The 254,451-nt window shown below is 31.8% G+C and overlaps 16 protein-coding genes and 1 long non-coding RNA gene across 22 annotated transcripts; 11 read left to right on the forward strand and 6 right to left on the reverse strand.

Annotated features, from left to right (window-relative positions):
• Positions 1-1,815: 1,815 nt before the first annotated feature.
• Positions 1,816-2,902, forward strand: LOC116413540 (uncharacterized). The gene is made up of 2 exons (XM_031913337.2): positions 1,816-2,172; positions 2,766-2,902. The coding sequence occupies exons 1-2, from the start codon at positions 1,942-1,944 to the stop codon at positions 2,835-2,837; spliced, it is 303 nt and encodes a 100-aa protein (XP_031769197.2). The 5' UTR covers positions 1,816-1,941; the 3' UTR covers positions 2,838-2,902.
• Positions 2,903-3,760: 858 nt separating this feature from the next.
• LOC116413499 (uncharacterized) lies at positions 3,761-4,623 on the forward strand. Its single transcript, XM_031912966.2, has 2 exons — positions 3,761-4,070; positions 4,518-4,623. Exons 1-2 carry the CDS (start codon positions 3,840-3,842, stop codon positions 4,587-4,589), a joined length of 303 nt encoding a protein of 100 aa, XP_031768826.2. The 5' UTR covers positions 3,761-3,839; the 3' UTR covers positions 4,590-4,623.
• A 26,302-nt stretch (positions 4,624-30,925) lies between these two features.
• LOC113518315 (rab11 family-interacting protein 2) lies at positions 30,926-34,441 on the forward strand. Its single transcript, XM_026903179.3, has one exon. The coding sequence runs from the start codon at positions 31,060-31,062 to the stop codon at positions 32,485-32,487; it is 1,428 nt and encodes a 475-aa protein (XP_026758980.1). The 5' UTR covers positions 30,926-31,059; the 3' UTR covers positions 32,488-34,441.
• A 78-nt stretch (positions 34,442-34,519) lies between these two features.
• On the reverse strand, positions 34,520-35,916 carry LOC113518203 (protein KRTCAP2 homolog). The gene is made up of 4 exons (XM_026903007.3): positions 35,760-35,916; positions 35,537-35,691; positions 34,814-34,941; positions 34,520-34,673 (listed from the first exon to the last, which is right to left on the reverse strand). The coding sequence occupies exons 1-4, from the start codon at positions 35,761-35,763 to the stop codon at positions 34,565-34,567; spliced, it is 396 nt and encodes a 131-aa protein (XP_026758808.1). The 5' UTR covers positions 35,764-35,916; the 3' UTR covers positions 34,520-34,564.
• Positions 35,917-37,236: 1,320 nt separating this feature from the next.
• LOC113518202 (hydroxymethylglutaryl-CoA lyase, mitochondrial) lies at positions 37,237-44,027 on the forward strand. The gene is made up of 6 exons (XM_026903006.3): positions 37,237-37,395; positions 38,939-39,084; positions 40,023-40,146; positions 40,438-40,650; positions 41,463-41,651; positions 43,381-44,027. The coding sequence occupies exons 1-6, from the start codon at positions 37,330-37,332 to the stop codon at positions 43,654-43,656; spliced, it is 1,014 nt and encodes a 337-aa protein (XP_026758807.1). The 5' UTR covers positions 37,237-37,329; the 3' UTR covers positions 43,657-44,027.
• A 131-nt stretch (positions 44,028-44,158) lies between these two features.
• LOC113518207 (sialic acid synthase) lies at positions 44,159-51,832 on the forward strand. The gene is made up of 5 exons (XM_026903011.3): positions 44,159-44,484; positions 47,147-47,362; positions 47,770-48,117; positions 49,078-49,228; positions 50,456-51,832. The coding sequence occupies exons 1-5, from the start codon at positions 44,356-44,358 to the stop codon at positions 50,659-50,661; spliced, it is 1,050 nt and encodes a 349-aa protein (XP_026758812.1). The 5' UTR covers positions 44,159-44,355; the 3' UTR covers positions 50,662-51,832.
• Positions 51,833-51,984: 152 nt separating this feature from the next.
• LOC113518335 (uncharacterized) lies at positions 51,985-81,239 on the forward strand. Of its 4 annotated transcripts, none has more exons than XM_026903205.3 (41): positions 51,985-53,077; positions 58,534-58,643; positions 59,568-59,720; positions 60,171-60,265; positions 61,840-61,998; positions 62,475-62,627; positions 64,016-64,270; positions 64,625-64,788; positions 65,174-65,327; positions 65,723-65,905; positions 66,676-66,804; positions 67,254-68,049; positions 68,761-68,888; positions 68,980-69,159; positions 69,323-69,447; positions 69,589-69,736; positions 70,153-70,389; positions 70,471-70,624; positions 70,711-71,034; positions 71,121-71,281; positions 71,366-71,491; positions 72,244-72,468; positions 72,731-73,048; positions 73,210-73,381; positions 73,594-73,720; positions 74,187-74,301; positions 74,590-74,748; positions 74,837-75,058; positions 75,387-75,515; positions 75,608-75,772; positions 75,891-76,046; positions 76,324-76,422; positions 76,765-76,917; positions 77,247-77,384; positions 77,758-77,918; positions 78,175-78,292; positions 78,378-78,484; positions 78,781-78,946; positions 79,273-79,373; positions 79,597-79,735; positions 80,686-81,239. In XM_026903205.3, the coding sequence occupies exons 1-41, from the start codon at positions 52,887-52,889 to the stop codon at positions 80,746-80,748; spliced, it is 7,158 nt and encodes a 2,385-aa protein (XP_026759006.2). In that variant the 5' UTR covers positions 51,985-52,886; the 3' UTR covers positions 80,749-81,239. The 4 variants fall into 4 exon arrangements, with proteins under 4 accessions (XP_026759006.2, XP_052758485.1, XP_026759007.2 ...); XM_052902525.1 differs by lacking the exon at positions 67,254-68,049 and adding an exon at positions 68,190-68,280; XM_026903206.3 differs by having other exon boundaries at positions 59,568-59,711.
• Positions 81,240-81,291: 52 nt separating this feature from the next.
• On the reverse strand, positions 81,292-97,623 carry LOC113518336 (cullin-associated NEDD8-dissociated protein 1). Its single transcript, XM_052902537.1, has 24 exons — positions 97,386-97,623; positions 97,127-97,296; positions 96,299-96,512; positions 95,725-95,859; positions 95,249-95,406; positions 94,972-95,134; positions 94,240-94,413; positions 93,989-94,097; positions 93,776-93,909; positions 93,276-93,436; positions 92,388-92,593; positions 92,115-92,308; positions 91,451-91,579; positions 91,131-91,262; positions 89,836-90,007; positions 87,864-88,018; positions 86,563-86,723; positions 85,488-85,686; positions 85,085-85,204; positions 84,650-84,787; positions 84,197-84,385; positions 83,252-83,495; positions 82,338-82,484; positions 81,292-81,594 (listed from the first exon to the last, which is right to left on the reverse strand). Exons 1-24 carry the CDS (start codon positions 97,425-97,427, stop codon positions 81,464-81,466), a joined length of 3,777 nt encoding a protein of 1,258 aa, XP_052758497.1. The 5' UTR covers positions 97,428-97,623; the 3' UTR covers positions 81,292-81,463.
• A 4,028-nt stretch (positions 97,624-101,651) lies between these two features.
• LOC113518146 (probable ATP-dependent RNA helicase Dbp73D) lies at positions 101,652-119,327 on the forward strand. 2 transcript variants are annotated; one of them, XM_052902016.1, is made up of 8 exons: positions 101,652-101,883; positions 102,644-102,959; positions 103,048-103,329; positions 105,476-105,653; positions 105,729-106,380; positions 107,740-107,920; positions 117,546-117,629; positions 118,943-119,327. In XM_052902016.1, exons 1-7 carry the CDS (start codon positions 101,861-101,863, stop codon positions 117,582-117,584), a joined length of 1,671 nt encoding a protein of 556 aa, XP_052757976.1. In that variant the 5' UTR covers positions 101,652-101,860; the 3' UTR covers positions 117,585-117,629; positions 118,943-119,327. The 2 variants fall into 2 exon arrangements, with proteins under 2 accessions (XP_052757976.1, XP_026758728.2); XM_026902927.3 differs by lacking the exons at positions 117,546-117,629; positions 118,943-119,327 and adding an exon at positions 108,282-108,530.
• LOC113518147 (ankyrin repeat domain-containing protein 49) lies at positions 109,518-113,345 on the reverse strand. Its single transcript, XM_026902928.3, has 3 exons — positions 112,960-113,345; positions 110,761-111,066; positions 109,518-109,780 (listed from the first exon to the last, which is right to left on the reverse strand). The coding sequence occupies exons 1-3, from the start codon at positions 113,126-113,128 to the stop codon at positions 109,533-109,535; spliced, it is 723 nt and encodes a 240-aa protein (XP_026758729.1). The 5' UTR covers positions 113,129-113,345; the 3' UTR covers positions 109,518-109,532.
• LOC113518164 (uncharacterized) lies at positions 115,057-123,309 on the reverse strand. The gene is given in 3 exon segments (XM_026902948.3): positions 115,057-117,197; positions 117,200-120,122; positions 121,948-123,309. Coding segments are annotated over 3 exon segments (5,490 nt in total). The 5' UTR covers positions 122,719-123,309; the 3' UTR covers positions 115,057-115,401.
• A 695-nt stretch (positions 123,310-124,004) lies between these two features.
• On the forward strand, positions 124,005-157,931 carry LOC113518087 (histone-lysine N-methyltransferase, H3 lysine-79 specific). 2 transcript variants are annotated; one of them, XM_026902849.3, is made up of 15 exons: positions 124,005-124,240; positions 127,587-127,627; positions 130,426-130,564; positions 142,217-142,357; positions 142,598-142,783; positions 142,917-143,345; positions 143,798-143,961; positions 144,794-144,963; positions 146,515-146,672; positions 146,955-147,185; positions 148,622-148,828; positions 150,257-151,279; positions 151,546-151,747; positions 152,528-152,710; positions 152,922-157,931. In XM_026902849.3, the coding sequence occupies exons 1-15, from the start codon at positions 124,157-124,159 to the stop codon at positions 153,326-153,328; spliced, it is 3,765 nt and encodes a 1,254-aa protein (XP_026758650.2). In that variant the 5' UTR covers positions 124,005-124,156; the 3' UTR covers positions 153,329-157,931. The 2 variants fall into 2 exon arrangements, with proteins under 2 accessions (XP_026758650.2, XP_026758651.2); XM_026902850.3 differs by having other exon boundaries at positions 142,917-143,333.
• A 3,010-nt stretch (positions 157,932-160,941) lies between these two features.
• LOC113518281 (uncharacterized) lies at positions 160,942-168,461 on the forward strand. Its single transcript, XM_026903128.3, has 4 exons — positions 160,942-161,384; positions 162,415-162,586; positions 162,851-162,998; positions 163,603-168,461. Exons 1-4 carry the CDS (start codon positions 161,276-161,278, stop codon positions 164,203-164,205), a joined length of 1,032 nt encoding a protein of 343 aa, XP_026758929.1. The 5' UTR covers positions 160,942-161,275; the 3' UTR covers positions 164,206-168,461.
• Positions 168,462-170,596: 2,135 nt separating this feature from the next.
• Positions 170,597-198,196, reverse strand: LOC113518280 (carbonic anhydrase 2-like). Its single transcript, XM_026903127.3, has 5 exons — positions 197,863-198,196; positions 180,566-180,757; positions 177,835-178,052; positions 173,503-173,724; positions 170,597-172,359 (listed from the first exon to the last, which is right to left on the reverse strand). Exons 1-5 carry the CDS (start codon positions 197,897-197,899, stop codon positions 172,231-172,233), a joined length of 798 nt encoding a protein of 265 aa, XP_026758928.1. The 5' UTR covers positions 197,900-198,196; the 3' UTR covers positions 170,597-172,230.
• Positions 198,197-214,671: 16,475 nt separating this feature from the next.
• Positions 214,672-235,917, reverse strand: LOC113518031 (A disintegrin and metalloproteinase with thrombospondin motifs adt-2-like). Its single transcript, XM_031913341.2, has 12 exons — positions 235,247-235,917; positions 233,787-233,958; positions 233,019-233,339; positions 232,504-232,712; positions 231,247-231,438; positions 230,403-230,531; positions 229,411-229,525; positions 228,977-229,123; positions 227,504-227,782; positions 225,994-226,117; positions 224,777-224,952; positions 214,672-217,646 (listed from the first exon to the last, which is right to left on the reverse strand). The coding sequence occupies exons 1-12, from the start codon at positions 235,489-235,491 to the stop codon at positions 217,380-217,382; spliced, it is 2,376 nt and encodes a 791-aa protein (XP_031769201.2). The 5' UTR covers positions 235,492-235,917; the 3' UTR covers positions 214,672-217,379.
• Positions 233,164-234,465, forward strand: LOC128202509 (uncharacterized). Its single transcript, XR_008253821.1, has 2 exons — positions 233,164-233,290; positions 233,810-234,465. It is a non-coding gene; the product is annotated as an uncharacterized LOC128202509 (long non-coding RNA).
• Positions 235,918-244,706: 8,789 nt separating the features above from the next.
• Positions 244,707-250,080, forward strand: LOC113518422 (uncharacterized). Its single transcript, XM_052903118.1, is given in 5 exon segments — positions 244,707-245,013; positions 248,016-248,072; positions 248,359-248,470; positions 248,472-248,622; positions 248,843-250,080. Coding segments are annotated over 3 exon segments (1,152 nt in total). The 5' UTR covers positions 244,707-245,013; positions 248,016-248,072; positions 248,359-248,377; the 3' UTR covers positions 249,751-250,080.
• The last annotated feature ends 4,371 nt before the right edge of the window (positions 250,081-254,451 follow it).

The raw sequence follows: 254,451 nt of genomic DNA on the forward strand, positions 1-254,451 counted from the left end.
ATTCAAACCACAGGCACAACCAGACAAGGCAATCATTTTACTGTTATCGATACAGAGGTGCAAAATCTTGTTAAACCTCCGACTCCATTGATTTGTTAATATTTTATCATATTTTATAACATTATTACAATGACATTATTATTATAACTACTAAACATCATTATAATGTTACTAACTCTTATTTCTTCTCCATGCAAATACAAGCGTCAAAAGGTACCAAACCAGTAAAAAAAACTAACTTTCACATTTATAATACATATAAGTAATCTGTGACGTGTCTGAGAAACATTTCAATCTCATGCCCGAACATCCTCCTAGGTATTACATACTAGTATTAGATGTAAATGCGAAAATTTATAAGGATAGATTGATGTTTGTCATTCTTTCACGCAACACTACTAAATACGAGTAGATCTGAATAAAATTTGAGACACAGATAGGATATATCCTAATATAAAAACAAAAGACTTTATAAGGATTCACGTGGACGAAGCTGCGGAATGCAACTAGTCTCGAATATTTACATATGGAAGACACACCTTAAATCGTAAACATTACATGGAACGATGGTTTACATGGAAGGCATGATGAGATCATAGCTTCTGAGCGATGACTGCTACTCAAGTTTACAAGTATCTTTTATAATTAGTATCTGTATACAACAACTGAAAGAGTTAAAAATACGTTAACTTTTTTTGCAAATATAATATCCCAGTTACTAGATACTATCAAGCGTATATCATGAAAAACCTTTCTATGCTGAGTCAATGACTTTATCCCGAAGAATTCTAGATGATCAGTATAAGATGCAGTTATTGGAAATAATTTATTTTTGTAAGCCAAATAACGTGTGAAACTTCTTTGTACCTACTCTCTCAATACATTTTATGACACTGATATCAGGGGTTCCATATCAGGGAAGAGATAAGAGAACCAGTTCACGGATGTTGTAAAGAAAATAAATATTTTTAAATAAAATATGTGAATAATAAATTTTGTTTTTCATTAATTTCTTTACCTGATATTTAATTGGATATAACAAACAAAAGAAAAAAATCACGATTTATGCTCCACAAATAAAATTGCATAAATAATTATTATATAAAATCATTATTGTGTATTTAAAACCAGGCCATATTTTAGAGTTAAAAATTCTTAAATGAATTATAAAACTTTTAAAGAAAAAATTTATTATATTATTTTTAGCGCATTGAAATAAAAGCTTGTTTTTAAAAAGTTTTTTTGTAATTTATTTAAAGATCGGAATTACAAATGTAATGCAAATTCAACCTTCCACTATTTTGGATACTTACCTGTTTTATTTAGGATATTAACTAGTTGAACCGTAAAATATAGAAATTAGTAATTACTTACTATATATAACATATTGTAAACAGTAAGACATTTAGTCAAATAGATATACCAACAACTATAATAACCTTGCCTTTAATGACCACAGTCTTTTTGTTCACAATATGGGCAAGAAGAAAGAAATGGATTCGCAAACGATTGACAAAAATTTAGATTGAATTTAAAAAAAACACGTGCAAAATACAATGAGTACCCAAATAAAAAACAATAGATGCATTAAACTCAGGTAAAATTTCTGATAGCTCATTTGGCGCAGTAATAATATATTTTCGCTTTCTATACCATTACTCGATCGATAGACTTACTTAAATATTCTTCCCTGAAACAATCATTTGTACTCGTAGTCATAACAGTTTAAATAACCGTTATCAACAATCATTAACTAAGCATCTACATAAATAACAATAGATGCACTTAACACAGGTACAAACCCTGTTAGCTCATTTGTTATAACAATAGAATCTTATCGCTTTCCATCCCCACTCGTCACTTGCTTGGTAGGCTTATTTTAAATATTTTTACAACGATCATTTGCACTCGTTGTCTGTTAAAGAAGTGTTGTTATAAAAAATGGTGGACTTGCAAGAAACAGAAGATGATTTTGATATCCAAGAAATAGAACCACCAGTTGAGAATCCTAAATACGAATCATTTGATTTCAAGTCTTTTGAACCAAATAGTCTGTCGGATCTTGAATTATTAGCTGGCATTGCTGCAAACTATATGAGTGATTTATCAGGATTACACTATACTAATTGTCAACAAGTTGCTATGAACTACATAAGGCAACTGCACAATATGGTAAGTTTTTTTTTTTCATTTACTTTGTCATTCTAGTTTAATTATGAGTTACTAAGTTTGACTAAGAAATAGTCTACGAGTATATCTAATTTTGAATACAAAAACACATTAAATAACATATTATCCTATTACTGTTATAACAATTATAAACTTACTTATTATTATTATTATTATTATATTTACCTACAACTTCACCCGCGTAACTGATATGTGTTCGCTCACCCGAATAAAAAAATAGCCTATGTTCATCACACATAGTAAGTGTTATTTACACTTTTTACATCCAAATATTACGTATACATATGTCAAATTTCGTAATGACTGGTTGCGTTTTTAAAATAACAAAATTACAGTCTTTCACATATACAATAATTATTTAAGGATTTATTACTTTACCATATATTCTATGAGGACCTCCGTAGCGCAGCGAAGGGCAATCAGAAAAGGTTTGGATCTGAATGTATTCGTTGCCAGATTTTTAAACTCACAACATTGGGTATTCTAACTTGAGCACCAGTCAATTAGTATCATTGTGTGGCACTTATTATTATAATTTGTATTATTTTATACCTATGTATATTTTTTATTTATAGGAATTCAAATTGAGATGCGATGTATGTGGTACAGCTCACTATCAAAACGAAATCTCAGCACCGGAGAGATAAGAGAACCAGTTCACGGATGTTGCAAAGAAAATAAATATTTTTAAATAAAATACATGAATAATAAATTTTGTTTTTCATTAATTTCATTACCTGATATTTAATTAAATATAACAAAGTAAAGAAAAAATCACGATTTATGCTTCACAAATAAAATTGCATAAATAATTATTATATAATATCATTATTGTGTATTTAAACCCTGGCCATATTTTAGAGATAAAAATTATTAAATGAAATATAATATTTAAGCAGACATGTTTTATTGTTCGGTCCTATCTCATGCCCGAACATCCTACTAGGTACTACATACTCGTATTATATACATATAAATGCGAAAGTTTGTAAAAATAGACGGATGTATGTTGCTCCTTCACGCAAAAACTACTATATGGATATGAATAAAATTCGAGACACCTATTCAGTTTAATCCTAACCACAAATAATATAATACTATGTCGTAAATAACAAAGGGTTTTATATAATGATTCACGTAGACAAAGCAACGAGATGCAGCTGGTCTCGAATAAATAGATTGATATAGAAAGAAATGGATTCGCATACGTTTGACAAAAATTTAGATTGAATTTAAAAATAACACGTGCAAAATACAATGAGTACCCAATAAGTACAAAACACAAATAACAATAAATAAACTAAACTCAAGTAAAATTCCTGATAGCTCATTTATAACAATAATAGAATATTTTTGCTTTCACTAATGGTATAATTACTCGATCGGTAAGTTTACTTAAATATAAGTACCAAAACAAATTATCGTTTGTTCAAATAACTGTTATCAACAATCATTAACTAAGCATCTACACAAACAACAATAGATGCACTTAACTCGGGTACAAACCCTGTCAACTCATTTGTAAAAACAATAGAATCTTATCTTCTTACATTCCCACTCATCACTTGCTTGGTAGACTTACTTAAAATATTTTTCCCTAATGCAATCATTTGCACTCGTTGTCTGTTGAAGAAGTGTTGTTATAAAAAATGGTGGACTTTCAAGAAACAGAAGAGGATTTTGATATCCAAGAAATAGAACCACCAATTGAGAACCTTAAATACAAACCATTTGATTTCAAGTCTTTTGAACCAAATAGTCCGTCGGATCTTGAATTATTAGCTGGCATTGCTGCAAACTATATGAGTGATTTATCAGGATTACACTATACTAATTGTCAACAAGTTGCTATGAACTACATAAGGCAACTGCACAATATGGTAAGTTTTTTTTTTTTTTGTGCATTTACTTTGTCATCCTAGTTTAATTATGAGTTACTAAGTTTGATTAAGAAATAATCTACGAGTACATCTAATTTTGAATACAAAAACACCTTTAATTACATATTATCCTATTACTGTTACAATAATTACAAACTTACTTATTACTGTTATTATATTTAAGTACAACTTCGATCGCGTAACTAGTATGTGTTCATTCACCTGGTTTAAAAAATAATCTATGTTCATCCCACATAATACGTGTTGTTTACGCTACTTACATTCAAATATAACGGGTATGTCAAATTCCGTAATGATTAGTTGCATTTTTAAAATTACACTATCTTTTATAACACTGGGTATAACTTGAGCGCCAGCCAATTAGTAGATATCACTTATTATTATAATTTGTATTATTTTATACCTATGTATATTTTTTATTTATAGGAATTCAAGTTGAGATGCGATACATGTGGTACAGCTCATAATCAAGACGAAATCTCAGCACCAGAGAGATAAGAGAGATGGTTTACTGATATTGTACATATATTTTTTTTTAAATAAAATAAATATGATAATAAATTTTGTTTTTCATTAATTTTCTTTCCTGATTTTCAATTGATTATAACAAAGTAAAGAAAAAACCAATATTTATGTTTCACAGACAAAATTGAATGAATAATTATTATATAATATCGTTATTGTGTATCTAAGTCCTGCCCATATTTTACAAAATTCTTAAATAAAGCATACATATATAAATATAAATTACATGACGGCCATGTAATTTGCACAAAATCAGAGAAATACCTTAAAATATGGCTCTTTGGCAATATGGTGGACGAATAACAAAGCAAATCATCAAACTAGTAAATTTCTTATAAAAAAGTGTATAAATAATAGCGCTAGCAACATAGATTTAAAGAATGCTGAGAAGAAATGACAAAGATGGATTTAGACCACAAAGAGCCGGCATTACTTCAGCTTAGACATAATCCGGATAAAGCCAGCAATTAAAATACTTATTCTGACGGTATTTCATCTTGTTATAGGTATATAAGTTGATTTCACAAGCGACATTACCTAAAGGAACAGAAGCGTGCAGTGTCCATTTTATAGAAAATATCTCTTCGTTCTATGAAAATTTCCCAATTTTCTAATTTTATAGTACTACTAGGTTCTTCATTATATATATTTTTTTATAATAACACCCATTTAACGTCCCACTAGCCCTACTAGACGGGGTCCCTCCTTCCAAATTAAGAATATTAGCATACTATTGCCGTTATAGCCAGTAGCTCAGTGTAGATTTTGTTGGAAACTTAACACAATTATAACAGCAACACTGCCATTATAATTGTGTTGAATTTTGTTATTCCAGCCTGTTTTCCATCAAACGCCCTGTGGGCAGGACATAAAGATTGTACTTGTGTTGAGTAGTTTATCGAAGCTTCATATTTCAACACCAACGACACTTCTTCATGTTTTATTTCTAGTTTTCCTTCTCTTGCGCATTTGCACTTGCTTTCCCTAATCATCTCTTAGAATATCTTGAGAATAAAATGGAGAATGTCATAATATTATTTTCTTAGCTGTAGGATATCATTGTATATCAGTTATAAATGATAAAAAAATTCGTTATGATTTTTGCATGGTAATACACTTTACGAGAGTTACAGTTATAAAATAACTAACACTTTTAAACTGCAAAACCTTATTATGGTTCTTATAGTAGACATCAATAGTTCTATGATATATACAATCAACCTTAAAACTAATTAAAAAAATTAAATGTAAAAATTAAATTATATAGTAACCAAAGCAGAACGCGTGCGGAGCAGAAGGGTAAATATAACTTAATATTTGTTCTCGTTTTATTAGACCATAAAAATTCTCCTGTTGAGACTCCGTTGCATGGTTGTAATATATAATTTTAATTAATTATAATAGTAAGTAACGTATTCGTAGGTACAGGTAATAATTTAACAAAAATTATATCTTTACTTTGAAGATAAATAGCCAAAAAGATTTATAAGTTTAACACGAAAACGAACGATAACGTAATTTCGTCAACAAGTCTGTTTACATGAACAGTTAGTTTAAGACCAAGTACAATATTTGCCTGAACTTTGATAGATACTGCGAAACCGATACAGTGTTGAGCTGATAAATTTCATCCTAAACAAGCTATGTAGCGAATTGATAATAGATACTTTATAAGGACATAAATGTACACAAAACTTTGAACAAACTGAAAATTATCTATTTGGTCATTTACCTAATAACAATTTATTAAGTCAGAGATCAAATTAAAATACGATTACACAGTAATCCTTAATTATTGTTGTTATATTAACGCTATAGGGATTAACGCTTAAAGATTAACGTTAAAGTACCTACAATTTCACTCACTTGGCAAAATAGATAACTATGTAGGTACTCTATGGATATGCATGTAATATGCAAATATATGCATTTAACTTTATGCTTAATCTGTGAATTTATTGAGGTATAGACAGTTGCTATTTTTACCAAACTAAAAATACTGAGTCATAATCTTTTCTCTACTACACAAAATGATAAAAATAAAATTACGAGGAACATTATTCTATTAATTGACACTATGACTTAAAATTTTATAATAACTAGACTACACTTTAATAGTTAAAATATTTTTACATGACAGTACCTATGCAGTTTTAGATTCTTGTAAATACACTAAAATACAAATTCAAATCATTTTTATTCAAATAGTCTTCATTACAAGTACTTTTAAATCGTAATTTTTTTTATTGATGCAAGCTTCGGAAAGTTGTTGTCTGTTGACGCAACAAACTCAACAGTTACTTTTTTAAATTATGGTTAACATTATGTGTATTTATTTAAATAATGTATATTTACATGTCTAAAATTACATGATCGATAAAAGCCCGTGCCTAATCTACTAACACCATGCACATTTGTCATTCAAGTAATCGTTTAGTACAGAGTTTTTTAAAGTGAGATCCACGAATCCCTTAGAAGTCCATAACATATGTATCAGGGGTCCACATTAGGACAGTTAACTATAAAAATATTATGAAATTGTATTATAAACACGACGAGACGCATCGTCATTGTCAGGCGGCGAATTCAATAGAATCTATTGAAACTACCAATAAAAGCTTTTTTTTTAAATAAAAAAAAACCTCTTTTACCTTTGCTAAATTTTACAATCAGGCAAAATATTTTTAGACAGAGATCTGTGGAATTGTTTAAAATGTGAATGTGGTCCGTGACTATAAAAAGTTTAAGAAACCCTGGTTTAGTGTGTGTAATAAACTTTGTTCAAAAAGTGTTTTTACTTTAACAGTTTTAAACTTATTAAAAGGCCAATTCAAAATATCCTTCGGTATCATATAATGTCCATTCCCATAAAAGGCCTATTAATTTTTTCTAAACGATATTTGTATTATACTCGTATATTTATTTTACTACACGTTGTTGAAAGAAATTCGTACATACATGTTTTTTTATCAATTGTAAGTACATTCTCATTCAATCAAAAAAATACTACTTTAGTCGGGTAAAATCTATATTGTTTTGTTAAAAATAATCTGTTATCGATACAGATATTTCTATGGCGAATTTTTTCAAGTAACTACAATAACCCAGTTTTTCCTTCTCATTCAATTAACTGCCTCTTCTATCGCCGACACAAAAATTGAAGTAAGTATACTTAGGACAGCAATGTAGGAACTTAAGTAATTTGTAAATATATAGGAAAAAAATATGTTATATAAAATCTATCTATGTTATATAGAATAATATTGATTAATCGACAGACATTATAACAAACTGTATGTTCTAACCCATGTACATAATAGGTACCTACTCAAGATTGCGAAGCAACTAACTCATCAATCAAAGACTTCAGCTCCCTCCTCCCAAACGTCTCCAACAATCTCTGTGAACTACCCTCATTTATAATTAATACGGGTCATGATCAGCTCCTGATTATAAATAGAATTTGTGTACAATAGAACGTTGATTATAAGTTTAAATAATAGAATTTAAAGTACACTGTCAAGTTTTATCTGGCATACATAGAAATTGTCTATGGTTATACGTATTGTATAAGACCTTACCTAACGTATTAAATGTAAGATTGATATCAAAGATTGATATAAAATTTATAAATAAGTTATCATATCAGACGTTAATTGGCCACTTCTGAACATAGGCCTCCTCCATAAAAGAGGGTTTTGCCAGTAATTGCCAGGCTTGGCAGGCGGAGTGGCAACCGCAGTTAGGCTTATGATGATGTTTTAAGAGAGACGCTGCTACCCACCCCTCGACCATTAGGTTACCTTAGTAGCCTCTTACGACACCCACGAAAAAGAGAAGCCTATTATATGTCGGGACCACACGACACAATAATAAAAATATAATAATACATAAACATACAGGCACGATAAATTTATATTAACTATATACATATATGATACAGTTAAACATTATATGTATATATAAATTAATGTCAAAAAAACTGCTAGTTATATAACTATGTTTGTGTGCTAAGTAAAAGAAATTCTATTTATTTGCTCCTAGCTTGCAACAGATAGGTATTTGAATATGTAACATAACAAAGTAAGCGATTTAAAAATATGCATATACATTAAAGTTAAATCCCATTTTTAGTTATAACTCTTTTCCTCTAGTTGAAACTAGTTTTTAAATGTCTTTAAATATTTATAATTTTATTATATTATTTATTAATAATAAGTAGTTATAAATAGACAAAAAACAAAACAAATCGACATGATTTAGTTAAAACTATTTCGACCAGGAAAATTTTAAAAGACTGTTTTATTTTTAGTCATTCCTCTAAAGAAGTTTCTCTAATACCTTAGTATTGAAAAATAATTAAAACTACTTATAGTTTTAATTATTTTTCAAATTTCTAAGAAATTCTAGTTATAACATAGTCTTTTTGTAAAGGTTATTTTTAACTTAAAAGCGAAAATACTCATAAATTTAAACTTAATTGAACTGTAACAAATACATATTTTCGTTCAAACAAATAAAAACTACTTCTTTAACTTCCTATATACGTCAGGTAACTTGACTGTTCAATAACGGATACAACTTGAAATTAATAACTATAAATTAATCTAAGGGAAACCAACTAGGTCAGTTACAGTTCGATTCTTTAAACCACTTGTCTGAACCCAGCCTAATGAACTTTTGACTTGTTTTAATTAAACGGTCATGCTTCACGAAATATTAAGCTTTAGAGTTAGATTAAATTCTGCACCAACAACCTTTACTTAAGAAATCTAATTTGGATACATTTTACAAGTTATAATTACAGATCTCCGCGATATTCTTAAACGCCCAGAACTTGTGAAAGCAATATATTGAGCTCAGCGTGAATCTATTATTTACTTCGATAATATCAGATTTATACAGAATATATCAAAATATAGAAGCGGACTATAGCCCATTTTTTATATCTTCAGTTAACTCTGTTTTTTATATCTTCAGTTAAGTCTGAATTTTTTTCTAAATATGTACATATATATTATTACTTTATTATATATTATATTAAGTACTTTATATTATTCTCAATTTCGTGTATAATATAGTATATGTCATATATGTGTAAGTATATTTGTTATTTATATATATTTATTCGTTTATATATGTAATTTTAGTATGTATGTATATCAATAATTAGTAGTACCGCATTCGAGTATTCTGACACTTCCATATGGTTGACTGGGAGAGAATGCTTTTAGCATTAAGTCCGCCATGTACACATATTTGTACTAATGAATAAATAAATAAATAAATAAATGTATAGCTTTTACCCATGACTTCGTCCGCGTGCCCGCCGAGATATGTATCTAATATAACAAGTCGATTAATTAACTATTAAAATTCCGAAAATTACCTCTTAAAGAAATAAACTCAATTTCATATAATTTATAATGTATGTGCTTTGTTCACTTGTTATTTTCCCTAATAGGCAAGAATAGTATATAGACAAAGTTAAAATAAAAATAAAGTCGTCTGCGAAACTTTGAGCTTGTAACAATTGCTTTACCATTTTAAAATATAATATTACTAGGGGAATGCATTTTCAAAATCAATCATTGTCGTACTTACGTCGTGGCAAACAATATATCTTGGCGCGAGGAAACGCTGATGGCGTGTCAAATAATGGTTGGACACTTTATTCACCTTCCATACTCTAGAACGTGAGTTCTCTAAATCCATAATTAACAGTGACAAATGTTTTAAGCTTTGCAGGCCTACAAAATTTAAAAACGGTTTTTCTCTAAAATGATGTATCTAATATACCAAGCAATCTAAGATACACTCTATCCTCATAGACGATTATCTATATTATTGTAATCATTATTCCGTGGTATGGGCATCACCAACATAATTCAATAAAAGATATATCATATAACCCCGAACACTAAATTCCTCTAAAATCTATCTTGCCCCAATCAATAATTTATACTGTTCTTACATATGAAAAAATAAATAATTATAAATATAATAAAAAAGTTTTTAAAATTATTTGTCTTAAACAATAAACTTTATAATTCGTTATTAAAAACCCTACAAAAGTGAAATACCTACTCAAGAATCATTTTCTCTTTCAGATTTAAGAAAACCTATTGACAGCTTTTTTTCTTGCAGAAAAAAATATTCCGAGTCTTTTATGTAAAGTACTCAACCAAAACCAGTGTGCACATATAAGAGAAGTGATGAAAGTGAATTAAACAAGAAATATTTCTAAGGAAAAAGTACTTTAAGACCTTTCCATTTGTTTAAGGGAGAACATAAGCCATGACGATAGGAAGGTTATACACCTCATTAAAATATACTTAAATTATTTATAACAATTATAAAAATCAGTCATGGATATCCCATAAACCCAATTACCAGATATTCTATAAAGATGTTAACACCCACTAAGACTAGAATCAGTTATTAGCTAACGTATTAGTTTATTACAGCTGTAAAATATTTAATGTTTGTGACCGAAAACATAAAACAAACAAGGTAATATTCGAAGCTCCACCATACCACAGATTACTTAATAGTTGCTAAGTAAACGTAACCTATACCTACTCAGATTAAAACAGTTATGCACTGAGGGTTTACTTTGTTATACAAATTAACAAAGGGTTATTTTATTAAGTTTGTACCTTAGTTCATTTTAAACCTTTGCGTTGTTTACACATATTTTAAATACACTATCGGAACATAATGCGATGAGAATTTTTTTGCAGATAAACAGTACTTACATGCTTCTTTTGCGTATCTACATTTCTCATCGTATTAAGTCCCGATAGTGTATTTAAAATAGGTACATACCTTCCAGTAAGATAAGAAATAAATCCAGTTAGCTGTAATATCCTTGTTAGTCTCTCTGCCTAATGTCTGGGCGTTTTCTATATAATATATAAATATTACCTAAAAACTATTTTTATTGATCTATTAGTTATCGAGCAAAACACGAGCTCTAACTGAGATTAAATAGCATTCTATAAAATGTCGAGACCTATTTATTTACAGTTATATGTACATAATTTACTGGATAGTTTTAAATTATTCCGTATGAATCCAATACGCACCTACATCAAATAGGTAACGAATGCATTGCATTCCTATTTATTATTTACTAGCAACCCGCCTCGGCTATGTGCAGTTTTTTTTATATAAATATAGCCTATATACTTAATTTATTGATTACACAATTTTTAAATTCATCGATTGCGAACATACAAAAAATCTAATCTTTTTATAATATTAGTTTAGACATACGAGTAGTTCGTAGTCAAGGTCTGTTTACGATGTCCAATTTTAGGGTCGAGACAGTAAAATAGCTAAAGATTGTTTTTTTTATACTCCCAGATGTATCTTACCTTTTTTATAATACTACGGTGGCAAACAAGCATATAGCCCGTACTGATGGTACATATAGTTATAGTTATGAGTGATTCCGTTATAACTTCTATATTAATTTTGTCTTATAAATCATGCACCTGCATTAAGCACAAAAACTTATTTTCTTTATTATAAAATTAAATATAGATACATCAAGATGTATTATGTGCGTAAGTATATAGAACATTAATAAAAAAACAAGTCAACTAATTTGACAATTAGCTGACAAAAAGTTGACTCGTTTTTGAGGTTCGATGCTCTATCTATATAATTCTCTATAACTATAATGACTTGTTTGAATACCGTAAAGTACAAAGAGTCCAATATGTACAAAATCGCCTGCATAAGACACCTATCTCTCTAAATTTTTACGGCCAAGCATCTGTGCTTGCATGGGCTTTTTCAATTTAGAAGTTTATTTACTAATGCCTACATCATAATCTTCAGGAATTATTACAATACATGAATGGTTCCATGACCGTTACACTATATTCTGTAATGTTTATACAGTATTTGTTCAGTAACACGGTTTACGTTTATAGGAAATGGTGTTAGCATCTTTACATTTAGTATACCAATATTTTATTATATTTGTATCATAACTGTTGTCAAGTGCCACTGTTGCTGATTTGATTTAACTACAAAATGGTGATTTGTCATTTCCGGAATAATTATTTACCCGCCAAAACAGTCGACATAAAAACTAGAAGTAACAACGAACAGTGAACAGTTGTGGATTGAACATTGATCAGTAAAGACGTATAATTTGGTAAGTCGCTTTAATACAAATGTATTTTAATTGCAAAGTTGTGGAACTGTTAATACATGAGTTGGATTCCCCTATAATGACACGAGTTTTATTTCATAACCACCGACCTCTTAAAGGTCAGAAGTGGGATCACATCCAGGCAATATAGCCTTGATGATAAACTTAGCGTCTCCAATAATATATTGAAGCTATTGACAATTATAATAAATACTTACCAATAGCTTCAATATATGTATTCTTTATTGAGTATAGTGTAAATTAAGCAACTTATTATTAAAAAAAATTGAATTTAAAATTACTTTTTTTATATATGACTATTCAAATAAATGTACCCCACATTTTTTTTTCTTTTGTAAGTTAATCATTTATCTTTTATTGCAAAACTTTAATCTTTGTAAATTGTTATAAATTTGTCACTTGCATGTGACATTATTAAATATCTAATTACTAATATTTTCCTAACGAACAGTTACTTTTGTAGTATTTTTACAATTTTCCAGTATAAAATGGGCAGAGAAAAGAGATGTAAGCGAACTAAACGTCATGATGTTTCTACGAGTTCTGAATCGAGTGGAAACAATTTTCGTTCGCGACTTCGTAGTTTTGGTTCAACAAGGGAGCAGCGAACACGGCGCAGCGAAAGACGTAGCCGGAGTCCTCGGCGTCGCAGTCCTCAGTGTCAGTCGCATGAGACGAAGGGCAACAGCGAGCAAGTTTCATCGACACCAGTGCCACCAGTGAGTACGTCAACGAGTGGCTCTTTAGAGTATAATAACAATATTTAAAGAAGTGTTACAAAATATGAACTATAGTAATAATGATCGTTTTCCGGTTATTAATGTTATTCCTGAATTTGATCCAGCCAAACGAAATCAGACTATAGATACTTGGATTTTAAAAGTAAACGAATGTGCTGCTATTTATAATTGGACAGAGCGCCAAATTATTCACTATGCTTTACCTAAGTTAGTAGGGTTAGCCCAAAAATGGTATCAAGGTTTACCAACATTACTTTTTACTTGGGAGGAATGGCAGAATAAGTTACATTTAGCATTTCCTAGTGCTGAAAATTATGGGCAATTGTTAACGGAAATGCTTGCTTGTAAGGCGCGATTTGACGAGTCCTTAGAGGAATATTACTATGAGAAAATGGGATTATTAAATAGGTGCAATATTACTGGGAAAAATGCAATTGACTGTATTCTATTAGGTATAGAGGATATGTCTATAAGAACTAGCGCTGAAGCAGCACGGTTTTCTGAACCCGATAAATTATTAGTTTTTCTTAGAAATGTTAAAGTTATTAGGAAAATTGAAAGAAATGGAGTACCCATACAATCAAGCAATTTCGAAATTAAACGCCCTAAAATAAAATATAATTTGTCCAGTGTTGAGTCTAGAGTAAACTATAAATGTTATAATTGCGGAGAGGACGGGCATTCATATTTTAAATGTAAGCAACCAATCAAACGATGCGACGTATGTCGTAAAGTTGGGCATTTGGCTAGTGATGGCTGTGATAAGAAGGAAATTACCCCTAGTACTAATAAAACCGTCTTACGCATATCTTAAGAACAAGATAATGATTCCAAATATTTTAGGTTAGTCACAGTTAAGTTTCATAGTCAAATTACGATGTTAAAAGAATCAGTTGCAAATAAATTAGTAAGTTCATGGGAAACGACGGAATTACCGATATTGAGGGGTTTCCGTAATTCCATAGTAAATTGTGTAGCTAAATGTAAAGTTAACATTGAGGTAGATTCTGTAACTGCTATAGTAGAATCACTTATTGTAACAGACCATTTCATACAAGTACCCCTCCTATTAGGCCAGACCGAACAAGAACCAGAGGGAGAAGTTGTACAAAAGTCGATTGCTTGGGTACCTCTGTCCCATTCGTGTTTCTACCGTGAAGTAGTTGTGTTTGCATGGCTGTGTTTCGGTTTGAAGGGTGGGATATAGCAGTTCGGTTTGAAGGGTACAGAGGAATAACATCTGACTCCTCAGGAGAGGCAACGCATGGGGGGGGGGTATCATGGGCGACACAGTATACTCTGTTATGTCCATGGTACTGCTCATGTCTATAGACGACGGTTACCACTTTCCATCAGGTAGGCCGTCAGCTTGTTTGCCATTCTAAGTTGTATAAAAACAAAATGAGTAAAAATGAGTAATCTTAATGACACTTCTCCAGTAGTTTATCGTCCATATCGCTTATCTTATTCCGAACGAGAAATAGTCCGCAATATAGTACATGAATTAGAGAGCGCTGGAATTGTTAGATCGTCTACGTCCTCATACGCGTCCCCAGTTCTGTTGGTTCAAAAGAAAATTGGTGACTGTCGTCTATGTATTGATTTCTGTGCTTTGACCAAAACGACTATAAAAGAACACTATCCATTGCCAAGGATAGATGATCAATTAGATAATTTATCAGATTTTAAATATTATACGGTTTTAGATATGGATAATGTCATCAGCCCATTAAAAATGGGTTTAGCCGGTATCTTACTCCAAAGGGCCAACAAGGATTTACCTTTAATGCCGTATCCTATTATAGCAGACATACATCTCCTGAAGAAACCAGGTTTAGTTTTTATGATCTAGAGACCTTGGTCGTAGTAACCTCTTTGCAGAAATTTAGAGTATGTCTACTGGGCATCCCCTTTACTGTAGTTACCGACTGTAATTCTCTTCGTGCTATGTTCGAAAAACGCGATATATTACCTGGGGTTGCCAGATGGTGGAGTGCCATGCAGGGGTATAATTTTAAGATCATTTATAAGCCAGGTACAACAATGTCCCATGTTGACGCCCTCAGCCGTAATCCTATTGAGGTCCCATTGAATTGTTCCGAAGTTCGAAATATTAGCACAGATTGGATAGCTACCGTTTAACAAGGTGATTCAGAATTAATGCGTATTATAAATATATTAAATGATAACGAGACTAACAGTAATTTAGATTTAAAAAAAAAAAATGTTGGTGGTAAAAAAAAAAGGGGGTTACTTTGTAGGAAAACGGCTGACGGTGATCGTTGGGTTGTCCCTAAGGGAGTAAGATGGCAGATACTAAAAGCTAATCATGATGATATGGGTCACTTTGGATTTGATAAGACTTATGATAAAATACATCCATGGCTCATTTAAACAGAACCGGGAATGATACAGATTCAAATAGCGCGGACGAATACTAGTCTGATCGTTTGATTGATTGCATATTGTTTAAATTAGTTTATATACATATATGTACATATTGTTAAGTTATATAACTATCAAAATAATGGTACTTATAGTGATTTAAGTAGTCAATTTATATATCAAATGTCATTGAAATTAGTTGTTTGATTGAATTCTGTACACTATATATATAAATGAGATTGTCAATTAATTTATATAAAGGATTAATATTTTTTGTGGAAGAGTTTAAGTATTGTTTAATTATATTAACCTGTATACTGGTTTTACCAAGTTTCAGTAACAAGAATTATTAATAAACAAATATAAAACTTAAGGACACGTTGAAGATATGTATGAGGCTTTAACGTGATATTGTTGTAGACATGGAGGGGCTACAACAATTAGTATAGTAATTTAATTAGATAAGTTAGAGACACATTGAAGACATGAAGGGGCTTCAATGTGATATTGTTGTAGACATGAAGGGGCTACAACAATTAGTATAGTAATTTAATTAAATAAGTTAGAGACACATTGAAGACATGAAGGGGCTTCAATGTGATATTGTTGTAGACATGAAGGGGCTACAACAATTAGTATAGTGATTTAATTAGATAAGTTAGAGACACATTGAAGACATGAAGGGGCTTTAATGTGATATTGTTGTAGACATGAAGGGGCTACAACAATTAGTATAGTAATTTAATTAAATAAGTTAGAGACACATTGAAGACATGAAGGGGCTTCAATGTGATATTGTTGTAGACATGAAGGGGCTACAATTAGATAAGTTAGAGACACATTGAAGACATGAAGGGGCTTCAATGTGATATTGTTGTAGACATGAAGGGGCTACAACAATTAGTATAGTGATTTAATTAGATAAGTTAGAGACACATTGAAGACATGAAGGGGCTTCAATGTGATATTGTTGTAGACATGAAGGGGCTACAACAATTAGTATAGTGATTTAATTAGATAAGTTAGAGACACATTGAAGACATGAAGGGGCTTCAATGTGATATTGTTGTAGACATGAAGGGGCTACAACAATTAGTATAGTAATTTAATTAGATATTTCAGAGACACATTGAAGACATGAAGGGGCTTCAATGTGATATTGTTGTAGACATGAAGGGGCTACAACAATTAGTATAGTAATTTAATTAGATATTTCAGAGACACATTGAAGACATGAAGAGGCTTCAATGTGATATTGTTGTAGACATGAAGGGGCTACAACAATTAGTATAGTGATTTAATTAGATAAGTTAGAGACACATTGAAGACATGAAGGGGCTTCAATGTGATATTGTTGTAGACATGAAGGGGCTACAACAATTAGTATAGTAATTTAATTAGATATTTCAGAGACACATTGAAGACATGAAGGGGCTTCAATGTGATATTGTTGTAGACATGAAGGGGCTACAACAATTAGTATAGTAATTTAATTAGATATTTCAGAGACACATTGAAGACATGAAGAGGCTTCAATGTGATATTGTTGTGGATATGAAGGGGCTACAACAATTAGTATCGTAATGTAATTAGATAATTTAGAGACACATTGAAGACATGAAGGAGCTACATATATCAATAATTCACGACACATAATATGAATAGCATTATATAATATACTTTTTTTTTCTCTATTCTATTTCACGAGACGTGAAAATGTCAGGAAAGGCCGACTGTTAGCATCTTTACATTTAGTATACCAATATTTTATTATATTTGTATCATAACTGTTGTCAAGTGCCACTGTTGCTGATTTGATTTAACTACAAAATGGTGATTTGTCATTTCCGGAATAATTATTTACCCGCCAAAACAGTCGACATAAAAACTAGAAGTAACAACGAACAGTGAACAGTTGTGGATTGAACATTGATCAGTAAAGACGTATAATTTGGTAAGTCGCTTTAATACAAATGTATTTTAATTGCAAAGTTGTGGAACTGTTAATACATGAGTTGGATTCCCCTATAATGACACGAGTTTTATTTCATAACCACCGACCTCTTAAAATGGTTACTATTTTTTACCAGGTGGGCAGTCAGCTCGTTGGCCATATAAAAAATGTACTTTACTCATAAAAAATGTACTTTGCTCATAATAACACAATAGATGTGAAACATTTTGAAACACTATTGCGAGTACATTCACGTTGGGCCCACCCAACGAAAGTTAAATCTCAGTTTTCTACTAAAATATTCAAGGAGACCGTATTTCATTGGCCTACCTCTCTACACCTATATTTTCGTTTGGGTTAGTTGCCAAACAGCAGGGGTTCTAAAATGACCAATTTTACCGTTACCTACATGCAAAATAGTACCTCTATTTATATTATAGAGTACACAATTTAGTAACTAGTTTGTTCTGCTAATTTAACTATTACATACAGCAATTCTTATCTAGAAGTATAAAGAACCACATTTTGGTACAATGTGCTCCTTTTGATTTCCATAGAAGCTGACAATTAACTAAATTTCAAATATAAATTGTTTTTAGACCCAATTAAGCGCTATATCTAATGTGTCGACGCAGAATCAAATATATTCTATTACACTAATATTATAAAGAGGAAAGATTAGTATTTTTGTGTGTATGTTTGTAATGAATAAACTTAAAAACTACTTCACCGATTTCAAAAATTTTTCACCATTAGAAAGCTACATTCACCCTGAGTAACATATATATTTATTGCTAAAAAAGATTAGGGATCTTTACTAAAACTTTAGCAACGTAACTCAAGGTGTAAAAAAAATGACAAAAAAAATCTTTCGTCGCGTACGCTGCGGAAACTATTAGTGATAGAAAAAAAAGTATGTTCTACAATATTGAAGAAAATATCAATAATTACAAAAAACTCCGCGATACTATATGTCCAACTATTATTGTTATGTTATGACAAGTGGTTATTATGATAACCACTTTTTAAAAAGTTGTAAAAATGTCCACCCGTGCGAAGCCGGGACGGGCCGCTAGTTATCAATATAAATAATAAATTTGCTTCAACTCTACCTACTGCCTACAGTTTTTGTAAGTATACATTATTTTACAGAACACGTCTCCTACTAACAAGGAAGACATGAGCATACATTTTTGACATGATATAACAACATTAAACTAAATTCGTTTATGGCACAAGTCTCTATGCGTACGAGCTTAGTCCTGAAAAATATGTTCTGTAGATATAACGATAACAACAACACAAGCCAGGGCTGCAGCTAGACCCAGGTTTATGGTAAGACAAAAGAATTTTTTGGTAGGGTAATAGTTACAAACGACTTCTGAAAGGAGAATTTCTCAATTTTTCCTGTATATTTTTATATACCTATTATTTACTAACTCTAATCATAAATCAATAAAATTAAAACAAATTAGCTGCAGTATTTTTTATATATTTGATATCAATACAAAAACGCAAAGAAGTTAAGAAGGATATTTAAAAAGAATGTGTAGGTGTTGTTTAGGTTTTTTTTTTAAATAAGCTTTAATAGCTAAAGTTGTCTGAAACAAATTAAAAAATATATACTGACGATATATATATTTTTTAATAAACAAATTTGATTGATATTCGTTACACTTTACGCAGACAGAGCTGCAGGATCATATAGCTGGTGTTCAACATGTACTACCCACAGCCACAACACAAATAACTGCTATTGACATAATTATGTGTAATCAAACGGACGAAAGGGTAGACGTTAACTAATAGATCACTTAATTCCTGGGTCGCGACAATTTCGCTGCGCTACTACAGCCATAACATCACAACATACAGAATTTACGCTTCTAATCTCACACATTGTAATTGTGTGGTAAAGAGTAGTACATAAGGCGTATATTATCATTTTTTATTTTACTTTAGTATAGGCTGTCCCAAAAAGTAAAAGATACTAAACTCTACCATCTTGTTTGCTAAGCGCGCAAATAGTTGGAGTTACTATTTCATTATCACCCATAATAAAAAAAAACCAAACACATCTCTACCTGAAACCATAGGTCGCGCGACATAACGAGAATGTTGTTTATGAGGCTGTAGTAACCATGCGTATGAATTTTTTAATCATCATAATAAATACAATATCGTCAGAAGTTTAGTAAATCAGCAATGATATTGAAATAAAATTAAATAAATTTAAACTTTAAATAATTATTGTGAACTTTTTAGTTACAAATAAAAAAAAACTTTTTAAATAGTTGCTTTTTATTAAGAAGCTTAAAGAATATAATTAAATAGCATTCAAGACCATTAACATTGTCATATATATTATTATTATTTAAATATATCTTTTATCAATCTTGCTATTATTTATCGTAACAAGTATAATTAAAAATACATTTAAAAATGTATACAAATTATAGCTTACTCAATAAACATTTTAAAACAAACAAACAAATTTCATATTCTGCTGTCACAACTTAATGAACACCCAAAATTAAATACAAATATTTACCAATCCTTATATAAAATTCGGGATAATTCCAATCAAACAATAAAATCTGTATGATCGGCATCAGATATATTTTATTATTAAACCCAACACAAGTAGATTAGAGCGATTTATTACCTGGCTTTGACGATCCTCCGCAGCGCAAGTACATATCGCGTTACACGTATTCAAATAAAAAAATCCGGGTTCTACAATTTGTGTGTGTTAAATGGAGTTAATATTTAAGATTTAATTAAATTATACCTTATTTTTTATACAACTTAGAATGACATACAAGCTGACGGCCTACATGATGACTAAAATGATAACCGTCACCTATAGACATAAGCAGTACCATGGATAACAGATAATAACTGTTTCAACCATGATACCCCCCATGTATCGCGATTCCTGAAGATTAAGGTGTTATGTTTCTGTACCCTATAAATTTACTGCCATATTCCACACTTTAAACCGAAACATAACCACGCAAACACAACTGCTTCACGATTGAAACACGAAAGGAACAAACTTGACTTGAATTAAAAAAATTAAAGTTTCCCTCATTGATTAATTCTCGGTTCTTTTTTTATTTTTATTGTATATAAATGATCTACCTTTTGTCACACAAGATAAATGCGATATAGTATTATTTGCAAATGAGACATCCTTGATATTCAAAGTAAACAGAGCAACTCAGAATTATGACGAACTAAATAATGCTTTGTTGTGACTCCTAGATTAGTTTAAAAAAATACGACCTAGAACAGAACTGAAATATCACTTATACCAAAGCTTATATTATACTAACATTATAAAAAAATCTGCATTACCGTCGGGTTTACTTTTAACAATTTCGTAATAAATGCTAAAAAAATTAAATGTCATTTTTTTACTTTCCCTTCTTATTTATCCCAAATTGAAATCTTTTTTTTTATACCACTGAAGTGGCAATGAAGCATACAGCCCGCCTAATGGTAAGTGGTTACCGTAGCCTATGAACGCCTGCAATGCCAGACACGAACACGTACAGTTTCAATAACAGACTTGATTTGAATAATTTAAATACCTCTTGCGCTATTTATTAGCCTGTATTAATACAAATTTATAATTGTAAAATCTTTTGATGAAAAAAGCAACTGTAAAATTTCTTGCCCGTTCTACTCAATTGAAATCATATTCTGAATAGACGGCAGTGTCATAAAAATGGCTATTCAAAAATGCTTGTAATTAAGTTTACTTGAATAAAAAATATTCTGATACTAATAAAATTAAAAATAAATAATAAAATATATTATGTATAGTTTTGCATAGTTTTTCAAAATTTAATTTTATTCGCCATCTAGTGGTAAATTACAACAATATAGATAAAGTATTCGCTATGAAAAACATACAGTGCCAACTTTCATAGCAATCGGTCACACGGTGTCAAAGCCTATTAATCTCAAATATACTAACATTTATTTTTATATACATATAGCTATAAATTTGCCATACGTTACTGCTTTACGATGTTATGCCTCTTGCATGTGTCACATTTGATTGATTACACTAGCAATACACACATCCCTGGTTTACGGCAAGTCACTGAAACAAAAATTGGTGAAACATAATAGTCACTACAACCAAACAGGTAAAATCAAGGTCTATTGATTTGTCACAATCACAAACTACGTAGGATCAACAAAAACACTCATCTACCAGAGGGAGACTTTGTACAAAAGTCTTTTGCTTGGGCACCTTTGTCCCATTTGTGTTTCTATCGTGAAACAGTTGTTTGCATAGCTGTATTTCGGTTTGAAAGGTGGGATATGGCAGTGAATTTACAGGCTACAGAGGAATAACACCTGAGTCCTCAGGAATGAGAACGAAAATGACGATATGTCCATGGTACTGCTCATGTCTATAATCGACGGTTACCACTTTCCATCAGGTGGGCCGTCAGCTTGTTTGTCATTCTAAATAGTATAAAAAAGAAAAAAAAACTAACTCTAGGCAAATTCTAAAGTTAAATTTGAAATACGCTTAAGAAGAAGTTGCGACTTCGTCTACGTCACCAACTTCAACATTGACAGAGATAAAAAGTAGCCTTATATCCTTCTCATATCGTACTTGTATACTAAATTTTATGATTACGATTGATTGAACCGTCAGGGCACCAAGAGACTCATGCATTTAATTTATTATATTGTGCAGGCATCGAACTTCCTACCATCGAAAGACAAAAAGACATCAGGAATTATTACATATTATGAATTTTTTTCTTATTACATAAGTTATGTACCTACTAAGTAGTCATAAATGTTTACCATGATTATAATAATTTTATATACAAAAATCTAATGTCATGATGTTTGTAGTCGAACTCCTCCGAAACGGTTGACCGATTTTTATTATTTTTTTAATGTATTTTGGTAGGTATGAGAATAAGTCATAAAGTATATTTTTTTTTTTTCTCTCTTTTGGGGTTACCATACCATTTTCACCCATCAAAAAAAAGTCCATTTGTTTTTATTTATTTTATTTTGGCACAAACTGTCATAAAAAAAATTATACTTATATTTTTTTTTTTTTTTTCTTTTTTTGTGGCGTTCACCCCGATATTAGGGTATTTTGCCAAGAACAAAACGGGGAAACGATAATAGTAATAAAAAAAACCTAACACAAACGAATTTAGAAAGGATAAGGATTAGGTCTAGGATATTTATAGGATATGAAGGATATACTTGTACATATGAGAATATACTTATAAATATATAGGAAAAGCAATTGATGCAACTATAAATGTATTCATGTAATATAACTAAATCTTAATATTGTTATCATATATATATGAAGATAGTATTTTATAGATAATAGGATCATTGGAAGAAAGTAGAGTAAGAATAGAAGTTGGGAATGGAACACGGATGGATCGGAGATGATTAAAAAGGGAGGTGTGGTCAAATTTAGAACATGAGAAGAATATATGATTCAAGTCCGCCACTTCAGCACCGCAATTACACGACGAACTTTGTACAATACCAAGCTTGTATAAATGAGAAGGTGTGCATACGTGACCTAGACGCATACGAGTTATAATAGTTGTTGTGGTCTTTCCAAGCTTTAATTTACAAAACCATGGTTTGAAAGGAATATCGGGTTGTATAAGGCGATAAAATCTTCCTTTTATTGTACTTGTTTTTTCCCAATATTCCTTCCAGGCATACCTTAAATATATTTTTGGGAGACAAGCTAGGTCACTACAGTAATTATGATACGGATACATATCACCACAAGTTACAGCCTCTCTTGCAATAAGGTCAGCTTTGTCATTGCCGCTAATACCACTGTGTCCTGGTAACCAGGCAAAAGAAACGGAATAACCTCTCAACATGCAAAGATAAAGACTTTGTCTTATGTCACAAATAATGGGATAAACTGGTTTTGATTTAAACGGATATTTGGCTAGAGCTTGCAAAGAGCTCATAGAGTCAGTGAAAACTATTGCCTTATGTAATTTCATTAAAAGTATATATTCTACAGCTTTTAAAATACCATAACATTCCCCGGTAAAAACTGAAGATTCCGGTGGAAGTTTAATTTTTTGAACGATATTAAATTGTGAATGAAACACACCCACACCTACACAACCGCTATTGTCTGGTTTTGATGCATCAGTAAAGATGTAGTGCCATTCATTCCATTCAATGTCAGTTATAAACATAAATTTGGCATTCAATTCTGAATCATTTTTTAATAACCCAAAATCATATTTAATATTAGGAGATAAAACTAAAGATTGATATGAGCATTTATAAATGGGAAAACAGGACGATGTAAAAGTGGGAGATTCTATGGATTTATATTTTTCATAACTTTGTATTAAACATGGAGGTTTTTTATGTTTCCAATAAGATGAAGACGAAATAAAGATATGTAGTTGAGATAACTTTTGAATAAGCGGATGATCAGATAATTGTAAACAACGAAAAAAGAAGCGATCAGATAGATATTGTCTTCTTAAAACCAAAGGTGGATCACCGACTTCGAGCTGTAAAGCATTGATTGGACTTGATTTCATTGCTCCAGAGATAATCCTCAAGGCCTTTGATTGAATTAAATCCAATTTCTTAAAAGCAAATGAACTTCCTGGAGCTAACAAAAAAGTTCCATAATCAATGACACTCCTTATAAGACCATTATAAGCAAGTTTTAGTGAAACGGGATGTGCTCCCCACCAAACTCCAGCAAGGCACCTAAGAATGTTGAGGTTACGCTCACATTTCGTAGAAATATAATTACAGTGGGACAGACCTGTTAATTTATTATCTAGCACGATACCTAAAAATTTAATTTCAGTCTTTATAGGAATGTATGAGTTATCATAAAGCACCTTAATTTGTTGCGGTGATCTCATTCTTGAAAACAAAACTACACTACTCTTGGTTACAGAAAGATTAAGACCATTTGCATCTAACCACGTTTTTAACAAATCTAATGAATCAGATAATTTGTCAGAAGCAGATTCTATGGACTTCGCAATAAAATATAATAAAGATCATCAGCATATTGTAAAATTTTGACGGATTTATCAAGGAACAATTCTAGATCGTATGTGTATATGTTAAATAAGATTGGACTGAGAACAGATCCTTGTGGAAGGCCTTTCCATACTGTTCTAGATAATTTGGTATCTTCATCTAAATTCATATATATTGTTCTTTCTGATAAAATATTAATAATGAAATTAGAAAGCATTACCGGTACATTTAAAGCTTGTAATTTAGTTTTTAAAATAGAAATTATTACATTATCATAGGCAGAATTTATATCTAAAAAGGCTGAGAGGATTGACAAATTTTGTGAGAAAGCTATATGAATATCTGAAATAAGAATGCTCACATTATCTAAGGTGCTCTTACCTTTCCTAAAACCAAACTGGTTCGGGGATAGTAAGTTATTACTTTCTAAAAACCATTCTAGACGGTTCTTCACTAAATGTTCAGCTAGCTTTAGTAAGACAGAGGAAAGTGCAACAGGACGGTATGAAGATGGTTCAGAAGGTGGTTTATGAGGCTTTAGAAATGGTATAATAATCTGAGACTTCCATGAAGTAGGTATATTTCCCAAAATAATTATGGAATTAATTATATTTAAAAAGTAAATTAATGTCGCATCGCTAGCATTTTTAAAAAAGGAATACGGTATACCGTCTTCTCCCGGTGCAGAGTCTTTAATACAAGCTAGAACACCTTTAAGTTCTACAAGAGTAAAAGGAGAGTCAAGTTCGAATAATTCGTCAGAGACGGATAGAGAAATATTGTAAAGGCATTCCGGCACATAACTAGGAGCAAGACGATCTAAAAATTTATTCGCTAAAGTTAAATCGAGTGCAGAACGTGATGTATGATCACTAAAGGCAGATCTGAATCTTTTAATATTATTCCAAACGACTGATGAATTAACTTCTGGACAGATAGAAGAACAAAATCTTCTCCAACCTTCCAATTTCTTTTTTTTCAGTAGTTTTCGAGTAGAACGTGAAACTGCGGTGTAAATTTCAAAATTTTCTGATGTCATGTAATTATTATAATTTTTTTCAGCCTCTTTACGATTTTTAATTGCTTCCGTACAATCTTTGTCCCACCAAGGTGGGAGGGAATTTTCCCTGAAGCACTATTTTTAACAGGAAATAATAAATCAGCAACCTCCTTCATATTAATTATCAAGTCATTACAACATTGATGTTCATTTCCATGATAAACAATAGGTAACTCCGATATTTTATTATCTAAATATTGTTTGTAAATATTCCAGTCTACATTTGATAAATTATATTTAAGTCGAGGACCACTCTTTCGACTTGAAGGAATGGAAATTGGAAAAGAAAGAATGAGGGGAAAGTGATCGCTTCCGAAAGTAGAGGAATGAGGATACCACGACAGTGAAGAAGCTAAATCAGAAGAACATATTGAAATGTCAGGAGCACTAAACCCTTCATTCGGTGCAGTTCTACGTGTTGGTACATCTGAGTTAATAATACATAAGTTGTAAGTGTCAATTATCGTCAGGAGTTTTCCACCATAAAAATTAGAAGTAGAACTGCCCCACGATTGGTGTTGAGCATTAAAATCGCCCATTACGAGAAAAGGTTTAGGTAAAATTGAAAATAATTGTTCTAGTTGTGAATATATTTGGCATGTAGGATCAGGAATATATAAAGTAACAAAACAGATACCATTTATAATTATAGCAGCTGCATTAATGCCGCTATATACAGGAAGCGAAAAAGAAGAAAAAGAAGGGAGTTTTTGACCAATATGGCAACACCGCCATATCCGTCAGCTCTATCATCACGGAGACTTGTAAAGCCTGAAATCCTAAAAGGATATCCTGGCTTTAACCAAGTCTCTTGAGAGCTATTATAAAAGGATTATATTTATTAATCAAATAAAATAAGTCTGATTTCTTGTTTGTTATGCTACGACAGTTCCACTGAATTATTTGGACTTTGTAATCCATTGTGAGAAGTTAATAATTGAGAAAATACATTGTACATGGCATCGTTGGACGGTGGTAAAGTTGTTTGTATCATTTTTGATTGCGATAACACTTTAATAAGCATGAGAATAATATCAATGATGGATTGATTATTGTCAATATTATTTGATGATAATGCACAACCATTAGAGGGAGCAGGAATATTATATTCCTTAACTATGGCTTTATGGGCAGAACGATCATATCCTTGTTGTATTTTTTGAGGAGAGCGTGGTTTAAGTGTAACTGTTTTTTTATATGATGATTGTATATGTGGTAATGATGATTTCTCTTTAAGGAAAGAAGATTGAAAATGAGATTTATTGGAAGGAGATGATGATGTTAATACATCTGAATATAGTTTAGAAGTTGGAGGATGAAATTTTGATGCTTCAGCATAAGAAACACAACTATGGGCCATTGTTTCTTTAATGGCTTTCTGACGTGCATATTCAGGACATTTTTTACTAATTGCTGAATGAGAACCATTACACAAGATACAAGAAACATTTTCCTCATCTACTTCACATTTATCACCTGTATGATTTTGCCTGCATTTATAACACCGAGGATTTGAACGACACTGCATCTTGACATGTCCGAACCTACAGCAGTTATAGCATTGGATAGTAGGGTAAATGTACAAATCTACAGTTAATGATGTGTAAAACATAAATACTCTTTTTGGCAATATTTGTCCATCAAAAGTGATAACAATGGTTTCAGTATTAATAAAACTTGGTTGTCCTTCATTAATTGTCTTTTTCTTTATTCTTCTGGTTTTTAGAATTTTCCCACAACCTATCGGTACTGATATATTTTGGATTACTTCCTCTTCTGTCCAATCTTTAGGAATACCCCTCACAATTCCCATACGGGTTACATGGAAAGAAGGTATAAATGCCTTAAAATTATGTGTCTCTAAGTTACTATTATTTAAAAATGCATTTGCATTTTCAAAATTTGAGAAAGAAAGCGATAAACGGTTTCTTCCTATTCTTTTGAGGCTACCATTCACTATATTATTTATCTTATTAGTGTGTAAAAAGCGACCAAATGCAATAGGATGTAATGTAGTGTTATCATTAGGATGTGTTTCATTTTTTTGTACATGAACGACATAAGGTGCTATATCCTCGGCATTGTACAAAGTTCTGCTTAAAGTACTGGGTGGAGAAGCAGGTTTAACAGACTCGGTATTGTTTACAACTGGTATTGATACTTGAGTTTGATTCTCATCTTCAATACATTGACAATCACTATCTTTAATTTTAGATTCAAGACCCTTGGTGTGCCTCCTTCGTTTTTTATTGCAATGTTTGCAAATGCGACGTTCACCACGTACTCGCTTACGTTTAGAACTTGCAACGCTAGAACCATCTGTGTCCATACTAGATTCACCCAATATATCAAAACTATTATTGAATGGAATAGTTATATTTGCAGACACCTGGGGGGTTGTCCCCCCAGGGTCTATAGGTGGATCCATAATGTTAATATAGGTAATTTACTTACCAATATTTACAGCAACAAACACTATTACTACAAAATATACAATCTAATACACAATATATAAAAAAGACTAATCCTTATATAATAAAAATAAAATTAATTTAAAGAAGATCAAAAAACACTCCCGCTTTTTTAAACGTTTCCCGCGCTTTTTTTTCTAAAGTATATTTCATAACGCTAGTCATCTAGGGTGTTCCTCTCTAAAAAAAATTGCGGGGTTACCATACCATTTTCACCCATCAAAAAAAAGTCCATTTGTTTTTATTTATTTTATTTTGGCACAAACTGTCATAAAAAAAATATACTTATATTCTTTATATTATATAAAAATAGACAATGAATACCAAACATATATATATATAAATTTAATCTCATCACAGAAGGCAGTTTTCCAAAACCTATAAAAACCACATCAGTGACTTATATATATGGATAACTGCCCTTATTCTAATGATACCTACTAAATATGTACTTACATATGTTTTAAAAAGACTTCACTGCAAAATATCTTTTTATTCTGATTTTACAATTTCTATACGGGATACTATAGTGTTAGGATCGTGAAAAATCTGTACTTTGTTAATTGGACAATGTAATATGTAACAAAGGTGTAAGTTAAACTTCATAACGTAAAGGTGTCACCCATATAAACAAAAAATCTAAAGCAATATTTGTTGTCCTCCTTGCTACTAAGAAGTAGCTTATTGATGTTTAACTGTTGGGCACAGGTTTATGAGGAGGAAATATAAATAAAAAAAAAAAACAATCAATTAACGAACTTTTAATTACATATACTAGGAATCTGTTTAGATGTTAAATATATAAAAATAAAAAAAATTATCTCTATGAAATAAAAATAATCTTAACCAATAAAATACGTACAACAGATTTCTATAGTATCATTCATCTCTTGTATTATTTATTAGAATGCCCTAAGAATCTGGAGGGAAAGAAATTGGTAGTAACAACCCCATTGCTAACAATATATCCTATCAGTTCGATCTCTACATGGTACCCCGTGAAAACCATCGTAGTTAATTCTTTTGAAATCGCCACAATACTTTCATCCTTACCTACCTATCATCTATCCCTGATGCCACGCTGGTGCCCCACCAGCGTATACCGATAGCGCAGACGAGGTTACTATTCCATTCTCACCTATTAAAAAAGACCTACGTACCTATCTATTACACATCTATATTAGAGAAAAAGTTACTATTAGAAAAGGGGATATTAAACCCCACTGCTAGCAATATATCCTCTGAAATTGACCTTCACGCGGTTCCTTTTGCAAACTATAAATAAAAATTGTTGAATCCATCACAATAGGCTAACTGACTTGGTTTCATCCTCGCCTATCAACATTCACTGGTGCTCCACCTGCGTGTACTGATAGCACTATTTACTATTCCATTATCATCCATTAAAATACGTTTTTGCTATGAACGCAATAAAAAGAATGTGCTTCCAGCCGGTAAAACACAAAAATATTATAAAATATAGTCTATGATTATAATGTTGCCAGATGCTAACTTTCTTACATTATTTGTAATATGGTTCACTAAAATATTATTACACAAGATTTATATTTCACAAAAAAAATATCTTTCTTTCTTAGATCATTGTTCGTTCTTTCATGCTAAACCTCATCTTCCCTTCTAATTCGCCTCTTTTTTTGTAGTTTTCTTTACCTGGTTTACTCTGTACAGTGTACCAACAATTTCTCGGCCGCTCGTAAACATCGAGGTCCTTTAACGGAATTGATAATCGACCTAATAAGTGGTCCTTTACAAGATTTTCATCCCACACTTTCAAAACAATTAAAATAAAAATTTTACAACAACATGTTTTAAGACTTTTTAAATGGTTTTTTTATTTCATAAAAATTTTTGTTTCGTTGTATAAAATATAAATAAAAATTAATACCTTGAAAATTTTATATTCGATATGAATGTTTTGCTTTATAATTATTTTACTATTTATTTAAAATACACACTAAATGACAAATCAACAACAAAATTAAATGTAAATTTCTATATATTAATTGGCCTCTAATGCATAATAGAAACTATATATAAATTTTGTTATTATGAAAGTAATTAAAGATTTTTACACAACCAAATTTAAAAACTAATTTTATGATATTTTATATGCGTATAAGTAGATGAGAAAGGGCCTTAATCTAATGTATAATACTAAATTAATGTACGTTTGCCTCCTACCCCTAAATTTATTTTAACGAAGTCTTCTCACATTGTATTCTTAGGTATATGTTCAACAAATTATAGGCAATGCCAACTGGCCATGTCCATATTTCAATAAGTACACAAAAAGCCTTTGACTACTCCATCATAGATTACAGTCGTGAGTATATTAAATAATTTTTAATAGGTATTATATTAAAATTGAAACAATAATATTTTAAAATGAATAAAACTAGGCAAAGAAACGTAATTAGTTCAATCATACAACCTGGCAACACTATCACTGACAGTGGTTGGACTAGACGACAGCTCATCTTATTGTATTTTATTTAGGTGGATAAAAAGCTTCATTTTTTGTTTTTCTCAGTGCTTAGGCTAATAATAATATTTAAATACGATCAAATATTCACAATGTGGGACCCAACTCACGTGCAAGTAACCGTACAAAAGGCTCGTGGACTTTTAATTAAAGGCAAAAACGGTACAAATAAGTGTTTTGTGACTATCGCCCTCGGTAAGGAAAAATTCCAAACTTCTGTCAAACACAAAGCTACTGAAAATGTCGAATGGTTAGAGGAATGTGAACTACGCATTCCAACACACGGAAATACTGCTGAAATTGTTTTGAAAGTGTGGGATGAAGATCTAGTTAAGGACCATTTATTAGGTCAAGTATCGATTCCGTTAAAAGACCTCGATGTTTACGAGCGGCCGAGAAACCGTTGGTACACTCTACAGGGTAAACCAGGTAAAGAAAACGACAAGAAAAGAGGTGAATTAGAAGTGAAAATCAGTTTTACCGTAAAAGAAGGAAGCCTCAATGATCTAAGCAAGAAAGAAAAACATAAGTCATCCTTATCTAGCATCGCTCAAAATGTTGGTGGTAGTCTTATGAGTATTGGTAGTATTGAAAAACGTAAAGGTCTGAAAAAATTTGCCAAGAACCTTGGCTCCAAAATAAATTTGAATAAGAAGGATAAAAAGAGTGACTCATCCTCTCTTAGTGGGAGTATTGGAAATCTTAAGAACTCTACAATTTCCACACCAGATCACTCCACTCCCAAAAGACTATCTGAAGAAGCAGACCCTGGTGTTATTAGTGAAGATGAAGATGAATTTGCTTTTGATGATCTATCTCATAAGAGCTCTGCAAGTTCACTTAATGTTCACACACTGCCTAGAGGCCATAAATACACTCCTTCACCAATCAATGCTTCATTAGAAAACTTGGGAGGTGGAGAGTTTTTGAGAAGATCAACAAGCAGCAACTTGGCAAATTCTGACAAATCAGTACCACAAAAACCAGTCCGACTAAGTCTTGACACATTCACACCACCACAGGCACCAACACAATTAATTGATAAAAATGATGAATGGTCTCAGAAATTATACTCACGTCCAAAATCCAACAGCCAAACCACTATAGAGAGAGAAAAGTCATCAAGTTTAGAGAGGAATAATAAACTTGATAGTCCAAGTTCATTGAAAGAAAAACCAAGTCCTAAATTCTTCAAAAAATTTGGTGGCAATAATAAAGCAAAGAAATTGTTAGAAGAGCGTATTATAGTTGGTGAAGAAAATATTGTTGAAGAGGATTCTATAAACCCTGCATACAATAGCATCCCTAAGTCTGTGATAAAGCAATTTGATGGTAAGTCACGAGAAGATCTGATTGTTCTTATATATAATTTACAAAAGGATGCAGAAATTGAAAAAAAGAAAAACAAAGATTTAGAAAATTATTTAGATGAACTTTTACTCAGGGTGATGGAGACAACACCTAGAATTCTACAAAATCCATATGTTAGAAATAACAGCATGCACATAAGAAATAAGTAATGTATTTGAATGGGTACAAATATTACATAACCCTCTTTCAAAACATGACATAATACATTCTAAAAGTTAATTTGGCATGATCTTCAACATTTGGGAAATTTGTTAGTTTATATGTTATGCAATGTAAATAGAAGATTTTTGTGCCTGACCTATAGTGCTCATAACAGGGGCAACATTAATAGATTTAGAATCGAATAAGATATTTGGCATAGAAATAACTTAGTTAAATTTCAGCTCAATGTTTAAGACACTGTCTGGAATTCATGCAGACAAAGTTTCAGGCATATTTAATTCAGTATCATTGAATATGAACACTAACAATAAATTAATATATTTTTTAAACATTGAGTTATTTTGATTATTAAATTTTCTTTCTTCATTGCCCATTTACAATGGCATAATCTAACAAGACCAGTGAGAAAGTAGTGGAAAGTCAAACTAATATTTATATATTATTGATATACTTTCACCACACTATTACCTAACAACCTTGTTTTAACATTCTGAAATTTGTGCCTTATGTATGTATCTGTGATAAAAATTGGTTAAAAAGAATGATATAACTAATGCAAATTGATTTTGAAGTTTTAGGCTTTCTAGCATGTTTAATTAACATTTATATATTTCTATTTGTACAAATTATTGTAGAGAGTAATTGAACATCCATCCATATTTATGGAATATGTAGCTAACATTTGTTACTTTTAAATATAAAAATTTATATGTGCCAAACTTTGTACCACATCATATTATGGAAACTTAATAAAAATATCCAAATTGAGTTGAAAGTGAAATTCATTCAGAAGATAAATACATTTCTTTTTATCTTTATCTTTGTATTTAAAAAATGTGGGTGTCATATATTTTTTAGTAATTTGTCACATGAAATTAGACATAACAGCTAGATGTATGTATGTCATTGCAAAGCAAAATACAAATTGGTAAACAGCATGTGATAACATTTAAGCTACAGGTGTCATATGATGTGACTCATATATTCAATAAGCTATGGTCTTTTTTGATATTCTATGCCCTTATATTATATAATAGAATACAAAGGAGTTGGATACCATATTTAGTAAATCTCAATTTATATACATATAAATTATGTAGCAAATTATATAAAAAGTTTACATTTGATTTAACTGTCAGCAGAATTATAAATGTTGATATATCCCTACACATCAAACCATAAAAAAAGAAATTCAATGGTTATAAATTATTGAAAAATATTATTTATATTAGAATAGCTTTTGGATTTATACCTATAATAAATAATTAGTGCAAAAAAGTTAATAACTTTATGTTTATTACAATTATATGCAATGTGCAATATCAGATAATAAGTACTGTTAAATATTCCTATTTATAATTTTATCACAGGGTTCAGAAGATATTGTTTTCATACTATTTAACAGTGTTATAGTATTGGGACAAAAATGATGTTACATAGTAAAATCAGCCCACTATCAGTAATATCACAGTATATGATTGTTATGTACACCTCTGTTATATCTTTATTTTAATAGATATAATATCGATGTTCAAAGGTAGAGAACAAAGTAGGTTGTAATGTTATAATTTAGAAATATAAATTTTTAGATGACACTGGTAAAAAATAAATTTATGAATTTTACCTACATCTACTATTTAATTTATAATTCACTAAGAAATGATAAGAGATAAGGATAGATAATGAAATTCTATATACTAAAGATATTATATTTTTAGTCAACTTAAAACTAAAAATTATTTATTTTTATAGATGTAAAGGTATAAACTACCAACTCTTAAGTCTATTAGTTTACTTCCTAAAAGTTAAGAGAACAGTATGTTTATAGTATAATAGTACTTACATTTTAATGGATCTTTTTAAAGGCATGCAAGTCTTTTAGTTTTCTTATAAACTAAACTTCCTGTACCTTACTTGTTTAATAAACAGTATTTTATAAAATATTGCATTTTTAATTACTGACATGAATTTTTAAATTATAATTTTATTCAGTTATAATTAGCTAATAAAACATATTGATAAAATATAAAAATTTATTGTGGAATATATGAAATTTTATAAAATTTATTTGTGACGTCGGCTTTTGACTGGAACTGGAGCAGGTGCATTTGCAGCATAAGTCTTTTGTGACAACTTGTTCATATAGTAAATGGTGATTATTGAAAATATCAAACTGAAATGAAAATAAATTTTAATACTATAACTGCATCTTCTGACTTCTATAACAGATATATCAACATTTTATGAAGATTTTCCTATTAAAAAACTATACAAAAACTACTATTTCACTAAAAATAGGACTTAAATAATTACCATGTAGTGAAGCATATTCTGTGTACCATGCCAGAAGCAACCAAGGCTACAGCCATAGACAATATAATCTCTGGCAACTTCAGTTGGAAGTTCTTGCCAAACAAAGTGGCCTCTAAGTTACCAACTGCCTGTAGTCCAGATATTAAGGAAAAGTATACATTTTAGATTTTAAAACAATAATATAAGAACTATAGACCTGTTCATATAATCAAAATAATTTATTTTGCTCCTGAGGTGCTCATACTGGCACCCCTCAACACCCTCAAGCATTTTTCAGCCATGTTCCCATTCCCAAAGCTCTTTTAATATTTCTATAACTGTCACAGATCGGACAAAAAAGGATTGTTATTAATGTGGATTAGCAACCCTATTACTAGCAATATGCCCTATCAAGTCGACATACAATTCCCCCTGGAAACCGTGACTAATTTATTATTGAATTTGTCACAATGGGCTAACTGACCTGCCTTTTCATCCTCACCAATCATGCCTCATTAGTGCCACACCAGTGTAATTTACACCTGTAGCACAAGCGGGTTACCATTCCATTATCATCCATTAAAAAAGGACTGTCACAGATCTACTAACTTAATAGTTGATATATCTTGAAAACCAGTGTTGAATTAATCAACATATTTTTAATAGCTTACAGGACTAAAGTATAATCACCGAAATTGTTTTATAGACCTGAATAAAAAAAAATTTGTATGTCAAAAAGGATACGGTGACAAAGAACATAAACATAACTGAACCCAAGTAACCGCCAAATATTATTGTAAGGGGCGATTTAACTATGAGCGGTTTGTACATTTGCATGCCGGAAAATATCAAAAGTGCTAGAATTGACGATAATATGAAAGATGTGGCACTGTTGACAGCTGAAACAAAATAACTGTTACATATAAATTCTCAAAAAATAAATTGACATACAAAGTAAATACTTTACCCATTATTGTTTGTATTTTAAATTCGAATTTTAGGATAAGAATTAAATAGAGACAAAAAAAATAGATTTCAAATGAATAATGACATTTGACCTATAGCAATTACAGCAGTGACAGTTGACAGTAAAACGCCATTTGGAGGAGTCATAGATTAAATCTAAGAACCTAAGAACAAGGAAATACATAAAGGGAATGATGAAATATAAACAATAAATTATATGGTTACCTCTTTTCTTCTTATGCTAATATTATTACCAAAAAGAGGACATGACTTTTTTCCCAATTCGTAGTAGGAAATGAATGAAGGCAAAAAATGTTTGATATGTCATTTATTTGACAATAACAAATTTTATATTACTAGATTATATATTCGACACAGTTTATGTAGAAAGTATAAAGTTATATAGAAAGCAAAGATTGTTTCTGATGTATGTCGACTGAATTAAAAAAAAAATATATCTTTTAAAATTACAACCGTTCACTAGTTTATAGTTGTACAAAAATAAACCTATTTCTAACACTTCTTAATTTCATATATTAAACACTCTTACAGACAAATACACATAAGCACAGTTTATCAAATCTGCCAAACATGAAAAAAAATCTATTTATAACAGTACCTTATCTTACGCACCTTATAATAATACTACCTTCCAAACAAAAACAATCCTTCTGGTAAATGAATCCAGTTTAAAAAAGCAAATTGTCTATAAATCTATATATATTTATTGTTAAATAAAGATTATTTATTGTTCATATATACATTTTGATAACTCTGTCTTTTTCCCTCTTTACCCTGCTTCTGTTCCAAGTCACCCTGAATCCAGTATAAATAGATTTATACATACGTACATACATTTTATACATACATTTTGTTAGAAATAATTAACTACTAATATTTAATCATGTAGTTTAAACAACCGTAGATACTTAGAATGCGTAAATAATGACAACGGACGTAACTAAATGAAGAATTGATGTGTAAAAATCGCTTTAGTTTCTATTCAGCCCATTTTACAGTATGAAGTTTAAATATTAAAAATTATTTTTATCTATGGTATTTTATGACATTTCCACCACTCCTATACTATACACATTATAGTATGATGTATATGATAGCTTATTAAATTTTACAGTGAAAAAATTACTGAACTCTGATAAATTTAACTAAATATTTATTCAATTATGAATGATGATGATCAATTAAACTTTAACTGTAAAGATCTAACTCAAGGCAGATTTTTTTTTTTTAATTTACTAAAATTTTAGCTGTTGTCATCCGCAATATCCTAAAACGTACAAAATATAATATTTGACTGTCTTATCAGGTACCTAAGTATTAAATGATAAGACAATTGAACACGAATGTTTAGTTATAATATGTAGGTATTTAAGTATTTATTTACATACATGAACATATTTGAATAATGATAAGTATAATAGGTACTGAGCTTACAACCACTCATACGTTCTCCATCACTACGTTCTTGATAAGTATTTTTAAAATACAGTTTCTAATGCAATTAAAGCATGTATATTTATGATTGTCGAACACTAATATAATTTTTAAATATGTATTCTTTTGCAAAATATAAATGTATTAAAGCTATATCAAGACCTTATATGCTCCGAAATGTGGTAAGTTTAGTTCTAAATGACTATCAGTTGCACAGTACAGTTCTCAACAACTAAATTTTTTTTTTGTTTTTATATATCAGAGCTAATTCTGATGCCCCATTTCCCTGATTGCCCTACCGACGAAAGTTATTCTCTTATTTTAATTAGATAATTTCTCAAAATGAATAGATATTTTATGGATCATCATGAACTAAAATTATAATAATTTTTATTTAAATGTGTTAGAAAAATAGTTCATAATGGTCCTTACAATAAAGATATTGCTGTGATATCAAATAGAAATTTTAATTTTAGAGAAAAATATAGAGATGTAATGCCCCAAGAACCCAGACCCCACTACCTTTTACCTGTAACTTCATCTACATATAATATAGGTATCGATTGATTATGATAATAGTAGCCTATGTCCTCCATCCCATATAGTATGTGTATACCACTTTTCATGATGATTGCTTGAGCTGTGAAGCGTCAAATGTTATAAACAAACTCACTTCTATCTCCTGGCTGTTGTCCTAATTTATTTAGGGTTCATCCTTCTATTAGCCCCGTACCACACCATTCCTATCACCATAACAAAATTATTAGGATTAACTCAAATGACTGTTCTATAGACCATAAACTAATATAAAATAATTTAGACCTATTAGAAATTTTGTTCATATTGGTTCTTAGGGTTAACAAAGAACCAGAGGGAGACTTTGTACAAAAGTAGATTGCTTGGGTACCTCTGTCCCATTCGTGTTTCTACCGTAAAGCAGTTGTGTTTGCATATCTGTGTTTCGGTTTGATGGGTATGATATGGCGTGAATTTACTGGGTACAGAGGAATAACATCTGAGTCCTCAGGAATGGCAACGCATGGGGGTATCATGGGTGAAACAGTATACTCTGTTATGTCCATGGTACTACTCATGTCTATAGGCGACGGTTACCACTTTCCATCAAGTGGGCAGTCAGCTTGTTTGCCATTCTACATTGTATAAAAAAAAATCTATTATAATTAATTATAATTTTAGTAATGGTTTGGACAAATGACTCATTGTTACATTTATTTATTTATTAATACAGAAAACCTACTTAATTTAAGTCAATCTACCTTCATGCTAGATCCCTTAAGGGATAATCAAAAAGAATCTAGTGACTAAGGTTTAATTATACACTGGGTCCTTAAAGACTTGATTTTATTAGTTGGGAAAATAAAAAACAATATATTTTTGGCACTTAAATATATAAAATTAACAAACAAACATACAATCTAGTGACCTTGAAGAAACATGTGTATCAAAATTTCTTCTATTTTAAAAAATGACAAACAATAGTCCTTAGAGAAAACTTCAGCACAATGCTCATTTCGCAGTTGTCCCATAACATTTTAGATTAATAATAATAAAAATTTAACAACCACAACCAATACTCTGTACAGTTTGTAAGTTAGTGAAACCAAAATATTAGTGATACTGTAGCTTTTTGGCTTTTCTTAGATCTTTTAAAAAATAAAAATATTAATAATAACTGTACTTAAAATTTTTATTTCCTTATTTCAGAGTAAAGTGGCATCTGAAATCCGAATTTATGAAGTTGGGCCAAGAGATGGACTTCAGAATGAATCTAAATTTGTGCCAACAGATATTAAACTTGAACTAATCAACAGACTTGCAGCAGCTGGTATAAAAGATATAGAATCTACAAGGTCTTGCATATGTCACTCACAAACTAAACTGACTCACAAACTATATTTGTAATAAAATAATAAATAGGAAAGAAGACTTCCTCTACAACCCATTAATATCTAAGTAGACTAAGGGAAGAAGATTATTATTCTATTGGCAGTGAATTTACAGAGTACAGAGAAATAACACCTGAGTCGACAGGAATGGCAACGCATGGGGTATTATGGGTGAAACAGTATACTCTGTTATGTCCATGGTACTGCTCATGTCTATAAATGACAGTTACCAGTTTCCATCAGGTGGGCTGTCAGCTTGTTTGCCAATGGAAGTTTCACAAAAAAATTCTGCCGAATTCAAAAAAGGAGGTTTTCACTTGTATATTATTATCATATTTCAGTTATATTATTTTTTTAATATTTGTTACCTCACAACTCTGTCACTTATAAATCAATTTAGACAATTCTTGCTTTATCTGAAATTTTAGATTAGTCCTATAGAAATTTTATCTAAATCACTCCAGTAGTTTAGATTTTAAATCAAAATAACTCTGACAATTGACATCTTTTTTAATATAACAAAAATTTTTATCACTATGAGCAGGCAGCTTGATTTAAGTCTTGTGTGCTGTATAGTGCTGTGTTCCCTAACTCACCTTTTACAACATATTATATATAAAACACGTGACACATTGTATTCTAGATTAGTTCCGAATGGAACATTTATTTTTAATAATCTACAATCATTAAAATTTAAGATCATACTTAAGTTGATATTAATTAATATTAATTTTATATACAGAATAAAGCAAACACATAATTATCCCAGAGTAAACATTAGGTATAATTTCAGTAAACATCACCAAAATTAGTGAAAATATTTAACTTATTTAAAAGGATTTATGATTCTAAACAAAATATTGTATAAAAATAAATATTAAAAAGTAATATTTTTACAATAGCTTTGTTAGCCCAAAATGGATAAAACAAATGAGTGATAGTGTAGATGTAATGAAGAATCTCAAAAGAGTGCCTGGCGTCAATTACCCAGTTCCAGTTCCAAATCTTAAAGGCTATTACATTGCTGTAAGATATTTTCTTCTGTTGTACATAAATCATCGACATCATCATTGCCTTACCTTTGTTGAATGTGATTGGTGTAGATTTTCTTTATTTATTAATTTATTGCATATTCATTGTCATCATCTATAATTTTTCTTATTTTTATTTTTAAAATGAGACTTTTTATTTCTTTAAAGGGAATACAACTCCAATCTGGAATTATCATAATAAATTTTAGAACTTTATTATTCAGTCTTGTATTAGAATTTATATATCATATATCATAATATAAATATGAAAATACTCATTCTGCAGAAAGAATGTAATGTAGAAGAAGTGGCAATATTCCCTGCTGGCTCAGAAGGATTCTCTCAGAAGAATTTAAACTGTTCAGTTAAAGAAAGCTTACAACGGTTCAAAGAAGTTGCTGTTCAAGCTGTACGGGATGGTCTAAGAGTTAGGGGCTATGTGTCGTGTGTTGTGGGTTGCCCATATGATGGACCAATCAGCCCAAAAGTTATTGCCAAGGTATCTGTGCATACAAACATACATTTTTATTGTATCAGCATCATATTATTGTACCATTCTCCTGTTATTCTTCTTCAGAAACACAGAGTTCGTAGAATCCATTCACTTTTTCTTTAATGTAACATTACTTTCGAAGATGTACCAAACGAGTAAAATCTAGGTGCGGAAATATATCTAAATATGTTTAAATTTATTGAATGCATCCCAATCTGTACCCTATTCGCTTCACGGAGCAATTAACGTATTACCTCTAATGGTTTACCAAAACTGAAAAGCTAATCCAACAAATTTAAGGCAGTTATATTTTAGCCAAAATTCTGAATCTTCATCTGTTTTAATTCTCGTGGGATCACCTACTCTTATCTCTTAATTAATATTAAAAATACGAAAGTTTGTAACAATGAATGGATGGATATTTGTTGCTCTTTCACGCAAAAACTACTGAACAGTCATGAACGACATTTGGTCCACAGGTAGGTTATATCCTATTTTAACACATAGAATACTATATTGATTCACGCGGGTGAAGCCACGGGATAGAGCTAATTGGTAATATATACTACTTCTACTAATAGTAGTTAGACCTCTGGTACTTATCAAAAATTTATAGGCTGTCTTTGTGGTACAAAAAGATCTTTGATATGGCATACCAAATAACGGTTTACATGCCATCCGATGCATGAAGCGAATAACTATCATTTCAAATCAATAACTCAGAGATTCTTGCCAGGATTCAATATTTGAAATCCTGGACCGCAGTTAAGTTCTTACTGGGCTGACACCGTAATTAATAATGAGAATATTATATTCAGATAACAGAAGAGCTACTGGATATGGGATGCTACGAAGTGTCGCTCGGTGACACAATAGGGGTCGGCACGGCCGGCTCTATCCAGCGTCTATTACGTGAAGTTTTGCAAGTGGCATCACCGGACAAGCTTGCTCTACACTTCCACGATACGTACGGCCAAGGATTGTCTAATTTGTTAGCTGGTTTGGAGGTATCTATTACAAGTTTTTATATTCTTACGTAGAGGTACTATCCATAATATATAAATCTTAGAAGATTTACCAGTAGTTGCTACGCTTGACAGGCGGGTTGACAACCGCAGTTAGGCTTCGGTAATAATTTAAGAGGAAGAGTTTCCTTCATCCCTCGACCATTAAATGCTCTTAGTGACCTTGAGACAAAGAAGAAAGGGGTAGCCCATTCTATGGCGGGACCACACGGCAATATATTTTCTTATAGCCTGCCATATAGCCTTTTTAACCGAATTAAAAAAAGGAGGAGGTTTTATGTTCCACTGTATTTTTTTATTTCTTATTTTTAAAATAAGACCCATTTATTAAAAGCAAATTCACTTTTGCTGACTATAAAAAGTTCAAATCGAAATTCATATTTCAATAATACCTTTTCATTTAAATAGGATCACAAACTATCTTCAAAATATTGTATTGTATTGTATAATCTTTATTATACATAATTTACATTGGACACATTGTAAGATATAATATACAACGACGAACTTATCCCATAGAAGGATCTCTTACAGTCAATCTTTGAGAAGTATCCGCGTATCTGCTAGTTAAATTTTATGCATCCCGCGATTTCGATGTGCTCGCATTTTTTATGTTTATTGACGTTGTTATACCGCGATTTTTGTTTTGATAGATTAATATCATTGCTCAGCATCTCGCTAGATGGCTATATACTCGTACTGCTATTATTTGTCAAAGCGTTTTATTGTTGTGAAAAAAAAAATACGCGGTCTGAGGGTAAAATAATGTAAAATTGCCTTTAAACATTATCACTAAAAATTTTTCACGTTTTATTGTGCTATAGGACTCTCTCAGTTAATCTTTTTTGTGTATACTACGCGTTAAGTTTTAGCATGCTATTATATTACGCATTATCTTCCGATTTTGAAACGTTTTTAATTATTCTTTTGCATTTTACCGTTTTGATGTCACATTAATATTTTTACCATTGGAATTGCTGGTCTTTTTTTCAAATTATTGTGAATATTTCACAATAAGATCGAAAATCAGAGTGTCACTCAAAAGAATTGATTTTCGATCTTGTGCCGGTCGCCTGCACAGGTTAAAAAAACTGCACAGGTCTATTCCCACACACGGTCCGTTTTACCTGCGCGGGCATACCTGCACAGGTAGACCGTCCGTACCCCTCTCCGGTGGACCGTAGCGTTTATGGTAGCCATTACAATTTTTTTTTCTTTTGTTTTGAAAAAAAACGGCAGGTTCAACCGTCACATAATTATATAGAAACCAACAAGGGAGTAAACCCTATAAAATGCAAAAATAAATGTGAAAATTGTTTTACAATTGGCGAGGTAATCGCGTAACAGAAATAAATCAGAATTGGGGACCTCCTTCTTTTTGCTAATGCCAATTTCATAAAACTCTAAATAAGTTTTAAGTATAAACATATTATATATCTCCAATAAGTCGCTTTAATAAACTTCTAGAACAACATTTATCAAATTGTCAAGTGTCAACAATATGAAACACTATTTATTATTAGCATGATAAAGTTCATATCATGTGCCTTATCTCGCGACAATATACTGTTGTTGTCCATATATTTCAAAATATGTATAATCTTTATGAACAGCTGAACTAATAACTGTGTTTGGTTGTGTCATAGCAACACACCCATTATTCTTGAAATTACGTCATCGAGACACATATTTATCAAACCGTTTTTTACAGTTTGGTATCAAGACGGTCGACTCTTCGATCTCTGGCCTCGGCGGATGTCCATATGCACGCGGGGCGAGTGGCAACTTAGCCACAGAGGATCTAGTCTACTTCCTGTATGGTCTGGGAGTCAATACAAACATCGATTTAGTACAACTCATCGAGACGGGTCGATACATTTCAAATTTTTTGGGCAAACCAACAGAATCTAAAGTAAATAGGGCCTTAGGAGATAGGTTCAAAAGTCACAATGATATTGTAAAAGTAGCGGCTTGCGACGTTAATTAATCTAGTGGTCTACCATGAAATGAAATTCCGAATTTTCTAGCTCAATTTCGTGTTTTGTTCGTAACGAAATGGACCCAGTAAATGGAGCTTAACGTTTCGTTGATCATAAATCTTATCCTAATAGTCCAGAGGAACGATATTTTAACATTTTTAATAATTTTAAACGGCATGTATTATGTAATTTTAACATCAAATTTCTATTTCATTCGCCCCAAATTTTCCGAAAATATTTCATGGTAGGCCCTCAGAATGTAAATTCTCTACTTGTAAACAAAGCAATACAAAGGTGAGTACATATACCTACATATAGTTTTATAAATATGTATTCTACATGTGCCTGTTTTTATACAAATAAAATTTATATTTTTAAAGCGCGTGTTTCTGTTTTGTCATATCAATAATTTTAAATATACCCTGTACCCAAACAACCATGTTTGTGATCACGAACGTATAACCATAGTGCATACTGGTTTTTATCAATTATGCGGAGTGGAGTGGGTACCGTGGCGAAGCGAGCGCGCACTTGTCCGGCGGGCGCGCAACCAGCTACTCGCTTTTGTATTGAATTGACCTTATTTACTCAATCTGATCTTGAAAGTGAGGTCGATAAACTCTTACGATACTACAACAGTCGTCAATCAGTTTATATCGGAAGCCGGTACCACTTTGTGTTTATGAACGACAATAACAGCTGGGAAGATGGTGGAAGTTAAGATAACCGAGGACATAAAAGTTGGTGGTAACAATCCCTGTTTTATAATTGCGGAAGTTGGACAAAACCACCAAGGTGACATTGAAATAGCAAAAAAGTTGATAAAAGCAGCAAAGGTGAGTGCCTTTATTATTCTTTGTTTATATTGTAAATAGGAAATTGCTGACAACGTCCATTAAGACGACAAAAACTATCTAATGGACAATAATACTTTTATAAAAATGTTTTAGTCATTGATATACAAAAAAAATCCAAGATGTACAATTAGATATTTTCTATAGATGACACTTTAATCGTAACTTTTTACGGAAACGATAATTTTTGTTTTTTTTTTATGTCAATCAACTAGCAAGTATTGTTATTATTTTTATTATATGAAGTAAATATATACATGCTTTATATAAATCTATAAATATCAAGTCTAATAATATCGAAAATAATTCTTCACCTATATAGTTTAATACCTATAGAGGTTTATTTAGGAGGTTCATTCCGATCCACTTTATTCTTGTTTATCATGTGTTGAACATAGGTAATTGCCTTTAACAACCAATCGAGGTCAAGGCGACTGTATAATTAAGTGGATACTTATTAAAATTAAAGATAAAGGACCAGGACTAAGGACAAAACCCATTCAAGTGCACGTTTTGAAATCAATTGAACGATGCACTGCTTCTTTTTCTATTAATACCAATTCAAACCAATACTATTGAACTGATGTGTATAATTTTACGTACCTATTATTAATGTAAATGAAACAAAGAAATCAATCGTTTATGATAAACAATGAAAGTACAATTTACATATCTAATATAGGCGATCACTGTCTACTCCTGATACTACTTTTCGTATGATCGATGGTGGCTCGATGTTAGGGTGGCACGTGGTATTAAAAGTTTCTAGACCGTCTTTGTTATACTCTGATGTTACTTACTCCTGATATATTTTAATGTTAGATCATATGGATACAGCATCGAGCATGAAAAATGTGTCAACTTTTTGTTAGAAAACTTACCAATTAGCTGACTCATTTTGACCCTCCACCAACCACGTGTTTTTTTTTTGCACACCGTTAACAATCACGGACGATATCGTCCCAGATGATAATTTGACCTGCTTAAAGATAGGGAAAAATTCTAAAGATTCGGGGAATATGTTCTCGATTTCTTTTTTCCATAGTTTTTAACTATTTATCACGCAAAATTGTATGAAAAAGTTGACCCGCTTTTCTCGGAGCATTTGTATGGCGACACTCTAACTATATAATCTAATTTTAATTTAATCAAGTCCTAATTAAATCTTATTGAAAATGGACAGTACCTAGACATAGTAAATAAGTACTACCTATATTTGACATATAGGTATTATACATACACCTATACACGAAGCGTTCACACTACAATACAGCAATAGATTGAATTCTAGGATATCAATTATAAGACTATTTTAACTGTAATCGTGTCATGTAGTATTTGATATTTTGCTAGTCTTGTGAGAAAGCTTCAAGATTTTCACCAAGCAACTTTATATTCGAAGTTGTGTGATAGAAACAAATGATATCCGTAGAATAACCAACCCCTCTACAAATGAATCTATCAATAGAATCGCTTCAATTAACACATGAGAAAAAACAAGACAGTGCACGTAGCCATCTCATTGATTCTCATAGACTTGTTAGCGATAACGATTCTACCAATAGTTTTGTTCTTACTTTGTCAAGAGGGGCAGAATGACCAAATTGTTACCAAATTGAACTAACAACACAGATCAGACAGACTATATCGGAACTAACAAAGGATTGGCCAGTTATTATATGACGACTAATATGTTGTAGATGACCAATGTTAGTGGTTTAGAATCGTTCTTTTGTCACTCTTGTCTTACCTGTGTCCTATCCTAAATAAATTAACATTAAAAATTGAGGTAGAAATATCCAAAATTTTCTTTATTAATAATAATCCGTGTATTATTCAATAATCGAATTTATACAATAATAATAAATTTTGCAAAAATAAATGTTTAAAACTAATAAAGATAAATAAATAAAATCATTTATTCAATATCATACAAACCACAACTGAAATGCGTAGTAATCGTACCTAGTTAGGTAGTCGTACTATTTAATTGCTTAATAATGAAATTGACAATCTCCACAGAATGTTTACTGGTTTGCTGCGGTGTGTTGTTGATTTGTGAACCTGTTTCCTTATCAAGGTCCTTATAGTATTATCAAAACAATTACTGTTGATGCAATAGATGCCCTAGGCACTTCTAAGTACTCTACACAACCTGTATGCTTAAGGAATTGCTGACCTTCTTCGTGCTTCATTTATCCATTATTAAAGTTTCACATTCTTCCTCTGCAAAGATTTTTTAGCCTAATTTGTTCAGTTTGGGTAGTACCTATAACTATTAATTCAAAACTTTCACATTGTCTATCTTATAAAAGTATGCATACTAGTATAGTATATACATAGTACTTAATTACTTTATAAAATGTCTATGGTACCTTACCTATCGGTATTTATTTTATTTGCATAACTAAACAAATAATATTTACCTAAGTACGAACTAAGTAACTAATTACTAAGTAAGTAATTTTTGAAACCTTCGTTCGAATGTCAATTCTGGGCGACATCAAATTAATTGTGAATGAATATAAATTTATCTCTCCGGTGATGGAAATCACTATGCCATTTTGAAGTATAATAAGTATGCCTGACAAAATACAGCCGTGTTTTTATTATAGTTTTTAAATTTATATTGTTTTACTTTCAGGAAGCAGGCGCAAGCTGCGTAAAATTTCAAAAAACATGTCTGAAAGAAAAATTCACGAAGAAATATCTTGAAAGGCCGTATAATAACCCTAATTCTTGGGGCAAAACGTATGGGGAACACAAACGTCATTTAGAGTTCTCCGAGAGTCAATACAGAGAACTATTTAAATATGCCCAAGAGGTCGGCATTTTATTTACTGCTTCTGCCATGGACATGGTAAGTTTTTTTTTAATGGAAAGAAAAAATCAAGTCATCTATCGTGATGAATTCATAAGGTTTTCAAGGTACCACAATAGTTTCTAGAAGTTATTACGTGGAAGTCTACCTAATACGGCATTGCTAACAATGAGACCAGTATACCTAAGTTACTAACAATTCCTCTCACCGTTAGATTACTACAATAAACGTCTAATATCAAAGCGTAGTCTTAACTTTAACTCTAAATCGGATACAAATTCAATTAAAAATAATTAATTTAGAAAGCACAAAGTTGAATTCTTAAAAAAATAGATATTTGACCAAATTTTTACTTCAAAATTAGAAAATAATTTATTTTTAACAGAACTACCTTTTTTATATCCTGGGAATATGTAGTTTGAAATTGGACTTCTTTTTTATTTCAGGTATCCTTCGACTTCCTGGTCAACATAAAAGTGCCATTTATCAAAATTGGCTCAGGGGACTCGAATAATTTACTTTTCCTTAAGTATGCAGCGTCAAAAAAAGTACCCCTTATCATATCGACGGGAATGGTGGATAAACAGGCTGTGAGGACCATTTACGACATAATATCGGCGCAACACAAACAGTTCTGTTTACTGCATTGCATATCAGCATATCCTGTACCGTACGAAGACTGCAATTTGACTGTACTGCAAGACTATAAAAATACCTTTGATATTCCCGTGGGATACTCTGGCCAAGAAATAGGGACAGCTGTGGCACTTGGCGCTGTTGCTTTAGGCGCTAAGGTATAGATTTTCTCTTAGTATTTATTTACCTATTTTAGCGAAATGGGAAGAGCTGTTTATTTATATTTGTTTGTACGAGTAAGAGAATGCCCTTATGTACTCTTAGGTTAATATTAGTGTAGGCCTTCTTATCTATCCTTAAACAAATAAAGTACTTATCTTTCTACTAAATGGCATGTAAGATGTATTTACCTAATATTTTAATTTAAAGGTTTGTTGAAATGAAATGATATTTATTGCGATGAATGTGGTAAGTTTAGGTAAAATTATACATTTTGTGTAACTTTAACATTTAGCCAGCTTGGCATGCAACATTTTTATATGTATTATTAACAATCTACTCTTAATTATAAGTTATATTACTAAAGCCACATTGAAATTATTGTTATAAATTTATACATGCATGTCATTATTTTTCACTCAGTTACATTAGTCATACATTTACAAATATGTATTGCATACAATATTCTACATTCTAGATTCAATTATATTATGTCATCTCTTATAAAAGTAACTCGTACGTATATAGGAAAGCATTTCTTAATAAAAATAATAATTATTCTTTCATATTCGTTTTGAACTGTTTAAATTAATATGTAACGATTTAAGCATGCAATATATATAAATGTTCTCTCTTTGTCTCAATCTAAAACAGCTGCCTACGTATATTTTTTTTTATGGATGAAAATGGAATGATAACTCCGCTTGCGCTAACGGAACACGCTGGCGGGGCACCAGTGAAGAGTGATAGATGAGAATGAACAGCTCAGTTAGCCCATCATGATGAATTCATCAGGAATCAACCATGATAGTTTCCAGGGGGAACCGCGAGGAGGTCGACCTGGTTGGGTATATTGCTAGCAATGGGATTTTCAGTCTCCATCACTAACAATCCCTTTCCCCCCACCTACGTATATTAGGTCTTATCTTCATAAGTGGTCATGATAAGTAATATTTCAGGTTTTGGAAAAGCATATAACACTAGATAAGACTATGAAAGGCACAGACCACGTGTGCTCGCTGACACCGCCCGAGTTTCAGCAGTTGGTACGAGATGTACGTGTAATTGAAGCCTCCCTCGGTACGCCCATCAAAAAGGTTGTCACCTCAGGTACGCACTTTGTATTGCTCATAGAAATTGTTATAACAATGTCCCTAATAAACTAAACGCATCCGTTGGAATTGGTATAGGATAAAGTTCTTTAACACTGTAATCACATGGGCATACGAGTAACTCTTATAGAATGTACACTTTTCTGGCCAGGGTTATTTAATATTAAGTAACTAATAGTAATATCTAAATTAAATTGTTTATATATATATATATATATATATATATATATATATATATATATATATATATATATATATATATATCAAGTACACAATCGTGTATTTAGTAATAAATTTTCGTAAAATAATAGATTCTAAAATTCGATTGAGGTTCTCTCGTAGATAGCGTCAACTTAACTTTAATCATAATATTAACTATTCTACTAAACATATATTACATTCATAGATTTACATACATCGTTTCAGTAATTAAGCTGAGAAAAATGAATAACCAACGAGACAGGCTAATTCTCACAAATATTATAAATGTGAAAGTAGATTTATTTGGTACTTTGTTACCTTATAACTCCTAAACACCTTTTTCCGTGATACATATATATTTAACTAAGTGCCTCTAATAAAATGCACTCAAACTTTATAATATGCCTTAAAATACAATTCTTTATACATGAAATACAAGGAGAAAACTCGATGTAAAACAATAGCATTGGGATTTTCAAATACCTATAAATAATTACTTATTAGGTGGAAAAGGATATAGACTACTTTTTATCTCGATCAGTAACAAATAAAATTGCGGGTAAAAGCTAATATTTAAATAATATTAAAAATATACATTTCAAATTATAAAAACACATCAACTACATTGGTATGTATGTGAATGTAATGTTTTCTTTTGTTTAGAGAGAAACGAAAAAAATACTCCCCAAGAATAAATTTATGGCGCGTTCGGATAAAAATACCGATCTTATGAATACACTCACAGATGGCGTAGGCTATCACGGGATAATAAAAAATGTGCGGCGTAAAGTTTATTCTTATAAGAAAAACAAACAATTAATATCTGACAGCAAAATTATTCGCCACTTATATATTGATCATTATGCTAAAAATTATGTTGTTATTGATCATTGTCTAAAGAAACATGTCAAAGTTTACTAATTACTGTTTGATTTAAAAAAAAAACAGCTGAACGCTGTTTTTTTCTCTTCCTACATTTTTATTAAATACTTTTAGTAATGTGATTGTAAACTTTTTGTTACAGAAATACCATGTATTGACAAACTACAAAAGTCTCTCGTTATGGGTAGCACGAAGAATAAGGGCGAGATATTATATCCCGGGGACGTAAAAATCAAGGTGGCCGAACCTAAAGGCTTGAACGCACTGCATTTTGAAGAAGTTATCTATAAAACCCTTGTATGTGATAAGAAAGAAGACGAGCCATTAAACAAGAGTGACTTCTGCTAAAGAGCCTCATTTTATACAACGTTAGAAATGCGTTCGGGATGATCATGTATTTACATACAACTAATGTAGGCTAAAGTGATATGACAACGTACCAACACTAAGAGTAACTGAACACATTCCTTCATATTTACTTATGTGTATCTTTACGCCAGATCCCTCACAGTATAAACAGAAGAATTGAGGGCAATCGAGCGAGAATTTCTGATGCCAATATATTAATCCACATTATTAAGGCTATGAATATAAAATAAAGTTATGCACTCAAGACTGTTGGCAACTAAGTTCTTTAAGTGAATAGTTATTGAAATCACGTAGATTTTTTATGTGATTGTTATATGCAAACAGATATTTATTTTTTTTTTCTTTATTAATAACAGCGTCTATATTCTTCCCCCTTATTCATAAAGACATCAAACCTCTTAGAAACCTATTTTTGCTTTTGAAGTGTTTCGTTGTACTTATTTCTCAACTTGACAGATCGTGACAAAATATTCTAATAGTTAAAATAGGTTTGTAGGGCGTTATTGTTTTTATGAACAAAGGAGTTAATCTACAAGATGAAACAAAATCATTAGCATCCTTCTAAAAGAGTTTACATTCTAACAGAGAAATTAAACATTTTCTCCTAAAGAAACATAGATCGAAAAATAAAAGGATAATAGTTTTCCATTTGAACGTTACTGTTGGATGCGCCGTGTGTTTATTGTATTAGTGTGGGTGTTCAAAATTTTTGGTTGTATATCGTCTCATGTTTATTAAAAAAAATTAATCTCACTATTAGAATATTCATTGACTTGTAGGCAGGGATGTTAATGTATCGAGTTCACCCGTATAAATAAACATAATTATGAACAAAAACTACTCACTAAAATGAACTTTCAAAACCTTTAGATATAAGTTTATTTTTTATATTCTTAAACTATTTGTAACTATATAATAATTTGTGTATTATTAGGTATTTTCTGTATTTGGAAGATTAACTGATTAGTTACATTATAAGCACTGTTTAGAATACAAACCAAATACAGTGTCGTAAAGGACAATGAAAAAGGAATGAGCATAATTATATCGAATTTATTTTATGTTATAAATAAGTAGTATTTAAGTGTAAATTTTATACTCGATAAAATATCACAAATTTAATGTATAAAAATTTTGAATACTCATAAAAGTTGTTTTATGTCTTTATATTATTAAGTGCCAACATTTATATTCAATGTATCCCATTAAAAGACCTTATTAGTTCCAACTGCCGTTTACCGAGATTAGTATTTTCAGAATATTTCCACGTTCACTCACTTTGACGTCAACACTCATTCATAAAGTTATTATGACGCGTTAACGTTATTTGAAGCTTTAATATACGTTGGCGTGAGACTCGTCGACCTTATTGCGCCGCAAACACCGCGATGTCTATTTTGGGTAGATATGTTTAGGTGTAACTAATTATTGCAACAGTCGCACTGCATGCGAGCAAAACACAACGGCAAAGTCATAAGGCAAAAGACACGACACGCATTTTATTAGCGAGTTGGTTTTATTTTTATTGACGGACATCGCGAGCAGCGGTTTAGCGGCATGTGGTGTAATAGAACATAAGTGGCGCAGCAGGCGCGCGCCGTACGTTGGCTGCGTGCCCGCCCAGCCGCCAGTCCCCGGAACGCCGGCTCGATCGCCGCTTGCGCCGCGCCCGCACGCACCCCAAGCGCACCATCTCCAGCGCACCCCAATATCCTTCTACTTCCTGCTATATTTACTATGGTTACGCACTTATTCAAACCCGATAGAAATTCCATGAAACGATTGATAATGTACAATATTATGCTATTACTTATCGAGTAATTTTAATATTATCGCGCTTAGAAAGTCTGAGAAATAGAAGCCGGTTCATAGCAGCCGATTTAGGTCGCCCGGTTCAGTGCTAGCAGCGGGATATTTTTATTGCCACTGTTGGGTGCAGACGTACGAGCGCCTCGAGCACGTTGTTAAATCAATTATTATTTATAGAGTAGAATCGTAAAGCTCATTCCATAAACATTTGCATATGTGTTGTCGACTGTAACTTCCTTTAAGATCGGGCGGGAATTGCTTTCGAAATACTGACATAGTGTGTATGATTGGAATGTGACTGATCGTTTAAACTTATACCCAATAGTGCGGCATTTAGTCAAAACCGTAGTCATTTGTGAAGTGCATTTGTGTAATTTGTGTGGTGTGTTGGAAATATGCATCACTTATATCCACTAGCGAAAGGGGATCCGCTCTGTCCGCTGGGATTCCACCCACAGGTGCGGTGGCCGACGCGATGCAAGCGCTGCTTCCGCGACTACAAGGAACATGGAGGTGGCCGCAAGAAAGAGGATGATTTCACAGCATCTACACCTAGTCTTTCCAGTTGGAACTCGCCGACGTCACGGTCAGTGTGTGCATAAAAACTAAAGGCGTAATTTTACATTTCAGAGTTTCAAAGCCTACCAGTGCCAGCTTTTGGTACATAGTGTACAGCGCATATAAATGCGATGTCTTAAGAAGCGCTGAGAGTCGCATCAAATTCAACATTAGTAATATTAGTAAATTAATAAGGTAAATCGTCATTTGGCACTCGGTGACGTTTTTTACGCCAATAGAAATTTTGTCCAGAGACGCTACATAGACAAAGGCCATGCGAGTTTCTGCAGGTACGATGGATGGATACAGACTTATATGCGGTAACGGAGTAAAAACATAATTTGTCACCACTACTTTCTTGTCTAGAAAATGAAAAAGTAAAATCCGTAAGTACAACTAAGGGAACAAACACAATACACTGTGCAAAATATAAATTCGAAATAAAATACCAGCTACTTGGTCGGCGTATTAATAATAGTACTGAGGCTATATATGTATATTATCCTTTTATGGAGATAAACCCGTACTCAACAATGTAATTTTAATGGAAATGAAAACAGGTTTGATATACAAGTTAAATATTATAGATAAATTAGGTATAATGTTTTTCATTTGGAACGAGTTTGGATAGAAGTTATACATATGATTTACATTGTTTTTTTTTTTTACTTTTCTCATATTTACGTAAACACAGATACTAAACAAAATAATCTGACTAAACGTATTAAGATACAATAATCTTCAATGTTCTATTTTTTTTATACAACTTAGAATGGCAAACAAGCTGACGGCTCACCTGATGAAAAGTGGTAACCGTCCAATATACATTAAATACCTTTACTTATTAAAATAATTCTTTAAAATTTACTGGCTAGGATGCTGACTACGTATCGTAAATAAGCAAATTTATAACTAAAAGTGGATGATTAAACTAATATTAATAAATTTACCTAATACAGCGAAATATATAAATGTATTATAAACAAAAACGAGAACTGTGGCAAAATTCCAAGTTCCTGACCGTTTGAAGAAATTCTTTGCATTTCGACCGGCATCGGTCGCATCGACGAATTGAAGCATTGCAAGTCTACTGCATCCACGGTCCACGATGAGAAATAGTCTCTCTAGTAGTCCTTTTTTCATAGTTAGCTAACTCCGCTCGCGTAACTACGTGAGACAAAGAACTGTAATTCTAAAAAATAAATGCATATTTAGAGTACCTAAATATGCATTTCTTTTTTAGAATTAAAGTTCTTTGTCTCACATTATATAGTGTATATAGTAATATATAGGTATTTTCTATATTCCTGTTAAATAAGTATGGCATTAGTTTTTGTAACACAAATACGAAGTCCCATCTTACTCGTAATACATGAATTCAACATGCATGAAATCCAAACGCAGTGGGGTTTAATAGTGCATGTAATTCATAAGCATTCCATCCATGTGTTGTCGAGAAATTTTCAAATTTTTTTTCAAAACTTATTCTTAGCAGCATAATCAACTTCACGCCATACGACATAACGAGTGAAAGACTTGTTACTCCTGCATTGTAAAATTTCATAACTGTTTAATAGAGACTCACATACAGATATGCAAACCCCTCCTTTATACCGTCTGTTTTGTCTTCTGCGAATATCCCCATTTCCAATTTTATCAAGCAATGAAACTCTGAATATAACCTTCTCCAAACCTCGACTAGGAATTTGAAATTTCTGTATATCGCATATCTACGGCGGACAGTAGAGGAACATGTTTCAGTTTCATAAGCCACTAGCAACTAGCACTATTTTAAAATCTTTGTCTTCTCACGTTGAGGTATTCTGGATGCAAAGATGCAGCGTTACTTTTCCGAGCACTGTCCTACTAAGTTAAATCTGTAGACAGATATTTGTATGGGCGAGTAAATATTTTCTTTCGATGCGTTACGCTATTAATTCATAATCATCAAAGATAATTGAACAAAAAGATAATCTTTGGAATAGACTTTCCAGTAAAAAAAGATTCTTTGTGCGGTAGACTTCGTAACTGCAGGTGCAGGTATAATTCAAATACGATCACTTGTGTTTAGTTGACCAAAAAATAAAATAAAGGAAATGCTAGATGTCATGTCGTATAGGGAGATCAATGATATGGTCTAGAATAGAGCTTTACATGAATTAGTTGCTCCAGGGGGAAAAGGATTGTTAACAATTGAGGTTGACAGCGCCATTGCTAGCAATATGCCCTGTTAGGTCGACCTCCACGTGGTTCTCCCTGGAAACCATCGTGAACAATTCTTGTTGAATTCGTCACGATGGGCTAACTGACCTGTTTCATCCTCACCTATCATCCTTCACTGCTGCCCTGTCAGTGTATACCGATAGCGCGAGTGGGGTTACCGTTCCATTATGGCCCGTTAAAAAAAAATTGTTGCTTCGATAGGATGAAATTCTTAAATAAGAAGAGAAAGTTGACTAGAAGCAAATTTTGAAAAAAGTCGTTTGCTTAAGAGCTTCTGTCCCATTCGTTTATCTGCTGTAAAATAATTATGTTCGCATAGTCATGTTTCGGTTTGAACGGCAGATAGTGAAATTAGAGTTCCGAGGCGTAACACCTTAATTCACAGGAATGGCAACGCATAAGAGACATCATGGGCGACACAGTACATTCTGTTGTCCATGGTACTACTGTTCATGTATATAAGCGACGATTACCACTTTCCATTAGGCGGGTCGTCAGCTTGTTCACCATTTTAAATTACAAAAAAATGTTTATATAAGAATTCCCCCGAATGACTAATATGTATTTTAGTCGAGAATTCTCGACTAGCTCCAAGACCATCCGGGACTCTTAAACATGAGCGGCACTAACATACATATAAGTCAATTCGTGTTTTCTTACATGAAACATTTAACAATATTGACCATAGACAGTTATTAAAACAGTTCCACTTTTCAAAGTTGTACCCAAAATTACGGAAAAGCTAGTTTCAAGACTGGGTTTGTGGTTTTTTTTTTTTTTCAATTAATTCCATTTCTCATAACAAGACAAGATTATTTCATTTTTATCTTGATTCAATTATTCTCGACACGGGTTTGCCACTAGCTTTGATTCAGTTCATTTACGAATCCAATTTTTCATAAATCATTGTTCCGATGAAGATATCGAATATCACTGACAAATTTTGAAATAGATAAGTTAGATATTTCTAAATTGAGCCCGCTCTGCTCTCATTATTGGCGTTAACTCTGTTCTCCATCAGGTTCATTGTCAATGTCAATATACACGTACTAAAATATTTGAAACCGGGTCAACACGAACGCAGTCTACGTGTTCATCGTCTTTGCATTTTGAAACCTATAATCGTCGTTATATTGAACAAAGAGGCTTTTTTTAAATATGCCCATAGGGGGGCTCCCCCCCCCCCCTTATGGGCATATTTGAAGCCCCCCCCCTACCCGAAAAAAGTTTTTATCCATTTCCATGTCACCCCCAAGTTCGATATCTAAATTCTGGGTTTCTTAAAAAAAGCGTCACTCCCTAGGATTGATATCGCTTTGAATCGAGTCAATGTATTTCAATTTTGATTTTTTTTTTACAGTATAGTAAGTAAGAAAAAACGTTGAGTTCATGGAAATTTTAATATTATTGGATTTAAATTAAAAGATTTGTTAGCACTGCACTGCTACATTCTTTGTTCATTTAAAAAATATATGTGTTAATATACTTTTCATTATTTATAGTACTGCCCAAATCATATTATCTTCCGGTTGTCTATATATGACGGATGAGCCAATCTTCATTGCACTTTTCGCAACTATATTTTGGGACGATTCAATACAGAACGCTGCCACACATTTGGACTTTATAAAAAGCATCACTTTTTTATTATACAACTTAGAATGGCAAACAAGCTGACGGCCCACCTGATGGAAAGTGGCAACCGTCGCCTGTAGATATAAGCAGTACCATGGACATAACAGAGATTACTGTTTCGCCCATGATACTCTCTAAGCGTTGTTATTCCTGAGGACTCAGGTGTTATTTCTCTGTACCCTGTAAATTCACGCCATATCCCATCCTTCAAACCGAAACACAGCCATGCAAATACAACTGCTTTACGGTTGAAACACGAATGAGACATAGGTACCCAAGCAAACAACTTTTGTACAAAGTCTTCCTCTGACTGGTTTTTCAAGTTATCCCGTTTCCTACATCATTTAGGTACAGCAGTTTAATATATGTATAATACATACAAAGACGATTGATACGTTATGAGTCAAACGTTACGAAATCTAAAGTCAAGCTAAATAAATACAAAAACAAATAAAAACAAAATAAAGACGCAAAATTTAGACATACCTGAAGATTTCTAGAATTGATATTATATCAACCGTTAACTGTCCACTGCTAAACATAGGCCTCCCCCATAGACCACCATAAGGAACGATCACGAGCCACCTGCATCTATTGACTCTCTGCAATACATCCATCTAGTGAGGGATCGTCCTATACTGCGTTTGCCTATATAGGGTCACCATTCTTCGAACTATGTGACCAGCCCATTGTCACTTCAGCTTGCATATTCTTTACTTTGATTCTTCTATGGATATCCTCATTTCGGATTCTATCACGCAAAGAAACTCCGAACATAGCCCTCTCCTTAGCACGCTAACTAAATTGAAGTTTTTGCATATAAACACAGAATAGGATCATGTTACAGTTCTATAGATCATCACCACCGGCAACAAGCACTGGTTAAAGACCTTCGTCTTCAAACTTTGAGTTTAAGTCAAAGAATCTTCAAAAAAACTTATACGTCTAATTATTTTAACATTTTAACAAGTTATTGTACGTTTTTTACATCCCTAAAAAAATGGAAAACAAATCTGTCCATACATACATCGCTACGGAACATAATAAAACCCGTGATAATTTTACCAGGGAGAGACATTGTATAAAAGCTGCTTGCTTGGGAATCTCTGTCCCATTCGTGGTTCAACCGTGAAGGAGTTGTGTTCACATGGCTGTGTTTTTGAAGGAATATGCTGCTTTACAAACATTGAAGGTATGATAAGGAGGATGAATGGTATTTTTCACATTTTCTATAATAAATTAAAAACTACGCAGCATAAAAATTAATAAAAATCAGTTTTGAAACTGTGCAAATGAACGCCTTTTATATTATGCCCACATGGACTACTACCCCTCATAGACACATTTTGAGTGCAACTTCTGACCCCCTAGTAAAAACGATAGTAGACAGACGGTTGAACAAAGTCATACCTTAAATATTCCTTTAATTTGTATTATAATTCTGTAATAATATAATTTCTATATAATATTTTTTCTTAAAAAAATATGAGTTGAAAAATGACAAAAATATGAGTCTCCTATACTAAATTGTTAGTCGGACAAATTGTATATGTTGTTAATGGTTAATTGTTGGCTGATATACATTTTATTGTGTGTTCACTAATAAATTCTGTTACATTTACACAGAAGTCGTGATGAAGAAAATGGCGCAGGGGTGGAGAAGACAGGTCGCGGCTGGGCCTCTAGTACAAATCTCAGCTCTATCGAACCTCCCAAGAAAGACGCCTTCTCCACAGGTACATCCTTACTGCACTTATTATTATTATAAATGTGAAAGTGAGTTTATTTGTTTGTTACCCTGCCTGCAATGAAATTACAGCTTTCCACCAGGTAGACCGTCAGGTTGTTTTCCATTCTAAGTTGCATAAATAAACTACAACAGATGAAGAAAGATATAGGCGACTGTGTATCCCAGTCATGCGGACGAAGTCGCAGATAAACGCTAGTGTTATTAAATGTATTTAAATTGTTATATACATCGCCTTCGTATCGTGATGGTACGAGCATAAACCAATTTAGGACACGAACTTTTTTAATATAGGTTGAGTGTGGATGTTCTGTTCGACCAATTTAAGAATTTGACTTTACCAGAGGAAGACTGTGTACAAAAGTCGTTTGCTTGGGTACCTCTGTCTCATTCGTGTTTCAACTGTAAAGCAGTTGTGTTTGCATGGCTGTGTTTCAGTTTGAAGGATGGGATATGGCGTGAATTTACAGGGTACAGAGAAATAACACTTGAGTCCTCAGGAATGGCAACGCATAGGGAGTATCATGGGCGAAACAGTAATCTCTGTTATGTCCATGGTATTGCTTATATCTATAGGCGACGGTTGCCACTTTCCATCAGGTGGGCCATCAGCTTGTTTGCCATTATAAATTGTATTAAAGACCATAATAGGGTTGCACTTTTAACGTAATATATTCTTTGAAATCGTCATACAAACATGATGACGACAAATTATTAAGCGTGCCAATGATACCTAAGGTCGTTGGCACTCTGTTCTTTTGCCTACCTAGTAATGGACTTGTCTTAAAATCTATATTTTCAGGATAAGTTTATTACGTATTATTCTATTAGTACGAGTGTAATGTAGAATGAATTATGAAAAATAATTATTATATACAAAATAAATTCAAAACTTGTAATGTTTTTTGCGCAGGGTTCAGTAGAATCAGTGCATCGTGGACGTCGACGCCAGACTTGGGAGCCAATGACACAGACACCACGACTGCAGTCACCTTCAGCCTCAAATTACCTAAACGGAAGCTCACTGGACCCTTAACCTCCCCGGATACGGGGCAAAGTAATACCGGTATTTATATAATCCAACCGGATTTAAATTATTTCACGACTTCCAAAAAGGACGTAGCCAACATTAATACGGAACCAACACGGAAGTACTTACCTTAATCCTATCAATTGTAAAAATAATTACCAAAATCGGCTCAGACTCGTCGAAGACATTGGTGTATTTTTGGCATACAAAAAATATTAAGGAATTGAGAACCTCCTCGTTTTTGAAAAGAATGAATTCGAATAAAATTCGATACACAGAGCATTATCTTAGATGAATATATTCATAAAGCCATAGGTTTCAACTAGTTTCATTATATATATAAATTAATTACTAACTCGAAGTAGTCTTAAGTACTACTCGTAATAAGATTATTTCCTATAATAGTATTTATATAGTATACTAGTAGTTTTATAGTACACATAATTTTTTCTATATTAAAAATTTATATTTTATAATGTTCGGCAGACACAGTGACGTTACGGCGACCTTCAGCATCGCCACCCCCTGCAGCCGCGGTCACCATCACAAAGAACGACTCGCTCGCGGAGCGCGTACGCAAGGTAAACAATAAATTTTACTACGGTCAATAACATTGTCGTAAACTCTCAACGACTAAATAAAATCTACACGACAAAGACTAATACTCAAGCTGATACTCATAAAAATAAAACCGGTAAATTGAACTCGCTCTTACAGACCGCGATTTCCGTAATTCATACCTATATAAATGGAGTATCATTTATAATAATAACAAAACAAAAGTGGAAAACTACGCAGCCTAAAACGAAATAAAAAATGCCTACTAAAGGTTACATTTCAATGTAACCCTTTAACACGTTATTACACTTGAATTACTAAGTATATTTTAACTTTTTAGGCAAGGAACTCGATTTCAAATACTATTTCTGAATTTTTATTGTCTATTATAGTCTGTATAAAACCAATGAACGATATTAAAAAAAAAATATTTTAGCTACCGGCATCTGTATTGTAAAAAGATGGTACTTAATCTTTAATTTGTCTTACGTAACTGAATGCTAAAAATGAAACACAGAAATTATATTTTTCATTTTAATATAAATATGTACTAAAAAGCTTTAACTGCCAGCCTGTTTAAGCTGGCATACGTTTATAATTATCTATCGACCAGTTAATAAAGACACTACATAATAACTCTTGAAGCACTTATACAGGAATTTATCTACAAAACAAAGTCGTATAAACATAGATTTTTTTCACCTTGAATCCCCATATAGATAGTGTAAAATAAATTAAGTGGGTCATGCCAATACAACTGTCTGCGTTTCAACCCAGCTTGTGGCGATGCGCTTCTCAAAATAAACACAAAAGGTCGCCATCAAAGTTAGAGCTTGGCAAAATGCAAGACGTTATAACTGATTGAGGAAATGGCCAACTTATGCAATTTATAGATCATAAAGTAATGTAGATTTAAAGAATATTTTTCATGCTGCCATCACGCCGTATTTGTATAATATAACCAAAGTACCTATAATTTGCTATGAGTCTACATGCGACATATGTCGTAATGTGTTTTTTTTTTTATGAATGATAATGAAATGGTTGCCCCGCCTGCGCTACTGGTATACACTGGCGGGGTACCAGTGAAGGATGATATGTGAGGATGAAGCAGGTCAATTAGCCCATCATGACGAATTCAACAAGAATTGGTCGCGATGGTTTCCAAACTCCATTGCTAACAATCCCTTTCCCCCCATGTCGTCATTTACTTATTACATCCACATCATGTGTATATTCGTCACAAATCGCAGTCGAGAATCACTTTGTCCGTGGATATAATTTTTATTTATGCTAATCTAACCGATCTAGTGTTTTAAATCCAATTAGACAAAATCTTGACATAAATACATTTTAGTCCAATCATAATAAAACACTTAAAATTACATACTGTAAGGCAAATTTAATGTGCAAGTACACAGATGACGCAAAAAGATATATTGTCCGCAAACAAAATGCCCATCATCTACGCGGACCTTCAAACGATATTGCAGGTTCATAACTTCATTATCCCAAGCAAATCATTAGCTCAGTATATATTTAGTTTAAGTTTCCACAGATTAATTTCCAATATTTATACCTATTGTCTCTGTTGCAGATGCAACTTATAAAAAATCAAAACAGCTTCGAAAAGGAATCTAGTATGGAAAAAGAGAGAGAACGAAGAAGTTTGTCCAGAAGTAAAGAAGAAGAAAAGCCAGTACGATCTAAAGAAGATAGAACTGCCACAAAAGACGATGTAAATTTTTTAATGCAGGTAAAAACAATCTACTACATTTTTTAATAATAAACTATAAGTGAGTTTATAACTTAAGTCGATAAAAAAAAATTAAAACAGTATTATATGCAACGTTTCCATAGAAACCTACTTCTACTACCATATCACCGAAAGGGCTATTATCTGATCTTCATTCGACCCTAGACATCTTGAATGTGGAATTTGTTAATACAAACAATTTAAGTTTAAACTTTGTTCTATAGTTAAAAGCCATCCCGAACCTAATTAAACTAACCCTCAAATAATGAAATCACATTAAAATCAGTCTATTGACATCGTCACATCTAAGTGAACCCTTCTCTTTTTATGTCGGTACTTGACCTACCAAGCTAAGCTTAAATTTGATAACTAGATACGGTCAATAAGGATTACCTTATGAAATCTAAACGTCCCTAAAAATAATTTAGATCCATACAAATTAAACTGCTATTAACAATTAACATGTCACATTATAGGTAAAAAGCTCGCGAAATTCGTCATCAAACACAAAACCCCCAATTCGAGGCGGACCGTCGCGCGAGAGAGATGAATCTGATGACGATGCTAGTACAGCTGGCACGGTCACCACGGAAACCACTCTCGTAGACGCCAATGTTAAGGAATATCAGGTTAGAATACCCCATTTTTTTCTGTAAAAAAGATGAACTGTTCATTTTATTGTGTTTTATACAGAGTTAATGAAAAACAATGGTTACTGATGTCGGTAACTATATAATTAACTATATAAAGTTATTATAGTTTGAAACTGGTGAACTCATATACTGATACCCAATTATATGAAATACTTAGAGAAATTTAATTCAATCCATGAAAATTCACTTGTAAAACAAAGTGAAAAAGGTACTGAATTGTCGTACACGAAGCACCTACCAACGAATCCCTAGTCGTCAATTACCGGATAATAACAATTTACACCACACCCATAGAGAACAGACGCCGTATGTCTGTTTATTTACATGCAGATTAGCTTAATTCGGCTTATTATTTTCATTATATTCACAATCACTTTACTTATTTTTTGTATATCATGGTTTACTTTACTAGAAACCGGAATGATCTGAATTAACAATGTGACCTAAGTGGTTCCTGTATATATGAGCAAATATACGTATACAATACGTTCGTCTACATGGGTTATCCCCTCAAGGACACAGTATCTTGCAGCATAATCGTCGCTGTATTAGTTTATCGACATCTTATTCTAAAGTTCAATTTATAGCACCGAGTTATTGTCATTAACAAATCTAGCTACCTAATTACTAGCAATATACTCTATAAAATCAAGCTCCACGCCATTCCCCCTAGAAAATATCATAATTACTTTCTGAAGAATTCGTCACAAAGATTCACCTATCTTGACTTCATCCTTGCCTATCTCTAATACCTCGCCAGCATGTATCTATAGTTCAAGTAAGGTTTCTATCTCATTTTCGTCTTTTATAAAAACAACATCCAAAAAAAGCGACAGACTGTGATGTGGAAACTTTCTCATAAGTATGTGTGAGCTATCGTCCCAATCTACCTGCTACTATATTATCACTAAAACACGAAATTACTATCACTAAATCTTTATCTTCGTAACGGCGAAAAACTTGCACGATAATGATATTAGCTTTACTTAATATAATTATGTTTTATTAATATTGATCATTCAAATCCATTTTAGTAAGTAAAATAAATAAATAACTACATAAAGGAAGTAAAATAAAGTCCAAATAGACAAATATCTATTTTAATTTAATATTAAAATATTATATATTCTCTATTTTAGATTACGTATGACAGAAAGAGGAACTTTTTGCTTCCTTTAAATTCCTCTAAATCATTTTATAGGAACTTTAAAAAAACTATCTAACTATATATCTAAAACCTAATAGTTTATAGGAATCCTAATTTCCAACCCAAATCCTTAAATGAAGTTCGTATTGCCTTTGCGGTGCGGCAAGTGCACTTCCTCCTTCTTTCTAGATTTGAACTGTACTAAGAGTTCTTCTAGGAGCAAATTGAAAGTCTAAGACAAGAAGTTGACACACTGAAGAAACGTTGCGAGCGAGTTGAGAAAGAAAAAAGTGATATTTTGCTCCGACGGCTGGCAAACATAGACACGGCCAATAAGTACACGACGGGGCGGTCCTCGGAAGTCTTAAAGTTGCAACAGAAAGTCAACGAACTTACATCTCAGAACGAAGATTTGAAGGATGAGAAGAAACACCTCTCATTAAGAGTCAAAGAGATTGAATGTGAATTAGAGGTAATTAACATTTAGCAAATTTTTCTTTAATTTTTAACTAATAAATACACGTATGAATGTGATTATGCGCAAAAGTTTATTATTATTTTACGCAAAAACTACTGAACAAATTTAAATGAATTTTAATATGTAGACAGGTTATATGGAATGGACACATGGAATACCTTATATACTGATTCACGCGAATGAAACCGCACTAGTACATAACTAGGAAAGTGTAAAGCTAATAGTACCTTATAGATCTTAATTGTCGCATTATACAAATAAGTTATATGTGTAATGTAATAATTGTTATGTTCAATCTATATTAATATATTACGAGTTATCTAATTATAAATTAATAATATTTTTCAGTCTCGACCATCCGTTGAGGTGCAAACGCGTCAAGTAGAACAACTACGGGCAAAGTTGCTTGCAGCTGAAACCCTCTGTGAAGAATTGATGGACGAGAATGAGGACATGAAAAAAGAACTGCGAGATCTCGAGGAGGAAATAGAGGAAATGCAGGACAATTTCAGGTAAATTTGCACCCAACTACCAAAGGGAGACTTTGTACAAAAGTCGATTGCTTGGGTACCTCTGTCCCATTCGTGTTTCTACCATGAAGCAGTTGTGTTTGCATGGCTGTGTTTCGGTTTGAAGGGTGGGATATGGCGTGAATTTACTGGGTACAGAGGAATAACACTTGAGTCCTCAGGAATGGCAACGCATGGGGGGTATCATGGGCGAAACAGTATACTCTGTTATGTCCATGGTACTGCTCATGTCTATAGGCGACGGTTCCCACTTTCCATCAGATGGACCGTCAGCTTGTTTGCCATTCTAAGTTGTATAAAAAAAAACTCATTAAACAAACAATTACTTATAATAACAAATTCACGATACCATTAATTTTCATTGTAGGGAAGATCAAGCTGATGAATACTCTTCATTGAGAAGAGAATTAGAGCAAACAATAAAAAATTGTAGAGTGTTATCGTTTAAGTTAAAAAAGACTGAAAGGAAAGCTGAGCAGCTGGAACAAGAGAAAGCTGACCAGGAGAAAAAGCTTTTAGAAGTAAGAATACTAATTTATTTATTCTTATAACATTAAGCATTCACGAATAGTCCTCAACTTGATCAATATAATATCATAAAGATTAAATCTATGCTTCATAAAGATTTAATCCTTTAAATTGGAAAAAAAAAATTGTCAATGAAGTATAAGACTTGTTTCTTTTGATACTATTTTTTATAAAATATTATCATAATGTTTAGATAATTGTAGATTATTTTATTGTCTTGTACCTTCGATGTTTATAAAGATAACTTCACGTTTCTTGCACCATTAGAAAGTAAAAGTTTTGCTTATATGTAATACGTTAATAAAGAAAAACGGATACAGATTGACTTATAATGAAAAAGTCATTAAAGACACAGATTTTAATATCTATTATTTATTACTATTTTCAGATAGTAGGCGGGCAGGAGGGTCTGCAACGAGAAAATCGGATAAAGGAATTGGAACAGGAGGTTGCACGATCAACAGAGGTTGCGCTTCGACTACAACGTGAACTAGCCGAAGCTAATAGCAAACTCGCAGCGGCCTCAGGCGCGCCGCCCGCCAACCTCAAAAAACAACCGACTATTGATGGGGTACGTGTGCATCTTTATTTATAAAAACCATACTCATTAACATCGTTGATTTCATAGATAATAAACATCAAACATTTCAACATGTCTGACTAGCTTTAGTGATAAAATCTTAAGCATAATATAGACATAGTTAATTATTTAGACGTAGTTTCTTGGGGAAAATGATTTCTCGCAGGCGAAGTTTAGTTGAGTCATCTTTAAAATGTTTAAAAATTTAAATGAGATTACTATTTTAATATTATTTTCTATGTTCACAAATACGAGAGATTGAGATCCTCTGCGACTGATATTCCGAGATATTTACATTTGGAGTATCATGTGTTAATTTGAGGCTTGTATGTTTTAAGACTAAACGATTTAAACAACTGTAAAACTACATATCACAAAACAAATATGAAGAAATACTGAAAGCAGTTTTAAATAGTGGCCTAAGCATTGAGTATCACTATCTGGTTGGTAGTTATTCTGTACTACATGTCAATAGTACGAAATAACTATCATATAGTGCTAAATTATTGTTAAAACAAAGATGTTATAATAGTTATTATAAAAATTTTGGACAAATTCTGGACAAGAAATGGATAAAAGTAGCACAGGTCTGTACATTATGAAACAAATCGGGTATGATTAGATAAAGATGAGAAGATAGAAGATGAAATTAACACTGATACATTTTATTCCAAGTCCTTATGTATAATCACCATAGAGTAAAATTGTGTTAGAATGTACGCATATGTATGTAAGTAATAAAAACATATTCATACCCCTAGAAAATATCACGATCGTCCCTTACACGAGGAGGTAGTCAGGAGGATCCAGCGCAGTTATTGCGAGATCTACAAGACTCGCTTGAACGCGAAGCTGACTTGCGAGAACAGCTACGAAATGCAGAAGAAGAGGTACGATCTTCATATTTGATCATTGATAATAATCAAACAGATGAGATTGTAGACTTATATAGCATGTGTTAGTCTAATGTTGCACAAATAATGGCATTACTCTCTACTTACAATATTTGCCTACAACAACGATTTGAAATGTGAGAATGTAAACTTGTTTTAAGCTCAGCGTTAACTATATTATTACATTAAGTACACTTATTCTCTAATCACTTAGTTTTAATAGGGAACAATTGCATTTAATAGGGCATTAGCTTCAAGTCTAGTCGCCAACTGGCGCACTGCCAAACTGACTCAACACTGAGACATAAATACACAATCCATAAATAATAGTACCTAGTACAAAATTATTGGCTATAAGAGGTACGCAACTTGCACACTCTTCTTTTTCGTCATAATGTAGTATTAAAAAAATTACAAAAATTAAATTAGAACTTATTTTTGAACAGGCTAGCCGATATCGGCAACGCTTCGGAGGCAGAAGACTACCTCCATCGACGAAAATTTCACAACCATTCCATCCCGATCTAATTCCACCTCAGAATACTGCTGCAAATTATTCTGAAAATATTGACCCAAATTCAATGCATCGCATTCTCGAAATGCAGTTGGCTTTAGAAAAAAACTTATCTTCTTTCGAAACCAGTCGCTTATCCATCGGAATTAACCAAGTGGCTCAATCTCCACACGATCATATCATGACCTATTGTCAGGGTTCTCAAACCGATTTTATAATAATGAACGATGAATCCACAGATACTAGGAAAGTTACATTAGAATCAACTGTGCAATGCAACAATGAGACATTAGATACGTATGTGCAAACTGATATAATCTATATGAAAAATAAAAACATACAAACAGATTTTCTTTATATCAATAATTTTACGCAAACGGATAGAAATAAACTTTGTAACGCAGCTATACAGACTACTATTATGCATGTCACTGATAAGTCGCAACAAGCTAATACGGGATTCGTGAATGCTAGTACAGAAACTGAAATAAAAAATTTGTATAATCAGAGAACTTCAACTGATTTACTTGATGTAAATGAATTACTCCCATTAAGTAATGATAATAAAATAATGACTGGTATTTCAAACGAAATTCGGAAAGATCAGAAAGATAAATCTGACAGTCCGCCTCTTTCCCCTGATAAAATTGCAGCAGGTCCATCTTCTTATTTCTCTTTTCCCTTTGCATCATTATTCAGTCCCTTGGCAGTAAGATTACCAACTATAGGTACATATTTTGTGAAAATGTATATGTTGTTTAATGCTATAACCATAATATTATTTTATTCGTAGTATAATCTCCCACTGGTAAATAGTAGTAACTTCTATTACCAGTCTCCAATAATGATAACTAACGAATATTTTCAGGCAAATAACTTGCGTAAAACAGCATCACGGGTCGAGGATGACAATGAGTCCTTACTACTACAGCTGAAGAAAATGGCTACCAAAGCCAGAAGTACGTCGAACTAATTAAATTACGAGAAATCCTTCTGGTTTGTGTAATCAACTCCCAAACCTCCTCTATCTACCCATTAATACATGTAATTTTTCTTTAACATGTCAACATTATTAATTTTTTATTACCCATATTGTCAGGTGGTATTTTGTCTTTTCGCTCTGCAACCTTTCGAAGTAGGCATTACTAACCCGCTTTGCGTTTATTTATTATGTATGAGCTGACGTATCAATGGTAGCCATTTTCTCCGGTTTAAAAATTTTTCGTGTTGTTTACTGGCATAATCATTGTAAAATATGTAATATTAAAAATACCGTCAATGTACACGACTGGTTTATTTGTAAGTGAACACCACTTTGACTAATTTTTCTTTAAACTTTATTAACAAATATCTAAATATCTACTAATACATATTAAAGTGTTGATTCGTTACTAAAAAAGATTTTAATTTCGGAAAATTCATTAATATTCACATTGCAGCCCGTAAATTATCTCCGACACCTCCAAATAACAGACTTGCAATTGAAGCACCCAACGAAAAAGATGAAGGAATATCTGATGAAGAAGACCCAGCTGAATTGCGGCTTCTACTTGAACTTAATGAACAAGTACTTAATTTTAATTAATATACATATCATCATAGTTTTTAAAATGATCAATTGCTGGAAAATTATTATTAAGTATAGCTATTATTTTTAGGAAGCGGCTGTCCTTCGCAGAAAGGCGGAAGAATTAGAACAAGATAGAGATTCATTAAAAAAACAAGTAAAAGAACTTACAGATAAAATTGCTAATGTCACAAGCAAAACTTCAAACACTACAGTAACTCTTAGACGAAATACTACTAAAAGTAATAATTTAGCTGAAGAAAAAGTAAAGGTAATAACAATAAACAAAAGCTGAAAAGCTTTACTACTACTACTATATACTGTAAGAAATCCCTTTATGGGATAAGTCCGCCATTGTATATATTCTGAGTTATGTACCATAAAGATTTTACAATTCAATATTTATATTTATATTTAAATTCTCATTTTATCAGGTATTGGAAGATGAAATAGCTGAATTACGAAAAAAATTAATTGAAAAAGAACGGGATTGTGAACGTTTACACGCAGAACTTAGCCTCGCACAAAAGAAACCTAAAGCGTCTTTAATTAAAAGCAAGTAAGTCCAATCTTAAAAATGTATGCAAATAAATCATTACATATTTAAGTGTATATGTTAGAATTTAACTATGAGCCTATATTTATATACAAACTTGTTACTTATTATTATAAATAAATAACGTTAAAACTGTAATTTTAGATCTCTTGATAGTACAAGTGAACAACAAAACGTAGATCTTAAACGACAACTGCAAGTAATAGAACAAGAAGCAAGTGTTTTGAGAAGTAAAACACAAAGTTTAGAAGCTGATAATGAAAGACTACAAGCAGAAAATAAAAAAATGCAGGTATATATTATAATTAAATATTATTTGTATTATACATTCCTTATTATATATGACAGAATCCGTAAAACCAGGACATCCGCAAAAGAACCAAAGTCACCGACATAATCCGATGGATAAACAAGCTGTAGTGGTAATGGGCTAGTCACATAACTCGAAAAACTGGCAAACGATGGGGAAGAAAGGTTCTTGAGTGACGACCCCGTACGAACAAACTCAGTGTAGGACTACCCCTCACTAGATGGAGTGACGACTTCAAATGCATTACAGGGGATCAGTGGAAGCAGATGGCTCAGGACCATTCTTTATGGCAGTCTATGGGGAGACCTATATTCAACAGTGGACAAATAATGACAGATAATGATGATGATGATGATAATATGTATTGACACAAGTACAGTAATTTAATTTTTTTACAGCTTCTAAAAGGTACTAAAACATTCAAATCAGATAAATCTTTAGAACAAAATGCAAATAAAATTAGTCAATTGGAAAAGGAACTAAAAGAAGCATTGGAAAAAATAAAGGATTTAGAAAGTAATAAAGAAAAAGCTGAAAAGAAAGTTAGATTTGGCAGTGAAACTAATAAGAAAGATGTAGACGCTCTGAAAGTCAAACAAGACGAATTTGATAAATTGAAACTTAATTTTAATAAGGTATGCATATAGATGTGATACTTAGATACATAAGTATTTAGTTAATAATTTAATAATATCATACTTAATTTGTATTTTTAGATAGAGAAAGAAAATGCAAAATTACAAGCTTCCTTGAAAGCATTGAAAGACGACGCAATAAAATCCTTTAAACCAAGAACTCCTAAAAAACTGACTGACATGACAACTAAATTACAAATGAAAAAAATGGTAGAGGAACTTGAAAATGAAATAGGTAAGAATAGTTATTAAATAAAATTATATATATATATATATATGTTTATTTAGTGGAATATTTTTCATACCTTATAATCTTTACAGGTGAAATGTATGTAGTAATGAAAAACGCTGGATTATCATCTAATAATATTAATGCTAAAGCTCAACTTGAAAAAGACATGGAAGATTTAAAGTCTAAACTGTCTAATAATGAATCGGAATTCATTAACGAAAAGAATCGCTTACAGACTGAAATAGGTAAATTAAAAGATTTTAATACGAAGTTGGAAAAAGATAAGGTTGAATTTAATGAGAAATATAAAACTATACAAACACAATATGACAATTTAGTCAGTGAAACAAAATCCTTGAAAGAAAATAATAAAAATTTAGAAACAAAAATATCTAAGTTAAACGTAGATCTGAGTAAGTACAATATACAATGTTAAAAGTTATTATTTTCATCATCATTTAACCGTTATACTTATTTACCATAATATTATTATTTATAGAAAATGCATCCTCACAACAAACAGCGATGACTGAGTGTATGAAGAAAATTGAAGAGCTTAAAAAAGAAATGGATATTAAAGATAAAGAAATTGAGAAGCTAAAAAAACAAATTGAAAATATTAATAAATTAGAACAGGATAAAAACAAATTGCTCAAAGAGGTATCAATTGACATATTTTTGAATGAAAAAAGTATATACATTATAATATTGATACCATTATTATATTATTAATCCATTTTTCAGATTGGAGATAAAACTAAAAAGCTAGTTGAATTGGAAAAGAAATTAAAAGATACCGAAGATAAATACAAACGTACTGAAAAACAACTCGGTCTTCGAAAAGATCGTGTAGCTAAATTAGAAAAAGAAGTGAGTGATTTTATAAAACTTTAAGTTTTATTTATACAGACTGAAAATTTAAGTCATGTAATTTTGCTTTTCCTAAAGTATACAATATATAATAATTTATATCGGCTTTACTTCTTATTTAACTACTGAGTCGATAAGACTGAGTTCGAGTCCGATGTTCGAGCTGTTTGTCTGTTTGTATTTTTTTGTTTGTTACCTTATAACTCCATCAGTTATAAACCGATTTTAAAAATCCTCATTTTATCTGTAAGAATAAACTTATAGATTGGATCTATAGAAATTTTATCAATATCGGTTTAGTAGTTTAGTTTTTAAATCAAAATAACTGGTTTTGCCACAATCGAAATCGGTTTTTTTTTTTGTTAAACACTATCTTATTTTCAGGATATTGTGAAATTTTTTACTGATGTTAAAAGTGCTGTATTGACTTATTAAATTCATATTATTATATCTAAAAAGCATAAATAAAGTATTAGGCATTAAAATGTGATAACTGCCATTTCATAGTAAATGAATGAAAGTAGGAATAATTGAAATTTTGAGCCTATCCAATATCTTTTTCAGATAGTTATTAACACACAAGTCCATTATACCATTTAGCCAATGACACACTTTTAACAACAATTCACAGTTACTTACATAAGAATAATAGAGTGAGATCACTTAAATTTTCCATCCTACTTCTATATTTGAAAGTACTGTATAATTATACGAGTATTACGTAAATATATTCTTATTGTATATTATACTAGCTATCAGAAGAAAAAGAACAAGCAGTAGCACTCTCCAATTCAAACAGACGTTTATCAGTAGAGTTTATAAATGAAAAAGACGACTTACAAACAAAACTGTTTAAATCTGAAAGCAGACTTATCGGTGTAGAAGCTGATATGAAATTAATGAAGACCGAATACGAAAATAAATTAACAAGCCTGGAATCTACTATAGCTGCAAAAGATATTCATATAAAACAACTGGTATATAATACCTTTTGATTATCCTGAGCAGCAGTCTGCATGTACACCTTTATTTACCTTGTCTGATAGCTTGATGGATGATTTGAACCTTATTTATGACAATGTCCCTTAATCTCCCAATAAATTTCCAGTCTGACTTTAATAATTTTCTTTACGTACATTTTGTTCGCACGATTACGATAGTTACCCAGTGATTGAAAATTTAAATATAACCTTAACGGTAAGTAATTAACCAAACAACTTAAACAATCTTCATTTTTAGGAAGATGCCTTGCGGGAAACTTCGAATCAAAAATATGATGAAGCTATATCATCAGTAGAAATGGCACAAATGCAAGATAAATTAGAAAAACTAACAAAAGATCTTGAGGAAAAAGAAGATGCTTTAACAAGTACCAAACGTGACTTAAATAAGACTGAGAAGGATCTATCTACAATGCAATCAGAAGCTTCACAACTGAAATCGAACATTGCAAAATTAGAAAACGAGAAAAAGGACCATGAAAATAAATTGCAAGCGGAAAAAAAAGAATCTAGTTACTGGGAAAGCAAGGCATCAGAACTAGAGACAGACTTACAGGTAAAGATAATTTACTTTTAACGTCTTACAGTTTACTTTATCTAAATCATTAACAATCCCAGTACTTTCTAAAAAAAATATACGAGAAAAAATACAATATTTACATAGAGAAGTCTACTTAATTTTCTGATTAATATTTATAAAATATCTTACACATTCAGGCTGAACGCAAGAAATTAGAGCGAATACGTGTCACTCATGATAAAGATATTAAAAACAAGGAAGCAGAGCTAGCAACATTAAAGGGTAAACTAAAAATATTAGAACAGACTTCTGGTGCAGGTACAAAAAGAATAGCTGACCTCAAGCAAGAGTATGAAGAAACAGTCAAAAGTATGATATTCTGATAATATATCTTATATGATTTGGTATTTATGCATTTTTATATCGTAATGGTAACTTCTTTTTTTACAATTATTCTCTCATGGAAAAGGGCAGCAAAAACATTACTACTATTAATTTACACTTTAAATATAATATGATATGAAAGTCCATCATGCATTTATATATAAATGCACGATATATATCTACTTTTATTTTTCTAGAACTAGAACATTCGTTAGCAGTAGAAAAAGCAGAGTACGAAGAATTGACCAGTAAATATGAATTACTTGAAGAAGAACATGTAGTAACTAAGGCCAGACTTACTGTAGAAAAAGAACAAGCACAAGGGTAAGGACTTCTTGCGATTGTTTATACAAACTTATAATTTACATGTTACTGTCGTCTGTACATGAAAGATATATAAGGAAAACTATTATTGAGAGGTTTTATGAACGCAACAGAACCCAAAACAATGATTTTTAGAATTTTTGGCTGTACGTTGGTGTGCGCTAATCTCAGAAACGGCTTAACTGATGTCAATGCGGTTTCACTAATGCGTTGCGAATTACTCCACTTAACATTTAGTGTTTATTTCATTCGGTTCATAAATAAAAAAGTTATATCCATCTAAAGAATCATATATAAAATGCTATAAAATAACCGATCAGTTGAATTGACTGAATCTTTATGAATGTAAGTCACATATTTTAACTCATAGGATATATTCTTAGATATATTATATAATGATTCACGCGGGCAGCGCTGCGGGAAACAGCTAGTATAATATATAATTACTAAACATTTGTATTTACAGAGAATTGCTACATGTTCAAAAAGAACTAAATGCGGCATTATCAAATATTAAAACTATCCAAGACAATTTTGAAGCACAATCTGCAGCATGGCAAAAAGAAAAATCAAATATGCAGGCAAGTATAAAAAGAATTGGTATCATATTAGGGTGAAATGGAAATCGTTAGCATACTATTAAAGGAATGTTCTACGAACCAATGAAAATAATAAGTAAAAATTATTATAAATAATTTAGGACCATCTATATTAATACAACGTGTCCAGCTCCAGCTGTTAAATTAGCATAGATAGCTCAAAATATTATGACGCTTCTAAATTTTTGATTATTTTTTTTTTAATTAGTTTTTTTTTACGACTAATAACTTCAATTTCACCCTGTATATATAATTTTTTTTCCATGATAGACTGAGATATCATCTTTGCAAGATCGATTATGTGGTGGAGGATGGGAAGTAGAACGTGCAAGATTAAACACACGTTTAGAACAGCGTGAACAAGAGCTGCGAACAGCAACTGACAAACTTGATGTACTCACACACCATCATGATTTAATCAAAAAAGAGGTTTGTGTCGGTACTATCAAAATTATTTTTGAACATGTTCCTTGATTATATATTATGTTAGTTAAGTATATTATTATTGTATGTACAGTTGGAAGAAGTTCGAAAGAAATCAGAAGACTACGAGAAAGTGGCCAAAGTACATAGGAACCTAACGGCGGATAACGCTGAATTAGAGCGAGAGCTGACAGCATTGAATACAAGATTGGAGCAAGCAGAAAAAGCTAGAAAAACCGAGCTTACGGACACAAAGATGCGATATGAAGATCAAATGAATACTATGCGAGAGGAGCTAAAATCGTTGCATAATCAAGTAAGAAATAATTGATACTTAAATATTTTAAAGCAATATTATTATTTTCGCCGTCTATGTAACGTTATTATTTAATACTAAGGACACAGATCATTTTGACAACTGAGTTACTGTCGGAAACATTAAAATATATGAATGGATAGATCAAGTATAAGAATACTACCTACGATTCTAATCCAGGTGCTGCAAAAATATTTAGAAAATTATATTATTAAAACAACACAATCATTTTTCTACAATGATTAGGCGAGAATCAAACCAAGGATATCAGTAGGCCGAGTAGTTCTTCTTTCTTATTTAAAATATAATATTATAACAATTATTCTAGGTGTCAAGGTTCAAGCGAGAAAGGGATAATTATAAGCAGATGTTAGACGCAGCTCAAAAATCAATGGCAGAAATGAAAAGCAGTGGTAACACAAGAACTCAAAGAGCTTCAATATCCAGCACTGATGAGGTTAGAAAATTAAATTGTATACACACTTATGTTCTACCTGCCTTATACTCGTATATGTAAAAATAATTACTATCTTAATGCGTCAATAATAGGAAGAATATCGCAGCAAAGTAGCTACCTTGGAGCAACAAGTGGCATGCCTTGAGGACGAATTGTGTGAAGCGCGAATGCTGTCTTCTAAACTCAATACTGAGCTCGTGAGTGAAAAATCTGCAGCCGAGGTGCGTCTAGCAGAGATGCAATCGAGATTAAACGAGGTTTGTATTGATTAATTATTTTAACTTTCTTTTGTAAATTTAATGTCATTTTATAATAATCAATGTAATGTGTACCTTATGCTCGTGATGTTTAGTTTCATTAATAATTTCTTAACAGTACGAAGAGGAGCGACTGTTGTCATCGGGAAGAGCACGAGTGGCAGGTCTAGCAACGCGAATGGAACTCGCATGGCATAAAGAGCGGGATGAACAGCAACGTCTCCTTCAGGAAACTTCCACACTTGCGAGAGATTTGAGGCAGACTTTATTCGAGGTAAACTATGAATAAGGCGATCACGACAATTATTGATTACGTTAATACGCATTTATTTATTCAAACTGTTATAATTAAAATGTGATACAAAAGGCAGATAATATACGGACTTACACATAATATTGATGTAATCCGACGTCTTTAGTATGTATGTATAATGTCGAAATCAAAACTCAAAACGAGAAACATAGTGTTTGCAAAATAAAATAATATCATAATCCCTATACGTATGTATTTTAATAGTGTTAAGTATTATTTATTACATAATGCGTTTTAGGTTGAACGTGAACGTGACAAGGAGAGATTAGATATGAAGAGAAGAATCGATCAATTGAAGAGAACCACTGAAGAAGAAACAGAAGAAGCTAAGAAAAAGGTAAATTAATAATGATACTGTTGCTCAGAAATAAATAAGTGTAAATATTATTAAAATACGAAAATCATTATTCAATATTTCGTACGGAAATTTGAATGTTTCGGGACAGGGTTTTAAACCGTACCTTAAGACGCTATACAATAGCTAGTGCTTAACTAGTTGAGCTTCAATGGACGCCGGTCCCTTCCATTTTCACTAGCTTCCAAATTTTTAAATCTTACAGTACCTACTTTTATCAAAGTATGATTTTTGTATTTGAATCATATTTCTATAACAATTTACAACTATTAAATTACCAAGCGTCTAAAAACGTTTCAATAAATAAGTGAATTATATTATCAGGTGACAGAGTTGCAGTGCGACCTGCTTGAGCTGCGCGACGCTCACGCGAAACTCCGTACGGCCAATGAGAAGTTGCGCCGCGACAAAGAGCGCCACGACCGCGACCGCGACCAGAACAAGCTGCTTGTGGCCTCGCTCAAGCGCGCCCAGCAGGTATGACGAACGATCTTATCGACGTGTTCCTCTTGCAAACCTACTCCCCTTTTACTCTTTACATGTATATGACGCTATTTTTTATATTATTCTAATCTGAAATACTCAATAATAAATTATTTATTTCCTTTGTGACTATAATTAACATAAAAATCATAATAGTCTATCACTAAAATATCATATGTAAATCAAAAACTTGGACAAATCCAACAAAAAATGAAAATCCATAACGATAATCACAGATTCCAAATTTCAGGTAGATACCTATTTACTATTTATTATAATGAACAGATCAAAAGGATTTTACCTAATTTCGTTATGATACACAGGAAGACGACAGAATAATAACACAGCTGCTGGAAACAATAGAGGATTTAATGAAACAGAGTCCAGACCTGTTCCGCACCGATTCCAATATAAAACCTGAAAAGACTCTGATGACACCTACACCGCCGAGACGAAACAGAGTAAGTACCCTTAGTCACAAGAGAACTTCCCTTCGTCGTTTAGAATTACTACTATACAGTATAATGTCACACCCCGAACTCTTCAAATACAATGTGATCTAACTTAAGATCATACTGTACTAAATACCACAGAATTTTTTTTAACTATCATCCTAAAACAACTATTGTTTAATTTTCTACAACATTAAAAATTGTTTACCTGTATTGAAAAATCTATTAATCTATTTTTGCTATGTATTTCTTTTAAATTAAATAAGTAATATTTTATATTGGTGTAGGTAACAATTTAGGTAAACACATTGGTCGTTAAAATAACTGCATTGAAAAGTATACATTTTTTTGAATGCTAACTGTCCTGCTTTACTGACTCCAGTCATCAAAGTCCCGATCGCGGTCAGCAACGCCGGAAAGCGCGGAGGCCAACAGTGCTGCGGAGGCGGCAGCGACCGCGGCGCGGCTGCGTCGTCTCACCGATGAGCTGCGAGCTTCGCGTATAGCTGAGCGCCAGCGTAGGCAGCAAGCTAGTGCCAGGAGGTAAATCGTTTCTTACCTGACTACACGGAAAAAAGGAGAATGATGTGTTCAACGGTCCACTTCGGTTTCAATGTCCATTGTTTCACTCTACAAAACGGAAGCTATCGATTCCTCTTAGACTTATGATTATTATTAAGATGTAACATTAAACAAAAACAAAATGGCCACCACTAAACCATCAATTCAAAGTACGTGAACTTAAACAATAACAAATTATAATTCGTTACAAATGTAAAGTAATTCTCACTTATTTTAGAGCTATGTCAACGGAACCGCGAGACACGCTCTCTGTGACGCCAGCATCCCGTACGCCTTCGCGAGCGCCCTCTCTCAAGAAACGCTCCATCTCACTGGAGCAAACTACCAAAGAACAGGTAAATTCAAGAGAAATGTAAAATACTATTTTTTAAGTAGATTTTCTATTTATCCATACAAATTTATAAATATATTATTTTTCAGAGCTTAATTTGGAAATCTGTAGATGAGAGTAGTGTCTCTTCGATGCAATCCCTAGACGGTGATGACGGCCGTTTGTTTACGATGCAACGTGATACCAGTCTCGATAGGTACGCTTGAGAATATCTTTACTAATATAAATATATTATTATTAATATTTATTTGTTACTTCGTGGCGTCTTATCTGCCCAACCAATTACCAATTATCATTAAAATTTGGGGAGCACGTAACATTTAAGACAGAGAAGGAGAGATAGACCGTTATCCCGGTCACGCAACAGAAGTCGTCGTCGTAGCTTGTTAGCCTATTGATATTTAGAGTATAATTTTATTTTATTATTAATACAGCACCTTGTTACTTTAGAATTTAACAAAATATTGACTCATTTACAAATTTATTTCCCAGCCGTTTGTCCGGTGGATCAGCTCAAAGCGATGTATTGCCAGGAGATAAAAAGAAAAAGAAGAGTTTATTTGGCAAACTGAAAAAACTCACCAAATCGCGATCTATAGACGATCAAGTCGATCATCCAGAAATAGTTGATTTTAGACCAATCGGCACTGTTTCTCAAGTAAGTTTGGATAATGTTTTTAAGTATTTACGTAATTAAAATACATTTGCAGAAAATTAAATATTCTAAAAGATTGATTTTGGACTAGCGACACGCCCCGGCTTTGCACGGGTGCACATTACATCACATCACATTAGAAACCTCTAAAATGATCAGTGTTTCTCTACTGTATTGTGCATGTATTGTACATATAAAGCTTCCTCTTAAATCACTCTATCTATTAAAAAAAATCGCTTCAAAATCCGTTGCGTAGTTTTAAAGATTTAAGCATACATAGGGACGGACAGACAGCGACAACATTAAACATATTGAATCAATTCTTACAGGGTTCAGACTCTGATATGAGCGCAGCGGGAAGCAAACGAGACTTGCGTGGACGACTTTCTGATATGTTCAGCAGAAAAGGGCAACTGTCACGTGGAAACAGGTAAGAAATCAATATTCAATTTATATCTCCATTAACACCAAATAAAACGCTATTTAAAAAGTGAAAAATACTGAAAATTAACATTTGGATACAATAAAAAAAATTGCATATTAAAGATTCATTGTCTGACGCAATCTTGAGGTATCGTTATCCCGTGTACAAAAAACATTTGCTCAAGTTTCTTTAGTGAAATAATATAATAATCAAATTTTATAAAATGTAGCAAAGAGCTGAGTCCGGAGCGTCCTGTCAGTGCGATGTCGGGCAGTGTGAGCGGAGGTGGAGCGGGAGCGCGTCCAGTGTTACGCAACGCTAGCGCCGCTACACTCTCGCGTACTTCACCAGCTAAACCTCTCAAAGCGGTAATATCCATTATCAAATCAACACACTCGATTTTTTAAAGCGCTTTATAGGCATAGTATGTACGACACCGCAACATCATGTACAAAGACTCGAAGGAACCTCCGATATTTAATATCTAGCAACAGCGAGTAAAAACTTATGAAGCGCAATCCAGTGCCACGTTTAAACTACTTTGTAACAATAATAAATATTCTTTGGACATATTACACAGTGCCATCTAGTCACAAACTAATAAGAGCTTGTGGGTACCAGAAATATTTGTTTTTATAATAAATACATACATATATTTACGAATAACATACTTGTGAATACGAATGTTTGTATGGAGCGGGACTCAAACCCGCGACCATTGTAAGATAAGACAGTAAATTGAATCATTACACCGCCAAAATCGTCTATATGTAAATAGTAAGAATTTAAATATATAAATCCGCCTAGTAGACCAAACTGTACCTAGACGAAACAGTGCAATTCACTTAGTGTCTAAAAAGGTACCTAAAAAGAGCAAAACTACGCTAATTATCTGAACTAAAATTTGGATGTCTTAAATAAAAAAGAAATCTATTTTATAGATACAATTATGTATTTACTTGAGTCCATAATGTATTACATTTTCTGCAATCTATATTAAAAACTACAAAATGGACACTATACATAATGAGTTTTTTTAATTTTATATTGTATTATTGAATTTTTCATCTTATGGCCGCCATATTACTTTTTCGTGACCTAACATGTAATACTAATGATAATACGAAAATTTATCATTTAATTTATCCGTTGCAAGTAGCTATAGAAACTTACATTGCACTCGATTCTATGCATTGTTCATTGTTTTTAAAATGCATGCATGCATTTTAAAAACGCACTTCGATTTCACAACAACTCAATAACTGTTTTTAAATTAAAACTAAAAAATAACCATTTTTTAAATGTTTTACATTCACAGAACGAAGCCCCCAGCTCGAGAGCATCAAGCGCTACCCCCGCAGCCAAAAGGAAAGGGAAATAACTGACAACTACTATTTTTCTCACTTTACTATAGTGTATTTATCCATTCTTTTATGATTTTCCACATAGCATGTAATATCACAATACATACATATCGACAATTATGTATAACTATCGACACAAAACAGACAGATCTCTCGAACCCTGCCGAGAATGTGAGCATTTGCCATTCATTTGAACACATCAATCGGAAAAAGAATAATTTATATAAGTAATAATGAGTATTAACTCCCTAAAATGCTTAACCTCTATTAATACAGATCATAGACTTGTGATGGAATCGGCAGCACTATCGATAGTTATGCAAGCCTAGTAATAGTTAGTCACAACATTTGTACAGCGACGGCCTAAACACTCCTAAAATCCTATATCCTTAATATTAAATCTTTTAGTGAGACATCCTGATTATGATTGTTATTGTTATGTCAGGGGCTCAGTAGTGATTTCTTGTAATTATGTACTTGTAATTTTATAATAAAACTGTTGAACTAATTGCCTACATATTATTCGGACGAGATCATGATTGAAATTATACAAACAATGCTCAACTTTCAAACTTTTATACAATAATAAACAGGGAAGAACAGGGTTCTCAAAAAAATAAAAAACAAAGGGAAACAAAAAACGAATGGACTTGCGTGTATGAGCGAGCGAGACAGACATTAAATGCGAAGTGTATGCAGCAATGGCGGCGAAGGCGAGGCGGCGGGGCGCGGCTAGCTCTGATCCATCAGGTTCGAGTCCACACCACCGCCGGTCGAGTCTTTCAGGATCGACTCGAAGATTGGCTGTAGGTCTGGGAGCGTCTTGATTTGCGTCACGAACTCCATTAGATGGGGGTTTTTCTCTGAAAAAAAGCATTATATTGTAATGATAAAAAACTGGCTTAAATTTTGCAATTTTAACAAAAGACCAATATATGAGTAAAATCTTTTGATTAAAAAAGAATGTGTTAAGACATTGCATAACTTACTCTCAAATAAAAAAATATATAAATAGTAAAAAACATACATACATATCTGTCACGCCTGTCTCCCATTAGGGTAGGCAGAAACAATGGAACGCCAAATGCTTCGATTCAAACAAACCTCTTTCGCTTCTTCCACATTCATCAATCTTTTCATACACGCTCGCCAGTTACGGGTACTTTTAATTTGACCCTTTTTCAGCACGTCGCCAAATAGGCGAATAGGCGTGCTGAAGAAGGGGCATATAATACTATCTTTTTATTTTTTATTAGTAAAAAACAATAATAATAAATATAGCAAAAACCGGTCAGATAATTAATATATTTGTCGTGAATGCGGGTATTATTGTTGCAATTGCAGACAGGTATTACGCACATGAAGTAATTATAGTTCTGTAGAGTAGCAACGCGGGGAAGATACCATAAGCAGTACCTAATGCTAAAATACATGATTAAATGAGCCAACAAATTGTTTACTATTTTCAGTACTCAATAAAAACTCCAGGATTTTCCTGCCTACCTGCTTACACATAATTTTCTGAGGTATGTAACTTAATCAAAATAAAGTCACTAATAACTGCTATAGTACAATTGGTTATCCTAATAGTAAATAAACTACACACCAGCCTCGGGTATTTGAAGTAGAGCAGCAGCTGCCCGCAGAGCAGAGCGCTTCAATTCATCCTGTTTCTCATATTCTTGCTTCACAGAGTTGGCCTTCACTTTCATAGTACATGTCACTCTTAAAGGCTCCACTAAGCTCTCTAGCCCTGTAAACATATGGGATCACAGTTTTAAACACTCTAGATAAAAAATTGTTTCAAGTATAAAAACTTTATAGTGTCATTTGTCGTTTTTAAATGACAATTATTACTTTTTATCAAATGACAAATATTACAACACTGTACTAAAAGAAAGCCAAATAAAGCCACCCGAATGGTAGATCCACCTCTTTTGAGAGGCTCGTGTTCAGTGATATCAAGATCAATATTTTTAAAGTATACAAATTAATATTTGTTGTTTAATAGAGATAAAAATTTTAGCCGTGTATGTAAAACGGTAACACAGTATAACAACTAGCTACAGGTTATAGTATAGTCACTCTCTGCCCTCATCTCAAACTGCCAACCACTCCCCCTTCCCCCTCGACCCATTCGCAAACAAACCACGCTCGGTATATACATGTTTGCGCATATACAAACAATGTCTTTATGTATAGTAAAGGCTATTGATTTCTTTTTTAATGTGTGAAAATGGAATAGTAACCCCGCCTGCGTTATTGGTATATGCAAGTGGGGCACCAGTGATAGATGATAGGTGAGGATGAAGGTAGGTCCGTCGGCCTATCGCGAAGAATTCAACAAAAATTAACTACAATGATTTCCAAGGGGAAACGCATGGAGGTCGACCTAATAGGGTATATTACTAGCAATGGGGCTGTTAGAACCCATTACCAAAAAAGCCTCCCACCCCTACCCCCCAACGACTATGAATTAACCCATTTTGGTACAAAATGTCTGAAAAGTTTAAGACTTACTTTGTAGCACGACAGCAGGACAGAGTTGCGCGAGCCTGGCGCACATGAGGTAGGTGAGCATCTTGATGTCGTAATGGTCACGCAGGCCGTCCTCCACGTGCCGCAGGAACTCGAACACGTCAAGCCTGTCCAGGCATGTGCCCAGGAGTGTGTACATGCACTCGAACGCCGCTTTGCGCAAGTCCAACCCGTCGTCGACAGAATGCTTGAACGGACCCATCTCCACTTCGCGGATCAGTTCTTTCTGTAATATTTAATAAGAAACAAAAAAATATTTTTAACTTAAATAGTACACTCAATACTACATTCTAAGAGGGAGATATATTTTCTTTAACTTAAACATTTACATCAAATATGTTTTACAAAATTATATAGATACAAGTTGAATAATTATATCCTTACTTCTATTTAACCAATTCTCGATTAGCACACTTCTTGTTAATTTGTCAGTACAGCAATCATTTAGGTAAAGAAACTTTATTTTTATACACTACAGAACACATACACAATATACAAAGTTTATTTAACTGGGCACTGAATTAGATCTATATATAATTTACAACACCTAAAATGATAAACATTCTAGAGTGCAATAAATATATTGAGTACTAAATCTAAATCTTGGTATAATTGCCTAGCATTTATTTGATGAGGCATAATATGGTTAAATCGAAACTGTATAAGGTTGTAAGTGGTATTTTATTTAAATGGATGATAATGGAATGGCAACCTCGCCTACGCTATCAGTATATGCCGGCGGGCCACCAGTAAGGGATGGTGACAATGAAAAGGCAGGTCAATTAGCCTATCGTGATGAACTTGGAATAGAACACGAGTTTCCAGGGGGGATCGCGAGGAGGTCGACCTGATAGGGTGTGTTGCTAACAATGGGGCTACTAATCCCCATTTTTAACAATCCATTATCCTCCGATCATAAGTGGGTACCTTGACTTTGGTCTCCTGGTAGATGGTAGGCAGCACGTGCGGCAGCAGGTCGCGCACGAGAGAGGGCTTGTTGTGGGCGGCCGAGTTGAAGGCGACCAGCGCCACGCGCCGCACGCCCAGCTCGCTGTCCCGCAGCGGCACCAACAGCTCCGGCATGCACGCGCGCAGCAACGGATCTATTGCTTGCGGCTGCCGTAATACACGGAACACAAACAAATAATTACAATGCGATCATTAGCATTGAAATTATTTATTAGAAATAAAAATAAAAAGAAAAATATCTCGACTTGTATACTGTCATTTCTTAAAAATCAAATAAAAAAATAACATGATATTTAGAACTTTCATTTAAATAATATTAAAAATAGTCTTAACTCCAGATGATGTTCTCTACTAGTATATATAATGTCTTTATAAATTATAAGCCTAGACAAAGTATAGTTAAGTATTCACCTGATCAGAAATGGTGAATTTTACAGCTGTAACTGCAGTTGTTCTAGTGAGAGGTTCCGGTGATTTCAAAAACTCCTTCAGTTGAGGCAATAGTTCTTGTGGTTCTAACAAACATAATTTTCCTAAACATTCTGCTACCTGAAACAACATAAACACAATTTATATGTAACTTACATTCATTTTTAAAAGCAACATAATTTACAGTTGACATAATACTGAATAGTATTTATATATTCCTAATTTATCCTTAGAATGCAGTAGATGGCACCTATTATTTTCATACTCCTATATTTATATAACTAAACAATTACAGTACAGTACACACAGAAGATTACAAAATAAAGCACCTATGTTTTAATTGTTCTGATGCAACTACCAGTGTACAATAATAAGTTTATCCAGTGAGTGTATCTAACTGCAAAACTTTGTACTTACTACATTGCGAGACCCTTCCTCTGCACATTGACAATGTTTGGACAGTTGCACCCATATCTCTCGTATAAAAGGCCTCAAAGCTTCTACACCCTCTGGCGTGCATGACTCTGAGGTAATAATCTATGGATAAAATAAAAAATTTTTTTAAAATGTAGCACGAAACATAAACGATTTTTTTTTTTATAATTTAATAATCTCAACAGATTAACGTATTTTTCCATCAATATTTATATTGCAAAACTACAATGAAAAGTAGACATTAGAAACTTGAGAAAGAAAGAGAGACCAGAAAACGAAACCTTGCAATAAACCGTTACATCCATAACTTATAGAAAAACATATGCAAAGCAGTGGAACATTAATAGGTCGTTATGAGAATGGTGACAAAATTACATATAATTACCTCTCGTAAGGAGTGCAATAATAAATACTGTCGTTTGGGTTGCGCTTCGATCTCGCCTAATATGAAAGGCAGGAACTCCGGAAGGTTGCCGACCGCCACCGAGCCAAGGGCGTAGCTCGCCGCAGACTTCACTTCCTCGGAAGACGGTGTGAACGACTCCAACAGAACTTCCTTCAGATTCGGGATGGAGCTCAAATCCCTATAAAATAATTAAAATCCCTAAAATATTTCACATTTCCTTGTCATCTATTTGTCAATTTTAAAGTATATTATTGATATTTTTATATATCTTATACAATATCTTAGCCAAATCTGAACTTATATTGACGATTTTTTTTTTTAATGAAAAGGATTTACAAATGAGTTGTTGGATACAAACAAACACTGACAAATTTGAAGAATATATATCCCCCGATTTACAAACGTTTTCGCTTTTATTTTCCAAATAAGTTTTTTTTTTTTTTTTTTTGTTTTTATCGCACTCTCTAAAACTGTGTTTGAACATGTACATCTCACGGGAAATCCCGAGCTTTTGTGCTGACTTCCAATGCACACTGTGTCTGTATTTCTTCGCATAAAATAAAGTTTTATACGGAAAAAACTGATGATTTAATTTTTCATATTCGTAAATTATAAGTGAGTGCATAATTAAGATTTTTATAAATTAACATAAATTAAAAAAAAATTATAGGCTTATAATGTCGAAAGAAGTTAAAAGTTATTTCTTTAGAAACTAAAATCGAAATTTTGGATCGCTTACGAAAGGGACTTAGAGTAGTAGATGTTGCAAAATCATATAATATGAACGAAGCTACAATAAGAACTATTAGAACAAATGAAAGTTTTTTATTTTTAGTACACCTAAAAATATGAAAAAAATCACAACTAATGTTTTTCTCAGGAACGTATCTACCGTGTAAAAATATCTCTCGGTATATAACTGCTATTTATGCGATCGTTATTACATTTATGAATGTGTGGAAAATAGTATATAAATTGTATGTTCAATAGTGGATAGTTAACGACCATTGTGATGGTGATATAATTTAAAAATATAAAATATACAAGAACTAACAAGTGCCTGCCGATCTCGGCGAGCGCGAGCAGCGCGAACATATGGTGTGGATCGGACGGTGGTCGCGCCGCGTCACGTAGGAACTCGCGCACTACGTCCAGAGCATCCGCACCGCCCTCAACTACCACAGCGGCCACGCACTTCGCCAGCGAGTGGAACGCCTGTATGATACCACACTCATTAAAATATATATATATATATATATATATATATATATATATATATATATATATATATATATAACAAATACCAAATACCTTGTTTTCATGATTCATTTTTTATTATATTGTTCAAAATACATTAATATATAATTCACTGTTTGTTTAGAAATTAATATATTGACTATATAATGTTATTCAAAATACATTTATAAAATTTCGTTAATATTTCATATTGCAAAAAATTATGTTGAATCTATTAGAATGGCAAACAAACTAACAAGCCAACCCAATGGAAAATGGTAACTGTGCCCTATGAACAGCACCATGGACATAACAGAATATATTGTGACGCCAATGATATCCTTTATGCATTGCTATTCTTAAAGACTACATTGGCATAACAATACAGCCATACAGCACAGCCAATCCAAGCAAACTACCTTTGTGCACCTCTACTTCTAGCTCTGGTAAAAGTAGTGCTTTCCTTTTTTTATTATATCTCGAGTTCTTAAATTGTAATTAAAATGAGTCTGTCTTTTTTTTTACTGGGTGATAATGGAATATTAACTCCGCCTGTGTTACGGTATATGCTGGCAGTGCACTAGTAAAGGTGATAGATGAGGATGAAAACTGATATAAAATAGAGATCAGTTAGCCCATTGTGACGAAGTTCATAAGATTTAATCAAGATGGTATCTAAGAGGAACCGCATGAAGGTTGACCTGTTAGGGGGCATGCAGCGGAGCTGTTAAATTCCCATTATCACTAATCCCTTCCCACCCATTATATGCCCATATAACACTTTTTTTAATAGGTGAAAATAAAATAGTAACCCCACTTGTGCAATGAGTATATACTAGTGAGCAGTGAATGATGATAGATGAAAATGAAGATAAATTGGTCAATGATGAATTCAACAATAATTAATCACAATAAATTCCAGGGAACCGCGTGAAGGTCCACCTGATAGCATATACTGCTAACAATGCTCGTTTGCCCCCTGTGTTGTAAAAAAAACCCTGATAGCATATACTGCTAACAATCTAGCTGTTAACCACCATTACTAACACTCCCTCTCCCCCGGGCTTGCGTGATGCGGGACAATGTGGTGGAATGGTGATGTGGTGGGACCGTACGCACCTGCTTGGTGTAGTGCGCGGTGGCGTGCGCGGCGTGGTCGTGCGCGCGGTGCACGGGCGCCACCAGCAGCGCCAGCAGCTCGCGCCGCGAGCAGCCCGCCACATCCGCCGCCACCAACGCGCTCAGCACGCCCAGCATCGCTGCCAGCGCGCCCCCTGCCGCACCCAGCACACCGCAACGCAATCACTCCACGTGTCCATATTAACAGCGTTCATAACTTTAGCTTGAGGAAGTGCAGCAACGTCGCAATTATATGTCAATCTTCAAAAACGATTCAAAAGAATTTTCAATATTTCTGTTTAATTATTTAGAAAGTGCTCTGCCTACGAACTACAACGTTAATCATGCAATAATATACTTATCAGAATATCATGGAAAGTTTGACAAAAAATGTATTGGAAATTTTTTTAAGCAAAATATAAAGTAGGTGCAAAGTTTATTAGGTAGATTTACATACAACGTATAATTATATTCTATGATTAATTTAGTTCGTAGTCAGAGCAGTATTTAAATAATCAATCAGAAACATTGAAAATTCTTCGATTGTTTTTGATAATAAACAAATAATTGGCGACGTTGCCAAACTTTATTATAAACGCTGCTAACCAAATCAAAATATAAACTAAAATGTTACATTCAGTCGCAGCGGAAGCGACTCCATACTTGCCACACCCACTCAAGCATACAATATTAAAAAAAAATATATTCATATAGACAAATGGATAAACTTAAAGAGACCAGATTATAAAGAATTTTAATCAAGGTATACAAAGGGATGACAATAATAATATTCATTAATCTCAACAAATATTAATATATCTGGGTATTTTTTTAATCCTGCTTAATCTTTTATAACAGAGATTATTTCTAGGAATACACGCCTTTACAATTACTAAAATCATTACATACAGATATACAGAGATACATCACAATTGTATTGTTATTTCAACCGTACTATACTAAATATTGCCGTGTGATCCCGGCAAAGAATTGGCTATCCCCTTGCTTTCCCGTGGGTATTGTAAGAGACGACTAAAAAAAATTAATAATCGAGGGATGGGCAGCAGCTTTCCTCTTAAAACATCACCAAAGCCTGTTGCTGCCCACCCGCCTTTTAAACTACTACTGGCAAAATTGCCCAAGCGGGATGCCTACGTTCAACAATGGATAGTTAACGGCCGATATGATGATGACAAGTAAATATGATGGGACATAAGCAAATATGTAAGTTTTGTTGCTAATCTAAACAATTATTACAAAGAGGACAGACTTAATTATTTGTTTGTAATGAATAAACACAAAAAAACACTTAACCGACTTTAAGAATTCTTCCACATATAGAGCTACATTATTAGCTAGTATCATGGGCTGCATTTAATCTATACTAATATTATAAAGCTGAGAAATTTGTTTGTCTGAACGCACTAATCTCAGGAACTACTATTTCGAATTAAAAAATTCTTTTTGTGTTGGATGTTCCATTAAGATATCAGATAGCCCGAGGAAGGTTTTAAGCTATATAACATTACGGTAAAACCGCGGAAAATTATTTATATTTGAGAGCTTTTTTGATTGCATAAACGATTCAAGTTACTCATAAAATATATTTTAAAAAATTATTTATTTTTTCAAACATATTTTGTGTGTGTATATATTTATTTTCGACAATATTATTGTCGAACATTCTATCTGCCCCTTTTTTTTTAATGTGTGATGATGGAATGGTAACCCCGCCTGTGCTAACGGTATACACTGGTGGGGCACCAGTGAGAGATGATAGGTGAGGATGAAAAAACAGGTCAGTTAGCTCATCGTGATGAATACACTTGGAATTCAGAACGATGATTTCCAGGGGGGACCACATGGAGGTCTACCTTGTAGGGTATATTGCTAGCAATAGGGTCCTTAGTCTTCATGATTATCAAATCCGGGCTGGGTTACAAGTTGTAAATAAAGAGCGGTGTGCGCGTACCCTGCAGCAGCGGCGACTTGGCGAGCGCGAGGATGTTGGGCGTGAGCGCGTGGCGCGCGTCGGGCGTGAGCGCGTGCGGGCAGCGCAGGCACGCGCCGCGCACCAGCGTCAGCGCCGTCTGCGCGCAGTGCAGGTCCGCCTCGCTCACCAGCGCCGGCACCTCCGTCAGCACCTTACCATACGGCATCACAATCATAATTTGCGTATAACCAAATAAGAGGGAAACTTTGTACAAAAGTCGTTTGCTTGGATATTTTCTTTTTTTGATGGGTGAAAATGGTTACCCTGCCTGCGCTAACGGTATACGCTTGCGGAGCATCAGTGAAGGGTAATAGATGAGAATGAAAACCGTAGTTAGCATCATGATGAATTTATCATGGAATTAACCATGATAGTTTCCGGTTTGAGAACCGCGAGAAGATCGACCTGGTTGGGTATATTGCTAGCAATGGGATTCTCAGTCTCTATTACTAACAATCCCTTTCCCCCCTGTTTACTTGGATACATCAATTCCATTCGTGTGTTAGGCGGGAAAGTTATTATTAGGGATTGTTTCCACTTTCCATCAGGTGGGCCGTCAGCTTGTTACATAAGTTGTATAAAAAAAAATTGGTAGAATCGTTTGTTAATTCTTAGAGATGGACGAAAATGAAATAGCCTCATCACCACACTTACATAGATTATAGTTATATACATTACATATACATACATCACATATACATAACCAACACACACTACACTTAGTACCCGTAATTATAGTATACGTTATCATAGTAGCGTGGGTAATGCTGAAAAAAAAGGATATTTTTTTTATTCTTTGATTAGGATTTCGTTTATTTTAGTATGTGATCGCTACTTGTCTATTCTTATTAAGATATCAGCCACTTTCGTTCTCAACCTTATAATTGCAATTTTTATTTAACTCCTTTTCTATGTGTTTTCCTTCAAAATTTACATTTTTTAATAGTGTCCATACTACTGCTTATTGAAGAGAAGCATTATCGCAATTATATGTAAATTTTCAAGAACAATCTACTTTCGATTTTCCCCATTGTTTATTTAAAAAAGTGCTCTATTAGAAAAATATTGTATAGTAGAATGCGAAAATGAACCTGTGACCCCTACGCTATGGCAAAGAGACAAGTTATTTTGGGATTATAGCTAATAGGAGAGCAGCAGTACCCACTCATTTACTACATACACCAAATTTTATTCAAGAATATATATATTTTTTTTAAATTAATTGAGTATGAAACTTCCAAACTTTAACTTTTATAAGTCAAAATCATACACACCTTGCTCAATAATTCAATACTAATTGCATTGCTGTAGTTTTGTACCAGAGTGTCCAGCAATACTAATGTAGACAGCTTCAAAGCCCTTTGGTTCTTTCTCAAAAATGATCCCAAGATAGGAACAGCATCGGGCTGAAATAAACACATACAACATGTAATTACTACAATTATTTTTGTAACTTCTTTTCAAAATAATACTTTAAATCTAAGGAAAGAAATTAAATACATCAATATGTCATTAAGCAAGCTACGTACACCAATATTAATGTAAAAATAAAAATTTTATATATAATAAAATATTAAAATACTATTTTACTTACCAAAATAGGTCTTAAATCAATTCGTAGAGGCGAAGAGGCTATTTTAGTTAACGCTTTAACAGTTGTCAGACGCGTTATTTCGTTACGTAACCGTTCTAAAAATATAGGTAGACACACGGGAAGCTCATTCTGTAAACAAAAATCATGTCTCTTTTGAAAAAGAGTACTATCATTTAATGAACTCCAGACTGTATCTCTGATTTTGAACTAATAAGCCAGCCAAGAAAACAACAAATGGGTAGCTCAAAAGGGAAAAGCTATAAAATACTAGTAATATGGGTCAGTATATGTAGCTATACCAAGTCTGTTTAGATAAAACATAAATCACGATTTTGGCAAAATATGTAATCTCTTTGCTTACAGATTTAATAAATGGAATATCATTAAATATACCCTAATTGTAGGAATCAAAACATTACTTATTTACAAGAAAACATTACTTATTTTATTAAATGATTTAATACCTTTTGCTACACTAAGTTAGCGTAAAATTACGTACAGTATATGAAAAACTTGAAGAATATTTTACTTTAGAATTTAAATAAGAAGATTTTTCACATCTATTCATATATGTAGATTGATAGATGATATAACATGAATAATTCATGACCCATTTATATGTAAATTGGTCCTACATAAAATTTTACAGAAATATCCTTCATACCTGCAGATAATCTCCAAAGTGGCATATGAGTTGTCCGCAAGCGGCTATGGCGCGCTCTTTCACTTCTTGGTCCATGTCGGTGGCACGCAAGCGTACAAGCGTGCACTCGTACATCGCGGGAATAAACGGCTGCAACTCCTCTGGTGGCGGCTCCACGAACACCTCTTCTTTACCCTCTATGTTCTCTACATTCTCTATAACAAAAAAATGTAATAAAATATAGTATTTTAAAATGTTAATGTCAAAATAGTATCCGAGAGGTGTGAGACGCACCGAGCGGACGCATGACCTTGACGAGTGTCTGCAGCACGCGCAACGCCTCCGCGGTGACCTTGTAGAAGGGGTCGTGCACGCACGCCAGCACGGCGGGCAGCAACGCCGCCACGTGGCCGCGCATCGCGCCCGCGCCGTGACCGCGCACCAGACACACCACGAACACCAGCGTCTCGATCTTCATCGATGACGCCGTGCTCTTGTCACTGCAACACCAGTACATTTATTGTTTCGGCATAGACTAATCTAGATAAAACAATATGTCTCCAATTGTCATGTCCAATGGCACGATTGCCAAAGGCGTTGGATTACTTGGTATTTCTTACACTGTGGTTTTGGCCTAGGTTATCTTATCTGTTATATTCGGGCATATTAGTCTTTTATGGTTTGCACACATGAGGGACATTTTATCCAACAATATTTCTTATCTATAATATACTTTTTTTTTAATCCGACGAGGTCTATATTTTAGTCTATATTTTATCAAATTATAATAAAACGCTAAAAATGTGTGTATTACATATGTTTTGTAATAATTCACACAAAATATATTTTGTCCATAAACGAAATGAACATTGTCTACGTAGAACATTACGGTAAGGCGAAACCTTGAACTACACACACACACACATACACAGCTTGCACAGGTTATTTTTATTTACATAGAGATGGCGTACAATTAATGGCTACACCGTAACCGATTCTACCATCATATACTTGTGAATAACAGGACACTAGACGCTTTCATACAGCGTCATTTGTTTATAATATCATATTTGCGTCCAAAACTACGCTGCGCATAAAATTTTACCTCTTTACAGAAGAACACGGTTGTCTAAAGACAGCAGGAGTGTACGGAATATCATACATCATACATATCATACTAACGTGAGCGCGGGTGTAAGCGCGCGTATGACCCTGGCGGCGTGGTCGACGAGGCAGCCGGGCGCGGCGGCCAGCAACTCGCGCAGCAGTGCCAGCGCGCAGCCGCGCGCGCGCACGCTGCGCCCGCGGATCACGCGCAGTGCACCGCGCACCACGCCCGCCACCTGCCGCGCAGGATACAGGTACAAAATGCAATCATACTACACAATGAGGAAAGAAGCATGTAACATCAGGCCCACCACGACGGAGCAGAGGGTGCTATCCCAAGGCTTCTACCTGCATTCTCCTCAGGCGATGAAGATTTATTTAATTTATTAACTACCTGACTCAAAAACTTCCTGTGCATGATAATTAGTTCGTAAACAAGTCCACTGCTTTGTAGTGTGCGATCATTTTAGTACAAATATTACGATATTAAGAATTATATGTTATACAGTTTCCAGAAATAGAGATTTGACCTAAGCCAAACTAACTTAGAAAATTAGTTTTATTATGAAAATTACCCTTTGTAGAAGCAAAGCTTGTGGAGAGTTATCTGTTGGAGCAATTGGTATTTGAAGAGCGGGTGGCGGACGTGTAGCTCTTAACAAAGCCGTATATGCACTTAGAATATCACACTTGACATTTTCTTCTCGTTCTATAAAAAAGTATACACATTTATATATGTATCTAATTTAATTTTCATTTAATTACAAATATTATAATATATACTGTACCTTTAAATCGGGCAATCAAAGCAGGTGAAACTGTCACATACATTTCGGCTAACAGTTCATGACGCGTGGCAATAACAGACTCTAAACATTTAGCTGCTGCACGCCTCACCTATTAAAATATTGACATAATTTATAATAATTATATAAAGAAAAATTGTCTTCAATTTGAGCATAGTAACGACATATTTATTTTTACATATAATAAAGAAAAATATACATATATAAAATATTAATATTTAATAATAATTCACCTTCCAGGACATATCATCATCATCAGAATATTCTTCCGAGTCAGAATCTGGATCAGCATCAGGAGCAAATGATTCATCCTCCATTTCCTCGTCCTCTCCGCCTCCATCCTCCTCTTCGTCTTCGTAGTTATAGTTAGGGTCATAAGTTATCATTTTTAAGCAAAGGTCTATAATCTGTTTAAATAAAAAATACAGGATGAAAAATTAGATTAAGTACTTCAGTTACTATATTGAACATATTTCTGATCTCAGCTGGATTATTAACCATAAGCTATATATAACTTGCTGGCAAAATGATATCAGAAATATTAGATAACAACTGTAGTAATGTTGTGTTTGAGATTTTCTTAAAAATTTATAAAAATAACAATGAAAGTATAATAACTAAAAGAAAAACATAACAGTTTGAGTAAAGCAGTGTTTTTTTCATATATGTGGAAATAAAAAAAAAATCCAATTGTTACAAGTACACAGTATTTATATAAAAAAAACCTTTATATTATTTTATTTTACAATAAAGATTTTACAATACAAAACAATTATATCTAAGAGTTAAATCTGTTACCACTTTCCAACAGCTTGTTTGCCATTCTCAGTTGCATAAAAATAAATTTAAAAAAATATGGTTAATAGATTTTTCTCCACTGATTAGTTGATTAAAATTTTTACAGTTCTTCCTTTAATTATATTTATAATTAGTACATATTTGTAATGTTATGTTTTGAGACTTGCCGTTGGAATATGTGGTTGCACTTCTTTAGGACACTTGAGGACAAATGCTTCCAGTGCTTGCAAGCAATGTTCACGTAATTCCTCATCAGCATCTGTAGAATGTTCTAGAACCTGAGGTGCAACACGCCATAACTGCTCACCAAATCTATGACCAGCTTGACGGCTAAAACATTTTAATTTTCTATAATATTGTAGTGTCATAAACATGAACACTATGTCGGAATACATTTGAACATAACTAGATAGCATACAAAAAAATACTTTATAATTATCTTACCATACAGAAGCAATGCACTGAATGTGTGTACGGCTGACACTAGATGATGTTGATGAACCCAATCCTTCCAATAGATGATCAATGAGTTTGTTGTATAGAGATGCATTACAGGACATAACCAAGTGTGATAATGCAACTATGGTGCGTTTGCGGACTGCCTGCACAGATTTTTAGGATGTTATTTATTGTGGACAATCCTTATTGCATAATGTGTGGATATTTTTTTAATTACATTTTTAATCTAAACTTCTTTTAAAATTTTAAAAATGTTGTTTAAAAACTATGAATTACTATAAACTATGACATAAAAGCTATGTCATTAATTATATTTGTTATTTTTTTCACATACATACTACCTATGTTAATAAGACATTAATATTATATGAAGGTACATGTTCATCCAAACATAATTAGTAACAGTATGTTTTTAACAAATTATTTATAACTTTAACTGTCACATTTTTAACATTTATTACCTGGCGCGGAGAAGCAAGCTGAGGGAGCAAAGAATTTAATAACATTGTATGGAAGGATATCAGAAGACCACCAAATCTACTTAACAAGTCTGCTAAAATATCCAAAGCCTCAAGTTGAACAGAAACATCTTCTTGCTGAAATTAAATATATTTTTCATTTATTCTTAAAATAGGAACATTAAAAATATAATCAAAATAATAATTTGAACATGTAGATAGAAAAAAGCTTCTATATACAATAAACATCATAAAACAAAATGGACATTTTCATTTGTAAATAATTCTATTCTTCTCATACTTCATTTATATTCTCAAAACTAGTCTCAAATACAAATAATTAAAAGGATTACATAGTTAATAAAAATTACAAATCTACTTCATAATTTTAAGTGATTTAAGAAAAAAAAATTAACAACTATACTTTTTTAAATATAGATTAAATCAATTTGAATTTTCTATCCTTATTTTATTTTTTGTAGCTATGTTATTTTGCAAATTTTTGAACCAATTTTATTTATTTATTAGCTCACTACATAGATTAGTTGGTTCTGATAATTAATAAATTTTAACATACCTTTTCAATAGCACTGCTCAGCCTTCCAGTAATTTTTTTACATACATTAGCTGCAAGGGTGCTTGAACCTAAGGGAAGTTCAGAAATGACAGTCTTCAAACCAATGCTACTGATGTCTCGCAACTGTTCAGTATCTGAGAGCATGTTGGCACAAAGAGTTTCTACAATGCTCTCTACTTGAAACTCTTTCACTTTATTTACAAGGGGTCCAAGGCTGGAAAGAAAATAATATATTATTTCCATCTTTTTTCCAAGTATTTCAATACTGGGCAAAGATCTAATTTTTAATTTTGATTCATTAAATAGGTCAGGGGTGTTCTCCTATAGTTATCTATCTAGTACTAGAGTAAAAGTACATGGGTATGTGACCCCAGCCCCCAAGTCGCTGCATTTTCTGATCTTATTGGTCCCTTCTGCAACTGCAGTGTCCCTCTTCCTTATTTTCCATAAATCCTTCACTTCTTTTTTACCAACTTTCATTACTCACTCCAACATCCCCTTTTTTTCCTTAATCCTTTCCTCCATACAGAAGGCGGCAGATACCAATAGCAATTGCATTCCCAAGAATAGTTAACATAAGGGAAACTGCCAGCCATAAAACCAAAACCTTGTATAATATGAATAAAATCATATTACATAAAGTGCATATAATTGGGATAATTGTAAAATACTATATATACGTAGGCTACATTTCAATCAGTAGGTAGCCTTAGGGTTCTAACAGAATTGATCAGTTAAAGTGTATAGAGCTAAAAACAAACCGTGAATAAATATACTTAGCCACATTCACATAATATTAGTAAGAACTCTTTGAAACTGTTTTCATACCATTTCACTGCTAAATTTTGTACTTCGCCGTTCTTATCTTCAAGTAAACGAAGGAGCATCTTAACCACTTTCCTTTCAGAATCATCATCAAGCTTTATACTGTCCTTTTGCAACTCTGTCATCAAATCATTTGTAGCCATGAATCTGAAGTCTTTATCATTAGATGTCATCTGAAATTATTACAAAAGAAAATATGTAATTTTAATTATATTTATGTATATAAAAATATTTTAGTTAAATGTTATTACTGCCGGCTCACCTTCTCCAAAAGATTCGCAATTTGGTACGATACACTAGCCATTTTGTAATACTTTCAGCCTGTGATATTCTCAAAATAAAAGAAACCAAATAATAGATTTAATACTAAACAATTTTTAAGAAAAATATTTTAAGAATAACCATCTGAAAGATTAAACGGATAACCAACTGTAAAATACCCAATGACCAAAAAATTATTTCTCATTACTCCAGAACGAGAATGACATGACAGTACAGATCACAGAGATTATGACAGTAATAATAAAAGTCTCTATGATTATTAGGGTCTGTAGCAAAATATAATATAGTCATTTTCTTTTTTTATAACTATTTAGATGAATCGCTCCAATTGCTCTCCAAATAAATTACATACCTGCAGGGGTAATACTCTAATAAACCACGTCAATATGTTATTTAAGTAATAATAATAATATAGCACAATTAACAATCAGAACATAAGCTAAATACTCTTTTCTCCAACAAACAACAATACTTATACAAATATAACTTACGATAAAGTAGTAATAAAAAAAATAATAGGTATAAAAAAATACAAAACAAATATTAACATTATCTACCTTTTACCTATCACAAACTGTTTTTTTTTTATGGGTGAAAATGGTATGGTTACCCCGCCTGCGCTAACGGAATACGCTGGCTGAGCACTAATGAATGGTGATAGATGAGAATGAAAACAGGCCAGTTAGCCCATCATGATGAATTCATCAGGAATTAACCATGATAGTTTCCAGAAAGAGAAAAAAGAAAGGGTCTGAGAATCAACCAACATCTCTTTTTGTTACCCCTCAATGATAAGGGCGACCCACCCTTAAATATTTTTTTTAATTGTTTTTATTTTAATTTATTATTTAATTTATTATGATTTAGCATTTAAAAATACATACAACTTCAAACTTTCAGTTTTACGATCAACCCCTGTTTTGTAATCGCGATTTTTATATTCCGCAATAAAGTTGCAAGTTGACAATCGAATATAATAATTATAGTACGAGAAATTTTCATGTATAGCTTATAATTACAATTTGCTTTAATTATTCTTTCAATTTAAATTAATCTTTAACCCTCATCGGTCGATAACTGATTAACTACCAATCGATCAGTTATCCCCGCCTAAAACATTGCACGGCTTACTAATCGGTACGGATCCAAATTTTATCCTATTCCTAAAGTCAATTCGCACATGGATAGTCCGAGAAGAAAGTTAATTTGTCTCCGCAGGTTATTAGGTGGATAATATTTATTCGGGAAATTTTATAAAATAAAACCACGTATTAATCCTGTTTCCTTCCTTACGGAGCCATTTTTAATTATACTTTTTTACTGAAGTTTTAATAGTTTTTTTTTTTTACAATAGTAATTTAAAGAGATAAAATCTATGTTTCGGATCGAAACAGCACATTCAATTCATGTTTGGAAATGATATCTTTCGGAGCAATAGAAATACTTAATTCAAAATATTGCTGCAAACGGTCAAAAATTTTTTCCATCCATCTCATTCAATTCCATCTTCAAAATCAAAGGTGGATTTCCCTTATTGAGGGGTATGAAAAATAGATGTTGCCCGATTCTCAGACCTACTGGATATGCATACAAAATATCATAAAAATCAGTAAAATCATCGGAGGACTTTGATAACAAACACCGCGATACGAGAATTTTTATATATTAGATTTCATAGAGAAATAATGAAGATATATATAACATAGAATAGTTCAATTTCCATCTCTTGATTGTCGATATTTTAATCCAACAATTTTATTAAGAATTTCATAATAAAAACCAAACAATTTAATTTTACTTGTCAAACGATTTCAGATATCTTAATGTTCATACTTTGATTTATGGATTTATGGAGTACAGATACCAATAATGATTTTTACCAAAACGTTAAGTATTTTTCCCTAAATTGATAGGATTTTTGGAGCTTTTACCCAACAGACTTGTATTTATTTTTCACTACGTTTCAATTAATGTCATAACGTGATCTTTTCTTTTTTTTTTTTTATGCAACTTCGAATGGTTAACAAGCTGAACTTTCCATCAGGTGGAACTTTCCACCTGGATGGAAAGTGGTAACCGTCGCTTATAGATATGAACAGTATCATAGACATAACAGAGTATACTGCTTCGCCCATGATACCTTACTATACTAAGCAAAGATTTTATAATTCCTTGTTCTTAGTTTCTGAGAACTAAGGTTTTTTTTTTTTATTTATTCATGACCATACAAGTCCTTCAGTCGCAGACATAAATCTGAAAACTAAGGTGTTAACTAAGGTTGCTTTATACTGTGTTGTACAAAAATACAACTGTTTCACGGTAGAAATACGAATAGGATAGTGTTATCCAAACAAATGATTTTTGTATAAAAATTTCCGTTTTGTAAAAATATAGTAAACAATGAAAAAATAATTCCTTCTATTTTTTCCTTATTATCTTCTGTTGAGGATCTTCTTTATTATTATATTTTACTTAACTGTATACATATCTATAATCTTTACAAATGCAAAAATTTTGGAAAATAACAAAAATTTCCAAAAAATACCCTAATTTTACCAAGTCCATTTTTCTTTTGTTTAAAAATTTTTGGAAGAATATTATTTCATCAAAATTTCGGGCAAAGTTTTTTACCCAAAATTGCGAAAAACATACCCAATCTGGCAATGCTGTATAACTCTGTAGACATATTATCTCGTCTATGGTCGTAATTATGTGCTCTATCTAGTGATGGGACTCTAGTGATTTTTTTTCACTCGAGTCACTCGGTATTGATAACTCACTATATTGATACTCACTCGAATGCCACTCGAGTGAAGACAAAACTCGAGTGATTTTTATTGACTCAAGTCACTCGGAATATAAAACTGGAGTGACCAAAATTTTAAAACGAATAAAATAATATTAATTTTACATAGAATATGTGTATTCATTTTCTCAAAAAAAAAAAAATTATTGTTTCATCATGATAATAGCCGAGGCTAATAGACTCAGCTATGATATTTCATTATGAAACAATACAATTTTTGATTTGAAGTACGTTCCGAAAGTTTCGCATCAAAATACTCCCATAAATCATTTACGTCCTTATTTTCTGGTTGCGGTTTGACGATGAAGACTCCGATTCTGTTCTGATATTACCTGAATTTGTAGATATAGAGGTAGATTCAATTTCACCAATAACGGATTGCATAGCCCTATCAGCATTAGATTCTACGCAAAAACCAATTTTCTTAAATCTCGAATCCAAGTAGGTAAATTTAGCTGCAGTTTTGTTTGATTCTAAAATACTTAACCATTTATCAACAGCATCTAATAAAGACTTTTTTAATTCTTGAACATTTCTAATCAAAGGAATCACTGAAGACAATTTTGGATATTTCTCTCCGGATAAGGCTGCAGTAAGTTTTTCAAGAGGTCTTAAAAGATCTACGCATTCGTGAACCACTTCCCATTCAAAGTTTTGTAAATTATTTGGTGAATCAGGCATATCGGACGTAATTGTTGATAAAGCAGTTTTAATTTTGAGCATTCTATCTAGCATTAAATATGTAGAATTCCAGCGTGTTGGGACATCTTGTTTTAATTTGATACATTCCATATCCATTGTACGTTACATTTCCATAAGTTTGTAAGACGTTTTGTTGCTTTGTTTGAAATATGTGACTATGGATTTATTTATATGGATAGATTTATTTATAATTTCCATAAATTAAGGGTTAGCTTTCTTATATTCAATGATCGCCAAGTTCAAAGTGTGAGCTACACAGTAGCGGTTCCTCTTACTTAAATATTCAGAAATAACTTTCTTTATATTCGGAGCATTATCGAATACTATTGACACAATTTTTTCTGTAATTTGCCACTCATCAAATATCGACTTCAGCACACTGGCTAAAATAATAGAAGAATGTTCCTCCTCTAGTACCTCTCTAGTAGTAATAGTTTGCAAAAAAAGTTTTAAATTATAAATGAAATGTATTGTAATAGTTAGGTATGCTTTATTATTGTCAGAAGTCCATAAATCTGTTGTAGCAGCTGTATATTCAACTAAATGTTAAATATCTACAATTACAGTGCGTGCGGCATGATAAACATCAGGAAGAATTTTCTCTCTTAAAAGTTTCCTGCTACAGCGGGTAAACTTGTCACAAAATTTTTAATCCGCTCGGATAAACCAAGTATTATAAAACTAATTCGAGTCACTCGAGTCACTGAAAATCAATTCGAGTCCCATCACTAGCTCTATCATTATACGTCGCGTATTGTCATACCTTATTAATATAAAAACATAACCTAATTTAAAAGTAACTACTACTAACATAGATTTTGAAATATCTGACTAAATTAATAGAAATATTTTTATTATTGTGTTTTGAAACTTTCATAGATTTCTAGTTGAACTTCTACACAATAGTTTTACTTACAGAGACCAGATAAATCACTGTATTTTACATCATGGATCTGTTCGTCATAAATAGGTTTGTGTAATAAGGGCACTATTTTTATCATTAAAAAAAATTATCGCACGTATTCGTGACTGATTCCACTACTCTTTTCACTCTTCTACAATAATTAATCGAAATTTTATAATCATTTTGCTCACAACTTTGTTCAATCACGACTGTATAGATTAACCTTTCTCCACACTAAATACTACGTATATACCAAATTTCACGACGAACAGTTCTAGCGCCAAGGGATAACAAACAAATAAAATAATTTGTAATGTTAATAAAGATTATGCATTTTGCATGCAAAGTGCATAATCTAACTGCGCTCATTATTAGAAAAATTATCAGGAAGTATATATTTCCAGTTGGTTCCTACTCATTCTCTTTACTAGTATATTGCTTTTTTACTAGGTAGATTGTGTGCATAATTTGTAAAGCAGACAATTGTATAGTACAATGATGTTCATATAGAATTATTGCTACTAGCTTGATCCCAAATAATGGATTCCAATTTTCTTTCACTATTCAAATGGAAAAGTTACTATTATTTTAATCACAGTGGTAATTGTGACTCAATCACTGGCTAACCTGACTTAACAATTTAAGAGTGTGTAATTACTAATTAGCAAAATATATTAATTAACAAAGATAAGATGTAACCTATATGCTTCTCTATTTCATATACTATATCAATACTCAATTCTAAGCGCTCAATTTAACATTTAGAATAGTAGTAAGAAAAATATCTTTATTTTATAATTTGTAAATGTAGTTTCTTTTTATGTAGATATAGAGATACTAATGAAGACATAGACTGGGTAGATAGAGAATCGAAAAATTTGGAAAGACTAAAACAAAGGATTGAAGAAAGAAGGAAAGCACATGTTGACCACAAACAATCTAATTTTATAACACTTAAAGAAATAAAAACAATTAATGAGGAAAAGAAAACACATGAAAATGACTTGAAGAATATTGATGAGAGTCATGAACAAGAAGGTGTTTCAGAGAATGCAACGAAATCTTTAAATATAAATAAAAAACAAAAACCTTTAAATGAGTTTAAGGTACTGGGAGTGAATGAATTTGAGAAAAAAATAAAAGTAAGTATTTATTTAATTAATTTTATGCATAATTGTATAATATATAAATACTCTTTAAATAATGTATAATTGGTTTTGTATATTTTAGGTCCAAAGAGTGTTACCATATTGGTTATCACATCCACATATTGTGTCTACAAACCTGCAAAATTTATCTTGTCCAGTGGACAAACAAGACTGGCTGCATAGTACTCTAAAATCAACATTGCTTAGTGAAGGAGTGTCACATTTGTTCCCAGTACAAGAACAGGTCATTCCATTCATTCTTAAACAACATGAGCAACCATCTCCTCTCTGGCCGCATGATGTATGTGTTTCAGCACCAACTGGTAGTGGAAAAACATTATCATTTGTCTTGCCTATCATACAGGTAAATATTGTATTGTTACTTATTATTACACTATACATCACTAGTTAGAAGTTCACTTGAGTACTGTTCTGTTATTTGGTCTCCCTTTTATCATTGAAGAATAAAAGCAATTCAAAAACACTGTTAGATTCTTGAGTACTAAGTTTGATCTGAGGAAACTTCATTCATATGAATTAAGACTTAATCACTTTAACATCAATTCTCTATTTATAATAGAAGATCTATGTCTGATTTCATCACTCTTTATAAAATAATAAACTATAAATGGAACACTAGCACATTGTTGAGCCATATTTTATTTCATACTAAAAAAAATAAAAGAATACAAAAATTATTTTATATACCAATTTGTAATAATAATGTAATATATCACAATCCAATTATCTGCATGTGCAAAAAATATAACAGTGTATGCAAAAACCTTGATATTTTCGAACAATCCTTGCAATGTTACATTAAGGCTGGCCAATTTGTTACTTTAAATTTATAGCTGTTATTCTTTTAATATTTCTAATACTGAATATTATGCAGAGCAGTTATTGGTGTGCAAATATAATGCTGTTTTATGTAATATTTATTTTATTAATGTATTAATTTGTAATATTTTGCCTTGCAATAAATAAATTTATTACAGATAAATCTGCTAGAATTAAGTGAACTCCATAATAATAATAAAAATCTTTGAAAGCCTTTTTTTACAATTTGTCTACTTAAAAACTATACATTGAGTCTCTCAGGTCTATCTTTGAACTATCATACTCAGAAACCATCATGGTAAATTAAAAATTGATGGTGAATCAGCTACAATGGGCAAAATGCTAAGTCACCTACCTTCATTCTAATCTTTGTATGCTTCAATTTGAGACTATATAATATATACATAAATAATTATACAACTAGCAACCTGCTCTGGTTTTGCACGGGTTCTTAAATTTTACAAAAAATATAAAATAGCCTGTTACTCAGAGAACATGTAGCTGTCAGCCAAATTGGTCGTATAGTTTTTTACTTAAATCGTAACAAACAAAAATTAATCATCTTTTCTTATACATTATTTTATCATTATATATAATATTGTCCATATGGGTAAGTCCAACTTTGACCGAGAGGTCAACTGACGAATCCAACTCGGCTGGGCAGCGTTCGAAAAACTGCGTCACATTTTTTCATCCAAAAATATCTCAGAATTTGAAGACGAAGGTCTTTAATCAGTGCATATTGCCAGTGATGACTTATGGAACCGAAATATGGTCCTACACGATTACCCGTAAACAAAAGCTGCAAATTACTCAGCAGGCTATGCTTGAAGTCTCTTTACGTGGTAGAATCCGAAACGAGGATATCCGCAAAAGAACCAAAATAATCGAAGGATAAGCAAGTGGCAATGGATTAATCACATAGCTTGAAGAACCGATAAAAAATAGATGGTGTGACGACATGAAATGCATTGCAGGGAGTCAGTGGATGCAGGTGATACAGAACCGTTCTTTATGGCTGTCTATGGGAGAGGCTTATGTCCAGCAATGGATGGATAATGGCTGAAATGATGATGATGCTGATCATATATAATATTAATTTACATTGATACACTACTTAAACTTTCGGATCCCTCCCGGGTCGGAGGCGAGGCGTGGAGTTACGGAGCGCTCGCGCGGCCCAGTCGAATCACGGCGACACAAAATTTATTTCGTTGCACATTATTTTAATTTCACTATATCCTTATATATTTGTGTAAATAGCTTTCCAATTACAGCTTTATAATTGCCCATTTTTTAAAGCTTTAAAATAAATATGTAACATATGCCATCGCGAACTTTTCTGTAGACCTATATAAGATAGGGAATTCTACCATACATTATTTTGTTGTATCTTAAAGGGTTTAGGCAGCGTTTTCGTTAGAACCTCCCAGACGGCTCATTTTTTTTCCGACACCTCCAACAAATATCGTTATATTTTAGCCAATGTACACGAAAACTTAATAACTTATATATTAAAACCTTCCTCGACAATTACTCTATCTATTGGTGAAAACAGCATAAAAATTGCTGCAGTAGTTTTTGAGTTTATCTCGAGCAGACAAAGAGACAGAGATGGCGGACGACTTTGTTTTATAATATGTAGTGATAATGAAATGTTTTATTTGCAGATTTTAATAAATGACATTGGTAATTATATAAAAGCATTAATTGTTCTACCTGTACAAGAGTTAGCAATACAAGTTGCAAAAGTGTTTAAAAAGTATTGTCTGAAAACTCGTTTAAAAGTTGCTTTATTGACTGGTTCTACTCCACTTCAACAAGAACAACAGCAAATTGTTAGATATAGTAAGTATGTTATACTGGTATATAAAATTTTAATTAATAATATGGATACTTTATAAAATATTTGACATCTTTCAGCTGAATCAGCAGGATGGGTTAGTGAAGTGGATATAATAGTATGCACAGCGGGAAGACTTGTAGAACATATTCAAAATACACCTGGTTTTTCTCTGAAATGCTTAAAAATACTAGTCATTGATGAGGCTGACAGAATTATGGATCATATACAAAATGACTGGCTATACCATTTGGAAAGACATATTAAATTGGAAAATGAATTAATAAGTGGAAAAGTACCATCACTAAATTGGAATAACGTTACTGGACACAAGGCCCCACCACATAAGTTATTATTTTCTGCAACTCTATCTCAGGACCCAGAAAAATTAGAACAATGGGGGCTTTTTCAGCCCAAGCTGTTTTCTGCTGCACCTGTTGATTTTGAAGATGAAAATGATATTAGAAAGTACACAACTCCAGCAGAATTAACAGAACAGTTTGTAACATGCACAGCTGAAAATAAACCATTGATTTTATATCACTTCTTAGTTGAACAAAAGTGGGACAAAGTGTTATGTTTCACAAACGCTGCACAAATAGCACACAGATTAACTGTGTTATTAAATATATGGGGAAATGGTAGTTTAAAAGTTGCAGAGCTATCTGCAGCATTAGACAGATCAACAAGAGAAAATGTTTTAAAAAAATTCACTCAATCTGAAATTAACGTGTAAGTAAATAATCATTCTCCTATTCATATTATAGATTGACTCATTATCCAGTGATGATAATATTAAAACTGTTAAAAACTAGCCCAAGTGTGTCAGGTACGCTGAGGCCATCTCTAGTTATACGAGGTCTGTCCGGAAAGTTCGTATAAAAGTGTTCTGGTATGCGAGAAAGAGGAGTGGGGAGGCCAGGTAAGCGCAGGAACCCCTTCCTTATGTCCCTAACAATGCTTCAGTTCTGGTCTGACCGTGCGGTGCGAACTGGCTTGTCACGCCATCTGTGAAGTTACCTCTTAACGAAACCCCGTCGGCATGAAGCCCGCTTCCGTTGAAGAGCAGCGCGTCGTAAACAAGTTTCTCTCGAAACTCGGCAAGAATTATTTTTATGTGACAGGGAACCACGAACAAAAAAAGAAAATCCCGCTAAATGTCAAGACAATGTTGATTGTTTTTTTCGATGTTCGGGGGATTGTCCATCAAGAACCAGACAGTTGATGGATCTACGTCGATGTGCTCAGACGCCTCAAAGCTCGTGTGGCACGAGTTCGTTTGGCGCGAATGATTCTTCACCACGACAATGTGACCTCTCTTGTTGTCCGTGAGTTTTTGAGTAAAAAATGAACAATTCGCCGGATTTGGCCCCGTGTGACTTCTTCTTGTTCCCAAAAACCAAATTGGTACTTCCATTTGGGGGACATAAATGAGATAAAAAAAGCTACGACGGGGCAGCTGAGAAACCTACAACCAGAGGACTTTCAAGGAGCCTTCTCACATGGCACAAGTGCATTATGTCACAGGGGGAGTACTTTGAAGGGGATAAAATTGATTTACCCGAATAATTGTAAAATAAAATTTTTAAAAAACTTTTATACGTACTTTCCGGACAAACCTCGTATGTGAGTAAAGAAATTAAAATGCTTAGGAACCACTGATTGTGAGTACTTTTAATGGGTGACAATGAAATGGTAACTCCACTTACGTAAGAGATATTAGGTGAAAATGAAAGCAGGTCAGTTATCCCACCGTAACAAATTCAACAACAATTGACCATGGTTGGTTTCCAGACGGAACCGTGTGGAGGTCAACTTGATAGGGGTATATTTGCTAGCAATAAATAACCCACCCTTGGAAACCATCTTGGTTAATTATTTATAGATTCGTCACGAGGGGTCATTTGACTTGTTTTTATCTTTACCTATCATCTCCCACTGACGCCCCACCATACGTAGTGGTAGACGTATACCGATAACTCAGACAAGGTTACCGTTTTATTTTCACCCATTAAAAAAAAAAGTGGCGGCAACTTCTATACAAAAGCAAAGAAACAATTAACAAGAATAATTGATGTTTTTCTGTTCCAGACTAATTGGTACTGATGCTTTAGCCCGAGGTATTGATATAACGGATTGTACGTATGTTATTTCATACGACCCACCAAGAAACATAAAAACATATATACACAGAGTGGGTCGAACAGGACGTGCAGGTCGCAAGGGTCACGCCATTACAATCTTATTACCAAATCAAATGAACATTTTTATGGTAACTTTTATTATTATATTTAATTTATCATCATAATTATTTCACCCATTATCCGTCCACTGCTGGACATAAACCTGCCCATAAAATGCCATAAGAAACAGTTCTGAGCCACCTGCATCCACTGACTCCCTGCAATGCATTTGAGGTCGTCACTGCATCTAGTGGGGAGTCGTCCTACACTGTGTTTGCCCGTACGGGGTCGCCACTCGAGTACCTTTTTTCCCCATCGGTTGTTGGTTCTTTGATCTGTGACCGGCCTATTGCCACTTCAGTAAATTGTCCAACTAAAATTAGTTATAAATAAGTTCAAAGAATGACGCTTCTGAGTCGCTCATAACCTATTATAAGCATTTGTTTTCAGGATCTTATTAAATCTGGCGGAAAGCCTGAATTGCCTCAAATAGAAATTTCTCCTGAAATATTTGATAATTTATCAGATAGTTATCACCATGCGATAAAGCAGACAAAAGATCAAATTTATAACGAAAACAATTCTAAAATTCAGAAATCTATTGAATTAAAAAGAGGTTTTAAAAGTAAAGCACAAAAAAGAAAATATGATGGAACTAAAAATAAATAATTTAAATAAAATCGGAGAAAAAAAATGGAACTTATATTGTTTTCTTATTTGTGTAATTTATGCAGAGAAACATCTATTTAGCTCTTAATATGACCAATTCAGCTACTAGACAAGTTTTTGTCTATTCTACTAGTCCCATTGTTGTATTGCCTCATAATGGAACTAATTATACAATATTAAGACATGATACATGTTATTATGTGCTATAGGATCATAAGTGCTAATAAATCGTGATGATATATGAATAATGTAGGTATTCTTGAGAGCACAATTAACATTTTGGTTCCAATGACCGGAGTATATATACGGAGTATATATATATATATATATATATATATATATATATATATATATAGTATATAAACGGAGTATAAATGGTTGTATTTTATCATTGTTGTAAATATATATTCTTTACTATCTATTACCCGCAACTTCATCCGCGTGACCGGAATATATCGATTGGCCAGGATAAATAGCAACATTCCTATAGCAAATGTATACTAAATTTCATGACGATCGACAAAAAGATCAAAACGGATTTAAATAATAGATCCTAACTCATGTTGGTTACAGGATTTTTTTTAAAGCAACTTCTTTCATTTTAAATGACTGCCACCAATTTTGTTTGGTGATTCTGCCAACATCGAAACAAAAGTAGCCTATATGCTTCTCCATCCCATATAGTATTTTTATGCGACTTAGATTGGCACACAAGCTGATGGCTTATCTGATGGAAAGTGGTAACCATCGCCTATAAACGTGACCAGTACCATGGACATAAAGTATACTGTGTCGCCCATGATACCCCTCATGCATTACCATTCCTGAGGACTAAAGTATTATGCCTCTGTACCCTATAATTTCACAGTCATATCTCAAACTTTAAACACAATACAACCATGCAAATAACTGCTTCACAGCAGAAATACGAATGGGACAGAGATACCCAAGCAAACAACTTTTGTACAAAGTCTACCTCTGGATACAGGTTACAGTTTAGTCATAAATAAAATCAAATTTTTCTTATAATAACTATTTGTATATTTGTTCTCTGACATATGGATTGCATGTAAAAGCTTGTGAGTGGATGTATGATGCTGCTGGCAATACCATTTCAAATAAAGGACCGTATATACCATGGCCCAATGCTAGCTGTTCTGGCGTTTCATGAGAATTATTTGGTGTTTTAGCTATATTGACCATATCATCACGAAGCATCAAAATTAGTAATGTTGATTTGCAGTGACTTATTGCTGCTGTTAAGTGTAGTGGTGTCTGAGCTGAAAACAGATTAAGTATTCAATAAGATATTATGGTTTTGTAAGTTCGACAAAAATATACAAATTTAAAAAAAAATTAAAATAAGTTTATATTTGATATATTAACATATTATAGTATAAAATTTTTTGAAATTTTTTGATTTTTTGTATTTCAGAAAAATAATGACAGGAAATTTAAAAAAATTGCTTGAAAACTCTAGTTTTCAGAGTGAAAAAATTTTTTGAGTGGTTTCCATGCAATTCTTAAACAAAGTGAAAATATTTTTTTTTCTAAATTTTCTAGGTTTTGTTTTTCACTCTATGGGCATGGAAAAATTTTTTGAATTATATACAGTGTGATTCAAAAAGTATTCAATAAGATATCGAATTGAATGCAAAAGTTTTGTAAGTTCGCACAGCAAGCGGGCGCCGAGTTTCTTTATCTGCATAAAATTTACTTGATTTTTTTTTTGATAATGAATTTTTAAAAATCAAAAAAAAAAAATTAAAATATTATTGATTTTTTGATATGTTAACAAAAATATTATATAAAAATTTAAACATTCAAAAATTAATCAGTTAATATGGGAAAAACATGGGTATTGACTATTCATCACTATATAAGAATGTGATCTAAGTATATTTTTTACTTGAGATAGGTAAATAAGAGATAACTTTTGTAAGTTTACATTGTGTGACATTTCCTCCAATTCTAAGTCAATTCTGATGATTATTTCACCAATTTTATATAAAATACAGTTATATTGTAAGATTTGCTTCAAAATTCTGACTGGAAATACCTAGATGTAATCTTTAACTTCTTAATTTTATAAAATAAAAGTTCTAACTGATCTATCCATGTGTAGTAAAAACTACAATGTCCACCCTAAACATATTTTTAATGTACAATATAAATTAAATACTTTGTAGAAATTAATAGCAATAATTTAAAACAATAATATATTGCTCTCAGCAATAAGATATTATTATAAAAATCTTACCTCCTTCAGAAAGTGCAATAGGGTTTGCCCCAGCTGCAAGTAATCTTGCAGCAGCCTTATAATTATTCCAGTTACAAGCTGAATGTAATGGAGTCCATCCAAGTTCAGTAGTAGTACTCACACTAGCTCCTACACTAAGCAAGTAGCATATGACAGCTACATGATTACCATAGGCAGCTCGATGAAGAGGTGTATAACCATCTGAATCTCGTGCAAACACAAGGCCTGGTTGTTTTGTTAATATTTCTTTGAGAGTATCAAGTTCACCATTTTCTGCAGCCCATAGTACATGGTCAACCGGGTTTGCTGCAATACAACTAAATATATTTAGATAATTATATAACAATCAATTGTCTATACAGAGCTCCATATTCAAATATATTCAAATATATATATATATATATATATATATATATATATATATATATATATATATATATATATATATATATATATATATATATATATATTATATATATATATATATATATATATATATAGCTGATCCTGAAAAACTAAAATGTTGTTTTGCCATACACATTATTTCTAGAAAATAGTTTTTTAAGTTCAATCAAAAATAGCTAACACTATAAGTGTGTTAGGATTTAATTATGATTAAAAGAGGAATGAAACATCCTAGGGAATTACATACTAAATTACAATTATTGACATCTATCTATACATCGATAATAGTTTTTTTTTTATATTTTTTTTAATAATTATGGCAATTTAAAAATAAACAAAGATTAATTTCTCAGCACAATGAAGTGTACAATATTTTTGGTCAGTCATTATCAATCATATCATCAGTTTTTATTATCTGCATTGTTTTGTTGAATTTGTTGGTCTGATCTTTGTGCTCTTTTATTTTGCAAGACTATAAATTTGATGCACATCCACATCAAGCGCTCCTTTGAGTCCTTGCCACCCATAAATTAAAAATTTATGAAAATCCCTTGGCATTGGTAGCAATAAGCCCACTTTGTGATAAACTTGGCTTTTAATTTTGAACATGATATTAAATTTTTGACCATTGCAGCAATATTTTGAATTTTCTGTTGCCACGAAAAATGTAATTTGGAAACGTGTGCAAATTGACTTTGGGAACAGGATAAAATCTGGATCCGTACCGATAAATAAGCCATGCAATGGTTCAGGTAGTGTTTCAATTTCCTTTAATTACACTTTCCTGATGAGCAACACATCCTGACTTGTTTATTTTTAAATTTAAGTGCATGACAATACGGGTATGCCTTGCCCAAAATACCAATGATCACTTAATAGCAACTTTAAAATAATAATGAATTCACTATGACAATAAAATTAACATGAGAGTTGCACTGAAAACTTAAATAATATGATGACATATAACAGTCACTGAGACACAAATAAAAAAAATGGACGAAAACTGTATAGAGAGTGTGAGAAAGGAGGCCATCTTCGTTCTCATCCCTACTCTGTGATGTGACTAATGGATTGGTAGTTGACCAGTTCTCGACAGGTGATGGTTGACGATTAATTTAAATTGAAGGAAAAAGATATAAACTATACATGAAAATTTCTCGTACTACAATAATTATTTTCCATTGCCATCTTGAAACCCTATTGCGGAATATAAAAACCGCGATTAAAAAACAGGGATTGATCGTAAAAGAGTGAAAATTTGAAGTTGTATGTATTTTTCGATGCTAAATCACAATAAAATAAAAATAAAAAATTTTTGACAAAAAAATATATTTAGGGGTGGGTCACCATTGAGGGGTGTGAAAAATAGATGTTGGCCGATTCTCAGACCTATCCGACATGCACACAAAATTTCATAAAAATCAGTAAAGCCGGAGGAAAGGAGGAGTTTGGTAACAAACACCGCGACAAGAGAATTTTATATATTAGATAATATATACATATCTATGTGTGTCTGATGAATGCATTTCTATTGAGAAGTATCTGTACTTGTATAGTTGCCTTTAAAAGGGCAAGGATGCCAGGATGGTATCGCATCTAGGTTGGGATAACACCCTAGTCCTGAGGAATGAAAACATCACGGGATACTATAGAGATCAGTGTATCTGTGATATCAATGGAACTATTTATGTCAATATGTGACCGTTGCTGCTTTTTAAAAAAAAAACATGCGAAAACTATTGTTGCTGTGGTAGATTGTTTATGTAGGAATGTATATATTTTGAAAAAAATCACCTTTCGGATCCTTCACTAACTCAACGTCTTGATTGGCATCATCCCAGCCAGACACAAACATTCCAGACGTTTCAGGATTGCTTTTATATTTCTCGATTTCATCATGAATTTCGTGGATATCTTTTGGATTAAATGAATCATTTCCATCAGAGTCGGAGTCAGACATCATAAAATATTAACAAAATAAAAAGAACAAAATATATATATAACAAAACAAGGAATCAATACGTTACAATAGCTAACAAAAATGAAACAGTTTAATTACAAGTTTTAAATGGAATGAACCACAATTAAAGAGTATATAATCTCTACGTTTTAACCACAACAAGAGAATAACAAAAACAAAGCAGACAGAGATAAGAGTTGGCACTGTTGTTATATCTACGGAACCTGGAGAAAAAAAATAAAATAAAATGTATGTCACCTTTCCGAAGTAACAATACAATAAAAAGAAAAGAAATAAATGTCCATAGTGTTGCATTTAGTTACTTCATTTTACTTTATTACAAGTATTAATCTAATTTTCTTGACAGGCGAGTAATGCAAATTATTTTTGGTGCACTGAACTGCATTGGAATCAGACAGCACATGAAAAACACGTATACACACGTACACAGCATACTATAAATAAAATTAATTAATTATTTATACATAATTTTGAGTACTATTTATCTCCGTAATATACCATTACTTATAATTCAATTTCAGTTCATGTCGATAAATAGTAAGAACCATACTAGGAAATACACTAATGGATTTTAGTTAATTTTATAAGTTCAACAAAATTTGTAATAATACATAAAAATCAGCTCTATGTACGAACATGTTAATCAGATAATATATGCAAACTTTATATATACTTAACTGTTTTAATTATTATTATTGTTTACTTACTAATTCGAATTTATAGAAAATAAATTAAAAACGTCGTTTATTATTTGTATTATATCATACTTAATACAAATTTAATTATATTTTTATTTATTACTACGTAGTGTATCAAACACATATTAGTTATTTTAATATTTTAAAAAAATTGTTTATAAGTGAAGTGCTAATTTTAAAACGTCATAACTTTGATTGTCGTGGCGCCAATTCAAGATGGCCATGCTCCGCACTGATAGATTTTTTTAAATCTCTGGTAACATAGTTTCATAGAAAAACATCATTCTAACAACGGTGCTCTAATTATCGCTGGTCTCCAAAACACTGAAAAAGTGAAATACTAGTGTCCGCAGATTAAGTAATCACTACGTTATTAGTGTTCACAGAGCAAATTACTCTGTGACTACTACATTATACGAATTTGCAGTATTTATTTATTTATATGTAGATAACGGTACAACACATCAACATTTATTTATTACATTCTATTGTTACTTTGAAAAGATATCATGCATTTCATTTTCCAGGTTTCGTGAATGTAAAGTCACTCAACTCTTATAATGTAGTGGTCACTGGTAGGTATAGAAACTAACGCTACATTTAATCTATTATCATTTAGTGAAATTTTTATTTTCTTTTACAGTTATGTCGCCATTGACAAAAAAAATAATATTACACGCAATGACTAATATCGCCCTCTTCATGGTTAATTCCTGATGAATTCATCATGATGGGCTAACTGGCCTGTTTTCATTCTCATCTATCACCGTTCACTGGTGCTCCGCCAACGTATCCCGTTAGCGCAGGCGGGGTTACCATACCATTTTCACCCATCAAAGAAAATATCGCCCTCTTATTATTGTTTCCCCGTTTTGTTTTTGGCAAAATACCCTAATACCTAGTTAGGTAGTTAGTAACGGAGACAAACAGCCCAATAGTAATAACTAGCAATATATACCGTGTCAGGTCGATATCCACGTGGTCCTCCCTGGAAACCATCGTGCTGAATTCCAGATGGGCCATCACGATGGGCTAACTGACCTGCGTTTTCATCCTCACCTATTATTTCTTACTGGTGCCTCGTTAGCGTATACCGTTAGCGCAGACCATTCCATTATCATCCATTGAAAAAAATCATGCCGAATTCAACGAACACGCATACAAATAATATGGGTCACATATGCACTAGGCATATGCAATAATACATTAACATGTATACCTTTATTATTTATTTGTTTATAACTTATGATTACAATTGACAATTTTTTTAAATATTATCAGTTGAAGGCATCATTAGTAGTTACCTACTTTTACAATATTTTGACTTCTTTAGTTTTCTCTATATCATTATTTATTAATCTTATTGAATCTTAATATAATTAAAAACTAATTTGTTATAACTTAGGCATGCTTACTTATATATGCTTATATATACCTATTATCCATATTTTAGGACTTGAGGTATCACTGGCTAGATATAATTTTAAACTCAATGTAGGTAATATAATTACTATTTTATCTTCAAAACAATTTACTGACAATAGTTAATTTAAAAATTTATCGATAACTTTTAAAGACCATATTTTCTATAACATACATAGCACCTGACACAAGAAATGTTTCAGACTGTAAATTTTTAAGACTAGCTATAAGATTTCTTTTATCAATTTTTTTCAGTTCTGTTAATGTTTGTCTTGTTTCTGAAGTCATATATGGTAAGACAAGACAACCTATACCGAAACATTTGCATCTTATGCAATTTTTCCATATTTCTTTCAAATCTCCATCTTTGATAATTGGGCTAATGGGCAATAAATTTACAGCATTCAGACATTTAATTTTTTGCTTTTCTGTGATTGGATAATCAGCATGTTGAAATGGAGATAATATAACTGCACGCCAGGCAGTACGTATTATATCGTCAAGAGGTGCCGATACTTTTAACAATAAAGGTGTCATTTCTTCATATAAACCAGCACGTAACATAAATGGTACAACGATACGAATGCTTTGCTTGTCGCCGAATCGACGAGCAAGATCTGCTGCTATTTTTAATGCCTCAACATTACCGCCTGACGATTGCAACAACTGATCCAAAGCACAGATCTTATTTTGCATAAATGTGGCAATAACCCAAGGCATATCAATATTCTCTAAATTAACTATACTTATTAATTCCAAAAGAGAAGACCACAAAGCATCGCGCTCCTTATTTGTAACTTTTACAGCAGTATCGGTGTCGATAACGCTCATTAAGCATTGCAATGCTCGAAGTTTTTTACATTTATTAAAATCACTGTCATCATCAAAAGCAATTCGAGATAAATAAATGGCACCCATTTTTGGGCAAGTAGCTTTTAAAATATATTTTGCTGTCATTAATTCTTTAGTATCCAACCCCAAAAATGTTCTATGTTTATTTTCTTTATCAGACTTTTCAAGAATATTTTCCAAAATTTGGATTCTAATGGAACTTATATTAATGGAATTCTTATCTGCGATTTCATTTGTTGCTCGATTAACATCGTGTCGACTCATTTTCTCAACAAAATTTGGATGCATATACATAGCACGAATAAGCTGAGCAGGTTCTGTTGAAAGACGAATAAATTCTTCACAAGCCCATTCTATTTTATGTAGAGCATGACGGGTTGATAGGGTAGAATGCAAGCGTTCCATTTGTCGCACAGCTCTAACACCAGGCTGTAACGCTGCCCATTTTTCAGCAAATTGATAACATAGTTGGGCTGCTGCTACCTGGTCGGCTCCGCGAGCACAGCCTTGGAGAACATAAAAAAGACAGGCGCCCGCCCATTCCATATTAGCAATATGACTTACACATCGATGAGCAGCTCTAAGTAATGGTTCCTCGCGGGTAGAAAGCCTCCATGGTTCACTATCTTTATTATTGATATCAGTAATATCAACAGTTTTTCGTGTAGTCATAGTTTGTTTCAACGCATTGCTGCAAATCATATCCTTCGCAATTTGCAAATCAGGGTCAAGTGAAAGTAAAGCGACAACGGGTAGCCAGTGTTCATATGTTTCAAGTGTGATTTCTGACTTTAAATTTGACCACATATCGTCTCGCATAAAAAGATGGAATGGTAGACGATAATAGCCAATTTGTGGAAAAATTCCTTTTACAGAAAATAATTCAAATTCATATTGCTTGGGAGCACTTGATCTTCTGTAACTTTTCAGAAAATTAAGTAAAAAGTATTCTCTTTTGTTTCGTAATTCAATTGATGAACCAAATATCAAGTAGTATATACACATATAGATTTCATAATAATAAGGATTTATTGAAACTAATCTGCCATGTAATGTAACTTCACCATTTTTCCAAAATCGTTCAAAATATCTCTTAAAAAGTCTTTATGTTCAATATTTTCCCATATCATAGAACATTTTGTAGTTATTTCCTTTTGGCTATTTTCGTAATGTATACGAGCGCAATTTAAATCGTCATTAATTATCATGTATTTTAAATCCCATGTTGTGAGAAGGGCTATTAATTGTAAAGACAATCCATCATTCACAGATACATTCAACGTTCTGCACAAATCTACAAGTCTATTGTAACTAGTATCTGGATTTTCTCTTAACACATAAAATAGAATAACTTTAACATCCCAAGTTTCTTCACTACTGTCAGGAAGAGCAAACTCGGCTAAATTGATATTAAACTTACATTTCAGAATGTACTGAGGTGGACAAGATATTGTGCTTGCACATAAATCATTATCCAATAAAAATGCACGTCGTATTACTGGGGATGTAAGGTAAGCCAAAACGCCAGGAGGCAAGGTCTCATTCTGACCTTGAAGAATTTCTAAAATCCACGTTTTTTTATTTTCTTTATTCTTGCTTAATATGATTAATAGAGCTGTTAATAAAACTTCATCAAGATTTTTTGTTGTTAAAACTTTACTTAGAACTTTTTGAGCTATTTTATCCCTCTTTTCATAGTAAAAATTACATAAAGTTTGACTTGTGTGAATAGAATTTACCATAATGCTGGAGATCATAGTAAATGGTATAAAATCACATCTTTCAGATGAATGAGATACTATATCATTATGTTTTGGAGACAGTAATTTATAAAAATTTATTAAATCATTAACACGAGCCATTGATGACATAGGCAAAAATATGTAATGAAACTTCCAGACTATAGATAGATTTCTTTGCATAATAATAGCATTTACTAAAGCATTCAAAATGGAAATTTTATTTGTAATGTAGTGCAAATTTTCTTCAGTACAATTAATTAATAATTCTACTAAAACTTCACTAGTTTCAAGTAACAATAAAGAATTATCTCCATCTTTGAAATCGGAGAATAGTGACTCAAAGTTTTTGAATAACGACTTATCTTTAGATGTAAGTAATATATTAAGAAGATTCTCAACAAATTTTCTTGCTGAGTGGCTTGTGGAAATTTTACGTAATAGTTTCGTCACCATGAAATAATAAGATTGATCTGAACATATTAGCTGCATTAAGCATGAACACTGTCCCGAGCTAGCTACATCTCCATATTTAATAATCCATGAATTTGATTCTTTGATACAACAATTTTCAATGTACAGTTTATTCAAATTTAAAGTAACATTGTACAGTTTTTTAAGATAGTACAATTTTTCAATATCTCTCATTTGATTATTACTCATCATTTGGGTTCCTTTAAGAAAATCTATATAACTTTTTTCAGTAATGTTATTATTCCTTCTTTCATCAATTATTTGTTCAAATTTAGATACGACTGATTTGAACAACATTTTCTTTTCGTTACTAGATAATTTATGAAAATACTCTAATGCTATTCTCACATCAGAAGCTTGAAGACATTTTGTAATATATAACATATGACCATAACTCTTATAACTTGTCATTACTCTTGTAATAATTTTAAGATCATTCAAATTAATTATTTGCGCATTTATTATTTTATGAAGAACTAATACATAATCAGTACAAGTTAAGGGGAAATTATATTTTTTTAAAATGACTTTAATATTAGCATAATTTAGTTCTTTTTGTATTTCATATGCTAATGAACGATCTGTATCAGTTATTGTAAAATCTTTTGTAGCTGACGCAGCTGCGGTGATGGCTAAATCAAGAACTGTAGCATTCCATGGTACATCTAATAATTTTAAAACTTGTAAGAGACACTCTAGTTTAGTACTAGTTAAGCGAAATGAATTGAGAAGAATCTTTAAACGGCAACCATCAACACCACCACCACCAGAGGCAGCTTCATTCTCTATGAAAGATCGAAGAGTATCATCCATATCAAAAAGATGTCTTGTAGCAAAAGATGGCAAATAATCCTGCAGAAATATCTCTAAATCTTCAGTATAGCAACGGTGTAACATTATAAGGGCAACTTCGCAAGGATTTAGTGAACTTAGTTCACTTAATAGTATGTTTATTTTGTATTTGTCTTTTAATTCAATTATATATGTGATATGATTTTTTAGTGTATCTATATCATCCATAGATAAAGGTCTAATTGAAACTGTCTTAAGTGATAACTCTAAGATATTTGTTATTTCTTCTATAAATTTTATACCTATTTTTGGCCAATATCCAGAGTGCTCCAATTCAAACACTCTTTTGATAGTCCATTTGACAATTAAGTCAATAAAAAAAGGATTTTCATCTAAAAGTGCGGGTATAAAGTTTTTCAACCATATAATGAGTGCACTCATTTTAATGTTGTATGGAATCGAATACAAAATATCTGTAATATCATCTTGATTAACTATTATATATAATTCAGAGTACTTCAACCAACAAATTGTCGCCAAGTCCAAATCTGATTTAGACAAAAATAGCACACAAAGTTGTTTAAAATTTTTATCAAACAAGTTGACTTGTTCATAATCATTACTGTTTCTAAACTGTATGTACTCTAATAAATCAATCTTTACAATTAAATCGACCATAAGATTAATCAATTCACAATTGCCTGATGCATAAATACGGTTTTGAAGTGGATACAGAACTGATTTATATGCAATGTTGTGTTGACAAATTCTCAATGCAGTATCCATTAAAAAGGGGAAGTCATTGATTTTTTCAAAAAGTTGTTGCAATTTTATAACTACCTGGTTATATTCAGGTTCAGACATTATTTCTTCAATAAATGCCTTTGCCTGTAATTTCAGAGCTTCTTGTGATGACAGGTTATGAAAAGAATTATTTAAATAGTCTTCTGATATTTCTAACGGTGATGTGGTGGAATTCCATGCATGGCAAATATGAACCTGGAATTTAAATAATTAATTTATTTTAAAATAATGCATGTAGTCTAAAACTTGAAAAAATTCCAATGTCACTTAATACATTCCAGTCCAGCATGGTAATAGTTAGCTAAAACCATCCTCTTTTGTGGGAACCAGACCATAAGAATAAAGACGTAGTCTTCCAGATGAATAGAGCCGCGAATGCGGTTCTATTTGCAAGAATTAAATTCCTTAAATCAGTGAGGTCGTGCACTAATCAAAAACCATGTTTAATCGTAAATCACTAGATGGCATTATATGTTGAATAATTTTACCTTCCTCGGGTTATCAATATTAATGACTTGTTAACTTAACAGTCGTAAAAAAATATACCTAACTAAATTTAATGTTTTATCCTTTTAGTATGTGTTTTGGCCCTTCTACTCACAGGATGTGTATCACTTCATGACTGCGCCGCGATATATTTTTTTTTTAATGGGTGAAAATGAAATGGCAAGCCCCCTTGCGCTTACTGTATACACTGACGGGGCACCAATGAAAGGTGATTGATAAGAATGAAAACAGGCCAGTTAGTCCATCATGATGAATTTATCAGGAATTAACCATGATAGTTTCCAAGGGCAACCGCGTGAGGTCAACCTGGTTGGCTATATTGTTAGCAATGGGATTCTTTGTCTTCATTACTAACAATCCCTTTCCCGCCTTCCGCAATGTATTTCGTAAACGCAATGCTTAAATATTATTACTCAGTATTTAGATGTTAGACCAACAATTTTTATTATACAAAACAATGTACAAATATTTCCCTTACTTTTTTTTTCTCTAGTTGAAAGGTAAGTATATATTGATGGTAATGACAGTTATCTGATAAAAAATATTTAATTAATCCATTAGTGTCTCTTGCTCTAGTCCTTATGTCCCACTAGATATATTGTATTTAATATACATTACTGTCACTTTTCCATGTCATGTGGAAGCTTTATGATTATATTATCAGATTATATGTGACATAGTCACTCTTACTAGTGGGAGACAAGGGGTCGCCCTCTACATTATGATTATATATACAAGGCCACCACTTAAGATTCTTTTTTGTTATTTATATGACTATATATTATATATACTATATATTATATGTATACCAGATTTCTATTTGACAGGTGGTATATGGCAGTGAAATTACAAGGTACAGAAGAATAATACCAGAGTCCTCAGGAATGGCAACGCATGGGGAGTATCATGGGCGAAACAGTATACTTTGTTATGTCCATGGTACTGCTCATGTCTATAGGTGAAGGTTACCACTTTCCATCAGGTGGGCCATCTGCTTATTTGCCATTCTAAGTTGCATAAAAAAAATTATATAAAATTGTATAGCCCTATTTCAGTGAGGGGCAGTGGGGTACATTTTATCAACATATACATATATGTATTCACTAAGGAAAGAACATTACTAATATTATAAATGTGAAAGTTTGTTAGTTTGATATCTTATAATACCTTAACAGCTTAACCAATTACTATGCAATTTAATATACACATACTATATGGGATGGAGAAGTATATAGGCTACTTTTTAGCCCAATTGGTAAATATATCATGATCACATAGACAAATTTTTTTATATTGTAGAATGACTGGACTCAACATGAAACATCTTTCCTATGTTGATTACTTAGTCAATATTATAATAATAGTCAAAACTTATCAGTCTTGACAAGGTTTGTCCATGAAATGCTACATAAAGATAAAGGTCATTCAAATAAATTGTACTTACATAATTTATTTGAATGATGTTTATCTAATTGAAAAATAAACATATAATTGAATAAAAAATATACTTTACCTCAGTCTCATCCCATGTAATATAATAAAGTGTATTATTATGTGATCCTAATGGATAATATTTCATAGCAACATTATCAAACTTATACAAAATATTGCTCTCTTTCAAATCTACAACCCACATATGCATTTCATCTGACAAAACTATTACCTTTTCCCATTCTACAATATATTTAATTTGCATATTTGTTGATATTGTGTTATAAAGACCCGTTAAAGGACATCTCACTAATACTTTTCCCTCTTCATTACTTATAATAACTCCATTAGATTCTATTCCAATTAAAGATTTCAATGTAGAATTATTCATATATTTCTTCAATGATACGGTAAGTAGTGTGGTACCTTCAGCAAAGATATCTTTTAATTCATCTGTTGTATAGGGAGCAAAAAAGCAGTCTCCAGTCTTGTTGATTAAATATATATTTTCATGTCTGTCAGTTTTAATGTATTGTATTTTAGATGTAGACAAGTTATCAATAATAAGTTTAAGACAACAACCAATATTAAAATCTATTACGTTAATTTCTCCTGTTTCAAGAATTATCCAAAGATAATTTTTTTGTATAGTTTTATCCGCTATTTGGTTACTGAGTATTAAAGTGTATCCTTCATGCGATCCGTCAGTTTCTATATTCTGTACATCCATAATCCGAATAATCTCATCATTTTCAAATAACAACAACTTCGGGTATAATAACTGACCTTTCAGGTGTTTTATTCTCTGAATTGATTTATATTTCTTATTTAACATTGACATCAATGAGGCCATGTTACTGGTATCTTCGGGAATAATGTTTTAAATTTATACATAAAGTAATACGATTTCAAAGAACGAGTTACTTAGCTATTCCATATTATTATTTAGAATGAGTTATTTGGCTATCCCATTCTATTAACGTCCATTATACTTTAAATCTTGAAGTCCACAAATTTAACAAAACAACTTCTGTTAATAACGAGACATAAAGTTCTTTTTATTGTATTTAATAAGTGTAAAAGCATTAAATGTTTCAATAATCACTATAGCAAAAGAGAAACAACAAAGAAAAAATAAAGTATAAAGAACGGATATGATAAATTAACGAATAATTTTCAAACTTTATATATAGTTACAAATATATAGATACCATAAAGATTACAGATACTGCCTAAATAGATACCTATTTGACTTATCTAACTAGGTACCGTAAAATGGGATGAATAAGCTAAAATTTGAACTTCACACTTCAATTTATTTATTTTGTTAGACAAATTGTTATTATTGACACATTCTAAATGTCTTTGGTTGTTTAAGTTATACGACAAAAAACAAAATAATTTCAAAAATAGGCAGTAGTTGATTATTTATAGTAAAATGAGTATTATGCCTATTTATATTGGATTCAGAGTGAAAAATGGGGCGAATAGAGCAAAGGCATAGGGCGAATAATAGCAACACTGTACGTGTTGCTATTATTTACAATCAGAGTGCGATGTAAAATTCTTATTCCATTCGCGTCGTACTTAGGTCTATATAACTAGAAATACCATTGGTCCTTAAATTAAAGAAATAAAAACTCGTGCCAGACAGGGGAAGACTGTTAGTAATTAAGATTAGCAATACCCCTAGCAATAAAACGCAGTGGTGGATTGTCGCCAATAGGCTATTTACATTTTATTGCTTACCGATCTCTTCAGATCTTTTATATTACATTTGTGCTTCGGATTCAATACCCTAGTTCATCATATTAATTATATTTTTTTTAACAATGAAACTATAAATTTTGCCTTAAATTTACCGTCAATAAAATCTGCCACTCTAAACCTATGCAACCTACTACTAAATTCGCCACTAATAAAGCAGTTTATAGACTTGTAAGTTTTTTTAAGTTTTTCTTTATGTAATATTTTGATTTTTATGTGGTGTTGTACTATACAGAAGGGATATAATAGATATTCACTAACATCCGATAGTAAAAACAATCACTAGATCTAACTGTTCAAACTTTTAGGCAGAATCATGAGATTCCATGTAGCTGTAAATTTAAAAAATAATACCGAGTAGGCGGCCATGATGGGAATTAGGAAATAATTTCAACATGGCGCCCGGTTGTTCGGAGTGTGTGTGTGTGAAAGTGCAGTGAAAATATGTTAATATCTAGTGTTTTTAGTGATAATTTTAGTGTTTAAGTGAGAAGCGTGTGCTTTAATGCAGTGGTTTTCTTATCATGGCATTGGATTTACGCCTGCATTCTCCTGCAGGCGCGGAACCTGTTGTTTATACATGGCCCCTCACTTCAGGTCATGGCTCGGTAAGGAAATCGTTTATTATTATGCCTATTTTCTTACTTTGTTATTTACAAATAATCATGACAGAATGCAATGGTGTCATAATTAAATCACTGTCCATAAACAATACTTAGTTAATATATCGATTGTAGAATCGTCTAAAATTTCTAAATCTTAAACGTCCTGTAGAACTATTTTAGACTCGGTGTGCTTTTATAGGTTTGTTTTTCCGAAACTTCATAAAATATTTAGTTCTTCGCGTTAAATTTAGTATTTAATCTTGTAAAATCAAGTATATTTATTTAGGAACGATATCAGTGCTGACTATTAGAAGACTATTCCTCCTATCACATGGGTTACAATAAAGAGTGTATTGACCTCGTGTTTTGTCAAGGTGTCGGCTTTTTTTAGATATGTACACACTGTTGCGTAGTTTTCACTCGTCATTCATATACAAGTACCTTTTCATGACTACTTTTGTCTTTCTGATGAAGATTCGCGAACTTTAGCCTTTTATATACGTTCTATATTTTTAATAAAATTTTCATATCATAGGTATTAATGTAGGTAAACGTTACATAGGTTTGTTAAGTTACTAACCAAGTATTGAATTGAATGAAATGAGACATGAAGGGTTTTTATTTAAATATTTATAAACTGTTTTATGTATTAGGACTGTATTCTGCTGATTAAATTATCTATGCAAGATTCCAATATCAATTTTGATAAGCAAATTTTGATAAACTTTTTCAGTATTTGATAATTTTATTCATTTAATAAAATTAAATTATATATTAGTAGACTCTACTGTCTTCAGGTGTAAGGTTTCTTCTTTATACTATAACATTTTTTATTTAAATATGTAATAAAGTCTTTATTATTATATTTATTAGGTCGGTATTAGATTTCTTATTAGACAATAAATTTAAGGGCAAACAGTTGAAGTATCATGAAGATTCTTATAAGTATATTGTAAAGTGTAATGGGAAATAAATTTTATAAAATATGCACACAATATATAATAAATTTATTTAAAAGGTTTTGTATGAAGAAAAATGTATTTGATTTAAGTTTACATAGTTTATAAGAAATTGATCCATATATTATTAAAAATAAAAGAACACTACATACATATACATATATTTTTAAGGATAGCTGCCTTTGGTAATCTCTACCCTCTGCTTACTTTGTAAGGAATAATATATATTTTGAGCTATTTTTAAAACTTGTTGCTCAATTATAGCTTATAGATAAAGCTTTAAATTTAATTTAATCTTGTTTAAAAAATAAAATGTAAATAGTTCTATAATATAGAAATAGAGAGTGTATTATGGGGTATATACAATTTTCCAATAGTACAGGATTAATAATTTGCTATTAATTGCTGCCAAAATAAAAGGTATTATGTAAGTAAATATATTTACATTATCAATATTGATTCAGATTTAATACAATTTAATTGAATCATTGAGTATTCCTATACTATTATGCCAATTGTAATCTCATGTGTATATTCCTAGAAATATTTTTTTTATTTTTGTTAAGGTTTTTACAATAAACTTAAGAAATTAGAAAAATCATATTTAGCCCTTTATTTAAAAAAAAAAAAAAGGTTCATGACTGTAATTCATGTGACATTTTTGTATGCTATTTCCAAACAATTTAAATTTGTCTTCTATATAAACAATACTTTCATTGAATCTTTAGAAGAGTAAATGATTATCAGAAATAGTTCAGAATGGTTGAAAATATAGTATAATATTAAACTAAACTAAAACAAAATTAAAATAAAATGAAAATATTTTTAAAGATTTTTTTTTTTATTTTTGCTTTAAAAATAAATTATCTGCTTATTAATAGTGATAACTTTAATACCTATGACAATTTTGTACATGTCAAAGATACTTAATTTGAGTAAAACAATATTGATTATTTTTTCATAATTTTTAAGGTTATATTTGATATCTAACAGTACAATAGAACTCTTACAATGTGATTTGTGTTTGTCTATTATGATATTATGTCTTAGTAACTAATGCTAAGTATTTTAAATTTAGAATAGTATTAAATATTGTTATTCTGCATATATTGATATAAGATATAAATGGGAAATATTTATATTTTGTTTGTTACTGCATAAAAACAAGATTACTAGTCTATATGGAGTGGGTGGAATTGTTACTAATGGGAACTAATAGTCTCATTATACAGCTAAGAAATGTTAGCTATTTACAGGTCAACCTTCATGCAGTCTCACCTGGAAAGCATTGTGGTCAATTCTTGGTGAATTTGTCTCTATGTACATAGTACCAATAGACCTGATTTAATACTTACTTATCATCCTTCATGGGCAACTTGTCAACAAATACCAGCAGTGTATGGATTACCATTTCATTTATTACCCATAAAAGAAAAAAAAAATAAACTGGAAAGTAATAAAAGTAATCATCAATCAAAATATCTTCAAATGTGAACATTTCAAACTAAAACTAAAAAGTTAACTATAAGTCACTTAACATTGGACTTACTAATTATGTACTTTAATGTATTGTTTATATTTATATTTTATTTAGGAAACTATAACCAATTTAGGAAATAAACTTTTAGAATCTCAGATATTGGCTTGGGTCTATGTATTCTTGGTGAGATGTTCATTACCTGGTTCTTCATAACACGGCTTGAAGACTTAATTGCATTGTGTAACACTTATTATTAATTTATAATTCGATATGTTTTATAAATTAATGATATTAATGAATTATTAAATATTATTTATTATTAGGTTATATTAAAGTGAATTATTTATTCACAGGGCTAGTAGAAATAAACCCTGTTTAATAATTTCTGCTTCCTAATTTTTTAGGACCTGCATTTGTAGGTGCATTGTTATTTTTTTCTCATAAGTTGTAGAATATGTATGTGTAATAAAGTTAATAAAACAACTAATTTCATGAAACAAAGGTTTCATGAAATTAGTTCTAACCTACTGGGTTACATTTGATTATTTGACATATCCGCATTTAACTAGTTAAATAAACCACTATATTATGTATATATTATGATATGAAATGAGAGGTAAGAAAAATCAGTTTCAGATTTAGAATATGAGTTTCTATGAAAATAAGTTTCTAACTATGAACCTTGGAATGTGAGATCAGCTTAAATCAGATTTTAATATCTCCAATAATTTCTCAATCATATATTTGTTTTCATCTCGCAATGTAAAAGACATAGTCCCGGTCACTTCCAAGAAGATATCTGTCATGATATTTAATTTTTAGATCAGATACTTAATTTAGCTAATAATAAAATTGCTGTTTAATTATATATTTTACTTGAATAAACTAATAAATGTGTTTTTTGTTTCAGGACAAACACGATGGGGCCTTGGAGATAGTGGAAACCATACGGTGCGTAAAACAAATATTATGAAAATATTAAGACCACCAACTTTTTTCACCATAATCACCAGTTTACTAGCAGTCTGCACAATTACAGGACAGTTATTTATTATTACTTAGATTAATTTTGAATGCTCAAGAATATTTACACATGTATTCGGGCCTTCACTTCTTAGTCTTAAAAAACCATGCTAGCATTAGCAACAGACATCGGGCAGGTCGATTACCTATTTAACAAACACTGTTTGATAACTTCGTGATGGTTGAACTGTCAAAAATAATTATTTTACGTCACACTATTGCTTCCTAATCGTTAAAGGGGTTAAATGTACTTTTTCCTGACAAACGGAGTTAGGGATCTGCTGTTAATATAGATCGAAGTAATTCATATAAAAATTTTACCATGTGCAATGTTATTGGGCATTTAAATTCCCTTTGGTAATTCATAATAGAATCCTAAAAATATATATATTTTGCAATATATTTTATTAACTTTTTGTTCTTTACGATAATCATTAAAAGTAGATTTTCTCCGGAAAAAAATAACCACTTTATTTAAAAAAAAAATTGCTTAATTAAAACGCCAAATTGTAAAAATACATATCTATTACGATGAGATGACTATATTTGAGTTTTGAACACAGAACAGTATGTTTTATAATTTAACTAGCGGCCCGTCCCGGCTTCGCAAGATTGAACATTTTTACATTTTTATCTGTATCTACCTAGCTACCTATTTCATAGATGTGCCCGCCTTATCTTGCCCTTCTTCCGCACCGCTAAAATAGGTACGAATAACATGTACAACACGACAACGTTATTTTTTCTATTTCTATGAATTATTAAATTCGTAATATCTATTGAATGGAATAGTAGATTTAAACAATATGTTTAAAAATATAAACACAAAGCAATAAATAGTGCTGACAATTTGCTTTAATCAAAGCACGTCCAAAATGAAATGACCGCATGAATGACATAACAACATGTAACAACATGTTTGTACCATCAACACTAAAAAAAATTTGTGTTATTTGTTACAAAAAATGTGATAAATGAAGAACCGCTCGACCGATTTTGTGCAAACTTCACATAAACCGTCTACTAAATAGTCCGAACAAAGTCTAAACATTTGGTTTGGATAGGTAAGCCCGTTCTTGAAATGAAAAGTGGCATTAATTTTTTATATATAGATTTTATTTCGCAGTAAATCTCTTTTTGTTTTAGAAGGAAAAATGGCGGCTTTAATCCTTATGAACATAATATAGAGCCATCACTACAATAAACTCTATCGATTACAAAGTAAATCTTCAAAATAGGTTCAGTACAGTTCGTTTTAGTTTTGTGGCATACTTAGATACCAAACAAATTCAGAAGAATTGGAAACCTTTTGGTGACTGTTTAACAAAACGCAAAGAACTACCTCAATCGGGACAAAATTAATTATGGGACGGGCCTTCACTGGATTAAATACTTATGATTGCAAATATGGCTATTGGTATCGGAGTTACTATAATACACGTAGATTAAAACATTTTGTGTTTACGTATATTGTGATCTTTTTTTTATCTTTTTTATTTAGAGGCTTTTATCCTACAAGGTTATGTCAGCCTCATCTATTGTGATCTTATTAGTTCTATAATTTGTTACTTCCTATAAAGAACGAAGTTAGAGTCCCTAAAAATTAATAAAGAAATGAAATATTAGAGCGACGTATCGTAATTGAACTGTTAGTATTTCTTATATTGTAGTAAATAGGTATGCAAGTTTGTTGCATCGAGATTTCAAAAACCGCCGTGACTAGCATTTCATGTCTGCAAAATGTAGTATTTGGACCCGGTGTTGAGGTTTCAAACAGTAATTAAATCATTAGTTAAAACGTACTTCCGTCTAAGTTTAAACGTTATTTCGCATATTATGACGGTTATTAAAATACATTGTGAAAAACGTAAAGTGGATTTAGTGCCCACCTGTTCTCACACGTCGGAAATAAAACGGGAACCAGTTTGGCAGGTTACCTATTTCCACGGATGGTGGGGATCGCGAGTGCTGACATCGCGACCTCATCTCGACCGGACGCACCATACCTTTTGTAGCCTTGAAATTGTCCTCGATTTGCTCTGTTGCATTGTAACTCAAAAACGTATTTATAGATACGTATTAATGTATTAAGGAATTGTCTGTTGAAATAACAGAGAGATTTGTAACTATATATTGATGCTCAAAAAGTTTCCTTGATACCCTATAGATACCACATAGATAGGTCTATTATCGATTTTGCTTTACAACAAGCAGTATTTTGTTTTACAAAAAAAATGGCATCTCCGATTGTTACAAAGAAAAGAGTGATACATTTGCTTATTTTTAACAGACTTCAAATAAGGAGAAGCTTCTTAATTAGGTTGAAGGATATCATAATAATAATATAATTTATTTGCTGAAAAACACGGTATACAGATGTTAGCAATAATATGTACATATACTTATGTATAGGTTCTTTAGAATTTTCATCAAAATTTATTTAGTCGTTTAGTTTTTCAATCAAAATAACTTGTTTTGTCACGATCGAAGTCGATTTTTTTATGGAATAAAATCTTAAATTATTGATATAGCAAATACAGAATATAAATGTTCAGTTTTAACAATAGAGAATTCCGTTAAAATTATCATAATAATTTCAGTTCCATTCAATAGTATAAACAAACACTATATAATTTGATATAGATTATATTTTGCAATTCCACAATCAGTTGGTTTTCTATGTAAGTACGATGTTTGTTTGTATACATTATTGTAATGTTGTCCAGGTGGGTGTGCGACGACTTGCCGGAGATGAAGGCTGCACTCGAGAACAACATCCTGTGCGACTACGACACCCACTCCTACGAAAGCATGAGAGCACTCTGCGACCGTTTCAACCGGGTCATCGATTCTGTCGTCGCTCTGGTAAATATGTATTTCACCTACTTTACGTTTTGTATGTTTCCAATTGCTAAAAAAACGTTATTGCTTAATTAAAGTGTGTGAAATTACACTTAGGTATTAGGATATTAACTTACAACGACTTGTTGACATCTAATGTAATAAAATTGTAACTAGACGATGTCTGTACATGGAAGATACATATTTAAGAAAATCTAATATGAGAGAGGTTTTAATAACACCAATAGAAAAAAGACTATAAAAAATTCAAGTCAATTTATTCGTTAACGTTTACATCAAATTAGCAAAGATGCTCTGTTTTATTCAACTTTATTCGTCTGTATCCCATAATTCGATTTGTTTTTCTTAGTAAAAATATTAAATTATGCGCTATTATTTAATAAACCGTTGGATGTACAAGGACATGTTAATTTCATTTTTTACTTATTATTTTTTTTACTATTTATTTTCTTTAGTACTTCCCTATGGTGATTTTGTAACGGCTGTGTGAGTTTAAGTCGCTATTGACTGGTTTTTATTACTTTAGAAGTTACTGTAATATGTAGATACCTTCGACTGGTTTCCAGTACCGAAAACTACTCGAATACATTATTTATATAACAACGTCAGAGTCGCGTGATTGCTTAATACGTTTATTAATGGGCAAGACAAGTATTGTGAGTTCATTGACTCTTCAGTAGAATAAAATAAATGAGTATGAGCAAAACAAATAACTCGGTTAAAGTTTTTAATGCTAATCTTTTTGGGTTAAGATTTTGCTTCATTGGATTAAATTTATCATAAAATGATGTGTACGATTAGATAAGAATGTAATTTATTTTTTCAATGTGAAACAGTAGTGGCATTAAGTACAATTACTTTAAATAATATCATATAGTTTATAAAACGTATTTAAAATGACTACTCGGTATCTAAATGAGCTCACTTAAATTTCCTAAAGACCGCTATAGATTTCCGAGTGCTTATACAGTTTCTAAAATCATGCACCTAACTACAGTTTTATTATTAGCATAAATTATACTGCATCCCCTTCAATATCACAATGTGAAACGTGACATAATTAGGTAGATGACCGTGAATATCGTGCGTCACTCGCGCCGCGCGCCCTGACCTCCACACAGTTTATTCCAGAGCGGTCGGGTGATTCCTACCACCCATTGCCCTTCTACCAGAGTCGTCTTCGCATTCAGCTCAATTAATATTTCTGTTCTCAAGTATACAAATATATATCATAATATGTAAATTATTAAAATTCTGTATGTTCATTTTAAGATTTACATTATTTATAATATCTGTTAACGACTTTTGTATTCAATAACCGATTTATGTTAAAACAAAATTGAAGGTAGAAATGGGGGACACTTTAGGGGCTCTCATACATCAATATCTATATCAAACACTGATTTTTATTATAAATGTAACCCGATTGAAACCGTTTATTGTTATTTTTGTCAAGATTACTATACATGTATTAATATTATGTCGTAATAGATCTATCTAATAAAAGAATATATGATATCAAATAATTAAGTCAATAAAGAAAGTACCTACAGTTCACAAATTATTTCTAAAAAAAAAGTACGTGGTCGATGTTGCGACATATGAGAACGGTTCGATTGCTTGTGTGTTGCAGGTTAAATATTAATGAATTTCGCGGTTATGACGTGTTGAAGAGGTCGTGTAAATAATGAGGTCAATAAATCGTACTATTTTATGAAGTATATTGTGGGGTATAATATTTTTCAAGCTTTCTTTTATACTGCACTCAGTCAATGGAATTGTATGTAATACCATAATAGTGACATCATATCATCACCTCTAAGGCTCTTTATCATTAGCTACTAGTTCGGTTATCTCTGATGGTCGCATTACCGCCTTTGTTTACCTCCATATTTGTCACATTCTTATTTGGTTGTTATATTTAATTGGATGTCTTCGGTCTTAGCTGTCAAGATAGGTCTGATTTGTACTATTAGGTATAGTTAAAAACTATCTCCTTTTATCATAAAAATGCAAACCTCTTATAAACCTTATTTATAGCTATTGAAGTGTTTTGTTCTTTTCTTTTGCTTTATTTGAAAGACATTTTCTTAATTTGAAAGACAGCGTCAAAATATTCTAGTAGTTCAGGTAAGTAATACATCTAGTATTGGCTTCAAATAAGAAACCGCATTTAAGTCGGTCCATCCGTGTTTAGTTTGGCATTATGACGCCATATATGTACTGGATTTACATAGTTTCGGACAATCCACAACTATTCGACAAGTCTGTGTTGAATATGCTCATATCACGTTGTTTCTACATAAGTTCTATTTGCATTATAACTGTAGAAACTTTTTGATTGTATCTATGTATTGCAATGACCCATATCAACGTTACTGGTAATAATATATCCTATATTTACTTTTACTGCACTTCGTATTTGTATCGTATTATATGAATTATTTCAATATTAAATTATCTTGTTCAACAATTGGCGCACTCTTCACGGCGATTTGCTTTTAAAAGAAAAAACAGAAGTCCAATATAAATAACCCAGTTAAACGGCCCAGTTTTGTATATATATTGTATATATAAAAATACTCTTTAGCACAGAATAAGAACTTTAGAACTACTTAGTATTCTTATTTAAATAACTTTAAATAGGTATATTTAGAAAAAAATCTACTTTGTTAAGAATAATATTGAATAACATAATTTACTCAATAACTCTGTTGTTGTATAGCACTATTTATATACAACTGACTCACCATCCTATAGTTGCAAGTTCGATCCCAGCACGATACATATATTTTATATTTATGGATGTTTCTGTATTGATTTGTGAAGTCTAAAATATAAAACATATTTGAATATGTTACCAATTGCATAGTAGAAAAGTTTTGCTAGTAATTATCATTTCTCATCTGTGGCTCTACTTAGGTTGGAGCTAAATGATCCTGTGTGTGATCTAGGATAATTTTATTAACTAATCTGTAATTTAAGCAACTTCCAAAAGGAGAAAGCGCTATCATGTTACCAATTCTAAAGTGATTATGATAATTGTGTTTTGATATTAATAGATTTTATTCCCTTGTTCCATAGTTTGCCGAGCAAGAGCTGTTATTTGTCATTGTAAAACTAAATAAACGAAATGAAATGAAATTTGCTCCTTTGTACTTATTTGTTTGTATTAGTGTCCATAGCGATATTTTTACATAAACCTTAATAATCATACTTGTCATACTTCTCAAAGAACCTAGATAAGTACTTACTTAAAAACGATGTCCCTCAAAGTCACCTTTCATCTATTTCTATTTTTTAACTGCCTCCTACATTATTTTACTCCCGTGTAGCATATTTTACTAATTGTGTCGGGTGTAATGTTGGAAATTACAGATGTTTCGTAGAAGCGTGAGAGTATAATAGGCACCTAATTAACATGTTATTTAATAGCACATAAATGTATCTTTAATACCATAAAATACTGGCGAAATTCATTCGCTCTTTATTAAAATTGTCTTCTACTCACGAATAAATAAACTTGTTCAATAACGTTAACCTACTAAAACACGGAAAGACATTTTCTCCTTGAAGATATTTTTACACAGTTGGCACGTTAAGCTGCGTTTTCATTACCATGATAACGATGGTTTTGATATTGTTTGATTGTTTGACCCGATTTTTTTCGGACTAAAGTATTTAAGATATTTTTATTACAACAGGAGAAGGTACCACTACCGTATAGCGCCTTAATGGCTTAATCTGTTAATATAAAATTTGGTATACACGTATTATATGAGTTTGAAACAGATATAGGTTACTTTTTACCCCGGTGACGAACGAACCGAATGAGCGGACGAAGTCGCGGTTAAAAGTTAGTAATATATTATATTCAGTTAATACAAAAACTGTTATTAATCTATTTGTTTATTTAGGTACTGTCATGTCAATAAAAAAATTGACAATGTTTATTAATTTTATCAAATATGGAAAATTAGAACATACTAACTATTACAAATTAGATACCATGGAACTTTTCTTCATTTCACTACATTTCGCTAGAATACCAAAATAATTTAGATAGGTATTAACTGACTACATTTAATTTTCTGTAAAAATTTTTGTTCAATCGATTGTCACTAAAAATAATGCTCGCTTAAATATTCTAATGAACTTATGTTTGATCGATTAGAATTATTCATAATGCAGTGAAACCGCGGCTTAACTGTGTCAGGTACTAGTAAGATGAGTTCGCTTGAATATTATTACAATGAGCAATCCAGTATCTAGCGGTCTGTCTGCTCAAGTAAAGTAACGTAACATGTGCGAATATGAAACGATGCAGTGAATGTGGGGCAGTGAGGGGCAATAGCGGGGCGTGGGGCGCAAACTGCAGGAGGGAGACACGAGGGCCAAGATGGCGGCGAGGACGCAGCGATCGATGTCTGTCCACAGACGCCGCCGCGCGTGGCTCTATTTATAAATTTGTATAGCATTTGCATGCCATAAAATATGATAATTTATTATGAGTATATCCCTCAGGTAGGTTAAATATTATAGGAACTGTTCTGATTGAAATATCTTTATATTTTTCATGACGTCATTACGAATGGTAGCTGGACATGCTAATGTGCCAAATATATGTACGAACGTTAGCAGAACTATTGATATATGTAGGTTAGTATTTCTAATATGGTTAGCAATGGTAAATGTATTTTGATGATTCTTTGAAAAAGGGTTTACATTTAGCTATATCTATGTTCGTCCATGTTTTCTTTACGGAACAATATGTTCTTGTAAGGACACGATTTTGCATTTTAAGTTCAAATAATTTAACTAAACTGGACATTCCTGAAATTTTATAGTGAATAGTGGTGATTTATATACATAATAACACACAGTTGTCGTTACCATCCATGGAGTGGTGATGGTCACTTTTGAAGCTGCTTAATTTGCGGTTTATAAACAAAACTAGTATCAGACAGAATTTACCATTAACTCACTCATTTGAATTTTGAAAGTGTACCTTGGTCCTACATCGTAAGGTTTTCGAAGTGAATTACCGATTTATAAATAAATAATAAAGAAATTAGGAGTTTTTTGTAAAGTTTAATGATACATAAGAAAAACCTAATCTATGTAGTACCTATTCCTAGCTATACTTCGACATCTGGACTGGTGCAAATTAGGGGCAGTATGTTTTTTTATGGGAGAAAATGTAATAGTAACTCCGCCTATGCTATCAGTATACGTTGGCGGGGGACTAATAACGTTTGGAGTGATAAGTTCAAATTCTGGCATTTTATGGGGGTCCATTTCGTGTAAGTTCTCGGAAAGAAATTGGAAGAATAAGAAAGTGTAGCTGGATGTCTTGGTGTAAGATGTCCTCCAACTTGCCGTCGTGGTGGATCAAATCAATAAAAATCAATTCAATCTAGTTTTATGAGATGGGAGGTGAGAATTGTTTTGGTTTTTTATTATTTTCCGTTAATTGTTTTCTACACACCCAATTAGCAATACTTGTTCCAGCTTATTATTTACTCTCTCATTATATGAGTGTTAGAGTAGATTTTTCAATTCTTTGATGGCTTTATAAAGTTATGTTTTATCTGCGCGGCAACGAAATTGCTGCCAGATTCTCCTGAGCCGGTATTTTTTACTTATTTTGCACTTTTTCTCAGTTGGTACAAAAGAATTTTGGGTGGGAGATTTAAAATCCAGGCAGCAATTTGTATAGTATTAGTGATATAAATGATCACAGTATCTATAACATTGGTAGTTTTCAGTGGATAATTTAAAAGTAATGTTCTTATTCAAGTATTTACGAAAGGACGCCCAGTTCGTTTTATTATTATAATAGGATTAATTAATTCAGTAGAAAATTTATAATAAAATAATTCTAATAACTTTTTAAGACGATAAAATTCAAGATTTCAATAGGCTTTTTTATATGCGTTTTTAAATCATTATTTCTTACTTTACGTTTTCGCGTATGTTGTACGCAGTTTGAAAGGTTATTAACTACTGAGAAGAAACTATAAGAAACTCGGCCTTTTGAGCTGACTTTTGACTTCAGCAAATGAGTTTCTTCAGCTTTTTGTAACTGATTTCCAGAAGGTTGTGTTTCTTAGTTTATCTATATAATTTTGTATGTATGTAATGCTATATATTTTCGCCAATTTTGAACACATTCTTTTAATGATATAAGCTATACAGAAGCTGGATGTATTATAAAATCAAAAGTTATATTCTTAAAGATTATAACTTTTGATATTGTTATGGACATATTGTATACTGTCAAATTTGATGACAATGTGTCCTCTTTGTAACATCGTCGGCAGAATAATAGTTGTTCGTTATGGCCGCATGTGGGGGCGATGACCGTAATATTGAGCGAACGCGAATGTCTTACGTAGTGTTAATGACCTTTTTTTTTGGCTGTGCCAGACTCAATCTCTGCTTAACCACGAATCTTGATCTCGATTTCTTCGTTTGAGAATGACTGGTTAGATTTGATATATGCATAGATAATAATATATTATACATATAGATGAGAACGTTTTATTGTAATGAAATTTCTAACATTTATTCTGAATACACTTATCACACGAATCCCACTAATATAATAAATGCGAAAGTTTGTATCGATGGATAGATTAATATTTGTTACTCTTTCACGCAAAAACTGCTGAATGGATTTAAATTTGGTGGTACATGGGTAGGTTAAGCATGTTTTTAATTAACATGTAAGGCACTTTTTTTTTATTGGATGAAAATGGAATGATAACCCCACCTGCGCTAACGGGATACGCTGGCGGGGCACCAGTGAAGGGTGATCGATGAAAATGAAAACAGGCCAGTTATCCCATCATGATGAATTCATCTGGAATTAATCATGATAGTTTTCAGGGGGAACCGCGTTCAAGGTTGATTTTATTTATTTATTTAAAAAAGATATGTTTTTGAAATAAAATATCACAAAACTTAGATTTTGCTTCGCAAAAAACGGCGAGTTCAATTATGACTTAATTAATATAGACGAGTTATGGAAAGTTCAGGAAGCAAGAGATGTATCTAAGGGTCTTTGGTATTCTGCATTCTTCACAAGAGACGTGACTTGAAAATAGAAAGATAATATTGACTAGTCATTTTATTATTTTTATTTTAAAACAAATAAAATGCACCAACGGAGGACAAAATATTTCATAGGTTTTACTTTGCAAAGAAAAACAGTTTCAATCGTAATACGATTACAACAGACCAAAATGGGGGAAAATCCTATCGATTACAATATTACTGAAATGGATTCATAATTGGCGTATACAGGCGAATTGAGAACCAACTCTTTTTAAAGTTGCTTGAAAATTATAATACTTCTGTACTTACATATACAATCATAGCATTAGTACATTTATGTTAAAACAGACAAGATGTATGCGATTCAGTGACATACGATTAGAATGAAGGAAGGTAGATACTATAGTACAGCAAATTATCGAGAAGGGCCGCTTTCTAATTTTCACAAAACGTAGGTAGGTACAGATACCCATATGTATAGTTAGTGATGCAACGCTTGGCGCCGTGTTAGTGTTTGGTATGGTTGGACATAAGAAGACGTAATATTATAGTTAAAAGAAGTTACCTTCCATAACATAATAATTTCTGTTAGATTTTGATGATGTTTACATCCAAAGATATTGTATAAATTGTGAATTGTCTTGACCTAACTTTACTATTTTATTTTATATTAGCACGACTTTTTGGTATACTTATGGGTATTTTAAATGAAAAGGACAATTACGTATTTTTGTCTATATACCTATATATATAACAAAGTCTTTTTGTAGAAATAACTCTTAACCTCTGATAAACAGAGTCGAAAAGGGAAGACGGAGAATTCATTTTCATTTTTAGTTTTATACTATCTAAATAGAAGTACTGGTAGAAGAATGGTAATACATATTTTACAGAATTAATCAGAAGAAGAATTAAAACAAAGGATGTAACATCGTAGTATAATACCCGGACATTATTCTTAAATTAGATAGCACGCTGCCTCGGCCCTTAGAAAGTTAATCGTCTCAGCACTGTATTATGTTTGTATCTAATGTTTTGCTGATGACTGAATTGTGAGTAGAACATCCGCAGACATTGTACAGCAGTCCTCGTTTAGTGTAATGCATAGAACACCTGAGAATACGAACACACATCTATCGCTCATTGACCTGTTATTGTCGTGATGTAACACTTTATAGGTATAAATTTATGTACATTTGGCATTATTTTTTATAATGAAAAACTGTACATATGATACCTATTACTCATTTTTTTTCTTTCAAATTTCAATTTATTTTATAGAGTACTTGGTAAACCACCGTTATGGTGTGTATACAGTTTTGCAAGTAACTTTTATTATAACTTTCTGTGATTTTGTTTGGTATGATTTTAACAACCATTTTATTTAAAATATTTTTATAAAATATTAGGCATTTCAGAAGTGATTGGTTGTTTAGTTATGTTACAATGTGTGAATTTATTTCGGCAAAAATGTTATCGTTAATTTTAGGCATTGTGAATTGGTATTTGAAAGTTTTGTGTAAATTTGAGTGTTTACTTGTTTTTCTTGACGATAGAAATTTGGCATTACTAATAATTAGCATTTTCAGGTCTCTGGCTTTGTAACATACAAAATGGACGACAGGGAAAGGATCTAAAAATATTTAAAACGTAATGTTAATCATTACACATGTAAAAAAATATTTTTATTGTACCGAACGTCTAATACAGGCAATAGCAAATAAAAAGTTCTGGCAAAAAATCTAGTCAAAAATAGAATATGGAAAATTTGTCTTGTTATTTTATGTTCTTGTGTGTTCACTATGAATGTTGATATTGATTTGTCGCATAGCTTCCCCTAACCCAGTTACGCTTTTGTTGGGGAGAAATTGGGGTGCTTGCCACTTTATGCTATACCTAGTTATCTAATGCTAACACATAGTTAAATAATTGTTGTTATTACTTAACAAACTCATGTTGGGAAATCTTAAGATTTACTTATGTACGGGCTTTTACAGTAACATATGTGCTAACTTAGGAGGATATTTACAATTGGGCTTTATTTATTGTGTATATTTTACGCCAATTATAAACAGATCTGGGCTGGTCGCATAGCTCGAAGAACCGACAACATAACCTTCAAGAAAAGAGTATATTCCTTTTTAAAAGGCCGGTAGCACACCTGCAATGCCGCTGGTGTTGTGGGTGATCGTGGGCGGTGGGTCACTTACCATCAGGTGAGCCGCATGCTCGTTTGCCACCTGTGCTGTAAAAAAAAATGACGAAGAAAAGTTCAAAGGCAAAAGCAGCGTAGGTCGTCGTAAAATTACTTTTTAACAAAAATCTGTAGATGTATGATTAACTATTGGTTTGTCTAATGCGATAATGCAAAATGGTATGCCTTTAGTGGCTAGGTAGGTAGGTATATCACGTACACGCGTGTAGCAATCGCTGGCCACAGCGGCCACCGCCACCTTATAGAGGTCGTTATTGATTTTCCAGTCCCCGCTAAATATAGCAGGTTATCCATCTCTACATAACAACTACGTAGGTGCAAGTTACACAAACATTAGTTGATCTTAGTGTTCTCTGGTAATTTTATGTTTTTGCGTATTGTTAAAGTAACACAATTGTTATACATCACACAATTGTTGATCAATATGATCTATTATATTATATATATATATATATATATATATATATATATATATATATATATATATATATATATATATATATATATATATATATATATATATATATATATATATATATATATATATATATATATATATATAATTTTTCTAATTTTTTTTTATATTACATTGAATAGTATATAGTTAGTTCCAAATAAAACGTTGAAAAACTAGTAGACAGGTGTATGCTGCACGTGTTCGCCGTATGCACCTGACCTACGATTTAATTTTTTAATTTATTTTTTACTGAATTTTTATCATTAAAGTGATCAAGAGCAGGTAGGTTTTTAGAATGAGGGTTCCGTGCTTAAACGTAATCTGTAAACGAACTGTTTTTTATTTTAGCCATAGATATAATTGTCAGGATGTCTTAACGACTATATTATAATATGTAATATCTCCACTTTAAGATTTTGAAGAAATTTTCAAAAATTCATGTCAATTTTAGTTGCTGAGAAAAAAAGTTGTGATACAGACAGACGAATTAACGAGCATTCAATTTCTTTTTGTTACTTTCATCTACAACAATAAAAAGTTATCAATTTGCCTGTTTTTATGCACACCTGATGAAAACTATCGCTTATTGACGTGAACTGCACCATGGATATCACACTGACGCTACTTCTCATGCGTTGTTATTTCTGAGTTTGCCATTGATTTAATCAAATTTCACGATTGCGTCGTGAAATACACATAATATTGGTGGCCTATACATAACATTTGATTTTATTATAGTTAGATATGCGGACGAAGTTGTTAAAACATCTTGTATTACTATATAATTAGTTTATGATCATAGTGGGGGCAGGGCGAGATATGCAAGTGAACTCAAGATTTTTAGGTCAAACGAATCGGCAACACGTGTGTGACACCCCAGTGGCTGGATTCGTATATTGAGAGCCACAAAAATATCATAAACTTTCAGTAGTTAAAATATTATATAGTATTCACATCCTTGAATGCTGATTCTAAAGTCGTTATGTCATCGTTTGCATATTAAATGCATGTTTTTTTATATATAAAAACAGCACAAATACATAGATTATTGGATCTTTTGTTTCTCGGTTGACAACATAATTTTTAAGTAATACCTAGCTCAATACAAGCTTTGGATAGGACTTTGATCGAACAACGTCAACGATATTTGACTGTAACTTTTCTCGATCTTGTTATATAAAAACAATATATCCATTCAAGATAAAGACTGCAAATTATAAACGTTCTAATCTATTACGATTCGTATTCACTGTTTATAAAATAAAAACGTAGTCAATATTCCGTTGGAATTATGTTAGTTTGACCTACCGATGCGGAAAGAGCACGTGCTCTCGTCACACGTCTTTCTACCTTGTCTATGTATAGCGATGCTAATGACCTGTTCTGACTCTATTTAAGTTCGGTAAATTATACTTGTAAGTTACTAGCTATATTGCAAAACCTTGATTTGTGATCGCACTCAAGGCTATCAACATTGCTCTTAAATGACGCAGTGCCTGTATTGATCGGTCATTTCACCACGCCGGCAATGTCAAGGCTGCCAAAATTATGAGATAATATATTTTATACAGAAAACGCTTTGGTTATTTTTGATTAATATTGAACCATTTTATAGGCACAAGTTATTTTTTCTGTATATTCTTCTCTCCAATGAATTCATATACCTAATATACCTACATTCTATTACATCACCTACATATTATTGTCGATTTGTACAGTTTGAATGCATTATTTAGTATTATTAGTATACATTAGCTACTACAAAATTTAATAATGACACTAACTATCTAGTTAACTGGTATTGATATAATTAGCATAAACATATAATTACCGCATTGGAATATTAAATTACAAAATAGTAGGCCTAATTTTTATCTATTTTTCATATATCTTAGTTTCTTATTTATATTTTTTTTTTTTACAGGAAAAAGGCACTTCATTACCAGCTCAACGCTTGAACAAATATCCGTCGAGAGGATTATTGAAGCATATCTTGCAACAAACATACAATCAAGCTGTGTCAGATCCTGATAAGCTCAATCAATATGAACCATTTTCACCAGAGGTGAGACACTATTACGCTTATTTTATTATATAATGTATTCTGTATTTTTTATTGAATTTAAGAGGACGTTTTCTATTCGATTGTATTTCTATGTCTTATATAGTCTCAGAAATAAACTACACGGTGTCTTCACCATCTGATCTGAATTCTATGCTTTTATGAATATTTATTTGTTAAAATTTAAGATGGTTTGCTTTTTATTAATGAAAAAAAAAATTATGTGTATTTTGTGTTTTACAGGTATATGGAGAGACTTCATATGAATTGATAAGCCAGATGATTGACCAAATTGATATAACATCAGAAGATGTTTTTGTAGACTTGGGGTCAGGAGTAGGTCAAGTCGTGTTGCAGATGGCCGCAGCGACACCGTGCCGCGTTTGCCTTGGCGTTGAAAAGGCAGAAGTTCCTAGCAAATATGCTGAGGTAAAAATATATTTAATACACTAATAAAAGATAATAATATTGTTCTTTCACATTTGTTTTGGTATTTCATAAATACTTAAAATATTTTTTTTATACATATATGTATATATGTTTTATTAATTTATATTTTCAGAGTATGGACTTTCACTTTAGGATGTGGATGAGGTGGTATGGCAAGAAGTACGGAGAATATAAATTAATAAAGGGTGACTTTTTATTAGATGAGCATAGAGAGAAAATCAATGCTGCAACTATAGTGTTCGTGAATAATTTCGCATTCGGTCCACATGTAGACCATCAATTGAAGGAACGGTTCGCTGATTTGAAAGATGGGGCAAAGATCGTATCGTCAAAAAGTTTTTGTCCTCTAAACTTCAGAATAACAGACAGAAATTTGAGCGACATTGGGACCATCATGCATGTCAGTGAAATGTCACCATTGAAAGGATCTGTTTCATGGACTGGGAAGCCTGTATCTTATTATTTACATATTATAGATAGGACCAAATTGGAGAGATACTTTCAAAGACTGAAAAATCCGAAACTCAAGGTCAGCAAAAGGGTCTGTTTCCAATCACATCATCTTACTATTTTATCTATTATTTTATATGTTTGTCATTAATATTCATTCATGTCAAACATTTTTTGTCTGAAGCATTACTTTTAGCGATTGTAATTTGTAATATATGTACATTTCTGTGCATACATATAAATATATTTATTTATCAATAAGTAATATTATATCACATATCCATTCAGAATAACATGTATGGTTCACTTGGTATCACTGATAAATATCAGTGATAGGTTAGGACAGTACAATATAATCTTGGTTATTTCCTTTAAAATCTGCTAATAATAATACTTTTAATGAGAATGCTTATGTAATGTTTTTGTTATTAGATCTGTGTTATAATTGCTAATATATGTTTTTATTATTGCTTCTAATAAATTTTAAGGCTATATTATGGGTGATTATGATGTTGTAATAATAATTTATTTTGAATTTATCAGGGCACACACAATGGTTGTGAGGACGGCGAAGGCAGCAGTAAACGACATTTGAGTGCCCCGCCAACGCGGCAACCCACGCCTGACTTGCTCAATGGCAACAGTAACCACAGCACTGGCTCACTGCCTGAGCGCAGGAGAAAAGTGGCTAGAGCGAGACCCGTCCGGTAAACAACTATCCTTGCTTATGGATTCCTAAACACCTTCATTTTATGCCAAGCAAATTGTGAATAATATCTAGTAGCAATATTTATATGTACTTATACTTGTCCTTATTCACAATTTTTTATTATAAGTTTAAGTTGTTTAACGTTATCTTGTTGCCTTTATGTTAAACTACCTATTTACCATTTTCATTCAAATTACTAAAATAGTTAACTATAAACGTAATATTTTCTATTGAGATTATCAAGTGCTTCCCTTATATAGGTAGCTTTGTCTTATTCTATCAGATTTGGTTTTGTTTGTGTGATGTGTGCAACAAAAGGCATAACATCTATTCCCTTAAATGTGTTAGGATATTGCATGAGTATACAGTGTAATCTACAGTGTCTGTACATTTACTGAACATGATATTATTTTTTATCAAAGGACAAGTCAAAGTAATGTAAAAGAATATTGTGTGTGTTACATGAAACACTATAATGAATTATTATACTATACAAGTATGACTTGTATAGTATAATAACTACTACCACAGGTAAGTTGCTTTATTACATTTTGTGGCTTGCTATTTATTAGCTCTCATTACTCCTGACAACAACGGCAAAAAGAATTGTCTATGCATCTGTCTGTGGCATCATAGCTCCTAAACGACTGGACTGATTATAATGCAGATTTTTTTTGTAAGCTGATGTGATTGAGATTGTTCTTAGCTCTAGTTTATGAGGATCTGTTCAGGAATTTGGGGAGTGCCTTAAAATTTTTAATTTTATTATTTCACTGATCAATGTACTAGGTTAGGTTTTTTGCACTATTAGTAATTTAATTGTTAAATAGGGGTGAGAATGGAAGAACACGAGCCCGTGCTGCAGTAGCGAAGCGACGTGTTGCGCGGCGCTCCAGCGATGAAAGCGACGAGGAGTCCAGTGGTACTGACGACGCACCGCCGGGGCCCGAACCTGCGCCTCGAGAATGGGGTGCGCCTTGGGCTTCATCTTCAGATTCGAGTTAGTTACGTTTTTTATTGCTACTAAATCACGTAATATATTATTTAGGCCTATATTAAGATTATCGTTATTAGACTATTCTCACATCTCGGACACTTTTTACAAAAAACGCCAATATCCGTGACTATCACTGATATACAAACAAGTAACGTCTGTATGTGTGACAATGTGTGAGTTAAGGTTTTTTAATGTATGGTAATAAACAGAATGCACCATGCCTGCCCTTTTGGTATACACTGGTGAGGCACAGTGATGACAGGGATGATAGATGAGGATGAAGCAGGTTAGTTGGCTCAACGTGGCTCAATTTAGCAAAAAAATAATCAAAACTGCGTGGAGTTTGACTTGATATTGATAGCAATAGGGTTGCTAATCCCCCTTACTAACAATCCCTTCTTCCCTACATGTAGTTATGATTAGCGCAAGACAAAGCGCTTGCTTCGATACATTGTAAGATGTAGTTGAAGTTGTAGCTTTGAAAAAAACAGTGTAACTTTCATAGTTATAAAATATTTGAATTTCCGGAAAATAACAAAAATGTACTTCAGTTAATACACTACTAATCATGATCATATCAATATTTAAATAAATTTATTTTTTATATATATTTTTTGTTAATTTAGTACAATAGTAAAATAAGTACATATTATAATACAATATTACCAATATTTCATTTTCTCTTAGTAGATTACTGTTAATATTCAGTAGTATGAATATTTTTAGGGAGCTTTAAATTACCAGGTACGTATGCATAACACCTTAGTTGTCAGTAATAGCAACATATTGTGCCATAGGTGCTACAGTATATTCTGGGAAATCATATCTATAGGACATAGTCGTTATTTTTAAACAGATGAGCTAACATATATTATTATTTTGTTGGTTGTCAAGGTAGACATTTCCAAAAAAATTAAGGTTAGTGCTTCCAAAAACGCAACGGTAGTAGCAAAACGCAACGATTTCCAATTTTAAATTAATCTGGATTTCGATAAAAATTAAGACTTGTTGAGATTGGTTATTTATCTTAAATGTATGCTATCCTTCTCTGACATCGGTGGTAACTGAAGCATAGCCTAGAGACATCCATTAGGTTTTAAGGGGGGTTTAAATCAGATTGCAGAGGGTTGTAGGGAATGTCCATACTGTTCTTTTAGTACTTTTACATATACTGTACTATTGTTCTATACAAAATGAGAACGGGAATTTAATTTATGTATATATTAATTTCTTATTAATTTTAGATCCACTATTTATTTACATCTTTATTTACTTTAGATAGTAATTTTTAGTCCAGTCAAGATAGCAATTGTTTATTGGGAAACTATACACAAAATCCTCAATCGCTGAAACTTTGCAATATGAGAATATAAAATACAAAGATTACTACAGTTATCTAGGATTTTTAGATGGGGTTCTATTAGTTAGGTATCTATACTTAAACATGAAACTTATATATATTATAGCTCTCCGTGAAAAAGGCAGAATTTCCTTCGGTACATGACCGTATAAATTAATAGGGATTATAGTTTTTTTTTTTTTATATCTTTGCAGATCGCAGCAGACGGTCAACAAGCAAACGTAGTGCAAGCGCAGGTGGCGCACGTAGACGCGCCGCTCGCGCTAAACGTCGCCGCGGCGCACCACCCTCGATTGCTGGACTGGATTTGTTGCACTCCACTACACTTGCGTCTACGCTACGCAATGGAGCTGTAAGGGCTGAATGTTTATTTCCATGCTATGTTATAACAACTAGATATTTCATTTTTTTCTTATTGTACAATAATCTTAGATTATGTTTGTAATATACTGGTTTAAATTTATAGTTAAATAAGCTTTAAATAATCTAAGAACAATACATTAAGTCCTTTTAATTACTCGTTCAGAACTTATTTTTCACTTATTTTTCTTCACTAATATTTCAACAAATATTTCATTAAGTATTTCAATTGTTTTATTAATTTGTAATAAAATAATTTACACTTAAATTTTAGGTAACTGCGCCACCGCCTGGCTGCGTGGAACAGCGTCTATCGGCGCTTGGAGTGCAACTGCAACCTGCGGACCGATTGCATTCAGAACTGGATATACCACGCTCACCGCACACGCCGTACAGCCTACAGTTACTCCTCGATATGTTTCGAGACCAATATCTTGCTTTCATTAATCGTATGAACTCACCAGAATACGCTCATGAGATCCGGCATCAAATAGATAAAGAGAAGGTAAATGTTTAAAAGATTGATATGTTATTAATGTATGTAATGGACTATTTAATCAGAAATAATAATTTGATATTGAATTATTGATTAAACTATATTTATCTATCATATCAAACAATTACGTTATAGTGATAAGCATAATTTTACACGACTACGCCGAAGCAAAAAGGAGGGTTATGATTTTGACAGGTATGTATGTATGTGGGTATGTTTGTATGTGTGTATGTATGGTCATCTGTTCCTTCATATTTTTTAAATTACTTATCATAAAAATAATAATAATAATACTCATTATAATTTATCAAATGAGGTATTGTTGGAAATGTTTTGATTGTTAAAGGATATGTGACGTTACATTAAGTTAAATATGGCGCCTTCTAGAAAGTCATGAACTAAAAAACATCCTGATGATACAGTGTTGGGTAGGGGTGGGTAATACATAGCAATATCTATATACTGTGAATAAAATATTTATATAATAACCTAATAACGGATATATTAAAAATCGGTTATACAATATACCATATCAAAATGTGTGATTTTTATTCCCATCCAAATCTACAGGAACACAATATATAGATATCTGAGCGGTATCGATATTACCCATGCCTCATGTTGGTATCAAATGAAAGAAACTTAATTAGCACTTTTAAAATAAATATACATAACTGTTATTCGCGGCTTTTCTTGCATGTACCCAATAATTCGGAATCAATAGTATAATAAGGAAATATTCTTATTTGAAATAAATAAGTTACATGTGAAATATTTTAATGTATTTAGTACATGTTTATAGTAACGTTCAGAGGATAGCTGTGGTCGTGTGGCATCCGTATATATATGGTAATATGGCGTTCTCTATATGTACAACGTGATGAATTGCACTAAAGCAATGCCACGCCGACATATACACAACATTCAGTATGTCGGCTTAGACCCAGTGACCCGGAAGTTGTGGCCTCCGGAGTTGAGATCAGGGTAGTGGGGTTAGCCCAATGTCCTTACCTCGCCCGCCACATTTATATGACGGGTAAGAAGACCCGTCGTCATCGCACTAAAGCATTTATTACTATCAGAATGTATTGTTTTGTTATGGTAAGTGGTATACGATCATGAATATTCTCTGAACATCACTATAAATATGTATTTAAATGCATTTAAATATATCAAGTGTAAGTTATTATGTAACAGACAATAAATATTGAATATTTTGCAGATAATAATATTTTCTTTCTTCTTACTTTTTAAGGTGTGATTTTCCAATAATCAAGTTTTAGTTTTTGAACTTACTTTTTATTAATAATAATATATTTATGTAATATTACTACATATATAAGGGACTTTGATACTGCATATAATATTTAAGTGTATATATCAAATATTTGCAGGTAATTTTTGACAAATATAAATTATATTATATAAGACTTATTATTTTACAGGAAAGAAATCAAAAATTAAAATCAAGGGCTTCTCAGTTAGATAAACAGATCAATGTATTAATTAGCGACAGTGTTGCTTTGCTAAAAGCACGTATGAGCGAGTTAGGTATACACGCTAATAACACTGTGGATTTGTTGGCAAAGGCTAAAGAGATCGTAGGAAGACATAAAGAGTTACAAAGTAAAGCAAGCAAACTGCAGGCGCAGGTAATTAATATATTGTGCTTGAGTACTTAAGAAACTCACCTTAATCGTTACTACGAGGGTCAAACTGAAAGTCCTTAGAAAATCAAAAACTGATTTAATTAGCAAGTTTTTACCTTTATTTTATCTTTTCAAAATAATGTCCATTTACGTCAATACATCGCTGCATCCGATAAAACCACCGAGAAAAACACTTTGCCCACTTGTCCTTAGGAATCTCTTCGACGGCCTTCTGAAACGTAGCCACAGCTTCCTCGGCGTCCATAAAACGTATTCCTGGAAGTTTTTCTTTTATTTTTCGAAATAAATAAAAATCGCAAGGTGCGAGGTCGAGGCTATAAGGCGGATGACCCAGTAGTTCTACGTCTGAGGTCGCCAAATAATCGATCGTTTGCTTGGCGGTGTGCGACGAAGCATTGTCGTGATGAAGGAGGATCCTACTGCGAGGTCGTTTCTCACGTACTATTTCCAAAACACGTGGCAAACAATTGTTACTGTACCACTCTGCAGTAACTGTTTTTCGATCCTCTAAAACAATTGTCGCGTAATGACCTGTCCTCCCAAAGAACGAGGCCACCATCTTTTTTCCCACGCTTCCGACCTCTCTTCACTTTAGTTGGCAACTCCTCGGAAGGAAACAGCCACTGAGCTGACTGTCTTTTAGTTTCGGGATCATAATAGTAAATCCAGCTTTCGTCTCCCGTAACTATGTCAAACACAGAATTTAAGTCACCTCCGTTAAATCTTTCATGCATTTCACGGCACCAATCAACACGACGGAGTTTTTGAGCCTAGGTCAAATTATGAGGTATCCACCGGGCACAAAACTTCCTGACCGCCAAATGTTCATGGAGGATTTTGTGCGCTTGACTCATACCAATCCCTAAGCTTGCCCGGATCTGCTGACAGGTCACTCTTTTGTCAGTCTCTATCATACGCCGCACAACACTGATATTATCTTCAGTCGTCGCCGTAGAAGCCCGTCCCTCACGCACATCATCGGTGAGATTAGTGTGACCACGTTTAAACTCATTAAACCATTTGTAAACAGTGGCACGAGACGGGGCTTTATCGTGAAAGGCCAATCGTAGTCTATCATAACTTTCTTATTGACTTAGATGACATCGAAAGTAAAAAAAATCATCGCACGAAAATTTTCTCGTGTTAAGTTCATGATAACGTTACACAGACTATTTTCAATTTGCCGCGAAATCGTAAAATAAATGACAAACGAATAAATTATATACTCAGTATTATTCGTAAAGAGTTCCATTTTCAAAATTTTAACAATTTTTTTTATTATATTGTTATCAAGTAGCCAATTCTAAAAATATTCAGTGTAGCCCTCGTAATTCATAACGTCATGATTTAGATTAATTAAATTAAGGGATGAATAGTAGACATGTTTATCAATTTATTCATATTTTTTAGGTTAACAATATAGAAGCTGAACAAGCTGTGCTGGTTAAACAAAGAACATTTGAAATAACAGAGAAATATAGGCAAATGGGTCATATACCTCCAGATGTAGAGATTACTCAGAATATTGCACATGATTGCATATTAAAGGAAATATCTGCTACATTAGCGCATCGAAAAAGATTACATGCGCAGGTGGGTTTGCTTCAAAATGAGATTGTACAAATGGAAAGAGCTGGCGAACAACAAAAAGTGGTTCCTTCGTGTGTTCCTGTCGCTACAGTCAAACCTCATACGGTAAACTCAAAACCGAGGAAATCCAGGGAACATCGCTCGAGGTCTCAGGAATGGCCTGATGTGCCAGATGTAGGAAAAATTGAGGAACAAAATCCAGAGATCCTCGCACAAAAGATTCTGGAAACCGGTCGACAAATTGAAGCCGGGAAAATCGCTAAACCGAACGTAATCGTAAACGGGTATACTAGAGATCCCGACAGGCACATCGAATCGCACCATCGTCAACAGAAGCCGACCGCACCCGTGCACCGTACGCAGCCGCAGCCGCAGTCGCTGCGGCCTGCTCAGCCGCCACCACAACTCTCGCATCGCCATTCACCAGTGAAGCCCCAGAAGCCCCTCAACGTGGTATCCAAGGTGCAGGAGTCACCGAAGGTGATCAATTTCGAGGATCGACTCAAGAGTATCATTACCTCGGTTCTGAATGAAGACCAGGAGCACCGCAAGGCGTCGCGTCAACCGGCGCCGAATCATACATACAGTAACGGTTACGTTCGCTCGTCGAGCGCGCAGCACGCGGCGTACCCGGCGCGGGCGGCAGGCGGCGGCGCGCCGGCGGGCGGCGGCGCGGCGGGCCCGGTGTTCGCGCGCGGCGTGGCCCGCGACCTGCGCCGCGAGCGCTACCCGTACGAGCGGCGCGCGGACGGCCAGCAGCGCCTGCCGCCCCCGCACATGGATGGACGGCCCCCCGATCTACGCCATCATCACGCTCATCCCTCTCAGCCCGACTACACACAGGTACCTACTTGTACATTCAATATAATCATAATAATCCAACTGTACCTTTGATGTTTTTCATTCTGTCTACTCATGTTTGGGCAGAAAATTGTAAACTTTTAATATTTTAGTTTAATATTAACCTATTACAACTTTAAAATACATGTAGTATTTTAAAGTTGTAGTAAAATATAATATTTGTATAAATTTAGCATAAAGTATTATTGTTAGATCTGCATAATAGAAACATGTTAGAGTAGCAGGTACTAAAACTAACAAATGAATAGGTGTCACCGGCGAAGTTGGCATTGCGCCGACACCTGTCTCAGGAGCGATTGGCGACGCCCGGCGCGCGTACCATTGGCGATCTTGTTAACGGGGAGATTGAAAGGACACTCGAGATCTCTAACCAAAGTATCATTAATGCAACGGTCAATATGAGTGCTCGATACCACGAACCCGATCGTGCGCCTCATCAACCCCTTGAAGGTAATAAATAATTAAATAAATAGTATTTAATTAAATTTAAATTCAATCACGCCACGTTGCATTATAAATGAAGATGACGAGGAAAATATGGACTACAAATGCTTCTGACTACTCCATTAGGGATTACAGTCGTAGGCATATTTATTCATTTACAATTTTATTTGCTCATTCTTTGCATTTTTTTTTTAATTAGTAATAACTGTAATTGTTATATATTAAAGTATTAGCGACCTGCCCCCTGCTTCGCACAGGTGTAGTATTTGTTTGTGTAACTTTAAAACTGTTCAACAAATGTTAATCAGACTGTTATTTTGGCGTGTGTGAAAGTACTGCACTAATATTCTCTAAGATTTTGAAATGAAAGGCTTAGATTTTTTTTTTACTTTTATAAAACTATCTCTTTAGATGAAATATTAAACTTAGATCTATGGTGTCACAGTCTTTTTTGTAAAGCTAAAAGTAATAAATATCTTTGTAATAGATTTTATTGCTTTATTTCAAATCATTAAGGCTGCGCAACCCATATATAATTTTTGCTAACTTTAATTACATTTATTGCCATTAATTATTGATAATATATATTTTTACCAAGATAAAAAGTAGCTTATAATAACACTCAGAAATAATATAACTTTCTAATAGTAAAAGAATTTTCAAAATTGGATCAGTAGTACCGGAGATTACCATGAAGATCCGAACTCACAAACTTTACCTATTTATAATATTAATATAGATTTTAAAGATATATATTTTTAAAGATCAATTAATGCTCTTTGACAGGGTTAGCAGCATGTCTACAGGCGCGAGTACTTGCATCTGATTATTGGCGTGGACGCAATGGAAATGGTGGCGGTGTGGGCGAACCAGAGGAGGCTATCCGACGTCGCACTCCACCGCTTGATCCACATTCTAACACGTCGACACCTCTCGTCGATGAATTACCCGACGGCGGTCGACCCCCAGGTACCTGTTAGAATACCACTCCAGCGGATTCGTAGTTTTGAGTCTATGGCCTAGTCTACAGAGTGATGCGGTTTTCACGCGATAATCTGACAGTTCAAACATACGACGATGTATGAGTCCATAAATACTGATTTACGTGTGTATTGTTTGAGTTTGAGTATCGATGATTCTGAGAGCGTTATTTTTACAATATTAATGTTGTTGTCTATAGAAGGGGAAGGTGGCGAAGAAGTCGACGAGAGCAAATGGCAGGACAGGATCGCTTTTCGGTTCGATCAGATTATATCGTTCGCATCGACTGCTATGGAAGACAAGCGGCGGCGTTCAGACGAAGCGTGTAATACGTCGCCTGACTCTGGAATCGGTCACGGTGAAGCCGCCCGCGCGGCTTGTGAGGCTCGGGCTAGTGGCGCTGCGATTACGCCGGGGACGGCACCGGGGGCGGGTGTCGGCGGCGCTGCGGCAGGCACAGGCGCGGCGTGCGGCAGCGAAGGCCGGTCGCCATCGCCGCTGCCGGCGCACCACTTCAAGAAACGTTTCTTCCGGCGCGAGCGCTGGGGAGCGTGGAGCGGGCCGCCGCCGCCTGCCGCCGTGGACTGGGAGCGGCCGGCGATGTGACGGCCGCGCACCTAGCGCTGCGACGTGTGCCGGTTCGCGCACCAGCGCTGCTCCTAGTACCGCCTAGTATTGTCGCGGCAAACAACTTGAACATAATCATACTCGTTAGATGACAATGCGGTCCCAAAGCTATACCGAGTAGTTATTGTTAGTTTTGACGGGCGTCTGATGAAGCAGCAGCTCGCCTAGTGAATACTGGCTCTGACAAGGCGTAGATGGTGCGAGGTAAACTACGATGTTGACATAAAAAAATATTTACGTATTTCAGAGATTTTCAAAGTGGGTGTTACGTGCCCTTTGGTAGGTTTAGAGTTCTATTATGAGATGAAGTGTGGGCTATCTGTTACATCTTTTTACTTAATATTTGTTGCACAAGTCATGGCATTGAAATCGTGTCCAGGTTGTTTGCCAGTATCTATACGAGCGCTGCGTTGCGCCTTTCTAGTATAATTTTTTATCGGAACACTGCCGACGCGAGAGAATGAGTGAATGTATTTTATGTAAATAGAGTTGGCTCGATAGTTGTCGAGTCATTCTAGAGCAGCGACTTTTGTCGAGCCCATCTCGTATGTTGTTTGTGTCGATTTTGTTACATTTTTTTTTTCGAATATATAATGTAATTATGTATATTATTGAGTTTATTTTACGTTTAAGACTTGTAATTATTTAATATTAGATTTATGTCGCCGTTTCGTTGGGGCGCTCCGAAAAACGTTTGCGCAGCGACGGATTGTATTTCATGTGTTCATTTAGGTATTAGAGTTTGAAATACATGACTCAGTGATGACGCAGCGGATCTTCCTTACACCGGTCGTTTGGTGAATGTTTGTTGTTTTATGAGTTTTGTTTTACAATGTTACGGGAAGCTCGGTCTGAATAATGTTATCATTCCTTTGAAGAAGTCTTAAAATTTACATAATATTATATCTATAAAGAACTTGTGTAAACTACGGGAATACTATTAATTGGGTATGAAACCGCTGTAGTGTAATTTAGTATAATTTAAAGGGGCTAATACAGATTTTAAGTTTTATAACTGCCTTGCAAGCGATATTACTAAAAGTAGCATGTATTGTTATGAAATAGCTCGTGGTCACTCAGAAAAGGAGATTTGACATGTATAATATAAATAATAATTGTATAGAATAAAATAAGTAGTGTATAAAATATTGTACTAAATCAGGGATAATAGCTACTACTTGACTATTAGAGTTAATATAAGTCCTACCGAAGGCCCGAAATGGCAAGGTGCTTATAATATATGAAGATTAAAGGTAAAAATAGCTAATTGTCAATACAATAAAAGCAATCTTATACCAGTACATCTTTTATTAATTAAATTAGGACTTGTGTTCACATAATATATATATATATATCGAATTGGATTTATTTTATTGTAATTTTTATATATATTTAAACGAACAATGTGTTACTTTACAGAAGTACAATATTAACTATTTCATTGATTCAACATCATTTCGATTTATACCAAAGATCAAAAACAGTATGATATATACATAAGTATATAATTATTTAGCAACACTATACTGATTAATATGTGCTCTTTATTGTACTAAAAAATGATTTTGTAAGGACCTCGAGCTATTTAAAAGGAAGTAGTCAATAGTATCCCAAAACCATAGCATTTATGTATTTTGCACATCATCTAAAATTATTATCAGTTAAGGAAAATTATATTTTATATAAACAAAATAATGGGAATTATGTAATGTATATTCTTGCTTTAATGAGTAAGAATATATATTTTCAGAATAAATTTATTATTTTCAGACAAAAGTCTTGAATATTTAGTGCCAAAAAGCATGTATATAAAACCTGTAAATGTGCTACTTATCACATTATACTTGTGTCTGTATATGTGTCAAGTAATAGTGTGAGATGAATGTTTGAACCGCATTACGAAACATGAGCAGAGGTGGATTTTTTGTTGTCTCTTTAATTTTATAGGTTGTTGAGCTTATTTTGCATCTAATTGAATACTTGAAATCAGTACTGCCTTAAAATTAGACACTTGTTTCTTGCTCCTATCTATATCTCATACAATTCATATTTTGAGAAGGTAGTTAATATTTTAATGGAATAGAATGTAAGTACTAGCGTTTTTTCCATTATCCGAGTTATATACGTACATTTATGTATATACATAGGTAACACCAATGGTGCGGTTTACGAACTGCGATAATTTTGGGACCATTTCTTCTGAAAACTGTTGTATAAAATAGACGGGCTCCTTCAATATCGATTTTCTTATTCATAATAATGAAAACAGGAGACAGAATTCACATATGTATTTATTATTGAAAATTTTCTATTGAATTATGCATGTAGAAGGAATAGTAAATAATAAATTTTAATTAAATAAATCTACTATTATATATTAGTATACCGAGTTTTATCACTTCATATTGGTCATCAAGAAATTGATAACGTCATAGGCTAAAATGTTTAAACACTAAAACATAACACTAAATCTCCTAAGGTTAATTTGAAATCTTTTTAATTTGAAGGAAACGTGAATTTGAATAATTCGATATTTGTTGATATTTAATTCTTGTAACGAGCTGTAAGAGAATATATTTTTGTTAAGTAAAAGTAACAAATGTCTGAATTTGAGCAAATACTGAATTCTTTCTACCAATAAAGTCCACAACTCTAAACTTTGACCATATTTTGTGGAAGCATTAATTCGACTGGCTGCTTCGTTCGACTTACAATTATGATGATTTTTAACAAAAAAAAAAAAAAAAAAAAACAATATGTATGTAGAATATAAATATTTTCCATACGATAATCTAGTGAAGCGAAAATCAATCTTCAACTGTCCATAGTCTTATGTAAATAAATGTATCATTATTTTTTTTTCTAGAGATTTTGTTTTAAAGAACTATAGTTAATGATACGGTTTATTTTAACGTTTCTTATCTATGGCTGTTATTACCACTAACCAAAACGTGTTCTTATTGAATATGATTAATGTTTGATGATTTTCTATACCTTTCAATAATTGATTTTTGCTCACTAAATATTTATATTTAGCATGTTTATCTACATGTTTATTAATGCACAACTGTATTCTTATCTAAATGTTCGCGTCTAAATTTTTTTTTTTCATAACACTCGCTCACGAAAATATCCGCCTTTTAGGTGTAAGATTTAAAATCCATTTCTTATGAGTTTTCTGAATGAAGAAAAATATAAAGATTCATTGTAGATAGCTGTTACATAATATTTAATAACTAGGAGATTAATATTGTTATTAGTTTAAAGACAAAGTACCTAATTTATTCTGTAAAGAGGCTCATAGTTTTAGATTCTCTCTATGACTTTTTACAGAAGGGGTAAATGTCTACAACTTCTACTTAATAAGTATATATATATTTGATTTAATTTTCAAAATACGTAAGTCGACTAAGTGGTTTTCAATTCAAAATGTGGCCTTTTATATTTACTATATTTTGCAATGGTTATTGAACCATTTTTTAAAGTGGCACTAAGAGTGATGTTTTTTCATAATAAGCATTTTTGTGGGGTTTTAATCATTGATTTTTTTTTCAAGTTTTCAGTTTGCAAAGGACATTTACTATAGTATTACTTTGGCTTGGTATCTTTATGATACCGATTCAAATTCTTTTTTAAACAATAATATTATTGTTCAATTTTGATAATAGTTTTAGAAAAATAAATTTATGCCTCTATGTAATTTATAAAAAAAATAACAATTATAATTGGCGCACTTACGGACACTACAAAATATTTCATTTCAAATTCTTTTTGCAACATTTTTGCATATAATATTGTTGTAGCGTAAGCGTTTCATTCGAAATATTCATATGACTGTGTAGTGTATCTAATAATTCTAAAATTTGAGCAATGGTAATAATATTAATTTGAGACCGAAGACTTGTGTTAATGTAAGTGATACTCAAGGTAATAAATATTTATAATACATAAACGACCTAAAGAGGGATGTCACATCAATTTCTATTATGTAAGTATAGATACGTTTATACTTAGTACTATTACTTTAAAGCATTCAACACTGCAAAGAATTTTATAATTTTTTAAACGAATCTTTCCGCTGCGTTTGTGGCGATAAGGACAAAAATTTTATCAAATTACTGTAACGTTACTGTGCCTTCGGCGTTGAATGCTCTAAGAACATAATCGTCGTTTTGTGTATTTTAAATATTGGTATGTACTGGTTTGATTGTGCCTGAAAAATTCATCAATGCCGCTCCAAACCTCAAAATTATGTATGTGTATAATAAGTAAGCAATTAAGCATAAAAAATGAGTTCTGACGTATGAATAGTAGGGTAGTTATTTCGGCATAATACATTATGTATTTTGACCAGATTGACTCGAAGAGTGATTGCATTATTCAGTTATGACGTAGTTTTATTTTTAATGGGGAATATGAGCAAATCTGTGTGACGTTAGTGTCTAAAATAGTACAAATGAGAAGACTTATTGTCATAAGCATCGGACTATTCAACATTGCAAATGCTAGGTTTGAGATGTATCCCTGTGTACTAGTTTTATTTTGTACTAAAAGTTAAAAATAAATGAGTAAGTAATTACAATTATGATATTTTTGTTATCTAAGCTGTCTGTTCTCGTAGATTTTTGCAATCTGTGAGGTTGTCCCAAGTCCTTATTAAGAGTTTTGGAAGATTAAAAACTCTGCTAAATGCAAACCATAAAACAATTTGTGGTATTTAGTTTACTATTGCCATTTCAGTTTGCTCTTGGAAACCATCATGATTAATTTCTGATGAATTTGTGACGATGAGCAAAATTATCTGCCTTCATCTTCACCTATCGTTCAGTCAACCAATTTACGAGTATATCGATACATATCAAAAGATAATTTTTGCGCCCCCACCCCCGGCTCTAGATTCCTAGGTTATGCATAGCAATACTGATATGATTCGTGTAAGGTAAGCTTTATAATATATTGTAAAGTACGTACGTAAATCATATCCCGTAAACCAAAATAAACAAGTTTAATGGTGCATTTTGTCTGCAAAAGGCAACAAAGGTAGATTTTTATTAGTCGTTTGTTAGATGTCGTTTTCTTTGGCACCTCTTTTACGTACCTAGTCTACAAATGTACCTTTTTAATGGATTTTTATGAAAGAGCAATCGCTCCTGCCTGTCCTTCCCCCCGGGTATACACTGATGGGACACCAGTGAGATTCTCACCTCGGAATTGTTTGGTGCCCATTCCAAGATGCGAATAAAACGTCGCAAAGATGTATCTGAAAGTACGTATGCGCTTTTTATAAATAATTGGATTATTAATATTTTCATTAAGTTACTATTGCTACCTATATTTTCGAGACAGTTTTTTTTTTCTGTGACACATAGACTTAGTATAACATGCACATACTGTGTAAAATAACTTAGACATAAACTCTGGCACTATTTTCTAAATTAACCCATTTCTATAAATAAATTTCAATTCGATATCACAACGAAATCTTTATTATAAAGTCCAATATAGACTCAATTACTAATAATGTTGGGGGAATGGTATTGTTAGTCATTGGGGATCTAAGTCTTATTGTATGCAAAATACACTATAGTTCGACGCAATTCCTGCTGGAAAAGATGAATTCTTCTGGTATTTATCACGGTGGGTTAACGGACCTGCTTTCATCTTCATCTTTCATCTTTCATCTTTTTTACTGGTGACCCGCCAATATATACCGATAGCGCAGGCGTGATTTTTTATTTATTATCACAAAAATACAGAATTACAGAAATTGTTACATTAACATTTAGAAACCACGTAGGTTTATATTAATACTAAGATTACTATTTTATTATCACCCATTAAAAAAAGATTAACTATTAGAAATGTACCTAATTAATATTCTTTTTGATTCATAGCTTAGATTGTAAAGTACGTTATAATAAGTCATATTCATAAAGGTTCGCTGTGATATTAATTTAAAATTTTAATTTTAGTGGTAAGTTTGAAAAATGGTGCCATGTTAGATTCAGACTGAATGTCATGAGTATAGTAAGGCATGGAAATTATTGCTACATTTAATTCATTATAATTTTGTTATATTATTATTTTTATTCACAATTATGTGATAAATGACTTCAAACAATGTGATTTTCGCTCGCAGTGAATTTCTGTCGCACTTGCTACTAAAAGCAAAGTATGAATTAAATTTTTTATGATAAAAGCGAGCAAACAGATACTGAGTATGATAAAGTGCGCGACCAGATCGCTCTGTACGGCCCAGTCGTCCATCTAATGCGATTTCACTACACTGTTAACCAAGCGTAAGCAACGACTAATAAATTTGGACGCAGCGACTATCTGCGACTAGAGGGGAGAAGGATCAGGTCGACGTTCTCGTGGTTCCTCCTGGAAACCATTGTAATTGATTTATTGTTAGATTCGTCATGGTGGGCTAACTGACCTGCTTCATCCACACCTATCATCCCTCACTGGTGCCCCGCTAGTGTATACCGATAGCGCACGTGGGGTTACCATTTCATTATCATCCATTAAAAAAAAACTATCTGCGATTTGGTTTAGCGATTTGTAGCACTTTTGTGCTACGACGTAGCTTAAGTGACGTATGATTTGGCGTAATACAAGTGAAATTCCCACTTGTTACATTCAATATATATTCAAGCCTAGAATTCCTCTGATTGTTAGTAGCTATGCGCGAATTTACTAATACGACTACTATAGTGGCAACTAACTCGGTATCTTATTTAAAGTTAGGCGGTACTTTACACCGAAACAACTACGACAACTCTATAAAGCATAGGTTCAAGCATCCATGGAGTACTGCTGGCATCTTTGGGATGGCTCTTTTAAATATCAACTTGCTTCACTTGATTATGTTGAACGACGAAGTAAGAAACTTATAGGGAACGATTTGTTGCTGCATTACAAATTTCAAAATCTAAAAGACTGCCGCAAAATTAGGCAACTCGCTGTTTTCAACAGGATACATTATGGAGAGTGTGCTCAAGAACTGCATGATCTGATTGTTCTTTCAGTCTCAGTATCAGACGACCAGACGGGGCGAGAGCCTCCATCTTTACGTCGTAGACAAACCATTAATACACACGAAGTGCTTTGCGTCTTCATCATGCGTACGGCCAAGGAGTGGAACTTTCTCCTTGTTTATGTTTATCCATCCAAATATAATCTGCACCAATTTAAGGCAAATGTGAAAAGTTCGCGGGCCCATGAATTAGTGGGCCTGCGAGTTTAATCTAAGACAGTCTCATCGCTTTTCATTAGGTGAGATCGTGATCAATCGCGGGACCCTTTGATAGAAAAAAATAAATCTAATTATTTAATTGAGCAATTTATTTGAATTATTCGAATGTATCTAGTAGTCGTAAACCATTCGATTACTAATTTTGTTCATTCACTGTAATGCTATATATATAAATTTACTAATCATTAAAAACATTCATTAGTAGTTGTTGATGTATGAGTGTTATATAACAACACGTTTGTAGCAACTTGTACATGAAAAATCATTATATAACATTGAAAAATTTTATTCATTTTGTTGTATTGGTATTTGGCGTTCGTTGTATACATTCACTTTTTGATTTCATCAATTTAAATCTCTTAATGTATTGACAACTAGCTGTCAGTCAATTTCCTGTCATTGCTATTTGGTCTGTGCTCCATGTTTCATGCCGTTTATTTAGACATATTTCACTAATCTACAATGTCGTCAAATTTATATTTTATTTTAGTTACATAAATATGAGTTAAATTTGTTGTGTGCATTTGAATTTAGTTCAAAATACTAAATTTAACTAAGTAATTTTGAAATATTGAGTTAAAATTTTTTTCAAGAATTTCTTCTATAATGGGTACTATGTTCTTAGTTTATTTGTTAGTATGAACTGTTTATAAGAAACTTTCTACAAAATGAAGTGTAATTTGCGTGAACTCGCTCATTTGAGCGACCAACCTTGTGTTATTGAAGGGAGATTGAATTATAAAAAGATAACGAATGGCAGTTATCGACACCAATCAGGTATGCACCTAGAAAAATGAAAAACTTCATACTGGTAACTGTTAGGAAGTTGTATGTAGGTAGGTATGTACTGATACTAATGCCTAGTTTATTTTGGATTTGGCTATAACAGAGTTAAATATGTACTATAGAATGTGATTCAGACTCCTACTAGTATGAAGATATTTAGCTATTTTGCCATCTGTTCGAAATGTTTAATCATATGGTAAAATTGGTATTGTCGAATGATATTTCCATTATTTTAATATAACTAATATTACTCGATACAATAAAAATATTTGACCCATGTAGTATTTTTTGCATTATCAAAATTTCGTTTTTTGTTGAATTACACTATTTATTCAATTGGACATTAAAAACTTAATTTATAACATATATATATATATATATATATATATATATATATATATATATATATATATGTCTTTTAAGAAAATAGTGAATACATTGGTATACTTATAAAACCTTTTCTTCCAGCTCTTATTTTAATTTCTGGAATATATTTTTTTAATTTCATTGTTTGAATCAGATGGACAGAGTACATGGATAACATGCTGATAAAAGTTTTAGAACTAGTCTAAATATGGTAATAAAAAAAAAATGATTTGGTGAAAGAAAAATTTTACCATTATTTATGGTTTCCTGTGACTTTTCTACTACTACTCTTCACAAAGAGTAGTACTGGCAAATTTTTTTTAAGATTCATAATTAAGTATTTTCTAGTATTTAATTAATGTAGTAGCTGCCTGCCAAATAAACATAGCTACTAGATAGTTTCCTTTACTATGGTGATATAAGAGCCCTTCAGTTGCCTAACTAGGTCTTGGTAGAATTTCGAGTTTATAATCATTATAAAGTATCTACATCCACAATTTTCACTTTTTATTAATATTTTATTACTTATTTTAGTACTAAGAGTTGCTTTGGTGTATTAATCTGACTTATTTTTTATTTTATAAACTTATTATTAATTTCTAAAGTGGTCTGAAAAATATGAAACAATTAATCATTGTTAAATTTTTATTTACAGTTTTTAAAGAAAGATGGTTTCGACTTATCAATAATTATTTATTCTATTTCAAAATAAGTGAAATGGGCAAATTTGATACAAAAAACCCAGCTGGAATATTTGTGATGGAAAATTCATCTATTCAGATGGAACATGGTCAAAGCATACCATTTTCGTTTTCTATATCATTTATGTAAGTTTTTTATTTTTTATAATGTGTTATTTTTTTATTACTGTAGTAGAAATACTCATTTTACATATTTAAGGTTCCATAGTCATTATTTATGTTCAACTGTAAGTTGAATATGGGCAGAGGAGCACTTCACACCTTCCATTGTAATGGAATGCATCCAAATACTATTAATATTATAAATCTGAAAGTTTATAAGGATGTTTTTGCTCAAATGTTAACAGATACCCAATTCTAATACTTTGTAATAAATTACTTTAATTACAGAGATGAACCCGAAAAACGGCACCTCTTTGCAGCGCGAGCAGAGGATAATGTTGTCCAGTGGGTTATGAAACTTAGAGAATGTTCCTATGAGTACTTGCGTAATCGCCTTTATGTACTTCAATCAAAAATATATTCTATAACAGGCAAGGTTAGTATTAATTGAATTAAAAGCAGAAGTCATTATTCACATTAGTTATGAATATCTTACTATGAGGTGAGTGGTATGCCTGTTTGTAAACTTCGTATTAAAAATAAATTACAAGTAACATTGTTTACTGCTAAACATAGGCTTTCCCCTTAGAGCACAATAAGGAATATTCCTGAGCAATCTAATATCTATTATTTCCCATACAACATATTTGAAATTGTAACTCTACTTAATTTAAGGTCATTGTACTTTTATTTCATCTAGTATTAGCTGATTTTTGGTTACTGGTTTTTTTATGGATATTCTCATAATTTCCTTAATACATTGTGTATGTTGGAGCTTCCTCATACTACCACAGAATATGTAATAGTACTCTACCACCAGCAATACACTGCTCAATGTAATGTATACATCAGAGTATCTGACACCACTAGGGAGATTGTTGCATTTGCTTATGTCTCAATTGAATGGATTAAAACGTCCTCATTATCCAGAACATAGGTAGGTGGCCAATGTAAAGCACATAAGGCATCTCTAACCAATTTTAAGTTTAGGCTTCATATTTACTTGTTAGTACTTTATTTATAATTATTTAAAAACACAGGATCCGCTGCTTCTAGTGCCAAGAAATGAAGGCGCATGTCTTTGGGCACCTTCGATCCCTTTCTCCACAACGCCTGCGTGCACTGTGAATACATCATCTTTCAGCTGTCATCTCCATACAAATGGTGCGTTTACGCTTGAAAGAAGTAAATCTGATATACAAGCACATCGACATTTTCGCTTAGAGTCTTCTAAGAAAGCAACTTTCTATACCGGTGAATATAATCAGACCTCACAAATAAATGAACACAAAACAAATGATAATTTTGCTTTAGAAAGAAGTAAAACTTCAGCACTATTTAACGAAAATCGAAACGCAATAGATCCAACAATTTTTGACAACCGACCACCGTTCTCACGGGCGGCACCTAGTCCTCCAGTTCGGACTAAGTTGTCACCTGCGAGCGCACGCTCCGACACCAACAATATAGGCAAAGTGTTTACTGAACATAGCAAAATATTAGCCACGACTAGTATACTGGATGAAACACCTGTACCACCTAAACGTAAAGTCTCACCCAAATATTTAGAAGTTCGCGACGATAAAAAAGAGGACAGTAGTAATAAGCAACTAGATGTGTCGAAAGATCTTATTCAATTTTAGTAAACAGATTATTTGAGTGTATTATATCCCACCTATTAAATAAATTATAACAAATAACTTGCCCTGTAATTAGCATTTTCTTTTAAGTAAAATGTGATACTTTACCTTTTTAAATCACAGCGGTAAATTCGACTATCATAACATACATCACAAAAGGCAAAACAGTCCAGTCATTTTTTTTATATTATGTATTGTATTGTACAAGTAATGTTTAGGCACAGCAATTTGGTCACTAATAAGGAAAATATTATTATAACTAATAAGAATGTAGGTACTACAGTTTGTTGAGTATGTCATGTAAATAGTAAGGCTACCTATGTGATTATGACGGGCCGAACAACGTGGGATTATACTTGTTTTATTTATTTAATTAAGTAATTACTAATCCTCCGTTTCGGTGTTCCGTACCAAAATGGAATGTAAGTAATGACTGTATTTGTTAGCCTATATAAATGTGTTGGTTAGAAGTTTGGCAATTTTTTTACTATAAGTAAAAGTAAGAACATTTTTTGTACAGAAACGGGCCGAAAGACAATTAGTATTTCGATTTCACCTTATATAATTATCGGAGACTTGAAGTAGTTTACGCATATTTCTAAATAGTTATTTTTTAATTTATATATTTTCATGCCAGCTTTTCTGTATGATATATATAATCCAAATCCATCGAAATTTATAATCCAAATATCCAAAAAGAATGAAATAATAGAGACCAATTGATAACGTATCTGTAAACATAAAATAAATAGTTTAAATAGTTTTTACAGGATTAAAAAAAATAGGATTGAGAAAAAAAATTAAGTCGCACCGATCCTAATAATTAGTATTAATAATTAATAGTTCAACTATGTAAAAGGATATCCGTTTATAGATAGGTATAGTACCTCTGTATAGGAATCTGACTCGCACTTGACCGGTTTTTTATTATCTAATGGAAGATTACTTTCTAAAAAATTGCCATTATGTTTTAGTGCTCAATATAATTAAGTAAATAACGGAAAGATTGTAGTAATCATAGTTACAATTTATTACACAAAGTTATCTTTTTTATACTTAATTATATAATCAAATATTTTAGAATATCACAGACAAAAACTATAAACCAAAAAATTATATTATCATCAAAAATATTCCACTTATTGTTAGGTGGTTATATGTATTATTGTTGTATATGGTAATAATATTGAAACTTACTATCATGTTTCCGTAAAATAATATTGTTTTAGTAATCTTTATACTAGCACTTTTTATTATTGATATATTTTTGATTTACCAATAATAAAAAGTTTGTGATACATTCGTGGTTCCCAGATTTATTGTATACATAGGTGCATAATAATATTATCTGAATAAACAACATTAGTGTCAATAAATGTGCAGTAAATGAAATTAACACAGGACTGTTACAAGTGTCGTAACAAAAAGCAATGTAATACTGTCGATGATGGATAAAGCATTTGATAGCCGAATAATGTCTTTTCGTTCTTCCCAGTGATTTTAAACGAGATCGTTGAATTAAAAAATAACGTGCTTATAAAACATATAATTTATTAGTGCGTACTTAATAATCTCTGTGTCACTCTAAAGTTTATTAACACTGATAAGATTTTGTTTTTAATGATGAAACGATTTTGCAGCAAATTGAAGAAATTTATATTTATTACGTTTATATGGGAATATTATGGATGGAACATGGTCGCACAGACGTACTTCTCTAAGATGGTCGAATTAATACTTGGAATAACTAAGTTTATTTACTCGCAATATCCGTAGATAACAGTCGACAATACTTTGTAGTTGTGATTAAAACTATATAGATAGTATAAACTTTATAAATAAGTTTATTCGACCTTTTTGAACTGGACATAACAACAGCTCTCATATAAAAAAAATTTGAATAAAAATATATAGATAAAAAAATATCATAAAATGTTTTTCATACTGATTAAGTTATTGCAAAACAAGAATATGCATGATCGCAGTTACACGCAGTTACATTATATTAAACTATCAGTTTAGTACTATATGTTGATTATTATGTTGATATATTTTTTTACTTACTATACAAGTTCTAGGATTTTATGCAAATACAATATATCTTATAAATAGGTTATTAATTAATAAATATTTATCTTTTGGTTCATGTCTGAGTTTTTGTATCTATAATACTATTTAGTAGAAGTGGCATTAAATTCCTCTTTCGCTACTGAAAATGCACCTAAGTGAATTATGTTATATAGCCATCTAATTGAATATTGGAGATTAAAATTCGATGCTTATATTTAATATAAGATAAATCATCACGACCAAATCACATTCATGGAACTGGTAATCGGCGCTTGTTTTAGTAGAAATAGGTACAATATCTACTACAATGTTTCTCTAAGTATTTATTTAGTTTTAATTTTTCGTGTTTAGTACACACACGTTATTCCAGTCTGCTCGTGGCCACGTCTAGTGAAACATAAACAAACGAAATATGAAATGAATCAAATACCTTGTTTATTACGATATAATTCGTGAAATCTCGAATAAGTCTTAATTTAAGAACAACAAATGAAATCGGAATGTTTTTACTAATAAGGTGCTATTGACTACAGTACTCAATCAAAATAAATATGAAATTAACGAGATTGTAACTACAATAATAATTTTAAATCACTGTCAAATATGAGATTATTTAGTTTTATTGTAGATAAGCAAGCACAAGGTTCTATATTATATAAATAAATTCTAGTCAAAATAGTAATATATCTATCTATATTGACATAGAAATAAAAAGACATTCGTTTAAACATGTGATAAATATGTTTGTGTTTGTACCAATAGACTTTGTGTATGTTTTAAATATTAATACATTAAATCATTTTAAAGAGGCTATATGGCAATAAGTCTTTTAATTTGGTTCGAAAAATTAAATAAATTTGCATTCATTTGGTAATCAAATTAGATTCATGTCCTGGTCACAGGTCAACCCATTTTTTGACAAATATATCTGTGTCAAATATATATACATATATTTAATAATTTTGCATCACGGAAGTGACGTGGAACTGATTATGGAATCTAATTAAAATAGTATGTAAACATTAATTCGTTCCTTTCACTGTTTTTGATAAATTTTTATACATCCTAAAAGATTGTGATATGTAATATGTAGCTATATGTATATGTAATTATATGTATATTTATAACTTTTGTACAATAAAGTGGATATATACCTAACTAATTTAGCTTGTCTATTTTGTAAATCAATCAGAAATTTCCGAGCCGAACGAAACATGAACTATACTAATATCATGATAGAATTACTGTAATATATACAAATTGGTAGAAATGGAATGTTTTGATCGTTTATAATTTTATACATTCACTGCATAGTATTTAGGACAATATTTGCTATGGTCCTTAGGGTTTACAATGAATGAAATGGTATCGGTATGGGGACACGGGTTCCACGAAATTTGGATCAGATACTGTGGAATTAGAATGAAAACATTTCATGGTAGACCTGCTGTATATTTTAAAAAGAATGTGACTATGTAGGATTGATCCTTTGACATATGTAACAAGCTTACATCTTGTTAGCATAGTGGTATCCATTTTATTATTATCTTCATGACAGCTCACATTTGTTACCAACTAAGTTCTTTTAATGGTCTTTTATAAAGTAGGTACTATAGTAAAGTCATAAGTCGAAATTTTAACAATAATTAGCTATGGAGGTTAGAAATACATAAATTAATGTTTATCTGTTGGCTATAAATTATTTAGTTATTTCCTTTTCACCTTGCTTTTATAAGATAGTTCCTGAATCGACTAGGTGCAACAGACAACATTGGTTCAGATTTTACAATAACATAGTGAACATTCCAGCCCTTGTGCATTCCGTCAGAGATCATGTAAAGAGAGCAGTACCTCTATCTGAAATATCTAATAAAACAAGTGCTCTAACGAAAAGTGTCTGTTGGAGCAAATTTCTTTTAGTCTTAGGCATTGCGAATAATACGTGGCTTCTAGTACGAGTTTCTTTGTTTGGCACAACATAATTACGTTAGCCAATATGATAGAATTTTCAATCTTTCCCCTTAAAATCTTAAAGACATGATAATCGTTAAATCCTTCCTCGCCTCCAGTGTATTGTATCCCACTATTACCAGTGTGAACAAAGTAGGGTACATCAAGGGGAAAAGGGATAAACGACCTACTGCTTAAAATACAAATATCATATTACTTTGTAGGTATTAACCCAACTTTTTATCACGAAATATACCACTTGACGTCTTTATTTTTTGAAGTCTCACAGGATGTAGTTAAATGTTTATTTATTAAAAAATATAAAAAAAAAAAAAAAAATATACAGAGGTTACTCACGAAGTCGCGAGAAACTGCTAACATATAAATTAATTAAACATTACTATCCTGCGTATTTTGATGTTATTACGAGCTTACTATGGCGGGAATAATAAAATGGAAAAGGTGTTTGTAATAGTGTTCTCATTATATTTTTTATTGATTCATCATTATTGTTTGTAATGTTCAAATGTATATTTTTTGACATTTTATACTAATTTTACGTTTCATATTTGCAATATTTTTAGTTAAGTATGGTAATATATTTATTTTGCTATGCATGCTTGCATTATATCGTTTAAATGACAATTATATGGAAATAGTTTAACTAACTTAATAAATTGATTAATTAATTACTTGTGAATTTTTATTGAAATTTTCACTCTACTTCAAAAAGAAGGGGTTCTCAATTCAGTTCTATTTTTTATGTTTGTTACCTCATAACTCAGTCAGTTCTAAACCGATTTGAAAAATTCTTTATCTAAAAGGATATATTTACAGATTGGTCCCATACATGCTTTTTTTTAATCAGTTCAGTAAATTAGTTTTTAAATGAAAATACATTTTTACAATTAGTCTGTCTTCTTTGTGGGGTACTATCTAAATTTATCCTCATTTACAATAAACTTTATATTTTATTAATTTAAAAATTATAATGTAAATATTGACTTGCCATTGTGTGACGAAAACTATTACATTGGTTAATAAAGAAATATAATATTGGTCGTCTACAACATGCCTATTGCTCTTGATGGTGTACCACAAGCAGTCTGTTCCGAATTTCATTACCTCTATTCAATTATTAACAATGCCGATATAGATCGTGAAATTAGGTGCAGAATTAGCGCTGGATAATTGTAAATGTGGCATGTTTCGGGAACAATACGTAACCCTAGAATGCTCTTCTAACAAACTGAAGAATCAAATTTAAAAATATTATATAAGACCTGTTGTCCTACTACATATGAATCAAAGGTTAGCCCTTATAGGACAACATTAAGATATATGAAACATGAATACACGTGGCAAAGAAAATAAATTGGGTATGTAAGGGGAAGTCTTAAAGCAGCACCAAAAACAGAGGAGTTGAGAAGTAATAGATTACTTGGTATGGTCATGTAATGGGTAAGATTGAAAACCATTTTTAAAGAAGGTATTAAGAATGAAAGTGGATGGTTGTAAAGGAAGAGGATAACCAAAGAAATGGTGCATGGACTGTGTGAAGAAAATATACATAAAAGAGTGACCCCAGGTATGACGGTTTATAGGAATTTGAGAAAGAAGAAAAAGCACTGCGTCGACTCTAAATAAATGGGAAAAAGCAAAATATTTATGCTGATTGGTAGACTATAACTATTTAAAAAAAAAAAAATAGCGAACTGCGAGTATTGTCAATTTTAGTCAGCGTCGCATTTAAATATAGGCTATGAACCTCCACAGTGGCTCCACTACAAAGGGGTTCCCACCATAACCGGAGTGTTGCCAGAATTAGGCATAATTGTTTATAAAATTAGGTAAATGGAAAATTCGGTACTTAATTTTCTACCAATATGTGCTGAAATTTTCCTATTAGCATTGTCGCCAAGGCTAGAGATTCTCCTTAGTCAAAAAAACTAGTGTTGAAAACAAAAACAAGAATAATTATTTACAGCCATTTTAAATACTGTGCCAACACAGTATATATCAATATATACTTGGTAAAATGATTAAAAATGTAATAATAGACAATTAAATTTATAATTCTAAAATTAAATTTTGAAATATAATAATCTATTTTATACGTAAAACGGAGCCCCCATCACAGATGTAGCCTAAGAGTTCAGAATTTAATGTTTTAGTTTGTATCTAAGTTGGCGTTAATTTGTATCTAAATGGTGTGATTAAGTACTTTCTTTTCAATTTTTTAATTTATATGAGCTTTTTAGCTATTGTGTCATAGTCTGAATTGATTTCTGATTTAAAAAATAAACAAATATAATTTAGTAACAATATATAGATTTAGGTAGGTAATGATTTTACTTCGAAAAAAAAAATCAAATTTTGTGAAAATTATTTATTGTTGGTACGCTGGCAAATACTACGATAATCTACAAAGTAAACATTAACTCATAAATAATCAACACTTACCTATTTACGTATATACTGCAGGCATTGTTCTACGAAACAGTTAACATAACTGTGACGTGAACGTAATTATTATTCGAGGCACATATTTACTTTAAAAGGTAACAATATTATTTTACAAAATATATAAGTATCGTATCACATATAGTGTGACGAATAAATCAGGATGGACCTCAATTTTTAAATTTAGGTTGTTTTCAAAACAATAGATTCTTAGGGCTTGCACAGATATACAGTACACATTTTCCTTTTTATAAACCGTGTCCTTGCAAAGACTCGTGCATAAACGATTTAAATTTACATGTAGGGTTGTAGTATATAATTCGACTCGTTTATCATACGAGCCAAGTATACAGTTCAGTCGATATGTGTAGAAATTTCACAAAGAAGTATCCCAAGGGTTATCTTGTCTGCACAGGCTCCGTGTTGCTTCTAAATTTAAATTTTTTAATTTCACATATTAAAGGTCCAGTCTAGAGAGCTTTAGATGTCTTCTATAGCTCTGTGACTCATTGACTCGTTCTTCTCTACATGATTGTACAGTCAGCATTATATGACCTTAAGTATTATTACTTTTAGGTACTGTGAACGAAAATATGTTATAAAAACTAAATAACAAAATATTTTGAGTTGACTGTACGCACATAATAGAGGGATTTCTACTATCTACTTATAATTTGTTTTGGACTAATAATTTCTTATAATTTTAAAAAGTATAATTAAAATAAGTATATTGACTGTTGTTAATAAACACACATTGTACAATTTAATTATATTTTCATATGGTAATCTTAACAGCTAATAGTAACTCTTAAAAGTAGGCACGTATGGACGTAATAAATATAGGTATTGCGTTTATTACAAATGTTTTAAAATATATATACCTACGTAAACAGCCCCAGTGAATAATGTTTTATGGTCAAACCCGACTTCTACACCGATGGATATCTTAGGCTATTTTTATATAAAATACATGCCTAGAAAATATAAGCACTGAGAAACATAAGGCTTCTGCATAGCCTTAAGGCACTTGTCTATTCACTTAATAACTCTACATTTATGATAAATTAGTTGAACTTAAACTGGTTTCAAGTAAAAATGGTCAATTGTTTTAAATTTTATATTAAAAATGCGTTACACATTTTTTTTATAATTGCTTGTGACAATATTGATTAATGTGACGTCTGATCATAATATAATTTAGAGAAAAAAATTGAAAATTAATAGTATTAAGCACCTTCTCCTAATGTATTGAGTCAGTCTCAATTATTAATTATCCAATTTATTTTAAAATTATTACTGAAATATTTTATCGACAGGTTGGTTGTCGTCATTATCAATATAAACAGTAGGTAAGTACCTTTTTACAGATCACGCAAGCACATAACACACACGCCTACATGCGGCGATTATGATTAATATCACATTTTGTTGCGCCGCTTAGGAAGTTCACATACTGTCACATTTTGTATTTCTAATAGCATCAGTGTGCTTCTAAAGCGAAATGATTGTTCACTAATGGTCCTTTGCTAGGCAGGTGTCATCAGGTTAGTTGCCCCCGTAGTCCCTTAGCTCACGGTTGCCGAGCGGCAGCGTGGGGCGGTAGTTGTGTAGTAGCTCCATGGCCTCGACACCGCACGACGCCTCCCCGCATCTCAGTTTCCTCATCAGTGACAACTGAAATTATACCAATCGAAGCTTTATATAAAATTCTTATTATAAAAAAACATTAAATTTGACAATATAAGTTAATATTGAATGTGAGCAAGTTCTATTTATTTATAGCAAAGTAACAGTTTACAAATTAATACATTAGTAAAATAAATATTACATAAAACAGCATCAAATTTGCACTCCAATAACTATTCTGCATAACATTCGATATTATAAACATTAAAAGAATAGCTACTATAGATTTAAAGTAAAAAATTGGCAGCCTTAATGTAACATTGCAAGGATTGCTGGAAAATATCTTCTTTTAGGTTTCTGCATACATTGTTATATTTGTATGTATGTTTGTGCTATGTATTTTAATATGTGTCATTTCACATACAATAAATGTATATTTGATCATATTATATACATGTGCAGTTGCATATTCAACTGTATGTATGAATTATGAAAGAGGTAGAAATATAGGTAATAGTTTTGTAAGATATAGTTTAATATAAAATTTGTCACTAAAATTGCAGTCTGACATCAGCATGTATTTATGTTGAGTCAGCTCCATTTATATAACATATTAGGTATTAGGTGAAGTAATCATTATGCGGAACGACGATTTCGCTTTTAATGCCTATACGAAACGGATAGTTTAAAGCTATATAAATTTGAGTTACATGTCAGTTTCTTCGTTCTTTCTTTTTATGTACAGGAACAGGTATAATAATACAAAATTTCAACAAAAGACGTGAATATAATTTATTGTTAACTTTACGTTGTACTCGTTTGTTTATTATATAAAGAAAAACAATTTTTATTTCGAATCAAGTTCTAGAGGTTGACTTCCTAATTTGAACGATAAATATTGTCATTGGATATGAGATTGTTGTTGCACATTATAGCCTTTCTCTTACATGGAGTCTGTTTTACTATTTTATTGTTTTTTTATTATTTAAAGTACATACAAAATTCGAAAGTGTGTACCTAAAGATACCTACTAGCTAAGTGGGTCGAGTTGCTAACACGTCGTGTTAGTTAGTAGATGTTTTTTGTAAACACATAAAAACCGGTATATTTGGACTAGATACGAAATAAAGTCCTTGTATAGGATATATATGAATAGATGTGCGTTTTAGAAAAATGCTATCTATGTCTTACCTGTTCAGCAGATACTTCCACGGGATCTTTGAAGAGGATCCATGTGACCGATTCAGTACAAGGTGGTGTAGTAAGCGAGCCAGGATAGGTCCAGTACGCTTCGCGATGCGGTAGTAACTTCGCTGGATCCAATGGGTCTGCCATAGTCACTTTGTCGCCCTTATGCTGAATGTACGGTAAGAGTTTTATAACTTTGTCCAATTCATTATGTTTTCTTCCAACCTGAAAAAAGAAATTCATTCTTGTAAAATTTTGATTTACGAAACAATTTTAAATTTGGGTAAATTGCACTGGATCAACACAGGAGTGAAAGCTTTTGATCACAAACAATCACTGAAAAATATTTAGAATTGACGAAGATTCCCTGTAACATACATACAAAAAAGATACAGTTGATTAGAAAATTACCAAAACAATATAATAAATTACTTGTTACATTTTCATCATTATATTATATTAATTTTAGGTATTTTCAGTATTTCATAAAAATATCTATATTAGAACCTACATAATAATATGGTGATACCTGTATAATGTAATACAACAGCGCAGTGCAGTTAAAGGGATTGAATTGCATGGCTTCTTAACACCTACTTAACCTTTATTAAATTTTCTTCTACTTGGGTATATTTATTATTACTTGGGTATATTTATATTAGTAAATTTATAAATATATTTATTTCGGACTTTGAGAATAAAAAATTTCTAAACATCAGATTTTAAGTTAGAAATAATTACATATATGTCAATAATTATTATTATGTTATATTAATTTACATGTGAGATTTTTGTTATATCGCTAAGAGCATAGATAAGTATGCATTTGGAAAATAACTCTTTTGTCACCGTCTGTCGTGCACCGAGCACCGGTAGCAACCAACAGAGAGAAAGTTTCTCTCGGAAGCCGAGAGAATGATTCTGCTAGTTACACTGATCGGCCACCGGTATTCCACACGTATTAACGTACAATTTGTTGTACATATGACGGAAATAAACAATCAACCTAACGTTCTGTTTGCGTCATGGCACAGCTACCATCACAAATAGGAACCTACATAAAACAGGTAAGTACACGTAAGTATTTAATATTCCTACAAATCGCGGTGTGCAAAAATTGAATTAACTATTAGTAGCTAGTTATTTAAAACAAGTATTATTGAGTGTGAAGAAATATTTTTATCTCTATTATAAATTTATATACGTATTTCTATATTCTTTATTATATATATATTACAAAATTGAAAGTTATCATAATAACATTATTTTAAAACCAGGAAACCGCACCTAAATGTTATTACTCGTATATCTATAAAAATTCTGCGTTATGATGTTCTTTTACACATATTTCTGAAAGCACTCAACCGATTTTAATGAAATTTTGTAAATGTTTTTGCTTTAATTTGAGAGATAGAATAGTTTATCTTGATAAGGAAAAAAGGATCCAGTAGGTGGCGGTATAAGGAAAAAAAGTTTGTTGAGTCAGCTAGATTACACTAGACATTACATTTTAACATCCTACTAAGTAATATTTAAATGTGAAAGTTTGTAAGATGTTTGTATGTTTAGATGTTTTTTCCTCAATCATCCTAATGAGAGATTTGAATGTAAGTTGATGCAAAGATGAACCTTAACTGGATTAATATATAGGATTATTTTTATTATAATTCAGGCAGGCAAAACCACAGGAAATAGTTATTTTAAAATAAGTCTTGGCTCTAGCCTTCTTTCTTGTAAATATGACTAAAATCGTAAGTGAACAAAATTAGGATCATTTCAAATTACGATATATCTTGTTTAGATCGTAAACGGGCGTTTATAAACATAGGTGATTGGAAAGACAACAGTCTATTCACTACATCTACAGTTGAGTATATGCTTTATGAAGAATTGATAATATATTAACAAATATATTATTTATGAATGTATATAATTATCAAAATATGGTAATAAAATTACACGTACGACAAAAAATGAAACTTTTCGAGTCTATCTGAAATTACCAAAAAATATCTTGTAGGTATGTACAGACAGGAAGAATTATTGTTCTAACACTTTTTCAAATTGATTCATACAAATTATGTCATTTCTAGGGTCATTTCCTTTAAATTGTGTCATTCCGCACCAATGACCAAAGTGGCCCGTTATAATTTCGTCATACCAGCCTGAAGAGCTGCCCGTGCTCGTATACCAGTCATTGACGTACCTTCGATAAACAACAATTTTTTAATTTATTAACATAAATTTTGAATTGCAAATGGTCAATGAAGCTTATACGAAGGTATATTATACATTTGCATTGCATAGTAATTCTTATTATCTGAATGAATAGAATAGCACTGATCATGATGCGGTCCAGTTTTAATAAATTATATTTATTATTAAATTTTTTAATAAACAACGATACCGGCTTTCACTAAATTCTATTACATATAGATTATTCTATTTATATACATCTAAATATTTCGTCTAGAAATAATAGTATCTAAACGAAAATTAAGTTCTTACAAATTTTCTAACTATTATATAGTTATAATTTTTTTTTTTGTTAAAGTAAGCATCAGTTTAATTTCGAAGTAACTTTGGTGTAACTTAATTTTAGGATATTCCTAAGTGTTGCAAAAAATGGATACCTACTGTTATAATGAGTAGCATATTTTTTCGACATACACTTTTTGCGTTGTAGGCCTTGTCATGCGGATATATATCAATTTTAGACAGCAAATAAAATCATCCCAAAAATAACAACGTTCAAATTTGTTTTTATGCACGAGTAGACATTATTAATAAAGAAGGTAAATAAAATAAAGAAGTGACGTTAAATAGGACAACCCGTCAAAATATATAATTTTTAAATAATATTTTACATTATTATTAATTTAAAATTAATTATTTGATAATTATGGATTATCAAAAATGTAGAGTCGCAAAAATTTTATGTAGGTATAATGTACATACCTGTTTTTTACTGATGTCATTTGTATAATAAGTACAAAGGTTTAAAACAGGGTTTTGTTATATTACAAAAAACTTAGACAAAAACAAATGTTTGTGGGTCGGCGTCGGCGTCGATCTATAATCACAGTCTAAATTTCATGAGTGACGGAGTGTGTAAACTTAATATCTAAAGATATTGTATTATGACCAAATAACTATTGTTTAATATTTATGTTAATAATAATAAATACAGACGACGTGGATAACTGATTTATTTATTTATTAAAGGTTGCCATTACTTAGTACTGGGATTTTCTACAGGCTACATAATATAAACGTAGACAAAGAGAACCCAAAAAAATCCGCTATCATATATAACCTGGAATTAAGCGTGATAACGCTTAATTATCGCGCTTAATTCCAGGTGAATGCATCACAGAAGGCTAATTGACCTGCCTTTTCATCCTCATGTATCATCCCTCACTGGTATTCCCCCAGTGTATACCGTTAGCTCAGGCGGGATAATATTTCATTATTAATTAAACTCATTAAAAAAAAAAAAACAAAACGAACACATGCAGTGCACATTCCTTACTGTAACATTAGAAGCACTGTCCAGTGGTTAAACTGTGTACGGAAATACATATATTTAGGTATGGACGTACTATTCGCATCTGTTACGATGTAAATATGGCTGAAGCTTATGATGACTGGATCTGTACCTACATTCATTTGAAACAAGTTGGTTGGCCATTATAAAAAACAAAACATTATGGTTCTGATGTTTGGTTTCGATTTTTGTGATGAATATATCTTTTTAATAATATAATCACATTCGTGAGGCTCAATTATGCTGGCATAAGTTTCTAGTGTCGAAAAAGTTTAAAGTATGTCAACCCTCTATTTGACTTTTATATTATCAATCAATCTGGTACTAGCTTTTTATTAATAAGACAATGCAAATGTATTTTAAAAAAATATTTTAAAACTACCCCTTGTTTAATCATATCTCTACAATTGTGGAAATGTGTGGTCGCGGCTCGTATATATCTTTTAGTAAATATTTATAAGTCTATATCTAATTTTGATTTTAGAAGTCCGTGACAAATAATAAGACTTCTTTGGCATATGACTCGGACTTTACAGAACCCTAAAAATATACAATAAGAGACACTAAATATACCTAAAAAACGTGCTCATGATTACAACCATAGATGAGCTAGCCAGCATTTCAACATTTATCATTAACGATATTGTAATATCTAGATTACATACATCTAGATGGTTTATGGTTTGATGGTCTACCTCTAGACCGTTTTTGTTGAAACATTTCAATGGACATTATCTACACTATCATCTATTCTACTCTCTGAATAACTGTTTATTATATATATTTACCATTAGTAAAACTCCCAAGACTGCTAATCCGTCAGGCTGTCCGGCGGCCTCGGTAAAGCTGTGATATTTAGTGGTGTTCCAGTGCACAAGGTGTAGCTCCCCAGAAAAGGAGCGGCCGTCCACTGTATGCTCTGAGCCCTCGCCGTTGACTGCACCCCAGTGGCAATGCCACTGTTGTAGTTTATAAACATCAGATCCAAGTGGGCCGCCACGTAATTCTGAAAATAAAATTATTTAATGAGAATTATTGCTCTATTCTCGTTATTATAGCCGTGTAGGTTCTGGCATAGAATAGGCCACCACTTCCTTTCCCGTCTGTATCGTAAGAAGCGACTAAGGGAGCATATGGTAGAGGGATGGGAAGCAGCGTCTCTTTTAAAACATTACTAAAGGTCTAACTGCGGTTGCCAATCCGCCTGCCAAACGTGGCAACTACTGGCACCCCCCCCTCCATTTGGGGGAGGCTATGTTCAACAACGGCTGATACAACAACTCGTTATTAATTTTTTTTGCACAACTGTCTAAAAAACGAGTGATAGTAAGTTATGAGGGTTCATATGTGTACATACAATTTCTTTATTCCACTTCCACCATATCATTTAAATTCCTGAACATATTTGGATGTATTCTGTATCATTACGACCCTTACATCATCCTCAATGATGCTAGTTATAGGTAGGTACATTTTAAAAATAGTATGTTATTTGACAGGGCAGTCATGTCTTTAATATACGAAATAAAATATACTTAACACATATTTTAAAAGGGAGAAAGTTACCTATCTATTGTGTTTTTTTAAATATATTCCGTGACAAATTCGCCAATTGTGAACTGTTTTTAATGTCCTATACTACCTAATTTTGTTAATTTAATATTAATTACATTTTTAAACATCTTAATTTCATCTCAATGAAATTTCAAAACCAGTCTATACAAAATAAATGGTAAATCAGGCTATGAAAAGTTTACAAAGAAAAATAAGGGGAAGGATTTAAAGATTTTCGCTATAATATGAAATGTGTATGTAAAATATATTAGTTGTACACATTACGTATTTAAGTATGTAAATAATAGTAAACATTACTAATTAATGGCTTGTTATCCTATTAATCAGTACGAATTTGATGATAACGATTAAAATAGTGTTAAGTAGGTAGTTATGAAGTAGTATATTGACAATTGTAACAACTAGACTAACGATGTTATTTGGACATGACGGTGGTCTTCGTTACTTACTATCGCCGGTGCTATCGTCGTATGCTATGTCATGACGTTATCATGTTAAAGGTTAGTGATTAACAAAAAGGACCACCTACTACAATAATTACTACCTAACTATTACTAGCAAAGGTTCTCCTAAGTTGCTAATTGCTATACAGGTGAAGACGAAATTATTAGCACCATTTTAAGGATGTGTTCTTTTTACCAACAAAAGTAAACATTTTAACATAGAAATATTAGTTGAAAAACAACATTTTGAACCCCCTCCACGTCGCATATCGTATTCATCTTTCACATTAATATGGAAGACTCAAAATTTTTGTTTTTGATCGTCGTTTCATTGAAAAAATATTCTGTTTCAATAGTAGAACAATCATTTAAAAATTTTAATGATTTCGATTTTATCCTGTACTAGCAATTGTCCGCGGTTTTATACACGTGGTGTTGCACTAACCTCCTATCGCCGTTTACGTTTAAGTTGAATATTTCAAAACTTATTATTTCAAAAATTAATATACTTAAATATTAAAATTATTAGGATTTTTATGTTATAAAATAAACTGGTGTTCCAAATTTCAGTTTTCTAGATTTAATAGTTTCGCCTATTCGTAATCAGTCAGGATTCAAGACAAATAATTTTATAAATGTAGATTGTTTTTATTCTGTTCTGTATATACGTATATACAGAACAGAATAAAAATCTTTGTTCAAATAGACTTTTTCACAAGCTGTTTTAAATTGTCACCTTTTATTATTTTACTGCTGGCTTGCTAATGTTCTTGTCTATTGAGTATATAGATTTCAAAATGTTATAAAATATGTTTGGATGTTTGCATTAGAAACGAATAAACAAGCTAGGTGTGAGAGAATGAGACCGGAAGATTGTGACTCATCGCTAGGGGAACCGCGTCCTTCCAGTTCCAGTGCGATGGAAATGCAAATTGGATCACCTACCTACAACTTCCTTTTCAAGTATGTATGTATGCATCGTTTCAATGTACCTATTTGAAATCTGATTTATCATGCATTAAAAAACAGGTTTGGAAATGTAAATTAACCTTATAAAACAAATTCTGTAAGTTAGTTCTATTTAGTGATAATTACAATTTCGTTAGCATCATGGGTTTATCGCTATAAAAAGCTTTGAAGACGTATTCACGTCATGTTGATGTTGAAATTAGAAATAAATTATGAAATTGTATGCGTAGTGATACTAGTTTTATAAAAAAATCACGCAGAAGACTAAACTATTTTAGTGTCTTGAAATTAATGTCTGCATTACAAATGTATCAAATGATTTTCTACGTGAAATTGTTGATACACGTGCAATTGAAGTGAAACTAGTTTCGCAAGAAAAATTGGTTCCTGTGTATAGTTTTTGTGCCATTATTAGCCAATCTAAACTTTAAATGATTTTTAATTAAATTTATTATTCTATTATTATCGTTTACATTGGTTATATTTTGAAAACCCTCCTAGTATCCTACTTTCAAAATCTTTCTATACAGACCTGAGTCATAGCCGTTTTCATCGACTCGCCAACAGTACCCCGGATTGACGACAGAGCGTGTGTGGTTAACTGAGTATCTCCATAGTAGTGGTGGTGCGCTTCCGCCACTGCTAGCTCGGGACGTGTCTATATCCACGGGGCTTTGACGAGCCCCTCTCGCTTCTGGGAACTTCTCTGTCCAAGTTGCAGGACCTGGTCAAACAAAAATGAAATGAATTAATTGACTGCTTTTATTTTTAATACATGTAAATATTTTTTATAACGCGTTATAGCATAGTGTAGTCATTAAAATAATTTGATTGTGAAAGTGTCAATTATAATTATAAATTATTAGAGGGACTTTGATTCCTCTCTGAATCTGACTCTTTTACGGTAAAACCTGCCAAAAGGTAGACAATGAAATGAGATTTATTCGTAAAAAACACATGTAACTGTAGTTTTTTAACTAATATTAATATTATGGTTTTATAAGGGTACAGTAATTATGATTTTAGAACTGGGCTCCTAATGTTTTTTCCGCGTCATTCTACAGTTTGTAAGATTGCAGGCAATGGAGTCTATCTATCTATCTAGTCTATGTATCCTACCTTCCGTGTAGAGTAGACAAGGGCGGACTGCTTACAAACAGATGCATTTTTTTGCGATAATTTTATTATCATTACGTAGTTTATTTGTATACAAGACAATATGTGGCAGGTTGGTAGAACGTGTGTTCAACGCTCGCAAGTGACAGCGTGTGACACATTGTGTTTAATCCTTATCTTATCGGCCGTCGCAGTACCGCCCGCTACCGTGTGCCACCCGCGCTTCATCTTCAGACAATTAGTAAATCATATAAAAACATTTTCACAATGATAAATCTATGTTTTATGACTTCCGGTAAATACAAACTACGTACATACAAGCTGCACTCATATCTTCAGTAATTATAAATATACCTAAATATTTTGGTGTATTTAAAATTGAGTAAAATAATATTTGAACCTGTCTTGCGTCAAGGAAAACTGATTAAGATGTTTAATAATAGTGAATACAAGTGTTATTAGTGCTAAATAATATTCTAAAAAATATATTTCTATTTATAAATCATGCGAGGTTTAAATTTTTTGGTTTAAAATGGTTAATCTTTATGCATATTGTATAGTGACTGCTGATATATATATATGCGTACTTATTCTAAAATATCATTAATAATGCGAATAATGAAAATAAGCGAATTTCAGAGAGACTGTATTTTAAACTTTGTACTATGAATTGGTAAACCTCATTATACTAAATAGGGTAGAATAGGTAGCTATCTTCAATTTATTCGAAAAGTCTAATAATCATTTGGAGCGAAATGCGAATTACCTACAGATAATCAAACAAACAACTCGTTTAAAGTCATTATGTAGCATTTACTTGACCCATTGTTAGTTTGACCTTACATAACCAATGAATAATAATGCTTAGTAAAAATGATTTTTTTTATCTTTACTGCTTAATAATACTTGAATAAGGGAGATTGTACCATATTCACCCATAATGTAAATCATTACAATAGAAATAAAGATAAACATAATTTAAAGGGTGGTTTGTTTCATAAAAGTAATTTGATACAGATAATCAAAAGCCTGCAATGTTAAGAATTTATAGTAAAATAATAAAAAATACATGCAAGATATATGTACAGACTCCACCATTCTAAGATTTTATTACATACATTCTTATATACGCGTATATGTACGTATATGATTAGTAATATAAATGATTTCCTTTTTATAATGAACTAATATTCTGTATATACGTTGATTTCATTAATTTTGTTGTCCCTACATAAGGAAATAATAATTTTGTTAATAAAAGCTACCTGTTATATGATATTAAACATAATAGATCTTAAGGATAGATCTTTTTAAAAATTATTTTCTGGCACTAGGTAACTAACCATGGCATGATATCATTTAATTGATCAAAAATTGTTTAAAAAGCAGTAGTATTTTTATATTACGTAACCACTAGTAATTTTATATAAATCCTTTTTATTGTAAATCGTGGGGTTCTAATTGCATTTATTATTTTGTATTATTTTTGTAATCCCAATTTTTTAATCACAATAAAATTAAATTCGGCCTAATTCTAAGTTGAATGGAAGTTTTAATCACAAAATAGTTTGCAAAATTTTCACTAAACAAATGAAATAAAATAATCATGCTGTTCGGTCCAGTACCGGCTCTATTCTTCTTCTCTTTAAAAAGTAAGTATATTTTATGTAAGTATAATATGTGGTTTTAGCCTCGTTACAATTTTAAGTATAAATAAGCTATGTTCTATTTAAAAATAGGCATACAAGGAAGTAAAATTCTGAAGTTGTATGCTGGAAGCGGAGTTGCAGTCATGCAACCTTGTCGAGATAAACGAATAATAAATATCTACAACCATGGTTAAGGTCATACAACGGAGAACAATGTAACTGCTACGATTTATTATTATTAAATATTGGAATATTAATATATAAATCAGTTATTACATAGAGTAATGACATTAATTGTGTTCCAAGTAGGTAGTTGATGGTTCGACTTGATGCATCGTTTGATCATCTTTGCAGTTCGTAAAAGCCTCATATTTAGTAATGGACAATGAATGCATTAAGTGATGATAAAAAATAAACAGTAGACTGTATGGAGTTTTTCTTTTCGTGGTAATAGATAATAATAATAAGAAAATAAATATCTATAATTTGAAAGCATGTTTTAGTTTGATGTAATCATACGTAATAAAATTTTATATGTATTATTTATAGAGGAGTCACAATTTCATTTTATTGTACGCTACCTTCCTGTGATATTTTAGAATATTTCTATCAAATAGAGATGTTCTAAGATATCGTGTCCTATATATTCATACTTTTAAAAATGTCAAGTTCCATAAAATATTTCTTTATTGGCAACTAATAGAATAATGAATTCGGTAATGGACTTTGATTATTTTCTAAGTTTTCTATAAAGTAGATTTTTTAGTGCAAGAAATATAACAATACGTATTTACTAATTTTAAAAAACATTGACTGGAAGTTTATGTTTCTATAATTAATACGGTTAGTTTCTATGTAGCTGTTGAAAATAAGCAACCACCGTTTATTTTACCATTTATTTGGACCACTTCATTGCCGGATGTGCGCAATGCCAATTACGACTACGAAAACAATATTGGTCCAATATCAACAAATGACATGTGAATAACTTTGTTAGGTATCATTAAGGGATATTCAATCAATCGTCTCGACGCGTCATATAAACGATTCATAACAAAACGCCATTTTATTTCGTCAGAATTTTACGTAGTGCAAGCGATATTATAAATAATTTTATTTCAAAACAAAAGGCAACTATATTAAGATTTGTGATGGAAAATAAAACCTAATAGAATTTTGCAGGAAAAGTTCTAAATTAGACCGTATTTTTTAGAATATCTTCGATAAATATTTAAAAATTTTGATGTATATTAATTTAATCAAATTGGAAATGATTTTTCTTTAATTATTAATTGTTGGATAATGTTATTCTTTTGTTACCTATACTATAAATTAAAAATAGTAACAATTTAATCCCATAATGATTATATTTACATTATCCCCTGTTTAAAGCTATTTAGTTTGAAATAAACTTCAGAAATTAATTTCATTACGGTTGCGATAACTAAAAAAAATTATTATGAAATTTTAGAGGTTGAAAACATCTAGGTTTAATCTCTTTTAATTTAACCATAGATAAAAATCAATCAACCTTTGAATCAAGAGTGTTGAAAAAAGTGATCACGGCGTGCATTGATCTTAGATGGCCTCGACCTTGCCTACTCACAACTTTTTTTTTTTAAGTACTTACTATAACCCCTGAGAATCAACTCTTGCGAATTATCTTAAAAAATCTATACAGCTGTACGTCATTGTCATACCTATACAAGCCGATTTCTGTATTCACAAGTAGAATAAATTAAAGTTTCTATTTTTATTTTTAGTACATAAATCAAGGTAGTTTAATACTAAAAACATTCTATTTTTATTATACGAATTAATTCTATTCACATATTTGTTCAAACAAATAAAACTCTGAAGTGAAAGAATGTCATGATAATTTAATTATGTACACAAAAGAGCTTCAAAAAGTGTTTATGATGAACAATATATTAATTTTATTGCATTGTTATTAATGTTCATCAGTTACCTTTATTGTTTTTATATCAAATTAAAATGTAGTTATTATTGAAACAGGTTGACCGTACGTTTAATTAATATTTCTGATTATTTATACCTTAGTTACTGTTGTCTATTGTGTTGGGTGACAATGACGTGGTGAACTTGACTTATTTTTTGAGTTGTGATTTTTTGTTTAATACAATTTATTTTTTAATATTTCCTTATTGCGACTATTCATCGGGTCAGTGAAAATAATAACAATTTGTTTAGTGATTTCAACCTTCATTTCCGTAGTGTAGTGGAGCGACACGGCCGAGGCTATAATAAACTCCTAGTGGTGGGTCATTCATTTGTTTCGGTATAAAAAAGATTCACATTAACTTACAAAAATTACACTTAACGGTACCAAACTAAGATAAAAAGAAAAATGTAGTTTTCGTACGGCAAGGTATTATGTACAGTGAAGATATGAAATTTCATGTCTACAAACGTAATGATATGTTTAATAGTAAATGGTATTGAAAATTAGGATTGAGTGTATAATTACGTTAAATACGCTTTTTAGTCTGATGGTACTTGATGGAACTTTTTGTGTATGAACGTGAACGAACGGTAGATCGCCATGCTGTCGCCTCCTCCGGAATAACTCTGGTACAGTATTGCCGGCTACGATTTCGCCCACACGCTTTACAATCAACACTCAATACTCCATTTTTTATAACAAAAACCATAATAGGCTGTTATCGTGTCTAATTTCAGTCCAGTCCGAGCAAAAAGTTTGTGTTGTTTGCATTTTTAAAACAAGTAATAAATTTTACTGTAATGATTATCCCGAAATCGGTATTGATAAACAGTAGTTTATAAAAATACGAGATTCGACCTTTGAGCAACGCTCTAGATAGGTATATTGAAGTTAAGTAGCTCTGAATACAATTCGTATACACATGATTAAATATTTTTATTATTTTATTTTTTTATATAGGTAAATGTTTTTTCGAATTTATTAGATAGACACATAAAAACCTCTAATCTGCGATAAGTATTCTAGTCATCATGTAACTATTCAAAGATACGAAAAGTATAAATTTATATTCCTATATAGCATATTTTAGTGTAAGTATTAATATAAGGTTGAACTGAACGTTTATTTTTTTTTTAGATTTTTCATAAACATAAATCACGATGACTTCGCGATGTATGAGAAGTTTAAAAATATATTCATATTTTAACCTCACCCAAGAAAAAAAAAATTGTGTTATTAATTTTGTTGTTGGATTTCAGAGTGTTAATCCCTTTTTCTCGTCATGTGGACAAAGTCGTGTTTCAAAGTTAGTACCTAATAAGTTAACTTATTTAGGTAAGAAAGAATTATTAAACGATATAATGGTCGTTAATACAATTGTAGTAAAAATAATTCTTATTTATAATGACTTTACTGTATTAATTCCATAATGTAATAATAATGTAACAGAACAAAAAATGTTCAATTATTTAATCCTAATGTAAACTTCTACATTTGAATCATGATAGACTACCTCAACGAACTCTTTAATATTAAGACTGATAAAGAATACATAAATAATAAGTATGTGACCAATCACAAATGTGGTTTACGTCTTACAAATCATTATCTGTTCTCAACTTCTAACAACAATTGAATAAATACTGTGTAAGAGGAAAACGCCTACACACTGGGTAAGATGTGCTATTCATTAATGTCCAATAGTCTATACGACTCCTGTAAACTATCATTATTTGCACGCAAACTTTAAACTTGAAGATAAATACAGTATTTTCTAAGAAGATATCATAACAACTATTTGCTATTCAATTCGAAAAAATGTAATAGAGCAAACTTTGTTTTATTTAAATTAAGAACATTGCTTAGCTATCAAATATCATGAATACTGGTTTTCATTGTGCTACGAAAAAACGCAAATCTTCTTTTTTCGGGGTGCAAATCTATCGCCTAATTGTTAAACTCAATATAATATGACTTTACTATATTCAATAATAGCATTACCCCTCTATTCCTATCGACGAAAATTTAACACTAAGTTCTATTTATCGGCATCGAATTTAAAGACAGTCCTTTCTGGCTCTTTGTTTTAATTGTTGTTTTTAATCTATGATATTTAAATCTAACTTCACGTTTTCTAAATGTTTCTTTTGAACGAAATAAAATAACCAACTGAAATGAAATAGCTATTAAAGGACGCGCCTAAAAGTTTCATAATTACCTTTTAATGCGTTCTATTGTATTTTTTTTGTTTCAACAACAAATACCCTACTCTACATTACGTCACTCTCTAGTACAATACAGTCATCGCATAGGCTCGACAATAGTGACAAATGTTTGTGCTCTATATGCTTGATTTTTTGTACACTATACGTCTAGGCGTTTATGCTAATTAGGTAAATAGTAGCCATCAGATGTACTTGTTTACTTGCAAAATTTATTCTATACTAATAATATAATAAAGAGATAATATAATAAATAAAATAATAAAAAGATTGGATTTTTTTGTATTTGTTTGTTTAAATTGGATAAACTCAAAATTTAACGAATTTTAAAAATTCTTTTACGTATAGAAAGTTATATTATCAATGAGCTATATATATATATATATATATATATATATATATATATATATATATATATATATATATATATATATATATATATATATATATATATATATATATATATATATATATATATATATATATATATATATATATTAAAGTTAATATAAAATACTAAATTATTCTTTCTATTACCTACCTATACGAAGCCGGGACGAATCGCTAGTATGTTATGAACTCTAATGTATTAGGTATATGATTTGAATAAAGTGTAGATGTAGTACATATCTAGTGAATTTTCCTCCCACGAATGTTAAGCTTACGGAATGAGCTTTTTGTCGAGGTTTTTCAAGACTACATTGATGGAGTTACATATTAAAAAGTAAAGAATTTTCTTTAAGATCAGTATTGCAGGCATCTATGGGTTACGGTAACCGTTTTTAATCAGACGATGTGTACTTGTTTATTACTAAAACTACTGTGGGTCCGTGGGGCCCTGATGCAATGCATTTTTGTCGGATGATCGCAACGCGCCTTATCGATGCTATTGGTGACTTGAGAGCTGGTAGCTACTTTGTACAAAAGATAAGTTTAGCAATCCAAAGAGGTAATGCTGTCAGTATCTTGGGCAGGCTGCCTCGGTGTGGTACGTTGGGAGACTATTTATAATTAGTTGTTACTGTTGTTATTTACTGAAACTAAATTACTATAATACTTAAAATAACTGTACCAAATTTTATTTATAAAAGATATACTTTATTTATAATTGATATCGACAATAAAGAAAAATTTTAGTCAGTATTAAAAAAAAAAACTGGACAAAATTATTTTCAACTTGAAGTAGATAATTATCATACGATATCAATATTACCTTAGGTCATAAGTCACCGAAGTTTATCTATATAAATCGCCACGTAGTTAGTAGTAGTTAGTTGTGGCGATGTATAATATAGTCTTACACGTCTGTGTTTTTTGTTGTATAGAAAGTACTAAGAAGTGTTTAATAGTAATTCTATCAAAAACATAAAACGTAAAAAATGCCAAGTCTTGCGACGTAGTTTTTTTTCACTCCAAAAAGTAGTGAAATCTCATGTAAAACCGAGTCAGTTATTTTAGTTAGCGTCTGTGAAAGCATCAATTCAACAATTTATTATAATTAAGATAAAAAATTATAATAAAACATTTATTATAATTTTTTATCTAATTAATTACCTGACTACTTTACTACTACTGATTGAATTAATTCATACTATATCAATATCTTTATTTCTATAATAATTATAATGACTTAGTAATTGCACGGTATTCTATCAATAAAATATTTTATTTTTAAGTGACACTATTTAGATTATGAGACTAGTTGAAACCTGCGACTTTGTGCGCGTGATATTTGTTATTCCTGTTTAGTATGTATCGATGTATGTAGCTACCTATTTATTATGTTCTGGGAATATTGGACCAAAATTAACAAATGACGTATCGTTCTCACTCTTTGTTTTTGGTCAAAATGACTTTAATTAATATTTTACTTTACAATAAGACTTTACTTTTCCGTGATGAAAAGTATCTAAAATGTTGACCGGAAATGTAAGGTATCACCATGCAAAATTTCATTTAAATCGGTCCAATAGTTTCGAAGATTAGCCCGTACAAACAGACAAACAAACAGAAAAACAATAAATAATCAGGATCTGTTTTATTTCACTTCTAACATCCTCTGACTCGGTTATTAGCGTTTTTTTTTTCTATGTATAGACATTCGACCTCCACATTTTTATTATATGTATAGATCTCACAAACATTCTGTGGTGAAAGAAGAACGTTGCGAGATTTGGTATTTTTGTACCTATATTTTATGTTTTTGATGGGATCCCATTGTACATCAGCTACTAGAATGTAATTTTTATTTTTATATAGCACGACATGTGACCACACCTTTCTGAATACAGAAACAATATGTTCGACGAATACGATGAACCGAAAAAATTATTATTTACTTTTTATGGTTGATCCACTATGCCGGCTCACTAAATGCTTTTTTACATTACGTCTGAAGGATCAAATATATAAATAAACATTATATTTCATTTAATGAAAATTAATAATGAAATTTCTGGAATTTTTCATTTTCTCTTTCCTATATAGGCTAAATGTTAAATAAATTCAAAATTTGAAGTTTATGAGATTGCCAGAAATACCTTAGAAGTCGGTGAGGGTATCAGTGACAAAATTAAAGAAATTTGACTAGCGATAGTTCGTAAACTATATTTATATATTTGCAGTCAAAATTCTTAACCAGTCAAAAGTATTTTTGACCGTATGTTTTAGTCAATAATACTTTTAAATAAAATAACAATCAAAAGTACTTAACCTAACCGCAAAATTGCAGGTAAAAGTGCTAATAACCAATAATTTTCAGTCAAACCCACTTTTAACCAACCTGTTTAGTCAAAAGTACTATTGACTGATTTTGCTAGTCAATAGTACTTTTGACTGGTGAATTTTCCAATTATTTATAATTATTAGGTAATATAGCTAGTTAGTATATCACAAAAATTCAAACCTTGTTTTATCCACAATAACTTCTTTGTAGATAAAGCGAGGTTTGAATTTTTCGGGCTTTGAGGTAGGAATATTTCGAAAAGTGCCGTGAGTCGCTTCGAGAAAAAGTTGGTACGGCCGTGCTTGCCTTGGCGGAGGCACAACAGTACCCCTTGATACAACTTTATCGCCAAACAGTAATGAGTCCATTGGTAGTTTTATGATGCGACAATCGATTGAAAAAATTACATGGGTAATCCCTTGTAATATAGATACGCCATTTTGAAAATGTTTCCATAATACAAAATAAAACAATTAGGTTTGTACAATTTTATAAATATAATGTATTACGGCAGTAATCTATGATTTACGTACTTATTACTAATTGTGGTTGAAGATTTACCTGTGATGATTTTGATGTCTCCATTAATAATTTACTCAAGATGTGACAGTTAGATGTAAAAGTTAAATTAGGTTAGTTATAAATAATTTAATGTGAACGTGCTATAAGATGGCTAGGAGAATTGGATTCGCAAACAATTTCATTCATCTCTCATACTAATTTCATAACTTAACAGGTCGTATTAATTAGATTAATTTTTGTTTTTATACTTTCTTCTTTTTGGGAAAAATTTTATTTTTATTGGTAGAACACTTCTCTATTTTTTTACCCTGTACGTATATAGTTTATTTTTGTAAGTCATTTTTGCAAATTATGTGCTCAGAATTATAATCTTATTGCTAAATATACCATTTTAATATTTTAATCATATAAGTTGGTCAACTAATGGGTGTTTTTATTATTTATTTGCATGTCCTTGTGTAAATTCCTATTAAAGTGCATATCCATACCTACTGCATTAATCATGTAAAGCCGTGTGGGCACTAACAACACTTAAAAGAATAGACTCAAGTAGATGAGATGGACTATTGTTTATTTATGAAATGTATTATTCATTTGATGTGTTTGTTATCGACAATTTACTTTAACAAAACGTGTATTGGGCACTATATTCTCTACTAGTTACGTATATATAGTTCTGGCTACGTATTTGTAAAATACATTGCACATTTTTGAGTACATTCGAAGATATGTACCCGCATAACAACATACTAAGTAACATAACAACATCGCGAATAATTTTACAAACTGATCGAGAATGTGTATAGTAATATTTTCAATAAAAAAAAAAAATCACAAGTTATTTTTCATTTACACACGAATACAATTTATTGTTGTTAATTATTAACAGATCAGATATTTTTTTATAAAAATTAAATTGAATTTTTATGTAAGGTAAATTTTTGTTAATGTTTTTAGTTTATACTACCACATTATTTTAATATTACTTTTAAAGATTAAAGTGAGCTTTCAATTTAAAATTATATTATATGAAATTGATTAATTTTATGAGTAGGTTACCTATCACTGGCCTCAAATAAATGACACAGCTTATTACAGTTTTAGCCAACAATGGACCAGCTCAACTCCTTTGTATGCAAAATGATTGTGTTTATTTACATTGTTTTTTTTCTGTTTATAACCCTTGTAAACAAACGTAGTATGAATTGTTGATTTTGATTAGAATCCATAGCATAAAATATGGTATGCTAAATATGTAACAATACTTAGCAAATCCAAGTAACTTGTAGCGTCATTACGTTCTCTATATTTACAGTAGTGTGTGTGCATATATTTTAATAAAAATATTTTTGCGTGTTTGTATAAATTTCTGTGCGTTTGAATGAATGTACTAGATATATACCCTATATTAGAGACAACATTCTTTAATATGTTATGTAAGTAGGAGTATATATATTTACTTTTCTCTTTATTTTATAATTAGTGATTCGGCCTGACTTCACACGATAGAATTTTAGAAAATAATATATAACCTATGTTAGCTGCCAATAATATAGCTATCTACAGATGAAAGAATTTTTAATATCGATTGAGTAGTTTTTGAATTTATAAAAAATGAATTTAGGAAATATTTGATTGTTTGTTTATTATAAAATAAACAATTAAATATTTCCTCTTTATAATATTAGTGTATAGATTACTTACTAAATATGAATTACTTAATTATACACATAAGTTATTGAATTATATTTTTATCAACAAAAACATTTGCATCAATGAATATTTAAAGTTGTCGACCGAAATTGCCTACAAATAGATTTTGCTTTACAAGAAAAAATTTTTTGCTCTGAAATAAAAAAAGTCGCTTTAGTTGTGCCAAGTTAGTTACCGACACGGGAGTAACTCTTATTTAATTAATACAAAAAGAATTATCAAAATTATTAAATTGGCGACGTCATCTAACATCATTACAGAAATAATATTATTTAAGATTGTGTTCCAAAAAAACCGCCTTTAATCGTGGCAAAACAAATTATTTTTATTTAAATTTAAACTACTGAGCAGATGGGGATTATATAAAAAATCCCCAGGAGGCCAATCTGTAAGTATATCCTTTCAGATAAAGAGAGAATTTTCCAAATTGGTTTATAACTGACGGAGTTATGGAATAACAAACATAAAAAAATATAACCGAAATGAAAACCTTCTACTTTTTGGAGTCGGTAGTAAATATAGACGAATTGAGAACTTTTCCTCTTTTTGTCAGTCACTTAAAAACTGCGATGCGCATAGAATTCTATGAGAGAGGTAGATACAAAAAAATTGCAACATTATTGGCTCATTGGAGGTTGAAGGTGATTGCTGTCGTTTTTTCAGATATGTAACAATAAGTGCAGTAACAGGAAGAAATAAATTAAAACCGAGTTACTGGCACGCTATTATTAACTACCTATTTTAGTGCCATATCCTTTGCACAAATGGTTATTTTCTAAGAAATGGACAAATAGGTACATTAACCAAGTATACTGATACATTATAAGAGTAAACTAACGTTAACCAAGTCTAAACAAAAATAATTCCTATTAAACCTACCTATTTATTATTATTTGGATTGAATCACGCTGAACTGGCGCCATAAAGAATAGGTACGTGTGGCTATTTATTGCAGTTTATTGAAAAGCAAGGGATGTAAAACTTCAACAACTTTATGAGAGCACGTTTGTTTACGAATGAAAAGGACTATAAAATGAAAACATCTCTGAAATAGCATTCTGATTGAATGTACTTATGTTTACTACTGGCGCTCTAATTTTGTTGAGCTAAAAGAAACTGACCGACTGATCTTCAAGCTGAGTCAAGATACACAAATATTCCTTGTATAGGTAAGATAAATAAATAACGTACCGAGAAGAGATTTTCTGAAATTATTATATGATTAGTAGATAATGGGGGTATAAAAAAAATGTGTCCCAACAGAAACTTGCTATTGGTTCAACGTTGTTTATTATTTTTGCGCTTGTTGAGACATAAGTATAGTATTAATTAACAAAAAGTGATTTGAATTTGGAAATATTGAACAAATAACTATAATAACATCTTCACACGAGAAGTTAGACATTAAATATCTAGGAAGAACAAACCAGAACATCCAAACTTGAGCCAATTTAGGAGAGTATGTTTCCTAAATAGGTTTGTCCGACGATTGAACTCGTTGCCTCTCATTTACAGAAAGTAGTTCATGCAAAGAAAACTCACCAGCAAAAGATTTCAGGAAGTATAAATAGGTCACGGTTATAAATCTCATATGCATCAAAAAATTATAGGCGTTGAAAAACTTGCAACCACTTTAGAAATATTACATTTACCTGCAGATAGTGTTTCGAATAGTGTTAAAAACGAATTTTGATCACAGTTCATTAACTGCAGTTACCATATAACAAGTAGTTTCTTTCCACGTTATGCCTGAAAACGTCAACTTAAATATCGGTAAACCCGCCAAAAAATTAATGAATATAACTGAAGAATTGCGGAGTTAAAAAATATGATTTTTTTTTTCGTATAAACCAGAAAAGAAATTAGGTACTAGTTCGCAAATTTTACGCAATTAATGCGAAAAGTGTATTTGATATGGCGGGTTTTTTAGTAGTGAAAACATTTAAGGAGATAAAAGATGAAAATTTGTAGTATGTCTAGAATATCACTAAATTACCCGAGCATAGAAATTGCTGCAATTTTTAGTGTATAATTGTTACGTTCGTAGTGTGGTCCCGGCATAGAATGGGCTATCCCTTCCTTTCCCGTGGTTAAGTGGCGACTACGGGGGTCTTAATGTTCAAGGAATGGGCAGCAGCGTCTTTCTAAAACCTCACCAAAATTCTGACTGTGATTTTTAACCCGCTTGCTAAGCATTGCAACCCTTCTCCAATAGGGGGACGCCTATATTCAGCAGTGGATGATATTGCGGTGATGATGATTTGTTATGTATTTAAAGATATCAACTTTTAAGACAAAACTGAAGTGATAGTTAGTCATAATTAACCGAAAATTATATATTAAGTTGTTTGGAAAATAATAATTTTTTAATTTCTAGTTACAAGTAAATTATTGAAAATTGGCTATTTAATAATATTAATTTCTATTTTTTAAATTAAAAAATGTAACTTAAAACGAAATTCATATTGCTAAGTGATTTAGATAATTTGCAAGCCTGTTCATAAAAAACTAGAACTATGTATATACATAGATAAAAGTTGAATCTAGTTCGTCCATTAAAACCTAGTCAAAATAGTTTTTATATATCCTTATACCATTATCATTTTATTTGGAGGTATTGGGTATATTTCCAATAGCTACGACGACTATATGAATGTTTGAATTCATATAAACATGTAGTGAAATCGCGAAAAAACTTTAGAAAGGAATTTTAATGGTAAATTCATATTATATTCACGGGCTTCAGTCACAACCTTACTAATAATAAAAAATTTGAATTTATCTACTTGCAAAAATTTAATTAGAAATTTCAATTTAAAACGTTATTTTTTTATAATTCTGCTATTGGGTTCGGAAAGTTTATATGCTGAAAAAAACCCGCAAAAAAACTCTGCAATGATTCTTTTTAATTCACTGATGTACAAGATATTTTTTAAATGATTTAACGTAAATGTTTAAATATAGCTTAGTCAATCACCGTATAATATAATATTTCCAAACACTATTTGCTTTTACTAGTATTCCTTATTCGAAACATATCTTTAATAAGCATTCCAAATTACGATTTAAGTTCCATATTTATATTATATGAATTCAGGATACAAAATAAGATTGGTTTTGCTTCCTTAAAACTATGTAATAGAAAAATTAATATAAACAAGTTCTTAGTTAAACAAGGAACTTAATTTGCTATTTTTTTTATCTTATTTTGTTCACAAAAAAGTTTGCGTTGCCTACATATGAACCATCATAAATCAATGTCACGGTTTCTTCTTTAACATCATGTATTAGTAAATAATTATAATAAATAAGTAGAACATCAAGTTGCTTTTGTATTTTTTTACAAATGTTCATTTGTTCAGTTGAGACAAAGAGAGCCGTCATGGTCCATTTCATAAATGACATGCTCATGTGTCTAAAATCAGTTCTGGGGCTTTCAAGTAGACTGCTATTTTATGAACGAGAGGTTACTTAAACATTATATGAAAATTAACATATGATTGTATGAATGCAAGGAGGTAATGAAGTCTTACAGACATCATTAGCCAGTTCTATTGTCGAAGTCAGTTTCGGTGATTACTGTAGAGATTAAGTAGTTTTTATAATGGATAAGACGGATGACTATCCACGATCTGAAATACATTGCTTTTGTTTTTAGTGGTTCTTATACAAAATGTTTGCTATTATCGCTCTTTTCATTGGAAGAGTTTGAGTAAGTGATTTTAAATAGATCTGTGTTTTAGTTGTTTGCAAAAAGTATTTAAAATTATTCAACCAATAAAATATATACCTTATCTTATTATGTGTTCAAAGAAATCTAAATAGATAATTGCGTCTGGCGTTAGGAAAATAAAGTGTCTGTGATTAAACATAAAGAATATATATTTAGTTGGTTCTGTATGCATATTTCTTAGAAAAGTATTCATGTTCCTGACATCAAGTAGCTGTATTTTTATGATTATTTTTTGGTTAGTACATAGGATATGGCAGGAAAATTACAACATGTATACAGATATACCAACTGGGGACTATTAAAGTAATATGTTGTAGACATACTTTAATAGTCCCCAGGAATAGCAAGTGGTAACACAGGCATCATAGTGTGATAAATATATGCAATATCCATGGTGCTGATAATATTTAAAGTTGATGATTATCACTTCCAACAGGTTGGTCTTTCGCTTATTTGCCATTTATAGTTAAGCGGACGGCCAATATGTTGAAAGTGGTAACTTGTTATTATATGTAGATATTATTGTTCAAACTTAAAATCTCCCTAAGTGTTCAAATATATATATTAAAAATAAAACTAATGATAATTTGATAAACGAGTTTTGAGAACCGTACGATGTGATCATTGGCCTATTAAGGTGTAACTAGATACGTAAAGAATATGTAGGCAGATTATTAATGGATTAGCCAGTTATCTTTAGAAAATGGCTTCATAATGAAGAAATCAGTAGGCGAATTGCTTAAAGTAGAAGAAGAAGTATAATTTGAGTTGAGTCTTCGAACTGATTAACTAGGCCAACATTCGCTGCACGCAACACTACACTTTTGACACTATTCTTAGGTTTGCCTAGATTACCGTAAAAATAACACAACAATCTCAAAATATGTAGGCAAGTAATTAAGTACTCTACGTATCTATTTGTTTGACTTTCGCAATATGACAAACAAAAAGAAATTTATTGATGGAAGACTCCGTTACAAATACAGTGCCTACTTCCTGTAATGAGTAATAGGCACAGGCTGAAAGATTCTGAAAAAATTAATGTCTTTTAAATAATTTAAAAATAATTTGTTTAGATTGATTTCAGAAGACATTTGTAAAGGAATTTAATAAATTTAAACAAGATGAATAATAGTATTAATTTACATAATTGAACAGGATCTTTTCTTAGCTCATCAAAAATGTTTTTGTATGGATTGTCCTGATTTTTTTTATTGCATAATGACTAGCGTGTAGCAGTACCAGTGTAACGGCGGGATCCATTTTACGGATCCGTGTGTACTGTGTATTTTACATAAGATGACATGATATAGAGCTATCTATCCTGTTAGGGATCTGGTGTGAAGATATACAGGGAAATAATCGCATATTATTATTGTAAATGAAATTAAAAAATATGTACGAAAGATATGGCAAAGATGGAAATAATGGTTAATATAAATAGTTAATCACAAAACTTGATTACTTATTTAAAGAATTTGTGAGAGATAGTTATATATAAATATTGAGAAGTTACTTACGTCTTATGTAGATAATAGATTTAAACTACAATTTTTTTTATTCTTTAAACAAGTCATTAAAATGATAAGAATATTAATAATAATTTTTTTGTTATCGTGACGAAGGTATATTGTACGTAATAGAAAAATCTAAAAGAAATATAATTTTTAACGAATATTTTTCGTTAAAATAAAAATTTATTGATTAATTTTAAAATGTTTAATTTATTCGATTATTCATATTTCGTATGTAAATAGCCATAAAGAATCAACAGCTAATAAATATTCACTTGCTTTATAATTAAATAAAAGGAATTACATTCTTATCATTATTTAAGTAATATCAACAGGTGTTGCATGAATAGAAACAAATTGTTAACTACCTAATTTGCGGAACGACACATATTATTCCTAACTTCTGAAATCACATCAATGTACCTACCTACATTTTCAAATCCGTGTTGAATAACGGTTGTATGATTATGAAAATATTCATTTCAGTTTATCTAAGGAGGTCCAGATGGTTGCAAGTTGCAAGTGATGATCGCTTAAGTCCATCGACTTTATTTACAAGTTGTATATTTACATAGGATAAGTCACGTGCCTCGACGTAAACAAACCGGTCCTCGCCGCTTGCTTCGCATTTCAAGTGAACGATTACCGAGAACTGAGAGGAGGTAAACTCACCGTTTTCGCATGTGTATCCCCATTCGTGTTCAGTCATTATAACAGATAGGTAAACTGACTTCGCCGCTTGTAAGTGTATTGTCCCGAATTGTTTTGGAGTGTAAGACGCGTGGCTAGTGAGTGCACGGAATATCGTGTCCGGGCTGTAACTGCGTGCGAGTGTTCGCGGGGCCTCTGCTTTATACAGGTCAGCAGCGTAGCGCTCGAGGCGGCGGCGGTGGCGGGCGCGGGCGCGGTGTCGGTGCCTCCGCGGGACAAGACGCACTGACACTGTGTCAGCGGCAGCCACTCGCACGCGCTCTGCGGGGCCACTGCGCCCGCGGCGTGATGCGACCCGCGCACCGCCCCTCTACTCACGGCTTTCTACTGTATCGTAATTACGTTATTTGCACATCAAATTCATTATCATACCTATCCCAATGACAACAAAATGAGTAACACACGATATATAAGATTAAGCCTAATTACGGATATCTCATTAAGGCAACAGGACGTGGAGGATATGATTAGTGATTAAATTCAGGGCCCTATTATATATTTTATATATTTACCTTATTAGATCGCCTTCTATGCCATCCCCTCTGAAAACCAATTCACTACTACTGATCTCTCTTTATCACCTCGTATACGCTAGCGGGGTACCAGTGAATGATAATAGGTAAGAAAAAATCAGGTCAGTTGGCCCGCTGTGACGCATTTAACAGGAATAAATCACGATGGGTCTTAGGGAACACTGCGTGGAGATCGACCTGATAAAGTATATTGCTTGCAGTCCCATTAGTTGCTTAAGCCTAATAACATTAATAATACTTTCTACACGTCAGCTGCTGTCTGCAAAGTACAAACATACGATGCCAATAGAATAGGATACTCTGAAGTATTCTTAACCACTAGTAAAATTAGGGTCGAAGTAGGCTATTAACATATGAATATAAAAAAAAAATACTAGAGGCACAAATTATACATAACAAAAGTAATTTATGTAAAAAAATGTTAGATGCGCTGGCTGTACGGTAAGTGATTCGGGTTCAAATCCTACTCGTTACAAATTATTTCGATTAAAATTAAATATATTGCAGCTACTTATTACCACATTTAAATCCTATTGTTGATTTCAGTTTATAAGTATAAACCAAACATTCTCTGATTGTTCAGCCGCCAGATATTGATATTTTTAATGATAAATTAGATAGATTTTCTAAATGTTGTTTAAAATTTTTAAGTTTATCAAATAAATCTATGGCTCACTACACGTTTTGGGAAATTCTTAGTGTAGTGAACAATTTATAAGTAAATAAATTCGTATTTGCTGAATATATTCAGTAACCATATAATGTAGTTACTACTACAAATAAAGATAAAAAAGTACAATAAAATAGTTCATATTAAGTATGTAACAATTTTTTTTAATGTGTGAAAATGGAATGGTAACTCCGATATCTGTATACGCTAGCGGAGCACCAGTTATAGATGATAGGTGAGGATGAAAGCAGGTCAGTCGACCCGTCGTAATGAATTCGACAAGAATTAACCACGATGATTTCCAGGGGAACCGCGTGGAGGTCGATCTGATAGGATATATTGCTAGCAATGGGGCTGTTAGAACCTATTACTAACAAACCCTTTCCCCCCTATGTAACTAATTAAGTGCAATATACTCTCAGTTGCATTGTGCAATTAAGTAATGATTCTATGTGGTACTAAATTCAATAAAATTTCATGATACCTACTCGTGTTTTTAAAGTTGCAAACGGAAGAACGTGCTATGGGAGACTTTTTTAATTTATTTTATTAACCTTCAGTTTTTTTCAGAGAAAGCATTCAAATAAATTGAATATCATTATTGCCTTCCATAGTGTTACAATTTTGATGTTCTACATTAGGATAAATTATTATAGACAATATTAGGGCACGCAAACAAAAGGAAAGATTCGAACTGGATAAATTGCAAATTACTGGTACAACATTACTCTAAGGATTTTTTAGATGCCTGGTACTCCTTACAACAAATTAAAGTACTTAATATTAATAGTTAGAAATGTTTTTAATAATTTTTAGTTAAGTAATATAACTAAGTTAAGTGAATTGAGAGTATTATGTCTGATGGTATATAACCCCGACTTACAGAACGTTAAGGTCCTGAATTAAAATCGAACAACAAGAACTTTGTGTTTTTTTATTTTTTATTTCCAACTAAATTTATGGTGATGCAAAATACCGATAATGAATTAGAATAATTTTAGTAATGAACGTATGTTTGCTCCTTGCTATGTTGAATTCTAATGTGCTCGGTCAAATGTGGGCAATACTGAATTTGTAATTTGTAGAATGTTGAATTCATCACAACAGCAAAAGTTGAAAAATGTATCTATACATGAAAAATTATAATCGTGAGAATATTTATTTTTTATTTACAATTCATACTAACAGGCAAATTCGAGTGAAAATTGTACATGACGATATAATACAACATCATATTAGCAATAGTGACGTTAAACTTCATATGTCAAAACAGGCGCTATCACTAAATATGGGAAGACCTTTAGCAATAGGCACCAAGGTCCTTATTTGGTAATTATGTACCTATCCTTCTGGAAAACAATTAATTTCTGGTGAATTTGTCACGACAAACTAATTAACCTAAACGACCTCACCTATCATCCCTCTCATGTACTATGCTACTGAAAACCAACAGCAGCATAATTCAATTTTCATTTATTAGAAAAATAATATAAGCCTGTCGTTTTGCTATATACCGTACTATAAACTAACTAGTGAATATAGAATCTATTAAATAATAGTTAGGTACTACGTCTGCTATGCTACCAACTTGTGTGGCTGATGATAATGTGAAAAATCCGTAAATGATAGTAATTATACCGATAACCACTGTCCAAGGTCTCTGAGGGAGTCTTACGGCGACGTAGATGTAGGTTATGTACTTATATGGCGGTACAGACTAAAAAAGAATCAAAGAGTGGTCACTATGTTACTCCCTCGACTTCTGAACAAAATATCCTTGAAAATTTTACTTATGACGAAATAGATAATAAATTTACTCTCCATTAAATCACTGTAGAGATTGTGCATCGTATTTAGGTTTATGTAATTACATAATTTATGAAACAAACAGTAAACACACATACTTAATTTTAAGACGAAAATTAATAGAAATCCTGTTTAAAAGAAAAACAATTGGGACAATTATGAGGCGCTATTTCTCTTAAATTATCTCGTAACGTAATATTTTAATTTGACCCTTTCGTAAAATTATTGTTTTTGAATCTTTATAAACTAAATTTGTAATAATTTTGACTACGGTCTATTAGAAATGTAGTTCATATTGATTTTTCCTCATAATAAAGATTTTGCTGTGATGTCAAATTAAAATTATAATTTTAGTGATAGGTTTAGAAAAATGGCGCCAAAGAATCGACTCCAATGTCTAATATGAATACATAATGCGTTTTTTAAATATGCACCATACAAATAACAATCATCATCATTATTATGAATGATGATGATATATCTTACCGAGAGAGTATATTATTTGAAACGGGTTAACTCTTTATATAGAGTTAGTACTTAGCTGTAGTTAATAATACCTATTTACATCGAAAGTTAGGTGCTGACGCAGAAAGTAGAAACAGACAGGTTCGTATATTAATTTGAAAAATAGTGCGAATGATATCTACTTTTATACTTAATATCTTCAAGGAAAAAGGGGAATGCCTTATGGGCTGACCATAAAAAATAATAAATATAATGATAAATAATAACCATTGTTTTCGTTCTTCTAGAAATCTCCTTCTCCATGTTCCTGTCCAATACACTGACTTTTGTCTATTTTTTTCGCCACTCAGGCTATCAAGCACTGAAATTTTTTTTATACAACTTGCAAACAAGCTGACCTGATAACCATCGCCTATAGACATGAGCAGAACCATGGACATAACAGAGTATACTGTTTCACCCATACGTTGCCATGGAATGCCCCAAGCAAATTGTCATTCAAGTATATACTACGATCTTTTTATCTATAGAATCGTAATATGTTTTAGACGTTTTGCTTTGTCTGATGCTGGCGTTTCCCTCGTTACTTAAAATTATAAAAAAATTAGAAAAAACTCATAGTTATTTCATCAGATTTAAAATAACATATTATACATATACATAAATATGGTATATATATATATATATATATATATATATATATATATATATATATATATATATATATATATATATATATATATATATATATATATATATATATCGAATTGGATTTATTTTATTGTAATTTTTATATATATTTAAACGATTTATTATTCATATAGTATTGTCAGTTATTTTTTCTGTTATTCCTATCTACGGTCGACTAATAGATAACGCTATATGATGTTAAGTCTGCCATTTACACTGCCTAGGTGTATTAAAATTTAATAAATAAATAAAACAGTCTGCACATTGGTAAACCCTTTAAAAATAATTAGGAAAACACTAGGATCTAGAAAGAACACAAGGTAATTAATTACTTATCTGTAATGAAGCATAACCTGTAACAGTTTTTATTAAATCACTTTTAGACAAAATTAATTGTACTGTTAATAAAGGTTTTACTTATTTTATTGATTACAATGCTAGATGCATTGTATTAAGGAATTATAATCGCACATTAATAGTTAGAGACAATTTTATAATAAATACCCTTTAATTTGCTTCAGGAGTTAATTGAACAAATAGTTACAATACTATTTATTACTTCTTGGTTATTTTTAAATAATATTATAAATTATTTATTTTAATTTCGTATATTGTAATGTAAATACCTTAAAAAGACTTCAAAAGTTCTATTCAATACCAGTAATATAGTGATGTATTGTATGTGATGTATTCTGATAGTGATATTTTAAAGTGACATAAAACCTTAAATTCAGTCAAAGGATTTATTGCCATAATGATTTCATAATATATAGATACCTATGTATGTATTTCATAAGTACGAATTTTATCAAGAATTAAGTTGGTTTTATAAAAAATATATTTTATGTTATAATTTGCAATCAGGTAGTTAATAACCGAATAGAGAAGTGATACACCGACTTACGTAACATACAGACAAAATTGAAGACCGCAACGAATTGATAACATCCTTTTTTTGTAAAGTTGATTAAAAATTACCAACATTCTTAAATAACTACCAACAGTAACATCAAAATATACTTATATCGTAGGTATCAAGTTTTAAGCGTAATAATCATGGCAATTATTTATAAATAATTGGTTATAATTATTTATATAGCCCGAAGCACAGTATTATTGTTTTTGAATTTTTATAAACTAAATTTGTAATAGTTTTACCAGAGGGAGACTTTGTACAAAAGTCGATTGCTTGGGTACCTCTGCCCCATTTGTGTTTCAACCGTAAAGCAGTTGTGTTTGCATGGCTGTGTTTCGGTTTGAAGGGTGGGATATGGTGTGAATTTACTGGGTACGGAGGACTAACACCTGAGTCCTCGGGAATAGCAACGCATGGGAGGTATCATGGGTGAAATAGTATACTCTGTTATGTCCATGTCCATGGTACTGTTCATGTCTATAGGCGACAGTTACCACTTTGCATCAGGTGGGCAGTCAGTTTGTTTGCCATTCTAAGTTGTATAAAAAAAAAATATACATTCATCAGTCTTCCCCTTACTAAAATTATAAATATGAATATGAGTTTGTTTATTACCCTTTAGTGTCTAAATGACTTAACCAATAATTATAATATGTGCATGGAGTGGCTACTCGGTCAGTATTAATATCCACATAAGTTGCGATTTAAAATTAGCATGTCTATATTATAAAAATTTATGTCTAAATTATTTTAAACGTCGGTTTTATAGATACTTACAAGTACGTATATAATTAATTAATATATAAGTACATATACATACAAGTCGGTATCTATATGTTTTCTAAGATTTCACGTTTCGTAGACAATTGTTTCAGAATCAAATAATATTGGCATTCAGTTAATAGGTTATTACAATGATACTAATCTTAAAAGAAGCCCAATATCATTACAATCTGTGAATATTTTTATCCTTTTACATTGCTCTCCACTGAAATTCTAACAATAAAATAGACTTACAGATTTGAAATATTAAACTGGATACACCTTTGGTTATAGGAAAAGTTTATGACTTTGTTTGTTCGTTATAATCATAGATCGGTGGTCGTATTGTTATATGACGACGTCATGCTGTTGGTAATAAACTATATTAGTTTATAAATATATGAAGCACTACGCCCTATGAAATGTCTTTACATATCTTACCATAACAACCCCATAACATCTCACGACGGAGGCAAAGGAAATTGCTATTAATGATGAGCTTGGTTTCATTTTTATACGAGTACACAGGCTACTAGTAGGCTGAAATATGTAAAGTCTAAAATATTGTCGTTAATTATTTGTGAGTTCATTAACATAGGCCATCTGACCTGACTTAATCCTGGTCTATCATCTTTCATTAACCTAATTGCTAACTTTGGATCTAATCGAAACTAGCTTATGAAGGTTAATGTCTGCACTTGAAAGAAAGAAATTTGAACAGTAAATTTTTTTTGGTGGGGAAAGGGATTGTTAGCAATGGAGTTTGACAGCCCTATTGCTAGCAATATGCCTTATTAGGTCGACCTCCACGTGGTTTCCCCTAGAAACCATCGTGAACAATTCTTATTGAATTCGTCACGATAGGCTAACTAACCTACTTCATCTTCACCTATCATCCTTCACTGGTGCCCCGCCGGTGTATATAATAACGCGGATGGGGTTACAATTCCATTATATTCCATTAAAAAAAAAACAGTATTTTTTTATGATTCTATCGCCCATTTGGAAGAATAAACTTAGTTGTTGCTCAAAAAGATAACAAACTACTAAGTAGTTTAGATCATAAAATTTAAGATATTAACATATATCTAGAGCAAATTTATAAAATAAATCAGTTGTAGTGGCCAAAGCAGATGCATGCCTATAGGCAGCATCCCTTCACAAGCATGACGGATGAGCTAGCCGTCATTGCGCTCAACCATACTTTAGAGAATAACCCGGCCCAACCATGTCACCACCTGTCTGGACATTTTAATGAGCATAACTTATTCAAAGCGCCTAACCATGCCATAGCTAAATTGCAATAATTCCATACTATGTACACAACGTAAATACGTATATAACAGTCAAGTTGAACTACATACTCGTAACAATTTCTACTCTAATATTTCCTTCGTATTTCCATACTTTTTCCATTGGAACAATTCCCTGCACACCGTCGATATACATAGTAGTAGAATAGTAACACCTTTTTATTGTTCTGCACAAAAAGGTTGTTTTCTTTTCTGCCGTTATACCGACTTCACTGTAAATCATCAACGTCAAATTCGACACCAGCCTTTGATGATGTTGATCTTATAGCGCCCTTCTTAAAGCTCGATAGCGTTTCCCTTAACTTGGCCGCGCCTTTCCTCCGTAAGATCCGGTGACTGATGAGGTTATAATTTTCATAATTTAGTCAATTACAAATATTCTTAAAATCGTCTATGATTGTAACTTCTACTGACTGGGGGGATAATGGATTGTTAAAGATGGAGATTAGTAGCCCCATTGTTAGCAATACACCCTGTCAGGTCGACTTCCTCGTGGTTCCCCCTGAAAACTATCGTGTTCTATTCCAAGTGAATCCATCACAATAGGCTGACTGACCTGTTTTTTCATTGTCACCTATCATCTCTCACTGGTGCCCCACCAGTGTATACCGTTAGCGCAGGCGGGGTTACCATTCCATTATTATCCATTTAAAAAAAACTTCTACTGACTCAATAAGTGAACACTCTTTACAATAGAATGACTAAAATTTGTTTTTCACTGATATTTTCCTTGTAGTTTTAATAAAACTTTCTGGGAATGCCCAAAATTTATTTTAAGTCCCAACAAAAATAAAATGTCACCTTTATAAGTTAGGTTAACTAGTATTTCAATCTCCAAAGTTTATGTGACGTTATAATTTGACAGTTGTCTAATAAATCTATACATAATTATATATAACTAGCGGCCCGTTGCGGCGTCGCACGGTTGGACATTTTTATATTTTAAAAAGTGGCCATTAAGGCTGCACACGCGACGGAAGCTTAAAAATAACTTCTCCCATTTCCCATCACTGCTCTGCTCCTATTAATCGTAGCATAATGAAAAGTATACTATAACCTGCCCAGGAGTATGAAGAATAATTGTACCAAGTTTCGTTAAAATCTGTCGAGTAGTTTTTGTTTCTATATCGAACATACAGACAGACAGACAACAATTTTACTGATTGCATTTTTGGCGTCAGTATCGATTACTAATCACCCCCTGATAGTTATTTTGGAAATATATTTCATGTACAGAATTGGCGTCTCTACAGATTTATTATAAGTATAGAAGAAGATATATGTCGTGTGGTCCCAGCATAGAACAAGGCTGTTCCTTCCTTTAACGTAGATATCGTAAAAAGCGACTAAAGGAACATAATGGTCGAGAGATGCGCAGCAGCGTCTCTCTTAAAACATCATCAAAAGCCAAATGGCGGTTGCCAATTCTAAGTGTGTCAACTACTGGCAAAATCCCCCTAATGGTAAACTGCCATAAAGAACGACTTTATTTCTTATGGCAGAGATAGTAGACAGATAACGTCTGTAATGATGATATATATTATAATAAAGTTGCTGCCCTGCAAGAGATAAAAGAGGCAACAGACACCATTCAAGGACACGACCTTCAGTAATGAAGAGGACGAAGAGAGAGAGAGAGAGATAATAAAGTTAGGAGTTACGAGTAGGTATAAAAGATTAATATGGCATTAGGTTCGTTGCCTATTCCTTAAATAATACAATGTATTATTATTTATATTTAAACGTATGTTTGTACGAGTGTATACGATTGTGACACTTTTTATTTAATTATTATTAAGTACTATTAATATTACAGTATTTTACTTTTTAGGTACTTATGCTATATAATAAACATATCGCAACTAAATAGGCATAAGTTCCAATTTAAGCTCTACTCGTACTCGTACTCACCTACCAAGTACGGCAACTACTGGAAACATTCCCCTAATGCTAAAATTCAAAAAGGAATGACCCCGATCCTTATGGCGGTTTACCATTGAGGGATTATTGTTGTTTATAGGCGAGACCTATGTTCAGCAGTAGACAAATATCGGCTGATATAATGACCTCTACTCGTATAGTGTTTGAACGTTGGATCAGCAATAAAGCCTATTTAGGTTCTTAACAGTTGTTTATATTCTTATATTACTAACATGTTTGTGGTTATAGACAGGTACTTTGTTGGTTAAATAACGTTTTCCTGCTAAGTTCATCATTGTCTTTTACCTCTTTTACATTATAAGAACAAGTTTTGTTAACAGTTTAACCTTGGTATTCGATATTCTTATAATTATAGTTCGTCTTAAGCATATTTCATTGTCACTAGAAATTCTCCATAACTAGACTTTAAAATGAAGGATCTTCAACTGAATTTATAAATCCATTACTGTCAATCTAATATCAAGTTTAAAAAATTGACCTTGGACTTGCCTTGCCCATGGACTTTTTATTTAGGTACCCTCGGACACGTGACATAGTATGTACCCTAGCTATCCTACATTTGTAGGTATATATTGTATTAATTGTGGAAATCCTTCTGACAGTTTATAAGCTAACTTACTTCCTTTAGTTTTTGATATATGAGATTGATAGATTTTATAATTTTGTTTAGGAATATATCTCATTTTCAACTGACTTCATAAGAAAGGAAGTCCTTAAGTTGGTTTCATTTTTTTATGTTTTTTATGTAACATTTTTTTATATGAAATCGGTCGCCTTTTAACAGCATTATCGAAATAAACAATAAAATGTCTGATCATACAATGCTAAAAAGATTTTTAATTCTACTATAAATAAATTTAAAATACCAATGGTTTTTCTTATTGAAACGTATCCGTTTTCTGCAAAGGTATATACAGTTGATCTATAATCACAAAGCTTTAGATGGATCTGGTTTTACACATTTGTAGACATATAATAATGACTGTGCAGTTTATCCGTACTTAATTAAGCCGGTTCGCTTACGTGAAGAAAATTGCTTCTTCGATCGTACAGTGGTTTTTGTTACTTAAACTACATACGTACATACCTACTTAATCTACCAACTAATGTACCTAAGTACTATCCATAACAATGACGACAAACACAATCGCCGTTCACTAATATATTATGTGTTAAATAAACATACAGTGAGTTATACTGGTACTCGTAGTTATTTATCTAGGTGTTTTAATGTCAATAAATACATATACAATAAAAACAAAACAAAATGGGGCACAATTTTACATAATATTTTAATATGATTCAGTTCAAAAATATGTTTTATTGTTACAATTTTAAAAATTAATTAATAAATTCAACTTACAAAAGTGTTAGTTTTCTTCACGCAACCTATCTATCAGTCAGTGTTCCTTGTAATGCAAGTAAAATCGACTTTGTATTTACTCAATATTAGGTGTTACATTTCATATTACTATTATGTAATTATAACAATATAATATGTCTATAGATACGATATGTGTTCTGTTAAAAAATATAATCATTTCAATTCGTAATTGCTAATATTTTAATTTTTAACAAATTTATTTTGTAATATTTTATTTTTAATATTTTAATATTTTATAGTAATATTTATACTTATAAAAAATTATTAACCATTATTATGTTAATAAATAAATTTAATCATTAAAGTCAACATTATACATCTAAGATTATACCATACCACAGACATACAAACATGTAAAAATTATGCGTTAAACTTATTATACACGTACGTAATAGTATCCTTATCGTCTCTTTCTGCTTCATCCGGTACTCATCTTGTTGGTTTATCATCGGATCTCAATCACTATATCTTAGTCTAAGAACTACTACTAGAAATTTAATTAAAACAATATTACAGCACCTTTTATACAATTGAGTTTCTATTACCACCTATATTGACAATCATCGGATCTTCATTATCCTGTAGGATAGTAGGTGAACGTAATTAACTACAATAAAATTATCTATTAGGAAGACAATTTCTATCAAAAAGGTAAATATAAATTATATTTACTCTTAAATCAGCTAGCTGATAAAACTGTTGTACTAGAATACAGCAGTTGTAGGCTGCCCTCTAAGTAGGATCAGTCAAAGGTGTTTGTATAATATAAAGTAAGAAAAAAGAAAAAAAAGAAAAATATTTATTTGGCGCATATCAATAACGATTATAATTAAAACAATTATAAACCTAAAAAAAAGGAAATACAAAAATAAACTTATATTTAGAAATTATGTGATCAAAATGGTCACCATTCAGTTAAGTGTTTAGATATTCATACGTAACGCCTAAACGTTGTTTTTGTGTGGAACTAATGAGAGTGGTAGATAGCGCCACTGAATAGACATATCACTATACGAATATAGGTATATATAACTATTTATTAAGTACTAAGTATAATTATCAATAACTTTCAGTAAGGAATATCTATTTAGAGTTTAAACTGAATAATATATGTAGTTGTAGTATTAGGTAAGGTGTCTTCTTTTTTAGTTGCCATCAAATAAAATATGCATTAAAGTCAGTTTGTAAATTTGGATGCAATGATGTCACAAACAGATAAATATACTAAAATTTATAACAACTTTTTTATTGCGTCTGACTTTAATTTGTATTATATTTTATTGCAGCTAATTCTATCCTATCCTAAAAAAATATAAAGTAAACCAATCTGTGCAAATTTAGTTCGTTTTTTATTATCCTGAAACTGAAACCTATCATTCAATGATTTATGGATATCGTAATAGTAAAGTTGTTAGGCTGAATGTTAAATAAATTATAAGATAAGTACTTAAAAATTTTACTAAACTAATTTTCCTTAATGTAAATAAATTTGTTTTTTAAATGATAATGATTTTTAATAACTATTCCTACTATCGTATATATTTCGGTACTCGTTGTCTATTTTTATATAACATAAATAAAAGAAATTGTAACTATTTTTTTTTTGTAATGACTGTTTGTACCAAACTAAAATAAAAAAAAAATTGAATAATTTTTAAAATTATAGCAGTAAAATGTGTAGACTTTTTGTTTTAATTAAAGTTTATTATCTCATGTTTATTTAAACAGAATAATAATATTGCAAGATAGATTTATATGCACCGTATGCACTGTGAATATTTAATGTATAATGACAAGTAAAACCCGGTATTACATCACTATACCTCTACCTACTTAAGTACCTGAACATTTTTATATTTGGGATTTTTAAACTTGGACACTCTCCAGATAAAGTATTTTATTTATTTTGCCACAAATATTTATGATCCTTATAAAGCGTAATTAAAAAAAAAATTATTAATTTACTCTAAGAATAAGATAACAACAATTTTGATAGCACACATAATGCATTGAACTATGTTGTGTACATACATAGATACATTAGACATAACTAAATGATATTGTTTTATCGTACTGACGTCAACTCAGCTCATCATCAGGCCGTCATCACAGCAGGGAATCTGATATCCATAGGTCCATAGGCTTGATGATTGTCTTTAAAAATATCCATAGATTACTTGTAACCATGTAGATGACGCAGCAGCACAGTACATATATGAGAAAATTCTTCATTACAATATTTGTGTGCCTTTCAATAATCGGATAAAATTTTCATGTATTTTCTTTTAAGTTTACATGAATTCTAAAGTAAAGGGGTTAACTTTTAAGCTGTTCTATTTCTCATAATAAGTAACTTAATATACAATTGGCTAAATAATATTATTTGAGATTTACGATTATGCAATTGATTTAGGTATATGTCATTAAAAAGACTTCAACAACACCTTTTTTGAATGTGATTTAATGATTTTTTATTTTATGTATATGATATATATATATATATACATGTTTTTTTATGAAATTTTTAAAATTTGTATAAGTTTTAGTGGTATAATTATATAAATATTTCTACTTCCCTTATCGTGAAAGAATATTCTAAAATTGTACATTCAATTTTTATAAAAATATTTATGTAGCCAACATGATTTTTACTATATTTTTTATATTAACAAAATTCGTTCAGAAGATATTGATTAAACTATATACAAAAACCGAATTAAAAACCTATTTCTCGTTGAAGTTAAAAATAAATATTGTGAAATAATAAATGATCAGACAGAAAATCAGAAAGAGAGAGAGATAATAAATATGATAAAGAGACGAGTGTTCCTTGATTGAAAGATTCATCAAATTCAAATTCACTAAGATTTTCATTAAGAAATATAAAGCGAAATATATATATATATTTCGATTTATATTTTTATTTGGCTCTTAAAGTATACATGATAGCTAGATTACGCAAAAAGTGAATTTGTATTTGCTTGTAAATCAACATACATATACTTTTTATGAGTTATCGTTTAGAATACACGTTATTGTCTCATATTGCATGAACACGATTTATTTAAATATTTCATTTTTAACCCAAATTTAGAAAATGGTTCTAAACTGTCGATCATACGAAGTGACGTAAATTTTCGTAGATATGTTGCCAACCGTAGAGTTTTATTTTTATCTTACTGTGATGGCAAAATAGAGTCGTAACGTTGAATTAAAACTCAAAAAATTATATATATATATATATATATATATATATATATATATATATTATATATATATTATATATATATATATATATATATATATATATATATATATAATATAATATCAGTGAATTTTTAATACAAGTATGCAATTTTTCTTGGGTATTGTGTCAACAAATATGCTATTAATAGCATGGACGATTTAATATTACCATGGTTTTAAACTATATTCATTCATACCTTATATTCGTCATGGAATGTAATTTTCTATAATAAAGGCATAACGACGTATAATGAAATACAGGTGCCTATACTGTGTAATTTTTTTTGCCTATGCCCACGCGTAAATGTAAAGCTTGCGAGTGACCTAAAATTTTATCTCGATATACATTCACAATGAGTTTGTAGTTAATAGTCTGTTTCTTTGGCTCGTTTTGCTGTAACTACTGTCTGTAAAAGTAAGTACATTGTAATATGTCTTACATTACATTCAATTGATCTAAGTATGGCACCAGCTTCAAATAATATGATACACGTAAAGTACTGCTATTGTTCTCTTCCTTTTTAGGGCTGCCTACGCGTAGATAGGTAGGTGCTCCCGTAAAAATAATCAGCATTTGATCAAATATGGCCATTCAAAAATACATTGAATTACATCAAGATAATAGTTTTCGAAGCAACGTCTAATGTTTTGGACGATCGTACAAAGATTGAGTTTGTATGAAAATCTGAGTTTCTAAAACTATCCATTAAAGCAGTAGTTTCAATACAAATTTTATGATTATATGTGTGTGATATACCTATATTTTGTCTATGTAAATGTATTTTCAAGTTACACTAAGAACACAATGTAAGTATTTTAAGTTAACTACTATATTCTTATTAGATAAAATTGTGTGCTTGATTTTCTATTATAAGCTCGATAATAATTTATTGACTTAGATTAATCTATACTAATATAAAAAGCGGAAAAGTACTTTTTTATTTGTTGGAATGCACTGATCTCTTGAACTATCAGTAGGATTAGATTTATTTTGCATTTCATAGCATATTCCTCGGTTATGGGCTAATCAATATCATAATACGACTACGGATGAAGCCACGGATTACTACGAGTAGTTAAATAATAAAAAAAATCAATATACTTAAATACTTAAATGACATATCGATATATCTTAAATGTTTTTATATAATTTTAATTAAATTATATAAAAACATTTAAGATATATCGATATTATTTTAAACTTTACTGACCAGTATAAAGTGATACAAAATGCGAGCTTAATACTTTTGCATTATCTACTAGCCAGTTTTTGAGTAATATGCTTTAGATGCTAATAGTTTTTTTTTTTTTTTGTTATTATAATATCAATGATAACCTTAATATTCATATTTTAAGTTATATTTAAATATATTTTCATGAAAATGCAAATTAATAATTTTATATTTTTCAAACTTTGAATATTTTTAAAACTTTAGAGGATAACATTTCGAAATTTACTTTAATGTTCAATAACATTTAGTCTTGCACATTACTGTAGTAGGTTTAGTTTAAATATATTTTGTGTATCTAACTAATGCATGTTTGCATTTTGAAGAACAGACAAAAAAACTCAGCTGCTGCTTTTATCATATAAAAGTTGAGTTTACAACAAAAAAATATAAATGGATAAAGTGACAATAACTTTATAAAAAAAAATACAATAAATTACAGCATTCTTGAACAGATTCCACCTTACTAGAAGCACCCATATACGTGTATGACGGCGAAGCTAGCCATTGCTCTTGCTTTGTGTTCATTTATATTATAGGGAACCCAACGACTCGGCCCAATACGCTGCAATCAGAAAAAATATCTAGTACTCGAATAAGGGTAACTCGGTATTTTTAGAAACCAGATAAGGACTCTAAAGCTACCCTCCAGAATAAGACGGAATTATTTCTAGAACAATATCGTTATTATAAAATGAAAATCGCCCTCATTACAGGATTTGTAGAATATATTTATAGATGAGGGTTTAGGTAACGTTAGTGTTCAATTTTAAATAATTTGTAAAGTAAATAAAGTAGGTACATAAAATTTTAGTGTGCCTGGCAACGCTGCAACGTTTAGCGACTGCATGTAAACGATTGCATCACGTATGCGATACGATTCGTGGTTAATCCATCGAGGCATCGCACATTAAATTTATTAGCAAGTCATATTTGCATTTGTAAAGATTTCTACATATGTATATATATGGCACAGCAGAGGGGTCAGAATTTAGTATTGAAATTAAAGTAATAAAATACACATTTGATTTAAATAACCGTTTATTGCAACGACACGATATAGTGTAGGTTACTACTAATAATATTTTTTTTAAATGTAGATACAAACAACAGTTACATAGAGCTTCTGTAACATTATTAAGTATAATACTTAAATAAGACTAGACTAGTTATCAAGTATATAAAATACTTTGGATACATTTATGCTCTTTCATTTCACATAAATTTGAGTTATAACAATTTATATGTGGCATTTTATAGCATCTTTAGTTTCCAAAATTATCATGTAGAATATTAAATATAGCGAATTTTCAATAATTATTTTATAAGATAGTAATTATATTACTACTTAACAAACTTCTTAGTACAGTACCTAACATAAAAGCAGCTGTCATTTATTAATTTGCATCAGGTAACTGCTTCCACGCTATTTTTCAAGAAGATTTTCAAGTTACTATATCCTAAATGTATCCTTTCATCATCATCAAATGTCATCACGTGTGTTCAGACTTTACAATATATAATGTATTATTAATTAACATAATGCTAAAACAATACAATAACATTAATATCTGTTTAAATACAATGAAGTTCTTTGTAATGATTGACGTTGCCTGATTGAAAACTAATTTGTAACACAATGGACAAGTACTCCTTAAAATGTTCCTAATACATATTAAATATTAACTTACCCACAATGGAAATCACCTTTAATATGGACGGAATGTTGTTCTATATATATATATATATATATATATATATATATATATATATATATATATATATATAATGTGTGTGTGTGTGTGTATATATATGTATATATAACTACTAAATTTATATAATTATAAAATTTTATTAAACTGTTTATGAAATGTATGTATTAATCGAAATGAGTAAGTACACACTTTTAGGCTGATTTCTAATGGAAATACAAATAGATGAATCCCACATTATATAATAATAAAATATCATATCAATATCAAATAATTAAAATCTACTATTACAGTATTACAGTTTCGAGACAAATAACATTATTTTCTATATTCGATCGTACACGCATATTTTATATGCTTAAGTCTTCAATATAAAATTTTTGTTTATTTCTTTTCGTTTTGGTGTTACTGAAAATAATAAAAACAATATTTTTTGGTAATATTTTAAATATTTTTGACACTACGTATTTTTTTATCCATATAAGTATATGTTTATATGGCTCTATTTTTTATTATTCGAAACCAAAGTGACAACAAAAATTTAAGGTAAAATTAATCGATTAATGGCGATTTGAAATATAAGAATATATTGTATATCTGATACACTACGCAGCTCAATAACATATTACTCAGTAATATATTTTGCATTGTAAAAAATAAAATACAAATTTTAGAAACGTCTCTTCTGGTAATCATTACTATTTATTCATACAATCTTACTATCACGAAACTAACTCTAATATAAAATCTAGAATAATAAAAACATTATTTATTGTTTGATAATATTCATGAGATAAATAGATTACCCGTACATGCTCCATATTATGAATGTAATTGTTTTTATAATTTAATTGAAAATATAATATTAGTAATAAGATATCTTGGTATAATGTAGACCACATATGCTACGATATATTGATACTCTACAGTTTAACATATAACGATGAATTGTAACATATTATGTTTACAAAAATAAAAACAGAATATGCATACCTAACTCATGTTAGTATTCGATAGTGTTCATGAAATAGAATAACTTTCTAATATAGTTGAAATCACAAAATAGCTTTTGAAAATTTTAATCCAACTCTATATCGCGTATTTGTTTTATAGTATGAAACTGTGCTTGAGGAAAATTTTAGTTGCATGGATACTTAGTTTCTAATTAGAATTGGGTATTCTTAATTATGAATATAACGCTGCAAATACCATAAGTATCCTCAACGGAAAAGTGTAAAATGTTGATACATAAATAAATAGTCACGTGATCATACACTTTGCACCCATCCATTACAGTTTTCCACATGTGTAAATATGTTACGTTCACCATTGTTATGATATAGTAGACATACGATACGACGACCAACACCTATATATGAGTATGAAGATTTATTTAATCAGTTGCATATTACATTGTTATACGTTTACCAGATACAATGCCGATAAGTGTATAGTGTATTATAAGATATAATTAATGTAGAGAACGAGAGAGAATGTAATGTCTAGAGAAGCTACAGAGATAACTATTTTTAGACGTAACTTAGTGCTATATAGTCACAATCAAATATTCATTTTTTTTTATTTTGGTACAAACATGATTGTTTACATACGGCCCACCCAACACGCTTTTTTGTAATGATTTACAAAAAAAAATTGTTTAATTTACATTACAATTATAAAATGACAGAACCTAAATGTAATAAGAGCAGATAACATAGTTTTGTGGTGTCTTCCTTCCTAAAAAGAAAAACATAAGATTTTTTTTATAAATAGTAATTCTCATATATCTTTATATATGGTATGCGTCTATGGCGTTCTTATGTAGTGTCTTTAGGAATGAGTTCCTCATACTAATTCTGAGTTGTAGTTCAATATAACAATTATCTACGAGTAAATGAATAATAAATATCAGATGAATAATGCAATGCTATATCTAAAAGAAATATGTGCCTAGTGAATTAATTTTAATAATTAACAATATTTATAAAACATTTATAAAATACAATGCCCTTAGTGAAACATCGTTTACATACGGCCCACCCAACACACTCAAGTGAGATTAACTATCATGTAACTTTGATTGTTGAGGTATGAATCTGAAGTACAAAGTTTTAGACTATAATATTTGTGAAATTTGCAAACAATTTTTACATGATACCCATAAAAAATGTATACATGAAACGGTAGTCATAAAATATTGGTAAGTTAAAACAAAATAATTATAAACATATATGTAAATACAGACTAAAGATGATGACTTTTGATAAGAGGTGGGTAAGTTTGCATTTAAGAGAAAATGATATTTTTTGCGAAAACAAAATTTTTATTTCATAGAGTTTATTATTTTTTAGATTTTTAAGGAAACAAGAGCTATACTGTTTGCTTAGAAGCTATTAGTTTTAGTTTGTATTGTATTGTATTATGTGTTAAACTCTTTTCTAAGCTGAATTCTACTTGTAGGACAATAGTTACTCTTAACGATTTACTTATATAATAATTACATTGCTAGGTAATAGCTACATCTAATAACTACTAATACTGTACAACAATCTTAGAATTTATTAAATGCATTACATCTTTAATATATTATTTAGTTAACATATCAAATTAAATCTTAAAAAATACAATTATAATACATGTCCAATTTAATAAACACTTCAACTTGTCGTGATAACTTTATGAACTTAAGATTTTAATGCGGACGTATTATGTGGTATTTGTTTGGCAAGATAACGCACACACTGACAGTATAATATATACATACAATTGTGCAAATTATGTATAATCCGGGAAATATTCCCAGATTGGTATCTACGATTTGCCTGTGTCATTATGTGTAGTGGCAGGTATATCGACATAGTCTATGACTTCCCAGTTGCGTTCAGATTCTTCGGGGATGTTAGGCGGGAAGGCGGTGCGGACTAAGGGAGCGCCTTGCGCGTCCAGCGATAGGTAGGAGCGTATGGCAGCTGCCACTTCATCGTCATCAGCCGACGTTCGCGCTCTAGCATTGAACGGTCCTCCGATATCCTCGCTCGGCAATTCCCAAATATGCCATTGCGCCGTCATCTTGAAGTTCTGTACAATATAATCACACATAATAAGCGGTGATGACTCAACGTTCCATAGTCAAATGCCTATCTACTTTGCTTAATGACAGTATTTATTTCACTAACTTTGCATAAAACGTCAATATAGAAATGCTCGTCAATTATGTAGTTTAAAATAGACCATGTTCTTTGTTTTAATGACTTCACTACCTACTTATTTAGCAACAAATCGAGAACTATTGTTACAACCGACATAAGAACACTATTATTACAATACAATTATTATTTAAAAATATTGTTTACTCCAAATACATAATGTCGTAGCTATCAAGTTAAAATGGGAGGTTTTAAATTTTTTTGTCGGTTTCATAAATTTGGTTACACTAATGTCCATTCTTTTCTACCTACGTAAGACATATTTGTTGTTGATTTTCTTCTATCAATAAAACACGTATCATAAAACATTGCTCGTACACAAACCATGAGACTTAGATTCATAAAAATGATATTTTACTTATAGCACAACATTGCTCATTGTAGACTGATTATTGAAAAAAAAAAAACACCCATCGCCTTCTCAGTTAGGTAATTAACAAATAATAATAGTGATTTATTGAATTAATTAAACTAAAATCGGTGTTTGTACTGCTAAATGACAAACATTTTATTAATTAAAGTAAAATATGGTTATGCGTAGATCGAATTTTACTTTTCGTTGAAGTATATCGATATATATGAAGGGGTAAAGAGGTGTCTCCAGGGTAAGCAACGCGCTTGGTATTACAAGCGTTCATAGGCAACGACGAGTAAAAAATACCTTAAATCAAAATCAAAATCTGTTCTAAATATGGAAGAGTTTCCATATCATACGAACAAAAAAAATACTTTATTAAACTGAGAACCTTTTTTTTGAAGACAGTTAAACAAATCATTAAGTCGTTCGCTTAAAAGTCCTTTTAAGTGACAGCCCAAGAACACAGAGTTTCAGAAATTTTTTGGTTGCAAATAGACAGAACATAATTCTGTGCCTCTAGTGAGAAAGGGTTCAATTCAAAATGGCCACTTTTCAGGAGAGCCAAAAAACTATTTTAAATAAAGAAAAAAAATTCTGCTGCTTTTATTATTTGCTAATTGAACAAGTCAATGATTGCATTTATAGTAATTTTTTCTCCTCTTTCTTATGAAATTGTTGGTTTTTGTGTAAAACCTATAGTTTTAAAAATAATTCTATTATACCTAATCACACTTAAAAAAAATATTAAAATTATGATGTGAAAATAGTTTTAAGTTGAATTAAAACTATTTTATTGAAGTATTGAAAAAAACAATGTTGTGTATTTTTATTAAAAAATAATCGCTATTAAATGGTGTAAAAGGGTTCAAATCGAACTGATTCATTTTACAAAAATATTTTTTGTAAAATATTGTAGTTTTATTTCTAATTATGACTTTTTTACCACAAATATTTTGTTAATTGTAGCCTTTTACATGTTTACTATCTCTATTGTTTTTAAAGATATCGTTACGATTCTTATACCATTCGAAAGAGAAAAATTTGCTTATTTGGTAGCCTAAAAAAGAAAAAGGCTATAATGAGTTATACCCTTTCTCACAGAACAGAATTGTGATTAGATAGAAGAGACAGTGCGGGTTAAACAAATAAGATTGATATAATAATAGCCTATGTGTAACATGAGATTTTAATTTTATCTCGCATTTTGTTGTAGCAATAACAACGAAGTTCAGTGCCATGTTTAAACATTAAACTTTTTGATGGGGTTACCTGTAATTTTTAGCTATTAATTACTTATAACAATGTACTAATTACTAAGTTGCAGCACCTACACTGATGCCGCTAATAAACAGTCGACTTTCTAGCTACCTAGCAACTGCAGCCCAAGACGGAGCATAGTGTATATTGTCAATCACAACTACTCAAGTTGCATCATGTGATTAATAAAGATGTAATGTAATGTACCTATATGTATAACTTGTTTTGCATATTACAATACACAGATTATAATAGCTCTAGCAAAGTACTGGAGGTCAGTAAGTTCTAGTGTTCTTTAATATCTACCGTTTATAATTCTTAGGTGTACCTAATGTCGTTGCAGCCAATTAATGTGACCCTCAAAACCTACCTAATTGAATATTATATGGTCATAATAACGACATTGACATAACTTCCTGTTGGCTACTTAATTTATAGAAATTACTAAATCCTAAGTCCTTTCCGTGAGGTGACGAAGTAAGAATACGAAATGTCGCCTCTCGTTTATAATATCTCTCGTCATGATACACATAACTTTAATATACAAATGTATACGCAGGAAACTTTAAATAAAACCCTGTATTACACAGCTTGGCCAACGTGATAAAGTAAGTTAATATAGGGGGAATCCCGTACCCAATAATACCTAAGATGTTATGGTAAAGCCCAAATATAGCCTGATAATCAGGTTCCTTTCCTTTAGGAAACAAATTTAAAAAGTTAGCTTAAACATTTACGTAACAGATTAGAGTTGCCCGGTATGCTATCTTATAACCATCCGAAATTAGAATACTTAATCGAATGTTACAAAATTAAAAGCATACAGGAATAAACTTATTTGAACTCCTATATTAAATGACAATAATAATGATAAATAAACGACAATGTTCGACAAAAAACTTAGAATTTGATTCAATTAGCAACCATGGACTCTTATGCACTTGTCCTATATAGTGTAGGTACAGTATGCAGTACGAGGCTTCATAATAACCGCAATAAATGGTCTGTCTATGCCCTTGTATACTTCCGCTATGCTTATATTACAATCTCAAGTTAATCATATGTACCGCATAATGCATCACACTGTCACGGTAGTACTTACAGGTACCTCTATAATATTGATGTTGAATGTACTTACCAAGTGATAAATCCGTGTAAATTATTTTGAAACAACTATTAATATATTTTTTATAACTAGCTTTTTAAAATAACAAAATTATTTTAGGAAGAAATAATAATGAAACGAAAATAACAACAATCTATTAGAAATGGCTAAAGTAAATTATCATAAGAAAAAAAACAACGATTAAAAATTGAAGAATTCAGCCATAAAAAGGCAAAGCAAACAAATCAACCAAAGAATATAGAATATAGGAGGTAGAAGTACTAGGTTCAAACGATAAATTTTATAGACTACGTATATATTATATTAGTAACGCTAAACACTAAGGTATATAGATTCAAGCTTCAAGATTTATTTATTTGTAAAACATGCGTATAAATACATGCAGATGTTGACAATATAATATCGTTCGACATGTTTAGTTACACAGACAGTCCAAAATTATACATCAAGTTTATTTTATACAATAAATCGTCATCACATTCCAATTTTAAATACATTTATATAAATAAAAATTGTTAGGCAAGAATAAAAGAACGATGTAACAATGATGTTAATAAATATAAATATCACTGTTAAATAAGTTAATACATAATATTTTTTCTATGTTAATTACTGCAAACCACCCATATAGTCATTTCAGCCGTTAACTGTCCACTGCTGAACATAAGGAGAGGCTACAGGCAAAACTTCCCCATAAGGTTAATAATGTTTTGCCAGTAGTTACCACGCTTGGTAGGTGAGTTGGCAACCGCAGTTAGGCTTTTAGAGATGTTTTAAGAGGGACGCTATTGCCAATCTACATACTATTAAATTTCTTCAGTCGTCTTTTACGACACCCACAAGAAATGAATGTATACCGAATAGAAACCGATAGGAGTGGCTTATTACATTTCGGAACAACACGGCTCTTGTAATGTCTCGTTTAAAAGATTATTTTGCGACGAGTGCAATAACAATGACTGTGTTTAATAAAATATAATTTATTACTATATATCAGATTAGTCCTGTAATGTAAAAAATAAATATGGAAAAAATAGATAATTAATAGGAAAAGTATAATTAATTAATAATTATAACAATACTTACTATGAAACCATAATAGCCCTAATTCTATTTGATTTTGTCCAAACCTTTCCAAGTGGCTGATTCCACAGAGGGAGTGAAGGGGGGGGGGGACAATTGGACCTTATTTGTTAAATCGCTATCATTATCATGTGCAAACATGACTTTTACTACGTCAGATTTCGGTAAGAACAATTTATCATGTCCAATTTTAAACGTCTTGATAATAAATATCATGACAAATTGCCGACTGATTTACGGCAAATTAGCAAATATAATCTAACCAAGTGTGACGCACTGCCGCTGGTTTTGTTGTTCAAACTAAGACAGGTACGGTTAATTCACCCAGTAGACGTTTTATGAGACTATTTTGATTGAACAAAGCACGTGATAGTGATGTAATATATTGACATACAATGGGATTAGTCTCCACAGTCTTAGGTACAGTTATTTAATGTTTCAATATAAGTACCATAAGAATTATCAAAAGCCTCCGATAAGAGTATCTATTACAGTAAAACAATGGCCAAGTCCGTCATTCTCAAAGTGTGCTCCGCGGGGACATGCGTTATACTCGTACCTGAACTCCGTCTTTCTGCAAATGATCCGCCGTAATACGAGTACTTCCCAAGAAACGTTACAGTTTATATTTTGTCAGTTACATAAATAAAAGTGCGTTTGAATAATCTGTGAATATTATAACGATTAAATGTTAATAATTCCATTTATTTATAAAGAAATCGATAAAAATTTAATCAATGTACCTACCTAATTTTGTATAATTTTTAACTTAACTTATAAACAGACTTTCTTGTTTTAGGGCTTAGTAAAATAATTATGTAGTATCTCAAAAGTTTGAAAATCACTGGCCTATGTAATTATACAGATACTACCTAATGTAATCATGAGCGTGTTAGATAAATTTGTTTAACATTCTTTTGTCTGGCTTTTAAATTTTCATAGGCAAGCTCTAATCATAAAAGTATTAGTCTGCCTTAAATTTGTAAGGAGTGACAAAGCATTTATAGTTTGTGATATAATAATATAGGTACTTATCTAAGTAATGTGTCTACATTACCTTTAAACTATTTATGTGTTCAACTTCTTTCCTACTGGTTCGGTAAAGTAACGCATCTCCGCTTAATGACGGAGTAAAAATAAAGTATGTCACTATTCTTTTTCATCCGTAGAATATACCGTAAGAGGCATCCAAGAGAACTAAGCATAATATACCATTATGAGTATAAGCAAAGCAAAATTCAAAATAATCTGACTTACATTATATGAAAAAAAAACCAAAATAATCTATAGTACCTATAAAAGATAAAAAGAGAGAAACTGATGATGTACAATTAAAACTACCGAACCCATTTGTTTCCACAGGGTAACATCCTATATATATTATTTATTTTACCATTTATTGCACCATTCATAAAAATATTAAATACAGTAAATTTTAATGTGAAGTGATAAAAAATGCTGCCTTATCGCTAAACAATCTTTTTAGCAAAACTTTAGATATAGGACAGAAAAAAAGAAAAAAGAGTAGGTAGCGCACTGTTATATAGATACATACATAATACATATATAAATAAATATATACATAATAACAGTTCAACAGAAGAGAATTAAGGGGGAAGATAAAAAAGAACACAGGAAAACAATACTTAAAGGATATAAGAACTCAACAGACGTTTCGGAGCTAGCGAATGTTTGAAGGCACCGAATAGAAGCAGAAAGTGAGTTCCACAGGCAAACTGTCTAAACAGTGCAGGATTCAAAATAAAAAAAAGAAAAATAAGCGGAAAATTTGAGGCTGTATACAAACACAGCGCGAAGTATGGTCTTACTGAGTGTATATTGTGTGTTTAAAGATACTACATATGAGTATTAAACTAAATAAGACTGAATAATACGATCTAATTTTTAGTATTTACTTTGATTTGTTTCTTGAATATCAAGCAATTACTACTTGATATTCAAGTAATATTTTTGTGAAACGTAACAAAAATATGACAAACCATATAACTATTATTGTGGTGTGTTAGTATCAATATTATTGACATAGTAATACCTCGTGTATTGTTGTATTGTAACGAATGACACAAACAGTTGCGGCCTAGTCACACAACGCTTCAAACTCGCGGCTTTACTACACAAACAAGAAACCTGTTACATACATAGATTGTAATAAACATCCAAAATATCCTTGATCCCAGATAACGTAAGTTTACTTGATTATAGGAAACTTACTACATTTTTATCAAAATAAATCTCTGATATCCTGTGAGCAGTAACTACAACAGAGACCTTCATGTTTATAATCTTATAGAAGATCTTAGATATATTGTTCTGAAAAGGCGAATAAAGATATTATATTTTATGAGGGGTAGTAAAATATATTCGTCTTTAATATAAGCAAAATGGTAAGTGACAAAATTTTATTATTAATTTTATATTATATATATTATACCTATATTGTGACTATTGATTTAAATTTTATTTAACAAATTACAATACACTATTTCATAACCGAAAAACCATTAACCTCACCATTAATCACCTAAAGAGATTTTCATACAAAAGTTATCTGTATAGGCAGTTCTGCCCTATTCGTGTTTCTACCTCTATATTTGTATAATTATGTTTAGGTTTGATAATTTGGATATGGCAGTAAGCTTATAGGGAACAGAGTTCTCAGAAATAGCAAAGTTTGAAACGATGCTTTGCCTTCCTTTGCATATTCTGTATAACAAATTTAGTTAGAGACATATCCTATGAAATCACTTTACATGATGTGATAATCGTCTTCTATCATCTCATCGCTTGCCATCAACAAAAGTCACACATACTGCAGTTTCATAGGTTTTACCTCCCGCGAATATTCTAGTTGTTGAAGTAGTTGTGAAATTTACTTTCTGGCGAAGTTTTACTCTAGAAATTACAGCATGATATTGCTAAAAAAGGTGTGGTAAGGTTATTGAGGACAAGAAAACACATTGTGTTACAGATGCAGCAAATCTGCAATGCCTTTGGTTGTTGTAGGTAATCATGGGCGGCGGTAGTCACTTACCATCAGATGAGCCACATGATTGTTTGCTCCTTGTATTATTAAAAAAAAGTGGGTTTATACTTGTTTGTTACCATTGTAGTATAAAATAATCAACTGTTGCTTAAATATATTTGACAAAAGTCTGACCTCGGGCAAGCAATGGTGCTGGAGACAGTAGTAGTCGTGCGTGCCGTCGTGGTGGCACCACGTGCCGTCCGGGAAGTACGGGTCGAGGCCGGCGTCGTTGAGCTCCACACGCGGCGCGTAGAACCCGCCACCCATAGCCCGCCGACAGAAAACCGCGCACCCCATCCACATACGAGCTGCTCGCACCAACAACATATTAAATTATATAGACACCTGTGTTTTTTATATGAAATGAGATATATAAATATTACGATAGTCTTCACAGATTAAGGATAGTATATGGAAATTGTCATATATCTTTTTGTCTAACTTCCAAACAATACACTGCATGCGCATGCAAATAGATATAATAACAAGAGTACAATATCGCTGAGTATAAATGGATATGCTACAAAATCTTTTTTTTTTCAAACTTTTTTTTAGAAAACATTAACGTTAGTTTTCATTGATCTCGCCTATGTACAGAAATCGTCTAGATATACTATTATACTATAAAAACCATTATGGATTGTCATGGTGTATATACGCCCAAATATTTTTATTCTAGAATATACTCTAGATACAATACAATATATAGTTTTATTTTCTATTTATCCTACTTCCATGCCGTGTAAAGTGCTTCGTTCCCTTAGTCATTTTTACGATATCCTGAGGATGAAAAGGAATAATATTCCAATAGTCATGCATAGACGAAACAGTAGCACATATAAAATATATAAAAAAATAGACTCTATACTAAACCCTATCAGTTAAATGGCTTAATAAATTTTAATAACTAGCCTTATGTATACTACTATCTATAAAACTAAATATGGCGATCGCAAACTGTCATTTGAGGTTTTCTGTGATTGTGTCACGTTCACTTATTTTTAATGTTCATTCAGGGTTTAAGGAAAATTTGATATGACGATTAAGTTCATTTTATTTAAGTAAATAAACAACATTTAATGTCCATAAATACTGTATTATAAGGAAGTCCGAGACGCATAATATACATTGATCCCTACAGGTTGTGACAGTAGTTTATACTTTTACACTTATTTTTATTCGTGGCTTTGTTTTTGTTTTATGACCGGGATATAAAGTAGCCCGTATTCTTCTCCGTTTAAAATATTACGTGTACTAAATTTCATGACATTGGTTAAGACAAATTCGCTTTTGTATTAATTTAATAAGGATGTAGAAATATTCATGTCATAATGTGGAAAATCGCTTACTCGGATCATGTGGTGCTTGCAATCCTCCACCGCGAGGATCTAATTCCGGCAGTTTCATAGCATACTCGCTGCATTTCCTAGATGCCAATTCGTTCGCACTCACGCGTGTTTTTTTTCCACAAACCTACGAACACATAAATAAAATATTAGGTATTTAAAAATATATTTCCCGTTTGGAATTCCAGATGCAGTAATTGGAGTTATTTTATTGGTCAGTTCCACTTGTTCCTACCAACTTTCCTCCCTTGGGGGGGGAAAGAGCGGAATTTTTTTCCACTTGCGCCTACGAATATATGTACATTAAGTAAGGATAAATGGAATAAATACGCCACTTTTCCCTATCGATATTTTTTAATAATAGTAAGTAGGTACAGTCTGTTAGAAAATATTGACCGTTATCGTTATGGTGAATAAAACGCTCGAGTGACTTCTTGCATCACAAACAATAAAACGAGTCATCATCATCATATAAGTCGTTAACTGTCCACTGCTGAACATAGGCTTACCCTTATTGGTATTAATGTTTTACCAGTTATTTCCACGCTTAGCAGCCAGTAACCGCAGTTAGACTTTGATGATGTTTTAAAAAGGACGCTACCATCCTTTGACAATTAAATTCCCTTAGTCGCCTTTTACGACTCCCACGAGAAAGAAAGGAGTGGCCGATTCTATACCGAGACCACAGGGCATATAATATGAGAACGACATGATTAATATGATTTTCCTATTTGTCAATGAGAATTTTCCCGAATATGAGTTCTACGTTAGATTTTTACAATTAATGTAAAAAAGTGTTAGAGGGAGATTTTGTACAAAAGTCGATTGCTTGGGTATCTTTGTCCCATTCGTGTTTCAACCGTGAAGCAGTCGTGTTTGCGTGGCTGTGTTTCGGTTTGAAGGGTGGGATATGGCGTGAATTTACTGGGTACAGAGGAATAACACCTGAGTCCTCAGGAATGGCAACGCATGGGGGTATCATGGGCGAAACAGTATACTCTGTTATGTTCATGGTACTACTCATGTCTTTAGGCGACGGTTACCACTTTCCATCAGGTGGGCCGTCAGCTTGTTTGCCATTCTAAGTTGTATAAAAAAAAAAGATTTTTCGATAATAATTTCAACACTATAAAAGTAGTTCTAAACCATACGTTGCATCGACAGTAATAATTACGAATTGTATATATTAGTACAATAATTTGTTTATACTCGTATATATACAAATATATTATTATGCTTAAAAGTTTTTTGCCATTTATTTAAAAAAAAAAATTTCCTTGTGTGCAAATATATAGGAACTGTAATATAAATAGTACACGACTAGAAAAACTTGTTTTTCGGAAACCTATAATAATATTAATAAATGTAAGACATAATACTAAACCTTGATTCACAAGAAACAGAATCGAATCCTCATCTGTATTGCGAAGTTCATTAAATTATTTTAATAATTTATCAATGATAATAAACACACTTAAACAAAGGGTGTTTATTATCAAACAATGATACGTGCCTTCGAATCGTCGCATAGCACGACGTCATATGCGGTACCATGGCAGCCTGTTTGAGACATACACGAACGTCGCCGTTCCCGGAAGCCCCGCGCCCGGGACGTACAACCAGATCGACAAGCAGCTTCCCGCCACTCGCTCCAGCCCCCAGAGCCTGAATTACTTCCGCCATTGCCTGCGTCGTTAGACATAGACCCACCAGCATTGCCGCCAGATGTTGAGGGTACCCCTGTGCTTGTAGGTACAGTACCTGCTGCCACACACTCTCCCCCTTGACACCACTGAAATAAATACAACTTCAAAATAGATTGGAGGGCCGTAGAAACTAATACATACATGTTGGAAGGAAAATATATATAAATAGGTAATATTTATTTATTTATTATAATTACCAATTTGCTCGTTTAGAATTCACAATATACAAAACCTAATCATATATTTTTTGTTACTTATTACAAAAATTCACAATTACAGAAAACATGTTCTATTAGCATTCATTACTGGGCACTTTCTAAATAATTTATTGGCATTTTGCGAAACTCGACAAGTTTACAAGTTAATATATCCAAGTCCGAATACTGACTTATAACCTGTTGAGTAGAGTTAATACCAGTGGAAGAGGAGCCTGTTTTGTTAGCTCTATTCTTCTCAGTGGAACATGGAAAATGCTCGAGTATAATAAGAAGACACGTTATAAACACAAATAAAAGAATATTCTTCTAAAATAATTTTAAAAAGAAACAATTTCATATTTGTAATGGAGACTAACAGCTAAATTACTGACGATATACCCTGTTAAGTCGATCTCTATCTGATACTCCCTGAAAATCATCGCAATTTATTCCCAATAAATTTGTTACAACGGGCAACTGACCTGAGTTCATCTTCACCTATCGTCTCTTATTGGTACCCCGCCAGCGTATACCAATAGTGAGGTTATATCACCAATACATACATTAAACTTTTTAAAATGCGTTCATAATGTGTCCATAGTGGCTTTAACGGAATATCAATTGGTACTACTGCAATTAAATGTATCACAGCACATGCTGAGTAGCGTTTAGTTTGGTAACAAAACATGTACGATGTCTTAACAATTTTTTACTGTTCGTAATAAAAGTTTTCATTCTAAAAGACGAACGGTTCATGGAGAATTCAATATATTTACTTGTATCTGGCAGAACTTACTTCTACGAAGACTCAAGATTACTTTTATGGATTTAAGTCTTTAATAATTTATAAAATCGTGTATCATCAGACGAATTATTCAACTGCTATCCATTTAGTGACTAATCACTTGCTGGCACCTATAATAACATGACAAGACCGATTACGAATCTTGTAATGTAAACATTGCGTTTAAGCAAATTCTAAATTGGCATTCGTGCATAACAAAGATGATCTAGAATCTACCAAAAAGCTAAAACTCTCACACGAGTTATAATAGTAGAAAGTTATAATAAAGTATTACAAACCATTCGAGGTCCACATGGGGTGCCGGGCAACGCGGGTCCAGCATAGTAGAAGCCGGCGCGATGTGGTGAGCGGCACGCTAACTGCACACAGTGCTCGTTGGATACTGCCGACGGTGAGGGTGCAGCGTCCACGTCACGTAGGAACACCTGATATTATGTTAACTAAGTAGATAAACTGCATTTCATTATGATAATAATAGCATATATTGAAAGCGTCGTGAGATCGTAACCTAGTGATTTACTACCCCGATTTATAATGTGAAACACGAAGCTTAAATGTGGCTAATTTAGACGAGCCCTGGCAGTAGGATTGCCCCTGTCACCTCGGCTTAGTGTGGGCATGTTATTTCCTGAGGAATCAGGTGTTATTCCTCTGTACCCAGTAAATTCACGCTATACAGCTTTATTTATAGTCGTTATTAAGTAAAAATTACCTCACATTGCTTCTTAGCACCCCAGAGAGCACCAGGAGCTCCACCAAATCTCTCATGCTGCAATTCACTCGGAGTATCTAAATCATCACCTCCATCCAAAAGACATGTTGCCCATCTGAAATCAACCATTATTTTTCTGTAAATATAATTTAGTAAATAAAAACCATCACCAATAAAGATAGAATCATTGGAGAAACTGAACTCTCTAGCATTAGCTAAGTCCTTGTCCTTAGTACTATAGAAATGGATATAGCGTAGGTATATATAAAAAAATAAACGAGTAGAATTTGTTTACCAAGTTCTTAACAATATATTGTTTATACATACTGTAGCAAGGTATGTATCTGTGCAAGCATAAATTGCATAATTGTATGTCCAAATATCTTAATTTACTTCATATTTAAACTTACTGCAGATTATTGAGATTTTTATGCGATACTTATTTAGTTTTAGAACGACAAAGGTATTGTTATTAACGGGAAATAAAGGCACCATTGCTAACAATTGCTTGTCAGATCGACGTCCATACAGCTCCCCTGGAAACTATCATGGTGAATACATGAATTCGTCACGATGAGCCAACTGATCTGCTTTCATCCTCACCTATCACCTCTCATTCGTACTTCGCCAGTCTATGCTGTCCGCGTAGGCAAAGTTACAATTCCATTTTCACATCATTAAAATTTACCACTCGATGTAATTGCAAAGCATTAAATTAAGCAAAGTTTGTATATACCATGAGGAATAGATGAGTTATGATAACATTTTTTTCGCCTATACATAAAAACAGACGTATTTATGAATATTAATTTTATATTAATAATTATGTCTATAAATCATTAATATAATTTACATAGTACAAGAATCAAACCGGTGACCATCGCAGTATAAGGCGGTGTTTTAAACTGCTAAACCATCGAAGTAATTAAAGTTTTATCAATTAAGAATAGATAGTCATTGAAGTTGAAAAAGGAGATGTGCTGGGAACGTACTGTAAGTCGGCGACAACGCGGGCACTGCACGGGGACCAGGTGGCCTCCCCGCTGGTGCCGCGCGACGGTGACATGATGTAGCCGTCGCGGGCGCACGTGTTGCCCGCGCCGTCGTGGTGCATACCCAAACTGAAAAAACAACGACATCATTATTCAAAACAAATAACGTTTAAGAATGTTAAAAATTTCTTAAGTATAAAATTAATTTAGGTATATTTTGTTTGATAAGTTTAATGTTCTCAATTGACATAGTAATATCCAGTTCAGTCAATAAACTTTTATTCTGATCACTCAACAACAAATTGGAATTGAAATCTTCGTTCTGGATTAATAATGTAATAACTGTTTTATTTAAGAAGGTTATAATATATTCAATATCGCGATTCAACCACGAGCGACGACAGGGAGTACAGCTGACTTTTAAAAATTAAAGCCAAGGAACAATGTTGTTAAGAGCGTTCATACCGAAGTGTGACAACACTTGAATTCGACAGTGAACGTTAGTCTTGTAGCAAGATTTTTGTTACTATTACATACATTACTATTTTTGATTTTGATGATAAAATTGCATGTGGAATTTTTAACAGCAAAATTTGAAGTAACTGCAAAATATCTATTCGGTAGTAGATTATAGTGCATGTTATTGATGATTTTTTAATTAGCTACCAAATAAATTATTCAGGAATAATGCAAATAAATTACAATATACTGCCTATCCCTGAATGGTAGAGAATGCCTAGTAGAAGAATTGTCATTAAGACCACCTTTTGAATTTTTGAATTCCACATTTTGAACATCACACATTGAATGAAATTTTAATAAATAAATAAACAATAATACGGACTTATGTCCAATCTCGTGAGCGAGGATGTAGACGGAGGTGAATCCTGCTGATGGATAAGGCCGGCCGAGAACATCGGCGGCGCCGAACTCCGCTACAACGCAAGCGTGGGGCATCAGGCACACGCCGCCCACTGGCGCCAGGCCCATCGTCACACCATTGCGCCTTCCGCCCTCGTCCGAGTAGAAGTCTAGCCTGTAATTATAAACGTCATATTAAATGCATGTAAAAGAGATACTCAATGCGCGTAAAAATTGAAAGGATTTCATACCATATCGTATCGCAAGTAAATTGTATGAAAATTAAAGAATCCTGATCTTTACAAATATTAGGTTTACATGTGAAAGCGACTTTGTTACTTTTTAGCACCTTAATGGTATAATCAATGTTTGGAATACACATACTATATGCTATATATATATTATACACTGCTTTAATACCTTCTACCCAAAGGTTGTCTGGAAGAGATTGCTTAGCAATAAGACCGCCTTTTGTACTATATTATACGTATTGAAAATTGTTCAACAAATCCTGTTATGTTGGTGCAATAAAGTGTTAAATAAATAAATAAATATATGGAATAAAAAAGAACATAGACTACTATTTACTCCAGTCTAAATTTTTTCGTATATTGAATATTTATAAAGTAATAGAGATATCTTACTATTTACATACTGCGTGATATAGCCATGATATCACATCACGAGGTCATAAATTTATTTTATGTCAAATATTAATTTGTAAACCGAAGAAACTGACAAACTGAAGTCTCTACAGGAGTGGGAAATAAAACATTCAATATAACAACATTAAAAAATATATCATCTACTGAAGAAGCCAGTGAGGGTTTACGGTCAATAAATAGCTTTTATTACATCACGGCAACTAGTTTAGTTTTCAACGTGAGCACGTTATACTGCGTCTTGATTTTCATATAAATTGACGTTTTGGGTCAATTTATTCAAATCAGAATAATTTATAAAAGTGTTGTTTTGCACGATGCACTTTTTTGATACTTTCCTTTGATTTCTTTTTTATATAGTATTATTTTTTACATCAAGTTGTTATAATAATTTTGTATAATTCATTGCTTTTGTTTAATTTATATTTTAAAATTATATTACCTTTCCAAAACATCGTATTTTATGCCAATCTACAGTTCTTTCACCCGTGCCTATAATAATGCTTCCTATTGCGATTCCGGAAATTGGAGAAATGTTTCATTTCGGGCGTATCATATTTATACGAAACCGTACTAACCCAGACAGTAACAAAGCCATGTCCCAATGTTCTGGATCATCATCGTCCTCTACATTTAGTGATCGTTGGTAAGCGCAGAATGAGTCTAACAGGCGTCCTCTCTCAGCGTGAGCCGGCAACCCGGGTGGTTGACTACGTAGTAATGTCATCCGCACCAGTGATAATTGGATGTGTGTACCCAGAGACGAGTGCTGGTATAACGCTTGGACCTGCAGACACATAGGGAGTCGAACATGCACGACTTCGTTGGAGATAATATGTTTAATACAAGGTAGAAATAAACTTTGTAATCATCTACCAACAGATTTGTTTGTTTAATATTAAACTTTAATTTAAAATTAGCTAAACTTAAAATTAGCTAGAAATGAATATATATATATATATATATATATATATATATATATATATATATATATATATATATATATATATATATATATATATATATATATATATATATATTCAACATTTCTAGCTAAATCATCTAACATACATTAAATGTTAATAATACTTACACCATTTATATACGCCAGTAGCATGTCACGTACATCAGCTTCATTATAGTTTAGAAAAGGGTAAAATATTTTATAGGCGGCTTCGTCCAAGAATAAAGCTATTTCGATGGTGTAACTCGCCGGGCCCGGTTTAATTCGCGGCTGGAAGCGAGGTCGACGGAATCGCGGCCGCAGCGGGCGTGCATCGTCGAACGGTGCGGGCGGCGGCGGCGCGCGCCTTATCACGTGTGCTGTACGGTCACCGCCATTTTCCGCTCTACCCGTACTCCACGGTAAGGGCCGTACTTCGTATGTAGAATTGTCTACCACAATTAATCCATGCTGTAAAATTAGGAAAAACAAATTCAGGATACCGGTGATTGTGTTTTAATATTAACGTTAGTTAAGTTTTAACATAAATAGAGATCGTCATGCGACAAATCACAAAATGTGTTTTATGCACTCCATGATTATAGTAAAGGAATGCGTAAAACACAACTTGTCACCACTTTTTGTACTAAGAGTATCCGATAACAGAATAACTGAATAAAACCTTGTGCGTGGCCATCTAGTAGCAGTTTTCTTTTAAGGCAGACGAATAAGACATCTATTTTTATTACGTACCCATTCTAATTCTTTTTTGCTTTGTCCATTGCTATGAACACTTATTTTCTGTAGTTAATTGAACGCGCTTAGTTCATCCTACCTCTTACTATCTTTGCAATCTACGGTCTGCCTCGATAGATTTTACATTATATAAGTAACATAGACATAGAAATAACAACTCACCAGAGCATGATCCTTGCAAGCAGAAAACGCAGCAACAGACCCAGGGCCTGAGTGCAGAAAATGACAGGTCGCATCAACTGTGGATAGTGGCTCCTCTTGTCCAGCATCAGACCAAACGCGAAACTGTGGTGACACCAGACGTCTATTCGGGACCAATTGAAGCTCGAAGCTTCTGGAATCCAATATATTGTTGTTATGTAAAAAAAGTTTCGTGGACGATAATAGGAGAACGCAATTTTTTTTCAATTTGCAAATACCTATTACACATTATGTAACTATAAGATATACAGGACAAGGAAAATGAGCGTGACAAGATGTAAATTGGAAACATAGGTCAGTACTAGTACATAGTTATATATGTAGAATAGTATTTTTCGTTTTTAGAAATAAGAATTTATAGAAATTTTATAAAATAAAAATCGAAGTAACTATAAAATATAATATTTTAGTTTTTTGTTGTTATTATTACAACAACATGAGTACACAAAAGGTAAACAACTAAATTCGAGTTAATTAAAAAAAAATATCTACATTAAAAAAACTACATTGTTGTGATATCATCAAACCTTAGTCTCAAAACGAAATTTTATGAGAATAGCTACTGTGAAAGCAAAATTAATTACGAGTTGTTTATTTATGCATTAAATACAAATTATATTAAATAAATGTTTTAAACTTTCATGGTTGTTTACTTCATTTGAAGACAATAATAAAACGACCTATTATATATTTATCACGATTATCTTTCATTATATAGCCATTAAAATGCTATTTACAGATTGATGTATGTGTTTACATGGAAAATTAATATACTAAACAGTAATATAATATTTTTTGATGCGATTGGTTACTCACACTACGCCTCCAGCGTTACTCAAACTTGAAGATCAAAGTGTCTACAAACCTATGTGGTAAACCAATAAATATCTATCACATTCACTGAAAAAATTGTTAAATGTAAATATATATTTTTAATATAAAAACATCCCACACATCATCATCAACATCATAACACGATTGACTCTACAATATGATATTTATTTATAATGTTACTGATAAAATACAATTGTAATTAGACGATGTATCATGGGAAATATTTATGAAAAAATAATATGAGCAGTCTTAATAAAACCAATAGATGCTAAAACAATAACTTTTAGAAATTTTGACTATATGTCTGTATATATGTTACGGCATTTCGAAAAACTACTGCTGCAAATTGGATGCAGTTTTAACAGTTGTGTTCCTGAAGGTGTAAATTAAAATATGGCGTAGGTTTTATCTTAATACACTATCCAGAAGGAGCATTTTTTCTTCTTCTATAATCCACACATATTAAATAGCAAGCAAAAAGTTTAATATAGGTACAATAAGAAAGAAAATTATCGCATGAAAAAAAAAATTGTCATATAATTACGCTAATTTAGTGATGTTTAATGTATCGATTTACTTTAACTCACCGTCCAAAAGCATCGAAGCTGTAGGGTAGAGGTACGTCGTCTTGAAACTTGTCAGCGGCAGACTGTGCCTCCCGCGGTAGTAGGGCCGGTAAATACACTACTTGCACATCAGTGCCATCTGTCTCACGTGGCTCGACCTCTTCCTCGCCCCGCCCGACGCCCGACCACCAACTCTGCACCGGCAATATATCCTGCTGATCACCACATATCATATTTGTCACAATGAAATAGAAAAAAACTTGCATTCAGTTAAGTTCGGCCATTATTATTATTGTTAGTAACAGATAAGCGTAGATATTGAAATTGTTTAATGGATGAAAAAGGAATGTTATCCCTGACTGCACTGCTACTGGTGTGGCACCAGTGGATAAAAGCAGGTCAGTTGGTCCATCGTAACGAATTCATCAGTAATTAACCACGATAGTTTCTAGGGTGAACAGCGTCGAGGGCAACCTTAAAGGGTATATTGCTAGCAAAGGGGCTGTTAAAATCCATTTCAAACAATCTCTTTCTTTCAATTTATATCTGAACAGTAAGACAACCAGTACAATTTCTTAAAAGACATACCTAACACAGGCGTTGGAGCGGCAATAGGTTAGGTAGGTCTTATTGAATTCTATACGTGGACCAACTAGCCCTGGATTTCAACCTCATCTATCATATTTTACTTATACCCCGCTAGAGTACCAGCCAGCTAAATAAACTTCCCGTTGCATGATTCCTGTAAGTATGGTACAATCAACATCATCGGCAAAAAATACAGGAACAAGAAATAATTTTCTAATTTTTATTTGCCAAAATTACAAACTCTTTTTGTTTGACAAAAAATATAAAAAGCTTTATTATAAAGTTTACAAAGCTATTAAATATACCTACTCGTATTTGTGACACACAGGACCTCTATGAGTAGTCACTTAACCCACGATACCATCAATGGTTGACCGGTAAAGTTCTAACTCATTGTGGATTACTCAGCAACTCTAATATTTGAAATCTTTATTTGACAATGCAATCAATGTGGGTATCAGGAACGCGACTAAATGATAATAAATGCTATATATCAAACGAGGTCGAGTGGAACATGGGTGACAAGGCGCGCGACATCTCACTACCACTTTCGCACCATTGTAGTGTCCATGACGCATTCTGGCAAATTCCCACACCAGTTTTGTTTAATAGACCACAAGGCATTCAATTAACAAATATACCTATACATAACATCTATGTGATTTTAAGCTTTCGTGTTCGATCGTTCTCTGTTTACTGGCTATTCTGGAATAAGTTTAATGATTTTTCGGTCATAATTCTATTTTTTAGCTGATGGTTATAATGTTCAATCTACGAGTAAGAAATGTTCGGAGTAACACTTCTTTTCTTTCTTCGGGAAATTTTTTAAAATTTGTTAAAAGCCAGATAATAAATTAATATTATAAATAAGAATTTGTAAGATGGATGGATGAGCTAATAAATGATTATTTGATATTTTTTGCACAAAATCTACTGGTCGGATTTGAATAAAATTTGGTACACGAATAGGTTATATTGTAACTATATTGTAGCACATAAGATACTTCATGTAATAATATAAATAATAATGTAAATTTTTTATTCACGAATTTTCTCTTAATTTATTTTTTAGCACGGGTAGATTCTTAGTTTTACGCAAGAAAAATTAAGAATATGTATAACATTTATGAATTCGTAAAAAGGACTAATCCGGTCCATAGAACGAGAAAGTGTCGATCGGACTAACAATATTTCAAGCTCTCTCGTTCTGTATTCATAAGTAAAATATCACAGAAACTAATTTCATAATCTTCATAATCAGTAAGCAAAGTATAAACCGACTCACTGTTACCCATTAGCTATTTTTAATATAAAAAGCAGCAATTTCTGATACAAAAGGCGTCTGAAATACTTTAGACCTCAGTATTGGTAGAAAATCTTATTTATATAGTAGGTTATATAGTATTTGCTTGTCTATACTAATATTATAAGGAGAAAATTTGTATGTTTGCCCGTTTGTTTATAATGGATAACAACCTGACTTATAGAATATGTATTCAAAAGAACATACATTAAAAATTTTTTCAAGCCAATACGATTCTTCTACGAAAATTACAACAATGTAACCCTAGATATCAAAAATTTACCTATTAAAACTGATATAAAATATTAATTCATCTTTTTATTTAAATAAAGGTACATCACCCTTATTTAATACCCGTTAGAAGCTAGAGGAAATAGCTAGTTATAAATATACCACCAAAATGTTGCGATATGTCGCAGTTATAATGCTTTCAATATAAACATGATTGAACTTTGTCTATAAACAATGGCGTTGAATGAAAATGTAAGTTTGTTTGTTCTTCTTATTTTAACCTATGGTACCTACTAATATAGTAATTTTAGCAAGTCAGTTGTACTGATAGAGACGAGTGAAACCGAAATCAACACGTGAGTCAGCGAACTGTAGGTTCGACATTAGCGGATGCGAGAGAACTAAAGGGGAAAGTAAAACTATTTGTTTTTCCGTTTCTTCGACTCAAGACAATGAGGTAGTGTATTACTAAACCCGACAGGTGCTGTGCAATTGTGGAGTCATTAATTTTGATATACAAATTGTAAGTTACGTTGATGTAAGACAGATGATGAAAGTTATTCACATCGATCTCAATTACATGAAGTGTGGTGATCACGTCGACACAGCGGGAGGCGCGCGCGCATCGGTGACCGTCTCTGAGGAAGCGAGCGATACAGCAGCGCCAGCAGCGCGGTGAACGCTGCGATGCGCGACGCAGTGCTCTCATAATGGAGTTCGCTATGCAATGTGAATCATCGACAGACAATTGAAAAACTGTACGTGACGTTTGCGCTTGTGTAACTCGCTACGTGATCCAGTGCGGGAAAGACCTAAACTTAATTTTATTACGTAATGTAATTGACAAAATAAAATTATACACCCAGTTACCGACAAACTAGAATTTTGTGAAAGTTTTATTAGTTTACGAGTGGTAAATAACCAAAACAATAATTTATTTTTACAAAAAATTGTCGTAACATTTTTGCATGTATCTAATACTTTAGTGATGATTATTAAATTGTCGTCTAGATAATATCAGTTAATTTCAAATGCCATTAGATATTAGTCTAATTAAATACACCAAACAAATAATTCTAATTTGTAAGTTGTAGTAATAAATACAATTAAACTAGAATATTTTGTATTATAAAAAATAAAGTTAGTATTTTGGGGAAAAACGTAGTATATTACAGTGTAAGAGGTCTTTACTATAGATTCGAGCCAAATTACAATAGGTAAATATTTTTTTAATTTACCTTGCTCCAAATCGAACTTGAAACCTCATTTAGCAAACAAAGGAAATTGCTGGGATAGACTTGATGTCTCGTTACAGAATAAAATAAAGGACAGTATTACTTGCACAAACAAATTAACCCTTTGTGCCAACCGTGATTCATTATGAAGCGTCATACTATCGTATACATTATTGTTGCCACTATATTTAACTTAATTTCGCCAAATTAGATGCAGGTAGATCAATTTGCAAAAAAGAAACAAAAATCGAACACAAGAACAAATTTAGGTAATGACAACAGTCACGAAAATGTCTCTCATCAGAGATCGCATCTCTTTAACATGCAGTTTTGTGTCAACATAAAATTTGTACCTAATCGTCAATGTATGAGCCAGAGCCCACGTTACAAGAATGAGTATTTTTTTTCGCAATTTTGGGTAAATACTTTTGTATTTATTTTATTTTTTCAACATCCGCTTTGTGGTACTTGTATACAAGTTTATGATTGGGTTAAAGCCCTGGAAAATGTATTAATTTGGAGTACACATATTTGGCGTTTGTTGTTTTGAAGTGTCCTTTTTATCCCCTGGATATCATAAAAACGATAATACGTCAGTATAAGAGAAACAAAACTCAATGTAAAATTCGGTAAAAGACTTAAACCAACGTGATTAGATTATATAGACTTCAAAATTTAGTTAGCTAATCTGATGTTTGGTTGACAAAATATTTTTTAAATCAAAACACACTTATTATGTTGCAAGGACAGCTTCCAGATCAGGTCGTTTATTTGAATTTGGAACTATTTTTTCTGATATAATATAAATATATTATATGTTCGTATTAGTTACAAATTAATATTCGTGTATTACCTATACTAGTTTAAAAATAATTGTGATGGTATAATATGTTATATAATAATCAGGATGTGATAATCTATATTTTCATGTTTGATGTATATTTTAATTAAAAGTTCAACCAAATGCTAATGTTCACCTGTATTTAACATACTTCTATCAATTTTGTCAAGCTATGTGAAAACTGTGACTGACGAAGTTCGAGAATATTTATTTACCTTGCATGATAAACATTCTCACAATTCTAAATTCAAGTGAATATAGCTCTAAGTATCACTAGTTCTAGATTAGTATTTCAACATACTTTTATTCAAATCATCTTTATTAAAATAGACTTGTTTATAAGCACTTCATAATCGGCATGTTTTATGAATCTACTGCAGAATTCAAAATGTAGTTATTTGTTGAGAAATGTAATAGTTACTTTTTTAATCTATTAATTATTATGAATTATTATATTAAGCGTATTTATTTTAATGTAATATGTCTTGAATTGTACGATTAATTAACACTGCATGTCTATTATTCAAGTAATCGATAAAGGAGCGATAAGCTCTATTTAATAAATGTTTCTTAATAACAGTTTTAAATTTATTAAAAGGTAGATCCAAAATATCGTTCGGTATCTTATTAGAAAATACATAAAAAAATATTAACAGAGGTGAATAAAATAATATAAAATTTGCATAAATATTTTTGGAGTAACAACGAGACATGAGAATTCTATACAGTATACGAGTAGTATGTTATTTATTACTGTAATAATATGTATATATATATATATATATATATATATATATATATATATATATATATATATATATATATATATATATGTATATATTTTCTACATTCACAGGTTTGTAAATAAATTAGATTATTTTTAATAATTTTAATACCTCTAGTATTTCTTAATAATACAAATAAAAATATTTTTTACCACAAATATTTGCTTCATAAAATTGTAAATATTAGTACATTTATTGAAAAAAGAAATAATGCAGAAATTTATAAATGATCCTTTAATATATCGCGGCATTTGCCGCCCGCCCTAGTAGCGGTCGCTACTCACAGGGAAATGCGCAGGCGCACCGGCTCGTAGCACGAAAAACAACGCTACAGTCACTATCTCAGCACGCGCCATTACTGCCCTCTGACATTGCACTTCACAAGCTATAAGCCGAATCGCCGCTTCACACCCGATGCACCACTTTATTATAAACTTGCACGGAAGTTGCATGCAGGTGCTTTGAATATCAGTAAGCGCGATGCACTGTGCGAGAAACGAAGGACCGTTGTAATGTCGCGATTACAACGCGTACACTTATGCGGCGCCAGCTACCGAATAAGCGCTGCGAGCCCCCAATGAACACCTTTCGCACCTCGGAGAGAAAGTCATAGGAAAGTGCAGATTTTGGCTGTCAAGGCACCGCCCACACGCGTCCCCGGAGGAGCATTGTCGCGAGTCATCCATCACCCGAAGCAGGCAGGCGGCTTACGCTAATCAAAACAAATGAACAATATCGCCACAAGATCACTCGCTTGCTCGAAGCGACCATGCACGAGGCATTACATACGCAAACAAACACCAAGCACGACATTATACACATTCAGTACGATCATAGCAAGCAATAAAAATAACAATCACAATATAAAGAACTATGGTATTATTTTACTGTAAATGAAAAATACAAATTTATGCTTAGTGATAGTTACACAAGATTAACTATTCAAAATATTAATATCAGTTACCGTCTCTTTTAGATCTCGTTTATTGTATAGATAAATATTTACAATACAAATAAAATCATAATAATATAATACTATAATAACTTTATTAATGTACGTAGTATGTACGGGTACTAGATTCTACATATTCAGTACTTAGAATTTTAAGTTATTTTCATTGGACTGATTGGGTTCACCTTCTTCAGCCGTATCTTATCTTGTGACAGAGAGTTATGTAAAAACAATGCATGACGTCTCTACCCGCATATTATGCATTACCTACACACACAAGTTCACTTAACTTTGTTTATACGTGTTTATTGATTTTCCTGAAAATCTTACTATAATACTTTAAATTAATATTCCCAATAAAGTCAATCTAGTATGCTAACTGAAGTATACATATATTTCTTTTAAATGTACTAGATTGATTGTTCCTCCAAACCCGTTCTTTCAATTCCAGTTTGTAAAATTAATAATCTAACATAATACGCATAGCAATTATTATTGTTTTATTTACTTATTTAAATATAATCTTGGTATTTATATTTTATCTATTAAAATGGTTAATAAATTTTAATTCTAACTTGATTATTCAGAATTTGGGATGTTTGCTGTAATTTTCAATAGCTGTCTTTTCTTTTTGTATGTTTTTATTATTTGTATTAAGATTTGTGCAAACTTTATTGGTTGATAAATTATTTGATTGTGTAATTGTTATAGATGTTGTTAAAGTTGTATATTTGTCTAAAATAAACATGTATAATAATAATGTAACAATCGTGTTAATCGTGACCGAGTTCATATCAATTGACTACAACATTAATAAATTGAACCGCTGACTCATTATAAACCGGCTACAAACAAATGCACAGAACTACATTCAAACGTTTGGTAGACATTTTTGCAGTTAGCCTACATCTTTTATAGTATATATGATTGATACAATTGTAGACTACTGTAAGACTGCGTTTTAACTAAAATACTTCCCGTAGAACATACTAATGATTTTTTTTATGAGATAATTAAAACCCTTAGTCCTGTTGATATATTAGCAAATGTAATCAAATACAAGACTTATCTAACTAAATATATATATTAATTGAGGAATTTGAACTTCGTCACTTAACATTAATATTTTTCACCTGTAGATTTTGGCAAGTGTTGAGTTTACTAATTAGTACCGGTTGTTCATTTTGAATAATCAGTTTACTCAAGTCATTCTTGAATCTGTTGGTATAGCCAGGTATAACGGAACGGGAACCCTACACAATGTAGCTCTTTGTTTATGACGATTTATGACTAACGTACCTCGGAAATACCACAAATTTTTAAACACTGTTTTTATTTTACAATATTTTTTTTAAACCCCTGCCACATTACAATTGTCTGTCTACTTATTAAACTTTTTTAGATATAGGTACTTTAAGGACATAGTTATTTTTTATCCCCACTTGTCTTTATTATTAATATTATAAAAGTGAAAGTGAAATTGTTTGTTACCTCTTGGCGTTTTGGCGCCTTAACCAATTACCAAGAAATTTAGAATACAGATACTATATGGGATGGAGTAGACTACTTTATATTCAGGTTAGTGAACATATTCCGGTCAGACGAAGTTGCGAGTATGAGCCAGTTATAATATAAACAATATAAGAAAAACTTTCTGTACATTATCACTTGGTTTTAAATGATAATGTACGTCTTATTAATAATATTATCTTTAAATATTCATATTATGTTAACATGGGTTAGAACAGATTGTGTAACCCAGTCCGTGTTATTGGTTTTTACTGTTGGGGCACTAGTGAGGGATGACATTAAGGATAAAGTCAATTGGATCATCGTAACGAATTTATCACTACTACGATGGTTTCCAAGGGAGATGGTTTACAGGTGGAAGTCGACTAGACAGGATTTATTGCAAGAAATTTCTAATGTATAGAAGTAAAAGCAGTTATTTAAATTATATTCTATATAATATATTACATTAGTAAAATGATTCTATTATTCTATGTTCCGTAAATACGAGTACGATAGGTGCTTTAAACATTTAATTTTTTTCTTTCTACACACGCGAAGCCGCAATTTTGTTAATTCAGTTTCTGATGGTGATATATAAAAAAGGATAGCATAGGCTGTTACGTCTTTCTTAAGTAGAAAACAAAGTGAAAAAGAAAGTGAGAGCCGTACTGTAAAGAGAAGATTTGGTCTCATTTTCTTTATTTGTATACGCATGCGAAGCCGGGCCGGGTAGCTAATTTATAATATTAGTATCTAACTTAGAATCTCTTGCATTTTATGAAATTAATCATGTTTTGTAAAAATTGTCATAGAAACATGAAATGTAATTAGTTATGAATCGAAACTTTAATGAACTAATCGAATTCATATTTGTACCTATTGGGCATCAACAACTTTATAGTCAGTAATTATATTTTCTATAGAAATAGGCCATAGTAGGTTACAAAAAAGAAACAGAATTGGCGACGTAGTTACCATAGTCGCTATTGTATAGCGACTATGATTATACTATACGATAATTTATAAAATCACATACACAGATTGAGTTAATATTTGAACTGTTTATGGAAGTGTTACCTACCTCTAATATATATTTTATAGTTTTTAAGTTAGTTTTAGGTCTTTGAGCATTTCCGTCTACCATCTTTAATTTAGATTACTTTTATTGTATTGATATTAATTATCGATAAATTTATCCTCCACATATTAAAACACTATAATTATATCAAGATATGCATTTTTTACTAATCACTGAGAGAATATTGTTTTGTAACAAACTAGTATATATATTTCGTTGTTAGGCACTGTTTTTATTTTATTTTTTTTATTTATTTATGCTTTATTGACCACATTACAAAAAAAAATGTCTGGTACAAAAGGCGGACTTAATACTATATAGCATTCTCTCCCAGTCAACCTTTGCCTAAACAAAAATTTTAATATGCGGTGAAAAAAATTACAACACATACAATAGAGATTATAAAAATATACATACATGAATATATTAAACAAATATTACATAAATATACAAATATGTAATAAAAATACATATATACAAATATAAATATACATATATAAATATACCTACTTATAGATTATATACGATAACACAAATAAACAACGATAGAGATCAAAGTTATCACTGTTATCACTCCTATCATATTATATGCTAATAGGTAGAAATATTCAAGTTTCTTCTTTCTTAAATTCTGAACTAAACATTTTTTTTTCTTAAAATAAAAAGAGAAAACAATTTGAAATATTTATACATATTCCCCACACAAGTGCACCATACGACATTTATTATTTTCCAAAAAATATTTAGGGAAGAGAAAAGTACCTATATATTATTCTTTTTAAATACATTCTTAATATATATGTATATAGTACATACTATATATTTATAGTATGTAAAAAACATAGACATAGAAAGGAAGACTAGAATATGTATGTAGGTAACATGGACTTCAGTGGAATTAACGGACAGCGCATAACTGATGTTAACTCAGTCGTCGAAATAAGTCGAAAGTTTGTTAGTTGTATGATCACTACATGAGTGATTCATAGTTTGTAGATAGGTAGGTTATAAAGCACCTGCTTAATATATTGGCATACACTTTAAATTTTTATTTTCTTATAGTTTGTGGACTATTTAATCAAATATATTTGCGCTGGTCTGAGCCAATTACCGTTAACAAGTCTTACTTAAACATACTTTTGAGTGAATGTTTTATCTAGCCAGTATAATCCCGTTCCGTCCCACGCATGTTTTTTACGTACGGAAATTGCAGCTCAATTACATATACAATTGACACGAACTGTGTAAACAACGTTTAAATAGGTACGTACATATTGTTAAAAATAAATAATAATTTTTACTGCAAAATCAAAGGAAAATTATTTATCTCATTTGTATTAAGTAAAATTAGTTATAATTAATAATTACCCATATATGTACATCATTTCCCTTAATCTATAGGCATTTATTTAAATTATATTTGAACACTTGACGTTTATATTTTGTAAAGTTAGAATTTGGAATTAAAACTTTTTATTTCCATGCAATGTGTTTTCTGTTTTCATTACTTAATTGTTTTGATCTGATTTCTGACAAGACTACTCTAAATAACTGCCTTTCTTATTGTGAATATATTGATACAGATTGATACAAAGTACTACAAGTTTAAATAAGAATTAAAAATAAATTCCAGGTTAAAAATGAATTTTCATGTTTATGTTGTATCTCGTTATCTTAAAATTAAAACGTAGGTTAGTACGTCCCTTAAATAGGAGGAAGTGGCCACTTTCCAAACCTACAGATTTTTTGTACATTTGAGTTGTAAACGTGAATTGTGACCGCCATTCCTTTACTCTTGTCTGGTTAATAGCCCGTACTGTAAGTACCTACCTACTTAGTCAAATGAGAAAAACCACATCCGTTTTTGCGGCTGTCGATCAGTCAGATTCAATTATATAACCTTTGGTAGGTTAGAAAATTCTTGTTTTTAAGGTATCTATGATATAATAGAATTGCCATTGCCAACCAGCATCTTCTCATTTACAGGTATTTTCCAACCGACTTAAAAAAGATGAAAAATCTCAATTCGATAGTATTTTTTTTATATTTATTGCCTCATCACTCCATCAGTTGTAAACCGATTTGGAAATTTTTTTCTTTATCTGAAAGTATATACTTGCAGATTTTCTCAAAATCAATTCAATGATTTAGTTTTTAAACTTAAATAATTGGTTATGCCACAATTGAAGTCGGTTTTTTGTGGAACACAATCTTAATTAACAAAGTAGTATAGTAGTATAATGGAGTGTTTCATTATCATCATATCAGCTCTTAACCATCCACTTCCGAATATAAAGCCTCCCCCTCGGGGAGTTTTGCCAGAAGTTGCCACGCTTGGCAAGCGGATTGGCAACCGCAGCCAGACTTTAGAAAAGTTTTAAAAGAGACGCTGTTACCCATCTCTCGCTGTTTCTTAGTCGACTTTTACGCCACCCACGGAAAAGGAAGGGGTGGCCTATTCTATGCCGGGACCACACGGTTTCTTTGTATCGAGTTATTATTTATTTACAGCTTATTCATAATTAAGTCCTTAAGACGAATGATAGTACAATATACAATCTTATTATAATCTCACTAATATGCACAAGTCAAAATTTTCAACTGCTTTACTAAAAATAATTAAATTAAGCAAAATTAAATTATGGAAACCAATTATGTAGTTTGCTACACCTAACTTAACGTTGATATGATATTGATAAAGTTTTATACCAACCATTTTGCAAAGTACAGTTCATTGCGGACGTTGCCGTTTGAATCTAACAACGATCGAATAATAATGAACAGTAACTTATTATTTTGCATGTAACTTCCACATATCCTGTCACCACGTTCACACAATGTCTATCGTGTCATATGTTCTTGACACAAATGCTAAGCTGACTATGTAGATCTTTACACTTTTATTTATTCAAAACAAACAACTTAGGTCAAGGAACCCTATAAAGATTAACAACTCTAACCATAACCGAATATACTGTAATGCTCATAGTACCCTTCTTGTGTTGCCATTCCTCCTCTATCCGCAAGAGTCTTCAACATAGATAATAGATACAATACTGTTCTAATATCCTCTATAACCTAAATATATTTATGTTTTCGTGTGTAATCTTTAATAATCGTCTATGTACATAGACTTTGTAGTTTTCTATATATCCAGTAATTTCACTGTCACCGAACCAAAACAATCATATAAACATGGCCGTTTAGTGATTCATGTATTTTAAATGGAATATCTACGCATACTTTGAATTAATTGTAATAAATGCTTTTTCTATCGCTTGGGTTTAAAATAGGTGTTAATAACTATGTATTAATTTTGCACAATTAAAGTTACGCACAATTAAAGAACATTTTTTCAATGTAACCAAAAGAAGCTCTTAAAAAGTAAAAAAAGGTATTATTTTACTTTTTAAGAGCTCTTTATTTTGTACTCTTAAAAAGTACAAAATAAGTAATATATTATAAATGTAAACGTTTGCAATAATGTTGTTTTAAATGTTTGGCGATATGGCCACTTATGCAATAATTCAAAACAAAATATAGTATATAAAATTTTATCTAATTTCTATAATTTGTTAAAATCCTTTCGCGAGATGGGGCTCACAATGTACCTAATATTTACCAATATGTGGTACCGTTCGACAATTTTTGGAAAAGACATGATTCCGTGATATTCCAACAGATTCTGTGATATCGGCTCAGAGTGGCCAGCTTATCGATATTCTACATTTTGAAGAGTATGCGCAAGAGTTGCACAATCTGATCTTGCCATCTCCTTCCTAACATCGACCTAGGTTGAAAACCAAGATTCATCCTTACGTCGTCTCTAATACGAACTGCTAAGGAATGGAATGCCCTTGTTGCTTCTGTATGTCAGAAGAAATACAATCTGGGATTTTCTAAGTTGATAATGAATAAAAATATTCTGAGTAAGCGCGCCCTATCCTTGATTTTGTTATCACTTTTATTATTTTATTATCACCAGGTAAGGTAAAATCAAGCGCAACTCATCTTGTAATATAAAAATACAGACGCCACTTGCTTATCCTAATTTACCTGCCTTCTCCCTCCATATATCTCTTCAGCCAGGTTCGACAATTTCTATTTTTCATTTATACAAGAAGCATACGCCTCACCTGATAATAATCAGCAATCCCACGCTAATGAACAATCCACGAACGCTTGCAATTTTAGAAATAGATGCATTACTTGTTTGTAACATGAGAGTCACAAAACTCAATATCATCTTGGTTATCTCATTTCAGAACACGGCAAACTAGCAGACTGGTATCAGCAGACAGAATATATTAAATTTGATTGAAGTAAGTTTTATTAAATGCAAGTAAATTGTTTTAACTTCTTAATTTGAAGTGAACTGCATTTCGCGTGCATTATCTACATATATACTTAATCTATTCTAGTATGTTTGTCATTTCAATTTTATATTATTAAATCCAAGTCCATTCATAGTTACTCGTACATTTAGTTGATACAATCAATAAAATGTGATTTATTTATGTACACTTAGATACCTTTTTACTTATCAGAAATAAAGGTTTATAGACAATATGCTTGCGTTTTCTCATGTCATGTACACATGTTATTAAGGAGGCGAGGATGATTCACAATGGAAGAAAAAAACACACGGCGAGGGACGGCGGCGGAGAACGCGGGTGACGCACTGTCCGAGTCATTGATCCCGATACATTCCCGGGCTGTCGACGCGGCCCGACGCCATGGAGGAGCCCGCGCGCCCGTCTGAGCCGCTCGTCCCGCCGCTGGTGCTAGCTGTGTATATCGCATGCGTCGCCGGCGCTGGCGCTCTGGCCAATTGCTCAGTGTTGGCTGCCCTTTTCAAATCAGCAAGAAATGGTACTTATTATTATTTACTTATAAAATTCAATTAATATTAATAGCATTAATAATGTAACAAACATTTACTCGTATTTTTCATATGTTTGAAGCCTCAACTTGTTAGAGTCAGAATATCCGACAAATTGTATCAAGTACTACACACAAACCCCCATCTATGATCACAGTCTGATTAATACTTAGACTAATTAATATAGCAGAATGTGTTTTTAATTTTCAGGTTTATCAGCAATTATTATACAATTAGCCTTAGCTGATTTCGCACTCATTGGAACATCGATATCTCCAGAATTATGGGCTTGGAACGCAAGAAAATGGCATTTCGGTAGCATCGGATGTTCAGCTTATAGAGGACTAAATGTGTTCGCTTCGACAGCATCCTCTTATTTAATCGTAACCATTGCTCTTCATACATTGGCAATATTTAATTTGGAAGAGAAGTTAATCAAACGTAGAAATAAAAGAAGCCATCCAGATGATGATGAAATGAGGTCATCCCAACACAGCTTGGTCGCGAACAGTGACTCCTCAACACCACCACGAACTATGCACGTCGACTACAGACTCGCGGAAACTAAAGTTCCAGTAACACCACCGAGTGCTTTTGTTTGGGTGCTATCGGCATCCCTGAGTATTCCAGAATTTACTCTGGCGACAACGATTCACGAAGATCACGACTACGTGCTATGTACTTCTGTGGATACCAATCATAGAGTGAACATGCAAACTATGCTTGCAATATTTGATCTAGTTTTACCTATAATAATAATGAGTGTTGCTGGAGCACTAGTAGTAAACAAATTAAAATCAAAGAAACTATATGAAATTTATAATTATGAATCAATAGCAGCATTGAAATTATCATTTTGGTTAATAATTGTGTACAGTGTATTTTGTGTACCCCGATCAATCGCCTCAGTTTACCATGTTTATTCAGTCTCAAAAAGTGTAAATGAAATATCGCCAATTGACCAGATACCAAAAGATTATACGACTGCGGTTATAAGGTTGGCATTTAGCGGCATTTATCTAGCAGCAACTGTAATACGTCCTTTGTTATGCATATTTATGACACCAAGCTTAAAAAAAGTTTTCTGTGTAAGAGATGTAAATATGGATTGTGTATAATAATGTGACAGAACTATAAAGTTAATAATGTGTCTTCAACTAAAAAATATAGATATTGTGATATAAAGCCAATTAAATCAATATAAGTAAACGATCGTGTACATTTTATTAGATGCAGGTAAATTATTATAACGTATTAATTTGAAGTGAAGTGCATCATGCGTGTATTATCTACATACTTAATCGATTGTAGTGTGTAATAAAATATTTTGTATTTTTAATCACGAAAAGAATTAATATTTTTATATTAGCTGTAACTTCTTAATTAGTATTGTATGAAATTACGTTTTATAATATTGATAGAAATAAATAAAATGTAGCTATCACATATACTTGGGATTATTGAATTGATTTCCCGTCGCCTATAGACATGAGCAGTACCATGGATATAATAGAGTGTACTGTTTCGCCCATAATACCCCCCATGCGTTGCCATTCCTAAGGAATCAGGTGTTATTCCTCTGTACTCTGTAAATTCACTGCCATACCCCACCCTTCAAACCGAAACACAGCCATGTAAATACAACTGCTTCACAATAAAAACACGAATGGGACAAAGGTGCCCAACTAAACGACTTTTGTACAAAGTCTCCCTCTGGAGTTCCAGAACGGATACTCAAAATTTTTAAAAAGAAACCCAAATGAGGCATCATATGAAACGGTTTCATTTCATATTATTAAGTGCTTTCATATGATACCCATAACATTTCATACGATAAATTTGTAAAACAGATTTTTTATTTATTTTTATGTTACATAGTTTTTCAGAAATGATCAGAAATATGAGAATAAAATCTTCCCCCTCCCCTGCCTTATCTCCAAAATCTCTGAAGCAATCTGAATAAAATCTAAAAAAATAAAGTTTATACCTAATGGTAAATGTGAATATTACAGGAAAAATAAAAAGATGTTTCTATCAGTGTTCTTGAGAAATTATCAAAAAACCTTCAAAATCAAATTTAGTTTCGCGGTCCAGTTTTTAAGTATAAATATAAATAAGAGATAAGAATTTACAAATGAATGAATAGTAGTATGAATGAAAATTTATTTCATAATCCACAACACTTACGTACACTAAGGCTGCAAGTACTAACAATATTAAAATAATATAGAAAAGAGTTTACATATATCATAGTCACGGAAATGGAAATGATAAATGATACCAACTCAGCTTAAAGTTCCTGCAGAAGTAGAAACGCTGATTACCACCTTGTCCCTGCCGCCAAACTAAAAAGCTTTCAGAGACTGGTTTGTTCTTCTGTCAGCAGCTGCATAAAAACAGCTTTTTTTTTATACGACATAGAATGGCAAACAAGCTGACAGCCCACCTGATGGAAAGTGGTAACCGTCGCCTATAGACATGAGCAGTACCATGGACATAACAGAGTATACAGTTTCGCCCATGATACCCCCCATGCGTTGCCATAGCAACTCCTACAACAGCGATAGAGTTGGCCCCCAACATAACACCCCTAGACCTGCACATACAGCAGGAAGCGGCCTTAGCCGCTATCTGACTAATGCATCTGGATCTATGGGGTAAAAATCACAACAGTCCCCACACTTCTATTCTGAACTAGGCAATCGGATATGAACTTTTGATTGCGGCTTCGTATGACAGGACTCATAATCATTATATATTTAACAAAAAATACCAAGTAAAAATAAAAGAAGAGGAGAAGGACCAATCTGGTGTACATGAATTACGCATATACACCGAAGGCTCCAAAACTGAGAACGGTTCAGGAGCCGGAGTCTTTTCTTTAGACCTTAATATAAACATGCACATACCGCTTGGCGTACACAGCTATTGAGCTGTGTACGTCAAGCGGTATGTGCATGTTCCAAAGCGAATGTACATAATCTGTACATAAGCTAGAAATAAATGATATTGGCATTAGATTTTTATCTGACAGCAGTACTAAAAGCACTACGAAACAACAAGACAAACGACAAATTAATAATTAAATGCCACCATTAACTGGATAACATATCTTCCAATAACCGAGTTATCCTCCAATGGATAAGAGGGCACAGTGAATCTTATGGTAACTATGCCGCAGACGAACTAGCTAGAAGAGGTTCAGGAACGAGGGTGGTAGGGCCGTATCCACTTCTTCCTATTCCGTTCTCGCAATTTCGAATATGGATTCGTCAAAGATCCGCTGACATACAGAACCAAAGACGGATACAGGCTACTGATTGCAACTTGGAAATTGGAATTGGAAAGCAACGAAAATATCAGAAAAAACAGCAATAACAATAGAAAAATAAGAACAAAGAAAGAGTTTTGGACCCTATATGTGTAGAATAAAACAAGTATCTTGTACAATTCAACCCTAAGAAGACACAACTTTTGGCGTTCACCGAAAAAAGACGCCGTTTGTCTTATCTTCTCACTTTCAGGGCATTTCCATTGATAATGAGTCTAGAGGTTTTTGGCGTCATCAGCAGTCATCATCAGTTTTGGGGTCATCTGGAGGAAAAAGTTAAAATAGCTTCCAAAAAGTTAGGAGTGCTCAATAGAGTGAGACGGTATTTCACGCCGGAACACCGCCTGAAATTGTATAAAGCTCAAGTCAGACCACATATAGAATACTGTTTTCATCTATAGGCAAGAGCGCCACAGTAACAGCTCCTTTTTTTAGAAGTTAGACCGCATTCAAAGTCGGGCGGCTCGAATTGTTGCCGATCAGCGCCTTTTTGTCCGACTCGACCCACTGAAACTGCGTATAAATGTTGCATCTCTGTGCATCTTCTACCGAATTTATTACGGGGAGTGCTCTGAAAAATTGTTCGGATTGATACCTGCTGCTGATTTTCACCACCGTACAGCCCGCTATAAACTAAAATTTCATTCCAATCATCTGGACGAGTGGCGGTCTTCCACCGTGCGTATTTCAAAGCACTTTCTTCCATCCACAACCACTCCTTGGAATCAACTTCCAGTAGCAGTTTTTCTGAACCGATACATCATAACCTTCAAGAAAAGAGCATATTCCTTTTTAAAAGGCTGGCAGCACACCTGCAATGCCGTTGGTGTTGTGGGTGATCATGGGCAGCCGTAGTCACTTACCATCAGGTGAGCCGAATGCTCGTTTGCCCCCTGTGTTGTAAAAAAAATCCAAGCGATCAGTTTAACAACTTGTTAGCAAGGTTGGAAATATCTCTATAAGAGATCTCTACCAGCCAATCCAGTGAAGTGAGAAAAAAATAATTAGCGGATAATCTAGTGCAGAAATGTACAAGAAAAAAGGAACGTAAATACAAGGTAAATAAAGTACAAATAAAATAAACATACCCAAATATATATATATATATATATATATATATATATATATATATATATATATATATATATATATATATATATATATATATATATATATATATATATATATATATATATATATATATATACATATATATATATCATATATGGCAAGTGCATAGTTTTAAGTATTATTATGTAAAAAAAGTACAAGTTAAAAAATGAGATTTCACTCTTTTCTTGAAGGAAGTAATGGAAGGACTATACTGTACATTAGAAAGAAGTCTGTTCCACAGTGGCACAGCGCGGAATGAGTAAATTGTTTTTATATTTGCTTTAGATTAGACCACGCGGACGATTAAAAATTGCACACTTTATCAAGGTCGTTCCAAAAACTTCAATCAGAACAGAATTCATATGAAATGGAAATTTTTATACAAAAGTTGTTTGCTTGGGCACTTCTGTCCCATTCGTGTTTCAACAGTGAAGTAGTTGGGTTTGCATGGCTATGTTTTAGTTTGAAGGATGGGATATGGCCGTGAATTTTCGGGGTACAGAGGAATAACACCTAAATCCTCAGGAATGGCAAACAATGGGCATACAGAATATTATGTATGTAAAGGCAACGGTAACCGTCGCCTATAGACATGAGCAGTACCATGGACATATGTTTCGCCTATGATACCTCCCATGCGTTGCCATTCCTGAGGACTCAGATGTTATTCCTCTGTACCCTGTAAATTCACGCCATATCCTATACTTTAAACCGAAACACAGCCATTTTTACTAAAATCTATTGGAAATTTACTTTATATTTGTCCTTAGAATAAAAATATCGCTGTGATATCAAAATAAAATTTTAATTTTAGAAATAGGTTTAGAGATGACACTTCAAAATTGACACTGTTTATATTTATCATCAACATATCTGCCGTTAACTGTTCACGGCTGAATGTAGACCTCTTCATTGAGGAGGGTTTTGCCAGTAGTTGCCAAGTTTTTTAATTCAATTTTAATTTTTTTTTATTGAATAATATACTTGTAGAAATGGTAACCCCGCCTGTGGTAACGGTATACGCTGGCGGGGCACCAGTGAGGGATGATAAGTGAGAATGAAAAGGCAGGTCAGTTAGCACATTGTGATGAATGTACCTGGAATTCAGCACGATGGTTTTCAGGCGGGACCACGTGAAGGTTAACCTGACAAGGTATACTGTTAGCAATGGAACTGGTCGTCCACATTACTAACAATACCCCCCGCCCCCGGTATTTTCTATCTGTCTATCTAGTTATTAGTCTTTTTCTAGGTAATTAGGAATGGGCAGATTTAATACTTATTTCTTGTATGTATTTACAAAAAACATAGTTCAGTAGATGTAGACATCAATCAATAAACATTATTAGCTAATTATTCCCATAAGACCTGGTGG

The sequence above is a fragment of the Galleria mellonella genome, unplaced genomic scaffold, assembly GCF_026898425.1.
Source record: "Galleria mellonella isolate WM207_F2 unplaced genomic scaffold, CSIRO_AGI_GalMel_v1 utg132, whole genome shotgun sequence".
In the NCBI taxonomy this organism is placed as follows: Eukaryota; Metazoa; Arthropoda; class Insecta; order Lepidoptera; family Pyralidae; genus Galleria; species Galleria mellonella.

Coding starts and splice junctions, on each gene's coding strand:
- LOC116413540 (XM_031913337.2), top strand. CDS start 1,942: ATGGTGGACTTGCAAGAAACAGAAGATGATTTTGATATCCAAGAAATA. Junction 2,173..2,765: donor TAAGGCAACTGCACAATATG/GTAAGTTTTTTT, acceptor TTTTATTTATAG/GAATTCAAATTGAGATGCGA.
- LOC116413499 (XM_031912966.2), top strand. CDS start 3,840: ATGGTGGACTTTCAAGAAACAGAAGAGGATTTTGATATCCAAGAAATA. Junction 4,071..4,517: donor TAAGGCAACTGCACAATATG/GTAAGTTTTTTT, acceptor TTTTATTTATAG/GAATTCAAGTTGAGATGCGA.
- LOC113518315 (XM_026903179.3), top strand. CDS start 31,060: ATGTGGGACCCAACTCACGTGCAAGTAACCGTACAAAAGGCTCGTGGA.
- LOC113518203 (XM_026903007.3), bottom strand. Junction 34,942..35,536: donor TGTTTATGTTCTTTGTCACC/GTATCCTTTTTG, acceptor TCTGGACTACAG/GCAGTTGGTAACTTAGAGGC. Junction 34,674..34,813: donor AGAATATGCTTCACTACATG/GTAATTATTTAA, acceptor TTTTCATTTCAG/TTTGATATTTTCAATAATCA.
- LOC113518202 (XM_026903006.3), top strand. CDS start 37,330: ATGTATTCTTTTGCAAAATATAAATGTATTAAAGCTATATCAAGACCT. Junction 37,396..38,938: donor CTTATATGCTCCGAAATGTG/GTAAGTTTAGTT, acceptor TCCTTATTTCAG/AGTAAAGTGGCATCTGAAAT. Junction 40,651..41,462: donor GCCCAAAAGTTATTGCCAAG/GTATCTGTGCAT, acceptor TATTATATTCAG/ATAACAGAAGAGCTACTGGA.
- LOC113518207 (XM_026903011.3), top strand. CDS start 44,356: ATGGTGGAAGTTAAGATAACCGAGGACATAAAAGTTGGTGGTAACAAT. Junction 44,485..47,146: donor AGTTGATAAAAGCAGCAAAG/GTGAGTGCCTTT, acceptor TTTTACTTTCAG/GAAGCAGGCGCAAGCTGCGT. Junction 49,229..50,455: donor CAAAAAGGTTGTCACCTCAG/GTACGCACTTTG, acceptor TTTTTGTTACAG/AAATACCATGTATTGACAAA.
- LOC113518335 (XM_026903205.3), top strand. CDS start 52,887: ATGCATCACTTATATCCACTAGCGAAAGGGGATCCGCTCTGTCCGCTG. Junction 69,160..69,322: donor TAGCTGAAGAAAAAGTAAAG/GTAATAACAATA, acceptor TCATTTTATCAG/GTATTGGAAGATGAAATAGC. Junction 73,721..74,186: donor GAAAAAGAACAAGCACAAGG/GTAAGGACTTCT, acceptor TTGTATTTACAG/AGAATTGCTACATGTTCAAA.
- LOC113518336 (XM_052902537.1), bottom strand. CDS start 97,427: ATGGCTAGTGTATCGTACCAAATTGCGAATCTTTTGGAGAAG. Junction 94,414..94,971: donor TGCAACCACATATTCCAACG/GCAAGTCTCAAA, acceptor TTATTTAAACAG/ATTATAGACCTTTGCTTAAA. Junction 81,595..82,337: donor ACTTCAAATACCCGAGGCTG/GTGTGTAGTTTA, acceptor GCTTTTTTTCAG/AGAAAAACCCCCATCTAATG.
- LOC113518146 (XM_026902927.3), top strand. CDS start 101,861: ATGGATCTGTTCGTCATAAATAG. Junction 101,884..102,643: donor GATCTGTTCGTCATAAATAG/GTTTGTGTAATA, acceptor CTTTTTATGTAG/ATATAGAGATACTAATGAAG. Junction 102,960..103,047: donor AATTTGAGAAAAAAATAAAA/GTAAGTATTTAT, acceptor TGTATATTTTAG/GTCCAAAGAGTGTTACCATA.
- LOC113518147 (XM_026902928.3), bottom strand. CDS start 113,128: ATGATGTCTGACTCCGACTCTGATGGAAATGATTCATTTAATCCAAAA. Junction 111,067..112,959: donor GTTAGTGAAGGATCCGAAAG/GTGATTTTTTTC, acceptor GTTGTATTGCAG/CAAACCCGGTTGACCATGTA. Junction 109,781..110,760: donor TATTGCACTTTCTGAAGGAG/GTAAGATTTTTA, acceptor ATCTGTTTTCAG/CTCAGACACCACTACACTTA.
- LOC113518087 (XM_026902849.3), top strand. CDS start 124,157: ATGGCATTGGATTTACGCCTGCATTCTCCTGCAGGCGCGGAACCTGTT. Junction 130,565..142,216: donor TCGATTCTGTCGTCGCTCTG/GTAAATATGTAT, acceptor TTTTTTTTACAG/GAAAAAGGCACTTCATTACC. Junction 148,829..150,256: donor CAAGCAAACTGCAGGCGCAG/GTAATTAATATA, acceptor CATATTTTTTAG/GTTAACAATATAGAAGCTGA.
- LOC113518281 (XM_026903128.3), top strand. CDS start 161,276: ATGAAGTGTAATTTGCGTGAACTCGCTCATTTGAGCGACCAACCTTGT. Junction 162,587..162,850: donor TCGTTTTCTATATCATTTAT/GTAAGTTTTTTA, acceptor CTTTAATTACAG/AGATGAACCCGAAAAACGGC. Junction 162,999..163,602: donor TATATTCTATAACAGGCAAG/GTTAGTATTAAT, acceptor TTAAAAACACAG/GATCCGCTGCTTCTAGTGCC.
- LOC113518280 (XM_026903127.3), bottom strand. CDS start 197,899: ATGACTGAACACGAATGGGGATACACATGCGAAAACG. Junction 180,758..197,862: donor GGGATACACATGCGAAAACG/GTGAGTTTACCT, acceptor TTGTTTGACCAG/GTCCTGCAACTTGGACAGAG. Junction 173,725..177,834: donor TCTTGGGAGTTTTACTAATG/GTAAATATATAT, acceptor TTCTTTTTTCAG/GTTGGAAGAAAACATAATGA.
- LOC113518031 (XM_031913341.2), bottom strand. CDS start 235,491: ATGCAAGTTTTTTTCTATTTCATTGTGACAAATATGATATGTGGTGAT. Junction 230,532..231,246: donor GCTCACGAGATTGGACATAA/GTCCGTATTATT, acceptor TTGTTTTTTCAG/TTTGGGTATGCACCACGACG. Junction 224,953..225,993: donor GCAAGCACCACATGATCCGA/GTAAGCGATTTT, acceptor TGGTGCGAGCAG/CTCGTATGTGGATGGGGTGC.